General features: G+C 45.6%; 1 protein-coding gene across 4 annotated transcripts; it reads right to left on the bottom strand.

Annotated features, from left to right (window-relative positions):
* Positions 1-83,249: 83,249 nt before the first annotated feature.
* PXYLP1 (2-phosphoxylose phosphatase 1) lies at positions 83,250-205,822 on the bottom strand. Of its 4 annotated transcripts, XM_088472101.1 has the most exons (7): positions 205,744-205,822; positions 165,550-165,685; positions 107,616-107,672; positions 103,578-103,748; positions 98,367-98,493; positions 93,575-93,714; positions 83,250-84,767 (listed from the first exon to the last, which is right to left on the bottom strand). In XM_088472101.1, the coding sequence occupies exons 2-7, from the start codon at positions 165,626-165,628 to the stop codon at positions 83,836-83,838; spliced, it is 1,506 nt and encodes a 501-aa protein (XP_088328227.1). In that variant the 5' UTR covers positions 165,629-165,685; positions 205,744-205,822; the 3' UTR covers positions 83,250-83,835. The 4 variants fall into 4 exon arrangements, with proteins under 4 accessions (XP_088328227.1, XP_088328229.1, XP_088328230.1 ...); XM_088472103.1 differs by lacking the exons at positions 165,550-165,685; positions 205,744-205,822 and adding an exon at positions 165,240-165,315; XM_088472104.1 differs by lacking the exons at positions 165,550-165,685; positions 205,744-205,822 and adding an exon at positions 161,887-161,971.
* Positions 205,823-228,026: the final 22,204 nt, after the last annotated feature.

The raw sequence follows: 228,026 nt of genomic DNA, 5'->3' as shown, positions 1-228,026 counted from the left end.
ACCCCAGTAGCCATGGGGCCTAATTCATGTTCGTATGCAATTGTATTCACAATTGAGAGTTATTACACTTTGGAACTCCTAATCTTAGCAAGTGAAGTTGCCGCCCAGAAAAGAAGATAGACGCCCACCGGAGCTAATATAAAATGTGTAGAGATTTAGATTTGGGAGGAGTGTGTCCAAACTGAAATCTAAATTGCATTGTAATAAATAAAACTGTCCAGTATTTGTGGGATACATGCAAAAGCAGCCAGTATTTACCCCACATGCAAAAAAATGTATGTATTTGCACCCCTTGCATTGCAACATGGTTTGTCCTGGTCATACTTTGCTTTCTCTCCTGGAATGGTGTGGAGGCTCCCGAAAATTGGGTGGTGCTCCTGGCCACCTATAAAAGTGGGAAAGTCTTCCGCACCCCCCTCCACCTTCTCACATTCCCTGGCGGGGGCCCACTTACAGAGCACAAATGGGTGGTCAAAGGGAGCCGGTGACGCGATTTGTGCTGAATTCCGTCATCGTAACTCACCTCAGCTATACAATGCCTGTTTTCTCGGCACTGCATAGCGGGGGTGGGGGCCACGATGACGCAATCATGCCACCGCGTCCCCTGCACTGCCTACCTTTCCGCTCACCACGCCCCCCTCTGTGCTGACCTGGCTGCCCCCTCCCGGTATGGTCCAGGTACACTGTTACTTGCTCTACTCTATTTCCAAATCTGAATCAGGGCCATAGTGCTGAAACAGCCCTGGTGTGTGTGCTTAATGATCGCCTGATGGTAAGAGACTGGATCTCTCTGCAGTGTTTGATACCAACGACCATGGGATTCTAATTGAGCACCTGAAAATTTTCTTTGGTCTAGATGGCAAGGCCACCAGTGCCACTGCTATGCGGTGTTCCACAATGTTCTATCCTATCACCCATGCTATTTGCAGCATACATGCTACCACTGGGTGAAATATTCAGATCTTATGGCATGGTCTACCACTGCTAGGTGAGATGATAGTCTTACCTGTCCTTTTCTCCAGGTACTGAGAACCTAATACCAGGGCCAGAATAACAATGGGGCATGTGGAGCTGCAACTCCAGGCCCCCATAGAAAATAGGCCCACAGGAGACTGACAGAACTGACAGGAAAACCTTTCTCCTGTCACCTCATACTGCTGCAGCCGAACACTTATGTAATTCGGTCAATTCAGTATATGATGCCCCAGTGCCTTCCAAAACCAAACAGTAAATATGTATGCAGAGAGAGGTAGGACTCCAGGGACTGGCACAATGTAGAAAAAATACTTGTCACCACATATTGTTTCTACATTGTGCCAGGTCCTGGAGTGCCGCCTCTCTCTGCTTTTACATATATAAAGTATGTGTGTGCATATATATGTATACATGTATAAGCTTCACTTAGTGACTCTTTTTGGGGTATAGATCTAATATCTTCTTGGTACAGGTATAGCTATTAATAAGATAAGGTCATTTTTATATAGAGAGATGTCACATTCATGACATCACTAAGTGACTCACACGCTCTTTAGTAAGGAGGTTTCGCATTCATGTGATCACTAAGTGTCATTTTTTTTTTTTGTCACGCTAACAAGGGGTATTTCTTTTTGTTTGTAGACTTTCACATTACACTGTTGATATAAGCGGAGTAGGGAGTGCAAATGAGGTGATTGAAGGAAGGGACTAACCACAGCCCATGATGCAGGCCACTCCCCCTGTGCACTGGTCATGCCCCACCACATGACTAGTCACACCTCCTGCAGCGGCACACAATAGTAATGTAAATTCAGCTTCGGGCCCATTCAGCACACGTTAGAATGCAGTTTCTGTGGATATGCTACGGGAAAGGAGTAACTCAGATAAACGTTAACATTTAACTAGTAGTTCACTTGTAAGAGGCGACAGGTACTGCTACCTTATATTATTGCTTGTGAGCTTTCTTTGAATGTAATATTTAATAATTTGGAGTGATCCAGTTAGTCAGCAATTTCAGCCTTCACAGACAAATTGTCAGGCTGCTGAAATGATGTGTACAGCTGCTGCAAGCATTGTGGATATTCTTTGCAAAGTACCAAGGAAAAGAGCAACAGAAAAGCATGAAGAGGGTGCATCACCCAAATGCAAATACCAACTGTTATCTCCATAAGTCCATAAGATGTGGGGCGTCCCTGTGGTGCTGTAGTAATATCCTCTCTTGGAGATCACTTCTCTGCATATTTTCACCAGTTAGTGATATCAACTATTAAAAACCTAACACGTCTTATTTAGTCCTGCCACTGTTTTCTACCAGTCGTATGAGGAATCATTTGCTCAATGTGGCTGATATCTCATGAGCAGTCTAGCATTACTGCATAATAATTTGGCTTGTATTAATTATAATACAATAATACATGATAAAATATGAAAGGAAAATAAAACAAATGAAAATAAATAATTATGGAAAGTATAAAGACAACTGTTTGGTTAATATAAACATTTATGACCCCATACATAAAAATAAAATATAAGTGATGACCCCATGCATGAAAATAAAGAGGATAAGATAATACAAGAGGAATACAAATAGGAGAGAGGAAGCATCCTTAGAGAAAGCGGAATATACTTAAGATAAACTGGGACAAATCATCTATCCTTCCTCTTAGGGGGTTGTATCCGACTGTTCCCATTATCACTCTCCCTCTCTGATGGGTAAATAAATTTATATATTTAGGTATTTGGATAACTAATTCCCCAAAGGACTATATAGTATTGAATGTTGAGCTCCTGTTTGTCTACTTAAAGGGCAAACTTCAGTCCTGGCGCCGGCTCCCTCTTACCGTTACTGGTAGAATTAACTTAATCAAGATGGTGGTGCAGCCAAAATTTGTGTACGTTTTGCAGCATTCTCCTGTTTTTATTACAGATACATTGTTTAGGCATTTGAATAGTCTTCTTTCTTCATTGGTCTGGGTGAATTGTCGACCACGTATTCAATTGGCAGCTCTGACCCGATCTAGGTCTGGGGGAGGTTTGGCTCTTCTAAATTTCAAATTTTATTATTATGCGGCGCAGATGGCACATATACGGTTATGGCTTCAAGATGACTCCCCTAATGCCCTGCACGTTTTGTTGGTTTCTCAGATTTTCCCTAACTTTACACCATTGCAGGCCTTGCTTGCGGGTAGAATTATACAGAAAGGCCCTCCCCTGTTAATGCAAGCTATTAAGATATGGAAATTGGTATCTAGTATTCTACAGTTTACGGGATTAGATCCAGACACTTCTCTATGTAGTTATCGTATATTACCTGAACTGGCCTCTTTACAGCTTGAGGTGACATGGGGTTCTAACATTGTAACTACATAGGGTCATTTATATGACACTTCAATTCTTAAATCTTTTGCACAACTCCAAGAAGCTCATCATCTCCTTCAATCATATTTCTATAGATATTTACAATTACGGCATGCTCTCTCGGCTCAATTTTCAGATGGCCCTCCTCTAATTCAAATATCCCCGTTGAAGTCATTCTTTTTATCTTTAGGTCCCCGGAAGACGCTTTCTTACTTATACTCCTATATATTGTCTTATTATCATAAGGATAGTTTACCACATCTTAGATCAAAGTGGGAGAGAGATATTGGCCTTATAAGTGATACGGAATGGGATAATGCTCTAGAAGCTCCTCGTATTTTCACGACTTCTATAAGATTTCAACAGATTCAACTGTTTATTCTACACCGTACCTATTTAACTCCTGTTTGTTTGCTAAAATTTGGGGAGAGAGCATCTGACATATGCCCTAAGTGTAAAATTAGTAGCGGTACTTTCTGGCACCTTCTATGGGATTGTCCGGTGGTTAGCACTTTTTGGAATGATGTTCTGAGAGTTTTGTCCAATACAGGTATTGCTCCCACTTTAGCTACGCCATTGACGTGCTGTTTAGGCTCTATGGATGATGAGGTAGTGGACAGGTATCTTAAGCAATACATTGTCAATATGTGTACACTAGCTAAGGTATGTGTGGCTCGGTCGTGGATGGCTCCTACAGGACCAGATTATAATGCTTGGCTGTCCTTGGTCCGTACCACTGTTGAACATGAAAAACATGTGTTTATTTGTCGCAAAGCTGAGAAGAAATATGAACGTATCTGGAGCAGTTAGCTTAAATCCTGTTATGCCTGTGCACTGCCTAATGATTGACCGGTATATTATTGTTAGGATAATGAGGTAGATTATTACTTTGTTGGAGGTAATGTGCTGTGTGATAAGTTGAGAGCAGAATTTATTGGGATCTAGTTGATTTTGTCAATTTTTCAGGTGCTATTTTTGACAATATTCCAATATTTGTATAGTGTGGTATTTTTTATATATATATATATATATATATATATATATATATATATTTTATGTGTGTATATATATATATATATATATGTATATATTTTTATTTTATTTTTTTTCTCTATGTTTATTGTTTTGGTATACAGATTAATATTATATTTTTTATAAGCAATGGATCTGGGATGCAGTTTGTAGATCTAGGTTTTATATTCCAGATACTGTTATTTGATTATGTATTTATGTGTATATGTGTGTATGTATGTATATATATGTGTGTATGTGTATATGTATATATATGTATATATATATATATATATATATTATTTATTTTATTATATATTTTTTATTATTTATTTTGTTTGGTTATTTGTTAATGCATTTCTATAAACCAATAAAAATTTACTCAATTTAAAAAAAAAAAAAAAGACAGCGGAATATACAATTTTTTCACTTACACCTATTTCAGACCAACGACCCTAGAAATACACAGCTCTCTCATCCCGTGAATTATCCCGGGTCTCAGTCCCCGACCCTTGTATAAAGGGTTGTGGAACCGGATCTCCGAACCGGGTCGGTCCCTTTCATACATAGGGCATGATTCACTACCTATTGCAACTGCTAATGCAATAGCAATTACACACGCAGTTCAACTGCGATAGTATGCTAATTCATTGTGATCGCTATGTCACCGCAGCACCACACAAGGACTCCCACTGTACCTTACACACGTCCGTAAAGTTTAGCAAGACTGCAAAACCATCTGTTCAATAGAGTACCATCGCAGCCTCACGCACACTTGCACAAGCTCTACCCCTGCTCAGAAATTGCTAACTTCATTGCTCGCTATGAGTCCTCAGGCTGCGTAGGGCAATGCAGTGGCTAATTTATGCATGCCCCTGCGACGGCATTCAAATGCACGGGCACACCTGCGCTTCGCTTACCACCCCCACATCACCCCTCCCAAATGGCACTTCCTGTCAATCACACTGTGAAAGGTCTGTGTAGTCACTGCGATCGCAGTCCCGATAGCAGTGGCCGGTTCGCGCACGCACACTGCGACGCATGCTGTACGCAACCATCACCCAATTGCGTGCGTATTGGCAACTGCGATCCAAGCTGAATCAGGCCCATAGTATACAGATAGGATTAAAGACGGTCTCAACAGTGGCGTCACTACAGTGCTGCAGTGTGGTGTTATATAACGCACGTGCGTGCGTCATCCACACTGTGCTGAGGGGGGCTGGGGGCTTCCCAGCAGCTCCCGGAGCGCTGTGCAAGCCCCCAGAGTGACGAGGACAGGGGCGTGACACATGGTCATGTCCCCAAAATGGGACACCAGGCGGCGTTGCCTTGCATGTGCGGGCCATGCGCCTTCAAAGTGCATGAGGGGTCAGAGAGTGCCACATCAGGTGTCATCAAACCTTGTGACGCCTCTGTGCACCGTTATACAAATGGGTTGATGCAGGGGTGGATTGGCATGGAAAACCAGCCCGGGAAATTTCTGAAAGCAGCCCTAATGGCCTCCAATTTAAAAAAATAAATACATACATTGGCCCCTACAGGAAAACAATAAAACACATTGGCCCTCGCAGGAAAACAATAAAACACATTGGCCCTCCACAGAAAGAAAAAAAAATCATCGGCCCTGACAGGAAAAACAAACAAACACAATGGCTACCACAGAAAAAAAACACACATTGGCTCCCAAAGGAAAAAAAATTAAACACTTTAATTCCCCAACCCACAACAGAAGAATGACCTGACCTGTCAGTAGCAGAAGAGAGGACCTCACAGTCCCTTCCTCAACCACTGGTGGCACCTCCACCAGCAGCCTCAGTGTCTGAAGGGACAGGTGTGGTAGGTGACAGGGTAAGAGAGTCTGCGGTGACAGATTTGGTCATGCACCCATAATTTTAATACCAGAGTCCCACCTCGGCGCCCGTATCAGTGTTGTCAAAATCGCCTGGAGAATGGCCACTGCGTCCATATTCCCAGTGTTTTGCGCATGCGCTGTAGACTCTGGGCACACTCTAGTGCCCAGAGTCTACCCGTGCAGTGCTGTGCTCAGTGCGCAGCTGGCCCGCCGAAGAGAGAGGAGGGGGCCTCAGACAGAGACTGCACACGTGTCCCCTCCTCTCTTGAAACGCCCCTGGCGATGTGTATGCATTAAAATGTACTTATGGTCTCATTGGCATCACATTTACAAACCACCCGCATTGGCAATGCGGCTGCATACAGAACTGCACAAGACTCAGCATCTGCCTCAGTGGTGTTCAGTTGTCAATGGATTCTATCAACTCCTAACATCAGAACATGAAACAATTGGCCCCCTTACAGTATATTTATATAGTACTTATATGCTTTGTGTTTTCCACATTGCACCAAGCATATAAGTACTATATAAATATACTGTAAGGGGGCCTGGATCCATTATTTTTGCATTTTAATATTGTCATTTTATTATTGTTGTTTGTATACACATACAGTACAATATTTTGTCCTACATCAGTGCTCTCTTTTTTACTTCCTTAATTTGGATGAAGGTAGTTATTTTATATTAATGTATACAAGATTATATTGTGAACTCAATTGCCTGAAAAAGTCTTGTTTTTAGCACTTTTTTAAAATGATAATTAAGATATTGGCAGCTGATATGAAACTCCTAATGGCTGCATTGCAGATTTCTTACTGAGTGCTAAAGCAGAAAAATATACTTATCAAAACTCTTAGAACACTCATATATACTGCAGCCAATTCTGCCTTGGCAGCAACCTAGATATCTCCCACTCGCATTATCTTGGACATAATCATGCACAAAATTTGTTTTTGATTTAGAAAAAAAACGTTCATGTTGTAGATCAGGTTTATGAGTTTGAACTTCCAATGCTCTCCTTGCTGCTGCATGATAGGCTGATGGGGAAATGGGAATGTATCCTGCAATGTAGCGTGTTTCGTTTTTTCAACCTTAAATTAGAGATGTGTGGTTTGGTTCTCCAGAAATCCAAATCCACCATAACTTTGTGAATCTAGACAGATCTGAGTAACAGCTCTGGTCTCCTGAGGAGATCAGGATAGATCCGAGTCGCGGTTCTGATCTTCCCATGGTTCGGAATTTGGATTTTAAAACTAGGGGTGAGCGGGTTCGGATTTCTGAAATCCGAACCCCCCCGAGCCCCCCAGATCCGAGGCAGATTCGAGTCAGGCTCGACTTTCCCCGCCTGACTCGGATCTGAAATCGAAGCAAAACGTCATCATCCGCCTCCCGGGTCTCGCGGGTTTTGTATCCTATATAAGGTACCGGCGTCGGCGCCATTTTCTCACTCGGCTGTGGACAGTGAAGAGGGAGGGTGGGAGTTAGGGCTGGCTGGGCTGTGTAGTGTAGTGTAGTGTAGTGCAGAGTAGTGTTGTGCTGTGCTGTGCTGCGCTGTGCTGCTGTTGTCCATAGGGGCTGTGTCCACTACTTCAAAGTCCATAGGGGCTGGCTGTGTTGTGCTGTGCTGCTGTTGTCCATAGGGGCAGTGTCCACTACTTCAAAGTCCATAGGGGCTGGCTGGACTGTGTTGTGCAGTCAGATGTCCTAGGGGCTGTGTCCACTCCAAAGTCCTGTGCAGTGTCCCAGTCCTAAAGGGGCGGTGTAGTGTTGTCCAGGGGGTGCTCTGTCCGTCAGGGGTGCTCCCCCCAAGTGCTAAAAAAAAAAAAAAAATTTCTGTGTTTGTGAATTGTGTGCGCAGTAGCCGCACGTGCATCAACAAAGTAGTGCCAAGCGTGCGCCTGTTTCATAAGTAAAGGGCCGGCTGGCTTGATCGTTAAAGGGTGCTGTAACCCCCAAAGTACACTCCAAACCAAATAAAAAAATATTTTCTGTGTTTGTGAATTGTGTGCGCAGTAGCCGCACGTGCATCAACAAAGTAGTGCCAAGCGTGCGCCTGTGTCATAAGTAAAGGGCCAGCTGGCTTGACCGTTAAAGGGTGCTGTAACCCCCAAAGTACACTCCAAACCAAATAACAAAATATTTTCTGTGTTTGTGAATTGTGTGTGCAGTAGCCGCACATGCATCAACAAAGTAGTGCCAAGCGTGCGCCTGTGTCATAAGTAAAGGGCCGGCTGGCTTGACCGTTAAAGGGTGCTGTAACCTCCAAAGTACACTCCAAACCAAATAACAAAATATTTTCTGTGTTTGTGAATTGTGTGTGCAGTAGCCGCACGTGCATCAACAAAGTAGTGCCAAGCGTGCGCCTGTGTCATAAGTAAAGGGCCGGCTGGCTTGACCATTAAAGGGTGCTGTAACCCCCAAAGTACACTCCAAACCAAATAAAAAAATATTTTCTGTGTTTGTGAATTGTGTGCGCAGTAGCCGCACGTTCATCAACAAAGTAGTGCCAAGCGTTTGCCTGTGTCATAAGTAAAGGGCCGGCTGGCTTGACCGTTAAAGGGTGCTGTAACCCCCAAAGTACACTCCAAACCAAATAACAAAATATTTTCTGTGTTTGTGAATTATGTGCGCAGTAGCCGCACGTGCAACAACAAAGTAGTGCCAAGCGTGCGCCTGTGTCATAAGTAAAGGGCCGGCTTGCTTGACCGTTAAAGGGTGCTGTAACCCCCAAAGTACACTCCAAACCAAATAAAAAAATATTTTCTGTGTTTGTGAATTGTGTGCGCAGTAGCCGCACGTGCATCAACAAAGTAGTGCCGAGCGTGCGCCTGTGTCATAAGTAAAGGGCCGGCTGGCTTGACCGTTAAAGGGTGCTGTAACCCCCAAAGTACACTCCAAACCAAATAACAAAATATTTTCTGTGTTTGTGAATTGTGTGCGCAGTAGCCGCACGTGCATCAACAAAGTAGTGCCAAGCGCGCGCCTGTGTCATAACTAAAGGGCCGGCTGGCTTGACCGTTAAAGGGTGCTGTAACCCCCAAAGTACACTCCAAACCAAATAACAAAATATTTTCTGTGTTTGTGAATTGTGTGCGCAGTAGCCACACGTGCATCAACAAAGTAGTGCCAAGCGTGCGCCTGTGTCATAAGTAAAGGGCCGGCTGGCTTGACCGTTAAAGGGTGTTGTAACCCCCAAAGTACACTCCAAACCAAATAACAAAATATTTTCTGTGTTTGTGAATTATGGGCCTGATTCAGAGCCGTTCGCTATTTGTGGTCGTTCGTTCAAAAACAAGGGGTGGCTATTCAAATGATCCATTCGCAAATTGCAGTCTGTTCCCACCTCTAAGTCTGAACGAGCGAGCAAAACATACGCTCGTTTTTTGGTAAAAACGCCCCCTGGCCGCACGCACCATACGTCATGTCCGCTATTTATTAGATTAATCGAGTACATCGTACAGCGTATGAACTGCTCGCTATTCTTGTGGTTGGTGTTTTCAACCGCTATTTTGCGAGCAGTTCTGAGTTAAAAAAAACCAAGTGACGTGGTCAATGACGCTGCTGTATTAATTATGCACTCCCTTAAAACGCCCGTTTTGACCTTTAAGCACGCCTGCGTTCGGATCTCCACTCCCCGTTTTCAAGCACCTTCCCCTGTTACCACCCACATACGCCTCATTCTGTCACTCAAAATAGCAGGCATTCGCTATATTGCGTACCAACGATTTTCGGCCGCACTGACTGGTTCGCGCATGCGTACTAAAAACCGTACGCATGTGCAGATGTGTGAACATCGCTCGGAACGAGCGTACTGCCGCTAGCGAGTGGCTCTGAATGAGGGCCTATGTGCGCAGTAGCCGCACGTGCATCAACAAAGTAGTGCCAAGCGTGCGCCTGTGTCATAAGTAAAGGGCCGGCTGGCTTGACCGTTAAAGGGTGCTGTAACCCCCAAAGTACACTCCAAACCAAATAACAAAATATTTTCTGTTTGTGAATTGTGTGCGCAGTAGCCGCACGTGCATCAACAAAGTAGTGCCAAGCGTGCACCTGTGTCATAAGTAAAGGGCCGGCTGGCTTGACCGTTAAAGGGTGCTGTAACCCCCAAAGTACACTCCAAACCAAATAACAAAATATTTTCTGTGTTTGTGAATTGTGTGCGCAGTAGCCGCACGTGCATCAACAAAGTAGTGCCAAGCGTGCGCCTGTGTCATAAGTAAAGGGCCGGCTGGCTTGAACGTTAAAGGGTGCTGTAACCCCCAAAGTACACTCCAAACCAAACAAAAAAATATTTTCTGTGTTTGTGAATTATGTGCGCAGTAGCCGCACGTGCATCAACAAAGGAGCAGAGCCAAGCGTGCGCCTGTGTCCCATAAGTAAAGAGCCGGCTGGCTCATTTCTTAAAGGGTGGTGTAACCCACAAAGTGCACTACTCTCCAGCAAAAATAAAAAAATATTTTCTGTGTTTAGCCACATGTATATATCAAATCGATATAACATAAATGGAGGACCAAACTTTCTCCGATAAAAATAAAATAGAGAAAGATCAAGGACCACTTCCTCCTAGTGCTGAAGCTGCTGCCACTAGTCATGACATAGACGATAACATGCCATCAACGTCGTCTGCCAAGGCCGATGCCCAATGTCATAGTAGAGGGCACATACAATCCCAAATTACAAAGTTCAGGAAAATGACCTTGAAAAAAACATTTAAATCATCTGAAGAGAAACGTAAACTTGCCAATATGCCATTTACGACACGGAGTGGCAAGGAACGGCTAAGGTCGATCCCTATGTTCATGACTAGTGGTTCAGCTTCACATGACGATGGAAGCCCTCCTCCCACTAAAAAAATCAAAAGAGTTAAGCTGGCAAAAGCACAGTGAAGAATTGTGCTTTCTAAGAAGATATCACAAATCCCCAAGGAGAGTCCAAGTGTGGTGGTGGTTGCGATGCCTGACCTTCCCAGCACTGGACGGGAAGAGGTGGCTCTTTCCACCATTTGCACGCCCCCTGCAAGTGCTGAAAGGAGCACCCACAGTCCACTTGCTGATATGCAAATTGAAGATGTCACTGTTGAAGTACAACAGGATGAGGATACTGGTGTAGCTGGCGCTGAGGAGGAAGTTGGCGAGGAGGATTCTGATGGTGATGTGGTTTGTTTAAATCAGGCTCCGGGGGAGACAGTTGTTGTCCGTGGGATGAAAAAGCCCATCGCGGTCATGCCTGGGCAGAAGACCAAACATTCCACCTCTTTGGTCTGGCAATATTTCTATCCAAATCCGGACAACAACTGTCTTGCCATATGTACCATATGTAAAGGTGGAATAAGTAGGGGTAGGGACGTTAACCACCTAGGAACATCCTCCCTTATACGGCACCTGCAGCGTGTTCATAATAAGTTACTGTCAAGTTCAGAAACTTTGGCTAAGACCGTAAGCAGTCCAGGGACACCTAAATCCCGTTGTCCTGTTGTATCCAAGCACCTGCAAACCACACCGTCAACTCCCTCCTCGTCAATTTCCTCCGTAGTCAGGATCGGAAGTAGTCCTGCAGGCCATGTCACTGGCATGACTGACTCTCCTATCCGGGATTCCTCCGGAGGATCCTGCATTGCTACGCCTCCTGCTGCCGCTGCTGCTGCTGCTGGGAGTCGTTCATCATCCCAGAGAGGAAGTAGGAACACCACTACTTTTACTAAACAATTGACCCTCCAACAGTCCTTAGCGAGGAGGATGAAGTACGACAGCAGTCATCCTGAAGCAAAACGTATAACTGAGGCCTTGACTGCTATGTTGGTGTTAGACGTGCGTCCGGTATCTGCCATTAGTGCAGTGGGATTTAGACAATTGATGGAGGTAGTGTGTCCCCGGTTCCAAATCCCGTCTAGATTCCACTTCACTAGGCAGGCGATACCGAGACTGTACAGAAACGTCAGAAAAAGTGTCCTCAGTGTCCTGAAAAATGCTGTTGTACCCAATGTCCACTTAACCACGGACATGTGGACAAGTGGAACAGGGCAGACTAAGGACTATATGACTGTGACAGCCCACTGGGTAGATGTATCACCTTACGCAGCAACAGCAGCAGCGTCACCAGTAGCAGCATCTCAGAAACGCCAGCTCATTCCAAGGCAGGCTACACTGTGTATCACCGGTTTCAGTAAGAGGCACACCGCCGACAACCTCTTAGAGAAACTGAGGGAAATCATCGCCCAGTGGCTTACCCCACTTAGACTCTCCTGGGGATTTGTGATATCTGACAACGCCACCAATATTGTGCGGGCATTACATCTGGGCAAATTCCAGCACGTCCCATGTTTTGCTCACACAATAAACTTGGTGGTGCAGAATTTTCAGAAAAGCGACAGGGGCGTGCAGGAGACGCTTTGGGTGGCCCGAAAAATTTCTGGCCACTTTCGCCATTCAGCGACTACGTGCCGAAGACTGGAGCGCCAGCAAACACTCTTGAACCTGCCCCGCCATCACCTGAAGCAAGAGGTTGTGACGCGGTGGAACTCAACCCTCTATATGCTTCAGAGGATGGAGGAGCAGCAAAAGGCCATACAAGCCTATACATCCACCTATGACATAGGCAAAGGAGGGGGTATGCACCTGACTCAAGCGCAGTGGAGAATGATTTCCGTGTTGTGCAAGGTTCTCCAGCCCTTCGAACTTGCCACACGTGAAGTCAGTTCAGACACTGCCAGCTTGAGTCAGGTCATTCCCCTCATCAGGCTTTTGCAGAAGCAGCTGGAGAAAGTGAATGAGGAGCTAAGACGGAGCGATTCCGCTCGGCATGTGGGACTTGTGGATGAAGCCCTTCATTCGCTTTGCCAGGATTCCAGGGTGGTCAATCTGTTGAAATCAGACCACGACATTTTGGCCACCGTGCTCAATCCTAGGTTTAAAGCCTATGTGGTGTCTCTCTTTCCGGCCGACACAAGCCTGCAGAGGTGCAAAGACCTGCTGGTGAACACACTGTCAGCTGAAGCGGAACGTGACACGTCAACAGCTCCTTCTTCATTTTCTCCCGCAACTGGGGCTGCCAGGAAAAAACTTAGCTATCCTAAGCAACCCGCTGGCGGTGATGCAGGGCAGGCAGGACCAAGTTTGGACATCTGGTCCGGACTGAAGGACCTGGCAACAATTTCTGACATGTCTACTGTCACTACATATGATACTGCCACCATTGACAGAATGGTGGAGGATTACATCGGTGACAGCATCCAAGTAGGTATGTCAGACAGTCCGTACCTGTACTGGCAGGAAAAAGAGGCAATTTGGAGGCCCCTGTACAAACTGGCTCTATTTTACCTGAGTTGCCCCCCCTCCAGTGTGTACTCCGAAAGAGTGTTTAGTGCAGCCGGGAACCTTGTCAGCGAAAGGCGTAGGAGGTTGCTTCCACAAAATGTGGAGAAGATGATGTTCATCAAAATGAATTATCAACTCTTCCAGGGAGACCAGCCTCCAGAACGTACAGAGGGACCTGTGGTGGTGGATTCCAGTGGGGACGAGTTAATACTCTGTGAGGATGAGGATGTACACAACACTGAAGAGGGTGAGGAATCGGTGGATGAGGAGGATGAGGACGACATCTTGCCTCCGTAGAGCCAGTTTGTGCAGGGACAGATTAAATGCCAGCTTGTTTTGTGGGGGCCCAAACGAACCAATAATTTCAGCCACAGTCGTGTGGCAGACCCTGGCGCTGAAATGATTGCTTTGTTAAAGTGTGCATGTCCTGTTTATACAACATAAGGGTGGGTGGGAGGGCCCAAGGACAATTCCATCTTGCACCTCTTTTTTTTCTTTGCATTATGTACAGTTTGGGGCCTAGTTTTTCAAACTGCCATCCTGTCTGCCACTGCAGTGTCACTCCTAGATGGGTCACGTGTTTGTGCCGCCCACTCGTGTCGCTTAGCATAGTCATCCAGCTACCTCGGTGCAACCTTTTGGACATAAAAACACTATTGTGAGGTGTTCAGAATAGACTGGAAATTAGTGGAAATTAAGGTTATTGAGGTTAATAATAGCATAGGAGCAGAAAAACCAACACATTCTGTGATTTTAGCTGTTTTTATGCTTTTTTTCAAAAAAATACAGATCCAAAACACAAAACCCAGAACCCAAAACACGGAAGGGTGGTTGTGGCAAAACCAATCCAGATCCAAAACACGAAGAAAGATCCAGATCCAAAACCAAAACACAAAACACGAAAAGTGGCCGATTCACACCCCTATTTAAAACCGAATTTTGGGTTTTGGATTACATGATTTTAGCTGTTTTAAAAAACTTTTTAGCAATTAAAAAAAAAAAAAAAACAGATCCAAAACCAAAACATGTATGGGTGGTTTTGCAAAACCAAAACCAAAACACGAAGATGAATCCAGATCCAAAATCAAACCACGGGGGTCAGCGCACATCTCTACCTTAAATCACAAATTGCAGCCTTACCAGGGACTGTGAGGACCAAATACAAACTTCTGAAACACAAGTTTGTCCAATACTGATTTTTAAAATTACTGCCAACAAAACATCCGTTATTCCACATGCTAGGCCTGGATCTGAGACACACGAAAGTCAGAACGCGAATGCATCTAGCACATACTTACGATCTCCTTCCTGGTAGATGCCCCGAGAGAGACACAGCTGGGCACTTTGGGGGCTAGGCTGGGTCCTATGTCATTAGGTCCGACCCCATCACAGCAGAGTGCCACGAATCGCAGGCTGTGAGGAAGCGGCAGGGCTAAACAATGCGTTTAGCCCCATCCCTCCATACGGAGCTGAGATTCCTGGCAATTATGCCATTAATCCTGGCAGTTATCTCCCAATCCATTTCACTAGGACGTGGGCGGGAAGCGGGAGATCCAGACACTCTTCCGGGTTCATGGGGGGGCTCCCCGATAATTCATGAGTCTCCCGTAACAAAAGGGAGAGTAGGTAAGTATGATCTAGCACAGTCCTCAGGACCCCACACGGTTCACGTTTTCCAGTTCAGCTAGTTGGTGCACAGGTGTATTCGTTATTCACTGACACATTTCAAAAGTTCCACAGGTGGAGCTAATTATTTACTTGTGATTCTGTGAGTAGACCTTAGAAAACATGCACTGCTTGGGGTCCTGAGGACCGAGTTTGACCATGTACCATGCATATGCACCTTGGTGAAGTATATAATTGTGTCAGGATCTCTGCGATCATGAAATGGGAGTTTCTGGGTGTGAACTGGACAGCTACCTTGTGGATGCATGAAAGAGAACCCTTTTGCTGTAGTGTCATGGGCGTGTAGCCAGACTTCCGTGCTATTCTGAGGCATGCTTATTGCGAAGGGACGCTTTGTCAGATAGATCTCTTGCACCCAGCATGGGGGTGGTGTATGTGCCAATACTAATGATGAATGGTTGCGACTGTGGACAGGAAACCAGTGGGGGGTGTGACTATACGCATGAAGCCATGCGTATAGCCACATTAGCATATGGTACTAAATCTAGCTGCTGCTTTATCTGGCTTACTCATACTTGGCTACTTTTTCATTTTCCTCTCCGGGAGGAGCCCGGAGACGAGATGCAGATGACCACTTTGGGGGCTGGGCAGGGCTCTTTATGTCATTAAGCCCCTCCCCTATTGTGACTAAATGCCGTGAATAGTATGGCTGTGGGGAGGGGCGGGGCAAAAAAAATCCCCATTCATATCATTATATCCATGCCCCTTCTCTTTTGACCCTAATGATTCCCAGTATTATTTCCCTATCCTGCCTACTTCTTTAGGAAGTGGACAGGATGCGGAAGATTCACCCACTCTTTCGGGTGTGCAGGGGACTACTTGAAAAATCTGGTGTCTGCAGCACCCACAGGGAGAGTAGGTAAGTGTATGCGCTTCAAGTTTTTGTAGTAGGTGATTGTATGCAAAAGGTGCAGAATCTCCCACGCAAGGAGCAAACTAAAGGTGAATAGTGATGTTCCCCATATTTCAGCTTACTAATAAAACACTTTTGAAAATACAGTATGCATCTTTTTATTGTTTCACACCATACTATCCTCCTAGAAAACTATGGGGGCTGCTGTTTAGATAGCTAGCAGTTTCTGTATATTTCAAGAGAAGAAATTGATTGATAAATATGCCCCATAATATATATGTATGAAAAGAAAGTGACTGAAGATCACTTTCAAACAGGTGATGGTCTAAAGTTTTCTGGATTTCATTTCAGATGGTGGTAAATGTTCTCCATATTTCTACTTTGTGTACATAAGTACGATCTTCTCTGGATGGTGGGTCATGTTCCCTATATTCCCTCTTTGTGTCCACAAGTACTCTCTTATCCGGATGATGGGTGATGTTCCCTATATTCCTTCTTTGTGTTCATGAGTACGTTATTCTCCGGATGGTGGGTAATGTCCCCTATATTCCTTCTTTGTGTACATGAGTGCGTTATTCTCTGGATGGTAGGTGATGTTCCCTATATTTCTTCTTTGTGTACATGAGTACGTTCTTCTCCGGATGGTGGGTAATGTTCCCTATATTCCTTCTTTGTGTCCATGAGTACGTTATTCTCTGGATGGTAGGTGATGTTCCCTATATTCCTTCTTTGTGTACATGAGTGCGTTATTCTCCGGATGGTGGGTGATGTTCCCTATATTCCTTCTTTGTGTACATGAATACATTCTTCTCTGGATGGTGGGTCATGTTCCCTATATTCCCTCTTTGTGTCCACGAGTACTCTCTTATCCGGATGGTGGGTGATGTTCCCTATATTCCTTCTTTGTGTCCATGAGTACGTTATTCTCCGGATGGTGGGTGATGTTCCCTATATTCCTTCTTTGTGTACATGAGTGCGTTATTCTCTGGATGGTAGGTGATGTTCCCTATATTGCTTCTTTGTGTACACGAGTGTGTTATTCTCTGGATGGTAGGTGATGTTTCCTATATTCCTTCTTTGTGTACATGAGTACATTCTTCTCTGGATGGTGGGTAATGTTCCCTATATTCCTTCTTTGTGTACATGAGTACATTCTTCTCCGGATGGTGGGTAATGTTCCCTTTATTCCTTCTTTGTGTACATGAGTACGCTCTTCTCCGGATGGTGGGTGATGTTCCCTATATTCCTTCTTTGTGTCCATGAGTACGCTTTTTTGCTGTCAATATAAGCAGACATTTCTGAGAACTTTTGTACAGTTAACTGGTAAAAAGTATTTTTTTTTTAAACATTTACTTGTGAGTTTTCAGAAATCTAATCCTTATGTGTAATTTTTCTTCTTTCAAAAAAATACATGAACATATAGAGGAGTGTGAGTCACTATATGTAATACAGGTAAAAGGAAGAGAGATACATGGAGTGGGCACTTGCAATATTCCATATATTTTAAAAGTCCTGAATAACAGATCATAAGCACCGTTAGTGCAGTTATAAAATCAAGACATCACTAACTTCAGGACAAATGTAGTAGACACTACCATCCTACGGCAACACACCTGAAAGTAATAGTACTCTAATGTCTGACAGAAAATTTTCCAGGATGGATTACTTTGGTGATACTATACAATAATACTGCATGAATTTGGCTACTAGATGGCATTGTTATTTCAATAGCTAAATAGTTTTCCTCTTTGTGGACAGGTCCAGCAGGTGTAAACTGGAGCAGTCTCAAAAAGATGATGCCCCAATTACAGTTCTTGACTCAGCATCTTTTTATGATAAACATATAAAACTGCAATCTGGAACCAACTCAGGGTTTTTATGAAAATTAGGAACATATATTATGATAAAACTAATGTTAGTCAATGTCATTGCTGTTATTTTTATGTAAAAAAAAAATATAGTGAAACTTTTTTTTTTTTTAAATAAAACATAGACATTGGAGTTGTTGCTTCTTCCAACCAATTAGCATGGAGATATGTAAAAGTCGTCATGCCAACATATAATGACAAGCCGGTAAAAGTCCTCTAATCAAGCAAAATCCTCCAATATGTGGATGAATGGTAAATAAATCTTTAAACAAGGGTAAATTAACTGATAATATTGCTCACATGATATCTCTAAAAAAAAAATCATAAGGATTTTTGAGGTACACTGCAATCAGGGCAAGCTCGATGACCATTCCAGTGGAGTTGCTGAAAGTGGGTGTCACTTCATAGGGGGCGCAGTGTGGCCGCTGCCGAGGTCCCGGACTGATCAAGACTGGCGATCCTGGTGGCAACCACAGCACCAGATGGCAGCAGCACCACCAGTGCTAACCTCGAGCCCAGGCAGAGCAGGGCTCCTCTGCACAGCTCAGTTTCCTATCTCCGTCCGCAGAGTGGATTGTTTTCCCTGCAGCCATCACTCCGGAACACCTTAGTTTTCTGTCCTGAGACCGCCGTGTGGGTAGGAGTGATTGCCCTCTGCCTCACTCATAGCCTTGCTCCTTACAGCGGCAGCCGGGCACAGGCCATTTGGTTATTACCATCATTGCGAAGTGTCTGTAGAGCGAGGGGGGGTGCTGGACTGCAGCAGGCAGGGTAGACGGGCAGCTGTCACCTGGCTGGGGAGGCGGGAGTAGGGGGGAATCCGGAATCGCATAATCCACTCTATGCTGCTCTGTTACCTTGTGGGCAGTTGATAGGGGAGAGGGATGATGTATGTCTTTGCGGTGGTTATTATGGGAGGCCAGGGTCACTTTATGCGGGCACATTATACTGAGTGAGATGTAGTTATAGTTCTGGTGGTCGGGATTCTGGCGCTCAGAATGCCTGTGCCGAAATCTCAACATCAGTTAGAATCCCGGCGCCAGCATCCCAACCACCAGCATCCCGACCGCCGACATCCCGACAGTATTAGGGTTAGGGGGATGGTTAGGCACTAGGGGGAGGGTTAAGGTTAGCCTGTGGGGGGAGAGGGTAAGGGTTAGGCTGCGGGAGGGGAAGATTAGGTTTAGGCTGCAAGGGGGTTAGGGGTAGGGTTAGGATACTTACCTACGGGTGTCGGCATTCTCACCTAGTCAGGATGCCGGCGTCGGGAATGTGAGTGCCGGGATCCTGAGAGCTGGCAACTCGTACCCAACCCTACTAAGTTACCCTGCTCACCCAGGCTGGCTGCTCTCAGGGTGGGGTCATTCATGTATACTGGACATGTACTCGTCTCCCTACGGGTCACACTGTGGCTAAGAGGGCTCCTTTCTCTCCTTTTCTGCCAATGACAGGTCATGTCAGTTTTCTGCGGGGGGCTGGGGCAATTAATTGTGTTATTTTATTTTTTTTCCGGTGGGGGCCAATGTGTTTTATGTATTTCCTGTGGTGGTCAATGTGTTTGTTTTCCTGTTGGGGACCATTGTGGGTTTTTTTCCTGTGGGGGCCAGTGTTTTTTTCCCTTTTAGGGCCAGTGTGTGTATGTGTGTGCTTTTCTTGTGGGGGCCATTGTATTGTATTTTCCTGTGGGGGCCAATGTATTCATTTATTTTTTTCTGTGGGGGCCAATGGCTGTGTTTTTCTCTTGTGGTGGGCCAATATGTGTGTTTACTTTGCTGTGAGGCCAATGTGTGTTTTTTTTTCCTGTGGAGTACAATGTGGGTATTTTTTTCCTGTGGAGTACAATGTGGGTATTTTTTCCTGTGGAGTACAATGTGGGTATTTTTTCCAGTGGAGTACAATGTGGGTATTTTTTAATAATAATAAAAGTACTAATTATGGATACATTTTTATGGGGGAAGGGGCTCCAAAATGTCATGCACAGGGTGCTAGTAGACCTGGGACTGGCCCTGATTACAACTGTAAATGGTGATCGGTTTATTTAATCTAATATTTGTGTTTTTTGTTTATGTTGTTCAAAGTACAATCATTTATGCAGATTACTGCAGAAACTATATATTTTTATCTTTTACAATTATTCAAAATAGGGGGTTCCAACTGCACCAAAAGTTGTTCCATACATAAAAAGTTGTTATTTCTTCTTTCTTCCACTGATGGAATCTCTCCAATGCAAATAGGTACTAATATGTGGAAGAAGATATAAACACTAATGAGAACAATAATTATTTTCAAGATTACTGCAGGTGAAAGCTCCCAGAAAACAATATAGGTATTCTCCAGCCGGAATGGGTATGATATACCGCCGGCCGCATGGCCGTTCGGTTCGATTCCCGTCAGCGGCAGCCCGACAGGAGCAGAGTGCGGCGCAGCGGAAGCCCGACAGCGCTGGAAATCCCGATCGTTAATAGGTAAGTATCCACTAACCTAACCCCCCTAACCCTAACCCTCTTTAGGAGTACCTAACCCTAACTTCCCCCCCAAGTGCCTAACCCTAATCCCCCCTCTAAGTGCCTAACCCTAACCACCCCCTTCCCCGCTGCCTAAACCTAAGTCCCCCGGGGGGGTGCCTAACCCTAAGTCCCCCCCGGGAGCCCTAAACCTAACCCTCCCCCCCCGCGGCTGTCCGCTCGCGGCGCCCGGCATCACTACGATCGTGATGCCGGGCACTGGTCTCACGGCGTCGGGGAAATGCGGGCGTCTACATCTAGACGCCCGGCATTTCACCCTTGCCGGGATAAGACAGTCGGGAAGCCGGCTGCCGGTATATAGGCAGTCGGCTTCCCGATTGCTTCCCCTGCAGCCAACACCTCTGTGTTTTTATCAATAGGAATAGAATGACACATCAGTGTGTACATGTAATTTCCAGTGATTGCTTACATTTCATGCTTACATAAAAAAAACGTGGATCATACTCATAAAAGGTATCTTTTAATCTTCTCCCTTCCCGTCCACTTCAAAGGGGTGCATAAAAGGGAAACAAACTCCAGGTGTACAAAAACAATTTATATTTTTATTGCATGACACCACATTCTAAAAAGTTTGTGGGACATCCGTACCGTAATGCATATACTGTACAGTCCTCAGATCACCTTATAGATGGAACAAAAGACCCGGGTTCAAATGGGTGCATATCAGAATCTGTACAGTGCATCAATAACGGACTCCTCACTTGCCACTTTAGTCTTTGAAGTGGACGGGAAGGGAGAAGATGAAAAGATACCTTTATGAGTATGATCCACGTTTTTTTATGTAAGCATGAAATGTAAGCATTCACTGGAAATTACATGTACACACTAGGGGTGAGCGGGTTCGGATTTCTGAAATCCGAACCCCCCCGAGCCCCCCCGATCCGAGGCCGATCCGAATCAGGCTCGGCTTTTCCCGCCTGACTCGGATCTGAAATCGAGGCAAAACGTCATCATCCCGCCTTCCGGGTCTCGCGGGTTTTGGATCCTATATAAGGTACCCGCATCGGCGCCATTTTCTCACTCGGCTGTGGACAGTGAAGAGGGAGGGTGGGAGTTAGGGCTGGCTGGGCTGTGTAGTGCAGAGTAGTGTTGTGCTGCGCTGTGCTGCACTGTGCTGCTGTTGTCCATAGGGGCTGTGTCCACTACTTCAAAGTCCATAGGGGCTGGCTGTGTTGTGCTGTGCTGCTGTTGTTAATAGGGGCTGTGTCCACTACTTCAAAGTTCTTAGGGGCTGGCTGGAATGTGTTGTGCAGTCAGTTCTCCATAGGGGCTGTGTCCACTCCAAAGTCGTGTGCAGTGTCCCAGTCCTAAAGGGGTGCTGTAGTGTTGTCCAGGGGGTGCTCTGTCCATCAGGGGTGCTCCCCCCAAGTGCTAAAAAAATAATATATTTTCTGTGTTTGTGAATTGTGTGCGCAGTAGCCGCACGTGCATCAACAAAGTAGTGCCAAGCGTGCGCCTGTGTCATAAGTAAAGGGCCGGCTGGCTTGACCGTTAAAGGGTGATGTAACCCCCAAAGTACACTCCAGTCCAAACCAAAAAAAATAATATTTTCTGTGTTTGTGAATTGTGTGCGCAGTAGCCGCACGTGCATCAACACAGTAGTGCCAAGCGTGCGCCTGTGTCATAAGTAAAGGGCCGGCTGGCTTGACCGTTAAAGGGTGCTGTAACCCCCAAAGTACACTCCAGTCCAAACCAAAACAAAATATATTTTCTGTGTTTGGGAATTGTGTGCGCAGTAGACGCACGTGCATCAACAAAGTAGTGCCAAGCGTGCGCCTGTGTCATAAGTAAAGGGCCGGCTGGCTTGACCGTTAAAGGGTGCTGTAACCCCCAAAGTACACTCCAGTCCAAACCAAAACAAAATATTTTTTCTGTGTTTGTGAATTGTGTGCGCAGTAGCCGCACGTGCATCAACAAAGGAGCAGCGCCAAGCGTGCGCCTGTGTCCCATAAGTAAAGAGCTGGCTGGCTCATTTCTTAAAGGGTGGTGTAACCCACAAAGTGCACTACTCTCCAGCAAAAATAAAAAAATATTTTCTGTGTTTGTGTGCACCTTAGCCGCACGTATATATCAATATAACATAAATGGAGGACCAAACTTTCTCCGATAAAAATAAAATAGGGAAAGATCAAGAACCACTTCCTCCTAGTGCTGTTGCTGCTGCTGGGAGTTGTTCATTATCCCAGAGAGGAAGTAGGAACATCACTACTTTTACTAAACAATTGACCCTCCAACAGTCCCTAGCGATGAGGATGAAGTACGACAGCAGTCATCCTGAAGCAAAACGTATAACTGAGGCCTTGACTGCTATGTTGGTGTTAGACGTGCGTCCGGTATCTCCCATTAGTGCAGTGGGATTTAGACAATTGATGGAGGTAGTGTGTCCCCGGTTCCAAATCCCGTCTAGATTCCACCTGCATCATCAAAGCAGCAGCGACAAGCGTGCGTCTGTCTGTTAAAGGATGGTGTAACCCTCAAAGTGCGCTCCACAAACAATAAAAATATTCTTCTTCTTTTTTCTGTCTTTGTGAATTGTGTGGGCTGTAGCCGCACTTGCATCCTCAAAGCAGCAGCGTCAAGCGTGCGTCTGTCTGTTAAAGGGTGGTGTAACCCTCAAAGTGCGCTCCACAAACAATAAAAATATTCTTCTTCTTTTTTCTGTCTTTGTGAATTGTGTGGGCTGTAGCCGCACTTGCATCCTCGAAGCAGCAGCGACAAGCGTGCGTCTGTCTGTTAAAGGGTGGTGTAACCCTCAAAGTGTGCTACACAAACAATAAAAATATTGTTCTTTTTTTTTCTGTCTTTGTGAATTGTGTGGGCTGTAGCCGCACTTGCATCCTCAAAGCAGCAGCGACAAGCGTGCGTCTGTCTGTTAAAGGGTGGTGTAACCTTCAAAGTGCTCCAAAAAATTAAAAACTATTTTTTTAATGTGTTTGTGACTTGTGTGCGATGTAGCCGCACGTGCATCAACATAGTAGCAGCACCAAGCGTGCGCCTGTGTCATAAGTCAAGGGCTGGTTTGGACATCTGGTCCGGACTGAAGGACGTGCCAACAATTTCTGACAAGTCTACTGTCACTGCATATGATACTGTCCTCAAAGCAGCAGCGACAAGCGTGCGTCTGTCTGTTAAAGGGTGGTGACACCCTCAAAGTGTGCTACACAAACAATAAAATATTGTTCTTTTTTTTCTGTCTTTGTGAATTGTGTGGGCTGTAGCCGCACTTGCATCCTCAAAGCAGCAGCGACAAGCGTGCATCTGTCTGTTAAAGGGTGGTGTAACTCTCAAAGTGCTCCAAAAAATAAAAAACTATTTTTTTAATGTGTTTGTGACTTGTGTGCGATGTAGCCGCACTTGCATCCTCAAAGCAGCAGAGACAAGCGTGTCTGTCTGTTAAAGGGTGGTGACACCCTCAAAGTGTGCTACACAAACAATAAAAATATTCTTCTTCTTTTTTCTGTCTTTGTGAATTGTGTGGGCTGTAGCCGCACTTGCATCCTCAAAGCAGCAGCGACAAGCGTGCGTCTGTCTGTTAAAGGGTGATGTAACCCTCAAAGTGCGCTCAGCAAACAATAAAAATATTCTTCTTTTTTTTTCTGTCTTTGTGAATTGTGTGGGCTGTAGCCACACTTGCATCCTCAAAGCAGCAGCGACAAGCGTGCGTCTGTCTGTTAAAGGATTACATCGGTGACAGCATCCAAGTAGGCATGTCAGACAGTCCGTACCTGTACTGGCAGGAAAAAGAAGCAATTTGGCGGTCCCTGTACAAACTGGCTCTATTTTACCTGAGTTGCCCCCCCTCCAGTGTGTACTCCGAAAGAGTGTTTAGTGCAGCCGGGAACCTTGTCAGCGAAAGGCGTAGGAGGTTGCTTCCACAAAATGTGGAGAAGATGATGTTCATAAAATGAATTATCAACTCTTCCAGGGAGACCAGCCTCCAGAACGTACAGAGGGACCTGTGGTTGTGGATTCCAGCGGGGACGAATTAATACTCTGTGAGGATGAGGATGTACACAACACTGAAGAGGGTGAGGAATCGGTTGATGAGGTGGATGAGGACGACATCTTGCCTCCGTAGAGCCAGTTTGTGCAGGAACAGATTAATTGCCAGCTTGTTTTGTGGGGGCCCAAACGAACTAATCATTTCAGCCACAGTCGTGTGGCAGACCCTGGCGCTGAAATGTTTGGTTTGTTAAAGTGTGCATGTCCTGTTTATACAACATAAGGGTGGGTGGGAGGGCCCAAGGACAATTCCATCTTGCACCTCTTTTTTTTCTTTGCATTATGTATAGTTTGGGGCCTAGTTTTTCAAACTGCCATCCTGTCTGCCACTGCAGTGTCACTCCTAGATGGACCACGTGTTTGTGCCGCCCACTCGTATCTCTTAGCATAGTCATCCAGCTACCTCGGTGCAACCTTTTGGACATAAAAACACTATTGTGATGTGTGAGGTGTTCAGAATAGACTGGAAATGAGTGGAAATTAAGGTTATTGAGGTTAATAATAGCATAGGAGCAGAAAAACCCACAAATTCTGTGATTTTAGCTGTTTTTATGCTTTTTTTCAAAAAAATACAGATCCAAAACACAAAACCCAGAACCCAAAACACGGAAGGGTGCTTTTGGCAAAACCAATCCAGATCCAAAACACGAAGAAAGATCCAGATCCAAAACACAAAACACGAAAAGTGGCCGGTGCACACCCCTAGTACACACTGATGTGTCATTCTATTCCTATTGAAAAAATACAAACAGAGGTATTGGCTGGAGAATACCTATATTGTTTTCTGGGAGCTTTCACCTGCAGTAATCGTGAAAACAATTATTGTTCTCATTAGTGTTTATATCTTCTTCCCGATATTTATACCTATTTGCATTGGACAGATTCCATCAGTGGAAGAAAGAAGAAATAGCAACTTTTTCTGTATGGAGCAACTTTTGGCGCAGTTGGAAACCCCTATTTTTTAATAATTGTAAGAGACTTTGGATACATTGGTGTTATATCTGTGTGGGTGTATTGCAGATGGTGTCAGTGCCTGAACCATTGCAAAATTTTCTTTATATTTTGTTATCTTGCCTGTTACCAGGCAGCCTCTGAGAAAGTCAGGCGGTAAAATAAGTTGAGAGTACTTCCCTTGCTGTGATGGAAGTCACTATTCTTGTTTCAACATGATACATTGTGCTAAGTCACGTTAGTGTGCATTGAGTTTGTAGCAATAACGATTTCTTTTAAATGAGTTATTTATTTTGACGTACATCAGTTCTAAAAACTGAAAGCTCACAGCTAGTTCCCCTAAGGGTCCAGGCACACCTTCCTCAACTTCATGCATTTTAACCACCTGAAAAGCAAGTCAGGAACTAAGTAAAATTAAAGTAGATGGTATCCAGTGCTTGTGTTTACAGGTCTGCATTCTCAGATGGCTGCATTATGGTGTGTTATACAAAAGACAAAAGTTAAGTGAGTTTCTATAGAATGGTAAAACATAGATTTACAAAAGAAAGAGAAGAAGTAAGGCTTTTGGAACCAATACACCTCATTACATACAGTTTTTTTCTGGCAGCACGCTTGGCGTAGTGGTTAGCATTACTGCCTCCAGAACAGCACATACACGTAGAATGGTCATGACCAGTTCAATTCCTGGTCATAGCCATTCTGTGTGTATGTGTCTCCATGTGATAGGGAATATAAATTATAAGCTCCACTGGGGCACACTGGAGCGACGTATGGCTGGGTACACACTGGAGCACCGGGCATTCGTTTTGACATCGGAACGAATGCCCGTGAACAGTAATTGTGCATACACACTGGACAACTTTAATGAACAACGGAATGATCACTGTTACGTCATTCATTAACAACGTACTGCCCGCTTGCAATATCACTAGGTTTGAAGTGCAGCACACCTCAAGCCTGGCGACCGTCACTAGCGACTGTGGGAGCGCGCAATCATGCGTACACATTGAGCGATGTAGGCGATATGTCGTTACGAAACAACATATGGCCCAACATTGCTCCTTGAGGTGAACCTTGTGGTTACATCATTGGATACAATGTCGCAGTTTCCACCATAGACTTCAATGGAGATTTTTCACCATGGAGGAGACAGGCTGACTGCACACAGCCAATCAGCGAGCAGCTCCGACGGAGAAGTCCGCTGATTGGCTGGCGGCTCCTGCAATGACTAGGCACACGTGGGGCCCAGTCATTTGCGCGGAGATAAGGTATGTGTAAACTAGGGGTGTGCACCGGCCACTTTTCGTGTTTTGTGTTTTGGTTTTGGATCTGGATCTTTCTTCGTGTTTTGGATCTGGATTGGTTTTGCCAAAACCACCCTTCCGTGTTTTGGGTTCTGGGTTTTGTGTTTTGGATCTGTATTTTTTTTTAAAAAGCATAAAAACAGCTAAAATCACAGAATTTGTGGGTTTTTCTGCTCCTATGCTATTATTAACCTCAATAACCTTAATTTCCACTCATTTCCAGTCTATTCTGAATACCTCACACCTCACAATAGTGTTTTTATGTCCAAAAGGTTGCACCGAGGTAGCTGGATGACTATGCTAAGCGACACGAGTGGGCGGCACAAACACGTGACCCATCTAGGCATGAAACTGCAGTGGCAGACAGGATGGCATTGAAAAACTAGGCCCCAAACTGTACATAATGCAAAGAAAAAAAAGAGGTGCAAGATGGAATTGTCCTTGGGCCCTCCCACCCACCCTTATGTTGTATAAACAGGACATGCACACTTTAACAAACCAATCATTTCAGCGCCAGGGTCTGCCACACAACTGTGGCTGAAATGATTGGTTCGTTTGGGCCCCCACAAAACAAGCTGGCAATTTATCTGTCCCTGCACAAACTGGCTCTACGGAGGCAAGATGTCATCCTCATCCTCCACATCCACCGATTCCTCACCCTCTTCAGTGTGTACATCCTCATCCTCACAGAGTATTAATTCGTCCCTGCAGGAACCACAGGTCCCTCTGTACGTTCTGGAGGCTGGTCTCCCTGGAAGAGTTGATAATTCATTTTATGAACATCATCTTCTCCACATTTTGTGGAAGCAACCTCCTACGCCTTTCGCTGACAAGGTTCCCGGCTGCACTAAACACTCTTTCGGAGTACACACTGGAGGGGGGGGCAACTCAGGTAAAATAGAGCCAGTTTGTACAGGGACCTCCAAATTGCTTCTTTTTCCTGCCAGTACAGGTACGGACTGTCTGACATGCCTACTTGGATTCTGTCACTGATGTAATCCTTTAACAGACAGACGCACGCTTGTCGCTGCTGCTTTGAGGATTCAAGTGCGGCTACAGCCCACACAATTCACAAAGACAGAAAAAAGAAGAATATTTTTATTGTTTGTGTAGCACACTTTGAGGGTGTCACCACCCTTTAACAGACAGACGCACGCTTGTCGCTGCTGCTTTGAGGATGCAAGTGCGGCTACATCGCACACAAGTCACAAACACATTAAAAAAATAGTTTTTTATTTTTTGGAGCACTTTGAGAGTTACACCACCCTTTAACAGACAGACGCACGCTTGTCGCTGCTGCTTTAAGGATGCAGGTGCGGCTACAGCCCACACATTTCACAAAGACCGAAAAAAAAAGAACAATATTTTAATTGTTTCTGTAGAACACTTTGAGGTGTCACCACCCTTTAACAGACAGACGCACGCTTGTCGCTGCTGCTTTAAGGATGCAGGTGCGGCTACAGCCCACACAATTCACAAAGACAGAAAAAAGAAGAATATTTTTATTGTTTGTGTAGCACACTTTGAGGGTGTCACCACCCTTTAACAGACAGACGCACGCTTGTCGCTGCTGCTTTGAGGATGCAAGTGCGGCTACATCGCACACAAGTCACAAACACATTAAAAAAATAGTTTTTTATTTTTTGGAGCACTTTGAGAGTTACACCACCCTTTAACAGACAGACGCACGCTTGTCGCTGCTGCTTTAAGGATGCAGGTGCGGCTACAGCCCACACATTTCACAAAGACCGAAAAAAAAAGAACAATATTTTAATTGTTTCTGTAGAACACTTTGAGGTGTCACCACCCTTTAACAGACAGACGCACACTTGTCGCTGCTGCTTTAAGGATGCAGGTGCGGCTACAGCCCACACAATTCACATAGACAGAAAAAAAAAGAAGAATATTTTTATTGTTTGTGTAGCACACTGTGAGGGTGTCACCACCCTTTAACAGACAGATGCACGCTTGTCGCTGCTGCTTTAAGGATGCAGGTGCGGCTACAGCCCACACAATTCACAAAGACAGAAAAAAAAAGAACAATATTTTAATTGTTTGTGTAGCACACTTTGAGGGTTCACCACCCTTTAACAGACAGACGCACGCTTGTCGTTGCTGCTTTAAGGATGCAGGTGCGGCTACAGCCCACACAATTCACAAAGACAGAAAAAAGAAGAAGAATATTTTTATTGTTTGTGTAGCACACTTCGAGGGTGTCACCACCCTTTAACAGACAGACGCACGCTTGTCGCTGCTGCTTTAAAGATGCAAGTGCGGCTACATCGCACACAAGTCACAAACACATTAAAAAAATAGTTTTTTATTTTTTGGAGCACTTTGAGAGTTACACCACCCTTTAACAGACAGACGCACGCTTGTCGCTGCTGCTTTAAGGATGCAGGTGCGGCTACAGCCCACACATTTCACAAAGACCGAAAAAAAAAGAACAATATTTTAATTGTTTGTGTAGCACACTGTGAGGGTGTCACCACCCTTTAACAGACAGACGCACGCTTGTCGCTGCTGCTTTAAGGATGCAGGTGCGGCTACAGCCCACACAATTCACAAAGACAGAAAAAAAAAGAACAATATTTTAATTGTTTGTGTAGCACACTTTGAGGGTGTCACCACCCTTTAACAGACAGACGCACGCTTGTCGCTGCTGCTTTGAGGATGCAGGTGGAATCTAGACGGGATTTGGAACCGAGGACACACTACCTCCATCAATTGTCTAAATCCCACTGCACTAATGTCGGATACCGGACGCACATCTAACACCAACATAGCAGTCAAGGCCTCAGTTATACGTTTTGCTTCAGGATGACTGCTGTCGTACTTCATCCTCATCGCTAGGGACTGTTGGAGGGTCAATTGTTTAGTAAAAGTAGTGATGTTCCTACTTCCTCTCTGGGATGATGAACAACTCCCAGCAGCAGCAACAGCACTAGGAGGAAGTGGTTCTTGATCTTTCCCTATTTTATTTTTATCGGAGAAAGTTTGGTCCTCCATTTATGTTATATTGATATATATACGTGCGGCTAAAGCGCACACAAACACAGAAAATATTTTTTTATTTTTGCTGGAGAGTAGTGCACTTTGTGGGTTACACCACCCTTTAAGAAATGAGCCAGCCGGCTCTTTACTTATGGGACACAGGCGCACGCTTGGCGCTGCTCCTTTGTTGATGCACGTGCAGCCACAGTGCACACAAGTCACAAACACAGAAAATATATATTTTTTTGGTTTGGAGTGTACTTTGGGGGTTACAGAACCCTTTAACGGTCAAGCCAGCCGGCCCTTTACTTATGACACAGGCGCACGCTTGGCACTACTTTGTTGATGCACGTGCGGCTACTGCGCACACAATTCACAAACACAGAAAATATTTTTTTTTTTGGTTTGGACTGGAGTGTACTTTCGGGGGATACAGCACCCTTTAACGGTCTAGCCAGCCGGCCCTTTACTTATGACACAGGCGCACGCTTGGCACTACTTTGTTGATGCACGTGCGGCTACTGCGCACACAATTCACAAACACAGAAAATAATTTTTTTTTTGGTTTGGACTGGAGTGTACTTTCGGGGGTTACAGCACCCTTAACGGTCAAGCCAGCCGGCCCTTTACTTATGACACAGGCGCACGCTTGGCACTACTTTGTTGATGCACGTGCGGCTACTGCGCCCACAATTCACAAACACAGAAAATAATTTTTTTTTTGGTTTGGACTGGAGTGTACTTTCGGGGGTTACAGCACCCTTAATGGTCAAGCCAGCCGGCCCTTTACTTATGACACAGGCGCACGCTTGGCACTACTTTGTTGATGCACGTGCGGCTACTGCGCACACAATTCACAAACACAGAAAATATTTTTTTTTTTGGTTTGGACTGGAGTGTACTTTCGGGGGATACAGCACCCTTTAACGGTCTAGCCAGCCGGCCCTTTACTTATGACACAGGCGCACGCTTGGCACTACTTTGTTGATGCACGTGCGGCTACTGCGCACACAATTCACAAACACAGAAAATAATTTTTTTTTTGGTTTGGACTGGAGTGTACTTTCGGGGGTTACAGCATCCTTAACGGTCAAGCCAGCCGGCCCTTTACTTATGACACAGGCGCACGCTTGGCACTACTTTGTTGATGCACGTGCGGCTACTGCGCACACAATTCACAAACACAGAAAATAATTTTTTTTTTGGTTTGGACTGGAGTGTACTTTCGGGGGTTACAGCACCCTTAACGGTCAAGCCAGCCAGCCCTTTACTTATGACACAGGCGCACGCTTGGCACTACTTTGTTGATGCACATGCGGCTACTGCGCACACAATTCACAAACACAGAAAATAATTTTTTTTTTGGTTTGGACTGGAGTGTACTTTCGGGGGTTACAGCACCCTTAACGGTCAAGCCAGCCGGCCCTTTACTTATGACACAGGCGCACGCTTGGCACTACTTTGTTGATGCACGTGCGGCTACTGCGCACACAATTCACAAACACAGAAAATAATTTTTTTTTTGGTTTGGACTGGAGTGTACTTTCGGGGGATACAGCACCCTTTAACGGTCTAGCCAGCCGGCCCTTTACTTATGACACAGGCGCACGCTTGGCACTACTTTGTTGATGCACGTGCGGCTACTGCGCACACAATTCACAAACACAGAAAATAATTTTTTTTTTGGTTTGGACTGGAGTGTACTTTCGGGGGTTACAGCACCCTTAACGGTCAAGCCAGCCGGCCCTTTACTTATGACACAGGCGCACGCTTGGCACTACTTTGTTGATGCACGTGCGGCTACTGCGCACACAATTCACAAACACAGAAAATAATTTTTTTTTTGGTTTGGACTGGAGTGTACTTTCGGGGGTTACAGAACCCTTAACGGTCAAGCCAGCCAGCCCTTTACTTATGACACAGGCGCACGCTTGGCACTACTTTGTTGATGCACATGCGGCTACTGCGCACACAATTCACAAACACAGAAAATAATTTTTTTTTTGGTTTGGACTGGAGTGTACTTTCGGGGGTTACAGCACCCTTAACGGTCAAGCCAGCTGGCCCTTTACTTATGACACAGGCGCACGCTTGGCACTACTTTGTTGATGAACGTGCGGCTACTGCGCACACAATTCACAAACACAGAAAATAATTTTTTTTTTGGTTTGGACTGGAGTGTACTTTGGGGGTTACAGCACCCTTTAATGGTCAAGCCAGCCGGCCCTTTACTTATGACACAGGCGCACGCTTGGCACTACTTTGTTGATGCATATGCGGCTACTGCGCACACAATTCACAAACACAGAAAATAATTTTTTTTTTGGTTTGGACTGGAGTGTACTTTCGGGGGTTACAGCACCCTTAACGGTCAAGCCAGCCGGCCCTTTACTTATGACACAGGCGCACGCTTGGCACTACTTTGTTGATGCACGTGCGGCTACTGCGCACACAATTCACAAACACAGAAAATAATTTTTTTTTTGGTTTGGACTGGAGTGTACTTTCGGGGGTTACAGCACCCTTAACGGTCAAGCCAGCCGGCCCTTTACTTATGACACAGGCGCACGCTTGGCACTACTTTGTTGATGCACGTGCGGCTACTGCGCACACAATTCACAAACACAGAAAATATATTATTTTTTTAGCACTTGGGGGGAGCACCCCTGATGGACAGAGCACCCCCTGGACAACACTTCAGCACCCCTTTAGGACTGGGACACTGCACAGGACTTTGGAGTGGACACAGCCCCTATGGAGAACTGACTGCACAACACAGTCCAGCCAGCCCCTATGGACTTTGAAGTAGTGGACACAGCCCCTATTAACAACAGCAGCACAGCACAACACAGCCAGCCCCTATGGACTTTGAAGTAGTGGACAACAGCAGCACTACACTACACTACACTACACAGCCCTAACTCCCACCCTCCCTCTTCACTGTCCACAGCCGAGTGAGAAAATGGTGCCGACGTGTGTACCTTATATAGGATCCAAAACCCGCGAGACTCGGAAGGCGGGAAGATGACGTTTTGCCTCGATTTCAGATCCGAGTCAGGCGGGAAAAGTCGAGCCTGACTCGGATCGGACTCGGATCGGGGGGGCTCGGGGGGGTTCGGATTTCAGAAATCCGAACCCGCTCACCCCTAGTGTAAACAAATACCTTTTGTCCTGTCCGGCATGGTTTCGGGTTTTGGAAGTTTTTATTTTAACCCCCTGGATGCTTACAGGGACCGAAGAGGACATGAACATCGCATAGGAGAGGTGAGTATGGATTTTTTTATTACAGGTACACCTATGGAATTCTACTGGACAAGGGGACTTGATGTCATCAGGGATACTAGGTGAGTATGTGTGTCAGTTAGTGTGAGTGTGCATGTGTATTTAAATAAAATTGTATTTTCATGGTGTGTCTTGTCTTTATTTAAATATTTATTTGGCTGTGGAACTACAGGTACCAGTGGGCCCGTATTGCCCCGCTTGCTGGTACTTGTGGTTCTCCAAGTACCAGCATGCAGGGGAGGCTTGCTGGGACGTGTAGTAGCACAGCTAAAAACAATATTAACACTTCTATTTTACAAAACACATTTACACTATCAACCCGGCAGCCACCGGCCAGGGGTGCCGGGGATAGCCCCGGGCTACCAGCCTAGGCTTGGGGTGCCCTGGAGAGAGGGACCCCTTTATTGGACTTTGGCCGGTGAAACCGGTGAAAGGATTTCTTTGGCTGTGGTATTACCCCCCCTGCAGGGCCGCCATCAGTGGGGACTGCCAGGACTTTAGTCCCGGGCCCGCTCACGTCCAGTGCTGTCCCCCTGCCACTGCCGCACAAGAAAATGAGTAAGTAACTTTTAAGTCACTTATCATCCAGCCGCAGGGCCGGATAAAGGGGGGACTCTGGGGGCAAGTACTCCTGGGCCCCCCTCTCTGAGAGGGCCCCCCCAACCAGCACACCAGCTTACTTTCACTAGCAGCCACTGCACTGACTGATTGCCGTCATACAGACGCCGCCGCAGAGCACTGCTGGGATTCCGGAAGCCGTCCAATAGAATGCGAGGTAGCAGCCTGAGGCTGTTTCAGCCGGCCAGCGCAAAGGCTGCAGGGAAGAGGGAGCACACGGGGGATGATCTGAAGAGGGCAAACGTGCTGTGCAGTGTAGCTCTTCTGTGTCAGTCTGCCAGCAAAAGGGATCACGAATAAAGTAAAGCTGGCCACACACATAGTGATTTTTCCCACGATTTGGCCGATTCTGACACATCGGAACGACAGATCAGGTAAAAAATGACCAAATTGTGAGTCCCCACTCATGATCACGATGTGATGCGCGCCCCCGCAGGTCACACATCACATCTTCAGATCTGCCGTGCTGTAGGGCAGATCTGACGATCCAGGCTCAAATGCACTGTGAAAAAGTCTGGCTGCAGGAGAGCGGATGAAGATTGGACGAAGATTGGACAGCATATTGGGCTCTATTTACTGCAATCCGCATATTGAATGCGGATTGTAGTGTGATATTACCGAGTGAATTTGCATCGCGAATTCAGGCAATATCACAGGGATTTACTATAAATCCCTTACAGGGACAGAGCTTGCGATAAAGCTCTGTCCCTGCGGATCCCAACTGCACTCTAGCCGCGGTATTTTCGGAAAAAATACCGCAACTAAGAGCCCGCGCATGCGCCGACCCACCGTCGCTGCTGCCCCGCCCCCGGCGCTAAGCCCCACCCCACGATCGCGGACCCCCGCGACCCCCCCCCCCCCCCCGCGACCCCTCCTCCCTTCATTACACTTACCTGCATCCTCCTGGCCTCCGGTGATCTTCTCCGGGCTTCCCGATCAGGTGATCTCCCATACTGCACTGGGGCCCGATCACCTGATGACCAGGCAGCAGTGCACTGTGGGCGACCAGCTGACCGGAGAGGAGCCATCACCGGAGGCCCGATCACCGGTCCCTGGATTCAGGTAATCAGCAATCAGCTTGCGGTCTATTTAGACCACATAGCTGATTACTGGTACCGGCTCCCGGCTCTGCTCTCCCCGTTAGAGCAGAGTGGGAGCCCGGTAACCGGGGGAGACCCTGGATAATGCCACCTCCAGATGGCGTTATTATCACAGGGCTTCCCCCGGTATTTTTTTACAATTTATTTTTAGTAACTATGGTCGGATCACATTTCCCATTACAATTATGGGAAATGCGATCTGCTTTACTAAAAATAAGTGATACTAGGGGTTGGAGTAGAATTTTACTAATTCTACTCCAATTACCCTATAGTAACTACAGTTGATACTAAAATAATGTGAAAAGGGTGTGAAAACACCCATTTTTACTTTATTTTAGTAAAAATAATGTTAATAAATAGAGCCCATTGTGTGCAGAGCTACTGGGAGAGTTTCAAGGGAAATTGGACACATCGTCGGAACGTGAGTATAGTCGGTATGTGTGTGGGCACCTTATGACACACTGTAGTACACTTTTTTTGTTATCAATTAAAATGTAATAAATGAAAGGCACCAGGTCCTATTAACTTTGAATGTCTAATAATACATATATATATATATATATATATATATATATATATATATATAGCTTTACTATAACGTGAGTCTGGAATGGCTCTTTGTACTTGCTTGAAAATCCGTGGAGTGCTGCCTTATATGGATCCATATATATGTATATATATATATATATATATGTATATGTGTATGTATATACAGTCAGGTCCATAAATATTGGGACATTGACAGAATTTTCAGATTTTGGCCTCTATTCACCACCACAATGGTTTTGAAATGAAACAAACAAGATGTGCTTTAACTGCAGACTTTCAGATTTAATTTGAGGGTAATTACATCCAAATCGGGTGAACGGTGTAGGAATTACAACAGTTTCAATATGTGCCTCCCACTTTTTAAGGGACCAAAAGTAATGGGCCTATCAACTCAAAAGTTATTTAATGGACAAATGTGAGCTATTCCCTCGTTATTTCATTATCCATTAAGCAGGTAAAAGGTCTGGAGTTGATTCTAGGTGTGACATTTGCAGTTGGAATCAGTTGCTATCAACTCTCAATATGAGATCCAAAGAGCTGTCACTATCAGTGAAGCAAGCCATCATTAGGCTGAAAAATCAAAACAAACCCATCAGAGAGATAGCAAAAACATTAGGTGTGGCCAAATCAACTGTTAGGAACATTCTTAAAAAGAAAGAACGCACCAGAGAGCTCAGCAACACCAAAAGACTCGGAAGACCACGGAAAACAACTGTGGTGGATTACAAAAGAATTATTTCCCTGGTGAAGAAAAACCCCTTCATAACAGTTGGCCAAATCAAGAATACTCTCCAGGAGGTAGATGTATATGTGTCAAAGTCAACAATCAAGAGAAGACTTCACAAGAGTGAATATAGAGGGTTCACCACAAGATGCAAACCATTGGTGAGCCACAAAAACAGGAAGACCAGATTAGAGTTTGCCAAACAACATCTAAAATAGCCATTACAGTTCTGGAACAACATCCTATGGACAGATGAGACAAAGATCAACTTGTACCAGAGTGATGGGAAGAGAAGAGAAGGAAAGGAACTGCTCATGATCCAAAACATACCACCTCATCAGTGAAGCATGGTGGTGGTAGTGTCATGGCGTGGGCATGTATGACTGCTAATGGAACTGGTTCCCTTGTATTTATTGATGATGTGACTGCTGACAAAAGCAGCAGAATGACTCCTGAAGTGTTTCGGGCAATATTATATGCTCATATTCAGTCAAATACTTCAGAACTCATTGGACGGCGCTTCACAGTGCAGATGGACAATGACCCGAAGCATACTGCAAAAGCAAACAAAGAGTTTTTTAAGGCTAAAAAGTGGAATGTTATGCAATGGCCAAGTCAATCCCCTGACCTGAATCTGATTGAGCATGCATTTCAACTGATGAAGACAAAACTGAAGGGAAAATGCCCCAAGAACAAGCAGGAACTGAAGACATTTGCAGTAGAGGCCTGGCAGAGCATCACCAGGGATGAAACCCAGCGTCTGGTGATATCTATGCGTTCCAGACTTCAGGCTGTAATTGCCTGCAAAGGATTTGCAACAAAGTATTAAAAAGTGAAAGTTAGATTTAGGATTGTTTAGTTTGTCCCATTACTTTTGGCCCCTTAAAATGTGGGAGGCACATATAGAAACCGTCGTAATTTCTACACCGTTCACCTGATTTGGATGTAATTACCCTCAAATTAAATCTGAAAGTCTGCAGTTAAAGCACATCTTGTTTGTTTCATTTCAAAGCCATTCTGGTGGTGAATAGAGGCCAAAATATTAAAAATTCTGTCAATGTGCCAATATTTATGGACCTGACTGTATAAATATATATACATATATATATATATATACACATATATATATATATATATATATATATATATATATATATTGGCAGTATCACCAGAGGTGGCACTGGTGAGCGGCAGATTCTGTGTGGGGCAGGGGAGATCCACCAACACAGACTAGAAAAGCATTGTGTGAAGATGCTTAATGACTGCCCAGTGAACTCAGTCCAGGGAGGACTGAGGCAGACCAGTCATCTGTGCTAGCAAGTCAGTGAGGGACAGGAGGCCTGAGCCTGGACCTGTGGGAGACAGGGGAGGCTATCAAAACTCTGGGACTGAGCTATGGTACCTTCAAGGAAGCAGGCCAGACTGTGAGAGGCGGCAGCCAACAAGCTAAGGAAGCTATACCAGGCCAGGAGGCCAGTGGCCAGTCCTGCATGTGGCAGGAAGGGCCACCAATCTCAGAGACTGTGAGAGACTTTCTTGCAAAGTAGCTGCTTCTTTAGAGAGAGTTCAAGAAGTGAGCTAGTGCCCTAAGAAAGGGATAGGCATTTATTATCTTCTGTTTGTTTCCTGATTTTGTTGGAAGTAAAGCACCACGTTCATTTATTTTACTGGAATGCCATGTGTGGAGTCTGATTCTGCACCTAATCACTGCACTACTGACACCAGTCTACCAAGCTAATTACCCCAAGTTATCACATAATATATATATATATATATATGTACATATATATATATATATATATATATATATATATATATTAGGGGTGAGCGGGTTTGGATTTCTGAAGTCCGAACCCCCCCGAGCCCCCCCGATCCGAGTCAGGCTCGACTTTTCCCACATGACTCGGAACTGAAATCGAGGCAAAACTTCATTATCCCGCCTTCCGGGTCTCGCGGGTTTTGGATTCTATATAAGGTACCCGCGTCTGCGCCATTTTCTCACTCGGCTGTGGACAGTGAAGAGGGAGGGTGGGAGTTAGGGCTGGCTGGGCTGTGTAGTGTAGTCTTGTGCTGTGCTGCTGTTGTCCATAGGGGCTGTGTCCACTCCTCCAAAGTCTATAGGGGCTGGCTGTGTTGTGCTGTGCTGCTGTTGTCCATAGGGTCTGTGTCCAATCCTCCAAAGTCCATAGGGGCTGGCTGGGCTGTGTTGTGCAGTCAGTTGTGTCCACTCCAAAGTCCTGTGCAGTGTCCCAGTCCTAAAGGGGTGGTGTAGTGTTGTCCAGGGGGTGCTCTGTCCATCAGGGGTGCTCCCCCCAAGTGCAAAAAAAATAATATTTTTTCTGTGTTTGTGAATTGTGTGCGCCTGTGTCATAAGTAAAGGGCTGGCTGGCTCATCCGTTAAAGGGTGCTGTAACCCCCAAAGTGCACTCCAAATAATATTTTTTTTTTCTGTGTTTGTGAATTGTGTGCGCAGTAGACGCATGTGCATCAACAAAGTAGCGCCAAGCGTGCGCCTGTCTCATAAGTAAAGGGCCGGCTGGCTTGACCGTTAAAGGGTGCTGTAACCCCCAAAGTGCACTCCAAACAAAATAAAAAATAATTTTCTGTGTTTGTGAATTGTGTGCAGTGTGGCTGCACGTGCATCAACAAAGGAGCAGCGCCAAGCATGCGCCTGTGACCCATAAGTCTGTTAAAGGGTGGTGTAACCCCCAAAGTGCACTCCACAAAAAATAAACAATTCTTTTTTTCCTGTGTTTGTGTGCGAAATGTATGCGCAGTAGCTGCACGTGCATCAACACAGCAGTAACGCCAAGCATGTGCCTGTGTCATAAGTCAAGGGCCGGTTTGGACATCTGGTCTGGACTGAAGGACGTGCCAACAATTTCTGACATGTCTACTGTCACTGCATATAATACTGTCACCACTGACAGAATGGTGGAGGAATTATTTTCTGTGTTTGTGAATTGTGTGCACTGTGGCTGCACGTGCATCAACAAAGGAGCAGCGCCAAGTGTGCGCCTGGCCTGTCCGTTAAAGGGCGCTGTAACCCCCAAAGTGCACTCCAAAGAAAATAAAAAATTCTTCTTTTTTTTCTGTCTTTGTGAATTGTGTGGGCTGTAGCCGCACCTGCATCCTCAAAGCAGCAGCGACAAGCATGCGTCTGTCTGCTAAAGGATTACAACGGCGACAGCATCCAAGTAGGCATGTCAGACAGTCCGTACCTGTACTGGCAGGAAAAAGAGGCAATTTGGAGGCCCCTGTACAACCTGGCTCTATTTTGCCTGAGTTGCCCCTCCCCTCCAGTGTGTACTCCGAAAGAGTATTTAGTGCAGCCGGGAACCTTGTCAGCGAAAGGCGTAGGAGGTTGCTTCCACAAAATGTGGAGAAGATGATGTTCATAAAAATGAATTATCAACTCTTCCAGGGAGACCAGCCTCCAGACCGTACAGAGGGACCTGTGGTGGTGGATTCCAACGGGGACGAATTAATACTCTGTGAGGATGTACACAACACTGAAGAGGGTGAGGAATCGGTGGATGAGGAGGATGAGGACGACATCTTGCCTCCGTAGAGCCAGTTTGTGCAGGGACAGATTAATTGCCAGCTTGTTTTGTGGGGGCCCAAACGAACCATTCATTTCAGCCACAGTTGTGTGGCAGACCCTGGCGCTGAAATGATTGGTTTGCTAAAGTGTGCATGTCCTGTTTATACAACATAAGGGTGGGTGGGAGGGCCCAAGGACAATTCCATCTTGCACCTCTTTTTTTTCTTTGCATTATGTATAGTTTGGGGCCTAGTTTTTCAAACTGTCATCCTGTCTGCTACTGCAGTGTCACTCCTAGATGGGCCACGTGTTTGTGCTGCCCACTCGTGACGCTTAGCATAGTCATCCAGCTACCTCGGTGCAACCTTTTGGACATAAAAACACTATTGTGAGGTGTTCAGAATAGACTGGAAATGAGTGGAAATTAAGGTTATTGAGGTTAATAATAGCATAGGAGCAGAAAAACCCACAAATTCTGTGATTTTAGCTGTTTTTATGCTTTTTTCAAAAAAATACAGATACAAAACCCAGAACCCAAAACACGGAAGGGTGGTTTTGGCAAAACCAATCCAGATCCAAAACAAGAAGAAAGATCCAGATCCAAAACACGAAAAGTGGCCGGTGCACACCCCTAATATAAATATATATTTGTGTGTGGGGGCCCTGCCCACTTTGTTAGTCCTGGGCCCCACAATTTCTGTTGGCAGCCCTGCCCCCCTGCTAGAAAGAGTCCGGTGCTGGTTATGGTAATTACAGGGGCAGGGCCGTAGCTAGGGTAGTGCGGCCAGTGCCATCGCACAGGGCACCACAGGTCAGGGGGCGCTGTTTGGGCCTGTCAAATTTCTGTTAATTATCATTCTTGCTTGTAGCTTCCTCTTATTTCATCCCCAGCAACTCCTGGCCTCCCCTATCTCTTCCCTGGCCCTTCCCCATGAAGCCATGGCCCTTTTTTGGGTGCATTATGCCCCTTTGAAAAATGAGGGGGGCGCCAATGCTCTTTCTGGCACAGGGCACCAAAAAGTCTAGTTCTGGCTCTGTACAGGGGACCCCTACTTGTTTTGTCCCCTGTTTTTCCACAACCAGGACTGGCTCAGCAAAGCCCTGTGCTGGTACTTAATATACAGGGGCCCACTACGCATTTTGGCCCCTGTATTTTTAGAAACAGAACAGGCTTTATATTGCCTGGTGATAGTTATGCTTCTGGGGAGGGGGTGCACATCTTTTTTTTTTTTTTAAAGGTGTTTTATATGTACACACAGAAACATACAAGTATCTCATGGATATGTGCATGTTTCTGTGTTACTCTTACCTGCTCAGGATAAACTCGCTATCCTGAAGCTGGTCTGTTGTTTTTGCGAGTTCCCAGGCAGTAATATGTGCAAGTTAGGCACTCACACTCTGTTACATTGCCCGAGTTCTATCTAGAGAATGGGAAAACATCTGGATGCAAGATTTTTTTTGTAAGTTATAGTAAAACCTGAAAAATGTGATTAGTAATTATCAAAGTATGGAGAGAGATAAAGTGGACAGGAACAGACATAAAGCACTAACCAATCAGCTTCTAACTCTCATTGTACAGGCTGTGTTTGAAAAATGACAGTTGGGAGAACATTGGTTAGTGCTTGATCTCTCTCCATGCTTAAAACAAACCCTGAAAAGTGTGTTTTCGTAAACAAGTAGTTCTTACTGAGTAACAGTGCCCAGGCCAATCACGGCTCACCGCATCATAACTCTGCCCGTTCATGGCATCTGCAGTCAGATGCTGCAGAGCAGAGCCCTCAGTACGGCGGCGACTGTCAATAGAAGAAGACGTTGCATGAAGAGCTACAGTATGGTGGCTGTGGAAGAGAACAGAGAAGACGGCGCCGCTGGTCAGGATAGGCCAGCGGCAGAGGAAAGAAAATGACTGGAGAGTTCTGCAGGTGGTGGGAGGCAAAGTGCTAAAGAAAGCTCCCAAATGCAGCCTCTCCCAGCTTAATGTTGTGCGGTCTTAGTCATTTAGCACTGGGCGTGAGCCAATTACAGCTCGTAAATCGGCAGCCATGGTGAACCAATCATGACTCCGCCTTTTCACGGTGACTGACTTTAGACGCTGCCGAGTGGAGCTTTATGCACGGCGGCAGCAGTCAATAGAAAAGGACGTTGCGTGAAGAGCTCCAGTGGCTGCGGAAGAGGCCAAAAGATGACGCCGCTGGTCAGGATGGGCCAGTGGCAGAAGAAAAAAGATGAGGACCGGAGAGTGCTGCAGCTGGTGGGAAACAAAGAGCTAATCGTAGCCCCCACTGCAGCCTCTTCCATCTTACCGGTAGGCGGCCTTGGTCACTGGTAATTTACCCCTCCCTAGACCACCAGGTGTTGGACATTAGGCCACTGTATGCGCCTAAGGTAGGCAGGCAATAAGCTGGTCTCCTGGTGAGTGCCTGGGCATTAGGCCCAGTCCACTCTTTAGTAACAGATAGGTAAGAAATACCCCTTACTGTGTGGCATAATGTGAAAGAGGGGCTATACTGTTTGGTGTATAACGGCTACTTCTGTGGGATTGGGCATGCGATCCCAGCGCTGATAATGCCGGCAGTCAGAATCCCGGAAGCGGAATTCCAATGGTGGAAATCCAGACACATGCAGATAAGTATTCTAGCCCTTCCCCTAACCCACCCCTCCTACAACCTAAATCTGACCTTCCCCTTTGGCAGTCTAATCCTTACCCCTTCCCCGTAGCCTAGCCATAATCGTAATTTCCCACAGCCTAACCCTAGTGCCTAACTCTAACCACTAAACCCAACCCTAATACTTCCTGTTGGGATCATAGCCGTCAGGATTCTGGAGCCGAGATTCTGACTGCTGGAATTCTGTCCATCGGCATTGTATGCATCAGAATGCTGTCTACATCCCCTTCTGTGTGGCATAAGGTGAATAAGGGGCTCTACTGTGTGGTGTAATGTGCATAAGGAGCTCTACTGTGTGTATAAGCGGCTGTACTGTGTGTCGTAACGTGTATAAGGCATACGTGCCTACTTTTGAAAAAGCATTTCAGGGAGTTTGTGAAAGCAGCACCTATGAGCATGCAGTAAAGTGGGCGTGTACTGCTACATCTGAGAGGCGTGTCATAATACTGACTTACATCCAAATGTAAATGTGACCCAAAGCAGTTAGTAAGATCTACTTGTTGATGAAACACACTAAGGGGTCTATTTACTAAGCAGCGATAACAGACAGAGTGAAAAGTGATAAGAAAGTGATAAGGTGCCAGCCAATCAGCTCCCAACTGCCATCTCACAGGCTGTGTTTGAAAAATGACAGTTGGGAGCTGATTGGCTGGTACCTTATCACTTCCTTATCACTTTTCACTCTGTCTCTTATCACTACTTAGTAAATAGACCCATTATACTCTTCAGGGCTTGCTCATGTATTGTGTTTTACAAGTGGTCCCATAAAACTGACCATGAGAAACCTTATTTGAAAGTGCATATAGCCATAGGGATCATTGGGCCTGATTCAAACCTGGACGCTAAGCTGCAATCACACACTATGGCCGATAGTCGCCCGTCTGTGCATGCGTCGCAGTGCGCGTGTGCAAGCCAGTCACTGCGATCGGGAATCGTGCGCTCGTAGTACACAGACTGGGCGCTACTTTGAGTGACAGATAGTGCTGTTTGTGGGTGGTAACAGGGGAAGGCCCTGGAAAACGGGGGAGTGGATGTGCGAACGCAGGCGTGTCTGAGCGTCAAAACAGCGTCCTTTGGGCACGCATAATTAGCATGGAAACGTCATTGTACACGTCACCTGGTTGTATTTTAGCCTTCAGTGATTGCAGTGCTTGTGGCGGGGTAGGGTCTACCTCAAGGGCTGCGAGCAGCTCCAATGGCTCTCGATGTTACTGGATAATCCTACACTTCCTGGAGATGACGTGTGCGAATAAAGAAAAGTGGGCGTCATTACACCGGCGTGCGATTACTCTGCCGTCTTTCTCTAGCACACAGAGAGCGTCCTTAAGCCTGACCGTGCGTTCGTGGAAATTTGCATACCCAGCCAGATAGCTGCGAAAGTGTGCTGTGTTGCGACCGTGTCTGAATCGCCCCCATTATGCCTTAAACCTATGCAGGAAAATGCACTGGTATATAACAGCTACATAATGGGGGAAAGGTGCAATCAGGGAGATTGCTAGACTCTTCAGGGATTCAGGGAGATTGCTACTATTTCAGGGATTCTCCCTGACATTCCAGGAGAGTTGGCAAGTATGGTAAAAGGGGCTCTACTGTATGGCGTAATGTGTATAAGGGGCTCTACTGTGTGGTGTAATGTAAATAAGGGGCACTACTGTGTGGCATAACGGAAATAAGGGGTACTACTGTGTGGTGTCATATGAATAAGGAAAATATATGAAACATTGTAGCGCGGCATGTCAAGAGGATATATTTTTAGCATACTTGCCTACTTTTGAAAACTAGTTTCAGGGACATTATAATTGGTAGTAGAATGCGGAACGCGGAACGCTTTTAACGAGACGTGTCATTCTCTGCTCAAAGGGCGTGTCTAACTCCACCTGTGGGCATATCTATTGCCACTCAAGGTGTATCCTGCACTGAACCAGGAGACTCCCGCAGGATGTGGGAGGATAGGCAAGTATGTCCCTTACCCACACAAGGCTTGATTCAGCAAGGATCGCAAGTGCTAAGATGCACGCAGTCCGTCGATTAGTGCGCAAACTAGCCACTGCGATAAGAGTGCCGTGTGTATGCAGATCCATTGCAGAGTGATTGACAGGAAGTACCATTTGGGGGTGGTGACAGGGGGGTGGTCGGACAAACGCAGGCCTGCCAGTGCTTTGGGACGGTGTTGAGGCGAGTGCATAAATTAGTCACTGCAATACCATACACAGCCTGAGGCCTCATAGCGCACACTGAAGTTAGCAAATCCTGAGTGAGGTCTGACCTGCCTTAACGGTATAAAATCGGGAAACCGGCTGCCTTAATACCGACAGCTGGCTTCCCGACTGTCATATCCCGGCGAGGGTGAAATGCCGGGCGTCTATATCTAGACGCCTGTCATTTTCCCGATGCCAGGAGACAGGCGCCCTGCATGCCGATTGAAGGGATGCCGGGCGCCGCGAGTGGACAGCTGCAAGGGGGGGGGAGGGTTAGGTTTAGGGCACCCGGGGGGGACTTAGGGTTAGGCACCCCCCGGGAGGGTTAGGCTAGAGGGAGGGTGGGTTAGGCACCCCCGGGGGGGACTTAGGGTTAGGCACCCCCCCGGTGGACTTAGGTTTAGGCAGTGGGGAAGGGGGGGTTAGGGTTATGCACTTAGAGGGGGGATTAGGGTTAGTCACTTGGGGGGAGGTTAGGGTTAGGCACTTGGGGGCGAGGTTAGGGTTAGGCACCCCTAAGGAGGGTTAGGTTAGTTTATACTTACCTTAGCGACGATCGGGATTTCCAGCGCTGTCGGGCTTCCTCTGCCGGGAACTCTGCTTTTGTCAGCCAGGCGCTGCCGGGAATCGAACATGCGGCCGGCGGTATTTCATACCGATTCCGCCTTAACGGTGCCTATGAGTCCGATGGTACTCAAAGTTACTGATTGTTTCACTAAGTTGCCCAAGTGTACGGATGTGAGTAAGGGTAAGTGGGCTACTTATGTTAGGCTGCGATCCCATTGCGAATGCAAATATTTACATGTCACCGCTGACATTAGCAACTGCATTGCGTGCGTATAATCAGAATAGCGATCCTTGCTGAATCAGGGCCACAATGTCCAGCATACACCCCCTCATCCCCACACGGTGCCAAGAAGACGCACAACCCCATACCCATACAGTGCTTAGCAAACACCCCCATACCCATAATGTTCAGTATACACCCCCCCATACTTACACACTGCCCAGATACACCCCCCATACCCATACAGTAATCACCATGCACCCTCCCATACCAACAGTGCCCAGCATACACCCAATCCATACCCACGCACTCACACAGTGATCAGCATACACCCCATACCAACAGTGCCCAGTCTATACCCCGAATATATACCATACAGTGCCCAGGATACACCCAATCCATACTCACACACTCACACAGTGCTCAGCATACACACACCCCATACCAACAGTGCCCAGTATATACCCCCACATATACCATACAGTGCCCAGCATACACACCCATACAGTGCCCAGCATGCACACCCCATGCCCATACAGTGCCCAGCATGCACACCCCATACCCACTGACACAGTGCCCATCATACACCCCCCATAACCATACTCACACTGACAAAGTGCCCATCATACACTAACCATACCCATTCAGTGCCCAGCAAGCACACCTCATACCCACACACTGACACAGTGCCCATCATACACCCTCCCATACCAAGACAGTGATCAACATACACCCCCTATACCCACAAACTCAGTGCTCAGCATACAGCCCCCATACCAATACAGTACCACCATGCACCCCCCACACCCATAGTGCCAGACACACACATAAACAGCATACTTGCCAACTCTCCCTCATAGTCAGGGAGACTCCCTGAAATAGCAGCAATCTCCCTGTCTCCCTAAAGAGTCTACCAATCTCCCTCATTTCACCTTACCCCCATTATGACACTGTTATATAAAAGAAAAAAACAGAGATATATACATTCAAATGGGATGATTAGTATTATTACCCTGCATTAGTTATAAGGCACAATGATCCCTATGGCTACATGTATTTTCTGAGAAGTATCAGTGTGTTTTCATCAAAAAGTAGATCTCACTAACTGCTTTGGGGCTCATTTACATGTGGATGTAAATCAATTTTATGGCACACCTTTCAGATGTAACAGTACACGCCCACTTTACCGCCGCGCTCATAGGTGCTGCTGTCACAATCTCCCTGAAATGCTTTTTCAAAAGTAGGCAAGTATGATAAACAGTACAGTAATACTATACTATTCTATACCTTTAGCACAGCCACACAGCATCTGTCATAGCCCTGTGATGAGCAGCAGCAGAGAGCAGGAATAACTGGAGTAGAGAGTAATTACTATCCTCACTGCAGAAGAGTGGCGGCCATGTTGCCGAAGCTCTATAATTCCGGATACTTTTCTTTCATATGCTCTCCCCCTGGTGGCTGCTGGCAGCAACTGCAGCTAAAGAAGGCGCTCTACACCAGGTTATTCCCGACAGCAGAGGAATGCGGGGGTTTTAATTTTCCTGGGCATCGAGAGACTGTGCCTTGATCCGGGAGTCTCCCGCAGGAATCGGGAGGGTGGGCAGGTATGATTTGTAGGAGGGCGCAAATTTATAGATTGTACGCCGGACACTCTAGCACCGGCCCTGGCTTCCAATCGTAAAATTTGTGGACAAACAAAAGTGAAACCCTGTCAAGTAACTGAACCTAAGGATAACATATAAGTACAATATACTTAATTTAATAATTTTTGCTGAATTTCTGAACATCAAACTTTTGGCCTAGGGGTGCCGTGAAAAAAATGCTGATACTCTATGGCGCTGTGATTCAGGAAAGTTTGGGAACAACTGCTATATAGGAAACAAAACACAAGAGTTACAAAATGGTATACAGGGAACACTATTAAAGATTTGGCCTTTCACATCTTTGCTGAAGTTGTACCAAATAGCCCCTCTTGGTGCGCCAGGTCCTGTGAGACCCTACTACTGCCAGGCATCTTTAGCTCTCTTTTTTGCCGAAAATGCGTGGCCATACATCAGACACCGGATTTTGCAATCCGGCGATGCGATGGGAAGTGCCGGCGTTTCCGGGTGGAAACACCAACCTCCCATCATCGATGTTCTGCGATCCGTCACCGGATCGCAGACATTTTCCATGTTAAATGTCGGCAATTTGACGATCGCGATCATTTTTTGATCGCGATCCTCAAATCGGGAAAATCCAACATGTTGGATTTCTGCGATCCTGCGATGCCAGGTTGCCGCATCGCGGGATCGCGGCAATCCATCGCTGATGGATGGGCCCCATAAGTCTTAAATCGCAATGTGATGCACCTAGGCCACAGCAGGAGACTGTGCTAATTAATTTCATATGCGACAGTTGTATATCTGTGCGACCGAGTCTCTGAATCACGCGAAGTGCTATGCCGCAGCTTTTATCCACGCCAAGTTCTGTTTACAGACTCAGTCGCACACAGATATACAAGTGTCACATATCATATAAATCAGCATAGTCTCCTGGTGTGTCCTAGTCACATCACATTGCCACTTAGACGGATCTTCTCCAAAAAAACGCCCAACACTAAAAAAGTTGCACATGCTTTGGTGGCTTACTCACGCCAGGCATGTTGCACTGCATGGCGTATTGAGGATAGATGTAGGGGGACACATCTGAACGTGATTAGTAATTGGGGGCCCATTCAGCATTATTTAAAGTAGGTGAAGTGATTATTTTTTACCTACTTTTGAAGGAATGAAGAATCAGAGGAATTAATTATACAAGTAATGAAGGAGATATTACTGATATCTCCTGCTTAACTTTCATGCTTGACCTTCATTCATCAAACTCTGAAAACTAAAAGTTTATAGGAAGGTCTTGGTTAGGAAGAGGGATTCCATTGCCCCCTCCGGCAGTGCATATGTGTTTCTATTTTGGGATTTGTACCATAGAAAATAATAGTTGACAATACTATTTTGTGTCTCAATTCTGAAATTAGAACCGTTGATATACAGCAGATCTTTTTTTATGTGGATTTTTCTTTTCTAATAATAAAAACCTGGTTCTGATTCCAAATTGGGAGTAATGCAAAAAAGAGCAAGTTAAGGCCCCCATTCACTGCACGATATGCGCGCCGATCTGACGGATCGGCACAATATAGGTACTATATCATGCCGCGTATGGGTACGATATCGTACCTGATATCGTGCTGCGCGCTCCCGCGGGGTCGTACATCGCATCCCCAGGTCTTCCTGCAAAACCATCTGACCTGGGATGCGATGTACGATCCCATTCAGATGAAGGAGGGGGAAGCCGTCATATCGTGCGGTCTGCAGGGACCGCACGATTGCCGGCGGTGACAGCATGATTCGTCTGCCGACGGATCGTCAGTCACCCTACACGGCGCATCGCACCATGTATGGCCACCTTAACTGTGCACCTTCGTAAAACCATGCTGCACTGCAGGTGGGGCAGGTTTAAAAGGTGCTGAGATATTTAAAAGTAAATTGACTTAAGGTAAGGTTTGGGTATTTTGGTAGTTTTTACGTATGTTTTCCAAACCGTCCATTTACTTAGGGTTAAACCGACAGAAAAACGATCAAATGACCGACTTTAGAACATCGGAGCAACTATCGATTATTTTACATAGGCTTGTATACAAGCTGCAGATTTACTAAGCATCGGGTTGCAAAACAACCAAAACTCAACCAAAAACGTTGGCAAACTCCAAAATAATAGACCTGTCTATGTGCAGGTGAGTTTGGTTATCACTATGACCTGTGCAGACTTGTTTGTTTAAAATGTTCATAAATGGCTAAAAACAGAAAAAATAAATGTGTGTGGGGTACCCCCGAAAATCCATAACCACCCCCTATTTTCCAATAACAGCACCAGGCTGAACCAGCAGGGGGGCTGATGCTATAGCAGGGGCACACATAGCGTGGGGTCTCCCTGCCATAAAAACAACTAGACTCAAACTAATCAGCCCAGGGCTGGAATGTCTAGGGAAGTGGGGACCCCCCCCAAATAATGGGGTCCTCTCTCCCCAAGGATATCCCGCCCTGAGCGTTCAGCTTTTTATTAGGTAACCACATCCCAACACCACCATTGTTCACCAATTGCTTACAATTTGAAAGGATCACTCGATCACCTCTCAATCGCATTCAGGATCCGCGAGGAGCAGTAGCGACTTTTTATGTTTTGCCAAGACTCAGGGATGGTACATGGACTAAAGAGGACGTGACCCTTTCAGATTGGAAGTGATAAATTGGTGAATGAGGGTGGAGTGTTTATTTAATAAAAGACTTCCACGTTCCGTGTCAGTGCCCTGTTTTTTGTTTAATATTTGTTTACAGGTGGATTACAGCAGTTCCCGGGCCCCATTTCTATCGAGGGGGCATGGCCTAATCATGGGAGGCGTGACCACACCCCCTTAGGCGTTGTGAGCCCTTCAGTCCGGCGCAAATCCAGGGAGCGAGGGGTGATCAGTGTGATCGCTCTCCCCCCACAGGCAGAGGTGAGGAGTCTGCTTCTCAGTGCCAGCAGTGAGCAGTCTCCCTGGTCTCCCACTGCTGCACTGGACCCCCCCAGACCTCTCCAAAAAACTTGTGCCCAGATGATTAGTACCAGGTCCCCCCTCCCCGGACTACAGGTGTCAGCGGGCTCTTAATGTCTGGGCATGCTGGCACTTGTGGCTCGCCAAGTGCCATCATACCAGGACAGGCTTGCTGGGACCTGTAGGCCACCTGTAAAAAACTATTATTTAACTCTTTCATTACTATTACCTCGGCACCCAAATCCCAGAGGGTGTGGAGAAGACCAGAGCTGGTTGTCCCTAGGGAGGACCACATTTTTTTTGAGGGGGGGTGGTCTCCACTTCCCTAGGGATTCCAGCCTTGGGCTGACCAGTTTGGAGCTAGTTGCCATTATGGCAGAGGGACACCACGCTGCTTGTCTCTCTGGTTCAGCATTAGCCCCTCCCGGGCTGGTTCACCTAGTGCTGGTTATTGGAATAAAGGGAACCCCATGCCGTTTTTACCCTGATTTTGAGAATGACGGTGGGTTTGCACTGCTGCGGAATAGGGGGCAGAAATCCCACAGTTATCGATGTCGGCTTTGAAATGACAGTCAAAACCGATGCAAAGTAAATTCCTATTTTTTGTTCACTGCAAACCAACGTCATTACCCGTCGTTGTCCGTCGGTTTTGGAAATGAACCAAAACAGAAGCTTAGCAAATTTACCCCTTAGAGTCCAAACTCAAATCTAAATTGCAGTGTAAAAATAAAGCTGTTCAGCATTTGTGAGCTACACACAGAAGCAGTCATTATTTACCCTGCAGGCAAAAAATATATATATTTGCAACCAGGAGTGTCAGAACGATTTTATATTGGGGGGCAACATAAAATCGTTCCAGCAACAATTGTTACAGCGAGCCGCCCCCTTGAACCCCCCCGCGCTCCGCTGCCCATGTTTGCACAGCTTGTATTGCACCATGGTTTGTCCAGGTACACATTTACTTGCTCTTTTTTGCTTTACTCCCAACTCAGAATGAGGCCCATTGTATCTACATCAGTCTTACCAGGGAAAGGTTCCCTCTATTGGTCATTGAAATTATTGCATTTTTTTCCATTCCAGTTAAGTAGAGATTACCAAAATGTTCTTTTCATTCTGTACGTGGCTGCAGAATTGCTCGTATTTCTCTGGTGGAATTTTTTATTTAACGTTTTGCAAGAATTAGCCCCTATAATATTTGTTTAATTCTCCCATGTTGGTTGCGTTCTGCATCTTGACTTGATATGTGATATATATTCATGTGCAAATTCCAGTATAAAAAGCTCATTTACATTGTCTGCTGCTACCAGAAGACAGCAGATTTAGGGCCTGATTCAGACCCACTCGCGAGCGTCTGTCCGCTCGCAAGTGGGTCGATGTTCTGCACTGAGCATGCGCACGACGGAGGGAGCCGGCCCACTGACATCACTAGTGATGTCAGTGGGAGTGATTTTGGCTCTGATAGAGCCAAAATCACTCCGGGCCTTGCGGTTGAAAACCTCAACTGCAGGCTCCGGCTCGCTGAACCACAGCTATACGAGCGTCCAGGAGGACGCTCCATAGTTATGGAGGACGGCCCTCATTCAGAGCGTGCGCTCTGCTCAGAGCGTACAGCTCTGAATGAGGGCCTTAGTCAGAGGGAGACACGGTCACAGGGAGACAAAGAGAGAGAAATGGAATGAGAAAAAGTATGAAAATGAGAATAAAAACTAAAAAAAAGTGTATCGCCTTCTGGGCCTGATTCAGGTGTGGCAATAGAGAGAGATAGCACTTAACTGTGAACCTGGACAAACCATGTTGCAATGCAAGGGGTGTAAATACATACATTTTCTTTGCATTTAGGGTAAATACTGGCTGCTTTTGCATGTAGCCCACAAATACTGCACAGCTTTATTATTACTCCACAATTTAGATGTCAGTTTGGAAACACTCCTCCCAAATCTAAATCTCTCGGCACATTTTAAATCTACCCCCCTGCTGTGCAGCATGGTTTCACCAAGATGATCAGTTGAGTGAGATATCTCTCTCTATTTCCAAAGCCAAATCAGGCCCTCTGTCTCGTACCCCCAGCACTAGCAGCAGGTCCTACCATGTGCATGCTGCCCAATGTGTGCAGGATAGAAGAGTCTCTCCCCTACAGCTCGCAGCTTCAGAAAGACAATAGAATGGGGTGAGGAGCTCGATAATTTCGTGTGGCTAGTCCTTGGATTGACTATTAATTAAATGGTGGGGTGAGGCTTGGGGATATTTAATGGTGTGGGACTATTTATTTGTTGGGTGATGTTGGGCACTATTTACTAGAGATGAGCGATCAGATTGGATTCAGTTCTTTTTGCCAAATTAGCGCAAGTTCGGATTTATCTTTTTGGCTATCCAAGACATGTGCTCATGAGCAATGGTGCAGACTTGCCAGAATCCTCTGTAATTGTTGCCCAGTTCCACCACTCCCTGTGATCAGTCCTGGAACACTCACATGGACTACAAAAGTGATTCCCTCCTGTAAGACTTATTTGTCTCAGGCAAGAAAAGCAAAAGACAGTCACAGCCAATCATACCTCTTGCAACAGACCACTGTTTCCTCCACAACCTATCACACCTCTCAGCACAGCATGCAACATACTTCGTCTCCTAGCCAATTGCCAGTACCGTCTCTCTTTTATACACACCACAGCGGGACCCTTGTGGGAAGAAAGGGTCACAGTTGACAGCATCCCCATCTTCCCCATAGTGGGACACAGTCTGATACTAAAAATCTGTGTCCTAACGTGGCGACATTTCTGCACAGTTTGGCGACACTTTGTGAAAGTAGGAGTGGACCAGCGAGTGCCACTCCAAATATCATAGCATGCCAGGGATGCCAACCCTTGCTGTAACACCCCGACATTGACCATAATAGTAGCAGTAGTTAATAACTAGACTAGAGCTGCATTTCTTTCCTCTTTACTGATCTCATAATTGGGAGTAGCTGGGTTAATTGCGATTGATTGCTGTGTGTGTTATGAACTCTGGTGTTTTGCTTCATCGCTATAAAAAAAAAAATCACCTTCTGTGCTCAGGGCTGCCATCAGAAATTGTGGGGTCCAGGACTGCCTATTTTGTCAGTCCCGCCCACCCCCCCCCCCACCTTATCAATAAATAAACAAAAAATTTGGGCAAAAATTATTAAGCTCTTCCCCCACTCCACTCCCCCCCGCCCTGTTTAATCCAATATGTGCCACGATCTGCCCCAGTCTTTCCCCACTTCCCCCCCTCCCCCGTTTATTAAGTCCAGTCTCCAACTGTTTGTTAAATCCAGTCTGTGCCCTGCCCAACTAATTTTTTCAAAACCACTCCCCCCCGTCCTGTTTATTATTATTATTATTATTATTAAATCTATCTGCCGTCTCCCCGCTGTGCACAGCTTTTCCCCACTTTCCTTGTTTCCATGAAGAAGGCTCAGAGTTCCCCGCTTCGGCTCCGGCTTCTTCTCCGCTTCCTCCCTGGCAGAGATGCTGCTCCTCTCGATCTGCCCTCCAGTAGCGCGTGACGTCATGACGACACACATACCGAGGCTAAACAAACTTTATTAAACATAGCAGGGGCCAGCAGGTGTCCTTTAGGTGGAGCGGCCCGTGTGGACCGGGGCTGCCTCCCCCTCCTCCTCCTCCTCTATTTACTTAATGGGTCCGGGACCAGGTCGGCAGCGGCAGGTGGTAGCTAGCAATGACTTGTGGCGGGCAGTAGCAGCGGCCGGGCCCCCCCCCCCCTGTTCAGCCAGGGTCTGGGCCCGGGACTCCAGTCCCGGCAGACCCCCCCCGATGGCGGCCCTGTCTGTGCTTATCTGTCATTATGCTATCATACCTCCCAACATTTCAAAACCTGAAGAAGGGACAGGTCGCGTGCCGTGGCTTATAGGAAAATGGGTGGAGTCAATGGAAAACATGGCTGAGCCTCGCAGCTTCCCCCATTTTTGTCACTTTGGGGGCGTGCCCAGCACTCTCCGAGATGCTGGGCAGCCCCCAGGCAGTCCGTACACATGAGAACAGATGCCGTGCGCATGCACACGGCATCTGTTCTCCTCCTGCACACCCGCTCTGCTATGCAGAGCAGCGGTTTGTGCTCTTCCCAACTTTCCCCCCACCGTGGGACACTGTGGCCCACGGGTGGAACAGTCACAGATAAACGGGACTGTCCTGTTGGATGCGGAACAGTTGGGAGGTATGTGCTATTAAAGTATATTGCAAAAGTTTAAAGATCTAGGTTATTGTGGAAAAGATTGGCTATGGGCACACAGACACCTCGTGATCATAACATATAACCCGCCTCCAGACAAACCGCTGTACTTTCAGACCTCCATAATTTGGAATTAGACCCCATCCTCTGTAATACTCCACCAGGGGAGTTAGTACTTTTCTACCAAATAAGTGGACGAAGGGCCTGATTCAGCAAGGTTCGCTATTGCGATCGCAGCTGCGATTTCGCATGCAGTTCAACTGCGATAGTATGCTAATTCATTGCGATCGCTATGCCGCCGCAGCACTACATAAGGACGCCCACCTTACCTTACACATATCCGATTGCGCGTGTATTAGCAGCTGCGATCCAAGCTGAATCAGGCCCTAAGCAAATCAAATCCCCTGATTGCTGGTGCAGTCCAGGAGACGGGATTTATTTGATTTATTTAGCACAGCGCTGCTCATGTATGCTAAAAGCTCTGCATAAATAAGCAAAGGCACATGAATGCTGTTGGTTTTATATTGATAAGCGTGGATTAGGTTGACTCACAATGCTTGAAGGTAGGCACAATTCAAGCCCTAAACTAGTCACACCACTTGGCCACTAAAATAGTCCTGTGGACAGGGTGTTATTGCTAATTTATTCTACAGATAGGGCCTACTGGAATCTGGAGGAGTTATAGCCATGTCCCCATTTAAGCAACAATTTAAATATGATCATATAAAATAAATCAAAACTTAACAAAAATAATGTTTGTTAACACTTACACCTACTAAGTGTACAGAAAGGACAAGAGTTATCTAGTACTAAGTCATTTGGTACCTCAGGTTGTAAATGAGGATCATTAAAAACACTGCAGGGGAGAATGTTGTGTATCTTTTTAACACCAATAAGTGTGACTGTGCTAGTGCTGAAGTCATATACAGAATTTTTTCAGTAATAGAAGATGTGAAAACAAATGACCTTCAGGGCAAGCACAAACAGAAGCTTACATATCCAGGCTTTACATATCCAAGAGACACACTGTTCTGGGAATAGGAAATACTCAAGAGATTCCTTCTATTTACCTCGCCTTAAAATCCCAACTTAAATCGCTGTGTCTCACTTTTCAAAGGATTACAAATTAATCAGGGAGATCAACCAGAACCATATGAGTTGAAACTGTCGATACACGAGTAATCATATCGCTGTCATCAGCAAAGAGACTCAGCCAGATGCTGATCAAGATTGCTCCATCCAGCATGCAAGGAGAGGCTGCCAAGGGGAGGCCCGGGTAGCTACTAGTGTGAGCACGCCAGGACTTACAGGCAGCCACCCGCAACCCAGCCTTGAGAGACACAGAGCCATTGTCAGTCTAATGTTGTGCTGGTCATGAGCCAATCAGAGCTCGCAGACTGGCAGCCAATCAGCAGCGGCTGCCGGTCCACGAGCTCTGATTGGTTTCTGACCGGTGCCACATTAGAATGAAAGCAGCGCTGACCACTCCCGAGAGCGTGGCAGTCCCGCCCCATACCACCCCGAGCTCACCCACGCAAGTATTTACATTTTTTTAAAACAGTGCCTGGACACATAACACAGTGTTTTATTTTAATGTGTTTTTTTTTAACAAAGTGCCTGGACACATAACAGTGTTTATTATTTTTAACACAGTGCCTGAACACACAACACAGGGTTTTATTTTAATTTGTTTTAGCACAGAGCCTGAACATACAACACAGTGCCTCACAGTGCTCCTACAAATGGCACCCTACAATGCCTGAACACACAACAGTTTTATTTTATTTTTTAACACAGTGCTGCACAGTGCTTCTAATAATGGCATCCAAATGACATAATTTTTTTAACAAAGTGCCTGAACACACAACACAGTGCCTCACAGCGCTCATAGTCATGGCACCCTAATGATGTTATATTTAATTCAGTGCCTGAACACACAACACAGGGTTTTATTTTAATATTTTTTAACAAAGTTCCTGAACACACAAAACAGTGCCTCATAGCGTTCCTAGTCATGGCACCCAAATGACGTTATTCATGAATACAGTGCCTGAAAACACAACAGTTTTAGATTAATATTTTTTAACAGTGCTTGAACACACAATACAGTTCCTCACAGCACTCCTAGTAATGGCACCCTAACAGGGCCGGATTATAGGCAGGGCGACAGGGGCGGTCGTCCAGGGGCCCCCACACATAGGGGGCCCCCACACCCTGTCCCCTGCCATTACTGCCCTTGCCCTTCCTCTCCTAAAACTGGCGGAGTACAGCATTTAGCTGTCTCCGCTGCGGTCCTCCTCGGCAGTCACCATAGTTTCTATGGTGACTGCAGCCGGGCAGCACTCGCTGAGCACTTCAGCTCAGAGTGCAGCGCTGCTCCGGCCAGCGGACAGGCTGCGCAGTGGGGCTGTACAGCAATGCAGGCGTGACGTCAAAAGTCGCGCTGCGCAGCCCCACACCAGCCCTAAACAGCCGCATGGCCCGCATCTGAAGACAGTGGAGGTAAGAAGTATACAGTAGCTGCAGCTACTGCCTCGAGTCTGCTGCTGTGTGATTGGCCTGAGGGTGAGTCAATTAATGTTTTTTTTTATATGTGTGGTGCTGCTGGTTGTGGGGGGCAAAATATTAAATGAAATATATATATATATATATATTACACACACTGTCTACGTATGTGTGTATATGTATATATATATATATATATATAGGATGTGTGTGTATATATATATATATATATATATATATAGGATGTGTGTGTATATATATATATATATACATCTATATATATATGAACAAAAAAGTCCCGGCACACTGTATAGGCTCTGTATGCTCTGGTGCCTTCCCAATGTAAACATGTATCAAGGCAGGGGTGGGCGGCACTCGACGAGACTCCGCAACCACAATAATGCACAGCAATACTTTGCTAGTTGATGCCAACGTTTCAGTGTTGTACCACTTTTATCAAGACTTGATAAAAGTGGTACAACACTGAAACGTTGGCATCAACTAGCAAAGTATTGCTGTGAATTATTGTGGTTGTGGAGTCTTGTCGAGTGCCGCCCGCCCCTGCCTTGATATAGAGATATATATTTGGATCACTGATAGGGCCCCCCGTCAAGTTTGTTGCCCAGGGGCCCCCGCAGGCCTTAATCCGGCCCTGCACCCTAATGATGCTATTTTTCTAAACGTGTCTGACCACACAACACAAAGCCTCACAGCGCTCCTAGTAATGGCACCCTAATGACTTTATTTAACACAGTGCACACAACAGTGTTTTACTTTAATAATTTAAACACACAGCAGTGTTTAACACCATATACTAGGATGATACAATGTGAACAAAGCATTTGTTTACAAATAATACTAATTGTAAGAACATTATAGGCATAATGATCTCACATCCTCGCAAAGTCTTTGGTTAGATGTAGCGTGATGGCCTTCAGTGATAATACTGAGAAGTTTCACTGAGAGTCATATGGGACCAGCAATACTATAGGGGAAAAAGAGCTAATTGGATGGATAGGTCATGTGACTGGAGCCAGGAATCTTATTGGTCTCCCATAATGAATACAGTCTGGACAATGTTAACAATCTGGTCAGCCTTGACAAATAAGGATGGGCAGATCAATTCACCGTACTGAGTTGAGCCACATGGCTCAATTCAGTGGAGTGTCTCGGGACACGGCTCTTTAGACCTGTAGCAAGCAGGGGTGCTGGCGACTCTGAGTGAGTCGCCTACAGCACCGCAGCCCAGCACTACAGATTAAGCTTCTGCACTGAATCTCCAGAGTCAGTTCACTCCCCCGAGCCCTGGCAGTAGCAGCGCTACTCTGAGTAGCTGACACTGCCCCCTACACTGCTGATCCAACCTGATCATACTTCTGCACTGACTCACAGCCTGAAGGTTATTTTATACTATATTTTAATAATTTTGTGCTTTAAACAAAGTTTGTGTACAATGAACCATCAGAGAGCAAATGCTTCACTTTCTCAGTCATGCTAAAAATATTCCGTATTTCGGAATATTTGGATATGGGAGACTCAACCTGTACCTGCAACACTTGATCTGCAGATATATCTGTAAAGTGTGTACCCAGCTTAAATCAGCCCCTCACCAAGGATCTGTGCACACCATCAGAATAATAGATTATCCACCTGTATGTGAGAAATATGCCTCAATAATTAGGCTAATTACAGGAGAAAACCTGCAAAATTGGGGCACATGAGCATTTAAGACTCGTGTGAAGCCTATATGCAGTTTAAATATTATCACAATAAAGATATATTTATTTCCTTGGTTGATCTGTGCACTATAAAAATGCATATGTTTGCATGCAGAGTAATAAGGATAACTGCAGACAGATAAACACTCATTAATGTAGTGCAATTATATTTGGCCCCAATAGATTATATTGATTTTCAGCACATAGCACTTAAATATTGAGTTTAAGAACTATCTATCGCTGCTGTGAAATCTTGTATTAGGTTATCGCACAAGTCCTATTCTCCAAGGATATTATAAACCGATCTCAGGGTATAAACTCCCAGTTGTACTATATACATTTACATCTCTTTATACAGGGACATCTTATGGGAATGGCACTACAGTGATATACAGGTTTATGTATGACCAATATATATAATATTATATGACCAGCTATGTGCTCTTATTTAGGAGCATCTGCATGATTAATACACATACAATATATGACCAATTTAGTTCTGATATAGAAATTAAGACACAGCGGGACACACTTTTGTTTTAATTGCACTTTTCTTTCTTTGTTCACATTCTATCACAATTCTTGTGTACGTTTGTTATTATTTTTTTGCTGTTTTTAGTCCAAATTTGGCCATTTTATATGAATTTATTAAAAGTGATGTTTTTATTTAATGTGCGCCACCTTAAGACATCTTTCTCCCTTACCTTTTGAATTTATACAAGTTGTCATTGGACAGCAGCACCCCCTGACAGAACTGTATACACAGTAACCAGAATACAATTGTATACGTGTGCAGAAGTCTTGTCTTTTGTATTATGTAGGTATACTGTATGTAATATCAGAATCAAACCTTATTACTAGCAAAAGGTCACGAAGCTCTGCCCTAATTCAGGTCTACATATATGAAGCAATAATGAAAAGGGTGCAGTAGCCTGTGCAGAGGCTGCATTGCTGTAATCCACAATTTGCAGTTTGATTTTAGCAGCGCTAGGTATAGAATACGTATGTGGTAGGAGAGCAGATGCACCACCATATTAGAAAAGAACCATAAATTTAAATGGTGACCTCTGCATGCTAACAACGAAGCTTTCAGTGATGAAAAGACCCAGGAACAGAGAGCTGGGGTAGTCCAGGACTGAACAAGATTGGGACCCAATACCTCTATTACTCCCAATTCACATTGCTCCAATTTTGCACACATAACTTCTGCAAAATAACAATAACAAAAGGACTACTTCTTACATTCCAAGTACCGATACTCGATGGAAGCAATTTTCACAGTTTGGGCCAGAAAGTGTAAAAAATTGCCCACAGCCCACAATCAGTGAATCAAACAGTATTTTAACTGGCAACAAAAGGATATTATTATTATTTTAAGCAAATACCTGTTGCCCTAGATGAGCCTATAGTACAGTAAATTAAGATACCAGTAATTAATTACCAGATTAAAAATAAGTACTTTAAATATAAGCAATTGTGCTTATCTGAATGAACAGATAATTCTACCCAGAGATTGTCAATGCCCGTGCTTCCCCAATATGAATTCATAGGGTAGTAGGTCAGGATTCATTGTATTCAATGCAGATGCAGAAAACTTACATCAGTAAAGCAGATAATTATTATTATCCTTTTATTTATGTGGTGTCACAAGTGTTCCGCAATGCCTTACAGAGTACATAAACAAATAAGTGAACAAGAAACCAGTGTCTTACAGTACAGTACAATACAATGCAGGACAAGAACATGGTTTATAAGGGATGTAGTCAGCTTCCTTGCCTGTGGGGTGCCGTCAGTCTAAATACTAGCAGGATCCCGTCCGTCGGCATCCCGAAGGTAAATATCGGGGGTTAGGGAAAGGGTTAGGCACTAAGGGGGGAGAGTTAGGTTTAGGGTGTGGGGATAGATTTAGGCACTGGGGGGGAGGTAAGGTTTAGGCACAGGGGAGGGAGGGTTAGGTTTAGGGTGCAAACAGGGGGAGGTTAGGTTTAGGCATCGGGGAGGGTTAGGGTACGGGTTAGGTTTAGTGGTAATATACTTACCTACAGGTGTCGGGATTATGATCCCGGTTCCTGGCCACCGGGAACTCATACCTTACCTGGTTTATACACATTGCTGCATTAGCGATCATAACACTCAAATAAGCAACAGGGAGCCACCAACCAAGTGTTAGGTGCCCTAGTGGGGAGTAAGGAGTAGAAGAAAGTATAAGTAAGGAGAAGCACATGAGGGAAGAGGGCCCTGGTCATGAGAGGTTACATTCTAAAGGGGAGGAGCAGACAAAAAGGGATGACACAGAGGGGTAGACAGGAAGGAGCATGTAGTAGCGGGTAAGGATGACAGCTGGAAGGCTATGATGAAGTAGTGGGTCTTGAGAGCCAATTTGAAGATTTGTAGAGAGGTGGAGAATGTGATCAGGAGAAGGAGAGAGTTCAAGAGATAGGGTCGGGAGCAGCACAGTGAAAATCTTGGAGGCGTGAGTGGGAGAAAGTAATCAGTCGGCAGGAGAGATGGCAGCATTTGTTGAGTGAAGCGGGCAGAAGTGTGAAGGGAGATCAGGTCAGAGAAGTAAATGGGAGAGGAATGGGTGAGGGCTTTGTAAGTGAGTGTAAGAACCTTGACTTGGGTTCTGAAGGGAAAGGGGAGCCAATGTAGGGCTTGTAGAAAAGGGAAGGCAGATGTAGAATGTTTGGAGAGGAAGATGAGCTGAGCAGCAGCATTGAGGACAGATTGGAGTGGACGGAGGTTGGGGTCAGGGATGTCAGACAGGAGGAAGATACTGTAGTCCAAACTGGAAATGACAAGTTAGTGGATGAGGGTTTTGGTAGCATCCAGGGTGAGAGGGTCTGATCCTGGATATATTTTTGAGATTGAATAGGCATAGTCCTTATCTGGATGAGTAAGCCACTTATCCAGATAAGGACTATGCCTATTGAAGAATGGATGTGCTGCTGTTTGTGTAATAATCATGCTGATTTTACCTAGGGGCTGCAGCCCCTCCCCCCCCACAGTAAAATCTGCCACCCCCAGTGAGCAAGTGAGTCCGTGCACTGGCTTCACTGGCAGTGGCTTCCAATTGGAAGCATTACCTGCCATCAAACAAGACAGGCAGTCCCATGGGGAGGTGTTTCTCCCCCTGGAACTGCCAGTCTGGGCCACAATTAACAGAGATAGCGCTTCCAATACGAATCCACTCTCCTGGCTTTCTTACAGCCATAACTGGTTTCTCAGAGCAGCAGCCGAGGCAGTCCCTAGAAGACAGTATTTGTACGCATACGCCAGTCCTGGCTCCTGCCAGATCCATTGCACAGGTGCTGGGACTGTCTTCTGAGTCCGGACTGGAGCATGGGCAGCCCCCCTCACCCAAGAAGGTAGGAGCCAGCACTGCTCACAAGCCCAAATTTGGAGCAAGGAAGTATTGGAAACTCAGTGATGCACACACACCAGTCTATATATATATATATATATATATATATATATTAGGGGTGTGCACCGGCCACTTTTCGTGTTTTGTGTTTTGGTTTTGGATCTGGATCTTTCTTCGTGTTTTGGATCTGGATTGGTTTTGCCAAAACCACCCTTCCGTGTTTTGGGTTCTGGGTTTTGTGTTTTGGATCTGTATTTTTTTGAAAAAAAGCATAAAAACAGCTAAAATCACAGAATTTGTAGGTTTTTCTGCTCCTATGCTATTATTAACCTCAATAACCTTAATTTCCACTCATTTCCAGTCTATTCTGAACACCTCACAATAGTGTTTTTATGTCCAAAAGGTTGCACCGAGGTAGCTGGATGACTATGCTAAGCGACACGAGTGGGCGGCACAAACACGTGACCCATCTAGGAGTGACACTGCAGTGGCAGACAGGATGGCAGTTAGAAAAACTAGGCCCCAAACTGTACATAATGCAAAGAAAAAAAGAGGTGCAAGATGGAATTGTCCTTGGGCCCTCCCACCCACCCTTATGTTGTATAAACAGGACATGCACACTTTAACAAATCAATCATTTCAGCGCCAGGGTCTGCCACACAACTGTGGCTGAAATGATTGGTTCGTTTGGGCCCCCACAAAACAAGCTGGCAATTAATGTGTCCCTGCACAAACTGGCTCTACGGAGGCAAGATGTCATCCTCATCCTCCTCATCCACCGATTCCTCACCCTCTTCAGTGTGTACATCCTCATCCTCACAAAGTATTAACTCGTCCCCACTTGAATCCACCACCACAGGTCCCTCTGTACGTTCTGGAGGCTGGTCTCCCTGGAAGAGCTGATAATTCATTTTGATGAACATCATCTTCTCCACATTCTGTGGAAGCAACCTCCTACGCCTTTCGCTGACAAGGTTCCCGGCTGCACTAAACACTCTTTCGGAGTACACACTGGAGGGGGGGCAACTCAGGTAAAATAGAGCCAGTTTGTACAGGGGCCTCCAAATTGCCTCTTTTTCCTGCCAGTACAGGTATGGACTGTCTGACATGCCTACTTGGATGCTGTCACCGATGTAATCCTCCACCATTCTGTCAATGGTGACAGTATCATATGCAGTGACAGTAGACATGTCAGAAATTGTTGCCAGGTCCTTCAGTCCGGACCAGATGTCCAAACTTGGTCCTGCCTGCCCTGCATCACCGCCAGCGGGTTGCTTAGGATACCTAAGTTTTTTCCTGGCAGCCCCAGTTGCGGGAGAAAATGAAGAAGGAGCCGTTGACGTGTCACGTTCCGCTTCAGCTGACAGTGTGTTCACCAGCAGGTCTTTGCACCTCTGCAGGCTTGTGTCGGCCGGAAAGAGAGACACCACATAGGCTTTAAACCTAGGATCGAGCACGGTGGCCAAAATGTAGTGGTCTGATTTCAACAGATTGACCACCCTGGAATCCTGGCAAAGCGAATGAAGGGCTTCATCCACAAGTCCCACATGCCGAGCGGAATCGCTCCGTCTTAGCTCCTCCTTCACTTTCTCCAGCTGCTTCTGCAAAAGCCTGATGAGGGGAATGACCTGACTCAAGCTGGCAGTGTCTGAACTGACTTCACGTGTGGCAAGTTCGAAGGGCTGAAGAACCTTGCACAACACGGAAATCATTCTCCACTGCGCTTGAGTCAGGTGCATACCCCCTCCTTTGCCTATGTCATAGGTGGATGTATAGGCTTGTATGGCCTTTTGCTGCTCCTCCATCCTCTGAAGCATATAGAGGGTTGAGTTCCACCGCGTCACAACCTCTTGCTTCAGGTGATGGCGGGGCAGGTTCAAGAGTGTTTGCTGGCGCTCCAGTCTTCGGCACGCAGTCGCTGAATGGCGAAAGTGGCCAGAAATTTTTCGGGCCACCCAAAGCGTCTCCTGCACGCCCCTGTCGCTTTTCAGAAAATTCTGCACCACCAAGTTTATTGTGTGAGCAAAACATGGGACGTGCTGGAATTTGCCCAGATGTAATGCCCGCACAATATTGGTGGCGTTGTCAGATATCACAAATCCCCAGGAGAGTCTAAGTGGGGTAAGCCACTGGGCGATGATTTCCCTCAGTTTCTCTAAGAGGTTGTCGGCGGTGTGCCTCTTACTGAAACCGGTGATACACAGCGTAGCCTGCCTTGTAACGAGCTGGCGTTTCTGAGATGCTGCTACTGGTGACGCTGCTGCTGTTGCTGCGTAAGGTGATACATCTACCCAGTGGGCTGTCACAGTCATATAGTCCTTAGTCTGCCCTGTTCCACTTGTCCACATGTCCGTGGTTAAGTGGACATTGTGTACAACGGCATTTTTCAGGACACTGAGGACACTTTTTCTGACGTTTCTGTACAGTCTCGGTATCGCCTGCCTAGTGAAGTGGAATCTAGACGGGATTTGGAACCGGGGACACACTAACTCCATCAATTGTCTAAATCCCACTGCACTAATGGCGGATACCGGACGCACGTCTAACAGCAACATAGCAGTCAAGGCCTCAGTTATACGTTTTGCTTCAGGATGACTGCTGTCGTACTTCATCCTCCTCGCTAAGGACTGTTGGAGGGTCAATTGTTTAGTAAAAGTAGTGGTGTTCCTACTTCCTCTCTGGGATGATGAACGACTCCCAGCAGCAGCAGCAACAGCAGCAGCGGCAGCAGTAGGCGTAGCAATGCAGGATCCTCCGGAGGAATCCCGGATAGGAGAGTCAGTCATGCCAGTGATATGGCCTGCAGGACTACTTCCGATCCTGACTAAGGAGGAAATTGACGAGGAGGGAGTTGACGGTGTGGTTTGCAGGCGCTTGGATACAACAGGACAACGGGATTTAGGTGTCCCTGGACTGCTTACGGTCTGAGCCAAAGTTTCTGAACTTGACAGTAACTTTTTATGAACGCGCTGCAGGTGCCGTATAAGGGAGGATGTTCCTAGGTGGTTGACGTCCCTACCCCTACTTATTTCACCTTTACATATGGTACATATGGCAAGACAGTTGTTGTCCGGATTTGGATAGAAATATTGCCAGACCAAAGAGGTGGAATGTTTGGTCTTCTGCCCAGGCATGACCGTGATGGGCTTTTTCATCCCACGGACAACAACTGTCTCCCCCGGAGCCTGATTTAAACAAACCACATCACCATCAGAATCCTCCTCGCCAACTTCCTCCTCAGCGCCAGCTACACCAGTATCCTCATCCTGTTGTACTTCAACAGTGACATCTTCAATTTGCATATCAGCAAGTGGACTGTGGGTGCTCCTTTCAGCACTTGCAGGGGGCGTGCAAATGGTGGAAAGAGCCACCTCTTCCCGTCCAGTGCTGGGAAGGTCAGGCATCGCAACCACCACCACACTTGGACTCTCCTTGGGGATTTGTGATATCTTCTTAGAAAGCACAGTTCTTCGCTGTGCTTTTGCCAGCTTAACTCTTTTGATTTTTTTAGTGGGAGGAGTGCTTCCATCGTCATGTGAAGCTGAACCACTAGTCATGAACATACTAGGGATCGACCTTAGCCGTTCCTTGCCACTCCGTGTCGTAAATGGCATATTGGCAAGTTTACGTTTCTTTTCAGCTGATTTAAATGTCTTTTTCAAGGTCATTTTCCTGAACTTTGCCATTTGGGATTGTATGTGCCCTCTACTATGACATTGGGCATCGGCCTTGGCAGACGACGTTGATGGCATGTTATCGTCTATGTCATGACTAGTGGCAGCAGCTTCAGCACTAGGAGGAAGTGGTTCTTGATCTTTCTCTATTTTATTTTTATCGGAGAAAGTTTGGTCCTCCATTTATGTTATATCGATTTGATATATACGTGCGGCTAAACACAGAAAATAATTTTTTTTTTGGTTTGGACTGGAGTGTACTTTGTGGGTTACAGCACCCTTTAACGGTCAAGCCAGCCGGCCCTTTACTTATGACACAGGCACACTCTTGGCACTACTTTGTTGATGCACGTGCGGCTACTGCGCACACAATTCACAAACACAGAAAATAATTTTTTTTTGGTTTGGACTGGAGTGTACTTTGGGGGTTACAGCACCCTTTAACGGTCAAGCCAGCCGGCCCTTTACTTATGACACAGGCGCACGCTTGGCACTACTTTGTTGATGCACGTGCGGCTACTGCGCACACAATTCACAAACACAGAAAATAATTTTTTTTTGGTTTGGACTGGAGTGTACTTTCGGGGGTTACAGCACCCTTTAACGGTCAAGCCAGCCGGCCCTTTACTTATGACACAGGCGCACGCTTGGCACTACTTTGTTGATGCACGTGCGGCTACTGCGCACACAATTCACAAACACAGAAAATAATTTTTTTTTTGGTTTGGACTGGAGTGTACTTTCGGGGGTTACAGCACCCTTAACGGTCAAGCCAGCCGGCCCTTTACTTATGACACAGGCGCACGTTTGGCACAACTTTGTTGATGCACGTGCGGCTACTGCGCACACAATTCACAAACACAGAAAATAATTTTTTTTTTGGTTTGGACTGGAGTGTACTTTCGGGGGTTACAGCACCCTTAACGGTCAAGCCAGCCGGCCCTTTACTTATGACACAGGCGCACGTTTGGCACTACTTTGTTGATGCACGTGCGGCTACTGCGCACACAATTCACAAACACAGAAAATAATTTTTTTTTTGGTTTGGACTGGAGTGTACTTTCGGGGGTTACAGCACCCTTAACGGTCAAGCCAGCCGGCCCTTTACTTATGACACAGGCGCACGCTTGGCACTACTTTGTTGATGCACGTGCGGCTACTGCGCACACAATTCACAAACACAGAAAATAATTTTTTTTTTGGTTTGGACTGGAGTGTACTTTCGGGGGTTACAGCACCCTTAACGGTCAAGCCAGCCGGCCCTTTACTTATGACACAGGCGCACGCTTGGCACTACTTTGTTGATGCACGTGCGGCTACTGCGCACACAATTCACAAACACAGAAAATAATTTTTTTTTAGGTTTGGACTGGAGTGTACTTTCAGGGGTTACAGCACCCTTAACGGTCAAGCCAGCTGGCCCTTTACTTATGACACAGGCGCACGCTTGGCACTACTTTGTTGATGCACGTGCGGCTACTGCGCACACAATTCACAAACACAGAAAATAATTTTTTTTGGGTTTGGACTGGAGTGTACTTTCGGGGGTTACAGCACCCTTTAACGGTCAAGCCAGCTGGCCCTTTACTTATGACACAGGCGCACGCTTGGCACTACTTTGTTGATGCACGTGCGGCTACTGCGCACACAATTCACAAACACAGAAAATAATTTTTTTTTAGGTTTGGACTGGAGTGTACTTTCGGGGGTTACAGCACCCTTAACGGTCAAGCCAGCCGGCCCTTTACTTATGACACAGGCGCACGCTTGGCACTACTTTGTTGATGCACGTGCGGCTACTGCGCACACAATTCACAAACACAGAAAATAATTTTTTTTTTGGTTTGGACTGGAGTGTACTTTCGGGGGTTACAGCACCCTTAACGGTCAAGCCAGCCGGCCCTTTACTTATGACACAGGCGCACGCTTGGCACTACTTTGTTGATGCACGTGCGGCTACTGCGCACACAATTCACAAACACAGAAAATAATTTTTTTTTTGGTTTGGACTGGAGTGTACTTTCGGGGGTTACAGCACCCTTAACGGTCAAGCCAGCCGGCCCTTTACTTATGACACAGGCGCACGCTTGGCACTACTTTGTTGATGCACGTGCGGCTACTGCGCACACAATTCACAAACACAGAAAATAATTTTTTTTTAGGTTTGGACTGGAGTGTACTTTCAGGGGTTACAGCACCCTTAACGGTCAAGCCAGCCGGCCCTTTACTTATGACACAGGCGCACGCTTGGCACTACTTTGTTGATGCACGTGCGGCTACTGCGCACACAATTCACAAACACAGAAAATAATTTTTTTTTGGTTTGGACTGGAGTGTACTTTCGGGGGTTACAGCACCCTTTAACGGTCAAGCCAGCTGGCCCTTTACTTATGACACAGGCGCACGCTTGGCACTACTTTGTTGATGCACGTGCGGCTACTGCGCACACAATTCACAAACACAGAAAATAATTTTTTTTTAGGTTTGGACTGGAGTGTACTTTCGGGGGTTACAGCACCCTTAACGGTCAAGCCAGCCGGCCCTTTACTTATGACACAGGCGCACGCTTGGCACTACTTTGTTGATGCACGTGCGGCTACTGCGCACACAATTCACAAACACAGAAAATAATTTTTTTTTTGGTTTGGACTGGAGTGTACTTTCGGGGGTTACAGCACCCTTAACGGTCAAGCCAGCCGGCCCTTTACTTATGACACAGGCGCACGCTTGGCACTACTTTGTTGATGCACGTGCGGCTACTGCGCACACAATTCACAAACACAGAAAATAATTTTTTTGGGGGTTTGGACTGGAGTGTACTTTCGGGGGTTACAGCACCCTTAACGGTCAAGCCAGCCGGCCCTTTACTTATGACACAGGCGCACGTTTGGCACTACTTTGTTGATGCACGTGCGGCTACTGCGCACACAATTCACAAACACAGAAAATAATTTTTTTTTTGGTTTGGACTGGAGTGTACTTTCGGGGGTTACAGCACCCTTAACGGTCAAGCCAGCCGGCCCTTTACTTATGACACAGGCGCACGTTTGGCACTACTTTGTTGATGCACGTGCGGCTACTGCGCACACAATTCACAAACACAGAAAATAATTTTTTTTTTGGTTTGGACTGGAGTGTACTTTCGGGGGTTACAGCACCCTTAACGATCAAGCCAGCCGGCCCTTTACTTATGACACAGGCGGACGCTTGGCACTACTTTGTTGATGCACGTGCGGCTACTGCGCACACAATTCACAAACACAGAAAATAATTTTTTTTTTGGTTTGGACTGGAGTGTACTTTCGGGGGTTACAGCACCCTTAACGGTCAAGCCAGCCAGCCCTTTACTTATGACACAGGCGCACGCTTGGCACTACTTTGTTGATGCACGTGCGGCTACTGCGCACACAATTCACAAACACAGAAAATATATTATTTTTTTAGCACTTGGGGGGAGCACCCCTGATGGACAGAGCACCCCCTGGACAACACTACAGCACCCCTTTAGGACTGGGACACTGCACAGGACTTTGGAGTGGACACAGCCCCTATGGAGAACTGACTGCACAACACAGTCCAGCCAGCCCCTATGGACTTTGAAGTAGTGGACACAGCCCCTATTAACAACAGCAGCACAGCACAACACAGCCAGCCCCTATGGACTTTGAAGTAGTGGACAACAGCAGCACTACACTACACTACACTACACAGCACTAACTCCCACCCTCCCTCTTCACTGTCCACAGCCGAGTGAGAAAATGGCGCCGACGCGGGTACCTTATATAGGATCCAAAACCCGCGAGACTCGGAAGGCGGGATGATGACGTTTTGCCTCGATGTCAGATCCGAGTCAGGCGGGAAAAGTCGAGCCTGACTCGGATCGGACTCGGATCGGGGGGGCTCGGGGGGGTTCGGATTTCAGAAATCCGAACCCGCTCACCCCTAATATATATATATATATATATATATATATATATATATATATATAAACAGAGGGACAAGGACCAGTGCCTGATAGTATAGTAGTTTCTTAAACAGCAAGACCTCATATGGTGTACTATATATGTGTACCGTGTAAACACTTGTACATTAAGCGTATCACAACAATCTTTAGATCGCAGTCATATGGTTCCACATGGGAGATCACCTTCAGCTTCTATCCTTCTTCCCCAACACAACTAGGATACCACCGAACAGACTATTGCAACCTTGGTAAGGTCAAAAGTTCATATGAGGTGGGTATAAAGGGTAAGTAGAAGTGATTAATCAGTCCCAACATGTTTCGCCTATAAAAAGGGTTCTTCAGGGGTCATCTATTTATAGGCGAAATGTGTTGGGTCTGATTGATCACTTCTACTTACAATTTATACCTACTTTGAATGAACTTTTGACCTCACCTGGATTTACCCCCACAGGAATAGACCATGAAGACTACTAAAATAAGCTACCTTTTTATTTATTTGTTTTGTGTGCAGTATGAATATTTTGTAAAATAAAACTTGATTATTTACTAAACATACCACACTATGGAGGCAATTCATTCTGCTCTAACAAGGTTGCAATAGTCCTTTCAGTGGTATCCTGGTTGTTTCATCACTCTAAACTGTGTTTGGACGATGGGATTCTGCATTATAACAAGCGTACATAGGGTACGGGCAATAGCCAGTTGTTCTCTATTTTATCTGATTGTATCACGAGATACCAACTATTGAGTGCTTGTCCTTTCTTTTTTACTATATATATAATAAATAAACATTTGGTGCGCAAGTCACAACAAAAAAACAGTCAGTCCCTGTTCTTTTCAAATCATTCAACGCCGGTCTGTATGCACTGTCTCGTGTATTGGGCTGGCGTCCTCCCCTTTTTCTCAAGACTCCCCATATCTACACAATGGGTAAATAATTCTAAAAAGGAAACCAAGAGTGCGCCACATAGTGCCTTATCAAAAACATTTATTCAAAGTAACATAGGTCATAAACAACGTACCGACGGTGGCGGTCAGACCACCGCGAGTGTAGACAGCTTAAAACATTAAGTCTCCGGGTGAAGCAGCTTGTAGCTCCGGTAAACTTGTTGCACAATTTGAGTCATGCTAGGCCACGTCCCTACGCATATCGTCACTTGGTTTTCGTCAGAGGGCTGGCCTAGCATTTCCAGTACTCCCCTTAAAAACGTATTGTAACCAATCACTTGTTACACATCAATTAGTACCACCAACATGCGGTGAATTAAAAGTACTCAGGTGTAGCAAAATCCTTGTTCTAATACAAATGTATAGGATCTCAATGCAATAAAATTACTAATGTATGCTATATGGTACAAAACAAATGCCATCGCTGATATTGATGTAGAATTATTCCTAGCACGTATAGATTAAAGTAGCAAACAAAAAAGGGAATTTATTTAAAAAAATGATAAAATAGTATAAAAAAATGTTGTAAAAAACATGAATCTATCATTCAGAATAAAAATGGAGTAATTTCAAATCCTTTGTTCAAACTTAAAGGATATAGGCCCTCATTCAGAGCCGTACGCTCTGAGCAGAGCGCACGCTCTGAATGAGGGCCGGGCTCCATTTTCATGGAGCGTCCTCCTGGACGCTCGTATAGCTGTGGGTCACCACCCACAGGCTATACGAGCGTGCATTTTGATGGCCGCGATGGTCGTGACCATCGCGACCATCGAAATTGCGAGCCGGAGCCTGCGGTTGAGGTTTTCAACCGCAAGCTCCGGAGTGATTTTGGCTCTATCAGAGCCAAAATCACTCCCACTGACATCACTAGTGATGTCAGTGGGCCGGCTTCTGACGGGAGGCATTCCCGTGGGAACGCCCCCGTCAGGGAGGCACGCCCCCGGCACGCCCACCAAAGGGGGCGTGCTGTCAATCAACATTGACAGCATGCCCCCTTTGATCGGACACAACGAGCGAAGGACTTTCCTTCGCTCGTCGCGTCTGGCGCATGCGCACGACGGAGCTCCCTCTGTCGTGCGCATGCTCAGTGCCTAACATCGACCCACTTGCGAGCGGACAGCCGCTCGCGAGTGGGTCTGAATCAGGCCCATAGTGTATTTAGTGTTACAATCCAATATGTCTCCCGTTTGGAAAGTATGTTGAGTCTATCTCCCCCTTCTTTGATCTAATTTTACATGTTCAAGACCAAAAAATCTTAAATTGTGTAATTTGCTAGTTTGGCAAACTTTGAAATGCCGGGGAACACTATGGTTATCATTCAGTTTTTTTATATTCCTGGTGTGTTCCAAGTTTCTGATTTTTAAAGGTCGCTTAGTCTCTCCGATGTATTTTTTCCAACAACCGCAAATTAACATATAAATGGCATAGAGTATGTGGTGTTACAGTTTATAACACTTTTTATTTTATATTCTTTTTTTACTATCATTGCCAACAAAGGTATTTTGGCCTCTCAGGCCATACTGACACACTTTGCAAGAATTACAGGTAAAAAAACCTTCAGTTTTGCTAAGAAAAGATAGTGAATTTAATTGATTCTTGCAGCTGGGTAATAAACTGGGGGATACAAAGTTCTTTAACGTTCTTGCTCTCCTGAAAACAAGTTCAGGTCTGTCGGGAACAACAGAAGATAGCACCGGATCCATCTTAATCAAATGACAGTGTCTATTTAGGATTCTTCTAATATCCTCACTCTGGCTGGTGTATTGAGTAACGAAGGGGCATTTTAATTCTGAACCTCTATCCATAGTTTCTCCCTTTTTCTTATAATTTAATAAATCAGTCCTTTCAAGATTCCTAGCCCTCACAATAGCGGCATTAATTAAGTCAGGTGGATAACCTTTCTCAAGAAATCTAGTAACATAAATTTTAGACTGTTCTTCAAAACTAAGTATACTTGTGCAGTTTCGTCTTAGTCTCACTAGTTGGGAAAAGGGAAGATTTCTCTTCCACTGACTATAGTGGCAGCTTTTATAATCTAAATAATTGTTACTGTCAACAGTTTTAAAATGGGTGGAAGTATTTATCTCTTTAATATCCCCCTGACAATCTTTTATGCACAAAGCCAGATCTAGAAAGGCAATTTTTTCGGGTTGGAACTCAGACGTAAAACCTAAATTAAAATCATTAACATTTAAATACTGTACAAACTCTAGATATCCAACTTCCGAGCCACCCCAGACTATTAGCAGATCATCTATATAGCGCATAAATAGGATTACATTATCCATGAATGGGTTATTCACGTAAACATGTTTCTTTTCCCATTCACCGCGATATAAATTAGACACACTTGGGGCGCAAATTGTCCCCATTGCAACTTCGCATGTCTGCTCATAAAATTCCCCTAGAAAGGTGAAGTAATTATGTTGCATGACAAAACGTATTGCACTCACTATAAACTCAATTTTTGCAGGATACATGTCAGGGTCATTTTCTAACACATTCTAAATACACTCAAGACCTTTCTCATGGGGAATTGAGGTATAGAGCGACTGAACATCGATCCTACCCCATTTATAACTATTCCTCCATTAAAAGTCTTTCAAGATTTGTAACACATGTGTGGAATCTTTAACAAACGAGTCTAATATCGGAACATATTTTTTCAGATATATATCAATATATTCAGAAACTCTTGAGGTCAATGAATTTAAGCCAGACACTATCGGACGACCACGTGGCGATACCTGGTCCTTGTGTATCTTGGGCAGATGGTATATTGTGGCAATTCTTGGTGTTTCATTGTACAGATATTTATATTCATCATTAGATAGTATTTTATCAGTTAGTCCCTTATCAAGTAAGATCTTTAAGTCTACTAAATATTCTTTAGTCGGATTACGAGATAATTTTACATAGGATTTAGTACCAGATAACAATCTATTCATCTCTTGTATATACTTATCTCTATCCATAATAACTGTATCTCCCCCCTTATCTGCTTGCTTTATGACCAATTCTTTATTATCTACCAGTGTTTTTAGAGCTTGCATTTCTCCCTTAGTGAGGTTATTATCAGTAGTCTTAACTGTATTAGTAATTTTATCTAGATCTTTTTTAACTAATTTAGCAAAAAGATCCAAGCATGAACCACGTGATTCAACAGGGTAGAAGGTACTGTTTTTTTAAACTAGATGAACCATCTCGGTTGGTTTCCCAATTTTTTAAGTGGGCTAAAGATTTATTGTCATTCCGTATATAAAATGTCTTTTTAATGTCATTTTGCGTATATATAGATTCAAATCCATATATGTTTGGAATTTATTAATTCCTACAATTGAGGCAAAACTAAGCCCTTTTTGTAATAGGCTGCAGGTTGTAGCTGAAATAGGTATCTTGGATAAATAAAAAATATCTTTTTTAATTAGTTCCTCTGGTTTGTTTGATTCAGCACCCTTCTTTTTTGAGGGATTTTTTCCCCCTCTTTTCCCTCTTCGTCTCTGAACCTCTTTCTTAATCCTTCTGTTGATTGGTTTAACGGAAGCTTTTTGCGGCCAGGAAAGAACATCTTCTGACCCCATCCTAAAAAATATTTTGGTGAATTCCCATTATCATGTAAGCTATTTAATGTTTGGTATCTATTGGTTTGGAACGGGGAGAACTAATTTATTCCCATATCAGTTTGTCTCCATGCTTTCTTTTTAGGAACTGTTTGCGTCTATATGAGGAATTATCTTTTCTTCTTACTTGGTTCAAATTATTAACGGTGGGTATATTTTTAAAACCTTCCCGCTTAAAATTTCTCTGTTGCCATTTGTTACCATCATTATTTCTTTCATTCTTTTTAAACTGTTTACGAGCTATATGCCAGCTCCGTACTTGTCCTTTGTCGTAATTATCTTTATCTCTTTTAAATTTGCTACTTTTATTTTCAACAATTTCCTATTCAATCTTACTAATTTTATATTCTATATACTCAGAAAATTCCTTGAATTCTTCCATATTAGCAGATTCCACTAGTTTTTCTTCTACATCAATAATCTCCTTTTCCATATCTCTAAGTACCTTTTTCTTTTCATACACAATCAGTCGCATTAAATCTAGGGCACATTCATCTAGGATCCTATGCCATTCCTTTAAAAAATTTCATTTGACTGACCAAAAGTGTTTTTTTTTTTGTGATCCTCAATCCCCGTGGTATCCTACCACATTTTATATAGTTTTCAAGCCCTACTACGTCCCACCAGGTTCTTGTTTCCTTAATTAGCAACCTCCCTGTTTTTATAAAGAGGTCTTCTGTGGAACTTTCACTATTTAAAATAGGTGTTTCACTTGCTGTATCATCACAAAAAACTTTGAAACATTCTTGTGATCGTTTAGATCTTAAACCAGCAAATTTAGACATGTTATGTGATAGAAAATGCAGCTACCAAAAAATGGGATAATTTAGTAACAAACAATAAATAAACATTTGGTGCGCAAGTCACAACATAAAAAAAAGTCAGTCCCGGTTCTTTTCAAATCGTTCAACGCTCCAAGTGTGGCTAATTTATATCGCGGTGAATGGGAAAAGAAACATGTTTACGTGAATAACCCATTCATGGATAATGTAATCCTATTTAAGCGTTATATAGATGATCTGCTAATAGTCTGGGGTGGCTCTGAAGTTGGATATCTAGACTTTGTACAGTATTTAAATGTTAATGATTTTAATTTAGGTTTTACGTCTGAGTTCCAACCCGAAAAAATTGCCTTTTTAGATCTTGCTTTGTGTATAAAAGATTGTCAGGGGGATATTAAAGAGATAAATACTTCCACCCATTTTAAAACTGTTGACAGTAACAATTATTTAGATTATAAAAGCTGCCACTATAGTCAGTGGAAGAGAAATCTTCCCTTTTCCCAACTAGTGAGACTAAGACGAAACTGCACAAGTATACTTAGTTTTGAAGAACAGTCTAAAATTTATGTTACTAGATTTCTTGAGAAAGGTTATCCACCTGACTTAATTAATGCCGCTATTGTGAGGGCTAGGAATCTTGAAAGGACTGATTTATTAAATTATAAGAAAAAGGGAGAAACTATGGATAGAGGTTCAGAATTAAAATGCCCCTTCGTTACTCAATACACCAGCTAGAGTGAGGATATTAGAAGAATCTTATATAGACACTGGCATTTGATTAAGATGGATCCGGTGCTATCTTCTGTTGTTCCCGACAGACCTGAACTTGTTTTCAGGAGAGCAAGAACGTTAAAGAACTTTGTATCCCCCAGTTTATTACCCAGCTGCAAGAATCAATTACATTCACTATCTTTTCTTAGCAAAACTGAAGGGTTTTTTTACCTGTAATTCTTGCAAAGTGTGTCAGTATGGCCTGAGAGGCCAAAAGACCTTTGTTGGAAATGATAGTAAAAAAGAATATAAAATAAAAAGTGTTATAAACTGTAACACCACATATTTATATGTTAATTTGCGGTTGTTGGAAAAATACATCGGAAAGACTAAGCGACCTTTAAAAATCAGAATCTTGGAACACACCAGGAATATAAAAAATCTGAATGATAACCATAGTGTTCCCCGGCATTTCAAAGTTTGCCAAACTAGCAAATTGCACAATTTAAGTTTTTTTGGTCTTGAACATGTAAACTTAGATCAAAGAGGGGGAGATAGACTCAACATACTTTCCAAACGGGAGACATATTGGATTGTAACACTAAATACACTATATCCTTTAGGTTTTAACGAAGGATTTGAAATTACTCCATTTTTATTCTGAATGATAGATTCATGTTTTTTACAATTTTTTTTTATATTTTATAATTTTTTTTAAAATTCCCTTTTATGTTTTCTACTTTAATCTATATGTGCTAGGTATAATTCTACATCAATATCAGCAATGTCATTTGTTTTGTACCATATAGCATTTTTTAATGCAAAAGTGTTTGAAATAATTTTTATTGCCTTTATATTGTTTTATATTGAAATGTTATTATTATATTTTGTATAAAGTATCTTTTTAGTGGTACATTAGTAAATTTATTGCATTGAGATCCTATATGTTTGTATTAGAACAAGGATTTTGCTACACCTGAGTACTTTTAATTCACCACATGTTGGTGGTACTAATTGATGTGTAACAAGTGATTGGTTACAATGTGTTTTTAAGGGGAGTACTGGAATGCTAGGCCAGCCCTCTGATGAAGTCCAAGTGACGAAACGCGTAGAGCGTGGCCTGGCATGTCTCAAATTGTGCAACAAGTTTACCGGAGCTACAAGCTGCTTCACCCGGAAACTTAATGTTTTAAGCTGTCTACACTCGCGGTGGTCTTACCGTCACCGTCGGTACTCGGTACGTTATTTATGACCTATGTTACTTTGAATAAATGTTTTCGATAAGGCACTATGTGGTGCACCCTTTGTTTGCTTTTTAGAGAGATTATATATATGTATATATATATATATATATATATAAAAACAAAAAAACACGAAGATGAAAAAGCCAGTGGGCTCTGAAAGGTCGGTGAAATATACACAACATTTCTCTAAAATCCCGGAGTGCCACCTCTGTCTGTTCTAGGTCTAACATATGTGTATGTATAATATATATATATATATATATATATATAATAATCTGTGTGTGAGATATACTTTAATTCTATTTTGTAGCAATTTTAAATAGCACAGTATTTCACAAAGTGACGCTAACATATTGTATCTAAACACCGTGTAATAACTTTGAAGACAATTAGTTGTTACAAATTCTCAAACTGACTTTTCAAAATGTTTTTTTTTTTATTGGTAGAAAACATGTGTTTATTCCACATTTTTTATTCCAGTTTAAAAGTAATTTTTCTCATAGTCTATAAGTAAATTTTACAAAATGGAACATGTTACATTAACTGACATTTTATATCAGACAAATGATTTACATATCTGAAAAAAGGTCATAACAAATGCGTTTTCAGTAAGAACATTTTGTTTTGTTTTGTGGGACAAATGCAACTTTTAACTATGATGTATAGGACACTTCACCATACTATTAAAGTCATGTTTAAACACTTATTGCACAGCACAATGAAACATGAAACAAAACAGCTATATGGATCCAACATATTGTAGCCACTGATCCTCCCACCATCCTTTTCACCCAAGTCAAAGTGCACTGCTCCTGGATTTAAAGGAAATGAGGAGAGGTGATTTTTTTTTTTGGGGGGGGGGTTATTTTATATTTTTGGCATTTTGCCAAGTAGGTGTTTGATTATAAAAAGAGCTGAAGTTGGTGTGGTTTAGAAAAGCTATAGCCAATCAAAGCATTAGAAACAGCTTCGGATTGTTTAATCTTAATCAACTCCTATGAATCCATGTGTATACAGGTTTTAATTGGAAGAGGCACAACTAATGTACAGCCAATCAGAGCGTGTGAACATCTCTTACTCTGCTTTTGTTAAACTGTTTGACTAAAGGCCCCCATACATCAGAGACGGATCGCTGCGATCGAATTGGAAACGCTGGACGGAAATGCCGTTGCAAGATCAGTGAAATTCTATATGTTAAATTTCACCGATCTGCCAATCACGATCATTTTTTTAAGGTGATTGGCAAATCTGTTAAATCCATGTTGGATTTCACCGATCCGCCGCTAATGTATGGGGGCCTTAAGATTGTGGTTTCAAATATGCCTACATATATAACAATACAGTTTTAACCATTATTAATTAATTGAGCCTATGGGTACTGCAATGAGCAAATAAGGAGCATTGTGTATTTGGTGAAGGGGTCATGTTGGACGGTCTGTAGCAATAATAGTTACACAGATTAAAAAGTAAATAAAAATAATTTCAAACAGAAAAGCAATCATTAAAATAAAAAAATAAATCATAAAAATAACATAAAACTCAAAGTACCTGTAGATAGGAAATCTATGGCTTTTACAACAGCTATGATTGAACTCCTAGTACAGTATGCTGGCAGAAAAAAGCAACAGGTTGACTATCTCTAGTCAAGTATAAATAACTAGGCCATAAAAATATGTGCCAACGTAAGGGACGGATGATGAGAAATTACATTCATCAATCATAACCTTGTACGTTTATTTCACGTACCACCAGTTACACTGTACAATGTTATGACTTGTATTAAAAATCCTTTTTTTTTTTTTAATAGTTAAATCCCTTTTGTTAATAGTTAAATATGACATATTTTGAGATCAGTCATATCCCAAATTACATTTAGTGTAGAATACAATTATATATTTTCTTGAAGTAGGGAAAAAATTAATTCCTTCTCAATTCACAGTACATTGAATAGATGGATGGATGAATGAATTGATGACAATGAATGGAGTGCAAATCTAGTATAGATTTGTTATTGGAAATTCAATTGGATTTAGGCTATACAATAATGCATTTATACTGCCCTCTACTGGTAAAACATTTTACAACCGTTAAAACCAGAAAATACAAGTAAAGGTCAGCATTAATGAGGCACCACAGTATCATTAAGCTGCCTATTGTCTACTATTTTCTCACCATATCAAATTTACTGCTAGCAGTATATACAGGGTTAAACAGTGATGAACCGTAATATAGAACATATCCATTAAAAATATTACAGAAAGAGGTACTAATAAATGGAAACTAACATGAACTATCATGATGAAATGAAACTAATTTGAAATTAAGTCCAGATACAGTTGGGCACTAATAGTCCTCATACAGTACTGCAAAAACCTATAATGAAATGACTATAAACAATACTACGCTATAGTCCAGAGCTTCCCAAACGTGGTCCTCAAGGCATCCCAACAAGTCAGGTGTTAGAGATGTCCATGGTTGAGCACAGGTGGTTAAATCAAGTTGACTGAGGTACTAATTAAGTCACCTGTGCTCAACCATGGATATCTCTAACTGTTGGGGAGCCTTGAGGACTGTGTTTGGAAACCTCTGCTATAGTCAATATTTTTTCTGTATTATCAACTAGTTTGACATTTGCTCCACAAATTAGCTTCTATACAGTCATTAGGAGCCCAAATGTTGAAATTATTGTTCTTAGAGAAATTTTAGTTGTTTACCTCAGCCTCTACTCTAGTGAAGCTTACAGTCTAAATTCTTTACTACACGCACGCACGCACACATACTAGGATACATCCTGTTAAAGGCCAATTAATATACCAATGTATTTTATTTACTGTTAAGTCTAGTACACATTGGACAGACAGATTTATAACCCCTGTGACAACTGTCAAATAGGGAGGAGAAACCATGGTGGTCTGGGGGTCTTTTGCTGGATCTCAAGTCAACAACTTGCACCCTGAACCAAAGGGGCTACCACAGCATTTTGTAGCACCATGCAAAACCCTCTGGCCTCCGCCGTTAGTCAAGGGTTCATCCTACTGCAAGATAATGATACATATATACCTCAGAAGACCTTCAAGAAAAATAACAAGACAGTAGACTTTAAATCATGGAATGGCCGCACAGTCTCCAGACTTTAACCCCATAGAGTTGATTTGGGATGAACTGGACAGAAGGGTGGAAAGCAAAGCAACCTACAAGTGCAACACATTTGTGGGAACTTCTAAACAGTGTTGGGAATAACTTCCCAAACAATAGTTGATGTCAGGGGCGTAACCAGAGGTATGGGGGCCCCATAGGTCTACCTATGCACCAACTCCTCCCCCCCGCACTACTTACCTCCTCCTGTGCTCAGTGCGCCACTCCATCTCTCCTCACTGAACTTAGTCAAGCTGGGAGGAGGCGTGGCCATGGTCCAAGGATGTCATCATAGTCACGTCTCTTCCCAGCTCCTAATACAGCTGATGTAATTTTTAATCAGGCGCCGGTCGCGAGCCAATCGGAACTCGCGGAACAGCAGCCACCGCAGTTCGCAAGTTCCTTTTGGCTTGCGACTGGCTCCTGATTAAAAATAACATTGGTGCTGCACTTGACTATAGAGTGTGCATGGGGTTGCTTGCTGGGCTGAAAGGCCCCCTAAGCCGCAGGGCCCCATAGCAAGCACACCCCTTGCACCCTCTATAGTTACGCCAGTAGTTGATGTCCATTGTAGAAAGATTGCCACAAGTGTTTCTGGCAGTTATATCCGCAAAAAGTGGCTACTTTAATGAGTCAAAATTTTAGATAACATTAAGCAAAATTATTCTGATTTCTTCTTAAGCTCCAATTGTTTATTTGTTCTATGCTTTGTGCTCTGGAAAAATGGGGATGTTCTGACCGGCAGTACAGTATATCTATGATAATGTTATAAATCTGCATAAAATATATTTTTTTTTAAATTAACACATCTACATAAACTTAAACATAATACATTTTGGGTACTTTCATTATTTTCTGTGTGAAATCTTGGGAAGACCTTAGGATGCATCTTTTAATGTGTTGATTTTTTTTTTCTTCAAAAGCTCAGTCAGTTTTGTTCTAAGAAAAAAATCCCTCATTAAGTATTGCCAGTTATCCTGGCATAATGTCAAGAACATGTAGATAATATTGACAGTATGCCTTTTCTGACTAGATCAGTTATATCTACATAGCACCTATATATTTAGTATTATCATTTGTAATATATACAGTTACTTAGCACTTTGGCTGACATTGTGCACTGAACATAGGGCCTGATTCAGACCCGGTTGCTAGATGTGGACGCTCGCTCCCAGCGTATGCAAATTCAGCTAAGTATCGTCAAGGCAGGCGATCGCACGACAAGGCATAAGCACGCCTACTATGTCTTGCCTAGCGATCACTTTGTGTATGCAGATGCCCACCAACCTGTCTTTAGGTGCCCACTAGCGAATGTCAACTCCAGGAAGTATATACAACCATCGGTACATCGGGTTCCATAGGAACTGACCGCAGCGCTTGAGGTTGACTGTACCCTACCGCAAGTACTGCGAGCACTTCAGTGTATAATTCAACCAGGTGACGTGTACTATGACGCTGCCTGTTAATTATGCACGCCTCTGAAACGGCGTTAATATGCTCAGGCACGCCTGCGTTCGCACCTCCACTCCCCGTTTCCAGTGGCCTGCACCTGTTACCACCCACAAACGGCCTCTCCTGTCACTCACTCTGCTGGGCTGTCTCTGCTGGGCGAGTGATTGCTTCCCGATTGCTCGGACTAGTTTGCGCATGCGCACTGCGAAGCACATGCTTGCATACTTTGCAAAACATTGCTCGCTCCGAGCGATCGCTTGCTAGCAAACGGGTCTGAATCAGGCCCATAGCTTTCAGGTATGGAGTGTTTGAAAAAAATAAATAAATAAAAGAACTGTGGAATGCATTGAGAGAATTCATATACTCCTTTCCTGCTGCAGCTAAAACCCGGGTCATTGCCTTGTCGACACGGGTTGCGGCTCAGTGGAAACGGCTCGAAGAAAAAAATCCCAGGTTGACTGACCCGACATTCCTACCTGGGTCTTGAGCAGGGTTTTACACTGGAAAGACCTGGTAACGCTGCAGAAGAAACAGGTCCCACCTGGGTAATATGACCCGGGTAACCGCAAAAGCTGCTGATTTGACGTTCCTGGGCGCTGGCTGGTGATGTAATTGGCCAGAGGAGCTGATTCAGACCCGCTCGCTAGGATGCGATCGTTTGTAGCTGGCCGATTTTTGCAATCTGCGCATGCGTATGCATTGCAATGCGCGTGCGAGAACTAGTGCGGTCGCTCAGGAAGAGATCGCTTGCTGCGCATAGACAGTCCAGGAGAGTGAGTGACAGAAGAAGCCGTTTGTGGGTGGCGGCAGGGGTTGGTCACTAGAAACAGGGGAGTGGAGGTGCGAACGCAGGCGTGCCTGAGTGTCTCAACGTCGTTTCAAAGGCGTGCATAATTAAAAGGCAGCGTCATGGTACACGTAACTTGGTTGTATTTCACTTTGAAGTGATCGCAGTGCTTGCGGCAGGGTATAGTCAACCTTAAGCGCTGCGATCGCATCCGATGGTGCTCGATGTACCAATGGTTTCATGCACTTCCAGGAGATGACGTGCGCAAGTGGGCGTCTTATGAATGGCTGGTGGGCGTCTGCATACACAAAGTGATCGCACGCCAAGACATAGTGGGCATACTAATTCCTTGCCGTGTGATCGCCTTGCTGGGCATGTGCTGGATTTGAATATGCAGGGTGCGAGCGAACACATCTAGGGAACGGGTCTGAATGAGTTCCAGAGACCCTGAGAGGAGACGCATCTATGCTGGGAGAGGCTATTTTGTGCTTTGTAATTGAGGCCTGTTTTGTTTAGACCACAGATGCTCATAAGCTCCATTATGCTCTCCGTGGCCGCATCAAACAGCAGAAAGCTGCAAACAGTCAGGAGCTCCGGGCCACACAGTGGCAAATCACCAGCCATACTGCTGCATTGATGTGAGCAGACCCCGCCCCTCCCTTTCTCTCCCTTGTGTGACCTCATCTTTGTGAGCCTGAAAAAGGCAATTTTTAATAACAGCCACTGGTTTTGCAGGACTGACCCGGAAAAAACCACGGTCGAGGATGCAGTGGAAAAGGGGTCTGAGCCATGTCCGAAATACCGGCCTGGACCCGGGATTTTGGTGGAACAAGCTACAAGTGAGATCCTTTCCTGTTGTCATGGAAATAGAGTCAATAAATCGGTCATACAATACTCCAAATTCTGTAGCAATATTACACATTGTGTAATGATTATCTTGAAAAGCTCTTTTGATCTCCAGTCAGCCTATTATTGCATACAGTGCTCTCCCAAGTAAACACACACCACTTGCAGTTAGGCAAAGGTCCTATAAGCTCTTCAGTCACATGAGCTCCGTTACACGCTATGATTAATGCAGCATTTGTATATTAAATTAGTTCCCGGGTGACAGGAACTCAGTGCTTACACTGCCTTCTCAGACTAATAGATCTCATAAGCGCCAAGGAACGAAGGCTGAAACACACAGACACGCAAAGTGTAAGGGGTAAATTTACTAAAGTGAGAGTTTTTAGAAGTGAGTTTTAAAAGTGATGTTGCCCATAGCAACCAATCAGATTCTACTTAACATTTAACAAGCACCTTCTAAAAGATAATAGCTAGCATCTGATTGGTTGCTATGGGCAACATCACTTTTAAAACTCACTTCTAAAAACTCTCACTTTAGTAAATTTACCCCTAAGAGTCTGCACAGTAATCGTAGTGAATTTAAGCAGCACAGCAAAAACATATTTTACAAAGAATTTAACACAGTTTTGAATTTATTTTGTATAACACAATAGCCCTGAATTGGGTAAAATAGAATAGAGGCTGTAAACTAATTCAAGATCGAGGGACGTGTGTTTGCCGCATTCTGGTTTAGGTCTGTAAGACAACACTGCTTTAACTACGGCAATAAAACAGTGCACAGTATAGGCATATACGTGGCCAATACATTCTTCAAAATTGTCATGTGTATAAATACGTTAGAGTTAAAATGATGCAAGATCATATCCTATGCCTGTGGCCTTCAAAACAAGGCTGGGCTCCCTTACTGTAATCACCGATGTTTTGTAGCACTGTGTGGGTGTACCGGGATGATACTGCATGGCAGACACATTGTACATTTGGCAGCCTACACGTGGTTTGTGCTATCATGATAAACCTGTTAAACACAGTGACTAAATAACACATTGCTGACTTATATTTGCCTTGCTACTTGAACCATGGAGAATGTTCTCCTGTCCGCCTGTGATGATGTCAATATAAATGAATATATTTCATCTCCGATATTCCATTCTAAAACAACCTTTGATGGCATGCGTCATAGTAACTGGTACTATTCAGGAAAGAGAACATATCTTTCTTTACAAAGTTGACAAATTTTCCAAGTGGACAAAGGGGCTGGTTTGAGCGTCTCTCGTGTCCTCTGCAAAAAGAGGTCTGAAAAGTCACGTCCTCCCCATTATACAGAACTCGGACATGATGCTTCTTTCTGTTCTCTGAGTTCTGCCATAGTTCAAAGACCAAGCGAGCAGCGAATCGAGGGAACCTGGCTTCTGTGAGACCAATGGCGCTGAGGATCGGGGAGAGCGTTACATCATGGGCGGAGTATAAGGCAAACACTTCATCCTTTTTGCCGTCGGCAATCCACAGCATTCGGTTGACAGTTTGGTTTAAGAGGGGGTGGGCAGCGAGTAATGCATACTTTAAATAAAGCTGCTTTTCATGCCTCTCCCTCTCATCCTCTATCTGATGTGACTTAATGACCTTAAAGTGCTCAATATCAATACATCCATTCTTGGTACATGGAAATGTTATATTGTGGCAAAAATGGCACAACAAGGAGTCAATGGGGTTGGATGCTCTTAATTGCCGAGTGGGGACTCCAACCACCTTGGCCATATTAATGTAGGTTTTCTCTAGCTGGGCATTTTTCACCCGATAGCTATACTGGCGACGCTGCTCTTCTTCCAGGTAGTGGTTCCTCATGGGGCAATCACAGTGACCAGAGCAGAATATACTGCTCCACTGGTGTTTAATATTTATCTTTTTCCAGTCAAAGTCAGGTAGGAAGCTGTAAAGCAAGGTCAGCCCACTTTGCAGCGTCCTGCTTTTTCCAGTGGATTCAAAGTAAAGATGATTTGTGGTCCAGTCATTTGGTAGCAGTCTATGCTTCTTTAAATAGTTTAGTCTTAGAATCTGTCCGTTCTGTAGATGCTGTACAACACCTGCAATATTTACAAATGCTTACATTACTTCATAAGTATTACTCACTGGGGGTATTCTATTAAGGTGAAGTAACATATTCAACTATTAATTTGCCATAAAAGCAACACCCCGATTTATTAGGTGAACAAAGTATTAATGAATCATCATAAATGGTCAAAAAATTAAAGTTATGGTAGAACCTACTTTTGTTAACTCTCTTTCTTCAAAGTCCATAGGGTCCACAGGGAGACCTTGGGGGTGTAGGTGATGGAACTGAATCCGGGCACGCAGTTAAAAGCTTTCAACTCCCAGGATGCACTGGTCCACTCTACCTACGCCCTAAACCAGAGGCACCTTAGTTGGTAATAAGCCAAAGGCCGGAGGAGGATAAGAGAGAAGGAAGACTGGTACACTCAAGAATCACACTCTCACAGAGAAGGAGACGAAAAACCGGTGACCAGCAAGATAGCCCTAATGAAGCCAGGTGCGTCAGGGCGGGTGCCCTGTGGATCCTATGGACTTCGAAGACAGAGAGTTAACAAAGGTAAGTTCTTACCATAACTCTTATCTTCTTCTGCAGGGTTCATAGGCTCCACAGGGAGACCTTGGTGATGTCCCAAAGCACTCCTTTTAAGTGTGGAGATGCTCCTGCGATGAGAGGAGAATCCGGTGCCCAAAGGAAGCATCCTGAGAGGCGAAGGTATCAAAGGCATAGAACCTTAGAAAGGTCTGGACAGAAGACCATGTGGCTGCCTTACAAAGCTGAACAGCCGAGGCGCCACAGTGAGCTGCCCACAAGGGGACCACAGACTGAGCAGAATGATCATTAACAGAAGCAGGAACAGGCAGGCCAGCCTGCGTGTAAGCCTTTGAGATAGTCATACGAAGCCATCTAGCCAATGTTTGCTTCTTGGCTGGCCATCCTTTCTTGTGAAATCCATAGAGGCCAAATAAGGAGTCGGATTTCCGAAGGGAACTGGTACGGTCCACATAAATCCTGAAGGCGCGGACCACATCCAAGGAGGCCTAACCTGCCGAGAGGTCTGGTGATTGAAAGGCCAGGACTATAATTTCTTCATTAACCACTTGCCTGGCACGGTCGTATCAGATACGACCATACCAGACTGGGCTTTCCCTGACATGGTCGTATCTGATACGACCAGTCACAAATGCCCACTAGGCGGCTGCGGGAAGCTAATCTTCCCGCAGCCGCCTACATCAGAGGGACCTCCCGGTCCCTCTGCACTGTCCTGATCACTGTGACCAGCATTTATCGGGTAGCGTGCGTCCCCCCCACCGGTCCTGATGGCGCTGCAGCGGCTCGGCCAGCCCTCTCATCCTGGTGGCCACTGAACTGTGTCCCTGGCCATCTCCCCATCCGCTCCTCCCAGCAGTGCAGCGGCTCGGCCAGCTCTCTCATCCGGCAGCTTCTCATTGGCTCACGTCTGGAGCCAGATTTAAATAGGTCCCCATTTTTTCGATTATCCTTCTGAGCCGGTCTGCAACTGCAAGCTAGGATTGACTAGTGGCCGCTCCGACTCCTGACTGTTTACTGAAGTGCGGGAGGCAGGAGCTGCTAGTACCCGATGCTCCCGTGGTCGCTCCATTCCAATCCAGTGCTGACTCAACATAGAGACAGGTCAGAGGGAATTAGAGGGGAGGGTGTGAGAGAGGGAATAGAGGGGCGACAGAGGGAAACAGGCAGTTAGTGGTATTGAGGGTGAGAGAATTAGTTAGTGAGAAGGACATCGGGTAAGAGATGGGAGTTAGTGGTGCAGGGGATGATATGGAAGCAGGGGCCGAGGGGGAGGGGGAGAGATTAAAATCTCTATACCCCCACCTATAAATTCCCACTTCGAGCACTATATATATATATATATATATATATATATATATATATATATATTTATACACATACATACATATATCCATGTGTGTACAGTATATGTTTGTATATACATATATATATATACACACACACACGTATATACTGTAGATGGCAGCCCCCCAACCGATGTTAAGGAAACATCGGCAGCTGTGGTCTCAATCGATGTTTCTATCGATGGCCATCACTACTATATACCTTAAAAATTGCCATTTTTATGGTATACAGCGATTACATTTTTTTTTTTTTACAAAATTGTGTTGCATAAGTTTTAAAAAGCTGTTCTTGACCTAATTCAATCATAAAAAGCCCCTACAATTTTGGAGCGGTTTTTGGAAAAAAAAATTGTCAGTTAAGTGGTTAATGTGTAAACTAGAAGCAACTTTAGGAAGGAACTCAGGGCCTGATTCAGACCCGCTCGCAAGCGGGTCGATGGTGGCCCAGTGCGCACGCGAGCCCCGGAGCGAGCGCAAAAAGCACTCGCTCCGGCACTCGCATCCAAAAGGGGCAGCTGTCGATGTTGACTAATAGCGCAGGAAAGTCCACTGGGGCTTGCGGCAACGAGACCCTACTGCAAGGGTCTCGTCGCAAGCCCGATGGTCGCGATGGTCATGGCCTCTCGCATAAGCTGTGGGTGGTAACTCACAGCTATGCGAGCGGCCAAGAGGCCGCAACAAAAAAAACAAAACACACGCCCTGATTCAGAGCGAGCGCTCGCTTTTTGCGAGCGGCTCTGAATCAGGCCCTCAGGGCGAGTGCGAAGTACAGCCCTGTCCTGATGAAACACCAGGAATGGTGAGCGACAGGAGAGCGCCCCCAATTCTGGCACTCTCCTGGCAAATGCAGTCGCCAGAAGAGAGTCTTAGCTGTTAACCACTTAAGTTCTATCAAATCTAGTGGTTCAACTGGAGGACCCGAAGAACTACTGCCAAATCCCAAGGAGCCACTGGGGGGGACAAAGAGAGGCTGAATCCGGAAGCACCCTGGAGGAAGGTGTGGATATCCGGAAGAGGAGTAATCCTATGTTGGAACCATACTGACAGTGCAGAAATATGCACTTTCAGCGAGGCCAGGCGGAGTCCGAGGTCCAATCCAGCTTGAAGGAAGGCCAAGATTCTGGAGATCCGAAACACCTGGGGGTCGTAATTTCTGGGACGACACCACTGGAAATATGTATGTCACACTCTGTGGTAGATCCTAGCAGAAGCCTGCTTATGCACTCTAAGCATCGTGTTGATGACAGAGCTAGAGAATCCTTTGGACCTTAGGAAGGATGTCTCAAGAGCCACGCCGTCAAATGCAGATGTTACAGGTCCGGGTAAAGGCAAGGACACTGATACAACGGGTCCGGATGTTGAGGCAGCAGGAACGAAGTCTCGATGAAGATCTGAGTACCAATGACGTCTGGTCCAAGCTGGAGCCACCAGCAGGACAGTGCCACCGTCTTGTTTGAACTTCCGAAAAACCAGAGGAAGAAGGGAGACTGGAGGAAACAGATACGCAATCTGGAAGGTCCACTTCACTGACAGAGCTTCCACCAAGGTTGCCTCGGCATCTCTTATTCTGGACCCGTTCAATGGTAATTTGTGATTGTGCCAGGAGGCCATGAGGTCCACCTTTGGGAGGCCCCATTTGTCCACTAGGAGTTAAAACACCTTGGTGAAGAGACCATTCCCCTGGATGCTCGTTGTGATGGCTGAGGAAGTCCGCTTCCCAATTGAGAACTCCCGGAATGAACACTGCCGAAATGGCCGGGAGGTGACACTCTGCCCATGTCAAAATGCGTGACACTGCTGTCATTGCTGCCCGACTTCGAGTGCCTCCTTGATGGTTGATGTAAGCCACCGTGGTGGCGTTGGTCGGACTGAACCTGCACGGGTTTTCCGCGAAGTATGTATTTGGCCAACTGGAGGACCCTGTACACAGCTCGAAGTTCCAATATGTTGATTGGAAGGGTTACTTCGACTGCTGTCCAACGACCCTGAAAAAAGTGCGGACCTGTCACTGCGCCAAAGCCCCGGAGACTGGCATCCGTTGTTAGGAGTACCCAGTCCGGAATCCAAAAGGGGTGACCCTTGGTTACATGAGATGTCAGTAGCCACCAAGACAGAGACGCACCTCTGGAGAGAGCACTATTGTCTGAACTTTGATCCAGTGGGACAATCTGTTCCATCTGTAGAGGATCAGCCCCTGCAGTGGCCTGGAATGAAATTGAGCATATTCCACCATGTCGAAGGTGAACACCATGGATCCCAGAACCTGCATCGCCGAGTGTATTAACACCCGGCGACTGTGGAGGCATCTGCGTACTTGTAGTTGTAATGTGGAGATCTTGTCTGAAGTCAGAAAGATTCTCTGCTGTTGAGAATCCAGTAGGGCCCCCAGATGAATCTGCGAGGGATTCAGGATGGACTTTTTCCAATTGATTAACCACCCATGCACTTGTAGAAAGGCAATTGTCAGTTGTAGGTGGTGGCGAAGCACTTCTGGAGAACCCGCCAACAGGAGAAGGTCGTCCAGGTATGGTAGTAGCCGGATCCCCTGATTCCGCAGATGTGCCGCCATGATAGCCATAACTTTGGTAAACACCCTTGGGGCTGTGGACAGGACAAAGGGTAGGGCCCGGAACTGGAAATGTTGCTGAAGTATAGCAAACCGAGATAACGGTGGTGAGGGCGTTACAGGGACATGTAGGTATGCGTCCTGAATATCCAGAGATACTATAAAATCCCCAGGTTCCATAGCTAGTATAATGTAGTGTAGGGTTTCCATCCTGAACCTGGGCACACTGAGAAACTTGTTCAGGAATTTGAGGTTGAGGATAGACCTCTGCTTGCAGCAAGGACTGTATGGCTTTCTGGATCTGTAAGGCCTTTTTCTTGTCTGAAGACGGGACTGTGCAGAAAAACTGGTGAGGAGGTCTCCGAAGGAATGAGAGGGTGTACCGGTGAGAAACCACTTCTCTTACCCAAGCATCCGTGGTGGTTTGACACCAACGCTGGGCGAACTGAAGAAGTAGGCCTCCCACTCTGGGATCCCCATCCCATCAGGCTGAGAGTTTATCCTCTGGTTTAGAAACAGGGCATCTTGTGCTCCAGGCCTGTTTTCTGGGTTTGGCGGCCTTCTTGGCAGCCGACTCTCTAGGAAAAAATTGTCATTTGGGTTTTCCCTGCGGATGAAAGGACCTAAAGGAAGAGATTCTCAGTTTAGAGGAAACAGATGCTGAAGGTAGAAATGCCGACTTTGATTTTGCCAATGTGTCAACAATCTTGTCCAGATCCAGGATAAACAAGATCTCCCCAGGCCAGGCCCTTTTTAGAATCAGCATCCGCCCCCCAAGAGCGCAACAATAGGGGACGTTGAGCACACACTGCCGCAGCCGAGACTCTAGAGGTTAGAACACTGGTATCCAATGTAACTTCTCCAATATATGTAGCCGCATCTTGAATGTGACCAACCAACAACACCTGATCCCCAGGAGTCTCCGAGGGGAAGGAGACTTTCGGTGCATCAGCCCAGCTTTCTATAGCTTTAGCTACCCATGAAATAGCCTTGTATGGGTGGGCAACAGCTCCTAATATAGAGTATATAGATTTCAGGCAAGTCTCCATCTTCCTATCTGTAGGGTCCTTTAAGGAAGAAATGGAAGACATAGGTAACGTAGCACTTTTGATTAACCATGTAACATGGGAATCCACTGCAGGGGATGATTCCCATTTTTTACAGTGAGCATCAGGAAATGGGTAACTTGAGGCCAAACGCTTTTGAGGTTGAACCTCTTACCAGGCGATTGCCAGGCTGCCGCCATGTGTTCAACTAGCTGATCTGACAGAGGAAATTCTGCTGAAGCCACTTTCTGTCGTTTAAACAGAGGGTGTTTCGATTTAGGGGCTGGCTCGTGCTCTTCTATGACTAAGACGGATCTGACAGCTCGTACTAAAGCAGGAATATTAATTTTAGACCGAGCCTCCACCTCCTCCAGAGGGATGTCAGGGTTAGAGGCATCAGCAACTTCTCCACCATCAGATGACAGCTCAGACTCAGAAAGCTGTGTGGACTGTGATGACAAAATCATATGTTTAGCAGGTTTCAGAGTTTTCTCACCCTGCAGCATGGTCTGAATGGCTGTAGAAGAAGCCGCCAGGCTCTGTACAGAGGTAGAGAAAACATCCACCATGGCACAGGAGGAGTTTGCATAGTTGGTATCAGTTGTGGTAATCCCTGTGTGGGGATAACAGTCTGCTGTGGTAACCCCCAAAGGGGGAAAAACAGCCGGAACCGCTATGCATCCCGCAATGGAGGCCAGGACCTGAGAAAAGGAAGTCCAAGGGGGTTCCTGTACTGGTGCTGGGGGGATAGATGTACCTGGTAGATTAAAACACCTAACACATAAACCATCCTGTACAAAATCCTCATCAAAACCTGTGGCACATAATCTGCATGATAGCAGAATGGGTGCAGAAGTCTGTTCGTTATCCTTGCCTCTGCCAGACATATCTATAGGGCAATGTAACTCACAATATGGCACTGGGTATAAAGCAACCACTAAGTATATAGGATACTTGTAGAGAAGCAATATAGTGGTCCTGTCTGATGCTTGGGCAAGCTGCAGGAGCACACAGCCGGATATGGCACAGTACAAGGTATAACTGTATGTGACCAACCTCACAAATATTAAGAGCTCTAGATGTGAGGTACTGTATAGGAAACACCCTGACTACACCTGTATGAGAAAAGGGAAAGATATATGCTGACAGTAGAAAATAGACACAGACAGACAGCACTAGCATGACAATGCAGAAATACAACTGCAAATTGGCACTACTATCAACTACACAGACTCAGGACCTCATTCAGAGGCGCTTGCAAAATGCGAGCGCTCGCTCTGAATGAGGGCGGCCGCATCTATTTTCCGGCCGGGCCTTCTGGCCGCTCGCTAGGCTGTAGATGACCACCCACAGCTTTAGCGAGCAGCCAAGTTGATGGTCGCAATGGTCAAGACCATCGCGACCATCGGGGCTTACGGCGAGACCCTTGTGGTAGGGTTTCATCTTCCGCAAGCCCCAGTGAGCTTTCGGCTCTATTAGAGCCGGAAGCTCACCACTGACATCACGAGTGATGTCAGTGGGGCCGCCCACAAACGGCAGGCGTTCCGTCGGGAACGCCTCCGTTTGTGTAACCACCCCCCGCCCCGCCTACAAAATGGGGCGAGCTGTCGATCACCATCGACAGCCGCTCCTTTTGTAGTGAGTCCCGGAGCGAGAGAAGATCTCTCTCGCTCCGGGGCTTGCGCACGCGCAGTGCGGCTGCGGCGCGTGCACAGGGCCTCAACATTGACCTGCTTGCGAGCGCATAGGCGCTTGTGAGCGGGTCTGAATGAGACCCTCAGTGTCTGGTAGGCTGTAGCACTACATACGCTGACCCTGGGGCGAAGTATGCAGGGGGACCAGAGCACACGATGTCCTGAAAGACCTGCGACTGCACCATGAAGAAAATAGCAGCCAGATACCTCAGAGGGGGTGTGGCCGAGAAGGAGAACAGCTCAGAGAAGCCAGACCTCAGAGGAAAGGCACCCTGAGCTGAGGGGAGGAGCCGCATTAATAGGGAAGCTGTCTCCCCTGGCTGATTGATTAACCCCCCAGAACGCTGGTTCCCACACCAATTGTCCCTGGTGGTCCAATGGAGTGCGGTGGCTAGAGCCTGTGTCCGAACTCAGCACTGGAGGTATGACTACCCATGCGGGCCACGGTGAGCGGCGACCCGCCTTACCTGTGCCCTTAAAGTCCAGCTGCAGTCTGGGTCCTCAAACGGGGCCTTGGCTAGCTCTGACCCCGGGATGCCCGCCGAGATCCCCAGATCTGTACTGGCGTTGTGGCACCGGAGGGGTGACGGAGCGGTAGTGCAGACGTCCCACGGACAGTCTGCTGCTGCACGCTCTATGTATCAAACAGAAATAAATAAATCATAAAAATAAAGAAGCTTAAGGGCTGCCTAAGCAGCCCCCTGCGTTAATGGTGACCCAACTCCGGCCGGCACCAACAAAACTGAGGTGCCTCTGGCTTGGGGGCGGGGTATAGGGAGAGTGGACCAGTGCATCCTGGGAGCTGAAAGCTTTTAACTGCGTGGTGCCCGGATTCAAAGCCTGATTCAGACCCGGTCGCAAGCGCTGAGCGCTCGCAACCGGGTCGATGGTGGCGCAGTGCGCATGCGCGAGCCCCGGAGCAAGCGCAAAAAGCACTCGCTCTGGGACTCACTACAAAAGGGGCGGCTGATGATGTTGATCGACAGCTCGCCCCATTTGTAGGCGTGGCGGGGGGTGGCTTCACAAACGGAGGCGTTCCCATGCGAACGTCTGCCGTTTGTGGGTGGCCCCACTGACATCCCCAGTGATGTCAGTGGGAGAGCTTCCGGCTCTATTTGAGCCAGAAGCTCTCTGGGGCTTGCGGCCACGAGATCTTACCACAAGGGTCTCATCGCAAGCCCGATGGTCGCGATGGTCTTGACCATCGCGACCATCACCATGGCCGTTCGCTATAGCTGTGGGTGGTCACCCACAGCTATGCGAACGGCCAGGAGGACGCTCTTAAAAAAAACAGCGCCCGTCCTGATTCAGAGCGAGCGCTTGCTTTTTGCGAGCGCCTCTGAATCAGGCCCTCAGTTCCGTCACCGAAGGTGTGGAGCCTATGGACCCTGAAGAAGAAATAAGCTTCAATCTGCAAGTGTATGATCACCGGCCGACTGCACTAAATGGGTCTCACAGGCTATTAGGCCTGACCTCTGGATTTGTACTATTTGGTCACAGATGTGGGTAACCAATTATGACATTTATCCATTAGCTCTGCCCTCATGATAGGTTGAAGAGATGAACTCACATTTGCGCCCAAGTCACTATGTAACAAGGAATATAAATTCTGTAATAAAAGAAAACTCTTAGGCAAATACCTGTCTGAGTTAGCTCTCCCATCTCACACAGTGAGTGGCTCGGGAAACGTGGCAGGCTACCCAAAGTACCATCCATTTGTGCATCCGAACCTTTTGTCATGTGACTGATAAAATTTGCTATACTTGGATGAGATGGATTCCTGGAAAAAAAAAATGTAATTGAATTATTACAAAAACTACAATAGGCAAATGCAGTTAGTGGTGTAAAAGACCAAATTACAGTACCTTGCTGAGGTAGGGTGGAACCAGGGCCGGTTCTACGCATACGCATGGTACGCTGCTGAGTAGGGAGCGCCACATAGTGGAGGGCGCCTCAGCTGCGACCATGCGGGCCGACTGTGTCTTTGTGACACAGCTGCACCGCGTGTGCAGCGGTGACCGGACAGAGTTTGGTCAGCACTACACAGTGACAAACACACAGCCGTGGGCGCCGGCAGCTGTGTGTCTGTCAATGAGAATCTGTCAGGCTCTCATTGGCTGCTGCGCCCACTGCCGGTGCCGGGCTGCAGCTCACTCATGAGCTCCATCTTCCGGCTCCCGCAATGGTTAATGGAAGAGACGTTATGACGTCTCTCCCATAATGCAGAGCGGCCCGGGAGGACGGACGGAGGAGCGCATGGCTGCGGCGGGAGCAGGAGCCGAGGTGGGGATTCAGGTAAGTGTGTTTGTTTGTTTTTATTACGTGTGTGTCTACTTGGGGAGGGGGGGGGCACTACTACTAGGTGCACTACAAGGGGGGGGCTACTCCTGGGGGCACTGCATAGGGGGGAACCTCCACTGGGGCACAACAAGGGGGGGACTACTACTAGGGGCACTACAAGGGGGGGGGACTACTACTAGGAGCCTTGCAAGGAGGGGGGACTACCACTGGGGGCACTGCATAGGGGGGATCACTACTGGGGGCACTACTGGAGTCCTGCATAAGGGGGACCTCTCCTGGGGCACAAGGGGCACTGCATAGGGGGGACTACTACTGGGGGCACTATATAAGGGGCACTACTGGGGGACTGCCTAAGAGGGACCACTCCTGGGGCACAGGGGAGACAACTACAGGGGGCACTGTATAAGGGGCACTACTTGGGGCCTGTATAAGAGGGACCACTACTGGGGGCATTCCATACTGGGGGTACTGTATACTGTGGGGGTTGCATTAAGGTGCATATGGAATGGAAAGGACTGTTCCCAGAGTGACGAGAAAGGGGTGTGTGTCATGTTTATGGCTTTTTCCACGAGACCACGGGCACGCACAATATTATGCCTGGGGGCGCCAAAAAATATACTCGCTTACCAAAAAATGTGGGATAGGGCGGGCCCCGGGTGGATCTCTTCCACATTTGAAGAAAGGGTAAACTTTCTGTGGCTCAGGAAAGAACCACAACCTTTCTTCAATTAAAAGGAGCTAAGGTATACAAACCTCCTTTTGTGGGTCAGTCAGGGGAAGAGAGAGGAGGGTGTGCACCGTTAGCACCCCTCTGTGTATGGGATCGGTATGAAATACTGCCGGACCTATGTCAAATCCCAACGCCGGAAGATCGACAGCAGTGAAGATCCCGATAGGAAATTGAGGTATTAATAATCCTTTCCCCCACCTAACCCATCCTTAGGGGTGCCTAACCCTAACCTCCCCCCTAGTGCCTAACCCTAACCCCCCTGTCTCCGCAGCCTAAACCTAACCCTCCCGGGGGGGGTGCCTAGCCCTAACCTTCCCCCAGGGGTGCCTAACCCTAACCCCTTCTTCCCCTAACCTAACCCTGTCCGCACCTGCCGCCCGGCTTACCTTCTGTTCGGTATGCCGGGCGTCGGGCTCCCAGCGTAGGGATAATGATAGGCGTCGGGATTTCGACACCTATCATTAGTCCCCTGTCGGGACACATAGTTGGGAAGCCGGCAGTCGGCATGTCGACAGTCGGCTTCCTGGCTGCATACCCTGTGTAAACCCTAGCTTAGCAATGTAGCTTCACAGCAACATAAGATGTTAGTGAGTTTGCGGTGTATACTCCTGTGTAAGAAGTTATTGCACTGGTTGTATCTTTTTGCTGGATTAAATGCCTAATTGTTTTGAAGCATTGGAACAGTTCACTGGACTGCTTTCTGCCAATATTGTACAGTGGGTCCGTGAGTGTATAGAGCTGAGGGCCTGATTCAGAGCCGCTTGCTGGATGCGATCGCTCGCACAATGTGTATGCAAATTGCGTAGCCAGTGCTACCGCACAGCAATGCACTAACACGCCCAGTATTTCTTAGAGAGCGATCACATAGTGTATGCAGACACCCACCAGCCTGTTTTAAGACGCCCACTTGTGCATGTCATGTCCAGGAAGTGTATGCAACCATCAGTACATCGGATGCAATTGCAGCCCTTGTCGTTGACCATACTCTGCCGCAAGCACTGCGAGCCCTTCAGTGTAAAACCAAGCCTGGTGACGTTGATGCTGTCTTATAATTATGCACACCTCTAAAACGCCGTTGAGATGCTCAGGCACGCCTGTGTTTGCACCTCCACTCACCCGTTTTTAATGGCCAGCCCCTGTTACCACCTACAAACGGCTTCCCCTGTCACTCACTCTGCTGGGCTGTCTATGCGCAGCGAGCGAACGCATTGTGAACTTTCGCTAAGGTATGTGCACGCGCTCTGTGATGAATGGGTTGTCTTATACTCACTGCATACCATCGGCAGCAGCGAGCGTTTGCATCTTAGCGCGCGGGTTTGAATGAGCTCCACAGTGTCAGAGCAGCAGCCAGAGCTGGAGGAGGGACCAGGGAGCGACAGAGCGAGCCGAGGAGGACCTGCTCACGCTGACAGCAGGTAAGTGTAACCTGCTATACGCCACCTCAGAGTGTCGTATAGTAACACCATCAAATTCCGAAATACATAATTTTCGGAATTTGAAGAATAGCCTAATTTCTACATGCCCAAACTAATGTATGGGGAGTGTGGAAATTAACGCAAGCGGACTTAACCAGGAGATATCAGTGATATTTCCTGTGTTAAGTGTGTTCATGAATACTAAAATAACGATAATTAAGGAAACTGTCCTTAAAACCGTTATTTTAGTGTTGATGAATAGGCCCCTGGGTATTAACAAAACAGAGCCTTGCTTGCAGGTGTACAGCCTACTGAATTACATAGCTCCCAAGGTTAGACATACAAAATCAGGATATAATAAGCCATATCCCTGATCCACCCAGAAAGTTCACTTTTCATGGAGGCTCCTCTCGCTTTCATGCAAACTACACCCCTGTTTAGGTCCTTGAATCGGGACTGACAAAATCTGGTCATCTGGAAGGGGTAGAATTATACATTTTCCTTTTTTAATCCCAGAGTTTCAAATATTTAAATAGTGATCATGGCCCTCATTCAGAGCCACTCGCAAGCGGCAGTACGCTCGTTCCGAGCGATGTTCGCACATCTGCGCATGCGTACGGTTTTTAGTACGCATGCGCGAACCAGTCAGTGCGGCCGAAAATCGTTGGTACGCAATATAGCGAGGGCCTGCTATTTTGAGTGACAGAATGAGGCATATGTGGGTGGTAACAGGGGAAGGTGCTTGAAAACGGGGAGTGGAGATCCGAACGCAGGCGTGCTTAAAGGTCAAAACGGGCGTTTTAAGGAAGTGCATATTTAATACAGCAGCGTCATTGACCACGTCACTTGGTTTTTTTTAACTCAGAACTGCTCGCAAAATAGCGGTTGAAAACACCAACCACAAGAATAGCGAGCAGTTCATACGCTGTACGATGTACTCGATTAATCTAATAAATAGCGGACATGACGTATGGTGCGTGCGGCCAAGGGGCGTTTTTATCAAATAAACGAGCGTATGTTTTGCTCGCTTGTTCAGACTTAGAGGTGGGAACAGACTGCAATTTGCGAACGGATCATTTGAATAGCCACCCCTTGTTTTTGAACGAACGACCACAAATAGCGAACGGCTCTGAATCAGGCCCCATAGTCGCAAATCCCAACACCATTAACCATCCAAAGAATAATCACATTATGCAATAACTGAGGACTGCGACTTTTACATTTCTTTCCGTACGCACGTGTATTTAAGACTGCAGTGTGAGCTCAATCTGAGGATTGCTATTACCTGCTTACATAGAGCTATTAATCATTACGGATTTGTCACTCTAATAATGGTTATACATAACAGCCACCTATACTCTGCAATACTGTCAGTCTCCTGGGATATTGGGCCCAACGCTGAGCGCTTGCAAGCGGGTCGATGTTGGCCAAGTGCGCATGCGCACGAGGGAGCCGGCTCCGTTGTGCGCATGCACGAGACCCGCATAGCGACGGGCAAGCCTTCGCTATGGTTCTCGCTACAAAGGGAGTGTGCTGTCGATGTTGAGTGACAGCACGCCCCCTTTGGTGGGCGTGCCGGGGCGTTGCTGCCCAGACGGAGGCATTCCCATGGGAACGCCTACCGCCTGGGGCCGGCCCCACTGACATCACAAATGATGTCAGTGGGAGTGCTTTTGGCTCTGATAGAACCGAAAGCACTCCAGGGCTTGTGGCAGACGAGACCCTACCACAAGGGTCTCGTCGCAAGCCCGATGGTTGCGATGGTCTTGACTGTGGTCACGATGGTTTTGTCTCTCTTCGGGATGTTGTTATATGCTATTTCCTTTACACAAAGCTTGTCACATGGCGATCCCGGATTTTACATTTGTAATTATGGGAGCACTTAAAAGGAATTTTCTAAAGTGTTTTGGGATGAACATACAGTAGGAGACATTGATAAACACACCTCACTTTGAGGGCTGCTTCATTACAGGATGTGTACTGTACCTGCCTGGCTCCAAGACACAGTTAATATCAGGTCTCTTGGTTTTGGGAATTGCATATAATGGATACCGATCTCCATGACGGATCACCACTTGGACAGACAACAGTTTAAAGTTATGAGGCGCATGACCTGGAGAGATAGAAAGAATAAGGCAAAGCTTACATTCACAACCATGAAAATAAAAATAGGAATGCATTTAAAAAAAAAAAAAAAAATCAATATCTTGTTATGTGATCAATTGCTACAGAGGGACCATTAGTATAGGAGAGGTGGCAAGTGGTAGGGTCAACACAGTACACTGCCATGGCCTATTGGCACAACAGGCCCTACTTCATGGTGGCCCAATATCTGCTGGGAATAAAGCAATGCAGAGGATGGGGGATCCCGGGGAAGGGTAATCCATAATTAAGGCACAGAAACGTGGAGGATTATTATTTTTTTTTATATGATCTCCCCCTGGTATCATACTAAATATGAAAATAATAATAGTAATATTGCTGTGTGTGAACACATCATTACTAAGAGATCCGTCATGAATTTAGCTGCATCTATTTTCAGGATGTAGTTGGGATCCCGGAGCACTGAATGCTGGTGCTCACAAGCTCGGCGCCGGAATCCCGACGGGTCAGAATCTCGGCAAGACAACACCGACGGCTGCGATCCTGAATGGAAGTTTTAGGGTTAGGTTTAGGGGTTAGGCACTAGGGGGAGGGTTAGGGTTAGGCACTAGGGCTAGGGGAAGGGTTAGGCTGCGGGAAAGGGGAGTTAAGGTTAGAGCAGGCCCGGGGGCCGTATAAGGCCCGTGGAATCATTTGGTCTGGCCCTCTGAGCTCTTTTCTGCTAGCCTCACCTGGCTAGCAGTGTGCCTAGAATGGCACCCTGCAGCCAGAATCTATGCAGCAGTGCAACCTTGAGCATCCTTAGGATGCTTCAGACGGTCACACCGCTGCCCTTACAGCTCCCTGGAGCATCCTCAGGATGCTCTGGGCATTGCTGTAATCACTGGTGATTGTGGCCCCACCCACATGTGACATCACACCAAGGGGGCGTGGCATGCAAATAATGTTATATATATCAAATGGCCCTTGGCAGAAAAAATGGGTTAGAGGAAGTGTTAAATTACTTACAGGCAGTTGTTAAAATTTCAGCCATCGTAGTTCTGTCGCAAGGATTCCGAGCACTGGCATTTTGTGCTCCGGGATCGTGTAGCTAACCCCTATTATCTATAGATTTCCTTTTTTATATACCTACCATTGTCTAGAAGATGAGACACAACATCTAAAACATTTAATTCAGGGCTCGACAAAACCCAGGTGCCCGTCACCATGCCATGTAAATCCTGGGGAGCCGTGCCCTGTGGTATATGGTACTTGTGCTTCTCTTACAAACGTTATTGTGTCACAGAGAAGGCTTGGTATAGAGGGCAGCAGAAAGCTCTGTACACAGCACTTTGTTTAAGCTTTTGATATTGGCATCATATCAACACCCTAAAATGCCATGTCTACAGGGGTCAATGATTGTTGGAGTGATTAACAGGATGGCTGCAGAATGGAAGGGTTAATGGCAATTGATATAGGGGAATGGATGATTGGGGAGTGGTGGCATTAAATATGACAATGTGGGTGAGGTGTTTAAGAATTATGATTGTAATGAAGAAGGAGCGATCATAGGGGCAGGGTGAGTATTATGGGGGGTACAGGAAGGGATATGCAGATAGGGGTATTGTCAGAGAAGGAGAACAATGGGATGAAGAAGGGGAATAATTGGGTGATGTGATAGGTGGGAGATTAATGAGTCTGAGGAGCGAGGGAGCACAGAGAAAGTTAGGGGGCATAGAGAATTGAGGTGATAGTAGAAGGGGACAAAACTGGTTATTACCTGGGATAAAAGGTCTGTAAGAGCTGTGTGTAAAGTGAGTGGGGCTATGTGTATGATCTGCTATTTATTAGTGGGTGCCATGTACAATTTGTTTTTTACAACTTTCCCAAGTCTGAATGGTTAAGGCTGGCTCCTAGATTCAAAGAGCTTTGTTGAGCCCTGAAATCAATCATATCTTTAACAAACCCCCTGGTCCCTTTATACTGCAAAATGAATAGGGTTACTGTCTGTGTGCTACTGCATGCATCACCATGGGATATGAACCGGTGACATTGGGCTTTGTTGGACTGTTTGCCTGTCTGCTAGGCCATAGTCTTGTTCTGTTTCCCCAGTTATCTGAGTTCTATCTTCTGGCTGAGTTCATCCTAATAACGGTGATTAATGGTTTTCCTGTCTTTTCCGGTTGCCCTGCCAACTGTCTGTATGAACCTGCATGTGAGACAAATCTTTACACTTGATGGATTGGATCTACAGATCCTTTCTGACTGTTGCTTCAATCGCGCCTAATAGCACCCTCAGCGCGCCAGGTTCCATGCGACTCAGCTACACCAATCATCTTTGCTGCTCAATAAGTGTGTCTTATTAGTATGATTAAAGCACATAGATGCGACTAAACTGCATTTGTAGTGTACACTGGGCCTGATTCAGACCCGGATGGGAAAGTGCTCGCCCGTAGCCCACAGTCGGGCCGCTATTTTGAGTGACAGATAGTGCCGTTTGTGGGTGGTAACAGTAGAAGGTGCTTGAAAACGGGGGTGTGAATGTGCGAACGCAGGCGTGCCCGACCGTCAAAACAGCGTTTAATGGGTGTGCATAATTAGCAAAGTAGCGTCATTACACACGTGACTGGGCTGTATTTTAGCCAGAACTGCTCGCAATGTTGTGGTGGGAAAAGGCTACCACAAGCACTGCAAGCAGCTCTGATGGCTCTCGATGTTCCCGATTAATCCTACAACTGCCGGAGATGACGTGTGTTGCGAGTGGCAAAGGGGCGTCTTTATACAGGTGCGAGCGCATAGTGCGGCCGCTCGCTATTACTTAGTGGGCGGCTTTACGCTACGCAGTGCGAGCACATGAATTAAATAGCCGGACCCTTTTATCCAGCGAGCGGACGCAAATAGCGTCCAGGTCTGAATCAGGCCCACTGATCAGTGGGGTGTGCGACACTTGTACATCTGTGTGTGACGAAGTCTGAATCGGTGTAAAAAGATGTGAGCAGCCGTGACTTTTCCCCATACCAGGTTCTGTTGTGCTCATCACCGACTTTGTACGTGTGTAAAACAAGTTCCTGTTGAGTTAAAGTCACAGCCCAGCGTCTCTCGTGCACTGTGAGCGGCTTTTTGCTGAGTCTGCAATACGAATAAGATGCACAATCTAAAGAATAATACTGTACGCTACTCCTCTCAGAGCGTCTCAGTTGCGTAAGTACGTACAGTAAGTGAGGACACAGCTGTACATAAGGATGAGCTGACTTTCCAAGCCTGGCTGTGTCTGCTTCAGTCTGTTAGATCTGCTGCAACGTTCCTCATTAGTAGAGATCCTTAGAAATGTTAGAATGGTTAGACCTTTAACCATGTCTGCATTACAATCAGCTATGGACCCTGATTTAAAATTGCAATTAGAAATTTGCAAGTAGTATTTGAGGTTTGTCATTCACATTAAAATTAGTATTGGCTTATGTGTATTCAGAATCAGGACCAGTTTCCCCCTGCACCGTGGCTGGTCCCCATATTACTAAATTAACCTCAGCCCTGTGGGTTCTTTCACTGTATGCATAACAAGTCCGCTTTAACTTTGCGGTTTGCCAAAACTGGTGGCTGACCCCATCGATAAAAACAATTTGCTATATGACGCTGTCGGGATATCAGGGTTAGTATTTCGCCCGTCGGGATCCTGCACAACGGGAAGCTGACTACATCCCCTTTGGAGATCAGATTGAGCAACTACTGAGAACAAGAAGGAGTGTTTATAAGGTTCTGGTATCTGTGTTAGAATGTGAAAAATGTGTATTACAGTGTATGCTTCTATTGGGCTGGAACAGGTATTTACTGGTGACCTCAGTGTTGCAGTACAGCTGGAGTGTTTTGGAATTTGCTTCCCTTCAATATTTTCCAGTTAGACCTAGTATTTAAAAAGATATCATTAGATCATTGGAACATAGGGCCTGATTCAGAGATGTATGCAATGACGATTTTTACACAGATTGAGTGATTGTTTGCCATTGCGCATACATGTCATCCGCGCTGCTCACGTGATTGGTTGGCGATTACACCAACACAGGGGACATTCACTAAATGAGTGACAGGAAGTCACCATTCGAGGGAGGTAACGGGGTGCTGGCTAGGCGAATGCAGACGTCTCTGACCGCTTAAATGCTGTTTCATATGTGTGCATAAATTAGACGTTGCGATCTCCTGTGCAGCATGAGAGCTCTCTGTATGTCAGGAGAGCTGCAGTGTTCGTGGCTGGTCAGACTTGCCTGCTGTACGTCGATGTTAACGCTGTTGTACGTCTTTGGACGGATATGAGTAGGCAGCAGTGGGCATCCCTATGCTCAGCTGTGCTTTGGAAGGCAATAGCATATTTTAGCAACTGCGATCCGTGAGAGAATGCAGTTGCGTTTGCATTAGCGTCCATCTCTGAATCACGACCATAGTGTATTATAAGAACACAGCTAATATGACCAAGACACCTTAACTGTGGGCTACATTTGAACCAAGGGGATTTGTCAGGATTAATGGTGTCCTCAATGCTCAGATATACAGGCAGGTACTTATCCATCATGCAATACCATGAGGCGTTTGATTGGCTCCAAATTTATTCTGCAGCAAGACAACAACCCCAAACATACAACCAATGTCATTAAGAACTATCCTCAGCGTAAAGAAGAACAAGGAGTCCTGGAAGTGATGATATATGCCCCAACAGAGCCCTGGTCTCAACATCTCTGGGATTACATGAAGAGACAGAAGGATTGGAGCACGCCTACATCCACAGAAGATCTGTGGTTAGTTCTCCAAGATGTTTCGAACAACCTCCCTGCCGAGTTCCCTCAAAGACTCTGTGCAAGTGTACCTAGAAGAATTGATGCTGTTTTGGAGGCAAAGGGTGGTCACACCAAATATTGATTTGATTTAGATTTCTCTTCTGTTCATTCACTTTGCATTTTGTTAATTGATAAAAATGAACTGTTAACACTTATATTTTTGAAAGCATTCTTACTTTGCAGCATTTTTTCCACACCTGCCTAAAACTTTTGCACATAAAAATATATATATATAATTTGACATTACATACCCACAATATATGACCTCATATTCGGCATAGTACAGTACCTTCCATACTGCGCTCAGGTATTCCAGGAGTGTTGCAGTACAGGTTGGCTTCATACAATGGATCAGGTGCAGAAGGCTCCGTCAGGGGATCAGGCATGATTCTTTTCCTATTTTTAGCATTAAGCCCATCTTCTCTACCCGGGCCAGCAGGTATTAGCTGCACTGGAAACCCTAAGATTAAAAATACTTGGTGTAATTTATGAAGTGAAGCCTGGGCAACCACTGAAAATATCCCCAAATCCAGAGTATAAACATTCAGATTGCCAGTGAAGATAAGCTCCTCTCTGTGCCACACAGGACCACGGAAATGATACGGCCTACTGTTTCACAGAAGTGGTTCTTGGTAAATTTTAATCCATGACAAAATAATCCAATAAATAAAAAAAATTGGTAAACAGAAATAACATAAAATAAACTAAATTGGATTCATCCACAAAAAAAAAACATCCGGTAATATAATCACATGGATCAATGATAGTGGTGTGAAGATTATCTCAACACATAAAGAACACAACCATTACAGCCATGTCCTATACTGCTGTGCTGTTAGATATAAAGTTAGTAAGATCCAACAAGCCAAATACAACTGATAATCACTCAGCTGTTCTAACAGGAATACATTCACAGATTGAATCAAATCAATTGCTGACTCCACTGATGTTAGTACAGTTAGAGGGTTATTCAATATGAAAGGTTAACTTCCCTGGCGAAGTTAACGTTTCATATCGGAGTTTTTTTCTGCGTAAAGGTATGGTGCGCGCTCCCGCTTATCCCCGTATTCAATATCAAATTAACGAAAACGGGAAACTCCGAAGTTGGATTTGCGTAAAGTTACGAATTTTTCCTTAAAATAATTGTAAGACCCCCCTAAAGTTGTAAAAACATGGGGGAACACTATGGGTACCCCTGTTTTAGCCTTTAATTGAAAGTTGGGGCTTTAAATAGCCGCAGCAGGTGTTTTTTTCCCGACATTGAAGAAGTGATGCAGAAGAGCACTTAGGTTATTTTTTTCGTTTTTTTAAGTGGTCCCATCAAATTTGGGGTACATGAAAATGGGTACTAGCATATTTTGATGTCCCTAAAGTAAGTTTTTAAAAATTCTGCATTTGTGCACCTGCTGCTATAATTCTATTCTAGAAAACACCTGCCGCATACTTGCAGAATAGCCCTGAACCTATTTGCCTATTGTTTAACAATTTTTTCGCTTTTTTTTTTTTTGCACCCCAATTTTTTAATTCGTTTTTTGGGGGGCCCCTATTTTTTTTTTACATTTTTTTTGACACAGTTCTTTTTTAAATGGCAATCTCAGGGGTTCAGGCTATTTTTTTTAAGCCTGCACCCCTAAACCCCAATTCTGCACTTTTTTTCGACACCTATTCAATGGTGAAAAGTTATCCCCGTTTTTTATCAAAGACTTTTCAAAACTGCGATAAGTCTTTGAAATTGAATACGGTGTAAAACTAAAACAAGTGATATTAACGCAAAAACGTTAAAAAGTGCGATATTAACACAAAAAACTATGTTATCGCACCCATATTGAATACCCCTATTAGTCTTATGATCAATACACCAAAAGCCAACTATAGGATATTGGTTATTAAAAACTGCATGTAGTAAACAAGAAAAATGCATTCATAAAATTACATGTCAATTCAACCGTGAGCTATGCACTCTCTCACACACTCAGGACTCGCAGATCAGCTTTCTTGTTATGATTCCAATGGAACTCCCAGCTACTTTTCTTGAATGTAACCAGAGCCAGTGCAGGGTAAATTGTGAAGCGGACGCAGTGCAGGTCACTGGCATCTGCACTGCCTCAGCTACACAGTGCATGAATCCAATTTAGGGCGGTATTCAATTAGTTTCGCGTACGCGATAAAGTTCCGCCTGCCAGACTTTTCACCTACATCGCGTCTTTTGGCCGTGGAAACTTATCGTGCGCGTCCACGCTATTCGTTGTATTCAATTCCAAAAGACGTGAAAACGCATCCCAGCGAATGTGAAACAGGCGAAAAGTGCTGTCAGAATTGGGGAAACCAACCACCCCCAAAAAGATACACTAACATTGGGGATCAATACAGATGTACCCGAATAGCCCTAATAAAGCTGTGTGGGGTACTTAAGGTGTGTCATTTGCTTCTAATTAGCGTCTTTGCACAAGTGGTGAAGAATGGCATTAAGCAGTTTTTTTTTGGAGAAAATAAGTAGTCTTGTCAAATTTGGGGTCCTTGAAAATGGGTGTAAGCATATTTTAAAGTAGCTACAGTGAAGTTTTAAAAAACGTAAAATGTGCATCTCAAGCAAGCACCTGCAAACTGAAAAACACCTCATCCATACTTGCAGCCCCCGAAAAAAGTATATTTCGCTACTTTTTATGTTTGTTTCCCCACTTTGTACTTTTTCACCTCCAAATTCAAACTACTTTTTAGGGGTGTTCCTCACTTTTTTTTTAGTTTTTTTTTTGACACAGTTATCCTTTGGGGGGGGGGGGGGGGGATGTCCCAATGGTCCTGAGTGGTTCCCCCACCTTTGTATCCCAAAATAAAGAAATGCACTTCTTTTCTCCTACTATTCAGAGGCGAATCTTTTTAGCGTATTACATTGTATTGACTTTCCGAGTACGCAAAAAGTATTTGGAATTGAATATGGAGATAAGTTTATGACTGGCGAAAAGTCGCAATCGGTGATACTTTTTCGCGGCTCACGGCTTTTCGCTTCTAATTGAATACGGCCCTTAATTTGTTATTTCTGTTTATCAATATTACTTTCAGTTGTTTTATGATTGTTTATTATATGTATTTACTGGATGATTTTGTCATGAGAATGCGATTAATAAAAATTAGATACCACACTGCAAGTAAACCGCGCTCCACATATATATTTTTTTGTTCTATTGAATTCTTTTAGAGGGTCAGCTCCTCTCTTTGGTAGAGGCAGTTTACAAGCGATGTACTATCTATGGACAGTCCACAATAAAGGGGTGAATAGCATTCATCAGAGCCTTCCTATCCATTTTTTTACAGACATTTTAATCCACCCTGGATTTCTGCCTGGAGATTCCAGATGTGAGCAGTTCACCTTGGTTGTTTGGTGGTACCCAATTACATTGTGTCCTATTTACATGCCTGAAAAAATTAGATTGCAGAAAATAGATTCCAAACTTGCTGAAATAGGTTTCCCGAACTTGCCAATGATTCAACACTAACTCCTGTAACTGGAAGAGTATAAAGAATTATGTATTTTGTGTCTAGACTGCAAGCAAGCAGGGCCCTCGTACCCTGTAAACATATACTACAACTCTGTATGTACTTTTTCTATTTTTACAGTATATATGGTTTGTTATACCCACTGTCTAAGTCATTTTGTGCTGACTTACAAATAAACAATGATTATGAAAGACCAAGATGTCTGGAAAATGTTATATATTCTACCTAACATATTTAAGTTACATTAAATTGTTCACACCACATATTTCTGTTAATCATTGAAAACCATGAGAATGCAGCTCCCAGTCTGTAATTTATGTGTATATTTTATCTTCTAGGGTACGGAATGTACATTTTATCCTGCAATGAGGGCTACAATTTTCCAGCCTTCAAAATCTGCTCTTGGATTGCTGCATGGGGTATAAAGCAATATACTGTGGTTTGGAGTAGCTTTGAAACAAAATATATTTACTTTAATTACTATGATTAAATCATATGGTCTTAGCTATGGGAAACCAACTACAATGATCATTTGTGAAGTAAATTAAAAATATTACCTCAACTGTCTGTTGTTAATGTACATTTGTCATATAATATAGATTGTAAGCTCCTATGACCAGTGCCCTCTGTCCATCTAACTTCTCTACGTAATTATGTTAACTGCACACTTTAATTATGTATCTATGTGAAATGATATACTGTCTTTTTTAGTCTGTACTTATGTTTCTTTTCAGTTTTTCTTATTGCATTGGGCTACAGAATCCTTTTGGCACCTTATTAATAAAAGATAATAATGATATTATAATAAGATGCAAATGAAAGATTATGGTACCTGCGAGCACATGGGCTTCTGTATTTAGCTGCATGCTGACAGGCAACCATCTGGAGACTAGAGAGAGATAAATAAGAAGTGATAAGGGTTACACACGTTATGGAAGCTAAGGTAACAAACAATTCAATAAAGAGTTTAAAACCACAGTCAATCTGACCAATCACAGCATCACTTCTCCGATTAGCTTCCTTCCCACTTAATTCACCGCCGATTGCGACTTTTCGCCATGTAACATCTGACAAAAAGGTCTAAAAACACGGAAGCAGCAGACTTTGTGAAAACCAATACTTGTGTCATTCTCCAAACTTTTGGCCATGGCTGTACAATGCCACAATTACCGGCATTGCGAAGCAAAGGACAGGGCCATGATGATGCGATTCAGCGCAAATCGCGTCATCGACCACCTGGACCACACACTTTAACTCATTAATTAGGCAGCTGCGGGCGGGTGGTGGCCGGCTCAGGGAGAATTCTGTCTCTGTGTGTCTTAAGACGTCGAAACTTGCACCAGCCCTATGGCAGGTTCAGCTGAGTATGGTCGTCTATGTGACTGGTTGTGCGTCTTTGAACGCAGCCACTGTCAGCAACTCGCCGGCATCTGCCTAGCCACCCTCCTGTTACCTCCCCGGAATGCCCACTAAAATCCACATATTGTGAGTCTCTGTGCAGTAACAATCGGGACTCATGCGCAGTGCGACTGATGAAATAACTATATGGGAAAATGGTGTTAGACAGCGGATTCACAAATATTATCTTACAAACGCACACAAATAGGCACGTGCTTGGTTTGCAGCAGAGAACCCAGACATAAACATTGGATATTCACAGTTTTGCTGTTTAAGATCAAAAAATGTTCTTCTCATTTATGACGCTCCTAGTGATCAATTCAAAACTCAGGAATTTATATTGTTGGTGAAGGGGGTTGTAGTTTAAATCCCGGCGGTGGGGATGCCGACGCTCAGAATTCTGGCGCTGAAATCCCAAAACCAGTCAGAATCCCAGCGCCAGCATCCCGAGGGTTAGGATTAGGGGTTAGTCACTAAGGGGAGGGTTAGGCACTAGGGGGGAGGGTTAGGTTTAGGCTGCGGGGGGGAGGGTTAAGTGTAGGTTGCGAGGGGGGGGGGGTTAGGTTTCGACTGCAGGGAGGGAGGGTCAGGTTTAGGGGTAGGATACTTACCGACAGATGTCGGTATCCTATCCCTGTCGTAATGGCGGTGTTGGGATTCTAACAACCAGTATCCAGAGTGCCGGCATCCCGTATCCAACCCAGTGAAGGGTCTAGGGGGTCTATTTACTAAGGTGCCAGCCAATCAGCTCCTAACTGCCATCTCACAGGCTGTGTTTGAAAAATGACAGTTGGGAGCTGATTGGCTGGCACCTTATCACTTTTCACTCTGTCTACTAACACTGCTTAGTAAATAGACCCCTAGGTATAGCAAAATTATACTTGGAAAAAGGTGTTGTGTAGTTATGAATTAAAATCAGGCTGGTTATGGACACTAAGATCATATCAGCTGGTGAGGTACTCATAGATATGTATACAATGTCACATCCCTGATCACCTGCCAAACACATGCCTGGCATAATTTTATTACATGAAATTATTAGGACAAAGCATTACTAAATTGTGTCTAGTGATATGTGTTTGTTAGTCCTTTGCTAGCCTGTAAATAAATTCACAACACATTTGGAATACATGTATGACTCACAGAACTTTAGAGAAAAAATAGTGCATGTATGATGTATGACTTATTTTTTGTCACATATATGATCATGCTAACTAAATGGTACATGATCAGATGTTACATATATTCTATGCTTATATTTACTGTAGCAAACTTCTATTGTTCTTAATAAAGTAAAGTTTGATCTCAGTTTCTACATTTACGACCTAGATGACCATGATTATAGATGTATGTAAAGTATGATGGTCACATACGTGATTGTGGCATGACCCTTTAACATTTCAAATACACATGAGCTGAACCCTAATAATTGTGAAAAAAATAGGTAACACGTACACATAATATCGCCAACCACACATAAATCATGCTAAGGTCAAAGTTTTTTATGCCCTCTTCCTTGCAGATATGTTTAAAAAATAAATAATTAGAAACATTCATTTGCCCATTATTAAAATCGTACATTTTTCCCATTAAAACAAGAACAAATGGTAACATATTAATTCAGAAAGACTCTGATCATGATGTTTTAACAAAGCTGCACATTAAAATATACAATGAAACATGTACCTAGTAAGATGAGAATTGGGAGCATGCTGCTGACACGTAGCCCTCAGTATGGAACTGGCAATGGTTTCCTCAAACACACTGTATATTTTTAATCTTAGGCAACACCTCCTCAGGAGGCACAGCACTGCCTTTCACTGCTCTGCATGCCTAACAGTTGATTCAATTCCTTGCTCATGGAAATTGACAGCTTTGGTCCACAGAAAGAAAGGCTGTCTTGTTCTCCAAGGAGCTAGAATTAACTTAAAGGGCCACCAAACTTAAAACACTAGTTGCCTTACACAAAAAACAAAACTATTAATAACATGCACATATATTTTGTTCCCATGCAGTGACACCAGACTCAGACTGGCCCAATTCGGATTACAGGGGTTATCACTAGTGGCCCCCACTTCTTGTGGGCTCTAAAATGGCATTGGTGCAAAACACATGGGCTCGCAAGGCTATGTTTGAATGCAACAGGAAGCAGGATGGATCCTAGGAGGACAGAAACACTACATACACCGTCACGTCTGTCCCCGAAAGGACATTTTTAACAATGTTTAGCAGTGGAGTAACTAGGGCAAGGCACGTGCCCTGGGCACCGTGGCAGGCCAAGCAGTGTCTGTGTCAGTCTGTGTGTATCTGTGCCATTGTGTGTGTGTGTGTATCTGTATCAGTGTGTGTGTATCTGTATCAGTGTGTCAGTGTGTGTGTATCTTTGTCAGTGTCTGTGTCATTGTGTGTGTATCTGTGTCAGTGTGTGTATCTGTGTCAGTGTGTGTGTATCTGTGATAGTATGCTGAGAGACGACATAGGGGAGAGGCGATGGTGTGGCTGAGAGACAACACGGGGGAGGCGATGGTGTGGCTAAGAGATGACAAGACGAGACGACGTAGGGGGAGTAGGTGATGGTGTGCTGAGAGACGACGCAGTGGAAGATGGAATCGGTATGATTCCCGTCAGCGGCAGCCCGACATGAGCAGAGTTCCGAGCAGCGGAAGCCCAACAGCGCTGGAAATCCCGAGCGTGGATAGGTGAGTATCTACTAACCTAACCCCCCTAACCCTAACTCTCCTTAGGGGTGCCTAACCCTAATCCCCCCTCTAAGTGCCTAACCCTAACCACCCCCTTCCCCGCTGCCTAAACCTAAGTCCCCCGGGGGGGTGCCTAACCCTAAGTTTCCCCCCGGGGGTGCCTAACCCTAACCCTCCCTCCCCCTAGCCTAACCCTAACCCTCCCGGGGGGGTGCCTAACCCTAAGTCCCCCCCGGGAGCCCTAAACCTAACCCTACCCCCCCGCGGCTGTCCGCTCGCGGCGCCCGGCATCACTACGATCTGGATGCCGGGCGCCGGTCTCCCGGCGTCGGGGAAATGCGGGCGTCTACATGTAGACGCCCGGCATTTCACCCTTGCCGGGATATGACAGTCGGGAAGCTGGCTGCCGGTATTTAGGCAGTCAGCTTCCCGATTGCATACCGTGGGAGATTGTGTGGCTGAGAGACGCAGGGGGCAGGAAGTTACACAGAGAACGAGTCTGGTTGAACCTCTGTTGTATGATGATGATCTTAATATTCCTACAGAAACAGGCATCTTCTGGACAATGTGACCTACACGAATAGTGAATACCGACTGAAGACGCCGTCTTCCCAGGGAGGATACATTTCTTCAGAGGTTCCACGTTGTTAGAAACTACCGTATAGGTAAGGTGCGTATAGAATGCAAAGGAATGTTCCCAGAGTGATGAGAATGGGTGGCGTGGCATGTTGGCACGCCCCATTTTCAGTGACCACGCCCATTTTTTCGCAGCACAAATATATTTTGCTCTGTGTTTGTATGTGTGTGTGTGAGTGCGCCGTTTTTCAACATGCATTGGGCTCCAAAGACCCTAGTTACGCCACTGATGTTTAGGCATGGCATAACTGCAAAGAGGTTCCTCTCAATGTGTACAAAACAGAAAAACTTTTGCTATCGGCCCGAACAATAATATACTGCAAATATGTGTGTGCAGCAAATAAAACCATGGGGATTTTGACATGATTTGATCAAAGCATATAAAGCCTGCAGCCCAGCTTCAAGGGACCCATTTTTTTCTGCAGGTCCCTACTCTAGCATATATGCCTAGTACACTATTAAGGTGCCTACACACATGGCGATATTTTACCTGATCTGGCCGATTCCGACGCATCGGAACGACAGATCATATAAAATATGCCCAAATCGTGAGTCCCCACTCACGATCACGATGCGCGTCCCCGCAGGTCACACATCGCATCTTCAGATCTGCCGTGCTGTAGGGCAGATCTGACAGACAATCTCAAGGCACGATGCACTGGATAAATGTAGGAGGCATGATAGATCGTGTGTCAAATAGGCAGCTTTTTCAGACCAAATCGTGCCCAACGACTGCCGGGGAGCTCCCAGGGAGAGTTCAGGGGAAAATCGTACACATCGTGGGATTGTGAGCACATTGCTATGTGTGTAGACACTTTTACATTGCAGTTAAATATACTCACCACCTTTCCTCTCAATGTGTGCATAGGCGCACCACGTCTGGATGACAATCTGGGGAAGAGCTGGTGATTAGAAGGCACTGCATGCATAATCCTATACTGTATGGTTTCTACCACCCACCAAGTTGTACAGGAACAGATTTCATATGCAGCATTTGGTTCCGGTAGGATACTGGGATTGGGAAACTAGAAGGAATGGTGAAGACAAAGCCAAGCTGTAATGACATCATGCTGCCACTATTGTAGTGCCCTACCAACTACATATTGAAAAGACATAACAATTAATATGATCTTTTTTAGAAGGGTGTCAATGTCAGGGAGTGAAAATGATGTGTTTTTTGTTGTAGTTACAGTCAGCAAACTACTGGTGCCAGAGAGCGGTTAGGGGGCTATTTTTGAAAGGCTACTTAGGGCTTTTGCCAATTTATTAAAGTCCCCCAGCTGGAGAAGGCTATCGCCAGGTATCACAAGCAATAGCCTTCACTCTTCATTCTGCAATGCTTCCCAGTGCAAAGCATAGGAAACCACTTTATCATGGAAATCTTGGTGTTGTCAAAATACAGCACTTTACAAATGACTGATTTTTTTCTATTTTGAATTTGTACACATGTAAATATTTCATTCTTAAATTCTTATGGAATATAAAACTGGAATTCCTAGTGGGCTTCCAGTTCCTGTTAGAAAAAATCTTTACTTACACTAAAGTTGTAATGGTTGTGTCTGTACATAGAATATTTTTGAAGAAATGTACTCCTTGGGACTGTGAATGAACTATGGAGACCAAAAAAATTTGTAACCAAATTTTTGTTTGTCTGTCTGTTCGATACAGCATCACGCAAAACCTACGAGATGAATTAGGATTGCGTTTTCAACATGGTCACCTAGAAAGAAACTGGTAGGTATGTATTATCTCAGTGTGACATCAGGGAGAGGAGCAATAGACGAAAAACCAGATGCTTGACACGCGATGCATGCAGTGTGCAAGCTCCTCAAGCCAAAAATGACTACATGTACTGTATATAAATATATTTTTTTGGGACAAATATACCTTTAGGTACTGTTTATAAACTATGGAGACAACAATTTTTTTTAATTGGAATTTGAACAGGCTCCTCAAGTCCAAAATTACTATATATATATATATATATATATATATATATATATATATATGGCTAATGCTGCTCCTCAGTTCTACGGGGGAAATTCAAGTGTTTGCACGCCGGCGGCCACTAGATTGTGCCCGATGGAGCAATTCAATTGTTGCTCCATCCGGTTTGCACCGAGAGCCTGGTAGTATGTTCAATCCTGCAATAACTCTCTTGTATTTCCAAGCCTTTCAGAAACATTCAGTCTAGTCCAGTGGTTCCCAAACTTTTTTGAATCACGACACCCTAGAGCATCAGCATTGTTTTCACGGCACCCTTAGGCCAAAAGTTTGTTAATGTGAAATTCAGAGAAAAAAAATTAACTAAATTGTGCTTATCTGTCATCCTTAGGCTCAGTTATATGGTGGTGGACAGGTTTGCACTTCTGTATGTCCTCATATTTACATTACATTGACCATAAATTATTTGATTTGGTGCTGGACCACCAAGCTGAGACACCCCAGGGTGCCACGGCACACAGTTTGGGAACCACTGATTTAGTCTATTAATTATTAATCTGAGGATTTGGACACAAATGAAACAGCAGCGGTGGCTGATGGCGCCCCCCTATGTCGGCCTGGCCAGGGCACGTGCCCCGCTCGACACCCCCCCCCAGATATGCCATTAGGTTAGGATGCAATGTAATACTTGGGTTAGGGTGCTGTGTAACTACATAATATGTAGGTTAGTGTGCATATTATACGTGGGTTAGGGTGCAATGTAATATTTAGATTAGCGGTGCTTACCATTACTTGGATTATGGTGAAGAAAGGCATGCAGCCACAGGTTTCCTTCCTCCCCACTTCATATGGAACCTATTCTATTTAATGGGATGTATATTACGTAGTTCAGTAACAGCTGGGTATGTTGTCATCTGTTTTAAACATAGTACATACTGTGCTTTATTCTGGATGCTATCTTTATTGTATTGTTGCTAGGGATAACCATATACTAACTCCCTGTGCGCTACACAATTGAGTAATTGAATATGCCCCATAAAGCTGGGCATACATGTCCAGATTAAATGCCTGTCAGACCGACAGACATTTTATCTTGCAGCATGCCAGCCGCAGATGTCCGCGGCATACACTGTAAGATTCTCACAGTGTATAGCCCGACATCTGCACTGCGCCCCCGGGGGAGGAGACATTTCCCTGTTCCTGCCATGGGAAGGAACACAGGAAATGTCTGTCTGTCGGCCGCGGCTGGGCATACACTGCCCGATGTGGCCAACAGTTTACCCGCTAAATATCGCATCGGTCGGGCATGCTGGACAGTCCAGCATGCCCAACCGAGCAATATTTAACCCTTGGTCGCCCGCACACACGCTACAATTATCAGTGCGATCCGCGGATATCGGGCTGATCGCCCCGACAATTGTAGCGTGTATGGCCAGCATTAGTTGTAATTACTATAGTCTGAAACATTTATTATATTGTTTGCTTACACAATTGTAATTCTCCATGTACAGCGCTGCAGTCACATGACAGTGCCATATATAAAATATAATAATGTTAAACAATAACTCACCCCCCTGAACTGTTGCAAATATAAATGCATTACTAATTGTAAAGAGCTGCATAGACTGCTGGTGCTATATAAGTAAACGTTAATAATTAAATTAACTAAATGGCTGTCTTTTTAATATGTGATTTCACTGCAGAGTAATTACTGACTTTGACACAGCTCCTCTAGATTATGCTGGAAGCCAATTTGTTTACTAACGAGTATTAATCTGTTCTTTGGCTGTTTCTTTGTAACAATCATACTGGCTGAGCATGGATTAATAATGGAAAGTAACATATACATACAACTCAAGTACTCTTTGGCCTTTTTCAATGATGAAAATATTCTTTCAACCACCAAATATCTGTTTTTTCCCCCTGCCTGATTCTGAAATCGGGTAGGGAAATAAATGATGTGAAATATATACCAGGGTCACTTATGTTCAAAATAAAACAATGAGCATGAATCAGCATGAAGCGGTAGGATGAGCACAGTTGGGTGACCTGCAGTGGGGACTCACTGGAACTAACTAACCCCTTTCTAGGAATAGTTTTGACATGGGCCAGGGTGTGGGCAAGGTGCATAATGTGAAAGTAAAGCCGGGTACACACTATCATATCGTCCACATCAGCCAGTGTGTACCGGCTATGTCGCTGGCGATGCGCTCTCCAGCTCGTCGCCAGTGACATCTCCCGTTGGTCAGCGGAGGCCATGCTGCAATTGCATTTCTGCATTTGTCGCTTCCGACATTGGCAAGTGTGTACGCACGTGCCGATGACAGCACACCTGCCGAGACTCGCCGCACGACACATCAGCTGGGTACACATCGTTTAGTGCACCCCATGTTCTAAATTTGACCAATATCTGAAAACAACAACGCTGTTGAGCAATGAGGATTGGGGTCTACATTGCTTGCCTTACTCATTTCACCTTTAAGCCGATCCTGTTCCCTTTATTATCTGAAATGTCTAATTTACCCACCACGTATAAGGAGAATTGCAGGGACTGTTGTTGTCTTACACCAATTGGAATTGCAGATATCCCAATCTGCCTACCATGACCCATGTTGGTTACATTGCTATGCTGAAGTTTTTATTAACTTACATTAACACATCTTCCAAGTATAAATACTGTATTGAGGCTATTATAACACATAACATATTATATATAGCATAGGCTGACATGCTGAAATAGGAAATCTGAAAAGTAGGAATGATGTGTGAATGCTGAGGATACTTATTTTCGAAGTTGTTTTGCAAACAATATTTAAAAAAAAAAGTTGAATAAACATGGCGATAGCACGAAATTCTAATGTTATACAGTGTTTAGCCAATGAGAGAGGGGAGGGGGGAGAGAGTTAAGCATTAAATAAGGTCCCTTTTACACATTGTTCAATAAGCCCGATATCTTTTTTCAGATATGACCGCATAGGATTAATGGTGGCAAAATGATATTGGGGCTCATGTACTGTAGAGTAGGGAATATGTGTTTTAGTTGCTTAAAATACACATTCCCGTACTGCACATACACACCAAGTGAACTTGTGCATTACGTCCATTTACAGACTTGACTGCATCTTACAATTGTGAATGGAGAGGTAGGATGGAGGAGGGGAAGGGAGGACGAGCTTAGGAAGAGTACCGAGGAGGCATAGCTCTTGTGGGTGCTTGGGGCCTGGCTGATCCAGACTTGATGACAATTAGAAAGCTCTATCTAGCTGCCTCTGATTGGCTGACTGTGGACAAAAACCTTCTTGCAGCCCTTCAGGCATTACTGTGGCTGCTGTTATAAAACGTGAACATCTATTCTCACTACGTAAATGGTTATGTCCATTTCGACTTCAGCAGAAAATAAGATTCTCATTTAATTATTTTAGGGCAAAACATCAGATGTTAATAAATAATTTAATTTGTATTTGCTATTTAATTATATGGAACATGCGACTTTTGAATTTATTATTAACAGTGTCAAGAAACTATTCTCTTGTGTATATGACACTTCAATATATTATCATATTGTGTAAAATGATCTAATGTGACCTTCTATGACTTTCCGGCAGCATCGAAGAATTGTGTTTTGTCATGAAAAAAAACACACTGGGCTTCGCTGAGACTCGCCCCTGTTTTTCATGCTCAGGCACATGGATTTACTAATAATCGTGTTTGCCTGTCTATTGTGTTTCAATGGTGATACTGATTGTGTTGTATTGTGCGTGTGAGTTCAGTTGTAAATAAACTCAGTTGAGCACTGCATTGAGCAGTGTGATCTGTGCAGTGCTTCTGTGTGTTACAGGTTAAACAAAGGGTTAAAATTCAGAAGAAAAGAACGACATGGAGTCTTTCCACAAAAGCATAGACGGAACACATTTCTGAGAAAATCAGGGGGGGGGGGGGGGGGAGGCAGTCTGAACCAGCTAGGTTGACAATGCCATAAGCGGGAGGCACACAGCCTGGGGTCCCCCTGCCAGAGCATTATCCATCCCCAAACAAGTCAGCCCAGGGCTGGAATTCCTAGTAAAGTGAGGACCCCAAAACTAAAATTGGGCCCCCCCTCCCGAGGAACAACCAGCACCGGCTCTTCCCCACACCCCTGGCGGCGGTGCGTGCAAAATGTGTAAAAATCAGAAATAATATAGGCCCTGATTCAGACCCACTCGCGAGCGGCTGTCCGCTCGCAAGTGGGTCGATGTTCTGCACTGAGCATGCGCATGACGGAGGGAGCTCCGTCGTGCGCATGCGCCAGACGCGACGAGCGAAGGAAAGTCCTTCGCTCGTTGTGTCTGATCAAAGGGGGCGTGCTGTCGATGTTGATTGACAGCACGCCCCCTTTGGTGGGCGTGCCTCCCTGACGGGAGCGTTCCCAAGGGAACGCCTCCCGTCAGAAGCCGGCCCACTGACATCACTAGTGATGTCAGTGGGAGTGATTTTGGCTCTGATAGAGCCAAAATCACTCAGGAGCTTGCGGTTGAAAACCTCAACCGCAGGCTCCGGCTCGCAGTTTCGATGGTCGCGATGGTCACGACCATCAAAATGCACGCTCGTATAGGCTGTGTGTGGTGACCCACAGCTATACGAGCGTCCAGGAGGACGCTCCATTTTTATGGAGGGCGGCCCTCATTCAGAGCGTGCGCTCTGCTCAGAGCGTACGGCTCTGAATGAGGGCCATTGTTCATTACAGTGAGACTACAAGTCCCAGCAAGCCTGCCCTGGCACCTGTACCCCCACTACAAACAAAATATAAAAAAAAAGACAGTTCATACACCGTATTGTTTACCCCTTTATTATACACTAACTCACACTCCATACTTGCCTTCTCCCTGGAGGAATAAAACATGTCTGTGGGGATTTGGACTACTGTTTTTTTATTTTAAGAAGTCCTTGGATTCTACCTGGAGAAGGGGACAGAACTCCTCTAGGTTTATGTTAGGGGGTGTGACTGCTCAGTGGTAATAATACAGAACACAATTCAGACGCTATACAGTACACAGTCATACTGATTTTAATAACGAATAAAGTTGCATTTACCATGTCAAAGTAAGTTAAAACAAGACGCAAAGACAAACTGATAGTGTTTACTACGCTGATATCAATAAACACATACACCTTCCATTCTAACAGTTACTGTCTACTAATTACACTGTAATTATGCTAATAGATCATAGCAGCAACATTAATATAGTATTAGAATAAATTGGAGGGTTTCAGACGCATTCAGCCAATGAGAAGAGACTGCCGTTGGCTACCATCATCTATTCGCATTTTTCACCAGGTGATCTTCTTCCTAACAGGCGCATAGGCATCTTTCTGGTCAGCATTGGAAGCATGTTGCATGAACACGCCCATACTGTACTTTAGACGTGATAACACGCCCCCTCCAACCACTGCCAGGGCCCCCTTACAGCGATGGGTTGTAAGTACAAAATGCAGGCCAGTTGGTGTAGTGCACATACACAGTTAAGAAAAGTGCAAGTTGCTGGGAAGTAGTTATGGATTTCCCATATGTGGACTAAAGGCCTGATTCAGTAGGGAATCGGTATGAAATACCGGCTGACGCATGGCCGGTGGTTCGATTCCCGGCAGCGGCAGCCCGACAGTGCTGGAAATCCCGATCGTCCTCAGGTAAGTAATAACTAACCTGGCATAACTTCCCTAACCCTAACACTCCTTAGGGGTGCCTAACCCTAACCTCCCCCCCCAAGTGCCTAACCCTAATCCCCCCCTTCCCCGCTGCCTAAACCTAAGTCCCCCGGGGGGTGCCTAACCCTAAGTCCCCCCTGGGGGTGCCTAACCCTCCCTCCCCCTAGCCTAACCCTAAGTCCCCCCCGGGTGCGCTAAACCTAACCCTCCCCTATCGCGGCTGTCCGCTCGCGGCATCCCTTCGATAGGGATGCCGGACGCCTGCCTCCCGGCGTCGGAAAAATGACAGGCGTCTATATACAGACGCCTGTCATTTAACCCATGCCAGGATAAAGCAGTCGGGAAGCCGGCTGTCGGGATCACGTCAGCCGGTTTCCCGATTGCATCCCTTCAGCAAGGATCACTGATGCTATCGTGGCTGCAATCGCGCACGCAGGTCTGCTGTGAAAGTATGCTAATGCTTGCAATCGCAAAGCGCACGCAAGGACAACATGCAGACGCCAAGTTACCCTCTCTCACATCCGTAATACCTTGGGAAACCTCCTCAACATCGGAAACATTGAGTACCATCGACCCCTCACGCAGGATTACCTCTAAATTGCTAACCTCGTTGACGCATTGAGTACTCAAGCTGCGTATGGAAATGCAGAGGCTAATTTATGCACGCCCATGCAACGGCATTCAAATGGACAGGCACGCCTGTGTTTCTCCAACCACTCCCCCGTCACCACAACCAAATGCTCACTGCCTGTCAATCATTCTACAATGGCTCTACGTGGTCTGTGATTGCAGTGGTGCCTTTGCGCTAGGGGTGAGCGGGTTCGGATTTCTGAAATCCGAACCCCCCCGAGCCCCCCCGATCCGAGTCCGATCCGAGTCAGGCTCGACTTTTCCCGCCTGACTCGGATCTGAAATCGAGGCAAAACGTCATCTTCCCGCCTTCCGAGTCTCGCGGGTTTTGGATCCTATATAAGGTACACACGTCGGCGCCATTTTCTCACTCGGCTGTGGACAGTGAAGAGGGAGGGTGGGAGTTAGGGCTGTGTAGTGTAGTGTAGTGTAGTGCTGCTGTTGTCCACTACTTCAAAGTCCATAGGGGCTGGCTGTGTTGTGCTGTGCTGCTGTTGTTAATAGGGGCTGTGTCCACTACTTCAAAGTCCATAGGGGCTGGCTGGACTGTGTTGTGCAGTCAGTTCTCCATAGGGGCTGTGTCCACTCCAAAGTCCTGTGCAGTGTCCCAGTCCTAAAGGAGTGCTGTAGTGTTGTCCAGGGGGTGCTCTGTCCATCAGGGGTGCTCCCCCCAAGTGCTAAAAAAATAATATATTTTCTGTGTTTGTGAATTGTGTGCGCAGTAGCCGCACGTGCATCAACAAAGTAGTGCCAAGCGTGCGCCTGTGTCATAAGTAAAGGGCCGGCTGGCTTGACCGTTAAGGGTGCTGTAACCCCCGAAAGTACACTCCAGTCCAAACCAAAAAAAAATTATTTTCTGTGTTTGTGAATTGTGTGCGCAGTAGCCGCACGTGCATCAACAAAGTAGTGCCAAGCGTGCGCCTGTGTCATAAGTAAAGGGCCGGCTGGCTTGACCGTTAAGGGTGCTGTAACCCCCGAAAGTACACTCCAGTCCAAACCAAAAAAAAAATTATTTTCTGTGTTTGTGAATTGTGTGCGCAGTAGCCGCACGTGCATCAACAAAGTAGTGCCAAGCGTGCGCCTGTGTCATAAGTAAAGGGCCGGCTGGCTTGACCGTTAAGGGTGCTGTAACCCCCGAAAGTACACTCCAGTCCAAACCAAAAAAAATATTATTTTCTGTGTTTGTGAATTGTGTGCGCAGTAGTCGCACGTGCATCAACAAAGTAGTGCCAAGCGTGCGCCTGTGTCATAAGTAAAGGGCCGGCTGGCTTGACCGTTAAGGGTGCTGTAACCCCCGAAAGTACACTCCAGTCCAAACCAAAAAAAAAATTATTTTCTGTGTTTGTGAATTGTGTGCGCAGTAGCCGCACGTGCATCAACAAAGTAGTGCCAAGCGTGCGCTTGTGTCATAAGTAAAGGGCCGGCTGGCTTGACCGTTAAGGGTGCTGTAACCCCCGAAAGTACACTCCAGTCCAAACCAAAAAAAAAATTATTTTCTGTGTTTGTGAATTGTGTGCGCAGTAGCCGCACGTGCATCAACAAAGTAGTGCCAAGCGTGCGCCTGTGTCATAAGTAAAGGGCCGGCTGGCTTGACCGTTAAGGGTGCTGTAACCCCCGAAAGTACACTCCAGTCCAAACCAAAAAAAAAATTATTTTCTGTGTTTGTGAATTGTGTGCGCAGTAGCCGCACGTGCATCAACAAAGTAGTGCCAAGCGTGCGCCTGTGTCATAAGTAAAGGGCCGGCTGGCTTGACCGTTAAGGGTGCTGTAACCCCCGAAAGTACACTCCAGTCCAAACCAAAAAAAATATTATTTTCTGTGTTTGTGAATTGTGTGCGCAGTAGTCGCACGTGCATCAACAAAGTAGTGCCAAGCGTGCGCCTGTGTCATAAGTAAAGGGCCGGCTGGCTTGACCGTTAAAGGGTGCTGTAACCCCCAAAGTACACTCCAGTCCAAACCAAAAAAAAAATTATTTTCTGTGTTTGTGAATTGTGTGCGCAGTAGCCGCACGTGCATCAACAAAGTAGTGCCAAGCGTGCGCCTGTGTCATAAGTAAAGGGCCGGCTGGCTTGACCGTTAAGGGTGCTGTAACCCCCGAAAGTACACTCCAGTCCAAACCAAAAAAAAAATTATTTTCTGTGTTTGTGAATTGTGTGCGCAGTAGCCGCACGTGCATCAACAAAGTAGTGCCAAGCGTGCGCCTGTGTCATAAGTAAAGGGCCGGCTGGCTTGACCGTTAAGGGTGCTGTAACCCCCGAAAGTACACTCCAGTCCAAACCTAAAAAAAAATTATTTTCTGTGTTTGTGAATTGTGTGCGCAGTAGCCGCACGTGCATCAACAAAGTAGTGCCAAGAGTGCGCCTGTGTCATAAGTAAAGGGCCGGCTGGCTTGACCGTTAAAGGGTGCTGTAACCCCCGAAAGTACACTCCAGTCCAAAGCCAAACCAAAAAAAAATTATTTTCTGTGTTTGTGAATTGTGTGCGCAGTAGCCGCACGTGCATCAACAAAGTAGTGCCAAGAGTGCGCCTGTGTCATAAGTAAAGGGCCGGCTGGCTTGACCGTTAAAGGGTGCTGTAACCCACAAAGTACACTCCAGTCCGAACCAAAAAAAAATTTATTTTCTGTGTTTAGCCGCACGTATATATCAAATCGATATAACATAAATGGAGGACCAAACTTTCTCCGATAAAAATAAAATAGAGAAAGATCAAGAACCACTTCCTCCTAGTGCTGAAGCTGCTGCCACTAGTCATGACATAGACGATAACATGCCATCAACGTCGTCTGCCAAGGCCGATGCCCAATGTCATAGTAGAGGGCACATACAATCCCAAATGGCAAAGTTCAGGAAAATGACCTTGAAAAAGACATTTAAATCAGCTGAAGAGAAACGTAAACTTGCCAATATGCCATTTACGACACGGAGTGGCAAGGAACGGCTAAGGTCGATCCCTAGTATGTTCATGACTAGTGGTTCAGCTTCACATGACGATGGAAGCCCTCCTCCCACTAAAAAAATCAAAAGAGTTAAGCTGGCAAAAGCACAGCGAAGAACTGTGCTTTCTAAGAAGATATCACAAATCCCCAAAGAGAGTCCAAGTGTGGTGGTGGTTGCGATGCCTGACCTTCCCAGCACTGGACGGGAAGAGGTGGCTCTTTCCACCATTTGCACGCCCCCTGCAAGTGCTGAAAGGAGCACCCACAGTCCACTTGCTGATATGCAAATTGAAGATGTCACTGTTGAAGTACAACAGGATGAGGATACTGGTGTAGCTGGCGCTGAGGAGGAAGTTGGCGAGGAGGATTCTGATGGTGATGTGGTTTGTTTAAATCAGGCTCCGGGGGAGACAGTTGTTGTCCGTGGGATGAAAAAGCCCATCACGGTCATGCCTGGGCAGAAGACCAAACATTCCACCTCTTTGGTCTGGCAATATTTCTATCCAAATCCGGACAACAACTGTCTTGCCATATGTACCATATGTAAAGGTGAAATAAGTAGGGGTAGGGACGTCAACCACCTAGGAACATCCTCCCTTATACGGCACCTGCAGCGCGTTCATAAAAAGTTACTGTCAAGTTCAGAAACTTTGGCTCAGACCGTAAGCAGTCCAGGGACACCTAAATCCCGTTGTCCTGTTGTATCCAAGCGCCTGCAAACCACACCGTCAACTCCCTCCTCGTCAATTTCCTCCTTAGTCAGGATCGGAAGTAGTCCTGCAGGCCATATCACTGGCATGACTGACTCTCCTATCCGGGATTCCTCCGGAGGATCCTGCATTGCTACGCCTACTGCTGCCGCTGCTGCTGTTGCTGCTGCTGCTGGGAGTCGTTCATCATCCCAGAGAGGAAGTAGGAACACCACTACTTTTACTAAACAATTGACCCTCCAACAGTCCTTAGCGAGGAGGATGAAGTACGACAGCAGTCATCCTGAAGCAAAACGTATAACTGAGGCCTTGACTGCTATGTTGGTGTTAGACGTGCGTCCGGTATCCGCCATTAGTGCAGTGGGATTTAGACAATTGATGGAGGTAGTGTGTCCCCGGTTCCAAATCCCGTCTAGATTCCACTTCACTAGGCAGGCGATACCGAGACTGTACAGAAACGTCAGAAAAAGTGTCCTCAGTGTCCTGAAAAATGCCGTTGTACACAATGTCCACTTAACCACGGACATGTGGACAAGTGGAACAGGGCAGACTAAGGACTATATGACTGTGACAGCCCACTGGGTAGATGTATCACCTTACGCAGCAACAGCAGCAGCGTCACCAGTAGCAGCATCTCAGAAACGCCAGCTCGTTACAAGGCAGGCTACGCTGTGTATCACCGGTTTCAGTAAGAGGCACACCGCCGACAACCTCTTAGAGAAACTGAGGGAAATCATCGCCCAGTGGCTTACCCCACTTAGACTCTCCTGGGGATTTGTGATATCTGACAACGCCACCAATATTGTGCGGGCATTACATCTGGGCAAATTCCAGCACGTCCCATGTTTTGCTCACACAATAAACTTGGTGGTGCAGAATTTTCTGAAAAGCGACAGGGGCGTGCAGGAGACGCTTTGGGTGGCCCGAAAAATTTCTGGCCACTTTCGCCATTCAGCGACTGCGTGCCGAAGACTGGAGCGCCAGCAAACACTCTTGAACCTGCCCCGCCATCACCTGAAGCAAGAGGTTGTGACGCGGTGGAACTCAACCCTCTATATGCTTCAGAGGATGGAGGAGCAGCAAAAGGCCATACAAGCCTATACATCCACCTATGACATAGGCAAAGGAGGGGGTATGCACCTGACTCAAGCGCAGTGGAGAATGATTTCCGTGTTGTGCAAGGTTCTTCAGCCCTTCGAACTTGCCACACGTGAAGTCAGTTCAGACACTGCCAGCTTGAGTCAGGTCATTCCCCTCATCAGGCTTTTGCAGAAGCAGCTGGAGAAAGTGAAGGAGGAGCTAAGACGGAGCGATTCCGCTCGGCATGTGGGACTTGTGGATGAAGCCCTTCATTCGCTTTGCCAGGATTCCAGGGTGGTCAATCTGTTGAAATCAGACCACTACATTTTGGCCACCGTGCTCGATCCTAGGTTTAAAGCCTATGTGGTGTCTCTCTTTCCGGCCGACACAAGCCTGCAGAGGTGCAAAGACCTGCTGGTGAACACACTGTCAGCTGAAGCGGAACGTGACACGTCAACGGCTCCTTCTTCATTTTCTCCCGCAACTGGGGCTGCCAGGAAAAAACTTAGGTATCCTAAGCAACCCGCTGGCGGTGATGCAGGGCAGGCAGGACCAAGTTTGGACATCTGGTCCGGACTGAAGGACCTGGCAACAATTTCTGACATGTCTACTGTCACTGCATATGATACTGTCACCATTGACAGAATGGTGGAGGATTACATCGGTGACAGCATCCAAGTAGGCATGTCAGACAGTCCATACCTGTACTGGCAGGAAAAAGAGGCAATTTGGAGGCCCCTGTACAAACTGGCTCTATTTTACCTGAGTTGCCCCCCCTCCAGTGTGTACTCCGAAAGAGTGTTTAGTGCAGCCGGGAACCTTGTCAGCGAAAGGCGTAGGAGGTTGCTTCCACAGAATGTGGAGAAGATGATGTTCATCAAAATGAATTATCAGCTCTTCCAGGGAGACCAGCCTCCAGAAGGTACAGAGGGACCTGTGGTGGTGGATTCAAGTGGGGACGAGTTAATACTTTGTGAGGATGAGGATGTACACACTGAAGAGGGTGAGGAATCGGTGGATGAGGAGGATGAGGATGACATCTTGCCTCCGTAGAGCCAGTTTGTGCAGGGACACATTAATTGCCAGCTTGTTTTGTGGGGGCCCAAACGAACCAATCATTTCAGCCACAGTTGTGTGGCAGACCCTGGCGCTGAAATGATTGATTTGTTAAAGTGTGCATGTCCTGTTTATACAACATAAGGGTGGGTGGGAGGGCCCAAGGACAATTCCATCTTGCACCTCTTTTTTTCTTTGCATTATGTACAGTTTGGGGCCTAGTTTTTCTAACTGCCATCCTGCCTGCCACTGCAGTGTCACTCCTAGATGGGTCACGTGTTTGTGCCGCCCACTCGTGTCGCTTAGCATAGTCATCCAGCTACCTCGGTGCAACCTTTTGGACATAAAAACACTATTGTGAGGTGTGAGGTGTTCAGAATAGACTGGAAATGAGTGGAAATTAAGGTTATTGAGGTTAATAATAGCATAGGAGCAGAAAAACCTACAAATTCTGTGATTTTAGCTGTTTTTATGCTTTTTTTCAAAAAAATACAGATCCAAAACACAAAACCCAGAACCCAAAACACGGAAGGGTGGTTTTGGCAAAACCAATCCAGATCCAAAACACGAAGAAAGATCCAGATCCAAAACCAAAACACAAAACACGAAAAGTGGCCGGTGCACACCCCTACTTTGCGCACAGCGATCCATATGCATGCGCAGTGTGCGACAATCAGCCATCTGCGTACGCTTTAGTAATAGCGATCCTTACTGAATGAGGCCCTAATTTCCTGAGGCCCAAATCTGACTTATTCTAGTTCAGTCTTAAAATGAAACTTCACAGTCAGTGGCATGTTTAGATATCTGTGTTTAACACACCAGATGTCTACAGAGATCCCAAAATTACACAGTGGAACGTGGGCTTGATTCAGAGCCGGATGCTCTGACAGAGCGCTCGCTCTGAATCAGGGCCGGCCTTCTGTTTTTTTAGAGCGGCCTTCTGGCCGCTCGCATAGCTGTGGGTGACCACCCACAGCTATAGCGAGCGGCCCTTGTGATAGGGTCTCGTTGCCGCAAGCCCCAGAGTGTTTTCGGCTCTAATAGAGCTGAAAGCACTCCCACTGACATCCCCAGACGGTAGGCGTTCACTCAACATCGACAGCACACCACCTTTGGTACGAGACCCGGAGCGACGGCTTGGCCATCGCTATCCGGGTCTCGCGCATGCGCACGATGGAGCCGGCTCCGTTGTACGCATTCGCACTGGGCCACCATCGACCCGCTTGTGATCGCTCACAAGCGGGTCTGAATAAGGCCCTGTATGCGGAGGGGTCTCGGAACGGTAAAAGGAATGAGAAGATTTCCAGCTCTGTGTGCTGAGAGACATTTGTGGGAATTCTTCTACATTATGTTAGTTTATAAAAAAAAATCAATTATATTTACTACTACTTCCCATTTCTTTAAATTAGACTACTAAGAGGGGTATTCAATATGAAACGTTAACCTCGCCAGCGAGGTTTTCGCCGCACATCGGAGGTTTTGCCAGCGAAAAAGTATCGCGCGCGCTCCCGCTTATCCCCGTATTCAATTTGAAATCGTCGAAAACGGGACCCGGCGATACTTGGATCTGCGAAAAAAAACTGGAATTTTCTGGAAATAATTGTAGGAGCCCCCTAAAGATGTCCAGACCTCGAGGATCACTATGGGTACCCCCGTTTTTGCCTGCAGAAGAAATTCGGGGTTTTTAAATAGCCGCGCAGGTGTTTTTTTCCCGACATTGAAGAAGTGATGCAGAAGAGCACTTAGGTTATTTTTTTGGTTTTTTTAAGTGGTCCCATCATATTTGGGGTACATGAAAATGGGTACTAGCATATTTTTATGTCCCTAAAGGCAATTTTAAAAAATTCTGCAAAAATGCACCTGCCGCTACTTTGCGCAATGAATAAAACACCTGCCCCATACTTGGGGACCCCACCAGAAATAATTTTGTTAGTTTGGCAATATTTTTACCTAATTATTTTTTTTTAAACCCAAAACATTTTTTTCATTTTTTTTTTATTTTTTTTTAATGGTGTCCCGATTTTTTTGGGGACATTTTTTTTTTTTAACATTTTCTTTTAAAGGGGACATTCCCAAAACTACAGGCTATTTTTTATAAGCCTACACCCCCAAACCCCTATTCTGCATTTTTTTTCACTTGCTAAAATGATTTGAAAAATGATCACACCACGTGGGAACTGTCGAGTCACACCACGTGGGAACTGTCAGTTGCCGGAGCCAATCAGCGGGCGCCCTACAGTCAGCGCTGCCGCTGATTGGCTGACGGGACTGCAATGCCCCGTGAATTGCCGATAGCGGGCATTCGGGAGCTATCTGTATGTGTGACAACACACATACAGATAGCTGTGTTGCGTGGCTCGGGTTTTTTTTTAAATCCCATGGATTACTACGGAGACCAGCGCTGGATGTAGGTGAGTATAAAATCTTCCTTGCAGGGCCAAGTTGTAAGGATCTACTGGAGAAGGGGACAGAAACTTCTGGTATAGGTAAGTATGTGTGAATGGGTAGGTGTATGTAATAAACTTATACTGGGCATGGTGTGTGTGTTTTGTCTTTTTTTAACTATTTATTTTACAGTGAAATTACAGGTGCTGCATGTCTGCTGGCACTTGTAGTTCCACAAGTGCAAAATGGCAGCCATGCTGGCACTTGTAGTTCCACTGTAAAGTACAATAGTGTTACATTATTTGGCCCCCTATTACCCCCATACCCACCACTCCAGGGGTATGGGGATGAGCCCCAGGCTTCAGCATAAGCCTGTGGTGCTCGGGAGAGGGGGGACCCTTTTTTGGGGGGTCCACAACGCCCCTGAGATCACCGGCTTGCGCTGACCGACTTGGGGTATAATGCTTTGGACCTGGAGCCCTGGTAATTGGGTCTCCAGGCTGTGGCATTACACCCTGGTCGGTTGGGTCTGGTCTTAAATATAGGGGGTACCCCACGTTGTTTTTGCCCCCTATATTTAAAACCAGCACTAGTCCCTGCAGCCTGCTGTTGGTTTCTAAAATACGGTGGAACCCTACACATTTTGTTCCCCGTATTTTTAGAAACCACCACTGGCTGGCAAGCCTGGGGCTGGTTTGGCTATTGGGGGGGGGGGGGGACCTTATGTCATTTTTTTTGTAAATTTTTACAAATTTTTTTTACAGGATAACAAAAACAGGAATTTTTGGAAAATATTCTAAGGACCCCCCTAAAGATGTCTACACATGGGGGGATCACTATGGGTATCCCCATTTTTAGCTCCTGAAGGAAGTCGAGGGTTTCTAATAGCCTCGACAAGTGCATAAATGTGACTTTGAAGAAAGTGGTGCAGAAGAGCATTTAGATTTTTTTTGGGGAAAAATAACTATGCCCAGCAAATTTGGGGTACGTGAAAATGGGGGTCAGCATATTTTAAAGTTGCTACAGAGATTTGAAAAAATCGTGAAAAACCCACCTGCCGCAAGGAGCTGCAATGAAAAAAACACCTGGGGCATACTTGGGGACCCCCCCCAGAGTCAAGTTCGCTGTTTTTTAACTTTGTTCCCCAACATTTTTTTTTTTGGCACCCAAAATTCAAAGTGCTTTTTTTGGGGTGTCCCGATTTTTTTTTTTTTTTACACAGATCGTTTCAAGGGGTCATTCTGAAGGGTGCAGGCTATTTTCATTGCTGATGTCAGTGGGGAGCTTCCTGCTCGATCAGAGCAGGAAGCTCCCTGGGGCTTACGAGTGCCCAGACCCAACCTTAGGGTCTGGTCGTAAGCCAAGACCATCGCGACCATCACCCATGTCGGTCACTAGGTGTGATCGACAAGGAGGCGGTCATTCAGGATGCAAGCGGCTGCCCTGATTCAGTGCGACTGCTTGCAACTAACGACCGCCTCTGAATAAGGTTCTAAGCCTCCACCTTACCCACCACCTGCTGTCATCCTTCCTCATTCAGAAGCCCGCCACATACCCACACTCTCTTCATCCCCCTGCTCTAAATCAATCTCGCCTCCACACTAATAATCTCATTCTCCTCTCGCCTCTTAACTGAGTCTCTCTCCTGTGCCCTCTGGAAAGCCAGTTCTGTCTATAATAAACTGGTCCCCGTTCATGAGCCCTTCATCTGCAAATCCTTGATTCTCCTTGCAATTTCCAAACCCTTGATTTACCCATCTAATACCACTGCTCCTGCAGCTATCTCCTTTGGGGGCCTCACATTCTCTCACACACCCTGGCCTGGAGGTTTCCATGGTGGTGGTCTTGGGGGCCCTCTATCCTTGGGTCACTCCTACCAAGTCTTACCTTATGAACCCTCCATTTAATTATTTCCATTCAATACTCATAACAGTCTCCTCTTCCAACTTCTTCAAGTATATTCCTTTTTTTGTACCCCTGGTCTTAGCTCAAAATTCCTCCATAACTTTGCTTCCTGGCTCTTAATCTTCAAATGGGCTCTCAAGACCTATTTCTTCCTCAAAGCTTTCCAGCGCTCATCTTAACCCACTACTCTATGCTCCTTTCTCACTATCTAGCCCATCTGTGTCTCCCCTGTTTGTCTGCCCCTCCCCTTTAGTATGTAAGCTCTCACGAGCAAGGCCCTCTTCCCTCACATGCTTCTCCTTGCCTTACTTTTACTTTCATTTGCAACGGCACTGTTATGATCTGGGTTTGTTGTGGACCCGGGGTGGTAATAGGAACAGACACCTGAACAGACTTAAACTGAAAAGTGGGTTTTTTAATGAGTGAACTTGCAGACATGTACATGGATAATATGAAGTCCAAAATATAGAGAGGGATGTGATGACTAGAACTGTAGTGAAGTATGGATGGGTAATGTCCAGGTAGCGGCAGAACTAAAAAGTCTTTGTAATCCAAATGGTCTCTGCAAGGCTGCAGACAGGATGACAGTTTACTGATTGACACTGGTGAGATGAAATCCAGAAAGGTTATGGAGTAATTTGATTAGTAGTAGCAGATGAGTTAAGTGGAGAGTAGTACTGAGATGACTCAGTGTAGAAACTGAATCAGCTGTGATATGAGCCAACATAGAGCCAGGTAAATGGAGGCAGTGTAGGCACAGGGTTAACTGCACACTCAGGTCTGTTGGCAGGGAGAGGGTTAATAGAAGGTGCAGGGTGGCTCCAGCAGGAGGCTGAGAGCAGGCAGAGCGATGCAGGCTGCTTGGAAGCTGGGATCCAGCAAGAGCACAGGAACAGACAGGTCTCAGAAGCACAGGAACTCTCTCACAGCATGTGCTGTGAAACACGTTGGACTGGCAACTATGGAGAGCTCTGAACTCCCTTAAGTACTCAGTGCAGGATCGTGAATGGTCGGAGAGAGCATATGACATGCCAGGATTGGAGCAACTAAGTCACATGACCAGAAGCAAGATGGCAGCGCTCATACCAGAACGGAATGGAAACACCACCAGGCTTACCACAATGACAAAGTGCCTGCGGAACACCTTGCACAGCCAACGCCTGCTGCCAGATACCAGATCCTCCGCCAGAAGGACCACGCCACAGCGCCCTCACAGGTAATACCCGTCGTCCCCTATGCCGGGAAACCCTGGTCGTGACAGGCACCTAACACTTGGTTGCTGACACCCTGCTGCTTATTTAGGTGTTATGCAGCAATGTTTATAAATAATGTACTTGTCCTGCATTTTTTGTACTGTTAATAACTGTTTTCTTGTGTGCTCATTTGTTTCTGTACTTTGTAAGGTGCTGCGGAACCTTTGTGGGCCATATAAATAATGGATACTACTACTAATAATATGCTGACTTCTCTATAATCCATGTACATGCTGTACTGTACCTTACTACACTATGTGCGCCCTCTTGTCATTATTTTACTAGATTACTTCATTGATACTTATTATTTCCTATCATGCACTATAATTTAGTGTAGAGGATTACTAATGATTCTATTGTACTGAATTATAAGAATATGTAGGCTGAATCAGTTTTGCAAGAAATCCTGCTTTATGATTTGTATGTGATTTTTAACACTGAGCATGCTCCATGTGCCACTATGAGCAACTACAGGCATTTCAGAACCCTACGCGTTGCACTCACATCTCCACTTGCAGCTGAACGGGTGTGATAAGGTGGCAAGAAGGCATCCTGTATTGGTGGAATTGTGGGCTATGCAGAGATGTGTGTATATAGAGACCATCTCTTGCACCAGGTATATGGCAGACAGTGGTGTAACTAGGGTATTTGGAGCCCACGGCAAATTTGAAAAGGGAGCCCCCCCCGCCCCATGTGCGCGCGAGGCAAAAAAAATGGGCGTGGTCACTTAAAACACTAGCAGTCCCCACAATGCAGTGCGCCCAGTAGCGGTATCCTCTTATGCAGTGCCCTTTATATGGTGCCCCCAGTAGTAGTCCCCCCCCCTATGCAGTGCCCTTTTATATAGTGCCCCCAGCAGTAGTCCCCCCCATGCAGTTTTCCCCTTATGCAGGCACCCTGTAGTGATCCCCCCTATCTAGTGCCCCCTGTAGTGGTCTCCGCAGTGCCCCTAGCAGTAAGCCCCTTATATAGTGCCCCCAGCAGTAGTGTGCCCCCCCTCCCATGCAGTGCCCCCAGTAGTGGTCCCCCTGATGCAGGCTCCCAGTAGTGACCCCCCTATCCAGTGGTCCCTGTAGTGGCCCTTCCTATTATTGCCCCCAGTAGTGGTCCCCCGAGTGCAGTGCCTCTAGTAATAGGCCCCTTTTAGAATGCCCCCAGTGGTAGTCCCCCCCCCAGTAGTTGTCCCCAGTAGATTAGGCCCCCCCCAGTAGAGGTCCTCCCAATGGAACCCCCAGTAGTAGCCACACCTCCCCCAGTAGAGGTCCCCCCAGTAGTAGCCAACCCCTCCCCCGTTGTGCAGATAGGTTTAAAAATAAATAAATATATATAAAAATATACTTACCTGATTCCACGCTGCTCCTGCTCCTGTCCGCAATGCCGCTCCCGCCCGCCAGTCCGCCCGGGCTGGCACGCTCGGCATTATGGGACTGACGTCATGACGTCAGTCCCATTATCCACTGCAGGAGCCGGACGGAAGTCCGGCTCTTGCAGTGGGTGCTGCAGCAGTCAATGAGAGTCTATCTGACTCTCATTGGCTCCTGTTTAACACACGCATCGCCGCCAGCGGCGATGCGTGTGTTATGCACAGCCTGAGCCCGCCTCCTAGCGCTATTGGGCAAGCGCTCAGGGGGAGGGAACGGGCTCAGGCGTGCAGTACAGGACCGGCGCTGGAAGCCTAGTGCCGGTCCTGTGCAAATGTGTAGCGCTGACCGCACTCATTGCGGTCGGCGCTACACTGGCTATCTAGGGCGGGCGGGCCGGTACCGTGGCCGGCGGCGCCCCCCCGCGCCGCCGGTCCAATGGCGCCCAGGGCACGAACCCCGCTCGCCCTGCCCTAGTTACGCCACTGATGGCAGAAAATGATTACAGCTAGTTTGCAAGCGAATGGGGCAGTGCAGCTGCACAGATACATCTCTGCATACAGGAGAAGACCTGCATTTATTTCCACTCATGCAATGCAGCCAAATTGTGTGTACCTCTAAATCAGCCCCTTTAGGTGTATACTGAATGGGAATCTAACTATATTTTAGTTCTAAGTTGAAATCGTTATTTCTTGTTGAAAGGGGAAAAAATATGAGATATGGTAAGAACTTACCCTTGTTATCTCTATTTCTACGAAGTCCATAGGGTTCCACAGGATACCTTGGGGTATAGGTGTGACGTCAGTCGCAGGGCACCAAAGAGTTAAGCTTTCAGCCTCCCAGGATGCACTAGGTCCCCCTCCTATACCCCGCCCCCGGGCCAAGGCACCTCAGTTAGTTACCAAGCCATAGGCCGGAGGAGGAGAAGGAAGAGAGAGAACAAAGATCTGGACACATACAAGAATCACATTCTCACCAGAGGGAGACGGAAAACCGGTGACCAGAGCAAAGCCCATCTGCAGCACAGGTGCGACAGGGCGGGAGTCCTGTGGAACCCTATGGACTTCGTAGAAATAGAGATAACAAGGGTAAGTTCTTACCATATCTCATATTTTCTACTTCAGGGTCCACAGGATACCTTGGGGATGTCCCAAAGCAGTATCCTTTAAGGGTGGGGACGCTCCTGTGCAGAAAGGAGAATCCGCCGCCCGAAGGAAGCATCCTGAGAGGCGAAGGTGTCAAACCTGTAATACCTCACGAAGGTATGGACAGAAGACCACGTAGCAGCCTTGCAGATCTGAACTGCCGAGGCACCACGTCGAGCTGCCCACGAAGGACCCACAGACCTAGTGGAATGAGCCTTCAGAGAAGGAGGGACTGGTAGGCCTTCATGAAGATAAGCTTCAGAAATAGCCATACGGATCCAGGCTGCCAAAGTTTGCTTTGAAGCAGGCCAACCCTTTTTTCAGAAGCCATAGAGGACAAACAAAGCGTCCGACTTCCTAAACGAAGAAGTGCGGTCAACATAAGTCCTTAAGGCCCGCACAACATCCAAAGAGGCCTTACCCACGGAAAGACCCGGTGAGTTAAAGGCCGGAACAACTATTTCCTCGTTAACATGAAACTGGGAAACAACTTTGGGAAGAAACTCGGGCCGAGTGCGGAGCACTGCCCTGTTCCCATGAAAAACCAAGAAAGGGGGTCTACAAGAAAGAGCCCCTAACTCAGAAACACGTCTGGCCGAAGCAACGGCCAGAAGGAAAACAGTCTTAGCTGTTAGCCATTTAATATCCACTGAGCCCAGTGGTTCAAACGGTGGTCCTTGAAGAGCCCTCAGGACCACAGCCAAATCCCAAGGCGCCACAGGTGGAACAAAGGGCGGCTGAATACGGAGAACACCTTGCATAAAGGTGCGCACATCCGGGATTGTAGCAATCCTACGGTGAAACCAGACAGATAGGGCCGAAACCTGTACCTTCAAAGAAGCAAGGCGAAGCCCATGATCTAGTCCCGCTTGCAGGAAGGCGAGAATCCGAGACAGACGAAACTCCCGCGGTGCATAACCTCTCGGTCGACACCACTGGAAGAACGTATGCCACACGCGATGGTATATCCTCGCAGAAGACGGTTTCCGAGCTCGTAACATGGTACGCACCACAGAGCTGGAAAACCCCCGGGACCTCAGCATGGCCGTCTCAACAGCCACGCCGTCAAAGACAGCCGAGTCAGGTCCGGGTGAAGACAAGGACCCTGAGACAGAAGGTCCGGTCGTAGCGGCAACCGCAGAGGACTGTCCACGGACAGACCCTGAAGGTCTGAGAACCAGTGCCGTCTGGGCCACGCGGGAGCTATCAACAGGAGCGTCCCTCCTTCCTGTTTGAATTTCCGGATTACCCGTGGAAGAAGGGAGACCGGAGGGAACAGGTATGCGAACCTGAACGTCCACCGGACGGACAGAGCATCCACCAGAGACGCCCCTTCGTCTCTTGTGCGAGACCCGTACACCGGCAACTTGTTGTTGTGCCGGGACGCCATGAGGTCGATTTCTGGAAGACCCCACCTGTCCACCAGTAGTTGAAAAACGTCCGGGTGCAGGGACCATTCCCCTGGATGAACGTCCTGGCGACTTAGAAAGTCCGCCTCCCAATTTAGCACTCCCGGGATGAAGACCGCTGATATGGCCGGAAGATTGCGCTCCGCCCAAACCAGGATCCGAGAGACCTCTACGAGAGCCGCCCGACTGCGAGTTCCTCCTTGCCTGTTTATGTAGGCCACGGTGGTAGCATTGTCCGACTGGACCTGTACCGGGTGACCCTGGAGAAACCGCTGTGCCTGCAGGAGAGCATTGAAGACCGCACGGAGTTCCAAGATATTTATTGGAAGCTCCGCTTCTGTCGGCGTCCACCTGCCCTGGAACAAGTGTGGACCCGAAACTGCTCCCAAGCCCCGAAGACTGGCGTCCGTTGTCAACAGGACCCAATTTGGAACCCAGAACGGACGTCCCTTGTTGAGGTGGGTCGTCTTTAACCACCACGCAAGGGACAGGCGAACCTCCGGGGTGAGCACAATCGTCTGGAACTTCAGAGACTGAGGCAGCCCGTTCCACTTGGACAGGATCAGGTGCTGCAGAGGTCTGGAGTGAAACTGGGCGTATTCCACCATGTCGAACACCGACACTATGGAGCCCAGTAACCTCATCGCCGAGTGTAAGGACACCCGGCGGCTGTGCAGACAACTGCGCACCCTTGACTGTAAAGCAGAGATCTTGTCCTCCGTCACGAAGATCCTTTGCTGTCCCAAGTCTAATAAGGCTCCAAGATGCAGAATCCTCCGAGACGGGATTAGAGTGGACTTCTGCCAGTTGATTAGCCAGCCGTGCCGTTGCAGCAGTGCAATGGTCAGGTCCAAGTGGTGTAACAGGAGCTCTGGAAATCCTGCCACCAATAACAGGTCGTCCAAGTACGGCAACATGCGGACTCCTTGCAGCCGCAGAGAAGCCGCCATGACCGCCATCACCTTGGTGAAAACACGTGGTGCTGTCGCCAGGCCAAAAGGTAACGCCCGAAACTGGAAGTGGTCGCTGCGGATTGCAAACCGAAGGAACTCTTGATGGCGCAAAAGAATAGGGACATGCAGGTAAGCGTCCTGTATGTCCAATGACACCATATAGTCCCCAGGTTCCAGCGCCAGAATGATGGACCGTAGGGTCTCCATCCGAAACTTCGGGACCCGCAAAGACTTGTTGAGTGCTTTGAGGTTGAGAATCGGACGATATGACCCATTGGGTTTCTGTACCAAAAATAGATTTGAATAGAAACCCTGGCCCCTCTGGGAGAATGGAACAGGCACTATAACTCCAGCCTGGAGCATAGTGTGCAATACCTTCCGCAGCTCCGTAGCCTTGTTCCGGTCTGATGGTAGACCCGTGGTGAAGAATCGAGCCGGGGGTCTGTGCCGGAAGGGGAGGGCGTACCCGTGGGAGACCACCTCCAGAACCCAAGTGTCTGTCGTAGTGAACGACCAACACCGGGAGAACTGCAGCAGGCGGCCTCCCACCCTGGGATCCCCCAAGGGGAGACCCGGACCGTCAGGCCGCAGGCTTGTCATCTGGCTTGGGGGCCGGACGTCTGGTACTCCATGCCTGTTTCCGTGGCTTGACCGATTTCTTAGGGCCAGCCTGTCGAGGAAACGACTGTGGTTTGGGCCTGCCCTGGGCCCTAGATGACCGAAAGGACGATGGTCCAGAACCAGAAGGAGCAGCGGCCGACGGGAGACAAGCAGATTTGGCTGCCGCCAGCGTGGCCACAATCTTATCCAGATCCGGACCGAAGAGAACTTCTCCGGTAAACGGCAACGCTTCCAGACCCTTCTTGGAATCTGCGTCCGCCTTCCAGGATCGCAGCCACAAGGTGCGACGAGCAGCTACCGCTGCTGAAGAAATTCTAGACACCAGAGTACTAATGTCTAGAGCCGCCTCGTTGATGTAGGTGGCCGAATCACGGAGATTGCCAATCAACTCCGCCTGTTCGGCCGGACAGTCGGATTCAAAAGAAGCCTCTAATGAATCCGCCCAGCGCTCCATCGCTCTGGCAACCCAGCAAATGGCCATAGCCGGCCGTGCTGCCCCCCCTGCAAGGGAATAAGCGGACTTCAGGCAGATTTCTACCTTGCGGTCCGTAGCATCCTTAAGGGAGGACATGGATGGCATCGGCAATGTGGCACTACGGAGAAGACGGGTCACGTGAGAATCCACCTGTGGAGGGGATTCCCACTTAGCAAAATAATTATCCGCGAACGGATAAGCCACCGCCAGGCGTCTCTGCGGCTGGTATCTTTTGCCAGGTTGTTTCCACGCCTCCTCTAAATGGTCCACCAACTGACCGAAAGAGGAAAGACTGTGGCATCGCCCTTCACATCTTTGAAAAAGGCATACTTAGATTTAGCCGCTGGGGGAACTTCGTCCTCAATCACCAAGGCTGTGCGGACCGCCCGAATAAGTCCAGGAATATATACTTTGGACTTAGCATCAGCGTCCTTAGTATGGAGCGGTTCCTGACGGTAAGGATCCAGAATCTCCCCATCATCAGACGTCCCTTCGTCATCCTCATAAGGAGCGGACAGAGACGCCACCGGCCTTTTATGAGGCCGCATCACAGACTCCCCTTGCAACACATCCGACAAGTGCTGTACCGAACTCGTCAGGGAGTTAACCCACGCTGGCTCCTGAGAACCTGGGAGCGGGGAAATAGGGAGACTGTGGGGTACCACCAATTGTCGTGGGAACCCCTGCATGGGTGACGACACCATAGACTGCTGGGACAAACCCATCGGAGTAAACGCGGGCTGCGGAGCTAACTGGCCCACTAAAGCTGTTAACGCCTGAGCGAAACAAGCCCAGGGCGGCTCCTGTACCGGTGCTGTAACCGTAATAGGCCGCGCCATGGACAAACACTGCCGGCAAAGGCCCTCCGCGCTACCCTCCCCCTCCGCTAACGGTACTTTGCACGTGGTACACTGTAGCCGGAGGGGAAAATCACTTTCAGACATGATGGCACCACGTATGTGACCTCTCTCACCAATTAAGTATTAAATAGGCGAGAGACCACCCTGCAGCACCGCACCGCAAGGGCTTTAGCAGAAAGAACAGGGACAGTAATAAAGCTGACAGTTTAGAGAAGAAAAGTTACAGGCAGCGCTAGCACAGTCACATACAATGCAGAGAAATAACAATTCCTGCACTAACAGCGCTGATCACTCAACTACACAGACACAGGGCCTGGTAGGACACAGCGCTGCATACACAGACCTGAGCCACAGCGGAGGAGAGGTATGCGGGGGGACCCAGACCACGATGCTTCCTTCCAGACTTCCAGCAGCGTTCACCATGCGTTGCAGACAAGATGGCCGCCGAGGAGCAGAGAGAAGCTGGCCTGGGGGAGGAGCGCTGACACAGGACCAGTCAGCACAGTGCAGAGAGGGCTGTGTGCAGCGGGGGAGGCGCCGGCTGTGAGACAGGGAAGGCGCGCTCCCCTGGCATGCATTTAACCCCTGGGACGCCGCAGCGCTACCGCTCTGCTGCGGTCCGCTGTCCCAGGGGGTAGTGGAAAGCGCAGGTTCAGTACCTGGCTCCACGCTGCAGCCAGTCCCCAGGGAGCCCCCTGCCTGGGGACTTAGGACCATGTGACCAGCGGGGACCCACCGCGGGACCCCGCTGCTTACCTTTGTCCCCCTTGGATCCGGCCATGGTCCGGAACATCTGGGGTCACCGCTAGCTGTGACCCCAGATGCTCACCAGCATCCCCGGATCGGTACCGGCGTTCTGGTACCGGCGGGGGTGTAGGGAAGACAGCATGGACGTCAGGACTGACTGTCCATGCTGTACATCCAGATGTGCAGCCACAGCTGCACTGAAGAAAGCTTCAGGGGCTCTTCTAGCCCCCACTCCGACAGGTGCACCCGACGCCGGCCGGGCACCAAACTAAACTGAGGTGCCTTGGCCCGGGGGCGGGGTATAGGAGGGGGACCTAGTGCATCCTGGGAGGCTGAAAGCTTAACTCTTTGGTGCCCTGCGACTGACGTCACACCTATACCCCAAGGTATCCTGTGGATACCCTATGGACCCTGAAGTAGAAAATATATATTTCGGTTTACATATATTGTTATTATTTCTGAATTGTAGTAATAGGAAGTATTTAGAGTCTAGTTATGTATGTATGTATGTATGTATGTATGTATCTATGTATGTATGTATGTCTTTTACAACCCAGTATAATGTTAATGGTGATTCAAATTGTAAAGCGCAACGGAATTTGCTGCGCTATATAAGAAACTCTTAATAAATAATAAATATATAGAAAGACAATGAACACAGTTTAGAATGACAGTCATTTGTTTTCCATAAGAATAAGCTTAACTAAATTAACCATATTTACTGGTGTCTCCTTCACATGCCTCAGAGCAGTCCTACTGCAAACACTGAGCTGCTGGTTGGGTATACACTGGCATTCTGGCATGCCATGGCACCATTTAGTACAGCAGCGTGTATGTTTCCCCTCACACTGCTGACGTCACTGCCGTAACCAAGAGCAGGCCTCAGGTGGTGTGACATGTAGACTTTCCTACACATTAGATATATTTGTCTAATTTTATATTTTTAAAATCTTCATTTACTCGTACACTATAATGGTGCGTACACACTGGGCGATAAAGTGGACGATAACGATATCGTTATCGTTCACTTTATCGTCCATTTTTAACATCAAAACGATGAACGATGACGCGCGTTGCAGGCCAACTTGATGATCTCATCAGGTTGCTGCATGTCAGGGAATTGGGGAGAGAGCCCGGCGCTGAACGATATCGTTAATGTCAATGGAGAGCCACAGGTTACTAACGTTCATTTTGCGGTTCCCAAGCACGGATCGCAACTGCGTAATCGCATGCAATGAATCTGCGAAAATATGCTAATGTCTGCAACCGCTTAGCCAGAATAGAGATGCCCACTACTGCCTTCTCACATCCGTAATACGTCGCAGTCCTGCGTATACATCGGTAACATCGGATAACATTGGCCCCTCACACACAATTACAGCAGCTCTAAAATATCACATATATTGCAAGTCTCGTCGCACGTAGTAAGCACACAAGCTGCGTAGGCAGGGCCGAAACTAGGATTTTTGTCACCAGGGGCAAGACAGTAATTTGGCGCCCCCCATGTAATGCCCCCTGCAGTAGTGCCCATATTGTAATGCCCCCATAGTAATGCCCATATGTTAATACCCCCATAGTAATGTAGTAATGCCCCTGTAGTGCCCACCATACAGTAATGCCCCTGTAGTGCCCATGCTCCCATATTAATGCCCCTGTAGTGCCCATGCTTTCATAGTAATGCCCCTGTAGTGCCCATGCTCTCATAGTAATGCCCCTGTATTGCCCATGCCCCCATAGTAATATCCCTGTAGTGCCCTTACAGTAATGCCCCTGTAGTGCTCATGCCCCCACAGTAATGCCCCTGTGGTAATGCCCCTGTAGTGCCCATGCCCCAATAGTAATGCCCCTATAGTGCTCATGCCCCATTATTAATGCCCCTTATTGCCTATGCCCCCATAGTAATGCCCCTGCCCCCATAATAATGCCCCTGTAGTGCAGCTTATTAAAAAAAAAAATACTTACCTTGAACCCCGCTCCTGCATCCAGCGTCGCGTCCGGTCCGCCGGCTGCTCCTTGGAACTATGGGGGAGATGTCATGACGTCTCCCCCATAGTGCCCGTGGGGAGAGCCAGAAGCTGGAGTTCGGGAGAGAACTCCAGCCTCCGGCTCCGGCTACACCACGTCGCTGCAGAGAAGGAGCCGGGCGCCCGCTGGTAATAAATATTACCAGCGGACGTCCGGCTTGGAGCCTCTCTGCAGCGCCGGGCTAGAGGTCACTGGCACCAGGTACAGCGGCTCACCCGGTGCACGTGCACCTCCAGCCCCCCCTAGTTGCGGCCCTGGCGTAGGCAATCGCAGTGGCTACTTTATGTATGCCCATGCAACGGCATTCAAACAGACAGGCACGCCTGCGTTTCTCCACTCGCCCGTCACCGATCCCAAAATTCTCACGGCCGGTTGCTCACTCTGCGATGGATTCCACAGTACGTCTGTAATCGCAGTGCAATTGCCGATCACACGCAGCACGGTGCACATAAAAATTGTCAAATCTGCATACGCTGTTGCATTTGCGATCTTTGCTGAATCAGACCCTTTATCGGGCCAATCGTGTAAACACTGCATTTGTGGCACAGTATCGTGGACGGACGAATGATGATGTCGGAGCCGATCTGATGGGTTTGTAAATGACTATCGGTGCAGAGTACACACTGCGCAATGATCAGACCAACGACCCGAGAATTGGCGTATTGGCTCAATTACTGCACAGTGTATACAGCTTTGGATATAGTTTACACATAGGGCCCGATTCTGAGTCACGCACAATCTGCACACAATGCCCGTGTTCATGCAGGTGAGCGATGTTTAGCAACAAAAACGTCTGGAAGCCCCTACAGAGCGTGCATTAGAGTGTGCGCACAAAGTTGCTGTTGTGACCGGGACAGACAATATCAGAAATGGGGTGAAAAAGTGATGGCGGTCCTGGGCGGTGGCTAGAAGAGAACACAAAAAAGTCAGTCTCACGGGTGTATTATGAGTGCCCTGGGTGTCTCAGTGATAGCTTTCCCAGATGCACAGCTGCAGCCATAGGAAGCCAGAGTCACACCGTGAAGCTGCACCTGCCAAAGGGCTGGTGAAAGTGCCGATGGCGTAAGTGCCGATGGTGGCATCTAAAGAATCACCAGCGATGTTATAGAAACATAGAATTTGACGGTAGATAAGAACCACTTGGCCCATCTATAGCATTCCCGCTAGGCTGTTTTAGCAGGGCGCGACGCCCTACCCTCCTTCTGCAAAAAGCGCCCTGCCCTCACAGCCTGTGGGTGCCGTCTTCACCCGTGAGTCGCAGTGTCCCACGGGTGGGGAAATGTGCGGTGACCCGGTCACTGCCGGAGAATAGACGCCGGGCGCATGCAACTCTCTGGCCCTGATTCAGAGCCGGACGCTCTGACAGAGCGCTCGCTCTGAATCAGGGCCGTCCTTCTGAATTTTTAAGCAGCCTCCTGGCTGCTCGCATAGCTGTGGGTGACCATCGGGCTTGCGACGAGACCCTTGTGGTAGGGTCTCGTTGCCGCAAGCCCTGGAGTGCTTTTGGCTCTATCAGAGCCGAAAGCACTCCGACTGACATCACTTGTGATGTCAGTGGGGCCGGTCCCAGACGGTAGGCGTTCCCATGGGAACGCCTTAGTCTGGCCATCCACGTCCCCGGCACACCCACCAAAGTGGGCGTGCTGTCACTCACCATCGACAGCACGCCCCCTTCGTAGCGAGACCCATAACGACGGCTTGCCCACCGCTATCCGGGTCTCACGCATGCGCACGACGGAGCATGCGCACTGGGCCAACATCGACCCGCTTGCGAGCGCTCAGCACTCGCGAGCGGGTTTGAATCAGGCCCTCTGTTTCCTATCCTGCAACCAAAATCTTATCCATTCAACAGTCATAGAAACCAATCCCATGCTTTCCAGTTTGTTTATCATTTTGCGATGCGGGACCTTGTCAAAAGCCTTACTAAAGTCTAGATAAGCTACATCTACGGCGCCCCCTTGATCTATTACTTTGGTCACCCAGTCAAAAAAGTCAATAAGATTTGTTTGGCATGATCTTCCCTGAGTAAATCCATGCTGTTTGGGATCCTGTAAATTGTTGGATTTGAGATATTCCACCACTAGTGTTTCCATAATTTTTCCCACTACCGATGTAAGGCTCACTGGTCTGTACTTACTTGGTATTACATTTGCTCTTTTCCAGTCCTCTGGAATCCCTCCTGATACTAGTGACTGGTTTGCACGCCTAATCACCTTCTTAGCCTCCTTCCTTCTGGCAAGATACACCTCTTTGTCGCTATTATTTTGGGTCTGCTTATATTTCCTAAAAGCCATCTTTTTTAATTTCACACTAGTTGATACCTGTTTTGTAAACCACACTGGTTTCCTTTTCCTGGTGCTTTCCCTAACCCTTTTAATACAAAGGTCTGTAGCCTTCAGTATTAAATTTTTTATTTTTACCCACCTCTCCTGCACTCCTTCCAAGTTCCTCCAATCTGCCATTGACTCAGTAACACATCTTTCCATCTCTGCAAAGTCAGAGATGGAAAGATGCAGAGTGCAGAAAGTGGGCGTCTCAGTCCTGGCTCAATCAGCCGCAGGCTACTACATCAGGGAAAAGGTTGATACTAACATTTGCATATTACAGCAGCCGTGACTCCGGCAACAGACAGGAGCAGACACATCAGCCGATGCGATATGTCTGTGAACAACGTCATTCACTGACATATCGCTGGTGCACACAGGCCGACAGGCAGCAGATATATTGGCCGATCAATTGATCGTCCAATATATCTGTCAGTGTGTACCCAGCTTAAGAAAAGCAACAAACTCAAAATGCTGTGATGGTGGGAAAAAAAAAGGACAGCAGCGCACTGTGGGCCTGACTCAGCAAGCAACGCAAAGGAGAGAACGCACGCACTTGGCCAATGTTTTTGTACTGTGCATGCATCGCACTGCGCGTGTACACAGAGCCCTTCCGATATTGATTGGCAGGAAGTGCCGTTTGTGGGTGGTCGGATGAACGCAGGCATGCCTGTGCGTTGGGACGTCGTTTTAGGGGCATCCATAAATAAGCCAGTGCGGCAACGGATGCAGTGATGAGACTCCGTGCACACAGGAAGTTGCCAAGATCCTGCGCGAGGTCTGGTCAACCACTATTATGCAAATGTGGTCGATGGTTCTCGAAGTTACCTATATTTACGCTATCTTGCGTACTGACCAGGCTTTGAGTAAAGGGAGATGGGCGGCTTAATATAGGGCTGGGCGTCTGTATCTGGTGCTGCTGTCTCCGTGCGTATGCATTGATTAGCATATTCTCCCGCGGACGTGTGCATGCGTTCTCTCCTTTGCGTTCCTTGCTGTGATATAGATTTGTAGAATATTTTATTTTAAATGTTGTTGACATGCTGTACAACTGTAATTTGCCATTTTTCATGGGCATCAAAGCATCTAAGAAATTGCAGAGGAAAAGATTGGATAATGTACACTGTAATGTACTTTAATGTTGTACACAAAAACACGTCGTTCACAGCAATAGCGCTGCAAGATTTTTTTTTTTCAATTACTTGGTCTTCAAAGGTTTTCTCAGCATCAGTCATTTTCCTCTCTTTACATGTGGTTGGTGCAGTGGAAACACTTGGCAAGTATCTCGTCATTCAGGCTCCCAAGTACGCTGTCATTTTATGTCTCACTGGAAACTAAGAGCTTTTTCCCTTCTAAGAACTTTCTTACTGTGTGGTTATTATAAAAATGTTTTATGACAACATGGTCTAAATCAGTGATTCTCATCTACAGTCATCAAGTACCACCAACAGGTTATGTTTTGTGGAATTCTTTAATCATGTACAAGTGAGTTAAAATAATTTGCTGCATCAGGATTTATCCTACTTGCTTCTATAGGCAAAAATACTGAAAACATGAACTGTTGGGAAAACTTGAGGATTGAGGTTAAAAACCACTGGTCTATCATTCTATGTACAGATGTGTCTTCATACACTATTTCTGCAGTCACGCCAAATAGCCCCTATTGGGTCGCCAGGTCCCGTGCCCCTCTGCTTGCACCAAATGTCTTTTCTGCATCTTTTTCATAAAAAAAATGTGTCTTTTTGAAGGAAGGGAGGGCGGGGGTTAAGTAATTTTCATTGGTATTTTATTTTAAAAAGTAACATAACATAACCAATAATATAATAAATAGCAAATAAGACATATGGGTGTCAAAGACGTAGCGTCTATATCAGCATATTATACACATTATATTGAATATGATAAAGTCAATGCAAGGTATATAAATAATAATATAAAATAAAAGGAAAAGAGTCATAAACAAATTTTACATTTATACAAGACAACAAGTCAATATTCTGTATAAACATACCATCCATTCCATGGTGTACAGGGTCAGGCTAACAGAATATAAACAAGCAAAGAAAATAATAAACAGCATACTCAAAAAACACCACTAATGGAGCATACACACGGTCAGATTTGTCAGATGAACGATTGAACGATTTTACCAAAGTTTTGAACGATTTGAATGATTGAACGATTTTTGACTGCATTAAAATGAATGGAATCGTCCAAGTCTGACTGCAAACACATCAGATGTCAGAAATCGTTATCTGACCATCGGGAACGCGCATCGTTGATCGTCCATCGTTCAGGCATGTCAGATATGAACGATTTTCCTTCAGATATGAACGACTGAACGATTTTTAAATCGTTATCGTTCATATCTGAAGGAAAAATCTGACCGTGTGTATGCACCATAACCCTGTGTCGGCAGAGGCTTTATTGAAACTGACACCAACGATCCCAAATATTTGATACTCATGAGTAGCACTCCTAGAGGTGTATAAGTAACTTTCATGGTCCGCAGTGTCATTAACAAAATAAGACAACAATGTGCGAGGAGACTGCACTGCTTATTTTAATATGCGACACTTGCATATCTGTGTGCGACTGAGTCCATGTCCAGACCTGCAGTCAGACAGGAAGGACCACAAATCTCTGACTGTGTATGTGAAGTTGTAGCAGCAAAGCTACAGGCCATGAGGCCAGTGTCCATACTTAAATGCGGCGCTGGGAGGACCACAAGAGAGACTTTGGGGCAGGCTTGCCGACTTTCTGGCTGCCCCTCCAGGAGGGAGCAGCCATATCGCCATGACAGGGGGTGTGGCCAGCCCAAGGAGGCGGGGCCGGCCGGGCTGTATTTGTGGGTGAAGCGGGGGGCAGAGCCATGCGATCGCGTCATTTTGGCCCCGAAACCCGCTGCACAATGCCAATATTACAGGCATTGTGAAGCAGGGGGCGGGGCCAAAATTATGCGATTCCGCGTGAATCGCGTCACCACCCCCCCACTGTAGGGTATTCAGAAGTAATTGCGGGGAGGGGGATTGGAGGGGTGGGTGGCAGCCGGGAGGATTGCCTCCCTTCCCGGTGGGTCGGGAGCGTCACCCGATTTTCGGGAGGCTCCCGACCACATCAGGAGGGTAGGCAAGTATGCTTTGGGGTCAATCCTATTAGCCGCGATGATCTCGCTGGCGCGAGTCATCACGGCAATGGCTGCACTTTATGGCAGACTGGATTCACTGAATTTGGCTTGCGAATTCGGTCTCAGAGAGGGCCGCGGAGGGTGCAAGATGCCGGTTCGTTGCCGGCATTTTAACGCCGTTGCAACGGCAACTCGCACCACACGCACATAATAGAATTTACCCCTTTATGTAACTTTGTGGCAGACAAGCCAGGCCAAGAGGCTGTGTCTATACCTGTGAGAGAGGCTTAAAGACCGTGGAGTATATTTACTAAAGTGCTGGTTTTTAGAAGTGGAGATGTTGCCCATAGCAACCAATCAGCTTCTACTTAATATTTATCTAGCACCTTCTAGAGCAGAAGAGCAGGATACAGGAGGGGAGCCTAATCCCCTGGGAGTTCTGGAGGACTTATTTAAGTTTGGGAGTCTCCTGTACATTCCAGAAGAGTAGGCAAGTATGACATGGACAGTGGCGTAACTAGGGTATTTGGAGCCCAGGGCAAATTTGAAAAGGGAGGCCCCCCCATCCCGAGATGTGCGCGGAAAAAAAATGGGCGTGGTCACTTAAAAATGGGGCGTGTCAACATGACACACCCCTTTATTTTCACGCTGAACATTCCTATCCGTATGCACCTTAACCCCAGTAGTACCCCTTATACAGTACCCCCAGTATGCAGTTGTGGTCCTTCTTATGCAGGCCCATAGTAGTGCCCCTTATACAGTATCCCCAGTAGTGGTCCACCTTATACAGCCCCCAATTAGTTCCCCTTACTCAGTACTCCCAGTAGTGCCCCCCCAAATGCAGAGCCCCACGTGGTGTTCCCCCTTATGCAGTGCCCCCAGTAGCAGTCCCCACAATGCAGTGCGCCCAGTAGCGGTATCGCCTTATGCAGTGCCCTTTATATGGTACCCCCAGTAGTAGTCCCGCCCCCCTATGCAGTGCCCTTTATATGGTGCTCCCAGTAGTAGTCCCTCCCCCCTATGCAGTGCCCTTTATATAGTGCCCCCAGCAGCAGTCCCCCCCCCATGCAGTTTTCCCAGTAGTGGTCCCCTTATGCAGGCACCCTGTAGTGATCCCCCCTATCCAGTGCCCCCTGTAGTGGCCCTTCCTATTATTGCCCCCAGTAGTGGTCCCCCGAGTGCAGGGCCTCTAGTAGTAGGCCCCTTTTATAATGCCCCCAGTGGTAGTTCCCCCCAAGTAGTAGTCCCCAGTAGAGTAGGTCCTCCCAATTGCGACCCCAGTAGTAGCCACCCCTCCCCCTGTAGAGGTCCCCCCAGTAGTAGCCACCCCTCCCCCAGTAGAGGTCCCCCCAGTAGTAGCCACCCCTCCCCCAGTAGAGGTCCCCCCAGTAGTAGCCACCCCTCCCCCAGTAGAGGTCCCCCCAGTAGTAGCCACCCCCCTCCCCCGTTGTGCAGATAGGTTAAAAAATATAAAATATATATACATATATATATATATAAAAACATACTTACCTGAATCTGTGCTCCTGGTCCTGCTCGCGACGCCGCTCCCGCCCGGGCTTGCGCGCTCAGCATTATGGGACAGACGTCAGTCCCATTACCCACTGCAGGAGCCGGACGGAAGTCCGGCTCTTGCAGTGGGTGCTGCAGCAGTCAATGAGAGTCTATCTGACTCTCATTGGCTGCTGTTTAACACACGCATCGCCGCCAGCGCTGGCGGCGATGCGTGTATTATGCACAGCCTGAGCCCGCCTCCTGGTGCTATTGGGCAAGCGCTCAGGGGGAGGGAACGGGCTCAGGCGTGCAGCACAGGACCGGCGCTGGAAGCCTAGCGCCGGTCCTGTGTAAATGTGTAGCGCTGACCGCACTCATTGCGGTCGGCGCTACACTGGCTAACTAGGGCGGGCGGGCTGGTACCGTGGCCGGCGGCGCCCCCCCCGCGCCACCGGTCCAACGGCGCCCAGGGCACGCACCCTGCCCGAACCCCCCTAGTTACGCCACTGGACATGGACATACATTAAAGGGAAGCGATAGCAATAAATTCACTGGTTATACTCTGATCATCATATCTCCGATCACATTTGCTCGTAAAAACAACAGAGGCTGCTAAGTGGTCACTGTATTCTGTGACACTTAGATCTCAGAAAAACTGATTCCAACATGCAGAGATAAAGTAGAAGCGATTACCGGGACAGAGAAGGAAAACTTGCAGCTTGCAGCTGAGGGAGCTGTAAGTTTCTCTGAACTGCAGGGGTCAGCACAGCAAAAACAGACAGAATACTATGTAGAGACGAGTATTTACTGTACCATGAAGCATCTGGCATAAATCTGATCTATTGGCCACAATTGGATCCTGTAAACACAGCGAACGGTTTGCAGATGTACAAGCTCCCCTGAGTACCTTATAGGTTCTTGGCATGTGCTACAGTCAGTGCATAATCCAGAGAAGTCACAAAGTAAAAGTACATACAAAATAGATGCTTTTGTTGCACCTTATTCCCAATGAACTGAATTGCAATCAGCTGTGTACAGAAAGCAGTCTGGAAATAGAAAAAAAATAGAGTTATGGTAGACTCACTGGGATAACTCTCTTTCTTCGAGGTCCATAGGGTCCACAGGGGGAATCGGTATAAAATACTGCCTAACCCTAATCCCCCCTTTAAGTGCCTAACCCTAACGCCCCCCTTCCCCGCTGCCTAAACCTAAGTCCCCCAGGAGGGGGGCCTAACCCTAAGTCCCCCCAGGAGGGGGGCCTAACCCTAACTCTCCCTCCCCCTAGCCTAACCCTAACCCTCCCGGGGGGTGCCTAACCCTAATTCCCCCCCAGGTGTCCTAAACCTAGCCCTGTCCGCTCGCGGTGCCCGATGCGTCGGGGGAAATGTCAGGCGTCTAGATATAGACGCCCGGCATTTCATCCCTCGCCGGGATATGACAGTCGGAAAGCCGGCTGCCTTAAGCTTCCCGATTGTATACCCCAGAGGGATACCATGAGGATAATGTGGTTGGAGAGATCCAGGCACCAAACAGTTAAAGATTTCAGCTCCCAGGATGCCTCGGCTCCTCCTCCATATATACCCCACCCCCAGCCACAGGCCTTCAGTTTTGTTAACAAGCCTCAAGGCAGGAGAAGGAAAGAGGAGAAGGAAGAGCCATCATACACCAGAAACACTTTTACACAAGATGAGGGAATCTGTGACCGAAAGAAAAAAATTACCCATGCAGCCAGGTGCATCAGGGTGGGTGCCCTGTGGACCCTATGGACCTCGAAGTTATCAAGGTAAGTCTATCATAACTCTAATATTCTTCTTGAGGGTCCATAGAGATCCACAGGGATACCATTGGGATGTCCTAAAGCAGTTCCCCTGGGGTGGAGGATGCTCCTAAGCAGAAAGGAGAACTCGTCACCCAAAGGAAGCATCCTGAGAAGCAAAAGTATCGAAGGCATAAGAAAAGTGTGGACAGAAGACCACGTGGCTGCCTTACAGAACTGTTCAGCAGAGGCACCACAACTAAACGCCCACAATGGCCCTACAGACCAAGTAGAATGTGCTGTCACCGTGCTTGGAACAGGGATATCAGCTTGTGTGTACATCTGGGAGATAGTCATACGTAGCCATCTCGCCAGAGTCTGCTTGTTAGCTGCCCATCCTCGTTTGTGAAAAAAACCATATAATACAAAAAGAGCTTCTGATTTGTACGCTCCACATAAATACGGAGAGCATGACTACATCCAGGGAGGCTTCACCTACACAAAGATCTGGAGCCTGAAAAGCTGGAACCACAATTTGTTAACTCTACCTTAGGAAGGTAACCCTCCCTTGTACGAAGAACAGCTTTATCCTGGTGAAAAATAGAAAATGGGGAGCGATGCAAGAGCGCTGCCAAATCAGTGACTCTGCATGCAGAAGAGATAGCGAGGAGAAAAAGCGTCTTCGCTATCAACCATTTCAAATCCACAGAGTCCAGGGGTTCAAATGGGGGAGCTTGTAGCCCCTTAAGAACCAAAGATAAATCCCACTGTGCTATCGGTGGAACAAAATTAGGCTGAACTCGCAGAACTCCCTGAAAAAAAATTCTAATATCTAGTAATGAGGCAATCTTCCTCTGGAACCAGACTGATAGAATCCTGTACTTTCAAAGTGGCCTGGCGGAGACCTCGGTATAACCCCCGCCTGGAGAAAAGCCAGTACCCTGGAAATCCTAAACACCTTAGGATCATACTTTCTGTGGGAAAACTAGTGACCAAAAGAATGCCAAACCCTGTAATAGATGCAGGCAGAGGCAAGCTTTCGTGCCATAAGCATCGTCTGAATTACAGAACTGGAATAATCTTTTGCTCTTAAAATGGAAGATTCAAGAGCCACGCCGTCAAAACCAGACGAGATAAATCTGGATGCTGGCAGGGACCCTGCGTTGGCAGATCCTGCCATAGAGGAAGAGGATATGGACTGTCTATGGATAGATTCTGTATATTGGTGAACCAATGACGTCTGGGCCAAGCCGGAGCCTCCAGTAATTACTGTTCCACTTCCTGCTTGAATCTCCTGAGAACTCTTGGGAAGAGGGAAATCTGAGGAAAGATATACGCCAGATTGAAGTCCCATCTTACTGCCAGTGCATCCACAAAGGCTGCTGATGGGTCTCTGGACCTAGACCCGTCTGGGGACCTTGTGGTTGTGACGTGATGCCATGAGAGCTATTTCTGGTAGACCACTCTCCTGCATGTATGTTTTGGTGACTTAGGAAGTCTGCTTCCCAATTGAGTACTCTCGGTATTAAATATTGCTGAGATGGCTGGAAGATGACATTCTGCCCAAAATCACAATCTTTGTGACTTCTTTCATGGCTGCATAACTTCTCCCTGATGATTGAGGTAGGCCTCTGTTGTCGCGTTGTCAGACTGGATCTGGACCGGCCTGCCCTTGAGCAGGTCCTGTGGCCTGACCAGTGCTTTGTATATTGCTCGCAGTTCCAGAATGTTTATGGGCAGATGACTTTCTTGATTTGTCCATCTTCCCTGAAAAGTATGATGACCTGTCACTGACCCCCATCCGCAAAGACTAGCGTCCGTGGTGAGAAGCACCCAACTTGGAAATCAGAATGGGCGTCCTTTGTTCAGATTACCCTTTTTCAGTCACCACAGGAGGGAGTGACAAACCTCTGGAGTGAGAAGGATCTTCTGAGACTTTATTAGATGACACTGTCCGTTCCACCTGGAGAGAATCAACTTTTGCAGAGGCCTGGAATAGAACAGAGCATACCCCACCATGTCGAAGGTGGATACCATTGATCCCAGGACCTGCATCACTAACAGAATGGATACCTTTCATTGTGTAGCAGCTTGCATATTCACAATGATAGGGCCGCAATCTTGTTCTCTGGCAGAAACACCCTTTGTGCCTGAGAATCCAGAAGAGCTCCCAGATGTACCATCTGCTGTATTGGAGAAAGCTGACATCTGAGTCTGTGCTAATATCAGAAGGTCATCCAGATATGACTAGTATTCGGACTACCTGATGCCTGAGATAGGCTGGCATGACCGCCATTATTTTGGTAAATACCTGGGGAGCCGTAGATAGGCCAAAGGGTAGAGCCTGAATTTGGTAATGTTGCTGAAGGACAGCAAACCATAAAAATTGTTGGTGGGATGGCATAATAGCAACATGCAGATATGCATCCTCAATGTCCAGGGAAACCATATAAACCCCAGGCTCCATTGCCAAATGACTTGACAGGAGAGTTTCCATACGAAACTTGGGTACATGGAAAACCTGTTGAGGGTTTTTAGATTTAGAATAGGGCGATGAGCCCCATTCGGTTTCTGAACCAAGAATAGATTGGAATAATAACCCCTTCTATGTTGCGACACAGAAACCGGGATTATTAATCCCACCTGCAGCAGGGAGTGAATGGCTGCCTGAAGGGCCAAGGCCCTGACCGCATCTGATGGAGGATCTGTGCAAAAAAACTTCTGGGGAGGATACCTCCTGAAGGTGAAGGCATACCCCTGAGAGACCACTTCTTGGACCCAGGCATCTGTTGTTATCCAATGCCAGTAATCAGCAAACTGAAAAAGTTGGCCTCCCACCCTGGGATTCCCCAGGAGGAGGTCCGCCCCATCAGGCGGAGGGTTTGTTGTCTGGTTTAGAAGCTGGACATCTTGCCGACCCAGACCTCTTAGTTTGTTGCCTTGTAGCCCTGTGGAAACTAGACGGCTTAGCAGAAGACTGTTCCCTTGATCGTCCCCGAGGACGAAAGGACCGAAAAGAAACCTGCCTAAACTTTATTGTAGCATTAGATGGCAGACCTGCTGACTTTGATGCCGCCAAAGTAGCTATTATTTTGATCTAAAACTGCTCAAAAAAAAACTTTTCCATAGAAAGATAAGACTTCCAGAGCCTTCTTTGATCCTGTATCAGCTTTCCGGGATCTTAACCAAAGAGCCCTGCGTTCCACTATTGAAGCTACTGATGCCTTAGAAGCTAAAATTCCAGCATCTACAGCAGCTGCTTCCAGATAGGAAGCTGCTTCCCATATATGGGAGATATACATCATCTGTTCTCTGGTAGCATTTGGTAGAGAGTCTTCCAATGCCCCCATCCATTCTTCAAGAGCTTTGGCTACCCAGGCTCCAGTCATAGCTGGACGAGTAACAGCTCCAGATGATGAAAATATTGCCTTAAGACATGCTTCAATTTTTGTGGAATCCTTCAGAGAAGATGCTGACGGAATAGGCAATGTAGCATTTCTGATTAAATGCATCACATGAGCATCTACAGTAGGAGGTCCCTCCCATTTAGTACATACAGAAATTGGGAAAGGATACAACAATGTTATTCTTTTATTCACATCAAACAGTTTGTCAAAGTTACCCCATGCCTCTTCCAAAAGCTCTGTGAGTTGTTCAGATATAGGAAACTCCGTTTTGGCCACCTTCCGGTGGTGATTAAACACTGGAGCCTTCTTACTATGAGCTGGTTCATCATCCTGAATATCAAGTATTGATTTAACCGCCCTCACCAAAGAAGGAACATCCACTGTGGACGGATGGTCCTGCTCCCCCGAGCTAGACCCTGGAGAGGAACCCTGCGCATCATCTGATTCCTCGAATGATGTGTCTGAATAAATATGTTGAGCAGACTGATAGAAAGATAACTTGCACTTAGGCACCTTAGTAACTACTGGTCTGCTTTCAACATTTAGATGGTGCCATACTCTGACTAGAATGGCCATAAACACCCTTCCAGGAAGGATGCATAGAAGGTGCAAACATGGCATGCTGTGGACACCCCATCCAAGGAGGCATAGTGGGAGCAGCCATACGATCCACAAACTGCTTCATTACATGGGACAAAGAGGACACCCAAGATGGCTCTTGTACAGGGACAGATAAACTGGACTGGTGAGGTGGCTATTTATAACAGACAACACACAGACCATCCTTAAATGTTCTGAGGGGACAAACAGGCCATACATGATTTACATGAAACCAGCACAGGGGGCTTCCCCTCCTGTTTCCCTTTATCTTTTGACATGTTAGAAAATAATGGCAATAAAGATAATAGATGCAATGTTATGTGACAGCCTTCACAAAATCTTAATGAATGTGAAGTACTCAAGGAAAAACCTACACCCCAAAGGGATGGAGAGAAAAACACAGTTATAGTTATAATTGACAGACAGAAATAAAAGACAGTGTCAATACAGCAGCTAGCAAATAGTCACATACAATACATATGTAATATAATTACAATCGACTCTAAATCAACTACACAAACACCAGGAATGGTAGGACATAGAGCACTATATACCTCTATACAAGGAGACTGACCCAAACCCTCCTGAGACCAAGAGGTACAGCAACGCACTGAAGTGGACCATGAGCAGCTCATATACACGTGGAGGGTAGACGGAGCAACCCAGACGTGCAAAACCCTTTGGAGGGACTGCATCTGGGCCGGGGGAGGAGCTGCCGGGGGAGCACCTACTTCCCCACTAAGCTGCATCCAGTCAGGTACGCTTACATTGTGGCAGCAGATATGCGTCTGCTGCCAATCCCCGACGTCAGACGATAAGGCCCCAACAGTCTCGTGAGGACTCGGATGCTCCCGGGCCCTGACTGCAGTGGCTTCCAGTGCGTCTCCGATACTGGAATCAAGGACTGCCGTGTGCGATTCCCAGTAAGCAAGGAATCGCCTTACCTGACATCTCCGTGCGTCAGGTTGCAGTCCGGGTCACAGCATCGCTGCTAGCAAGCTCAGCCGAGACCCACCAGAATCACCAGCCCTGTTACTGGTGTTGCGGCCCGGCAGAGGTAGATGGAATCGCAGTACATGCGTCTTAATTCAGAGGCTTAGTACTGCCAATCCAAAAACATAGAAATAAAAATAAAACATAAATAAAAGCTTAGGACTGCCTGAGAAGTCCCGATACAAAGATGCGTCTTAATCCTGCCACACCAAACGAACAACTGAAGGCCTGTGGCTAGGGGCGGGGTATATATGGAGAAGGACCCAAGGCATCCTGGGAGATGAAAGCTTTAACTGTTTGGTGCCTGGATCTTTCCAACCACATTATCCCCATGGTATCCCTGTGGATCCCTATGGACCCTGAAGAAGGCATTTCCGTATTAAGATCTGCTGGTTAATACATACAAATGCTTAACATTAACTCAGGGTGAGGCTCGACAGCAGGTAATGGTAAAAGCTTCATCATGCGTATTGACAGTATTGCCTTTATTGAAGCCTTGTCCAGTTGCCTTCTGACATGAGCAAACAAAGTTTAGAGTACAACATGTGCCATGTATATGAATCTTAATATTAATAGTAAGGCCATTCTGCAATACAGGTCAGGAACAAAGGAAAAGGTCAACATAACATACTAAGGGGTCAATCCGATTAGGTACGATTTTACAAAAGCTTGCGTGTGACCGAGAAATGCGAGATCCAATTAGAATAGTCAATTCATGGCCGACGCCGCAAGGATGTTGCGACTTTTCTACAAAATGCAACCTGGGAGAACTACATGAAAAAAGTGGGGAAACCATCCTGGACCCCAAAAAACTGACAACAGAAATAGTAATACCATATAGAAGGCTGTTAGAGGCCATAAGGAAAGTACTGGGGTTTTTTAAAAGGTGTACTTTTTATTAAGAGTGGAAAAATAATAGCAAGTGTTTTCATCAAATTAAAGTCTTTCCAGCATTTTGGGGCACAGAAAAATGTCTGTATAATAGTTTTTCAGTGTTTTTATACAAGTTTGTAAAAAGTTTGAATGAACACCTTTATCTCATATCTGCAACTTCTAAAACCCCTTTCCCATCAACACAACACCCCTGCACAGCTGTCCCACATCATTTGCACCAACACATACCTGTCCCACATCATTATATCTCCATATACCTGTCCCACATCATTTACACCAACACATATCTGTACCACATCATTTATACATCCACATACCTCTTCCGCATCATTTACTCCTCCACATACCGGTCCCGCATCATTTACACCTCCACATACCTGTCCCGCATCATTTACACCTCCAAGTACCTGTCCTCACATCACATACACCCTCACCATACCTGTCCCACATCATTTACATCTCCACATACCTGTCCCACATCATTTACAAGATCAGTTTAAAATTGAATCACAGCGACGCCATCTTGCGACTGGCCGCTAGACTCCATTTTAGAAACAAGAATCTGAAAGACGCCATTTTGTGACCAGCGCCATTTTAAGTTACAACTCACCAGCTAAGTACAGATGGCAATGTTTTTGATAATCTACCAAGGGCAACTGGAAGAACAGCCCCTGAGAAAAAGTAAATAGAATAGACAATGCACCTGAATACTGTGAGTGTTTTACATACAAATTGGAAATCCCTGTATGTAAACAAGTATAGTTGTGGCAATTGTAATATAACTCAGGCATTGATCTACACAATTGAATTTGTCTGAATCCTAAACAGGTTTTAGTCCCACACCCAGACAGAATGGCCCCAGCTTCACAGCTGGGGGTAACACATTTGCATTACAGTTTGAAACTGTAAATAAGGAATGAGATATGTGTGTGTGTGTATGTGTGTATATATATATATATATATGTATGGAATCTCATGCATGAACACCGCACATTACGCACAGTTGAGCTGCTAACATGACGCTCAGTAGCGAATGCACAATATCCTGCATGCGAACGCTGTTTATTAGCTGCATGCGTGCACATCTGCCCCGAATCAGATAAACCTAACTAGCGTCTTTTCCCATATTCCTAATACTTACATAATGCACACTTACACAAAAGGTTCCATAGCTATAAAGTAAAAGATTCAAGTTTTATTCATTTATTACAAATGCTGTGAAATAAAGACTATTTTGGTATCTAAGGTTTAATACGTGATAAGTAAGCCATGTTTCATATTATACTGATCCGCACTTTATCCACAGCTTCCTGGTATCAACGGTGTGAAGATCGCATCATGCATTCTCAACTTATGGACCGCAGAGACTTCAAGCAATAAAATGTATATGATATGAACAACTGTTAGGATGTTGTATGAGGCCCCAGTTGTTGGAGGCTGGATTGGGTCTAATTGAATCAGCCTGTTAAATGCTCTGTAACAGATGCATCCCCCTTGGGAACCAATGGCATCAGCAACAAACTTCTCTATTGTTTTGTCTATTCCTGGGGGGTATAAATATGTGTGCTCCAACACTGGGTCTTAGTCTTCGTGCTGAATGCTGATTGACGAGGGGTTTCTTGCTGATGCCTAACATCTGGTCCGGAAGCGCTGCGTATGTATACTGTACTTGGGTCTGTATAATTCCTTTGCGCCGAATTGTGTCTGGATCAATAGCATGTAACTGACTGTACTTTTACTTGAATAATACTTTGTGCTTTGGAACCACAGATTCCAGGTCTGAAGTCTTTATTTACTGTATGACTGCGTATGCAAATTAGCGTCATCCTTAGAAGGTATAGGCAGGATATTAGAAGGTATAGGCAGGATATTAGAAGGTATAGGAAGGAGTGTATAGAGGTTCTAAGGCAGTATCGTTAACTGAAAACTAGAATTAAGAATGATCTTTTCAGCTGGTAGTATGCAATAAGCTTGCAAAGAGATAATCACAAGGAACCACAATAAACAATTTAGCAATGTTTTGGGGCCCAATCCTGATCTACCATCTACTGGCTGTCAGGTTCCCCGACATTGAGCCCAGAGCAGATATAGGAGGTAACTGCTGTGCAGGACAGGCGACTATGATACGCATACCAAAACATGTCCAATGGAGCAGCCAAATGATATCGTATCATATCAAAAGTATACATATGTTTAGTATACTACAGATCCATGGTTTTCAAACTCAGGGCCTAATTCAGACCCGCTCGCGAGCGCTGAGCGCTCGCAAGCGGGTCGATGGTGCCCTAATGCGCATGCGCACGACGGAGGGAGCTCCATCGTGCGCATGCGCGAGACCCGCATAGCGACAGCCAAGCTGTCGCTATGGGTCTCGCACCAAAGGGGGCGTGCTGTCGATGGTGAGTGACAGCACGCCCCCTTTGGTGGGCGTGCCGGGGGCATTGCTGCCCAGACGGAGGCGTTCCCATGGGAACGCCTACCGTGTGGGTCCGGCCCCACTGACATCACTCTGATAGAGCCAAAAGCACTCCTGGGCTTGCGGAAGCGAGACCCTACCGCAGGGTCTCGTCGCAAGCCCGATGGTCGCGATGGTCTTGACCATCGCGACCATCTTTTTGGCCGCTCGCATAAGCTGTGGGTGGTCACCCACAGCTATGCGAGCGGCCAGGAGGCCGCTCCATTTTTAGGTAGGAGGGCCCTGATTCAGAGCGACCACTCTGGTCAGAGCGTCCGGCTCTGAATCAGGCCCTCAGTCCTCAGGACCTCACACAGTTCATGTTTTCCAGGTCATCCAGCTGGTACACAGGTGTATTCATTACTCACTGACACATTTTAAAAGGTTTCTGAATACATGTGGGCGGCATTGTTAGTGCAGCTTGCAAAACGTTTAGATCCTGTATATATACTGTATGTGCTGGAAATTACAGCAAGGTACCATACCTAAACCACATACATTATATCTGTTACTGTTTAGATCTAACCATAATCATCACATATTGGCAGATCCGATCATATGTCCCTGTTTCTCATACCTGTTTACAGGTCATTAGTTAGGAGAGTGCGACCGGTCAGACGTCTGGTAACTATATGGCCGGAGGACGCACTGACTAGATTACAGGATATGTTGGAATTCACAAACTGGGATTTGTTTATTGATGAGAGTAGGGTAAATGGCGATATAGATATTGACTCTCTAGCATCATTGGTATTAGGTTACATCGGTTGCTGTACGGATAGTGTTACAGTAACAAAGAGTATTAAAATATTTCCCAACGTGAAGCCTTGGTTGAACGGGGAAGTTCGATCTCTACTCAAGGCTCGTGATAGAGCGTTTAATTCTGGTGATTTAGAAATGTTGAAATCTTCCAGGTGTGAATTGCAGAAAGGTATTAGGAGGGCTAAAATTAGTTACTCCGCAAAGATTGAAGCTAGAAGTCATGATAACAGGAATCCGAGAAGCCTGTGGCAGATGATCCAGGATATTACTGGTTGTAAAATAAAAAAGGAGGTGATTAGCAATGACAATAATCTATTAGCTGAAGATTTGAACCTGTTCTACTCTAGGTTTGATCAAGAGAATAGTTTTTCTGTTACGCCCCAAATTCCCCGGGTGGGGGAGTCTCCTCTTATGTTGGAGGAGTATGATGTGATTAAATGTCTACGTCGGGTTGATTTGTGTAAATCAGCCGGCCCGGATGGGATTAGCGGTAAAGTCCTCAAGGGGTGTGCAGACCAGTTAAGTTGGATATTAACGGTCTTATTTAATTTGTCCCTTTTTAATTGTGTAGTGCCGAGATGTTTTAAGAAGGCAAATATTGTTCCAGTTCCAAAAAAGGGGGTAGTAAAATGCCTTAATGATTATCGCCCAATTGCACTAACTTCATTGATAATGAAATGCTTTGAAAGGCTGGTATTAGGACATATTCAATCTTTTTTCCCAGCAGATTTTGATCCTTTTCAGTTTGCATATAGGAAAAATCGTTGCACTGATGATGCGGTACTTACAGCACTTCACTCTATTTTAGCTCATTTGGAAGTGAGGGATTCTTATGTTCGGATACTCTTTGTTGATTTTAGTTCTGCTTTTAATACGGTTATTCCCGTCTCACTAACATCTAAGTTGTTTGACTTGGGGTTAAGTGGGTCTATTTGTAACTGGGTTTTAAACTTTTTAACTGATAGACCACAAGTAGTTCGAATTGGAGGTGCTGTGTCGGGGGAAGTGCTGATTAAGACTGGTGTTCCCCAGGGTTGTGTTCTCAGCCCCCTATTATACTCGCTATTTACCCACGACTGCGTGTCGACTTCTGATTCTGTGAAAATCATCAAATTTGCTGATGATATTGCAGTCGTTGGGTTAATTAGCAGGAATGATGAGTCCCATTATAGGAAAGAGATCAAAAATTTGGTTTCTTGGAGTGGTGATAATCACTTGCTCCTAAATGGTGACAAGACAAAAGAACTGGTAATTGATTTTCGTAGGAGATGTTTAGAGCAGAAATTGCCAGTGTCTATTAACAACCAGGATGTTGATATAGTTGAGTCTTTTAAATTTCTGGGTATCCAGGTTGTGGCAGATTTGACATGGTCTTTAAATACACTGTCCCTAATTAAAAAGGCGCAACAGCGTTTGTTTTTCCTAAGACGTTTGAGGGCCTCGGGAGTTAGCAAAGTAACTATGCTAAACTTTTACAGATGCTCAATTGAGAGCATTCTGACGTTTGGTATCATTATCTGGTATGGCAACTGCACAGCGAGTGAAAGAAGTGCACTGGAACGGGTTGTTAGGACCGCCAGCAAAATCATTGGCGTGCAGTTGCCAACTATTCATGATGTTTATGGGCTTAGGGTTGTAAAGAGAACCAAAGGTATCATATCGGATCCAAGCCATCCATTTCATGAATTTTTTGATAAGCTCCCATCTTTAAAGCGGTTTAGAGTACTTCGGGCACGTACGAGTCGCTTGAGGGTTAGTTTTCTTCCATCTGCTGTGCGCATGTTGAATGCTATGATTGTATCTCTTTAGTTAATTTTAATTTTATTATTTTTGTGAAATTGTTTGTGATAACCTTTACCATGGATTGCTATTCACTGTTTTAAAAAAGTGCAATGTAATTTCGTCTGTCAAACTTGTTTTGCTGATGACAACAATAAATACAATACAATACAATACAGTGGATACAGACTACATACATCTGTGTTCTACTTATTGCATAGGGATACATGATAAGTGTCTGAGATTATACACATAACTATCCTGTGTCACTATTGTTATTTTCGTAAATTTTTATTATATATATATATATATATATTATTTTTTTTTGGTCTATGTGTGATATTAGTGCTTTGATCATTCATTTATCTCTGTAATATGGTCATAGATAGTTATTCTAGTGATTTTCTCTTTTTATTGAGTATTTATTAAAAGGTATGTTTTAACTACTATTCTATTTCTTGTGATTATGAAATTGTGGGGTGTGCCTCGCAAAGGAGTCTTTTTCTTTACTTTCTCTTGCTGCACATTTTAAAAGATCCACAGGTGGATATTATTACACTTGTGATTCAGTGAGGAGACAAGGAAAACATGCACTGTTTGGGTTCTGAGGACCAAGTTTGAGAACCTTTGCTATAGATCAGTGGTTCTCAAACTCAGTCCTCAGGACCCCACACAGTTTCCAGATCACCTAGCAGATGCACAGGTGTACTCATTACTCACTGACACATTTTAAAAGATCCACAGGTGGAGCTAATTATTTCACTTGTGATTCAGTGAGGAGACCTGAAAAACATGCACAGTTTGGGGTCCTGAAGACTGAGTTTGAGATCCTGTGCTATATATCAGACCTATAACTATAGTTTTTGGTGCCCTATGCCAGAACGAGTATTGGTGCCCCACACCCCCCCTTTTATTCAAATAGGGACTTAAGATAGTGCATCTGAAAAAGGGCCATGGCCTCATGGGGAAGGGCCAGGGAAGAGATAGGGGAGGCCAGGAGATGTTGGGCATAAAAGAAGAGGAAGCTACAAGTGAGAATGATAATAAACAGAAAACTTACAGGTCCAAACAGCGCCCCCTGCCCTGCGGTGCCCTGTGCCCGGGCACAGGTTACACTACCCTAGTTACTGCCCTGCTATAGATTATGTTATCAATATCTGCTTCCTTTATATCTAACAGTTAATATAAATATGATAAAAACAACAGCATGGCCCAAATACATTAGAATGAGTCCACCAACAGCTGCCAAGTACAGTTCCCCTCCATCACACACTCCACCTGCAGAGCTAACAGCAGATACATACAGCGCTTACACTTGTAGTTTTTATATGGTTTGTTCATAAGGTCAAACAGTCTTCGTTCTGGGATAGGTAAATAGAACAAAGTTTAGTCACAAAGTCCATAAGGATTTATTTACTTTCAGAATACTCCCAGGCAGATAAATGACTAAAGACTATCTAATAGGCAATCATTTACTTAGATTTGCAATATACACACAGGAACTTTTTAATTATGACTTTGCAATGCAATACTAGGCTTCCTCCGTAAATAATACCTAAAACAGGTTTTAAGATTTCTTGTCATAAAATATTCCACTCACCTCCACTTTAGGCTGTACGAAATCTAATGACTGCGTGTGGTTTCCTATTATCATACACATGAGTGGCGTCTTTGTACCACTTAGGGGCAGTGGTCGAAGTGGGAAATTTGAAGTGGAGGTATGGGGATGCATAATAAAAATGGGTGTGGCAATGCATAATGAGGTGCATGGCTGTGTCATGAGGGGTGCGGCAACTCAAAACGGGGGAACGTCATGCATCCATTTTATCATCTCTCACCATTTGCACCTGCACTTGGCCTGATTCACTATGGATCGCTAGTGCGATTGCACACACAAGTCTGCTGCAAAAATATGCTAACGGCCAGCATAGAGACACCCACTACCCCTATCTCACATCCGTAATACCTTGCAGTGCTGCGTATATATCGGGAACATCAGACCCTCATGCACAATTACAGCAGGTCTGATCTTACTCAGAAATTGCTAACCTCGTTGCATGCAGTGAGTACACAAGCTGTGTATGCTGTCACAGTGGCTAATTTATATAAGCCCATGCAATTGTGTTTAAAAGGACAGGCACAACTGTGTTTCTCTGACCCTCCCTACCCCCCAAATGCTGAATACCTGTCACTCACTCTGCTATGGCTTTCCGGAGTCTGCATTATCACAAAGCTGCTGTTGTGCACTACTGTGCATGCGCAGTACGCAACAATAAGCTGTCTGTGTACGCTGTTGTGATCTGTGCTGAATCAGGCCTACTGTATACTTTACTGGTATAGAGCAATATACTAAGTATGTTCTCTTACAAGTTCATTGAGAAATAATATTAGGCTGTGGCACGCGCCACCTTGCCGCTGCTTATATCAGGAGTCAGGACTGACAGGGAGGAACAACACATCACCCAGCTGAGTGGAGCTGCATTGGGGGGGGGGGGCTGCAGCTGCAGCAGTGCAAGCTATGGTGGCCCATGGGGGGTGGCATCTTATCAGCCAGCAGCCGCAATGCATGCTCTGTAGGGGATTGTCGCGGTTGGCCAGCAGCAGGGGGTTGCGGCTGTTACCGGCTGCGGCTACCAAGGCTGCCATCAGAAATTGTGTGGCCCGGTAAATTGTGATTCTCCCCCGGACCTTAATGGGGTTACAGAGTGCAGGGAAATGGGGAACAGGGAAAGTTAGCTGGACTGGGGGGGTGGGGCAGGGAAGGGGTAGGCTGGACTGGGGGGAGAGGGGCAGGGATGGCTAGCTTGAATAGGGGGGAGGCGGAGACAGGCTGGACTGGGGAGGGGTAGTCAGGGCAGGGAAAGGTGGCTGGAGTACAGGGAGGCAGAGGCAAGAAAGGCTGGATGAAAGGGGGGCAGGGAAGGCTATCTGCACTTGGTGGAGGGGCACAGAGCAGTACCTGATTTCCTCGTTTTTTCAGAAAGCCTGGAGAGAGCCGGGGACCCGGGTGGGAGCAGTGCAGTCAGTAAGAAACAGCCTTGTCTGCATGTCAAATATTGTGCCGGCCGCGAGCCAACCACACCTCACGGACTGGCAGCCAATCAGGAGTGGCCTCTTCTGATTGTCTGCCGTTCCACAAGCTGTGATTGGCTCGCGGCCGGCACAATATTTGACATCCCGATGGCGGCGAAGCTTCTTACTGACTATCTCCACCGCTCAAACCCATCCCCCGACAGTCCAGGTGGCTACACTGCGTTGGGCCGGAGAGTGGCAGCTGTTACCGGACACGGCAGCGTGGACGGCGCATATGAGATGCGGTCCTGGCCAAGGGACGGGCACTGGCGGGGGGGCAGGCACGGCTGGGTGGGCGGCGCCACACTACCCGGCATTTACAGTGAATGCTCACAGGCTATCAAAGGAGCACAGCCCCTAAAGCCATCCGCAGTTATGTGTGTGCGGCTGGCTTTAGGGGCTGTCCTCCTGAGACAGCCTGTGAGCAGTGTGTGTCGCTGACTGACAGTAGCGGACACAGGCACTCCCCCTGTCCCTGCAAGTTGAAAAAAAAATTAATTGTTCAGTGCCAGAAGTGCCGGTATGCCATACCGTTGCATACCGGCACACTTCGAGCACTGCTTAGGGGTCTATTTACTAAGCAGTGTTAGGAGACAGAGTGAAAAGTGATAAGGTGCCAGCCAATGAGCTACTAACTGCCATCTCACAGGCTGTGTATGAAAAATGACAGTTGGGAGCTGATTGGCTGGCACCTTATCACTTTTCACTCTGTCTACTAATACTGCTTAGTAAATAGACCCCACAAGTTGCATACACACACAACGATTTAGTAAATGAACGATTTTAGTAAACGATTTTCGTTAATTTTTTCAAGGGAAAAATTTACAAAAATCATTTACTAAAATCGTTTATTTACTAAATGTAATGAACGATTTTTTTGAACTACAAACGATTTTTGCATATTCTCTTAATGAAAATCGATGAGTTGGTCAGTCTGACTGAACTCCAAACGTGAACTCGCATGAACGATAATCGTTCATCGTTTTAACTTAGAAAGTGAACGATTTTTTCAATGATTGAACGATAAACGATATCGTTAACGATAATCGTTCAAAAAATCGTTGTGTGTGTAAAATATAACAGCTTGTTGGAATGTCTGGAAAATCAGTTTTACTAAAGCAAAAGGTCTGTTTGGACTAAAATTCCAAGCAATTTTTAAATGTTGGGACTTGTAATTCCACAACAACTGAAGATCCACAAGCTGAATTGAATAGCAGTAGTGTATAAATCAGTTAGGTAACCTGTGGATTTATCGCCAATGTGGGACTACAAGTTTCAGCATTTATTTAAAATAATAATTTCCCCCTTAGAGGCAATTTGGCAGCAAGTCTCTCAGGTCTGATCCAGCACACAGGAATTTGTAATGAAGTGCTGAGGAGAAGTGTTTCTTGACAATTGAAATCCACCTCCCTACCCTTCAACGTCAACACCTGGGTTGCAGATGTAAAAGAATAATGAGCCTAACTAATATGGAAATGGTTAATGTTATGGGGTCTTTGCTGTACAAACAGTGGTGCACTGCTACCTGCCAGCCAGAGACAGCCATCTAAAGCTTTGTTGTGGGCAATTGTTCCCCCCCCCACCCACCACTCTGTCCCACTCCATCACTCTCTCTGTCCAGTAACTGACCAGTGAAGTTACCTATTGCAACCAATGAGCTTCTACCTAGCACTTATCTAGTACATTCTATAAAATTATACGTAGAAGCTAGTTGGTTGCTATGGGCAACTTCTCCACTCTTTAGAAGGCTTGAAACATTTCCCCTTTAGTCATTAACACACCCTCAATAGTAAAATTCTCCTCTATACGTCTTCCTGGCCTCCCCTGGCTGGAGTGGATTCAGGGTAGTGTTACAGCACCGCGCCAAGTGTGAGGCCATACCTGCCGCTTTGGTGGGCTACGGTGCTGATCCACAAACCACGAAGGTAGCAATGGTTAGATGGGAAGGTTTAAGCATCTTGTAATTCCACACTCACTGGAGAACCACAATTCACAGCATGCCCTTCCAGCTTTGAAAGTTCAGTTGTTTACAATACAGGGAAAGCAAATGTTTATACTTGGCAAAAACATACCACTGTGATACAATACATAAATTAAAGTCAATGCAGACAAAAGAAAAAACTAATTAAAAAAAAATGAGAGTTAATTTCTGGATAATTAACCATATTAATAAGTAGGTAAATGTACTCACAGAATTGAAGACTGAGACTTAGGAAGGCAAGAAGTGCAGCCAGGGCCAGCAGTAAAAGAAACCTGTTTCGGAGAAGCATTCTTCAATTCCTTTTACTTAGTCTTCATGGTTTCTTCATTTCTGCCATTAAACATCCCTGACAAAGTAGAATTATAAATTGAGGTACGGTGGTTGAATAATGCAAGTGACATAGGCGTTTATATCAAGGCAGATGCTGGACAAAACAGCTTTTAAAGGCTGCACTACCACCTAAATGTACTAAGCTACTGATTCTCTAAGTGGAGCCAGAGCTGTAACCAGACGTTTTGGTGCCCTGGGCCAGAAAAGAGCATTGGCGCCCCCTATTTTTCAAAGAGGGACATAAGATGTGTGCCCGAAAAAGGGGTGTGGCCTCATGGGTAAGGGCCATGACAAATTTGATTTGCCCCGTATGATGATGAAGGGGTACCAATTCTATTGTACCACTGTTATCCAGGTGTCACTGCCAAATACAGTGTGATAAAAGAGGGTGTGACTGAAGGTGCTTGGGGAGGTGGTCAGATGGTAGGGGAGTCAGCCATAGAGGAAATAGGGCCAGGCAGGAGATTCCGGGGATAGAGAGGAAGCTACAAGTGAGAATGATTATAAATAGAATATTGACAGGCCCAAATAGCGCCCCCTGCCCTGCCATAGGGACTGCCCCATGCAGCTGCTTTCTCCCGGGGCTTTGCAAGTCTGTAAGAATGAACTGGCAAATTTAGTTTGAACATCACTTTAAATGGCTGTAGAAGTGATGTAAGAGCAGGATGACCATTAGAAGACACCGCCCCCAAACATCTCTGCAATGTCACAAAGACATGGTTTACCGGATGGGGCAGTGAGAAAAGTACATAGAACGTGATTCAGAGTTGTACAGTGTTGCACAGCCACAGTGAATCGGAATACTATACTACTAATATGGTAATGCTGCAGGAGGCATCTAAGAGAAAAAGAAGCGTCCTGTCGGTATCACAGATCCGAGTGCTGCATCCCAATACGCAGCAATGGATCATCTGTGAGACCATCGGCCAACTGAGTAACCCTGAGGTTACTCATGTTGACCCCCCCCCCCCCCCGCAGCTCCGTTGCCGAAGCCAGAAGACGCATATCCCAGCTGCGACACTCCCGTTTTATGAAATGGAGGTCGGCACCACCCCCGCCACCAAACGACCGCAGCCTGTCAGTCAGGCTGCAACTCGGGGGGCACTGTGTGCGAGGACACAGGACACGTACTGCACCACCGGAGTTGTACGTATTAGGCCCATAGTCCTTGGTAATACAGCTGCATGGACAAGCCCCTGCGGATTCAACTTGGGCAATCAGCAGATTGGTTCGGTTAAGGTGGCATTTCAACTTTAAAGAAAAAAATAGATATATAAAACCTCACTAGGTTCTCCATGAAAAATGTACATACAGTATTTTCCAAATTTGACCAACCACATAATAAAATGTATTTTTAGTCTGCATTTAGATGAAATTCATTCCATCACTCTTATTCCCTGGATTTTATATATTGAAGCTATAAAATGCAAGGTTTCCAAGTAATAGCAGGTTTTACACGACATCCCTATATTAAACAGGTAATACAGACAATTTGTAGCAACAAAATAAATTCAAATGCAAAATGCACATATAAAAAAAAACAATAAACTGGTATAAGAAAATCATAACTTGAATGCCCCTGATTGTTCCACCAATTTAAATACTGTCTACCATTATAGTGTTCTTCCCACGTTATATTTCTTAGCTGGTTCGCCGGCAAAATTTCCCTACTGCCCAGCACTGTGACTCGTCCGAAAGTCGAGCTGCACTGATGGCGCGGCTTATAGACCATGTCACAGTGTAGCTTACTACTCAGAGCTGCCTCCGCCGCTTATAATGGCGTCCGGCAAAAAGAAACACTGCATTAGATAAAACCTGTAGTGCTGCACGCAGAAAAAGAGAGACAAATGCAAGTGCACACACTAACCATTCTGATCCTAATAATAATACTGCTAAATTGCATCCAAGAGGTTCTTAGCATAATAATGGCCATAATTATGGGCCTGCCCACCGCGTCCAACACATAGGCTTTCTTCTTTATTATTCTTTAATCCTTACTTCAAATCCCACACTAGTGTGATGCCACGGGGCGGTTCTGCTGGGTTGGCCTGGGGGGGGGGGGTCCCGTGCCCTGTACAGGAGTGTTAGGGACCCGCCTGATAGAGGTCACCTGGACGTGGTGGGCAGGCCCATAATTATGGCCATTGTTATGCTAAGAACCTCTTGGATGCAATTTAGCAGTATTATTATTAGGATCAGAATGGTTAGTGTGTGCACTTACATTTGTCTTTCTTTTTCTGCTTGCAGCACTACAAGTCTCAGCAGGTAGCACCTCACATTGTGCTTAGGGTGTGCAATCTATGGCCCCTCCCCCCTATGTATTAGATAAAACCTGTCTAATGTAACCCATACACAAACAATCACAATGAACGATTCCCACGATTCTCTGATGATTAGCAAAATCCAACATGTTGGAAATCCTAATTCGCAGATTTGGATAATCTTTTTGGTCAGAATTGGCAATAGCTGATCCCCATACATTGCTGTTTTTTTTTTTACAAAATCATTGGCAGAATGCAGAATTGTCCCGATTGATTGTTGATGTACGGGCACCTTTACACTCTCTGCTCCTCTGTCACAGAAATTAAACCAAAATGTTAATCTATAGATTTAAACTGGCAACATGTGTGTGTGGTACTGTACAAGCTCAACAAAACACACACACGCCTCTTGGACTTGGCAGCTGCTTTCAAATATGTAAACGTGTACAATTCAAGGGTGAGAGCTACAGCAGTCAGTAAACTTATAACATTACACAAGGGTGGAGTATACAAATGTACAGCTGGCCAAACAGACACACACGTATTTCTTTTCTTGTTTCTTAGCAAACAATGGAATTTCTCAAATGACAAACTTACAACAGACGCAAAAACATTACAATTAAATTTTAAATCGGATTTTAAGTAAAAAAAAAAAAAAAAGCCTCTTAGTTGAATCACACATTAGAATTGTCAACTAGCATTTTAGTGCACAGCTGCAGGGTTGTTATACTTTAATTGTGTTGTTACAATACACAGTACACACTTCAACCAGTTTCATTCCGATTCTGCTGGGTAAAATGTAACATAGAGCCCCTTATCTTGTGGAAGGCATAGGGGAGAAATCAATTGTTTACTCGCACCAGCAGCTGCCGTCTAAAGGAGCGTACACACTAGACGATATGCTCCCTGAGCGATATCGTCTAGTGTGTCCCTGGCAGGGTGTGCTCAATGTCGTTCATGACATTGAGCACACCCGCTGAACGATATCATTACCGATATCGTTCAGCGCCTGGCTCTCTCCCCCATTCCCCAACATGCAGGCCAACCTGACGATATCGTCAGGTTGGCCTGTATGTTTACTCGATGAACGACAATGACGAACGACCCGCGGGAACGTGCATCGTCGTTATCGTTCATAGTTTTGATGTAAAAAAATGGACGATAAAGTGAACGACTGAACGATAACGTTATCGTTCAGTCGTCCACTTTAAACGCCCAGAGTGTACGCACCTTAACGTGACGGGAGCAATTCCATTTTTTGTATCACTGGGCGTGAGTGCCTCCTGAGGTGGCGAGCAGAAATCCATCCAAAGTCTGATTTTTAGGGCACCCAAACTCATCACATCCAGTAGTTTAGTGATTATGGGCCAGTGCTATTAGGGTCTAGTTAGTACCTCTAGCTGCTCTACACATAAGAGGGATCCCCACCTCTAAACGTATAAAGATTTATGGTTATGTGTAGGTGCTCTGTTGTATTACTGATAACTAGATATTGATCTATATGTTAGTAGTGTGGTATGCTCTTTGTCCAGATATTTCTTGTGTATCCTCAAATGCCAGGAGTGGCCTGTCTCTGTGTATAATTGTCTCTGTATATATGAGAGTCCAAAAATCTGTCGGTAGGGTGTTCTTATATGTGGACGTTCTGTCCTTTATATAGAGAGGTTCTATGGGCAATAACTTGGGGCTGGTTGTTCCTATATTTGGTACAATTCCTCAGTTTAATTCCCAGATATCATGTGTCACCTTGTTATGGACTACATAATCTTCGCCACCTCCAATGTTGTTGCACATATGTGTACGGTCCCTCCGCCTCAAATAAAATACGCAGTATCAGGAACTTAAGGACACTAGTATGCAACTGTCGATTAAGGTAAGTATTGTCAAACTTGCCCAGATTCTGTCGTACTGCTGCTGGTCTGTGGTCGTGCCATATGCGGTCTGCTGCTGCATGCGTGTGAGGGGGGTGGTGTATAGTGCAGATAGGTGTGGACAACAGTGTGGTAGGTTAAAAGGCTAAGTTATTGCTAATACAAGAACCATACACCACACCTAGGATAAGTGCTGCTTGTATATGACCATCAATACATACATTACAAAGGTAAAGTCATAAACTTCAAAGATAAAGACCATATAACTAAGGTATATTCTATAAGTTCAATCGTTCTTATAAATGTTGTTTTAATTGCATAGTTTTATGTGCCCATAAACAGAGCTTAGCACAAAAGGCATTCCATTGAAAATAATGGGGAGAGCCCAAGCTCTGTCCCGTTAAAACACAATCCAAAGTCGGGTTATTTTATGTTTTGCTATTTGGTGCAGGATCTGAGGCATTATTGCAGACAGCCAGTATTCAGCAAGGCTAAACCAATCTATATAGCGGTTCCCACTAGGAGTAAATATTTGTTAGACCGTGGTTGTCATCGTGTCACCTAACCCACGTCGCACTCATGCTATTAGCCAGAAAAGAACTGCATTTTTGTTAAGTTTCCTCATTTTTATCACATTCAGAAGTGATCTATATTGATGCCATATGAATAACATGACTTCTCTCATAAATCCTCCAATGGTGTTCCCCTCATCAGCTCTATGCTGATGATACTCAGATCTACCTTTCCTCCCCTGACCTTTCTCACTCTCTCCTCACCCATATCTCCAACTGTCTCCCTGCTGTCCCTTTCTCGATGTCACATTGCTTTCTTAAACGTAACATGTCTAAGACTGAGCCGATTATCTTCCCACCCTCCCGAATAACCTCACTTACCACAATTTCATTATCAATTGACCACACAATATCTCCTCTAGGCCCAAAGTGCGCTGTCTTGGAGTTATCCTGGACTCCTCCCTCGCCTTCAAACCACACATTCAGCACCTCTCGCAGTCCTGACGTTTCCATCTCAAAAATATTCCAGGATCAGACCCGTTCTCACACAGGATGCTACTGAAACCCTCATCCACTTACTGGTCATCTCTAGATTGGACTACTGTAACCGCCTCCTATCTGTACTCCCTGACTCCCACCTCTCTCCACTCCAATCTGTCCTCCATGCTGCTGCTCGGTTAATCTTCCTCTCCAAAAATTCTACATCTGCCTCTCCTACAAGCCCTACACTGGCTCCCCTTCCCCTTCAGACCTCAAGGTTCTTACATTCACTTACAAAGCCCTCACCCAATCCTCTCCTATTACATCTCTGACCTCATCTCCCTTTACACTCCTGCCTGCCCTTTGCTCAACAAATGCACGCTGCCTCTCCTGCCAACTGATTACTTCCTCCCACTCCCGCCTCCAAGATTTTGCCTGTGCTGCTCCCTACCTCTGGAACTCTCTACTTATTTTCAAACAGGCTCTCAAGACCCACTACTTCATCATAGCCTTCCAGCTCTCATCCTAACCCGCTACTACAAGCTCCTTCCTCCCAGTATACCCCATCTGTGTCACACCTGTTTGTCTACCCCTCACCTTTAGAATGTAAGATCTCACAAGCAGGGCCCTCTTCCCACATGTGCTTCTCCTTACTTATACTTTCATCTACTCCTAACTCCCCACAAGGGCACCTAGCACTTGGTTGCTGATACCCTGCTGCTTATTTTGAGTCTTATGATCGCTAATGCAGCAATGTGTATAAATCTTGTCCTTATCCTGTATTGTACTGTAAGTTTTTCTTGTTCACTTATTTATGTACTTTGTAAGGCCCACAAAACACTTGTAGCACCATATAAAGAATAATAATAATAATAAGTACACAGCAGTTCCACTGAGCGCCTGGCAACCTAAAAACTATAGCAAACTGTTTGCATTCCTCCCCTTGGTGCTAATTCCAGTGGCGTTTTAACAAAGGAGGAAGCCTATGTGCCAGTTTTTGTGTAGGCCCCCCACACGAGAAAAAAGGTTCCAGCACATGCACAGAAGATAGTAAGAAGTCTAGTGCTGCACAAGAGACCATGCTATCTACCGCGCATGCACAAGATTTCTGCCAATTTCTTCAGAAATATGACGCCAATATATGGAACTTGTTCTGGGATGCAATGTGTGTGCGGCATAGTCCTCCTTGATCCAGGAGCCCATCTGTACCGCACACCTTACACCCATTATAGATGGCCCCTGCGTATTCCCATGTTTTCTGTAGACAGTGAGGTCCTGTGTGAGGTCCATCTGATCACTGTCATTTTACAAAAAGGGGTAGTATTCTAATGTAGGGCACTCAAATAAGCAGTATCTCCTAAGATTTAACCTTTATTACATTCATTAAAAGAGAATTATAAAAACAGAATGTGAAGTGATGTGTAACGTGTGTAATTTATATTGTCAGTTAAAAAACGGACACCTCAAATATAGGGTATTATACCCCAGTCCTTAGAGTGTGGGCCTTATTATTATCCAGATCAATTATTTACCTCAATTTATTGGTGGATACCTCTCCAAACCCTCTATACCTGAAAATACACTCCTATCTGCTAGTGGCTCTTATGTATTCTTAATCCTGCTGGTTACTAGAACGAAAATGTCATGCAACTACACATTGTAACTATTTCTTCTGTTACAACAGTGGTTCCCACCCACACTTTCTTGAATCACGGCGCCCTAGAACATCAGCATTTTTCCCACTGCACCCCTAGGCCAAACTTTTGTTATTGAGAAATTTAGCAAAAATTATTCAATTAAATAAATAGTGTTTACCTGTTACACTTAAGGTGCATACACACTAGACGATATGCTCCCTGAACGATATCGTCTAGTGTGTCCCCGGCAGGCTGTGCTCAATGTCGTTTATGACATTGAGCACAGCCGCTGAACGATATCATTAACGATATCGTTCAGCGCCAGGCTCTCTCCCCTATTCCCTGACATGCAGCAACCTGACGAGATCGTCAGGTTGGCCTGCATGTCAGCCCGATGAACGATGATGACGAACGACCCGCGGGAACGCGCGTCGTCGTTATCGTTCATCTTTTTGGGCTTAAAAATGGACGATAAAGTGGACGACTGAACGATAACGAGAACACGTTCCCTCTATCCTAGCTATATGGCACTAATGTGTCTAGTGTCACTTTGGCCAATTTACAATTACAGCAAATTAGTGGGTGTGTACATCACCTTCTCAAACAGATATATAGTATGACCCTTATATTTGTGGAGTAGTGATCTTTATATCAGATCTACTAGTTAGTTTTCTTGCTGTGCCAGCTATAGTCCATAGGGAAGTGTCACAGCAGAGTATGTTACTCCTCCTATCTACATATAAATCATTGCTGCAGTGCCTTCTGGTGATTTGTTATCAAGTTAAGTATAACCCTAGATTATATAGCCTGTTAATTTAAGCAGGGTACACACTGGCAGATATATTGGCCGATTAATTGATTGGCCAATATATTGGGTGCCCATCGGCAGTGTGTGTACCAGCGATATGTCTGAACGACATCGTTCAGACATATTGCATCGGTTGTGCTGCACAGCCGATGTCCAATATATCGACTGACCGCCCGTACACTTGCACCGGCAGCCATGGGGAGGGGGGCACAAAATGCACCCAGCCAGGGGGACCCGCCCCTCTCCAACACACAGAACATAGATCATGGTTGTTCAGTGTGCATGAACAACCATCATCTGTAGATATATCTGCAGATATCTGTTCAGTGTGTACCCAGCGTAAGGCATTCAGTATGTCTGAGGATCCTCCATTCAACGGGCACACTGATCTAGGTTCGCCTACTGGCAATTACTGAATAAGGTTTCGTGTTAACTAGTATATCATTCTTCTATGTCTCAGGTACAACATAACCCTGCGTGTGACCCTGTTATAAAAGCAATGTTTCAATAGAGGATAGCACATTGGAGAGTGTCATTGTATTACTGTTATTTCATATAGCTGCTGCTGTCAGCATTAAAGATAAATCCCCAAACTCTCCAGACCGGGAGCCACACTACACAACAGGTTCATATACACATCAATGTCATTACGCACATAGCAGGAGGGATTGCTGCAAAATGAAAAATAAATGTATTGCTATCTGCCTAAATTGAAGCTAGCTCGGCCATTATTAACACTAATAGGACATATACTGTAGGTGTCCGTCAAACTGGGTCAGCTTGACATACGTTTCGCATCCACGATGCTCTGTCAAATGGAGTCACTGTCATTTTAGCTTTGCATGTGCACTATAAAGGACTAAGTAATATGCTGGATCTTTGCAAAATAAAGGGTGATAACGACTTATAAACAGCAGACACTATATGCAAAGAACAATTTAAAAAAAAAAAAAAAGTTATTGTTAAGCCCTAACAATATATTTTGTTACATTTACAAATAACTATTTTATTTGCATTGTTATTGGTGCATGTGATTTTGAAGTGTATCTGTAAGAGGTTATATTTTCATTAAATGGTTACGGATTAACCATGGATGTCCCTGTAAATAAATGCTAATAATAGTGTCCTGCTCAAATAAAAGCATAGATCAGTGGAATAAGTCATCCCGACAATAACTGCTAATTATGTTGATCCTGGAAACTAGTGGGGTACACACTAGATGATATGTCGGCCGATCCGGCCGGATCGGGCACATCGTCTAGTGTGTACCCTCAATGTCACTGACGATGCGCGCTCCCGCAACTTTCACAGGGGCCATGCTGCCGAATGCTGCATGGCCACCATCATCGACAAGTGTGTATGCACTTGCCAATGACGGTACCCCGCCGGGTGCCGTCACTTACGAGGTCGGTGCATACTAGATTTAAGACTCTAGCCTTAAGAGTGTGTGGGCCACAGGAAAAAAAATAAGTCTTATATGCAATTTTGAAAGGTTTATAATTAAGAAAAACCAACAGTAAAATTTAAGCAAAGAGATATCAAGTATTGGGAAGAAAACATTAACTTTAATGTTTTCTTCCCGATATTTGACATCTTTTTGCGGTCACCAATTTTCCAATTTCAGGAGAAATCTTAATGGATGTGATAACTTTTCAAACTGAACCAAGATGAAAGTCTGTCAGTCAACCTGGACCTAGCAGGAGACTTGTTTCCTGTCATTAATTAGAATAAATGCTCACACTGGTAGGTACTTCCCAACATGGAAATAATTTCACATGCGAACTTGCGAGTTTCTACAAATCACGCAGGCAAATACTTAGAAAAGTCAGGTACACCTGAATTTGAGCTTCAAATTTGAATCACATTGAATCTCAATTACTTCAATTTGCATATGAGTTGGCACTTTTTCTGTTTCAATTTAATTCACTTACTGCCCCCGTAGCCTCACACACACAAGCTGCCCCCAATTCTATAACTGTGAAAGGTAGGCAACAGCTGTGACTGCACAGACAGTGGCACTGGCAGCACCAGGCAGTATTTACAGGTGTGGTATTATGAGTGACTCCAGTCTCAGCTGCAGAGCTTGTTTCACAGGCACCTGTACAGAGGTCTGCGTGTGCAACAGAGATTCAGCTGGGAGCGCGGCGGGAGGCCTTGTGACCTCTCTAGCCGGCAGCGCGGTACCCCCTGAAGGCGGGCTTGCAGGAACACAGGCCTTGCGGTGTGTGTGGCGTCTTTCCCCGGTAGCTCTTTACTGTCGGAAGGCGAGATTGTGGGAGTGCAGGTCTTGTGGGGTGCGGCGTCTCTCCCCGGCAGCGAAGCGTGTCATCACGTGACACAATGACTGTTGGGCCGCAGAATATGTGTATATGGGCCCACACTGTCAGGCTGCATAACGTGCAATTTATGCAGGCCGCATGTTTGACATGTCTGCTGTAGATTGATTGTTTAGCCATATTATACTGTACCATCAATGGCAGATAAATCCTTGGACAATGTGTGTTAATCAAGTCATGAGGCCATACTTCACTAATGTTTGTCATTCCCTTATTTACCATTATTCTTCCATATTCCCAAGTTAGCACTTCTAATTGTCATTAGAACACATGACGAGCCACTCATTACTTGCTGCAAGCATCATAATCCAGGCATTTGACAATAAACTGTAACAGTGGAGGATTGAGGTCAATTCATTAAAATACACAGCAGGACAATCACCTCAAGCTCACTTTGGCCCTGATTAAGAGCGCTCGCTCTGAATCAGGGCCCACCTCCATTAATATGGAGCGTCCTCCTGGACGCTCGTATAGCTGTGGGTCACCACCCACAGCATATACGAGCGTGCAGGATGATGGTCGCGATGGTCTTGACCATCGCGACCATCGAAACTACGAGCAGAAGCCTGCGGTTGAGTTTCTCAACTGCAATGCCAGGAGTGATTTTGGCTCTATCAGTGCCAAAATCACTCCCACTGACATCACTAGTGATGTCAGTGGGGCCGGCTTCAGACGGTAGGCGTTCCCTTGGGAACGCCTCCGTCTGTCAGGCACGCCCCGGCACGTCCACCAAAGGGGGCGTGCTGCCAATCAACATCGACAGCACGCCCCCTTTGATGAGACACTACAAGCGAAGGAAAGTCCTTCGCTCTTCGCGTCTCGCGCATGCGCACGACGGAGCTCCCTCCGTCGTGCGCATGCGCAGACCATCGACCCACTTGCGAGCGGACAGACGCTCGTGAGTGGGTCTGAATGAGGGCCTTTATCTGTTGTAAAAGCCATATTGTACCAAAGAGTTTAAATATGTCAGTTTTGTGTTTCCTTACCATCAGCCTAATGCTGGGTACACACTGGCCGATCAATTAATCGGCCAATATATCTGCTGGCCGTAGGCCAGTGTGTACAGACGATATGTACGTGAACCGCGTCGTTCACAGATATAATGCATTGGCTGTGCTGCACAGCCGACGGCCAGATATGTCTGCAAACATATCTGTCCATTGGCTGCTGTCTGCAGACCGCCCGTACACACACAGCGCCAGCCGCGGGGAGGGGGGGGGCCCGCCCAACCTCCCTGCCAGCGGGACCCTTGGCTGCCGGATAGATGATGGCCGCTCAGTGTGTATGAACAACCATTATCTAAAGATATATATACAGATCACTCGAAAACAATCCTCCAACTCTAATAAAACAGTGATCACAAAAATAAATATCTTTAATCTAAGTGTCAAAAAATTATAAATTAAAATGTTAATAACAGCTGCTAGTACCAAAGATAGATAAGTGAAAATCTCCACTAATACACAATCCAAAAAAAACTGTGGAACAGCTCTAATATCAAACACAAACAAAAGAAAATCTGATATGGCAGAAAAATACAATAGTATAATGACATGTTAAAGATATACCAATGAGTTTGATAAAAAGTAGATTACAGTAGACAATAGAAAGTCAATCTAAAAATTCATCCAAATCAATATCAATATTGGAATACCAAATACAATACATGCATATCACTTTAAAAAATAAACACACGCTGCAACTTATTTGAAGATGGCCATCAATCATCAGATTAGATAAAATGCTGTCTGCAATACAATGAGTACTTATGAAGGTACCAAGTCCACCTTTCAAGTAATGTATGCGGCACTACAAGTCCTGGTATGTGCTTTAGGCACTGGTTTCAAATGAAGCAATAAGCACTGTAGTGTTTCAATAAATGATCGCTCTTAATATATATGAGGAACACAAAGAGTCCCAGCTGATAATATTAATTTGTACAATGTACTAAATAAAACTCAGGTCTGATAATAAAGCAATGTGAATTACCAGACAATGTTCCAGCTTGTAGATCGCTCCCAAGTCCAGGCAATATGCCGATGGCCACCCGGCTTATCCTCGCTGGCGCTCTCCGTGCAGTGAAAATCTCCTGCAGAACTATTAGTGATAATCCTAATACCGCAATGAGAATTGAAGGTCTCTCCAACCGTGGCAGTTTTTGAAGACATTACAACCGGACAGTTTAAATGAGAACATTGATTTTGAAACGTTTCAATAGCTGTATTCTAGATGGGTGGACCAACTTTAATAGATCTTTGTGGGTTGGTGTTCTAGTCAGAGCCGGATTTAGACCTCAGGCGGCCCTAGGCAAGATACCGGTTTGGGGTCCCCCTCCTTCAAACAATCCACAGCACTATATTTTTATTCCACTTTTACTATCCATGTGGACAACTGACAGCGGAAAAAATGCCGGACTTCTCGCATACCGGAGTTTTCGCCGTCATCGCTAGTTTTGCCTCCGGAAAAGTATCACGCTCGTCACCGTGATTCGTCCTATTCAATTGCAAAGGATGCAAGATTCCGCGTCCCGGCGAAACTGAATTCGGCGAAAAGTCCTGTCAAATTTGGAGAAATCAGCCTGACACCCCCCAAAAGATGCACTGACATGGTGGATCACTATGCTTACCCCCGAATAGCCCTGCTCGAGGTACAGTATTTGGGGTGCTAAATTGGTGCTATTTAGCGTCTTTGCACAAGTGGTGAAGAACAGCATTTAGCAGTTTTTTGCTTTTTTTTAAATAAGTTGTCCCTGCAAATTTGGGGTACATGAAAATGGGTGCAAGCATGTCTAAAAATCGCTAAAGTGCTTTTTAAATAATAAAAAACAAAAACGCACCTTCAGCATGCACCTGCAATAAAAAAAAAGCATGGGCATACTTGAGGGACCCCCTGGAGTCTATTTCGCTAGTTTTTAATTTTGTCCCCCAACATTGTTTTTTTTCGCCCCCAAAACGAAAGTACTTTTTTGGGGGGATCTAAAGTATTTTTGAAACTTATTTTGACGCAGTTTACCTTTTGGGGACTGTACCAAGGCTGCAGGGGTGTTCTCGCAACTTTGCACCCCAAATCCCCAATTCTGCACTTTTTTCCGCCTCCGTCCAGAGGCTTTCCCGCTGGTTACAAGGCGCAGACTTTTCGCACCGACGAAAGTCTGTGGAATTGAATGCGGGGAAAATTGCTCGTCTGGCCAAATTACTCCAACAGCGAGAACTTTTCGCCGATCTCAGCTTTTCGCCAGCAATTGAATATGGCCCATAGAGTGGGAATAGTAACCTGTGGCGAGCGAACACTCTGGGCCTCATGTTCTGAACCCATGTTCCCCCTGTTGTCACGGATCACAGATCCTGCAGCCCAGTTCATTTTAGACCAAACCCTCCCCTCAAAGCACAGACCCCCCTCCCCCCAAAGCACAGACCCATCTCTCCTCACACAACAGACCCTCTCAGCATAGACCCCTCACAGTACATAACCCCCCACCCCTCAGCACAGACCCCTCTCCCCTCACAGCAAAGACACTCACAGCACATACTCCCCCCACACCTCACAGCAAGACCTCCCCTCCCTTCACAGCACAGACCCCTCTTAGCATATACTGTAGACTTTCTCCCACAGAACAGACCCCACAGCATAGACCCTCACAGCACAGACCCCCCCATCCTTTTCAGCACAGACCCCCTAGCATATAGACTTTCTCTCCTCACAGAACAGACCCCTCTCAGCATAGACCCTCACAACAGAACCCCCCTTCCCTTTCAGCACAGACCCTCCCCCCTGCCCTCACAGACCCCTCTGAGCATATAGACTCTCTCCCCTCACAGAACAGAACACTCTCAGCTTAGACCCCCTCACCATTCAGCGCCTTTCTCCCCACGCCGCCAGCTCCAGCAAACTTATCAGTACATCATACCACAGACCTGCATGGCTCTTCGAGTAGCTCCAGTGGTCCAGCCTCCTTAACAGCGGCACAGTGGGGAACCGCGGCCGTCTAGGTTCCATAGCGGTAAGTCTGGTCCTGGTTATAGTTCAATTTCACTATTAACAATATATAGTGATTTTTTTTGTACTAACAATATTCTGAATATTATATTATATATATATATATATATATATATATATATATATATTGCTATATGGTTTTGGATTAACAACCAATTAGGGGTTTAGATCTCTTCTTTCCTATGCATGTACTATTATAAGCATTAGACTTTTTTATAATTAGTCAATTATCACTGCCCATATTGGTTAATGGTAAGACTCAGGATAATATTAAAGACAAGGACATGTTCTTGACAAAGGTTAACTAAACCGAAACGTTGCATGCAATATACTGTAGACAATTCTGTTCTAATTCTGTGAAAAGGACCTGCGAGAGCCACCGTCATTTGCTGGATTTGTATTTTGGCTTGGAACACGGAACCCTGGAGGGCACCTGGGCAAGTAATTTTTGATATAATATAACATCTTACTCTTTGATAAAGCCTCTATACAGGGAGAAACATATAATCTGTTTTCTGTTGCTTAAGCTGGGTACATACTAAACAATGGCCCTCATTCAGAGCCGGACGCTCTGAGCAGAGCGCACGCTCTGAATGAGGGCCGTCCTCCATAATTATGGAGCGTCCTCCTGGACGCTCGTATAGCTGTGGGTCACCACCCACAGCCTATACGAGCGTGCAGGTTGATGGCCGCGATGGTCTTGACCATCGCGACCATCGCCAGTGCGAGCCGGAGCCTGCGGTTGAGTTTCTATCAGAGCCAAAATCACTCCCACTGACATCAATAGTGAGGTCAGTGGGCCGGCTTCTGATGGTTGGCGTTCCCTTGGGAACGCCCCCGTCTGGGAGGCACGCCTCCGGCACGCCCACCAAAGGGGGCGTGCTGTCAATCAACATCGACAGCACGCCCCCTTTGATCAGACACAACGAGCGAAGGAAAGTCCTTCGCTCGTCGCGCATGCGCACGACGGAGCTCCCTCCGTCGTGCGCATGCTCAGTGCACACAATCGACCCACTTGCGAGCGGACAGCCGCTTGTGAGTGGGTCTGAATCAGGCCCAATGTTTGTACCCAGCGATACGACCCGTGCCCCCACCACTGGACTGACATATGGGCGGCCGGTACACACTAGACAATCCAGTGCCCAACCGCCCGATATGTCGGCCCATGCCGCATCCCGCTGCATGGGTTTGTCAACCACATCATCAGGTTGGCCTGTACGTAGTGCCAACCTGACAATGCAGCTAACGACCCCACGTTAGCACGCACCGCGCGACATAGAGCATACACACTAGACAATTTTGGATGATATTCGTTCCAATGCGTCAGAATCGGGCATACCATTCAGAACATCGTCTAGTGTGTACGCAGCTTAAGTGTCTGCATTGAATATATCTTCATGCTGCTCTTTCACATTTTTGCACTGTTGTACCCTCTTATTACAGCACAATTACTTCAAAAGATATCACTGTTGGAGAGACCCTCTGTTGTCAATGCGGCATTAGGACTATCATTAATAGTGGCGCCGGAGATATCCACTGCAAAGAGAATGGCAGCGAGGCTAAGACGGATGGCCACTGGCATATATGCTGGACTGGGGAGATATTTACAAGCCGGAGAGAGATAACTGAAACACTGCGATGATTATTGCTTTATTTGATACCAGTGCCTAAAGCACTTATTCTGGGACTTGTAATTATGTATAACATTACTAAAAGGGTGGACGTGCTACCTCCATCAGTACTCATAATACTACAGCCAGCATTTTATCTAGTCTGATTATTAATGGCCATCTTTAAATTACGTTGCAGCGTGTGTTTATTCTTTAAAGTGATATGCATGTATTTTATCTGGTATTCCAATATGGATATTTATGTGATACAATTTATAGATTGACTTTTTACTGTAACCTACTTTTTATCATTAAATTCATTGATATACTTTTAACGTGTCTTCATACTAGTGTATTTTTCTGCTCTATCAGATTTAGTTTTTTCCCGATATTAGCGCTGTTCCGGTTTCTTTTGCTTTGTATTGTTGTATTGTGTCTCCTTACAGCACCCAGGGCTACCTCCAACCCCAAATTATATTACACTTCTGTTAAACAAAGCTTCACCTACATTTATCTGTGTTTCTTATTAAGAAACATAGGTATTGTAATTAGTTTGCAGAATGATATGCCTGTGTTATAAGTCCATCCTATCCTTACGTTACATTTGCTTACAGTTACCTTTTATGCAGAAGTTCTCTCCTTAGGATCTAAGTTGTGTAAAACATCTGGCTCCAAGAACAATCAATAGCAGCTCTTGGTGTCTGTCTCCAGGAAAGTACAGTTCTAATTCTATCAGATGGCTCCAGACATTCACCATTAAAAGAAGGCTGCATTTGCTAAACACTCATGTGAGTATTTAGAAGGTTCTCAGTCAAGGATCAAGATATCCATTATAAAAGTCCTAACAGAGAGCTAACATTCAGAACAACACTGATGGGAACAAAAAGGTATATACTTAGGTCTCATGTAATTTACAGATCTAGCACAGGAATAGTGAGCTTTGTTTTAAAAATACAAGAAAGAGTGATGTCTGGTGGCAATGTACATATGTGTCCTCATACATCGAGTCTCAATACGCCACATAGCGCGGCATGCCTGGCGTGAGTGAGCCGCCAGATGCTGTGCTACTCTGCTAGCGTTGGGCATCTTTTTTGTTGAAAATTCGTCTAAGGCCCGTATTCAATTTGGAGCGAAAAGCCAAAATCGGCGCAAAAGTTTTGCCAATGACGTCATTTTGCCAGGTGAAAAAGTATTCGCCATATTCAATTTGAAAGACTTTCCGCCTCAATGCAATGTAATTGGCGAAAAAGTTTTGCCTATGAATAGCAGGCGGAAAAAAGTGCAGAATTGGGGTTTTGCGGTGCAACATTGCGGGAACCCCGTGCAGCCTTCAGACAGTCCCCCAAAGGTGAACTGCGTCAAATTTGTTTTAAAAAAAAACCTTAACACCACCCCAAAAAATCACTTTCATTTTGGGGGTGCAAAAAAAAAATATTGAGGGAAAAAGTTTAAAACTAGCGAACTAGACTCCAGGGGGGTCCCAAAGTATGGCCCACTTGTTTTTTCCTTTGCAGGTGCTTGCAGTAGGTGGTTTTTCCACGTTTTTTTTATAACTTTACTTTAGCAACTTTAATATATGCTGCCCCCCATTTTCAAGTACCCCAAATTTGCTGGGATAAGTTGTTTTCTGCAAAAAAAACCCCCTCCAAAATACTATTCTTAACCACGAATACAAAAATGCTATTTAGCACCTAATGAGCCAGTTTTAAAAACTCCAAATACCTTCAGAAAGCCAAATCGGGGGGAACCATAGGGAACCCCCATGTCAGAGAATCTTTTGGGGGGTGTCTGGCTGATTTCCCAAAATCAGGCAGCACTTTCCACTTGTTTCAGTTTCGCCGAGTACCGTTTTCGCGTCCTTTCAAATTGAATGCGGGGATGCGCGCGATACTTTTTTGCCTGCAAAACAGGCAAAGTAGGCGGTAAGTCCGAATCAAATTGAATACAGGCCTAAGTCGCAATGAGATGTGACTAGAACGCACCGGCAGACTGTGCTGATTAATATTACATGCAACATTTGTATATCTGTGTGCGACTGAGTCTGTAAACCTCGATCCATCCATAGATGCTTTTGTACAAAATTACTTTAAAAAATTACCTCCTTTCCGAGGTCCACAAATCGGGACTGTCCCTCCAGAATCTGGCCAGTTGGGAGATATAAGTGTAAACACAAAACGTTCATCTCCAGGATCCCCAACGCCTCAGGCAACTCCCTAGTAAAGCACTATCAAGGCTGCATAGAGCAGTGAATGTAAATGTTTGCTGTGGCTAGTCTATATCATATGTGAGCCACACCTATACTGCCTGCTTATATTTCTGTTTTTGTAACAGGATGGCTTCTTTTTGTGGGTTTCTTTTAGACAAAGGGCTATATTGGTAGAAGACAGTAGTCATTTAAAATAGCACTTAACTTGCTTAAACATGTCAAATATATAGAATTTACTACAGGAAAAGAGGAACTGTTCTGCATTTATATCATACCAGTCATCATTGCTAAAACGTACCCATGGCAACAGAAGTGTATGCAGCACTGTAGAGAGACTATGCCCCACTCCATGGTGTGATGGCATCTCATACCACTCAACCTTGTACAAACATATCCCCCCCATTTCCCTTGTAGCACACTCTCACCGCTCCCACCTGTGTAGGGTTACCACCTTTTCATTTTTAGATTCCTGGACTAGGGGGCCCATTCATGATGTTAATTATCGGGGTCCGAATGGACCCCGATAATTATCATTCTAACTCGCAGTGGCCACCAGAGCAATTCATCATTGCTCCGGCACGGTGGCAGCTGATGTGAAATTAGCTGCCCCTGCGAGCGGCTTCACTGCTCCTTTCGGAGCAGTGAATCTTTTTACTGCTCTTGTCGGAGCAGTGACGGCGGTGCGCATGCGTGACCTACAGGTCACGCACGCGCACAAGACCCGATGTCCGGAGGAAGGAGCCGGACAGGGGCGGAGGGATCCGAAAGGATCCCTTCTTGCAACCCGGACCTTCTTCCCCTAGGGAAGAACGGGTAGCGATCCACAAGCGGGGGTATTCGCCATCTGAAGATGGCGAATGCTCCTGCAGTCAAGCTTTGAAAATATAATATTTTCGGAGCTTGATGAATTCTGTCCCCATACTAGTGTATGGGGACAGCGGGCCATTCCGCAAACAGAAGGTAAGTAGGAGATATCTGTGATACTAGTGTATGGGGACAGCGGGCCATTCCGCAAACAGAAGGTAAGTAGGAGATATCTGTGATACTAGTGTATGGGGACACCGAGCGATTCCGCAAACAGAAGGTAAGTAGGAGATATCTGTGATACTAGTGTACGGGGACACCGAGCGATTCCGCAAACAGAAGGTAAGTAGGAGATATCTGTGATATTTCCTGCTTTACCCTCTTAATGAATGGCCCGAATACTTAATTTTCACAATTGCAGGTGAAAATGTGCTTTATCACCTGCTTTTATGAAAATTAAGTGATGATGAATAGGCCCCTAGAGCTGTGATCAGGGGACATGGCCAAAACCGCACTAGGGTTACAACTATTGTATTTCTCAGATTTCAGGCACCCACAATACCCTTTATGGGGCTTATTCAATTAGGCGTGAGAATAGCAAAATTCCTGCACTTGTGGGGCTTTTCCTGCAGGTGCAGGATTTTTTCTATTCAATTAGCTTCAGGGTTTTTCTTTTTTTTAGCACCTCCAGAGCAAGTCTGATTTTTCCTAAAATCGTTAATTTCCCCGCGAGGACTAATTATGCATATGGAAGTTTCCAAATGGCTTAATTAGACCTTAATTACTTACATTCCAAAGCAGTGTCTTCTGCTGCAGGGTAAGTATGTGAGTGCCGAAAGTTGCACTGCACTGACGTTTCATAGAGCAATGCAGCACAACTTACTGGCCACATCACAGTGCAGCTCACGGCTCTGAGCCTCCCCCGCGGGAAGGAGGATGCCGGCCTCCCCCTCTACCCCGGCCAACACTGTCATAGCCTCCGCCACTGGAAAGATGCCGGCTGCCTCCTTTACCTCGGCCCGACCCACCCTGCACTGGAGGAAAGCATTGCAGCCTTACAGTCTCCCCCTCTCTAACCACAAATAAGAGGGGGTGGAATCACGAAATGCTGCTGTCTACCCCCCTGTTCATGCCTTTTATATGCCATCACACCATTTCACAAGCATAGGTTGGGCTGCATGCAGGTTCTATCCAGCCCTGTCACAGCATTAGGCAGGAGAGGAATTAGAATATTGGAATACCAGCCCCAACCTATAATCTGGCTCTGACTATACAAGTAAAATGTCTTTTGGGAAGCCATTTGTGCTAGTGAAGCATATACTGATTATACATGGATTACCGCAATTGCTCACAGTTTCAAATTCTTTAATACAAAAGTATTTTTTCTATTTGATTTAGTTGCAGCACAGGTGATATTGTCCCCTAAAAAGTACAGGAACTCAGGGCTGGAGTGAGGGATGATTTATGATCATCAGCATCATGTCCCCCATATAGGTTGCTTAAGTGTAAGCCTGATTCAGAGGTGTTCAGAGGTGGACACTAATGCTGCCATGATTGCGTCTTTTTCCGCAGCACAATTGTGCCTTTATGTTAAAGTCGCAGTCGATGGAATTCGTACAGAGACGCACACCGGCTGCTGTGCTAATCCACCGCTTTTTCTAATAAGACACACCATCGGCCACATCATCCAACATTGCACCAGAATTATGTCGACAGTCAAAACGTCGACTTAGCATTTAGGCCAAAATAGTGAAATATGGTGAGTTGACATGCACAATGACATGATAACTGGGTCAACATGTTACATGTCGACATATCATCCAGGTCAACATTCCCACTGTCGACATTCTGGCTGTCGACATATAATACCACACCCATTACAAGAAGTCTGTGTTTCTTCATGCTGTGTTCCATTAGAGGGTGCTCCGGGCCATATGTAATAGAAATGGATAAATCTGAAATGTGCTTAGCAGCCCTGTAATATTAGGCATGAGCTGAAATGAAAACAAGTGATGGTACCTCTGCATATGGATGGCATTGATATCCAATATTTTGACATTATGAATATCCAAGCTCGATGCAGTGTGATATTTTAGATGTATCGGCTCACTCTATATATCATGTGGATCAATTCTTCCCGCTACAATATATTGTTCCTATCCCAGCTCTATCTCAGAGCATCAGCTCCGCGCCCTGGACATGCAGTAGAATGCAACTGTGCATGTTCCGTAACGACTATCGCTTCTTATCAATATTATTTTAAAGATTTTTGAATATGGTGATCCTATATCGATACAGAACGGCCAATTGGCCATCCATACTCCGGCAGCCTCACTCACAAGCTGTAAAATCAGCTACCTGAGTATAATTCATGCACCTACTTAAGTCCAACTCCTAGCCCAAATCTGGGCTTTCAAGTTCAGTGATGAAAGCAGTCATGACTCACACCTCAGTCCAGCCCACCCGCAGCCACAATATCAAGGAGGTGGTGGCAGCAAAGAGAGATGGCCATGGCAAAGAGACATCACCGGCAAAGTGCCTAACATGGGATTCCTAGACATTACCTCTCTATGGACTCTGGACAGCACTGCTGATTTCCAGACTGTCCGGATGAAGCCCGAATGGGTGGCATCCCTACATCTGTGACAACACATTTTTCTTTCTGCTGCCTATTTCATTATATTTTCTATACTCCACCTGAATCATTCTCTCATTTCCAACCTGTAGCAACACATTCTTCCCTTTCCATCTCAGGCAACACATTCTTTCCTTTCTCTGCTGTGACAACACATTCCCTCCTCTCCGGCATATGATAATACATTCTCTCCTCTGCCGCCTGTGAAAACGCATTCTTTCCTCTGCCTCCTATGATAATGTCATGGACTTGGGGTTCTTATCTGAGACTGGACCCTTAGCCTGGACTGAAAACGAAAAGAGAAATCTTGGAGGTTGAATAAGACTTCTGCTCATACACCGGAATGGACCAACAAGTGAGGAACAACTCCGGACCACAAACAGCGTTGAACCAGACAACTGGAAACCCACAAGCCAGCCCCTATTACCAATGAGAGGAACTAGGGGAGACTCAAAAACCTGTGAGTCTGACTGGAGATCAGTAAGTAAGGAACGTCTCAGGAAACAGAGTTGGGCGGCTCAGACGTGTACGCTTATTAAGGAACACAAAACCGGGACCCACACCTTGGTACCCAAGTCCGACTAAGCCACTGATAACTCAGCACAGACCTCAACTACCAGCAGATGGAACCAAGAGAATGAACCATCAATGGGTACTACCGATTGTCTGATGTGAGAGTCCATCTCAGAAGCTAATGTAATGTAAAGTCCGATGTATACTTGCTCAGAGGAGGCCAGTGTGTACCCAGCATAACAGAAACCGTAACCCCTAATAAGCCTGACTGATGAAGACTACATAACAGGGAACAGATGGCTGAGCTCCCTCTTATAACCTGGTCCAGTTCCAAAGGTGGTGTGGCCAGGGTGGCATTGGTTCCAAATAAGAACATTCTGTTGGATTTGGTACCTGCTTAATGGAAGACAGGCTCACAAAGGCCTGGGATTGCAGCAATCACCATATGAACATAAATCTGTCCCAACCCTGAATTAATGCATGAGTGTCTTGTTGGGAAAATGTTGATCAGCCCTGCGAAGGACGTCCCGCAAAATATTTGACCAACAATAGGTGCAACGTTTTAGTTTGCCTCCAGGTTACTTGGTGCCCTGATAACCCCAGGTCAATATAGCTCTGCTTGGGGACATGTTGCGGGGTCTTACAGTATCTAAAGAAACCATGTGATGACATTTAAAATTATGTAAAACAACTATCTTTCAAAATATAAACGGTCAAAACACAATACATCACGTATTACAGTACGGGCTGAGAGGGGATTCTAAGCACACTTCGACCTTACTGTCCAGATTACAATTGTTTAAAGGTTGGGAGGTACGCTATTGCTACTTTTTGTTCAATGCTGCAGATCACAGGGGTAGTGTAGTACATAGCAGCGTTCAGTAGTGATGAAACATGGTAATGATGCTTGTCCTGTTTCAAGTCATCATGGCCGCCTTTTGTTGATCCAATAGCAAGCTACAGAGCTACCTATCGTGGGCCCATTAGTAGTAGAATGAGGAATCCGCAGCCTTCCTTAATATGCACCTAAATATTTAGAATTCTCTTCTTCAAATTCTCTTAAAAGAGTCAAATGGAAATGAAGCTCTCAGCTGAGAAAACAGCTGTGAGGAGATTCTTCCAGTGTCTTTGTGCATAGTTCCTACCTAGAATTCACATGAGTATTTTACCCATTGGATGTGTACAGACATACATATGCAAAACCCTGGTCTTCCTGTATTGTGTAAGCCTGAAACATAAAACAGACAAAGACAAGGACTAAACAGAGGTAATTTATGAGGTGCTCAGTATTTGCCGAGTGCCTGTAGATTATTTCACACAAGTGTGTCTAGTACTTCTTCTCACTCATAACAAGAAGTACTGTCACCTGCTGGCTCATGTAACTGCCCCCATAAAACTCCCCTCTGTGATCTTTTGCATTTCCCATTGAAAATGTTAGTGGTGGAAAGAGTAGGAACATCACTGTAAGGTCCAGCACATAATACATCTGTGAAACACGCTGCTCACATATATTGCGTCGGCAGCACAGCATATGCGATACATATCGTGCACATCTGCCTGTGTGTACTGGCGACAGACCGTCCAATCCCAATGCTGGCCGCAGGAACCAGCATCAATGATGTCACAATCGGTTCCCGAGGCAAGACAAATCGGGTGGACGATTGGTAAGTGTGTTTGAACATATCGTTTAAGCAGAACACTTACCAAATTGTTGGACTGATTTGCCCATTGGGCAGCCAGCCGATCCCTCGTTCAGGTGTGTACCCCACATTAGCTTCAATTATATATCTTGAATAAGTCAAGAGAGTGAGGGAAAAATCTGGGCCTATTACGGTCATACATTTGAATGGTTTTATTACCTCGGTAAAAATTACCTTTGTATGTAAAACGTGCCTGGAAGTTGGAAAGGGAGTCCCATGGAGAGTATAGATTGGTAATCGCCACCTTCAAGGACTTGCAAACAAAGAGTTTTATTAACGAAGCAGCAACGTTTGTTAGACGCCACTTATCATTGGGTTGGAGCTGAAAATGTAAAACGGCACTTACTTTCAGTGTAAAGGCCTACATGCTTTATGCTGAATATGATTGCCGCTTTAAATTTTCAGCTCCAACCTGTCGCGAAGTGGCGGCTTATAAAAACCCATGCTTCATAAATATAGCCCAAATGCCCTGCATCTGCCTGCAAGCCTGGGAATGTCCCCTCCACCTTTTCATTGAATTTAAATATCTCAACCCACAAATTTTATTATCACGTTTTCATGTGGGGGTGAAATGAGACGCACAAGTGTGGATGGCTAAGATTTGATTGGACGCCTGCAGATGCGCTCATGTTCACAGCCTCCAGGCAACTTGCATACTATCTGAATGCATGCATAGATCATTTTCTTTATAATGGGTTCTCTAATCTCTTTGTCTTAAATTACTCATTACCAGGGCAATTGCACTATTTTATATACATGCTCAGAAAACACTTGTATTTACATCACTCTGTGTATAGCAAACACTAATTTAAATTAAATTATTTACTTGGTACAGATTAGTCCGATTCAGTCATAAAAAGTGTAATGAATGATTTATACAGGAGTAACTCTTGTCGTGCTGAGACTGTTTGAAAAGTTAATATTTTAGACAAGCAGAGAAAATTTAAATCCAGTGTTCACTAAGTATAATAGTGTAAAGTTAGGTACACATTAGACGAGTTGCAAACAGTGCGATATCGTCAGCGATTTCCCCTGAACTCCTGGGAGTACATACACACTGTGCAAGGTAACAAACAATATATCTTGCATCGTTTGGTGGTTAGATCAGTGGTTCCAAAACTGGGTGCTGCTGTGGCACCCTGGGGTGCCTCAGGGCGGTGGTTAAGTACTAAATAAAATAATTTTTAGTCAGTGTGATAGGCAAAACCAGTGATAATGGCTGCCAATTAAAAATATGTGGACAAAAAGAAGTGCAGTCCTGTCCACCACCACAAAACTGAACCTAATGGTGCATACACACGGGACGATAGTCAACGATAACGATATCGTTGAACGATCTCCCGGGTGTGCTGGATGATCGATCATCCAGCACACCACCAACAACGGCCAGCGACCCCTATAGTAACCTGGTCGATATCGACCAGGTTAGCCTGCATGCACGGTGGATTGACGATATAACTTTATCGTCCATACGTGCCCGCACATTGCAGGCCGTTGGTGGGTTGGAGGCACCGAAAAATGCACGATATGAACAATATCGTTAACGTTGATATCGTGCATTTTAATCGTACCGTGTGTACGCAGCATAAGGGTGACCTATAAGCACAATTTACTTAATTTAATTTTTGCTGAATTTTTCAATAAGAAACTTTTGGCCCAGGTTTGCTTTGGAAAAAATGCTGATACTCTAGGACGCCATGATTTTAAAAAAGTTTGGGAACCACTGGGTTAGATCATTAACTATATAATGTAGCCATATTGCCTGGTGGTTAGGTAGTGTGTATACACTGTGTAATCTGCGGCGAATCGTTAACGAGATTGACAGATCTTCCTGCATGTACAAAAGATCTGAAGAAGTGACGAACAACGCCGCAGGAGCCCGCATGGTACGTCGGAATTGGCCAAATGGTTCAAAATATCGTCTAGGGGCCGTAACACATACATTATTCGGGTCTCGCGCATGCGCATGACGGAGCTCCCTCCGTCGTGTGCATGCGCATTTGGGTACCATCGACCCGCTTGCGAGCGTCCTGCGCTTGCGAGCGGGTCTGAATGAGACCCAGAGTCTGATGGCATGGCAGTCAGTGCCCAGTGTAGCTAGCTTCTGTTCTATGCCAAAGAGAGATTGTTCTAGTTCCGGGGTGACTGAGGCTCAGTTTTCCTAGCAGTTGGCAATAGGTGGTTGAGAAAGCACTGATTTTCCACAGGGGAGGAACACCTAAGCCCCCATGTGATTAGAGAAAGATGTGACTATCCTGTACTGATCTCCTGTCTGTCTGTGTGATCAGTGCATAGAGCACATGTCTGAATTTCCCACGCACACCTGGCAGATCAGGGGAGGAATACATGAATACTTTATGTGACATCACGGAACTGCTGGAGTTTCTCTCATACATCTGTCACCACAACACGTGATTGTGGCAATAATATTACTTATATAGTAACATGCATCATGCTGCCTATGTGATCCTGCTACGGGGCATTGCTTAGCTGTATGCCAAAAGCAGAAAAAGTAACGCCCAAGGTGCTTGTAAGGGAACAAATAAAAAGCTTGTAAATAAAATTAATAAAACCATACAACACCCAGCTACTGTTAAATAATGGCTGCTAGCCAAATAAAGGGGAAAAAAAAGTAATAGAGCTATGGGTGTATGAAACCAATTACTTAAAATGAATCCCGCAAGTGTGCCAATAGATACATGGATTAAAATAATGTATTTATGCCAAAATACATTTAAATAAGAGTGTATGTACATATATCAGCAGTCCCATATAAATAGGTTTACTGTTGTAAAAATGTATCTAGAGTAACGGCAATCCACAGTATAAAATAATACATATGTATCAAATCAATACATTATTAAAAGTCATTCACTGTACCAGCAGATATACGTGTGTTTTCCCAAAGATATAAACGTTCATATAAAAAAGTACAGCCCCAGTTTCCGCTTGATATCTGAAAATTAATGGATGTTTAGGCTAATTTGTAGTATAATACTATGCAACTGCGTCCTGCTGCAGGTATAAAGAGTGTTCTCACCACTTCACTTCTGCGACAGCAAGATGAATATACCTTCTGTAATCACAGATATGCCCAATGTTCTTTATGGGCATAAAAGAGTAACCGCTGGAATGGTGTGGGCAGTGGATCGCCCGCTGTCCAACTCCTATTAGCCATCTACAGGTTCCGCCTCTGTCTCTCTCCACCACAGTGGGGTGCAGGCGGAGTTTCCTAAGAGGGTGCTGGATTGCAGGCACCAGACTGTGCCCGGGGCACAGTGTAAGTGATGCTAGTCTAGGGCATCTGAGGCTGTCCAGGGACAGGGACCTGCAGGAGGAAGACTGGGTCATGCACTCCATTAAGAGATGTAGTTGTGGCTGGGCAAAGTGCAACATCTCTATCTGGGTGAGCTTGGTGTTCTCTGGTTAGATGGGCAGCATCCCCTCAGCTTGTCCTGGTTCCCGTTCTTGCGCTCCAGATGCCGCCTCGGCTTCTTGCTCTCCTCTCCTGCCACCGGCTGTGGGTGCAGGGAGGCTGTGGGGATGAGGACGCACTTTACACGGACAGAGCTGCAGAAACTCCAGGGGTATTCTCCAGTGTTTCTCGGCGACTCACTTTCACTCTCAGATTCGGAGCACTTTTGAATTCCCTGCTTCCAGGTAAATTAATTACAGATGTCACTGGAGTGGTGGTGGCTATGCTAATTCCCTTACAGCCGCTCTGGGAACCGCACAGACCCAAAAAAACTCTTTAATGGATGCGCTGCCAGGGCTAATAATGTCACAGTCTGTCCTTCACAGATCCAAAACACCCCCTGTCCAGTATGACTCAATTTTTGTTAAGTCCTATCCTGCTGACTGAAAACATCTTCTAAGCGGTGAGACGTCGGCCATATTTCTCCACTCAAGTGAGGACACTCTGAGTACACCCACTGCAGGTTGACATACGCAACATCCTATCTCTAAAATGAGGCATTTTTTGGGATAATAGTTAAACTGTAACTTTCTCAAAAACCTTAACCCTAAAAGGCCCTACACTGGAACAATGTGAGGGTCTGGGTTTGTTGTGGACCCGGGGTGGTGACAGGAGCAGACACATAAGCAGATTTAAATTAAAAGGTGGAGTTGTAATAAGTGATTTAGCAGACATGGGAATGGCAGAAGAAAAAGTCCAGGTTTAGCACAACAGTGCACTTGATAACTGTGGTGAAGCAAATGGGAGAATGTCCAGATAGTGACAGGCAGGAAATGTCCAGTATGCAGGTTTGGTGAGCTGTAACGAAGTGCAGGCAGAAGTAATGAAGTACAGCTGGGAGTTAGAGTGTGAGGCAAGGTGCAGGGAAACACAAGGTTCAGGTACTCAGGCAGGTGATAGGTAAATATAGGGTGCAGGGTGAATCCAGCAGGTTTGGAGCAGGCAGGGTAACAGGCAAATAGCGCTTCCAGGCTGACAGGTACGGCACAGGTACTCTCTCTCCGCAGCTGAGAAACACGTTGCACTGGCAAGGAAGGAAGGCTCTGGACCTTCCTAAATACTCAGTGCCGCGCTGTGACTGGCTGGAAAGAGCACATGACCCATCAGGATTGGACAGCTTGAATCACATGACCGGAGGCAAGATGGCGGCACCCATGCCAGATGGAACGGAAACACCACCAGGCCTCAGTGACAATGTGCCCGCACAGAACCCCGCGCAGCCAATGCCTCTCGCCAAACACCAGCACCGCTGCCAGAGACCCCTCGCCACAATGACCTTACAGGTAATACCCGGTGACCACCATGCCGAGAAAACCCTGGCCGTGACAAACAAGAGCTACCTAACGAAACAAACCCCAAGTCTTAGTTCTTCCTCTACCCTGAGTTATGCCTTCCGAAAATTCCTCATAGACTAAGTAACAGTTTTGACCAAACAGGAAGTAGAAAAAAAAACTGTTTAAACTTCAGATTACTACCAATTACTATTTTTTTTTATTATTTTGCCGTGGTGGCATGCATCACCGGGGGACAGTTCTACGACTGTCCATGCCAAATATCAGCTCTGTACGTCCAATAACTTTTAAAGTGTAGACCCTCAAACACTATGCCCCCCTCTCAGGAATTCCCTATACATACATACGCCTTAAATAGTATTCTATCTACAAGAAATAATCACTCAAGTTCAAAGCAGATGATAAAATACTTAGAAAGTCCCAATGCAGTGGAAAATCCTTCAAAGTGGATGAAATTAAGGATTTATACACTGGATGGGGACTTTCTAAGCATATCATCATCTGTTTGGAACTTTACAGAGCGCCTATTTCTTGTATGTTATTTGTGTGTTTGTACCTTTTCTGAGGATACAGTGGTCCTTGGCTTAAACAAGCCGTTGCTTTGTTTTTTTTTGCGCCCTTGGGTTTAACTCTCATTTCTTTCCCTAGTATTCTATTTTAGTTTTAACAAGCAGATGACTATTTTTTTTCCAGTCCTGGGGCGGAATGTACGTGACAAATGCTGGGTGAATAAATCAGCTTTTATTTTAGGAAAGTATGTAAAACCATTGATTAAGCCTATCGGACTAAACACAGCAATGCTATGTAAAGTTTGATAAAAGCCGTTCTGTGCTACTCATTTTGAGATGATCAGACGACCATTCCCTGGGAAACAAATTACATTTTCCATTTCCCACAATTGGAAAACTACAGATGGTGGTTTCATTCAAACATAATTGGGATGACACAAGGCAAATGTTGTAATCTGAGCAGATGTATTGGAAGATTGTAAACTGAAATAATCGATGGACGTACTGAGGCTTGAACACAAAGTGGGCAGAATGAATTATTAAACTCCCCCGTGTTTTCTGTAATAACTATTAAAAGCCTTTTTGTAGTAATCGCTATATATGCACAGAGGGATTAGGAAGAGACAAGCAATTGATTTCAAATTGTGCCAAGTCTCTGTAAGTTATTTCTACTGATTTGTGGTTTAACGAATGATCACTGCCTAATGCTGGGTACACACTACACGATGTGTACCCAGCACGGCATTGTATACACACTTGGCAATGTCGAATCAGACAAGGGGGGAGGGGGACTACGTGTCATGATGCATGAATTTGTAAGAGACATCCCCGGTCAGCCCCACAGTAAGCCAATGGGTGATGATGACTCTAGTGACCTGCGGGAGCGCGCATATCATGGATACACACTGGACGATGTACCAGATATGTCCGATTCTGCGGATCAGAGTAATATATCTACTGTGTATCCAACATTAATTAAATACTATAAAAATGTTATTAGTATTACACCAACACATAATATACACAGTTTTCCTCTGCCGTGCATAAACACGCGGTACAACATTGCCCAAATTTATACCATAATGGAAATGTCCCTGTGGGGAGACCATTGCCAGTGAGACACCTTCTGAACCCTCCCCAGCAGCCTTCATCCTCGTCCACTTCCGACATTTTCCTATGTGTACACAAAGTGTCCTAGCCAGCAGTACAGTCATAGTGACAACTATCGCCTTAAGGTGCGTACACAAGGTAGATCAGTCAGCGATAACGATATCGCTGACTGATAGTCCTGCACCGGTGTGCTGGATGATTGTTATCGTTCATATTTTACATAAAGAGAAGCCCCTATGTCATACTTACCTACTTTTGAAAAAGCATTTCAGGGAGATTGTGAAAACACCTATGAGAGCAGTGTTACAGTGGACAAGGTAGATCAGTCAGCGATAACGATACATCTGAGGTGTGTCATAATACTGACTTACATGCAAATGTAAATGACCCCGAAAACAGTTAGTGTGATTTCATTAACAAGTAGATCTTACTGATACTTTTCAGAAAATGCCTGTAGCCATAGAGATCATTGTGCCTGATAACCAATACAGGGAAATTATACTAATAATCCTATTTGAATGTCTGTATCTGTTTTTTTTTTTTATAGATTAGCTTCATAATGGGGGTAAAGTGCAATTAGGGAGATTAGTAGACTCTTCACGGAGTTTGCTACTATTTCAGGGAGCCTTCATGACAATCAGGGAGAGTTGGCAAGTATGCCCTATGTGCAGAGGCGTAACTAAGATATTTGGTGCCCAGGGCAAGATGAAAAATGGCGCCCTCCCCAAATGTGTGCGTGGCCTAATGTCACAAGGGGTCGTGGCTACTGGAAAATGGGGGGGTGTCAACATGACGCCACCATTTCTCATCACTCTGAGAACACTCCTTTCCATTCCAGTTTGAATCCCAGGTATGACTATTTTAGATTATGGAGAATATGAAGTAGCTTGATATAGTTAGAATTCACAGGTTTTCGCCGTAGTAGCAGGTGGTTCCAGTGTTCTCCCCAGAATTTTTTTCCAGCCGGGTGGCATCAAAAAGTAGCCAGGTGGAGGCCTTCATAATTATGCGCGCGCCGGGAAAAGGGGGTATCTCCCTTACCAATCCAGCCCGACAGGTCTCAGGCTGCTCCCCCACTGGCTTTCAGTCAAAAGTGCCCATTATGCAGTGCCCCCGTATTTGTGCCCTTTATACAGTGCCCCCTGTAGTTTTCCCCTTTATGCACTGCCCCCTGTAGTTTAGCTTTGCCCTTATGCAGTGCCCCCAGGCTGAAGTAGTGCCCCTATGTAGTGCCCCCAGACCGGTCCCTTATGTAGTGCCCCCAGGCTTAAATAGTGCCCCCAGACTGGCCCCTTATGCAGTACCCCCAGGCTTAGTGTCCCTTATGCAGTGTCCCCAGTAGCAGCCCCCTATACAGTGTCCCCAGTAGCAGCCCCTTTTATACAGTGCCCCCAGTAGCAGCCCCCTTTATACATTGCCCCCAGAAGCAGCCCCCTTTATACATTGCCCCCAGTAGCAGCCCCCTTTATACATTGACCCCAGTAGCAGCCCCATTATACAGTGCCCCCAGTAGCAGCCCCCATTTATACAGTAACGCATACTCACAAAAGAAAAAAAAAATGACGTCTCTCCCATCAACCGCTGCGGGGCTCCCTCTGTGGCTGCAGCAGCCAATCAGAGTCTATATGACTCTCATTGGCTTGTTGCGCTGTTATGACAAACACACATCTGCCGCTGGCGGCTGTGTGTTTATTTCTGTGTAGGGCAGACCGCTATTCACTGCGGTCTGCCCTATACTTGTGGGACACTAGCGGCGGGTGCGGGCCCCGGTGCAATGCACCGGCTGCACCGCCGATGTTACAGTGCCGGGCGGTGGGGGATTTTTGTCGGGCGGAGCGCCCGACAAAAAGCGTGGCGAGAACACTGCGCTCCATTGATAAGGTGACTGACTGCAACGCATGAGGTGGTAGGTTCGAATCCTAGATGTGACTGTATTTTAGATTAATAAGAATGTGAAGTAGCTTGATATAATTAGAATTCACAGTCTTCCCTTGTAATAGCAGATGGCTGATTGGTAAGCAGTCTGACTGTAAAGCATTAAGTGACAGGTTCGATTCTCAACTATGACTGTATTTTGAAATGTGAATATGACTGAAGGGGAGGAGATGTGATCACACGCAGAGAGGAGATGCCGGCGGCGCCCCCTCTGCTGGGCCTGCCACGGCACCAAGGGCACCTTCCCTGCTCGACAGCCCCAGTTACGCCACTGCCTATGTGGGAATATCACACGTTAGCGCCGAATCACTCTGCAGCTCTCAGCATCCACAGTGAACTAATGAAGCATTTACATAGCATAGAGCTACACATGGCATGGTGAATATTGCAGGTTGTAATAAAAAGAGGAACATTATGGCAGGATAATATATATCACAATACGGCACTTTTAGGTTCATTACACAAAAATTTCTGTACCTACTGTAGCAGCTCAGTGCCCTTTTGAACCGTACATGTGCAAGTAGGTGTAATTTCATGTCATGCAGGACTCCATTCACTTAAACGCTACACATAAGTGTTTTTAATGTGCTTTTTAGGTGTTCAACAAGGGTCAATTCAAGTTAATCAAAAGTACATCAAATATGTAAGTGCATTGTTCCCAACTGCAGCTCTACTTAATATCTTTGGACTTTGTTGCACAGATTAGTATAAGGGTGCAACACACCTCAGCCAGCATAGTTATCCAAGGCCATACATATATAACTATTTCAATTATAGTTATTTAACACAACTATTGCTTTCAAGACTTTAAAGATTTTAGGGGGGTATTTATCAAAGCTCGGAGAGAGATAAAATTGTGAGAGATGAAAAGTACCAACCAGTCAGTTTCTAACTTACATTTTACAGGCTGTGCTTGAAAATTGACAATTAGGAGCCGATTGGTTGGTACTTTATCTCTCACAAATTTCTCTCTCCAAGCTTTGATAAATATGCCCCCAGTCATAAAACATAGCCAGACAAGAGACAGGTGGAAAAAATAAAATATATAAAAAAAAGCATTGAACTACATATGATTACGGGGCCTGTGTGTCAAGCTATTTTTTTAATAAAATTATGCAGAATTGTATGTATTGTTAATATGTACTAAAAGCACAATGCAGGAGATCTCATAGAAATCTCAGAAAAAACGCTAATTAGCGCTGCAGATCGCATCCCCATTCCCATCAATGGGGACTACGATCTGACACCTATATACTAAACTCCAAAAAGCGAAGCTTTTCAAAGTTTAGCCCCGGTAGTTTACACCATATTCAGATGGTGTAAACTAGAATAAGCCTGTGGAGGCTCCAGGGGCAGGAGAGAGATTTTTCAATCTCTCTCCCACCTCCCCCGGCCGGCTCTGGAAGCTAACACTGTGCGCTTGTGCAGTGTCAACTTCCAGAAAGAAATCTCCTAAATGCCAGGGATATAACTCGCAGGGACAGCGGTTATCGCAAACGCTTTCCCTGCAAGCTCCCCTTTGTTATTAAAAATGAAAATATCCCCAGCAAGTTGGATACATAATTGCGACAGTACATAGGGCCTGATTCAGACCCGCTCGCAAGCGTGTCAATGGTGGCCCAGTGCTCAGGTGCTGTGTGGCGCAATGCGCGTGCCCTGTAGCGAGTGAGGCTTTCACTCGCTCCGGAGCTCGCAGCAAAACGGGGCGGCTGTCGATTTTGATCGACAGTTCGCCCCGGTTTGTAGGCGGGGGTGGCTGAACAAACGGAGGCGTTCCTGAAGAAACGCCTGCCGTTTGTGGGCGTCCCTACTGACATTACTCGTGATGTCAGTAGTGGACTTCCGGCTCTATTAGAGCTGGAAGTCAACTCGGCATTGCGAGTGCTGAGACCCTAACTTAGGGTCTCCTCGCAATGCCGATGGTCGCGATGATTGTGACCATCTCCTGCCCGCTCGCACTAGCTGTGGGTGGGCACCCACAGCTTATCGAGTGGACAGGGAAAAAAAGAAAAATAAATACTCCCCGCCCTAATTCAGAGCGTGCGCTCGCAAATAGCGAGCGGCTCTGAATCAGGCCCATAGACCCTTCATTTTTAATAATTCACTGATATAAAATATAATACAGCTATTATTTAATATTGAACATAATTTTATTTAATGAGAACAGGATCCACTGATGTTACACAACTTCAAGCTTAAACAGTGAAATCACATTTATCTTTCTAGATTTCAGCTATAAACTATGCAAAATAGTCTAGAAACTGCAGACCAGACAAGGAAATTGTCAGAACAGAAATATCCTGATTGTATGTTGATAGACGAGCATTCAGTTAGCTGCAGTTTTCTAAGCAAAGTGTGATATTTCACTTGTCTCTCAGATTAGACAGACATTGCTGTCAGGTAGGTAGATGTAAGAAAGAGGAGGTTCATAGTATCAGAGAGTGAAACCTCACATGCATACCACACACTAAGGTCAGCGGACAAGAACAGTTGCACACTAGGATTGTGCAAACCACATAACCATGCACAAGCCCACTTGTGTGATAGCAGCTGATCTGTCTGCTGCAAGGTTGTCTAATGACACCAATGCACATTTGGGTTATAGCCAACCTGTCATATATATATATATTAATTAACCTGCATTTTGTTCCAAGACACTTTCTGGGCACTTGGAATTTATGCTACTGAATAAATAAATTGTGGGGGAAAAAAAAATTGTGAGTATACCGGGATTATGTGTGCGTTACTTTCGCCTACCGCCCTTCACCGCCTTGCACGGTACCCCAGTTCCTTTATGAGTCCCTCGGATCGCTCAGGAGTGACACAATAGCAAAGGTAAAATGGTACCTTTATTTTACACAGCACACATTATAATCATGTAAAAAACAGCAACTACAAACTATATACAGAATATACAGAACTATTCGCCAAAACTTTGAGGATCCCACCATGTCCCTAAAACAGAGGGCCCTTCAGTATTAGAAATGGGAACTGTTACTTCATCACGTTTACCTGCCTGGGATGGGAAAGCTACACTTTAGAGAGGCTGCTGTGTGACTCCACGCTTCTCAGGCAAATGGCTTCTCCACCTGTGACTTGCTGATCCCGGCCGCTTGGCCTGATAGTTTTCTACTCGCAAAGAGCAGGGCGCGCCGACCAGTCACCTATCTTCAGCCAGCACACCTGGGACAGCTCCTGAGGGAGCATATATACACGTTGGCTGCGTATCTTTTGGACGTAGGGCAAGATCCATGGACGGCAGGATCTCCCGACTCCAGTGCCCAGCTCTGCATACTCTATGTCCTGCCACTCAGGCTAGGAACTCCACTGACCTCAGGGCCTGATTCAGACCCTCTCGCTAGATGCATTCGCACGCTGCAGTCAGCTGCCAAAGTATGCAAATCCCGCGATCGCACGGCAAAACATTAGCACACCCACTATGTCTTGGCAAGCGATCGCGGTATGTATTTAGACGCCCACCAGCCTCTCACAAGATGCCCACTTTCCCTTAGTAACACGTTATCTCCAGGAAGTATATGAAACAATCGGTAACAATGAGTACCATCGGATCCATACGCAGCACTTGTGGCTGACCAATCCCTACCGCAAGCACTGCGAGTGCTGCAGTGTGTAATTCAGCCATGCCTGCATTCGCACCACCACACCCCCGTTTCCATTCACCATCCCCTTACCACCCACAAACGGCTTGTCCTGTCACTCATTCTAGAGAGGCATCTGCGCACAAGGGGCGATCGCAGTGACTGGTTCGCACACTGTGTCTTATACGAATGCACAGATTGCAAATGTCAGCAGGCTACGTGCGAACGCATCCTCCCTCAGAACGCTCTTGAAAAGCCCTCAGTTTGCCATTTTAAAACTTCTGATTTTCCCACAATGAGGGGACACTCCTGAGCCCTGGTATTGGGTGATATGAATGCTATGTACATAGTGTTCCCTCTAGCTCCGGCGGCAGGCGTGTCTATAAGACGCGTCCCCTTTTCGTCACTCTTGGGGGCGTGCCCGGCACTTACGGACACGCCGGGCAGCCCCCAAGCCCTGCAGACAGGGAGAATAGACGCCGGGCGCATGCGCCCGGCGTCTATTCTCCGGCGGTGACCGGGTCACCGCATGTTTCTCCACCCGCGGGACGCTGCGTCCCGCGGGTGAGAACGGCTCCCGCAGGCTGTTAGGGCAGGGCGCTTTTTGCCCTCCTCCTGGAGGGCAGGGTGCTTTTTGCCCTCCAGAAGGAGGGCAGGGCGCCGCGCCCCGCTAAAACAGCCTAGCGGGAACGCTAGTACAGACAGTGGAAATGTTTTCCCTCACTCCAGAGGTGAGGATTCTGGTGCCCAGAAGTCTGGCAAAGAACCCTCTGGAACAAAGACCATTCACTGTTAGAGATATTATTCACCGATATTATTCACTGATTAAAGTCCCTACTTTATATACAAGTGTTTGTGCCTATTCCCCAGAGTGGGAATTACCTATTACACACAGTAACACAACATGTTCAGACTCATTGATATCAGGTCCTATTAATCTCCAATACACAGTTCTGTCCACAGCAGTATGTGATGTACACACACCTAATATGCATTATAATGGGCCAAGTTCCTCTCCCACAAAAACCCGTATTCAATTCGGAGCGAAAAGCCGAGATCGGCGAAAAAGTTTCCAGGTGACGTCATTTCGTCAGGCGGAAAAGTCAATGCAATGTAATAGGCGAAAAAGTTTTACCTATGAATAGCAGGCGGAAAAAAGTGCAGAATCGGGGTTTTGAGGTACAACATTGCGGGAACTCCTGTGCAGCCTTCAGACAGTCCCCCAAAAGGTAAACTGCGTAAAAAAAATGAAAAAAATAAAAAGACTTAACACCCAAAAAAAATCACTTCCATTTTGGGCGCAAAAAAAAAATAGTTGGGCGACAAAGTTAAAAACTAGCGAACTAGACTCCAGGGGGGTCCCCAAGTATGCCCCAAGTGTTTTTTTTTCATTGCAGGGGCTTGCGGCAGGTGGATTTTTCAAATTTTTTTAAAACTTAACTTTAGCAACTTTTAAATATGCTGTCCCCCAATTTCAAGTACCCCAAATTTGCTGGGATAAGTTATTTTCTGCATAAAAAACTCCAGAATACTATTCTTCACCACTTATGCAAAAACGCAATTTAACAGCTATTGAGCCCGTTTAAAAACACCAAACACCTTCAGCAAGCCAAATCAGGGGGGTACCATAGCTAACCCCCAATGTCAGAGCATCTTTTGGGGGGTGTGAGACTGATTTCCCCAAATCTGACATGACTTTTCGCTTGTTTCAGTTTTGCCGGATACCATTTTCGTGTACTTTCAAATTGAATACGGGGATAAGCGGGCACGCGCCAAATACTTTTCCGCCTCCAAAACAGGCAAAGTAAGCGGAAAGTCCGGAGTGAAAAAGTATTGCGGGTGCGAATCTAATTGAATATGGCTCAAAGTGTGCTACCTGTCCTTCCTGCCCTTATACACTGGAAAGCAGAAACAGGCTATAAAAAGTACACAATTTTGGGACAAGCCAAGCTGCAGGGTTAGTAACGAGCTGGGGGGACACTTGGGTTGTCACAAAGTTCAATGCTGGAATGCTGATGGTGTGTGATAAAATGGCAGCCGAACTCCAACATGGATACAGATAAAGGCCCTCATTCAGAGCCGTTCGCTATTTGCGTTCGTTTCTTTCAAAAACAAGGGGTGGCTATTCAAATGATCCGTTCGCACATTGCAGTCTGTTCACACCTCTAAGTCTGAACGAGCGAGCAAAACATACGCTCTTTTATTTCTTAAAAACGCCCCCTGGCCGCACGCACCATACGTCATGTCCGCTATTTATTAGATTAATCAAGTACATCGAACAGGATATGAACTGCTCGCTATTCTTATGGTTGGTTTTTTCAACCGCTATTTTGCGAGCAGTTCTGAGTTAAAAAAAACCAATGACGTGGTCATTGACGCTGCTATATTAATTATGCACACCCATAAAACGCCCGTTTTGACCTTTAAGCACGCCTGCGTTCTGATCTCCACTCCCCGTTTTCAAGCACCTTCCCCTGTTACCACCCACATACGCCTCCTTCTGTCACTCAAAATAGCAGGCATTCGCTATATTGCGTACAAACGATTTTCGGCCGCACTGACTGGTTCGCGCATGCGTACTAAAAACCGTACGCATGCGCAGATGTGCGAACATCGCTCGGAACGAGCGTACTGCCGCTAGCGAGTGGCTCTGAATGAGGGCCAAAAATCCAAATGTTTGGGCTAAAGATATAGGCAACCTCTAATTTTTGCCCCCACATTTGCCTCTGGATCTATACATGCAGTATGTAACAGTAGCTACAGTTGGAAACTGCATAAAGAGAGCAAAAGAGACATTTACATTTTTTCCCCAGCTGTTTTTTTTTTATGATGCTCTTTCCTTACTGTAATCCGTTCACACTCCAGGGAGTAATAAGTTCCTTAAATAGAATTATCATTCATTAAAAACCATTAAATAAAATTATTTAAATCAGCCTACTTTCAAAACCCTACATTATAAATTCTATAGACAATTATAGTAAGTTGTGATGCATTATAATTAGAGTATTTTATACTCGACTAAAAACCATTAATGCTATGCTGTATTTAGTATGTAATGAATTTTGAGAAAGGGTTAAATTACAAAACCTACAATATTTGCCCTATGTCTTCTGCTTCAGAAGGACCCTGGAATGAATAAAAGTTCCATATTCAATATATTGACCGTTGTTCAGACTGGAGTCATATACTAAATACCTTACTTATAAGCATAACAAACTGATAGTAGAATAAATAACCCATTAAAAATAACTGTCTTTCGTTTCACTTGCACATATTAGATTGGTTGCCATGCGTTAGGGTGCGTATCCACTTACAGACTGTGAAACGACTGCACGATTACAACATTGAACGTTCAGTGTAGATACATCAATCATCCCCGAACACAATCAACTTGATGTTATCGTCAGGTTGACCAGTATGTTCGGGCGATGATCGATGTCAGAAACAACCAGCGGGAGCACGCATCGCTGGTCGTTTCCAACATTAATGTGCGCGATTTGTGCCCGATTACATGATTATGATGGCGTAATCGTGCAATCGCTCAGTAATGCCGCGTATTGGATATGTGGCATAACAGCACATCTGTGCTGTTTGCACCATGGCCATCTGGAAGCAAATGTTTGGCATCAACAGTTATTCAAAGTTATTTGTTTATTAGGCACTATAGTAGTAATGGCATTTACCTAGATTTGAGGTGAACATTGCAATGCCAAACAGTAAACTATTAGAAGCAGTGCAGTTGTCCATTTTGTGGGCCAATGCATTGATGGCATTACTCTCCAGTGAACGGTTTGCATTCTCATGACAAGTACGTCCACTTTCAAAAGAGATTAAAGATAACATCAAATTATGATGTGAATGTTGGTCTCAATGGTGCGGATTTTAGTGTGCAGCCCCTGGGCAGGTGACAAATCTTGATTTTAAAGGTAAAAAGTTGTGGCACACCTGTACTTGTGTACACACCTCCCAATGAATAATCCTGTACGGAGACATTTAATCATGATAATTTGGTCCAATAATTACATGTCATTTTTTTAGGTGATTTTCTGTAAAAATCTCAAAAATGGGTTTATTTGTATATTTGGGACATGTATTTTGGGCTGTTGTATATAAGGAAAATTAGTTTTTCAATGTGCAGACCTACTAGTGCAGATACCAACCAGATGTAATCAAAAGCGACATAGGATAAAACAAAGGGAAAGTGCTACACACCCTTCAGGGACACTGGAGATTTTGCCACACTGTACTGAGAGGATGATCATAATCCCTTTTGGGAAATAAATCAAAGTCCCTTAGTAACAGATTACAGTCAGATCAAACTACTGCCCAGTTGTCACAACATCTCACTTCGCTTTTAAGGCCACACAAGTGGATGTCTAGGCTTTGCACATGGAATGGAGACCACCCAAAGGTTTCCCACGACAACACTGGGATATGAAATCCATTTAATCATTATGAATGGTAAAATATATACATATTAATGATTTATGCCATACTTATATTCACAGTCATTTTCAAGGAATAACTGGATTCCAGCTGCAGTGATATCAGTGTCTGTCTATTAGGGCATACATATGAATGATACATACAGATAGGTGCAATTCCTAAATTAAATGTCAGCCCCCTCACATCTGGACATGCAGGGCTTCTATGATCTTGTTGGTGTGGTGGGGAAGGGGGCAGTTCTTATGGAGCTAGCTGTAGTTGGTTGATGAGTGGCATTATGATTAGAAGCCCCCGAGGGGGGGGATAAGGGTGAAGATTAGAGAGGGTAAGATCGCCTACCTGCAGCAGCAGCAGCCTGTTCACTGAGACGGATGATCGGAGACGGAGAAGAGAGCGGGTGGAGAGAGCAGGGGAGGAGGCAGAGAGGAAGGGGGAGACTCGGGGAATGAATGAGTGGAGGAGGAGACACAAGCAGTGAGCAGGAGGAGGAGGACACTAGCCATGATGGATCAGGCACAGATACTGATGGGGGCTATACAGGGAGTAGGGTAGTATGCACACAGGGCGCACCCTGCCTATTGCTCTATACCCGTCTATCCGCTATACACACACAGCCCGCTCCTTACCGTGCAGGAGTATGTGTGTGTGTGTGCGCAAACCCAGGACCCACCATTAAAACACAGAGCGGGGTGCCTACTAAGCAACCGTTGCTATGTGAACGTCACTTGTTGCGCCCTCTGCTGCGTGTCACCAGGTGGGAGAAGTAAAAATCCCCCGCAGCCATCTTTGTTTTGGGCAAGTGGAGCTTTGTTGTGTCAGGTGACTCTGATCTGTAAACTGTGGTGATAGAGTGCTCTATTTACTATAATCCACATTAAGGGGGGTATTCAATTAGGCTGCGAAAAGTAGTTATCGGTGATAATTTATTGCAGATGATGTCATTTTTGCCTGTTTCAATTATCCCCATATTCAATCTCAAAGACTTTTCGCCAATGCGAAAAGTCTTTTTTAAAAAATGGGGATAAGTTTTACATGGCGAAAAAAAGTGCAGAATTGGGGTTTAGGGGTGCATGCTTAAAAAAAAGCCTTTGTAATGTCCCCTTAAAGTATTCTGTGTCAAAAAATTTTTTACAGGATTAAAAAGGCACTTTCATTTAAAAAAAAAATAAAAAAAATATTGGGGGACAAACTTCTAAACTAGCGACATCGATCCTGGGGGGGTTCCCAAGTATGCTGCAGGTGTTTTCTAGAATGTGGCTGCTAGTGGCAGGTGCATTTTTGAAGAATTTGAAAAAATTATTTTAGGGACTTAAAAATATGCTTGCACCCATTTTCATGTACCCCAAATTTGATGGCCATAGTTATTTAAAAATAATAATAATAATAAAAAAAAAATATATAAATGCTCTTCTTCGCAGGCGCATTCATGCACCTGCCGCGGCTTTTTAAAAACCCGACTTACCTTCCGCAGGCCAAAACGGGGGTACCCATAGTGATCCCCCATGTCAGGACATCTTTAGAGGGGTCCCAGGATGAATTCCCAAAAATTCTCTGGACCTTTTCATACTTACCTTTCCGCCTGGGTCCCGTTTTCGCCGGATCCTAATTGAATACTTGGATAAAGCGGGTATGCGCCCGATACTTTATCCCAGAAAAAACAGCGATGGTGGCGAAAAGTCCGACCTCTGACTTTTCGCCTCAAATTGAATATGGCGCTAAAATGTAGATTGTAGTGTGATATTACCGACTGAAATCACATTGCAATTTCAGGCAATATCACAGGGATTTATTAATAATCCCTTGCAGGGACAGAGCTTGCGATAAAGCTCTGTCCCTGGGAATCCCCTCCGCAGCCTTAACACTGTATTTTTCAGGAAAAAATACAGTGACAAAGTGCCCGCGCATGTGCCGATTGGCTGCCGTGCTGAATCGCGTCATCGTGGCCCCGCACCATGCTGCACAATGCCGGTAACTGTGTGGCGTGGCTGTGATGACGCGATTGCGCAGTCATGCCCTCGATCCGCCCCCATATTAGTGTCACACTCCCTCTGCTATGCCGGTCTAGGCTGCCTTCTCCCAGAGGAGGCAGTCACATTGTAGGCAAGTATGGATCAGCAGTGATAATAGCTCACCATTGCAGTAATATCATACTTGTCTACATTTTCAGTCTCTCCTCCGGGAGCAGACCAGAGGAGAGACGCAGCTAAATTGAGGTGGGTGCGGAGCCCGGTGCTACGCTTAACTAAGCCCCGCCCCGTATGGGAAATGCTGCAAATTATGAGTTTATCCAGAGGGGATGGGGCCAATATGATGCAATTTTCTTAGAAATACAGCATATTGGCTACACCCCTTCAATGTTTACATGCGATTCGCAGGATTATCCTCCCCATAGTGCCCACTTCACTAGGAAGCAGGCGAGATTCGGGAGGGTTACCTACTCTTCCAAGGGTGCGGGGGAATGCCCGCACATTCGGGAGACTCCTGCAACTTCCGGGAGAGTAGGCAGGTATGCAATATTGTACAAATAACCTTCTACTCATACTTAATAACTCTCTCGGAGTATACAGGAGAGTCCCACATTTTTAGTGGCTCTCCTGGACTCCCAGGAGAGTGGGTCAGCACCCAGCATGCCACCCATCTCCTGAGTGAAGTGTGTGCCATGGGGATTATTTGAATTGAATTGCATAATTGTTGGCCTGCCCTCAGTTATAACAAACCCCATGGAACCGTGACAACCCCCACCCCTTGCACCTCCAACATTATTGCTCCTCCCAGAGTCTGCTTTTCAAATGTTAGTAAGTATGCTTTTACTTGATAGTGTGCGCTGTAGTATATTCTATTTCTCTAGACCAGAACACCGCCATTACAGTCCAAGTTTAAGGATATCCATGCTTGAGTCCAGATGGTTAAAACAAATTGATCGAGGCACTAATTAAGTCACCTGTGCTCAAACATGGATATTCTTAAAACGTGTACTGTAATGGCGGAGTTTGGGAGACACTGGTCTAGATCAAAAGTTATTATTTGTTGGCACCACCCACAGTATTCCCTGTATGTCTGTAAAGAAGCAATTGCTCTTTTGTTGGACACCTTCCAGGCATGAGTTCATCACAGGGTTGTCTTCTGAGATATCTCATCATATACATAAATGTGAAATTCTCTCTTGATACAGTTACTATGCAGCAGCGGTAATCATCATTACATATCCCTGCATATTGCAGTGCATGCGCTTAGGGCTCTATTTACTACAATCCGCATTTACAGTGCAGTTGTAGTGTGATATTACCGACTGAATTTGCATTGCGAATTTAGGCAATATCACAGGGATTTATTAAAAATCCCTTGCAGGGACAGAGCTTGCGATAAAGCTCTGGGCCTGATTCAGAGCCGGACGCTCTGACAGAGCGCTTGCTCTGAATCAGGGCCGGCCCTCTGGTTTTTTTGAGCGGCCTCCTGGCCGCTCGCATAGCTGTGGGTGACCACCCACAGCTATAGCAAGGTGCCATGATGATGGTCGCGATGGTCAAGACGATCGTGACCATCGGGATTGCGACGAGACCCTTGTTGTAGGGTCTCGTTGCCGCAAGCCCTAGAGTGCTTTCGACTCTACCAGAGCCGAAAGCACTCCCACTGACGTTACTTGTGATGTCAGTGGGGCCGGCCCCAGACGGTAGGCGTTCCCATGGGAATGCCTCCGTCTGGGCAGCCACGCCCCCAGCCCGCCCACCAAAGATGGCGTGCTGTCACTCAACATCGACAGCACGCCCCCTTTGGTACGAGACCCCGGAGCGACGGTTTGCCCGTCGCTATCCGGGTCTCGTGCATGCGCACAACGGAGCTGGCTCCGTCGTGGCATGTGCACTGGGCCACCATCGACCCGCTTGCAAGCACATAGCGCTCGCGAGCGGGTCTGAATCAGGCCCTCTGTCCCTGTGAATTCCCTCTGCAGCCTTATCACTGTATTTTTTGGAAAAAAATACAAAAAATAATTTTTTGGAAAAAATACAGTGACGAGGTACAGTGCATGTGCCGACCGGCCGCCGTGACCTCCCCTCCTCCCGTTAATTTCACTTACCTCCGGTCAGGTCATCGGTGCTCCGGTGATGTCCTCCGTTGCTCCAATCAGCTGGTCTCCCATCAAGCACTGTGACCCGGTCAGCTGTTCAATGCATCAGCTGACCAGGTCACAGTGCAGGATGGGAAACCAGCTGACCGGAGCCATGGAGGACATGACCGAAGCACTGATCTCCGGTCCCTGGATGCAGGTACGTTTTTATTTTTAGCAGGGACTAGCTTGTGATCTGTTTAGACCACACAGCTGATCACTGGAGCCCGGCTCCCAGCTCTGCTCTGCCTGTTACAGCAGGAGTCCGGTAACTGGGGGAGACTCTGGATAACACCACCTCCAGGTGGAGTTATTATCACAGGGCCTCCCCCGGTATTTTTTCACAATTTATTTTTAGTAAATCTCAGGCAGATTGCATTTCCCATTACAATTATGGGAAATGCGATCTGCTTACTAAAAATATGTGATAATTAAGGGTTGGAGTAGAATTTTACGAATTCTACTCCAACTTCCCTGTAATAACTTTAGGTGAAACTAAAATAATGTGAAAAGGGTATGAAAACACCCCTTTTCACTTTATTTTAGTAAAAATAATGTTAATACATGTAAATAGAGCCCTTAGTGCAGAGGTTCCCAAACGCGGTCCTCAAGGCTCCCCAACAGTTCACGTTTTAGCGATATCCTTGGTTAAGCATAGCTAATTAAATCAAATTTACTGAGGTACTAATTGAATCACCTGTGCTCAACCATGGATATCTCTAATGGAGCATACACACGGTCAGATTTGTCAGATGTTTCAGATCTGTCAGATGAACGATTTGAACGATTTTACCAAAGATTTGAACGATTGAACGATTTTTGACTGCATTAAAATGAATGGAATCGTCCAAGTCTGACTGCAAACACATCAGATGTCAGATATCGTTATCTGACCATCGGGAATGCGCATCGTTCAGGCATGTCAGATATGTCAGATTTTCCTTCAGATATGAACGATTTAACGATATTTTAAATCATTATCGTTCAGATCTGAAGTAAAATCTGACTGTGTATGCACCATAAAACCTGAACTGTTGGGGAGCCTTGAGGACCGTAATTGGGAATCTCTGCCTCAGTGATTTCACCTAGAGGAGATCCAGCAAAGCCTCTCTGACTTTACTGGTCCCCATTGCTGGTTATAGCTAGGACCATCTTTTTGCTTTAGCCATTTGTTAAATTTTCATTCACCAAGCTAAGACAAACGTCAATATAAAATAAAGCTGCTCTCTCTCCCTTTCACTAAATCCCAGGTCCAATCAGTGTTATCGAACATGGGGCCTGATTCAGACCCGTTCGCTAGGATGCATTCGCACGCAGCCGTCAGCAACCTGAGTATGCAAATCACGCGATTACTAGCAAGACATTAGCACAACCACTATGTCTTGCCGTGCAATCGCAGTATGTATTTAGACGCCCACCAGGCTGACACAAGACTCCCACTTTCCCTTACTAACATACAGCATCTCCAGGAAGTGTATTAAATAATCTGTAACATCGGACCCATAAGCAGCACTTGTGGCTGACCATACCCTACCACAAGCACTACGAGTGCTGCAGTGTGTAATTCATCCATGTGACGTGTATGCTGACGCTGCGTCTTAATTATGCACGCCCCTGAAACGGCGTTCAGAAGCGTCCATCGACCACCCCGTCACCACCCACAAACGGCTCATCCTGTCACTCATTCTAGCGGGACGTCTGTGTACAGGGTGCGAACGCTTCGTGATCGCATGAACTGGTTCGCACACTGCATCTTATACGCATGCGCAGATTGCAAACATCGAACGCAGCCTAGCAAACGGGTCTGAATCAGGCCCATGGTTTCAACCCGTGTTACAGCTCTTCACACTACATTGAAGACCTGGGTTATTCCTGGGTCGCACCTTTCACATTGCACCCATGTCAGTCCTGCAAAGCTGTGTATGTCATTAGAAGTGGACATTTTTTGTTTTTTTACAGGCTCACAAAATGAGTCATGAAAAGTAGATGGTGAATGCTCACTGCATGTGCAGTAATTATTTTCTCCCATATCCATTTTGGGCAAGGCCGTGCATTTCCAGTGATAAGATTACCAGGTTTGCTGTACTGTCATGGGCACAGTACATTGCACATGCACCTAGAGGCAAGTAATCCTAATGCTATCCTGAGATGATATGTTTGCTTCAAAAACTGTAATAAGACTAGCTAAATTGCTCTAAGGCCGTGCTGCCCATAACAACTGGGACGCGGTAAGTACTAATAATGACGGGGATAAATGAGAATCTATGGGGTCAATCCAATTAGGTGCGAATTGCGAGTAGCGAGTTTGATTCTTGAAACTCGCAGACTTCGCATCGAAGTGCACTCCCGAGAATTCTCCAATACAATTAAAAATCCCTATTCGCACTACTAGCAGCGGAGGGGTGCGAATTGACTGCCAAATGAGATTTGAGAGAAGTGCATGAAAAAGTGTGAAAACCATCCTGGACCCCCCAAAATGGATAATTTCGTTAGCCAGTCCCTATAGAAGGCTGCTTGTGGACATTAGGAAGGCACTATAGGTTTTTAAATGGTGTCAAGTGGCTGATTTGGAGGGGGGGGTGTTTAAACTGCAAGAAAATGATTTAAAAAAAAACAACCTTTTTTCATTTAATCTCAAGCGAATTAAACGAAAAATGCAAAACAAAGTAGGACAAAAAAAGGTGATTTGGGGGTACTTTGAGGGCACGTTGAAAAATTGCAGTACAAATGATAAAAAATACAATTATTATTCAATTAAAAAAATATTGTAATTAAATTTGGGGTGCCTAAACTAACAAAAAAAGTTGATTTTGGGGTAATTTGAGGACAATTTTTTTTATCCCAAAAAGTGACATGTAATTATTGGACTACTTAAGCTAATTGGAAACTGCCAATTGCCTAATTACTAATTGGGGTGGTGGGGGAGGGGTCTAAGGGGTTCAGCACAGGGTCCCGACATTTTATCCTTGAAATAAAGATTTTCCTTTCCATCTCCCACCCTCAGGTAGGTGCGAATGGAAAGATGTGAATTCAGGGCCTGATTCAGCAAGGATCGCAGTAGCAAAGATACATGCAATCGGTCGATTAATTCACATTGTGCATGCATCGCAGTGCACCTGCGCGAACTAGCAATCGCGATGGGAAATGCGTTTGCAGAGGCTACACAAACCCTGAGTTGACTGTAAGTACCGTTTGTGGGTGGTGAAGGGGTTGGGGTGGTCGGGCGAACGTTGGCGTGCCAGTGCGTTGCAGGGGCATGCATAAATTATCCACTGCAATACCATATGCAGCCTGAGGCCTCATAGCGTGCGCTGAAGTTAGCAATTCCTGAGTGAGGTCTGACCTGCCTTACCTGTATGTATGGGTCCGATGTTACTCGATGTTTTCGATTAATTTGCTATGTTGCCAAAATATACGGATGTGAGTAAGGGGAAGTGGGCGTCCTTATGGTAAGCTGTGATCGCAATCCGATTGCAAACATTTGCATTTCACCGCTAATATTAGCAACTGCAGTGCGTGTGTTCTGGCAGAATAGCGATCCTTGCTGAATCAGACCCTCAGTCTGACTGATTCAGTGCGAGTTGCTAATTGGAATGCAAAATGAATTCGCTATGCGAATTCCAAGAGAAAATAGCAACTCATACCACGCAATTCGCACCAAATTGGATTAACCCCTACGGTATTTCAGTGGTAACCTGTTAATAAAAGTGCTTAAAACATTGAAAGCAACACTTGATAAAACAGACAGGTCACTTTATTTTACGAAGTAATGGAGCATGGAGAGATGTGACATTTACTTCCATTTTCTAATACCTTTGAGATTCTATGCTGCAATTTTTGTATTCACTATGTAAGGCAGGAGAAATGGCAAATGTGTATTACCTAAACATAGCATTATATACATTTGCTTTCTCTTTTTTGTTATACTACTTTTGGAATCATGGAATGCCAGGGGTTAAAGTATTTTATACTTCTAAATCTTCCGTGTGCATCTACATTTTTGGGGGGTTACTCTGGTTAATATAGCTATATACCAAGCTCAGACAACCTGAGGCTTTGCAGCTGCTGTGGAACGACAGCTGCAAAGCCACAGGCTGTAAGTGTTTGATATCTTATCACTGGATTCTTTTTTTTAATACAGATTTTACTGTGCTGTTCAATAGTATGGCTAAAAGTATGCATCTAAAAATTTGATGCAAGTAAATATCTATACCAAAGTCCCTGAGTGAACCTCTAATCATGACAAGAATCCTAACTTTGTAGCTGTATAACTCGTTGAAATGATGGTTAGTTTACCAATATGGAGGACTTACGAGCTACATACATGACAAATAGATGGGGCAGAGAAGAAATGTAAAATCCCTATTTTTTTTGCTAAAAATGTGGGGATTTCTTTCAGAACCCTTTGGACACCCCCCACTAATGATAAATAACCCCAAAAAAATTTTGTAAGTTGCGCACTTTGGCAAAAAACGACCACCCAATTTTGGGTGAAAATAAACACTGAAAATGATAGAAAGCAATTTTTTTTCAGGAAATTACTGTTCCACGTAAATTGGGGGTACTTTAAAATGGGTGCAAGTATATTTTCGTATCGTACAAATGCAATTTTATAAACCGTAAAAAAAAGCCTGCTACAGCCACGTGCGATGTTTAAAATACTTCACACATTCATACCGTCCCCTGAAAATCAGACCCAATACATTCAAATCATTTTCAACTTTTTTTTTTACTCCAAATTTGCGCAATCATTTTTCGCCAAAGTGTACAACTTACGAAAAATGTTTTGGCTCATTTATCATTAAGGGGGTGTCCAAAGGGTTCTGAAAGACATCCCCACATTTTTAGCCAAAAATAGGGATTTGTATTTTTTTTCGCCCGGTCTGGAATGGAGAAAACCTTTTTTCGCCAATTACGTTTTCGCCTGTTTCTTGGTGAAAATATCGCCTTTTTTAAAAAAAAACAGCCCGTTTTCGCCTCTAATTGAATACGGCCCATATTGGGAAAGTCTGGAGAGTGTACAACGTCCAGGACAAGATTTTCACATGTCTATCAATTGATTCAAGACATAGATGTTTTGTTTCCTAACTGGCCCTCAGATAAAGGGAGAGCCATCAATAGTCCTAAGGCATGGGCATCAACATGTTTTCTTGCTCTAAGGGTATGCATAATTCTTTGGTGACCATGCGAACCTTATGCACATGTGCTATTTATCCATCACAGTATTAAAATAGGCGCTGGGAGGTAGTGATATCTCTGTGCACCACCAAAGGCAGCTGCAAATGGGTAGCCAACCCAATATTAAATAGACAAAGAAAATATAAGCAGCGCTATAGTGGTGTGAATTAATCACAAATACATATGGGTGAAATACCTTATTAAAAAAATATATTCTATTAAGCAACCTATAATCATAAACATCCTGTACAAACCTCATTTGCAAACATACACAGTGTACATACAAATTACATCAACCTATATGTATATCAATCCGTGCGCAAATATATAAAAAATCTGTTCATAGTTAGCTCAACAATTTGTTGAATTCAGTCCAGAGCAACAAGAGAAAAAAAATACGGAAAGCAGTCTTTGCTAGTAAATATGTAAGCAAAATGATTGATGGAGCCGGCTTGCAACCTGCCGTGTGCTCCAATACAGTCACTCACCGCCGGTATCCAACCACTGTGGTGTAATAAAGGGGCAAATGGAGATGGCTTGCGGCCTGCCAGATGACGCTCCTATGCGATTGTATCCCCTGATACCTCCGGTATACACTCTCGCTGGTCTCCAGATATTGAGATGTGTAGTAATGAGGGGTCAGCGGAGCTGGCTTGCGACCTGACAAATGTAGTTCTGACGCAACTAAGACCCCCTGGTCTCATGAATACTGGATCTCTATTGAGCGGAATGTAGCGCAACCTCAGCAGTGCGACAACATGCAAACAGTTATGCTCCTGGGTAACAGCACACCAGTGTGTATACTGTCATGGATAGCAGCAGGTAGGAATAATGCATTTCCCAAGCACACCTTCTGACCGGTTTCTTCCGACAAACTGATTTTTTTCAAAGAAAATAGGTACATGCTGGGTGTCCTCTAAAATGCACTTACATATGCTCCACAGTAGGTTTGATGATTAACACCTGAGTGGTGTTAGCTCTCAGCAAATATGCTATGTTGGTTTCACTTGCACAATGCACACTAATGGGACCCATACATCTGTGAAGGATTGCCGCGTTCCTGCGATGCTGCAACTCGTCATCGCAGGATCGCAGAAATCCAACATGTTGGATTTTGACGATCGCAATCAAAAAATGATCGTGATCATCAAATCGGGGACATTAAACATGTGAAATGTCAGCGATCCGGCGACGGATCGCTGAACATCGATGGTGGGCAATCGGAAATTTCCGATGGGCGATCGGAAATTGCCGATCGCATCCCTGCATCGCGACGATCCCAGATGTATGGGCACCTTAAGTTTAATCTAACTATTCGGATGCCAAATGAATATAAACATTATAAAAATACACAACATTATATATAAAGTATAAAAAATCTAGGTGTTATAAAAAAACTATTGTAAAAAGAGGTGCAAGGAAAATGCATTCAATATTTTCCACATATTGGTAAATATTACCCCCATCTTTTACATTGTTTAGTCTTACATAACCAAAGCATATATTTGTTTCACTTTTCTATACATTTGTAAAACAAAAAGTTTATAGGAGACAAAATGGTTGTTTCACACAGTGGGATAAATACATTCAATTGTGTACTAAGTACTCATAAAAGCCCATATATGGGCTTATATTTTTTAAATGTGTATATGTATACTATCTTTATAGCTAATATGCAAATAAGTACAGCATATATCTAAAAATACAAACAAAATATCACGAGAAGGCAGCTCCTCAAAATACATTTACCAAGTGTGTATATTCCATATAAACCTACATATAAAATCAACTTATACTTCTTAAATATGTATATGTACACTGGTTTGTGTATTATCCTTATAACCAAGATACAAATAAGGGCAGCATATATCTAACAAGACAAACCATCATGAGAAGGCAGCTCCTCAAAATGTATTAACCAAATAAGTATTTAAGTACCCCATATACCTTCAGCAGTGATATTTGGGGGTATCTAGAGTGATCCCCAATGTCAGTGCATCTTTTGGGGGGTGTCAGACTGATTTCCCCAATTCTGACAGGACTTTTCGCATGTTACGGTTTCGCCGGCTCCCATTTACTCCGAATTCGAATTGAATACGGGGAAAATCGGGCACGTGCACAATACTTTTCTGCATTGAAAACCATCGATGCGGGCGAAAAGTCCACCATGCGAAAAAGTACCGGACTTTTCGCCTACAATTGAATATGCCCCTCAGTATGCATTGTGCAAGTGAAACCAACACAGCATATTTGCTGAGAGCTAATTACACCACTCAGGTGTTAATCATCAAACCTACTGTACTATGGAGCATATATATAAGTGCATTTTAGACGACACCCAGCATGCACCTATTTTCTTTGAAAAAAAACAGTTTCTTGGGAAAAAATGTTCAGAAGGTGTGCTTGGGAAATGCATTATTCCTACCTGCTGCTATCCATGACAGTATACACACTGGTGTGCTGTTATCCATGACAGTATACACACTGGTGTGCTGTTATCCATGACAGTATACACACTGGTGTGCTGTTATCCATGACAGTATACACACTGGTGTGCTGTTATCCATGACAGTATACACACTGGTGTGCTGTTATCCATGAGCATAATTATTTGCATGTTGTCGCACCGCTGAGGTTATGCTACATTTCGCTCAATAGAGATCCAGTATTCATGAGACCAGGGGATCTTAGTCGCATTGGAGCTACATTTTTACTAAGTACTACACATATACATTAGTCTCCATATTCATATATATGAGCGTTTTGTTTTTGTGGGAGTATGTGATTTGTACACTGCAGTAATTAACCAAACAAAATAAGCTGGAAATAAACTAACGAGAATAAAAACTAAATGAAACTATAGATTTTTATAACAAAAATACACAACAATAAAATAAATATGTATATATAGAAAATGTATTATTATTATTTTTCAATATAATCCTTGTTCTTTTCCCTTTTCCTTTATTATTCATATATGTGTGTGTATATATATATATATATATATATATATTTATATTCTTTATATTTTTTATTTTTTTATATAACAGGAGGCTTGTGAATTTTATAATAAATGTTATATGTTTTTCCTTATGTTTTTCCTGTAATATCTTTATTTATTTAAGAGACTAAAGATATAAAACAAATTAGCAGTTGTTGCAGGAATCACATCTATATTGTAATTGTGAAAAGGATATATTTTGTGAGATAGAAGTATTCTAAATTGAGCAGAAACACAAAGAATTAAAATCAGGTGCAGCAGATTAAACAACTAATTACCAAGACTCTGGAGGAATATAAGGAGACATTAATGGACCATAGGCCCTCATTCAGAGCCGCTCGTTAGCGGCAGTACGCTCGTTCCGAGCGATGTTTGCACATCTGCGCATGCGTACGGTTTTTAGTATGCATGCGCGAACCAGTCAGTGCGGCCAAAAATCGTTTGTACGCTATATAGCGAGTGCCTGCTATTTTGAGTGACAGAATGAGGCGTATGTGGGTGGTAACAGGGGAAGGTGCTTGAAAATGGGGAGTGGAGATCCGAACACAGGCGTGCTTAAAGGTCAAAACGGGCGTATTATGGGTGTGCATAATTAATACAGCAGCGTCATTGACCACGTCACTGGGTTATTTTATAGCCAGAACTGCTCGCAAATTTGTGGTAGCAAAAACCAACCACAAGAATAGCGAGCAGTTAATACGCTGGTCGATGTACTCGATTAATCTAATAAATAGCGGACATGACGTATGGTGCGAGCGGCCAGGGGGCGTTTTTAACAAATAAACGAGCGTATGTTTTGCTCGCTCGTTCAGACTTAGAGGTGTGAACAGACTGCAATGTGCGTACGGATCATTTGAATAGCCACCCCTTGTTTTTGAACGAATGACCGCAAATAGCGAACGGCTCTGAATCAGGCCCATAGTCTCTAGTCTTGAGAAAGTCCCGGCATCTTACGGGACGAAACATGTTGACCTTTCACCCTCCTGGAAACCTTTGATCCAGACAAGCCTGAGAAACTGCTGTACTATCCAAGAGTCTGAGGCCTTCATTCAGAGGTGGCCATACGGTCTACGACCGCACCGCCGCCTCGATGTTTGTCAAGTGCGCATGCGCATGAGGGAGCCGGCTCCTTCGTGCGCATGCGTGAGACCCGCTACGACCGACAGTGCCGGTCGTAGCGGGTCTCTTTCCAAAGGGGGCGAGCTGTCGATGTTGATTGACAGCTCGCCCCGTTTGGAAGGCGGGCCGGGGGGTGGCAGCCCAAACGGAGGCGTTCCCATGGGAATGCCTACCGTTTGGGGGAGGCCCCACTGACATCACTAGTCTGACAGAGCCAGAAGGTCTCTGGGGCTTACGACAAGTGAGACCCTACCCTAGGGTCTCGTCGTAAGCCCCGATGGTCGCGATGTAAACCCACAGCCTAACGACCGAAACAGAGGCGGGCGGTCAGGATGCAAGCGGCCGCCCAGTTTCTGAGCGACCGCTTGCATCCTCCGACCGCCTCTGAATGAGGCCCAGAGTGCTAAGGGCTGGCTATTACAGCAACAGCGGACATCACTGCCACAAGCACCGTTCTCCCTCCCCGCTGCCTGTCAGCTGTCTCTGCATGGACATTACCATCTAGTCCGCCGGAGTGTGAACAAGAGTAGCTGGTTTATATTGCACACAGCTTCAACCCCTGCCCATTAGCAGAGGTCGATTACCCTGCACAGGGGATATTATCCGGCTCCAAACATCCCAGCGTGGCCACGCTTATACAGGGAGGTGGAGACTTCAGAAGGTGAATATACACCAGCTCACTTGGAGGGGTATTCAATATGAAACGTAAACTTCGCTGTCGAAGTTTACGTTTCATATCGGAGTTTTTACCTGCATTAAAGTATCGGGGGCGCGCCCGCTTATCCCCGTATTCAATATGAAATTAACGAAAACGGGAGCCTGCGAAGTTGGATTTGCGTAAAGTTACGAATTTTTCCTTAAAAAAATTGTAGGACCCCCTAAAGTTGTAAAAACTTGGGGGATAACTATGGGTACCCCCGTTTTAGCCTGTAATTGCAGGTCAGGGATTTAAATAGCCGCAGCAGGTGTTTTTTCCAGACATTGAAGAAGTGATGCAGAAGAGCACTTAGGTTATTTTTTTAGTTTTTGTAAGTGGTCCCATCAAATTTGGGGTACATGAAAATGGGTACTAGCATATTTTGATATCCCTAAAGTAAGTTTTTAAAAATTCTGCAATTGTGCACCTGCCGCTATAAATCTATTCTAGAAAACACCTGCCGCATACTTGCAGAATAGCCCTGAACCTATTTCCGTATTGTTAAACAATTTTTTCCCATTTTTTTTTTTCACCCCAATTTTTTAATTAATTTTTTGGGGTGTCCCTATTTTTTTTAAAAAACTTTTTGTTGACACAGTGCTTTTTTAAATGTCATTCCCAGGGGTGCAGGCTATTTTTTTTAAGCCTGCACCCCTAAACCCCAATTCTGCACTTTTTTTCGATACCTATTTAATGGTGAAAAGTTATCCCCGTTTTTTATCAAAGACTTTTCGAACCTGCGATAAGTCTTTGAAATTGAATACGGTGTAAAAGTAAAACCTGCGATAATGACGTCATAAGTGCGAAATTAACGCAAAAACGATGTTTTCCCTCCCATATTGAATACCCCTATTGGACTGAGGTAATAGTGCATTTATTCAGCGGCAGGATTTATGTGATTTTAACTGGGACGCCAGTATATCACTGCTAACCACGGAGAGCCAGCTTCAGGCTTGGTCTGTGAGAACACTACATTGCAACAAATTTGTTACTTATCTTAAGCCATTTGATACATTTTATTTGTAGCAATCAAATATTCAGCTGTGAACATTGACTATTCTCACACAAAAGTGGTGACTGAACAGGATGTAAAGCCTATTTAGCAATTGATTTCTATTCCATATGATTATTAATGGGTTAATTATTGTTTCCTAAAACATGCTGCTATATTGATTGTGTTTTTATCTGCATTTTATTAATTTTTATGTTATTTAGATGTTTATGTGATTAAACAAATTTTTTGAATTACAGACAAGCCTCCTGTGTCCAAAATAAAAAGCAAACATTCATTTATTTATTAATTATTTTTTTTTTTATTAAATGGGATTATTTTGTATCTCCTAGCACAGTTAATCAAGGTTTTTGAAGACTCTTCGGGGCTGTTTCTGAGCTACGCTCTGCTGTGACCACTTTAGAGTCTGTTGCCGTCGTCGCATCTTTGACTGTATAGAAACATAGAGTTTGACGACCGATAAGAACAACTTGACCCATCTAGTATGCTATATATATATATTTTTTTACCCTTACCATAACCTCAACCCTATCTGATCCTTAGTTCTTTGTAAGGACATCCTTATGTCTGTCCCAAACATGTTTGCGCTACCACCTCTGATGGGAGGCTATTCCACTTGTTCACTACCCTTCATGTGAAGCAGTACCACTTTATAGCAAAGTTCCAGGTCTGACCTGGGGGTTGGAACAGGGTTCCAATCTGGATCAGACCCGGAACTTACACCTTTAGACTGCGGTGCCGACCCAGAATATTCCTGATATCATCTCCAAGCGCCACTGAAGTCGGCCAATTGAGCAGCATGTGGCACGATCCGGATCATCGTGACCCGGATTGCGCTGTTTACACTGCAGAGTGGCAAGGAGAACGAACCGTGGCCAACTCTGCAAAGTACCTGAGTTGGATCCATTTACAACAGAGATGGGAAACCTCCAGTCTGCGGCCCGCAAGACCATCTTAACAGGCCCGACCAGCTGTGGCTCTCTTCCCTCATTTTTTTTTTGCCGGGCAGCGCTGAGCCCTGAGCACTCGGCTCAGACGCTGCCTGGCTGTGTGTAGCGCCGCGGTGTTACATCAGAAGTCACGCAGCGCCGCACAGCCCCATGCCACCCGCCCTCCTTTAGCCCACTTGCAGACATCTTAAGCAGAGGAGGATGGAGAGGTGCAGTGCAGAACAACAGTACGGCCATGGGACACAGAGTCAGGCAGCCCTCAGGCTGTCTTAAAGTAATAAAAATACAGTGCTGCTGAATCTCTGAGGGACGGAAGGAGGAGGGAGGGAACTCTGCTGATGCACTCCCAGGGAGCCTTGCTGCTGCAACCTCACACCCAGTAACTGATGACTGAGTGAGACAGTGGGTGTCTGTGCCTCCTGGAGCTCCCCTTGTTGCCTGGCTGCTTTACTGTAGCTATTATGGAGGAGACTGGACTGGAGTCATACAATACTGGCCTGGTGAGTCTTTTAATTTTCCTACGGGGCTGGGCTCTGTATAGCAGGCACATTTTTAAGTTGATAATTTTGTATGGCCCACAAAAGATTTTATAAATATCCAAATGGGCCTTTGCAGAAAAATGGTTCCCCACCACTGATTTACACCGACAAACTTTTTTTTAGATCGGTGTAAAAGGGGTATTAGTCTTCCTCTGTCCCGCTATTTTAAACCCATTTTTCACCCCTTTTTACTTTTTCACCCCAAAATGACATGTCCCAATTAAGCTAAATTAAAAAAACATTTTGCCCAATTAGTCACTGAGAGGGGTGTCCAAGATACTCTGGATAAAGTCACAACATTTTTATCTTAAAATAGTTGTTTTGCACACAACTTTTCTCCTGCTTGGAGTTGGTGAAAACGTTTTGGGACTTTTATGCAGGGGCACAGAGAGTGGGGGGGAGTGGGTGCAAATTGCCCGGGCTTGCTGGAGGGGCCTGGCGGAGGCCCGGGTCCAGCACCACTCCCCCCCTCTTACATCACAGCAGCCCAGCACACACTGCTGTGTGCTGGGCTGCACTGGGAGACTGCTCGCGGCTGGTAAGAAGCAGCCACAACAGTCTCCTATGCTTGTGGGGGGAGCAATGAAGCTGATCGCACCCCCCACTGGGTATGCGCCAGGCTGAGGAGGCTCACTGCGCCCCCCTCACCGGCGCTGTAAAAAATTTTTTTTCATCTAAGGGGTGTGGCCACGCCTCCCGCGATTAGACCACGCCCTGTTTTTATTGGGGCCCGGCGCTGCTTTTGACGGGCCTGCTTTTATGCCATGTAGAATTCGCACATGCAAAAAACGCGCCTAATATGATTGCCCGATAACTATTTTTTTCGCACGATAGGATGAGACAAATTCAAGGCTAATATACAATTTGAGGTTCAGTACACTACTGGTCAGATTCAAAGCCACAGGATAATGCGAGAAACAAATTCAGGTAATCAGAGACAGTGCTGCCTTCCGCTGACAATCGAAAAGCACAGAAGCAGGGGGCAGAGCCATGCCATGGGCAGTAAAAGCCCATTGGAAAAAAATAGGGCATAGCTGCAGCCATAGAAATGCCTCATTGACAGGGACATGTTTTCAGCCCACATGAAAGCACGCCTCTGTCAGTCAGGCTGATGTGATTGGACAGCTGGATCCGCTGTCATTACTCAGTGGGTAGTATAGTATGCATATGCGGTGGGGACACGATGAAAGTGCAGGCGTTAGCAGCGGCGGGACCACCAGAGATACCTGGCAGGATCCAGTCCCTGCCAGCAATTCTGCAGAGTTCAGCAGCAGTTCCAATTTAAAAAATGTCGCCTCAGCGTCATATTTGAAATTCCAAATGGCTGCCGCGTGCCAATCACGGCTCGCCATGTCATTGCCCCGCCCCCTCTGGCTGGCTTATATAAGCCAGCATAAGGCTGCGGCTGGCAGTCTGCCAGCGGGGAAGGAGCGTGCAAGAACTTCTGAAAATAGAAGACACCGGAAGCCCTGGGGAGGCAGCGGCCATTCATAAGAGCTTAAAGGCCGCCATCACCCAGGTGAAGATGACATGTAATAAACTTTTATTAAAAAATTAAGTGTCTTGTATTTATTTTAATATTTTCTTTACAGGCGGTCTGCAGGTGTCAGCGGGCCCTTAATGTCTGGGCATGTAGGCACTTGTGGTTCTCCAAGTGCTGGCAAGCTGGGACAGGCTTGATGGGACCTGTAGGACCCTTCGCATCCGAACTTCGCACCCACCGCCACCATGCTGGTTGTTGCTTGGGAGGAGTGACCCAATTTTTTGGGGGGGGATCCCCACTTTCTGAGGAATTCCAGCCCTGGGCTGACTAGTTTAGGGGTGGTTAATATGATGGTAGGGGTACCCCACACTGTTAAATAGGGTGAACACTACGCTGTTTTTTTTTTTTTTTAAGGAGGGGGGTATTAATTAGCCAGTGCCTCCCCAGCCATTGACCTCACTGCACGTCACAGGTACAAAGATAATACAAAGTTAAAAGCAGCAGACAAGGATAGTCAAACTAATAGCCAATAGTTGGTAATGTATCACGAGCAGGTTCAGCAAGGTTCAGTCTTCTAGGAATGGAAAGCAAACACCTAGCACTTAGTGATAGGTGAGTTCCCAATGTTTTGGAAGCAGGGGGCATATCTGAGAGTCTGGACAGTTGTCATTATCCTGCACATGCATGTATATTATACTATACTATAGAGACCATAACGTCAGGAGTTGCCTGTCCATCCACAGATCCGGGCAATAATGTCAAATGCCCAAGACCCATTACGTATGGCCAACTTCTAAAAATACAGGCTCCTGATCTTAAAGGAGATCACTGGTACTGCTAAACATAATGCACAATGTGACACATCTGCTTATTGCTTATCCCATCCATTGTAACCATGTAGCGTGTCGTAGATGGCTCCCTTGCCTAGTACTTTTTTGAAAGGGATGAACAAACTTTGGAATAGATTATTCCAGGGGCGTATCTATAATGCGTGCGGGGCACACGGGCCCCTGGGTCCAGGGGGGCCTCGCACCGCACACCCTGCACCCATAGCTTACTGACCTCTCTAGAGTCCCACGTTGGAATGGGGGGCCGGCGCTCTAAAAACGATTGGAAAATGGCCACCGCAGCCATTTTCCCGTCATTTGCATGTGCGCAGTACAGGGAAAATGGCCGTCGCGGCCATTTTCCCGGTGACCTGTGTCTATAGACTCTGGGCGCACTCTAGTGCCCAGAGTCTATAACTCCGGCGCTGGCCGCGCACAGTTCAGTGTGCTGCCGGCCACCGGACAGAGAGGAGGGGCCGTGTTGGAGACTGCACACGGGCCCCCTCCTCTCTAGAAACGCCTCTGCATGATTCTGTGGGTATTTTGTCCATAAATTGTATTGCAGGGGCCTGGCCATGGCGGACATGGAGTAGCAGGCACTTTGGCGAGCTCTCCAGTTCCATACATCTTGACTGCCATCCCAAATGGGGCCCTGCAGTGACAACTGTACCCTGCTGGTGGAGGAAGGAGTGGAGCCTGTGCCTGGACACTATTGATCAGTGTGTTGGGAGAGTCCGCAGGTGGCCAGTGAAGGAGTGCGGCTTGTGCTGTCTGACACCACATGGGATGCCGGGTCGTGCAGCAGGACAGTGACACAGACACAGCGGCGGTGATCTCTGCAGATGTGAGCATCTGCTCCTCAATGCCTTTTTCCCCTCCAGTCTTTCTGGATGCTGCAGTCATCTCTCTCTGAAACAGCAGGGCTCATAGCCTCTCCCTATCAGACTCTCCACCTCTTTACAATCCTTCAAATGGGCTCTCAAGACCCACTACTTCATTAAAGCCTTCCAGCTCCCATCCTAACTTGCTGCAACATGCTCCTTCCTCCCTGTTTACCCCATCTGTGTCACACCTGTTTGTCTGCCCATCCCCTTTAGAATGTAAGCTCTTACGAGCAGGGCCTCTACCCTCTTGTGCTTATCCTTACTTTACTTTCATCTATTTTATCGATTCCTACCTACCTATACACTCTAAAATAATTGTCGCTGTTTAGCGTTATGAGTCGCACAAAAAATAATTGCTTTCAGACTTTGATTGTGGTTCCAAAGCACAAAAAGTTATTATTCAATATAAAAACAGATAGTTACATGCTGTGATCTAAATTCAATTAGTGCAAATAAATCCTACAGACCCAAGGTACAGTCATTACATACGCACGCGCTCTGGACCCAGATCCCAGCATCAAAGTAGAAACCTCCGTCAACAGCAAAGCAAGCAGACTGGGCATTTAGTTTCAGAGAGCCCACATATATACTCTTACTGTGTGGCATGATTCCATTGGTTGTTCTTCCTGGTTCTTCTGTTACAGTATAGTTCATAGATCAGTTCGTATGGACACAATCCAGCCTCCAACAGCCCTTTGTGTCCTTTTTCCCGCTGCATAATAAATCTAAGCTGGTTACATTATGGAGTACATTTTAATGTTTAACTCTCTATGGTCCATAGTTTGCAGACACATGTTGCGATCTTCTCACCGATGATACCGGAAATCTGCAAAGACACAGTGGATCAGTACAACACCAAACACTGTCTGCTTACCATGTATTAAACCTTAGATATCAAATAACATTTATTTCACAACATTACTAATACTGAATAAACCTTGGATATTACACTTTAATGCTAGGGAACCTTTTATGTAAGTGTGCAGTGTGTAAGTATTGGGGTATTGAGAAAAGATGCTAGTTGGCGTGCGACTACGTGTTTGGAGTACACTATGGTACGTGTTTTGCTGGGTTAATCATTTTATATGTTTTAGTGACTGTCTGTATTTATATGATGAGGTCTTTTAACATCTTTCTATTGCATAATAATCGCACAACGCTAAATAATAGCATCGCCGTATGTACTTATAATGGGCGAGATTCACTAAAATGGCGCTGGGTGGTCAGTCGCAAAAGTGCCGGAGGATTACATGATATATATATATACACACAGTGATCTAGTAACACCTACTGTAATAACTATGCATATATTACGGTAGGCATTGCTGGAGGTACACACACACATATATTATATATAATATATATATATTACTCCTTTCTTAAATATGGCCCATTATATGAGAAAAACTCTATCCCTAACCTGTCCTCTTTCACACAGCACAGTCTCCCTCCGTTCCTCCCTCTCATGTGCTGGGACTGGGCAGACGTAGAGCTGAGGCTGGTGTCAGGCTGCCTGCTGCTTGACTGTAGTGCAGAGTTACTGAGAGAGTGCGGGAGCGAGGGGCAGGTCCACGTGACATCATGACGTTTCGCAGTGCTCTGCTGGGAGATATTTTGCATAGGCTCAGTAACAAGGCTTAGCCGCCCAGCGCGGTATTAGTGTTATTACTGCGCTAAGCACTGTGGAGCCTCAGTCGGTGATGAGAGAAGCCTGCCTTAGTCAGGGCCAGATTCCTGGGTGTCTCTGTAACACAGGCTGCTCCAACCTGCAGCTGCAGTGTTACAAGTCGCGGTCACGACTTGACACTCTCTGACAGTATGCCCAGACAGGACGAGGTTACTCCAGTTCTTCCTGTTGCTAGGAGATCGGCACGCCTCAGGAAGTGATGTGTTTTCCACAAGTGCAAACCTGATTGGGACTTCAGCCTATTTATACTCACTGATCTATTGCACCTGTGCCGACTATAGAGTGTCTGTGAGTTCCCTCAGTCTGGGTGCAGAGTCAGGTTGTTCCTGTTCTCCCACACGGCTTCCTAACCACTCCAAGTAGCTTCCGTGCTACCACGTATCTCCATACGGCTTCCTTGCCACATCTAGCAGCTCCCGTGCTGCCATCGTTCACCATACGGCTTCTTAGCCACTCCAAGTAGCTTCCGTGCTACCACCAAATGGCTTCCTAGTTGTATCCAGCGGCTCCCGTGCTGCCATCATTCACCATACAGCTTCCAGGCCACTCCAATTAGCTTCCGTGCTACCACCAATCTCCAAACGGCTTCCTAGCCGTATCCAGCAGCTCCAGTGCTGCCAACGTTCATCCTACAGCACCATCGCTGCAACATCGGCACACTTGCCGCACCATCGGCTCTCAAAGCCATCATCAAACCCTAGACTGTTTATCCTCAGCAATTGCCCCAACATCTGCACCATCGCTGCAACATTGGCACACTTGCTGCATCGGCTCTCAAAGCCATTATCAAACCATAGACTGTTTATCCACGGCAATTGCCCCAACATCAGCACCATCACTGCAACATCGGCACACTTGCCGCACCATCAGCTTTCAAAGCCATTATTAAACTATAGACTGCTTATCTACGGCAACTGCCCCAACATCGGCACAGTTGCCACACCATCGGCTCTCAGAGCCATTTACTAACCCTGGACTGTTTATCTATGGCTATTGCCACACCATTGGCATCACTGCCGCACCATTGCTGCACCATTGGTACAGCTGTCACACCATCGACTCCCAAGCTATTGCCCAAAAAACCAAACTCTGTCAGTCCTAACTGTACATTCTTTACATATTGAATTCCCCTGTATCTCC

Source organism: Taudactylus pleione, unplaced genomic scaffold, assembly GCF_031769625.1.
Source record: "Taudactylus pleione unplaced genomic scaffold, aTauple2 ptg000120l, whole genome shotgun sequence".
Lineage (NCBI taxonomy): Eukaryota > Metazoa > Chordata > Amphibia > Anura > Myobatrachidae > Taudactylus > Taudactylus pleione.
The sequence above is the reverse complement of the archived record's forward strand: the minus strand, read 5'-3'. Positions and strand labels throughout refer to the sequence as shown.

Excerpts from the sequence above, each read along its gene's own strand:
- PXYLP1 (XM_088472101.1), bottom strand. The coding sequence starts at position 165,628 with ATGCTTCTCCGAAACAGGTTTCTTTTACTGCTGGCCCTGGCTGCACTT. Across the intron at positions 103,749-107,615 it reads AGAAGCCCATGTGCTCGCAG|GGTTTCCAGTGCAGCTAATA; the intron begins GTACCATAATCT and ends TTTTAATCTTAG. Across the intron at positions 84,768-93,574 it reads GGGAGAGCTAACTCAGACAG|GTGTTGTACAGCATCTACAG; the intron begins GTATTTGCCTAA and ends TAAATATTGCAG.